Source organism: Channa argus, chromosome 1 (assembly GCF_033026475.1).
Source record: "Channa argus isolate prfri chromosome 1, Channa argus male v1.0, whole genome shotgun sequence".
Classification (NCBI taxonomy): Eukaryota; Metazoa; Chordata; class Actinopteri; order Anabantiformes; family Channidae; genus Channa; species Channa argus.
Genome location: NC_090197.1, coordinates 19,337,899 through 19,626,256, shown reverse-complemented (window position 1 = coordinate 19,626,256; position 288,358 = coordinate 19,337,899). Strand labels below are relative to the sequence as shown.

Genomic DNA, 288,358 nt, shown 5'->3' with positions numbered 1-288,358 from the left:
CCTTTGGTGTCTTCTTATGTACCGTTTATTATACAACTCACTGACGACCCAGCATTGGCCAGTTAGTGACCATCAGCTTGGTGTGTCCTAAGTATTAAGGTTACAGTGGATTTAGTTTAGGCGTAGGGAAAGGCTTTTGTCGACATGGTTAAAATAGGATGAAGAAGAGAAAGGCAATGGTTTCATTTGCAGTGAATGAAAAGAAATCTTGTCTTTTCAGAGAAATTTACATTTCTATGCAACTTAACTGCCAACAACATTATGTTTCTGCAGAGAAAGTAATCAGCGGATGATTAGGTTCTGTTGTAATGTAGTTTTTAAATGAAGTGCTACAGTTAAAAAATAAAGCACAGGAGTAATTGACTTGAGAGTGTGGTTAGGATTTAGCAGAAAGCACTTTCATTAAGGTTCGAAAGGTTTATTTGTAAAAGCAAATAATCACGATGACTCATGGGGTGTGATTAAGAGTGTTAATTCTATTTATTTTCTATAAAGCCTGGCCATGGTCTTTCCCTAACATTAACCAAGTGCTTGGAGTACCTAAACTTAACCACACCACTACTAGGATACTACTAGAGGATCCTATGAATGTTGGCGACTATCGGACTTTCCTAGTGCAGGTCAGAGTTTTCTGGTCTGCTAAATGGATTAATGACCTTAAATGCAGTACACACATTCATGATTACAATATAATATATCGGGGTAAATGTGTTGATTGCCGGATGTTCCCTTAAGCATAAGGTTCAGATTTTTGGCTTTAAGTGAAATGTATTGACAATGATTGGATGAACTGCCTTGAAATTAGGTTGAGATGTCCATGTCCCCCTCAGGATGACTTAAAGCTGCCTGTGCTTCTTCAGATGTGCTCTTAAGATGGTTAAATAGCTTTGGAAACTTGGAAAGTCGACTGTAACCTGTTTACTTGAGTCCATGTAAACACACCACGAGAGATTTACACTCACTTCACACTCTAACTGGCCAGGTGTGTGGAGGCAGGAAAGGGCTATTTCTGGCCCTTTTTATGTGAACAACCAGGTGCATAAAGGAGAGAATTTCTGAAAATGTCCACTTTTAGTTGCTGTCTCAATGACAACTGGCTTTTCACTCTGCCAAGTGTGGCAATTCAGAACTATAAACACTTCATTTCTAACATGGTTCAACAACATATCATAAGAACCGCTTAACTTTCCTAACGTGGCTCTTAACATTTCACCTATCATTACCGTCAAGTTAACATTTCAGGGCTAAAAATTCAATTTGACTATGCCTTTGTAGCGTAAAGGTTAAATTACTGGATGTAGGATCAAAGGATAAGATGCATTATCTCCTCTTGAATGCATTTTGTGAAGACGTGGTATGAGAAACTAAATAAATGCCATTAAAACATTCAGGTCAGAAGCACTGCACAAGAAAATGTCTTGACAAAAAGCACTTTTCTCAGGTACACTTTTTATTTGTGGATTTATTAACACTTTTATAATCGACTTTTACAGTAGCTATATATTCAGTTTGTCATCATCAATAAACGTCATTGATTTCTGAAGCAGAAATAAATCTGTTGTCTGCTTTAAACGATCTGTTCGAAACTTGCCAATGCAGGGGAAAATTGCATATAATTACTAGACCTTTCCTTCAAAGGTGCTCCAAGTGTTTTGTGTGTGAGTGAGAGAGAACGAGAGAAAGCACTGACAAGAAAGATGCAATTACTTTGAAGGTCTCTGTATTATACATGAAAGGATGGTGTTTCAGAGGCCTCCCGAGAGCTACATACGGGTAACAGATTTGTCTTCTCTTCCAATTCTTCACAGCTCTTGTATGCATACAAGGAAATCAGGCCACGCAGCAGCATGCAACTACAGTTTCAATGAGAATTGATGTAAATGCTCCGGTTCACATGCATATGAGCCATTCATATTGCCTGGTGGGACGAAATTGGGATGACAGCCCTGAGAAAGATGGTCATAAATGCTTTATCGTAAAATAAGGGACCCATAAAAAACAATAAAACAAAATAAAAGATTGCCATGAAAGATCAAAGACTGAGATATCAGCCTAAAATTCAAATCCTCAGGGGAGAAACGGGTTGCGACGAAATTGGCCGAATCTCAAATAACTGTGGTGCTTTTGTTAGACAAACAGAGAGGGAGAAAAAAACTTCTGAACACTGCCAGTTTAGACGGGTCCAAGTTTTACAGGCTTGGTGTGTGAGTGTTTCTATATTGTGCATGCTGTATGTTTGTGTTCGTGTTTGGTATCCATTACAATCAAACATACTCCGCGTGGTGGGTGGGTTTGGCTGAGTTCCAGGTCCTGGCATCTCTGAAAAGGAGGATCAATGAGCTAGTCAACCAGCATCATATGGTGGTCTGAAAATGTTCCATGATTTACGAGAGGTGAGCCCTTGCTCTAACCAGCGTCATTTTGTCAGCAGTCAAAGTTTCGCCTCACCTTCTGCTCAACTTTAAGTTTAACACATTTTTTAATGCACCTGTTTCATATTTGTTAAACAGGACACCACTTTTGAAAAATTAAGTAGGCCTTCTTAATTTACACACTCCTCGGTTTCTCTAATTAAAAATAAGCAGAAAGGCAATCCAGTCTGATTACAGCTGAGGACCCTTGAGCATTCGGCTGCTAGCAAACATAGGAGTTTCGAGATTTTGCTCTGAGACTAAGAAGTATTGCACCTGTTGCAAAGCAATCTAGGGAGTCCTCCAGGATTACCAAGACTCTCTATTGCTGGCACCCCTGAGTAGGAGCATCAAGGGAAGAGGTCCATATGTGTTCGCACATGCTCCATCCCAGATCTACTTCCCCACTTTCTATCTCCATCTTCATTCCATCCTGCCCTCCTTCACCATCATCCCTCATTCATCCTTATTCACCTCCTGAGTCCCATCCTCCACCACCACCTTCATCTGCGATCGCAGTCATATTAGAGGTGGACTTTTCTCTTTTTTTCCTTACCTTATTCCCCTCTCCAGCAACCCTCACTACTCTTACTCCCTCAGTAGCCGCGTGAGACGCAGGGAGTGGATAGATCCTGGCAGTGTCTTTATTGGCTCGGTTATTTCCACTGCATGCTCCTGTGCTCCCCTAAGAGGATGAGGGATGGGGGAGTATGGGAGCACTGAAAGAGGGGAGTAGACAGGAGGGGTGGTTGGGCGTTGGTTAGGAGAGTGAGAAAAGAGTTGCAGTCAGTAGATCTTTACACATGCATGGTTAAAGTCAGACACACAGACAGAGGTGAGACGGCGCAGACAGAGGAGTGAATTCTATTTCAAGCATGAGTGCCGATATAAATCAGTCAATCAATACAGCAAGAGATAGCCACAAATGCTTATATAGATGGGCAGTTGCACAAAATACAACCTAGGACACACCAGTTACTTTGTGTGAGGAAGTCTTGTTCTGATAGTCATTAAAGGCCTCAGTACACGTTTGTGTACCAATAAATTGGCTTAATACCCAACACCAGCTCCTGTTGACTGATAGTGTAACCGAGGTTTCAGCTTAACATGAATAAAACAGTGAATGTGAACGGGTGAGTGTAGAGCTCTTCAGTTTGTTGGTCTGCATTATTGCTGCAATAAGCCATGGAATAAAGTCGAACTGCCAGGCAATGAGCTGAAAGTCTCCCACTGCTGCAGCAAACCGGCAACTTAAGTTACAACATCGCCACACACTGAGTGCACTTCAAATTTAAGACTGGAGCAAGACGCTGTAATACGTTACTAAAGTCTAATTTGCCTGTCGTGACACTGGGGGAAGCACAAAATACAGCACAATAAAGACAAGGAATGGGATTCATAAAGAAAAGAGCCAAAGATAGGTAGTGAGGGAGATAGGGAAGGAGGTTTGAGAAAAAGAAGAAGGTGTAGATTAAGTAGGCCACATCCTGCACCATGATGACAAGCATGTGGAGGCTTTTTGGCCAACTGACACATAATCCAACAAAAGCGCTTCATCCCCCTCAGCCCCCTCCTTCATCTCAGTCTTTCCATCCAGAAGAAAGCTTCGAAAGGAAGAGAAGGGGGATGTGTCTGTGGAATATGCTGACACAGGCTAATGACAAAGTGGTAAAGCAGGGGGAGAGGTACAAAGAGACAAGCACAAAGAGACCAAAGAAGTTATGGAGGAAATACAGTAGCTGCTGCAGTAGTTTTCCATTAGGGTCTGGAAAGAGTTGGTGTACTCCTCTTGCTGGGAGAATGTGTGGTCACATGATCACAAGGCCACGTTAGTCAGAAGTTTATGGGAGAACTCAGTCTCTTTGGAAAGAGAAGGATTCTCTTCCTGCCAAGTTTACTAAACATGCTGCATAAACCTAAGTTTTACAGTCAACATGCCAAAATGTATTTTCCATGTAAAATGTAACAGAGACAACTCTTGTTCAGATTATTTCCACTCTTTTTCCTCCAATTGGATTCAGGTATAGTGGTGCTCTGAATTCCCTGTATTTATAGTATCTGACACGTGCACCACTTTCATGCTTACCTTCTGATCACTTGTTTGGACGTGTAAAGTATTTATGTGTGTTTACACTAGGCCTATGTAATTTGTTTCACTCCTGATATAATGGTATTCCATCCAAATTTGTATCTGATCACACCTGGGCAGCGACCAAGCCAACAAGCCTACACCTGAATCTTTCTGACACTGAATCCACATTGTGCTGTCCAAGTGCTGAAGGCTGCGTAGACAGAGCTTAGCTCTTTTATGTCTTTGAGAGGTCACATCAACCACTGCAAGTAAATGATTTTACGTAATATTAGACAGCTATTCACATGCCCCAATCTGAAATCCAATTCAGTTACAGGTAGCTTCATTAAATGTTCAAGACTTACAATATGCAAAGACAAAGTGTTGTATTTGTATGCTCTGACTGAACGGTTGTTGTCTGACACATCTGTCTCTGCCAGACGCCAGCAATTAGCAGTCTGTTTTTTACTGTTTTTTTTCTCCCCGTAACATACATTGTAATGTATTAAACACACTGTAAATTATCAGTAGATGGTGGCAATCAGCTTTTCCTCTGAATTGTTGAAAAAAACAAATTCCCTCACATGCGGTAAACTATATACTGTCTGCTTCAGGTCCTGCTGGAATAAAAATGCTTGTGCCTAGCCTTAGCTGAACTTCATCAGACAATATCTGCATAAAGCTGAGCCTTGCTCAGCATTCCTCGTCATGTTGCTGCGCTACTGTGCTCAGCAGATTGTACACACTGGCAAGGCTGGCTTTCCACTGACAATGAGTGCGTTTACATGGATGTAAGTAAGCAGGTTACAGTCGGCTTCTCAAGAAAGCTGATTTCTTAAATGTCATGTAAATCCAGGCAGGGAATTAGGGAGACCTGGTTTCCACAGGTAGGTTTCTGTCAGAGAACGCCAATTTCTCTGCCATGTATGCACATAACCAGGTTTCTAATTCTCCAACAACAAATGGTTGAGTAGAGATCAGTAACAGATCATTTAAGTAACACAAAGTCTCATAGAAATCTAAATAAGTAACTTTTAGTTTGGACTGTTAAAGTTCAGACTCTTCTGGGTCAGTTGCGTGTATCTTTCCTCTCTCTCTCCATGCGCTGTCATACAGTTAAAAACTGTGCACCAGACTAAAATAAGTCAAAGATGGAAGAGAAATCAAGTTACTCTTGTGCTGCATGTATATGTGGATTTTCTGTATATTCCCTGATTATCTGAGAAAGCTGAGTACCTTTTTCTGAGTACCTTGGTTACTTAAGATAAATTCAGTCACATTGTAGCTAAACATTTTATTCAAATGCATTACTCAAGAAGCCCTATTCTAGGGCTTTGCTGTACTCAGATAGCTCTGATTCAACTCCAGCATAATATATCAAGCAGCTGCTATGGTAATTTGTAATGCTACAGTATGTTTCCCCAGCCAGCAGTAGTTGTACAACATTTGAAGCCCAGTTCTGATTCAACAGAAACTGGCTACTGGGTTTCAGGACTATCAGGACTATTGTCAATAAAACTTCTGCTGGTACCTTGTAGCTGTGGCAAACAAACATCCCTCTGAGGTCTACTGCTCTTTATCAGTACTTGAGGTTAATCGATTCATTATTGTAGATATGTGAGGGAGCCAAGCAATGTGGACAAAAGTGCTTTTCACTTTGCTCTCTCTTAAAGGAGTCAGGAAGTGATGTAGTTATTTGAAAGGAGCATTAAGACTTGGCCAAGGTCGACTGTTGACACTTGCCTCCTAATTGCCGAGGGGCTGCATGGGCATGCAATCTGCTTTCAAATCCAAAACTGCACTTAGAAGATTACAGAGACACACCTGGAATGCATATTACCATTTAGCGTCACCAAGACTTTTCCCTCTGTTTATCAGCTCAGATAGTTGCTGGCAAAAGTATGTGCACACGTGTCCCAAAACACACACATACAGTACAGTGATAACAGAACACCTTGGCATGCAAAAGCACACACTGACTCACTCCAGCAGCAGCAAAACCACATTACCATGAAGATGAGTTTTACAAGACATACAAAGAGGAAATAGAGGCTAATTTCACAAAGTCATAAAGAACATACAATACACATACCACAGCAAGCGTCTGACAGAATTAATTCCAAGATGTATCACGCTGCGCATGCTCTCCCATAGTGTTTATAATCAAATCAATATGACCAGTATCAGGTTGGAGTATCTTAGCTGTGACCTCAGTACTGTGTCATAACCTCTCCTTTAACCCTAGAGAGCCACAAAAACACTTCTTATTTTGGTCACGGTACATCATCTACTGTAGATTTTGGGGTACTTTGATCCTGCTCCACGGTGCAAAAAAACAGACAGTGGAAATGTAAATCAGCCCTGAGTTGGAGGCTTTCAGGCTAATCGAACTGTCCGCCAGGTAAACGGGGCACACCAGGAGTTCAGGATACTTCTGACAGCCGATGGTTGCAGGTTTAATGAAAGTGCTGGCTCATTAACATAGGGATCAGACGGTGGCCCTGTGCTGTCCCTTCCAGGCTCGTTATCTCAACAACAATCTACTGCAGCAATTGGCTTCAGGACACAATAAAACACTTTGAGAGATCATTAGAACAGGTTTGTTTCTGGAGCTGGCTAGCATGCTGCCAGGAGACAAAGCATTAGACGGCTGCAGGTTCATCTCATTTCTCCGCCCTAATAATAGATCCCACACAAGGGTGAATGTTTGAGCTGGAAAGTGACAAAGACACAAACAGGAGGGGGTAGAGTAACCCTCTATTTTGAACAAAATGTGCATTTTGTTTATGCAGTGTATGAACTAAACACAATTTATTGTTACCGATGCCCTCTCTTTAGTTAGTGTTACATAGCCATTCACTTTTCTGTGGCTAGCAATACAACATAGAAATGATAAATACAGCTTAGATTAGCTAAATTGCATCAAAGTAAACTCCTCAACATTTATTCTTGTAAGAACAAAAAGCATTGTCACCTTGTCTTTTTAATATGCTGCTTTAGAGGTCATGGCCTAACTTGAAAGTGGGTTGGACAAACAAGCACATTATTGTTTCCTTACTTTCCTTTCATTTTACAATAAATTTTAAATTATATCTTCACATCTTGATGCGCACTTCCTCAGATACCACTTGCGTCACTTTTCAGATATTTACAGATTTGAATCGAGGCATGTCGGCAATATCATGAAATATTTTGACAGCAGAAATGTGATTTGGGATTAACCTAATGGCAGGAGTCATGTCAAAGAAATATTTTAGCACCAGATTTCAATAGTGCCAAAGTGGTCCCAAATGAGGAGATTTAATATTGTAAAGATAGAAGTTGCAACAAAGGAATATTCATAGTGAGTTTGATTCATATTTTGAAGTATCTGTCATGTGATTATTACTCATATCTTGAAGTATCTCTCCTTGGATACCACTTGTGTAACACTTTACAGATATAAACCAATACAAGTGAAGATATGACAGCAATAACACGAAATATTACAAAAAACACCAAAATGCCATGTGTGTGAGATAACAACATATGACAGAGGTCATGTCCAAGGAATATCACAACTTTAATATTAAGTGGTCCCAATCCAGAGATCTGATACTAAGTAATTTCTAAGGAATTTCCATAATAAGTTTGATAGGAGGCCTGGTGGTCAGTGGTAGGGTGTCGGGTTGGGATGCAGAAAGCAGAAAAACACCAAGGGCCACCTTGGTACCAGTCCCGAGCCTGGATAAAATTATGGGAGGGTTGTGGGAGGAAGAGCATCCAGCGTAAAAACTCATGCCAAATCATGTTGCAACCCCTGAAGGGACAAGCTGAAAGCAGTTGATCTTTCCACAGTAAGTTTGATAATATTTCAATCATATCTTGAAGTATCTGTTGTATGATTATTAGACATATCTTGAATTACTATTCTTCTGATAACAATTTAAATTACTTCAATTTCATTTACAAAGCACCAATTCAAAGTCTTTTAAAGCCCTTTACATAATAATATCAGGACTATATCGATTTGTAGAGAAAACCAATAAATCCCCCTTGGCCAACATTGGGGAAGGAAAACTCCCGAAAAGAAGCCTTCGACAGAAGGCTCAGGGTGGTGGCCATCTGCCTTGACCGGTTGGGGTGAGTAGAAAGTGAAGAGAGGAAAAGAAAAAAGAGCAATGAGAAGCAACAAGAAAACACTGGGCAGTTTGGCAGGGGCAGTGAGAGAACATTGGAAACACACAGCTCCAAAAGCCAGGCATATCTGCAGAAAGTCACTGAGAGAGGGGGATGCAGAGGGAGAAGCACTGAAAAAAAAAAGTTAATGTCAGGCAATGGTGATATATAAATTCAAATGGAGAAGGGAGGAGGAAGGGGAAGCTCAACAATATAAGTTGACAGCAGCACAGTCGATCCACTGGGATAACTAACTATAGGCCTTTTCAAAAAGAAAGGTTTTAAGCCTCAGGAGAGGGGCTTGGAGGGTTGGATATCAGTCTATAAGACACTTAAACACATGTCACGACAAGTTTTTTTTTTGTTTAGTTTTTCAGGTAGGACTTTAAACTTTACATTTATGACCAGCACAATATAAACAACAGAAAACATTCAAAACAACCAAAAATGTACATATATACTCCCTACACAAACTTATGAAATGTTGAAATAAACACGTAAATTTTGGCATTTACATTTTAATATATATATAAAAGTGCACCTTTTGTTGTGTATTACTATTTTTAGGTTTCAGTTTTATTACATGTAGATTCCTTTCCCTTTTTAAAACCACACGGCAACTGTTCAGGCAATCACCGCACACTTCCTGACATGTTCGGCCACTTATTACACATCTTCCGGCCTTCAGTCAATCATATTGTGTGACACCAGCTTTAAGTGCATCTTTTTTTTGGCTTATCCTGTAAGCTCATTGTTTTGCCACAGTGGATTATTGGTCCCCATTTCGATTTGGCCCATTCTTATGCTGGATGCCCTTCCTGATGAAACCCTTGCCAATTTTGACCTGGCTTGGGAACAGCACTCAGATATACGCTTTACGGCTGAGTTTTGGTGGCTTGGGGGTTCAGGGACATTTTGACATGTGGCCAGGAAGAGTCAGGACACATGTCCCTGGGCAGGGACACAATCTGCTGACCCTAAGGTCAGCGGGCAGCCACCAAGTGAGGCACTGCCTACTGCATAAAAAAACAACACAAAACAAAAATGAAAATCACTCTGCTGAAATGGTTGTTTTGTGTTTACTGCTCTCTTCCTCTCAGTGACTGTTCCTGTCGTTTGTCTTATATCTATGGATTGCAATAGGGGAGGCGTGAAATTAGGACACTATGTTTTATTTAGCACCAAAAACAAGTGAGTTAGGAAACTGAGCAATATGATACTGTATGTCTGTTTATCAATCTCCTCTGCTCTGTTTCAGTAATGCAGGCCACGTGGCACCTACACGTACACCCAGTACACTCAACAAACAGTGCTTTCCATGGTCCAAAAATTACTAGTCAGGCATTTCAATCAAAATGTCACATCACATTGCATGTGGCTACACACAAGAAAATTCTACTTCCAAAATATTAAAATGGTTACCAAGTCATTGGCAATTGGTCACATCATGATGAAATTAAAATTCCATGACCTTATACGAACACTTAGCCCAGTTGGAGAGCAATTGTTAGGCTTTTCTGCAAGACTCTGGTGTGCCTCTAGCCTTGTGAACCATCAGTTGTACTAGAACTATAGCTGGGGAATCACTGCAATAACCAAAGACCACAATAGCCCAAGCAGAATTAAGTTATGTCACCTGGTTGGAATGAAATAGACGCAAGGATGCTTTTAGTTGTAGTTATGCAAAGAAAGCATACATGAAACATCATTTTTAAACAGTTGTATTCAGGAATGTGTTTGTCTGAAAATGCTGGAAATTGCAGGCAAAGTTCTTAGGTTTCAGACAAGGTTACTGCAAAAAATATTTTCAGTCACAAAATATTATTTACCGGAACTTTTAGGCTATTGCCTATATACTTCATTCAATTATATAAAACCAAATCTGGTTGTCGTACGTTGAACACGTGGATGAAAGTTCTTTCATCAAACGTTCCAAAATCGCCACCATTCATTTAGTTTCTGTCTGTGTTTCCTCCTTCTCATCCACTCTACCTGTTTTATATGCATCAGTGCTCCTTGTAATTAGCTTACATTTGCTAGACCCCGCTGTGGGGAGGCCCCTCTCAGCCCAACCCTTTGCAGTAGTGAGGTTGGAAGGTGATAAGAGTCTTTGCAGCACTAACAGTGAACAGAAGCGTGTCTCAACAAAAAGGGTTTCTTTTTTGTCTTGAGGGTGTGTAGCTTGCTAAGGCAGATTCATTCAGATATGATGGTCTGATATAAAGACCTGCTGTACTCGTTCCCTAAATTGTCCTGGTCATTAAGAGTCTCAGAGGGTTTAGCACTGACCTCTTCACCCCTACAGAGAAGATATGTTCACTGTCGTCACCTGAGATCAATGATGGTGTGAGACAGAATAGGAGAGCAAATAAAGACAGAGATAGAGAGAGAGAGAGAGAGAGAAACAGAGTGGTCCACATCAAGTCCTAAGCTGATCGATTCCCTCCTAACAGGGCCTAGTAGCATTGATTGTAGTGTAAGTAGCTGCCTCGCTCTGGCTTACACTGAAGCCTATACACAGCACTGCAGCAGAGGTTTACTGAAAGACTAGAAGTTGGTTTTTAATACTTGATCTATTTCATTCAGGTGTTCTCAGCATTTGTAAATGTTGCAGTTTGAAAAGAATCATTTCATACTGTGATACCACATGCATGTTCTCATATGTGGGCTTTTACAAATTTACTCAGTAGATAAATTGCCACACCACCTGGGAGTCTGCACTACAAGGGGGGACTATTATCACTGCAAGTGTTCATCCACTCATGCTTGTTTGTTGCTTTGATGTGAAGTGAGAGAGTGAGAAAGAGAAAGAGTGTGTGTGTGTGTGTGTGTGGATGTGTGGATGTCCTTTGAGCTACACCCTTGCATTTATCGTGGTTTATGATCTTAGCATAAAATCCAAACAAGAGGAAAGACAGAGAGAGACACAGGGAGAGGAAAGTTGTGACAGTAGAGACAGCAATGAGTGAAGGATGAGAAGAGAAATAGAGAAACAGAATGCAGGTCAGGCCCCAAAGGATTAGTGAATGAAGGTGGTCTAGGCAGCACAGCTAATTATGCGTGACATTACTGAATAAGCTGTTCCGCTTGCTACATTTTATTAAAGGGAGTAAGATGCTGTGCACCTTAATTCATTATTCATTGATTTTAATGGATATTTCACAGTGAAAAGACAGGAAAAAGCCGAAAAAACTGTCCACTTGGTGAAAACTTCAGCAAACTTGAATTTCCAGTTAATCAACTTATTGATTTTGTGAAAAGGCAATACTGAAACTGAATTTTTTTGGACTGACAACAACACACGGATTTATTGTGTACAACACTAAACAGTGTATGGTTTAATTGCGACATCACAATTTGATAGGACACAAATGTTTGTGGGGTTAAGGGAGGTATGAAATTTGAGTTACAGTGTTTACAGGCAGAGATCTCAAGGCACCTTTGTTCCATTTACCCAATCACAAAGGCAATCCAGTTTACAAATAACTATAAATGTTGCACACAAGAGTCTCTTGTGCCAGAGCTAGACGTAATCAGGGAAGAGGGTTTTGTTCTGTACAAGGCATTGACTTAGACCTCCAGCTGAGTGAGCTGTGATTCTAATCTGTTCATTTGTTCTCCATCTCTCCCTTCAAGACACTTGCCAAATATGTAAATGTACACAAATAAACCAACTTAACCCAGAGTGTGTGACTTAGACCCAGATACATTTTGTATGATGAAAGACTTATATGCACTTATATGCACTCACATATTACTGACACAAATGCTCACACATCCATACTCAATCTTCAAACTCACATCCACATTGCCGGATATGTAAAGGGACATGCACTTACATTTTAACTCAATCCCCTCTGCAGGGGCGAGCTTTGGGAGCAGCTGTTTTTGCGCATCTCTAGGTTGCCAGTGCGAATTAGAGAGAAGGCTGCTCTGCCTCCTCTAAATGTTTTATTATGTTTACCAGCCTGTTTGTTCTGAGAGCAGATCAAGGGTGGACCCCTCCCACTGGCACCCACCAAAGGGAACAAAAGGGAGGGAGGGGCACATAGAGGGGCTTAAGGGAAGGAAACAGAAGTAGATGAATGAGTTTCTATAAGATCCGTTTGATGGACAGAAATTGTGATGGATGCTTAGATGGATGGATACAGACACATTTTACCCCAGAGTCAAATCTAATCTGCAATGTCTGTTGCTTCAGCATGAGCAGGTCTTATTTAGCTATTTCACCAAAATAACAATCGTTAGATGTGGTTATTGATCAGGCGTTTTCAAATGAAAATTCTTAAAACAAAATTCAGTACACGCATGGATTTTCACTGCATATGTTAAGAAGAATTATGGAACATGCAACAGTAAAGGTGAAAACATTGCAAACACTTAACTACAAATACTTTTACAGCAGTATCAGAAATGACAGGCACTGCTGAGAGAAAGTGCTTTGTTAGGGGATGAGAAATAGTAAACCTTGATGTGTTGAATGAATGTGAATTGATGGAAATGACTGAAAGAATGGGAAAATCATGCATTTAAGAAAGGATGAAGGGCACAATTATTTCATCTAAGGAGGCTTTCACACCGACCTTGTTTGTTCGACTTTCCCGTTTGCTCTGTATCCAATATGCTGGTATAAAACGGTGCTTCAGACCGCATCCAGAACAAAGATGTGGTCTTTGTCCAGATCAAATTAAAATATGGTTTGGTCAATTTGGTGTGTAAACATTTTTCGGGGGGTTCAGACCTTCAAAGTAAGTCAGGATATTGTCACCCCTTAAAAACAACTGACACACAATTTCAAATGAGCACAGGATGGCACTGTAGGTCTGTGAGGATGCATCACTTGACTGGAGTGTTTGAAAAAGATGATGGGCTGCACATGCTACATGCTCTGACCTCTTTCTCCGCACTGTATAGAAGACATGCTACTTCCTGCATTGCCACAGGTTGGTTTCTGCCTTAGCCTCAGCTCAGCCTCAGTGTACCATAATAGGTCCAAGACAATAAGGCATTTAGTGAAGTGGCAGAGGGAATACATGGTATAGCTTGCAGTCCTGCCTTCTATTTCATATTAAACAATGAAGAGGACCCCATTAGTATTCCAGCCTGTAGCCTTATCTTTCCCACCCTTCCTCCTCCTTTTCTTAATCTCAGACTTTGGGCAAATATTTCCTTCCTAACTTGCTATATTTCATCGTTCTCAACCCCCAACACCCACCATACCCACCCTTTCTCCTTCCCTTGCTCCTCAGATGGCGTTTAAGACGATAATTGACATTCTCAGACAAGATCAGTGCTGACCTGGAAGCGAGCAGGGGAGCGTTTAGGCGGTGGCGAAGCTCACAATGCCCCCGCTGTTCTGCCGGTAATTACACCCGGGGCACAGAGATCGGCCGCTGCTTATTGAATTCATATCAAATAAAATTCTGTAGAAAGTGCTGGCAGACGGTGTGATGTAGCAAAATCCTACCATCCAACCATTCTCCCTACATTCATCTGTCTTGCTCCTCACCCTTCAACCCCCTGCAGCTCATCTACAGCCTAGTTTCTCCTAATTCACTTACTTATTCTGCCATATATGCTCCCCTTCACTTATTTTTTCAGCTCTTTTCTTCCTCACTCCCTGCCTTTACTATCACTTTCTCCTCATTGGAAGTCTGGTCGTCCTCCCTCTCTCTGTTTTCCCCTTGATCCTTTTTTTTTCCACTTGGTCAAACCTCTGGAGTTCTGTTTCAATTTCTTTATCAGATTCTGCTTTTCTCTCCCAAAAGCTGGGACCTGTATTCTCTGGTGTATATATCTCTGCCTTTCCTTCTAACGGTGCTGGGCTGTGTTTCTACCACCAATCTGCATTCACCTCACCTGGCCTCTTAGTCTGCCACTTTCTTTCTTCCTATCTTGAATACCTCCACTTTAGTTCTTCTGTAATGGTCTCTTTACATCCAACAGCCTCATTACAGGTTTTCTTGATTGCTTACGCACTATTACTGAGCCTGTTAAATAAACATCCTAAACCCCATTGCCACCTAGAAAAAGATAGACACATTTCCCACAACTGTAAACACAATTCTCCTGTTTTCACACGATTCAGTGTTATTGAGCTTTTTGAGAAAAACTCTACACAAAAGTCGCTTCCCACTTCACTGGATGCACTATGTGCTCGTTGAGAGAGCAAAGCCATTCAATATTTTTAATTTAAGTCATCGCAGCTGAACCACAATTACCACAAAACACAGGGAAAAACATAAAGTCAAAATTGCTCAAACACCATTTATAACTTCAGGATGGATGCACACAATGATCGGTTCACTTGTTTTGAAAGAATGGATCAAACCATGAAACCAGAGGACTAGGAAGAAGACTTGGAAATGCCGTTTTAACTGCCTGGTTTGGGCTAATATTGCCTGTGATGTTGATGAGAATCTCTGGTCACAGACAATATTATCCCATTTTGCATTGGGACACAATAAATGTGATTTCTTTCATTTTGTTTGTGATGCCCATGACTTAGCATGTGCAGTGGTTTGTCTGCTAACTTGGTGGTTTGAGCAACTGCTCCACAAGAATTACGAAAGTATGTCCTCTCAAAAAAAAAAAAAAAACACAGGGAGTTGGTGACAACCATGTTGGCTCCATTGTAAGGAAAGGCAGCCATCCTTCATTTAAATGGGGTGAAATTTCAATAGATGCCTGCCTCCATTCATGGTGGTGCTGTTTCAACGAATGGTTCACTGATCTGTGTGAGATGGTGCGTACCAACAATGTATATGGGCATTAAAGTTAAGTGCTTGTTGACCAGTCAAAGCTTTCTTGAACAAGACAGTGAATCCCAAGATGCTTATGTTGTCTACATTACTGTAATAGCTTTTCATAGTAATGTCAATATATCTCAACAGTAGTGTAGCGTAGTATTTGTGTATTTTGTGGGCTTTTGCTTGATGTCTGAAAGCAAAGTTGGGTTTTGATGTAACATTACGTAGCTTGTGCAAAAAGATTGCCATGTAAGTTCAAAGTTTGTAAAGATGGTTGTGCAGTTATGCAGTCATGTTTAGACTTTAGGCAAAAGAAGCATAATTTAAATAAATGAGTCATGAATAATTTCAATTTTTGTAAAAATGTAAATGTTTATTATTCTTTTCAAAGATATCAGATGATGCCAAGCAGATTACAATACAGATTACTCCATACTTCTCTACCTACATTGGGAAGTTGTGTTAGGCATGTTTACAATTTTGCTTCACCACATTTCCAGAACTTAAAAAAAAAACTATATGCTGTTATTTTGTCTGTTGCACTGCAGCAGTTTGTCCCTGCTCCAAATGTTTTGCTGCCTGCCACTTGGGGGCGACATGACCATATGCTTACATTTATTAACGGATCTGCAACTGCAGGTGCACAGCCACTGCTGCACCTCATACACAGTCCGCACACTCTGAGTAGCTGCTCCATCCCATGGGCTCCCTCCTACCCCTCCTTATTCTCTCCCTCCCTCCATTACCCCCTCTTGTGCCCCTGCACTTCTTAAATCAGCTGCGATAAAAACAGATGCCGGATTGAAATGTCACAAGCGTATCTCAAACTGCCAGAACATTAACCTGTTCACCCTTAGGTGCCTTGCTTTGCTCAAAGGGGGAGGGAGGGTGGCTAAAATAGGGTGGGAGCTGAAGGGGCTGGAAAGGAGGTGTGGCAAAAAGTGAGAAACAGAGGGAGGTAGGGTGAACTGCCATTGATTAAGAGCCATCATGGGTTACAGGGAGCAGGCAGATATACAGGCGAGCTGTGAGGGTAAAACAGACGGCGTAAGCAAAGTAGACAGAAAATACTCCAGCAGCTAGGAGAAGGAGGGAGCGATGGGTGGAGGCGGGCAATGTTGAGAGCAATAAAGCAGAGGGAAAAGAATAAGTTAGAGAAACAGAGAGGCAGAGGGGTCGAACGAACAAGAGACAAAGTCAAAAAGATGAGTAGGAACAAGGGTGGAAAGGTGAGAGGTGAATAAATACAAAAGAAGAGGTAAAATAGTGAACACTAAAAGGGAAGGTTGGCAAAGTCAGGTTATGTACGGTGATGGCAGCAGAGGTGAGCATTGATCTGGAAAGAGAGTGAGTGAGGATACCGAACAGAGCGAGGGCAGAACAGAGTAGATATGTGCTACATCTCAGTGGGGGTGATTTGGTTGATAATAGGCTGATAAAACCGCCGCCTGCTCACAATGCCTGTCATAAATCTTTTATTGTTACTCTCGTCTCCTCCATCTCTCTTTTTTTTCCCATTTTCACTTGTGTAGCCATCTCATCTGCCTTCAGCTGTACAATACAACCACCGTGGCTGAAACAGGACAGGAATGCTTTTTAAAAATAGGCACAACGGGGGGGATTCTGCAAAAGCAATGAGTGAAGCTACAGTTTCCTGCCTGTGATAGCACAGCCTGTGTTCCACATGTAAGACTGATATTCATACAACTTAACCTGAGGATTTGCTGATCTACATTGTTACTTAGAAGTGTCATATTTCTCAGTTTGTGTCGTGCTTTCTCCTGACCTCTCAGAAAATCCTCTTCTTTTTTTTTCCACTTACTACTTTATCTGCATCTCTAAATTTGTCTTCCCTCTGCTTCTCATTCTTGCCTATTTCTTAGTTGTTTTCGTCTCTGCTCCATTGACATGACCATAAATCACGGGGACTGTGAGGGTCTTGTTTGCATCCGGGGGGGGGGGACTTATATGTACTGTATGTAAGCTCTCACACCATGATAAATTAGCTGCCCAAAATAGGCCACTGCTGACCGACAGATGGCACAAGGATCAGCCACCACTAGACCAGGCAATACTTTTTTTGAGCAGGTAACATGGGAAAATAGTAGGGGTGAGAATCTCGTTCTCTCAAGTGATTCAATACATATCTTGATACACAGACCACAAATCTAAAAAACAGAACAGGTATACTTGTAAAGTTATGATAAAGTACAACTTAGGGCTGAACTGATTTAATGTCCTTTGATTTAGCTGAGATCAAGTAAAGTTTTGCTTCAATTCAAACTCCACATCATATAAAGTGTTTACATTTTGTAATGTTGGACGTAAATACATTTGTTCAAGTAATACACCTAACTACAGTTTTTAAAATATCTGTAGTACTTCAGTACCATTCACAACAGTTTGGAAGGAAATGTGGTTGCATTTACTCCACTACATTTATTTGCCTTGCAGATGTAGCCATAAAAAAAAGAAGAATGTGATCTGACTTTTGCCAAAAGTCATAAATATCAACAAACACAACATTTCTAAGTTGAGTCAAGATGTGTCACACACAGCCATTAAACAGACAAAGTGATGTAATATTTAATGGCAACTCTAGTCTGCTAATGTTCCTAAAAGTCAACAGGAGGCAGGCGTTAGCAAACCTGGAGTCTAATCAATGAAATGAGGATGGAGGTGTGGTTTAGAGTTACCTTGATTATTAAAAGCACTCAAAGATCATTAGTGTGCTCTTCTCAAACAGCATTGGCTGATGTGAGCTATGGATCTCAAAAGAAGAGATCTCAGAAGACATATGATCGAAGTTGAAAGAGTTGATTTGCATGAATTAAAAACAAATTAGATTAATAAGACTTCTCTTCTTAGAAGTTAGTGCCCAGCCAAGATCACTCCAAAGGCCCAATGCAGAATCTTCAAAGAGGTAAAGGAAGAACCCTAGAGTAATCATTAAAGACTTGAAGGAATCATTGGAGTTGTTAGCATCTCTGTCGTATCCATGGTAGGACACCAAGAAGAAGTCACTGTTCTCCATTCCAGCATGCGTACAGTTTACAGTTTAAGACCACCTACTTTACAATACTGCTGGGAAAATATGAGAAAATAGAATTGTTTGGGAAGAACACATTGCACTATGGGGTAAAAAGAGAACTGCATAATAGGAAAACCTCAAGATCTGAGGCTGCTTTGCTGCATCTGGACCTTGAACCTTTGTCATAGTGGAGTGGAAAATTGTTGTGTTTCAAGATATCAAACAGGGTGGTGGAAGATGGGTGGCAGAAGGACAATTATCCTAAACAATAGAGTCAAGTAAAGAAAAGTAGGTCTATCTTACTACTGCCCAGTCAGAGCCCAGGCCCTTAACCCAATAGAAATACTGTGGAATGAGCTCACAAGAGATGTTCACACCAGATTTCCTAAGAATGTGCCAGAACTGATGCAGATAAAAAATATCCAAAACTCTTTATTTATTCCACCATCACTTTGTATATTTAACGGCTGTGTCCAACAAAGACATAAAAGCTGATGATCATGTTTGAGTTCTAGCTTAGAATTATTGTGCTTGTTTATAATTGTGACTATAATTGTGGTGATGATCACATCACATTTCATGACCTATTTATGCAGAAAAACCAGAAAATTGGTGTTGTTGCCAACAGCAACAGCCCTGCCAGTTACCGTTCTTAAATTTACCTAACTCCACCTGACAAGCTTTGCTGTGATTCTCTGAGCTTTTACCCCCATCACCTCCCTTAATAAGCAGTGATATTTATTACAAATGATAAACTTGTTGCTGCTGCTGTTTTTCACACTGCTGTTTTATCAAGAATCTCTTCTAGAGTATGGAGTTAGCGGATGTTAGCTAGATCAGTTAACACTGGGGACAAGTTGGTTAGTGTCTGGACATGGACAGGTGAATGTGGATCTTACAGACACACACACACACACACACTGCAGGGACACAGAGCGGAACAGAAAGGGGAGAAACAAGGGATTTGCAAAAGATTGTTTTTTGACAGTCATATTGATTTTAACAGGTTTTACTACAGAATTTCTGTTGTTTTTTTTTTGTTTGTTTTCTTTTTTACTGATGCAGTTGGATCATTCTCTTGTATTGTTTTTCCAATCTGTATCTGTTCATCTTTACACCCCTAGAAAATAGACCTTTTCTGTTGCTGTAGTTGTACATGTTACTGCACTCTAGACTTTAGAAAATTCAGGCTTATAAGATTAGTTACTATCCAGAACTACGTATATCTGAGACTTGCCAACCCTTAACTGCAACTAAATTACCTATTGAACATGTCATCTTGTGCTAATTCACATTAGGTAATTTATTATTTATTATTCTGTCTCCTTGTTTCGCCTCCAGCTAATTCGTTAATCATGACATAGGCAATGTACGAGATAACCCTATTAATACATCTTCTAAAAACCATTGTCAATGTGATACTTATCAAATGTTCATGTGTGCTCCACTCCATCTACCTAATATAGTCAGGTCCAGACTATAAAAGTGGGAGGTCTGAAAGGTTTTTATAGCACGGGGAAATTAGGCTGTACCATACTGGGCTGAAATAGAGTTTTAGGATTTTATGATGAAAGAGTGTTAATAATAATATTTTTGAAGGAGCAATTTTTAGGGAAGACATTGACATCACACAGTACAAAAACATAGATGTAAATAATACATTGATTATGGCTGAACTCTATTTAGTTTCTTTCATGCGTGTTTATGTTTTTTAGTATCCCCCGTATTTTACTATAAGCTCAATAAAGTTGCTTTAGATATTAAAAAAACAAGTCCAGTCAAGTGATAGCTGTTGTGCTATTAAGCAAAGGAACTGAAGTGAATTCAATTTACTCAGCAATCTTAAGTAGTGCATTGCATATTCATTTGGGCCAATTAGTAATGACTCAAGCAAACCTTTGTGTAAGAATTATGTCTTACAGCTACAATATGTAACTTACATACTTTGTTGTTCTATAACTTGCTGTGAAGATGTACTGTTGATGCCTCCTGTAAAGTCACACTCAAACAGAAAAGCACTGAGAAATATTTCTGCTTAATTAGTAAATTGTGCAGCATTGCTATTTATTGTAATTTCACATAGAGCATATAGATGTTTAGATAGCATAGCAGAGGAAGGAGAGGGAGAGCTCGTGAGCAGAGTGGATTAATTTTGAATCTCATGCCTGCCAAAGTTGGATATTGTAGATTTAATAAAGTTTACATGTATTAATCAACAAAACATTTAAATGCTTACATTTAGAAATAAGATAGATGCTATAAATCCTCTATTGAAAACAATTAGCCTATTAATTTACATTTTTACACACATCCATACACCAGAGATTAACGAGTATAACAGATATGTGCTACCTTAAAACAACAAGTTATATAATATTAATATAATAGTTTGTATTATTATATTATATAACATTTTGTTGGCCTACATTCACTGTAGGCTGTCAAACTGTGGCACTCATCGACTTTTTATTACCATGTTGGCTGGATTTGAATAAATCTCATAAAATTTCCAAAGAATCTAAAAAGTTAATATCAGGGAAGCATTCATGATCAGTCTTAGTTGTTAGCTTCTGGTTTAAAACTACATTTACAAAAAAACAGTCCGTCCAGGATTTTGCAGATGTCTTGTGATTGTGCCAACCTAAAAGGCCTGATTTAGTGTTTTTCAAAGAAATTGTGATGCAAGTTGAGATGTTACAAATTATGTTATATATTGCAAGGTCTTCCAGAAATAACAGAGGATTCGTTGAATTACTTGTTTTGATCGGAACATTGTGAATTCCTGGAGGGACTGAATACCTTGTGCTGGTTGCTTTGCTTGCTAGCAGAATTAATCAATATGGGTGGAATTTCTAAGAGACTTTTGGACATTTCTGTGCCAAATTATATTAAATGCGTCTCATAATTTTTGATAGCCAAGGCTTTACAGAATTAGCATTTCTGGCCGTTCTTGCAGAGAACATTTTGAACACAAAATGAGACACCCATTGACTTACAGCCAAGAAAAGAAGACTCCAGTCTGACTATGATGGGATTTAAACAAGGACAGAAGTAGGTTGAAGTAGGATGTCTCGCTTTGCCTGTGTACCCTTTGCTTCTTGCCAGCCATTGTTGTCCCTTTAGCTGACAAGTGATGTTCAATGGGTTCCAAACACCATGACAGAAAGCTCTATCGTTTGTGTCAGCCGGCCAGACAGGAAGAATGTGGCTGGACTGAGGAATACGCAATGAGGAAAGAGGTAGAGATGGAACAGGGGTAGGGCAGGGATTGAGGCAAGTAGAGAAAAAACATTTATCTTCTGGCGTATGAATAATCTTTTTGCCATATCCCCACCCTCCATCCCACCTCTCTGCAACTACTCATGCATAATGTTTTTCTTCATCAATGGAAAATGTGCATTTGAATATCTTTTTGAAAGTGAGATGCAAAGTAAGAAAGTAAAGAGAAGAAATGAGAAAAATACTTTGCAGGCATAGATTCCAGCCTCATGCTGTATGTGTAGGAGATTCAGTACATGTGCTCACACACACACAAACACACTAACAGCTGGACATTCACTAGCGCGACACATCTAAATTGTTTTTATGTTGCTTCTGATGACAGTACAACATATTCTTGAGATCTCTCTAGAAGCTGCCTACAGATAGTACCACAAGTTGTCATACATACAAGTTGCATACACCCAGTCTGATACTGAGGTCAGGATAATATACCGTATTTGTGAGTGCAATTACAGATTTGTTTTGTTTGTGTTCTCCTGCATCGTATGGCAGGGGGCTTGGTGTTGGTGATTTTGTTGCTGTCATGCGAGTGGGTTTATGTTTTATCTTACCTTGAGGATGGAGCTGTCTCATTGTCTCACACCCCCTCGTCTTTCCTGCTTTTCTCTCTTTCCCCTTGTCTCCCTGGCACAGACATCCTCTCTCAGTGGAGGTGTGTGCAGATCCAGCTGGTGTGTGTCATGCTCTGCTGCTTGGTGCTGCTCAGTAATGGCCACTGTGGCCAAGAGAGCAGCTGGACACGCACACATGGACAGACACACATACAGATAGGAAGAGGAAAGTCTTCCCAGAGACTCACCATTCATTCCCTTCATTACCATATCGCCTGTCTCTCAGAGAGAATGCAGCCAGGTGGGGTGGGGGCTTGGGTGTTGAGGGAGGTGGCGGCGAAATATGTCCTGTTGTTTCACCCTAGAGCACTATCCAAGTGGCTTGGAATAGCTTTCACTGTGATGACCAGTGGCACATTTCCATTTCCATCACAGCAGAAAATGCCACCGGAGTAAAGGTTTAAGCCTGAACTTACAATTGCTGGATTAAAGCCTAAAGTGGCATTTGTAACAATACAGTACCAATCACAAGAGCTCTGTAAACAGAACCATATTTGTTACAAGTCTTTTTTTCCCTACAAGCTGATAATCACACAGTATCGGCCATCTCATGTCGCGGGTCACGGGTTGCTCAAACCTCTCACTACAGAAGTAATAACCGAAATTCAGCCAAATTGCATCATGTGATCCACAAAAACGTACATTTTCAAGCAATGGCTCTTTAGAAGTTGACGTAGAGGGTTTTCTGCAATGGGACTGCAACGAAACGGTAATGGTACGATTTAGCTAATGCTGTGGAAGACACTTTCAGTACTATTTTATTGGAATTTTACACACTGACAGGCATCCGTACCTACAGAGACAGTGGTTTTGTGCTGCAACAGCGGGGTCCAGCTTGGTTTTTCTTAGTGTGAATAAAATTGATGGGGGAAAAAAAACCTAAGCCGATCTCAGAGTATCCAGAGAAAACCCATGCAAGCACAGGGGAAAGGTGCAAACTCCACACAGGTCGGGCCCAGCCAGCCAGCAAACTCAAACCTAGGATGTTCCTGGTGTGAAGCCCTTGGTTTACTCAGCCTCACAGTGTTAGTAATGTGCACTGCATCCCCTTAAGATACCGCCGATTTGTTGTGTTTTGATGGCATGATTTATTTCCTATGGTAAAGCTCTGGTCAAAGGTTCCCATGGCTGCCGTTGTCTTCAGTCAAAATTTGGCAGAGAGTAATATTTCTGGCAAAGTGTGTGTGGACCAGAACGCGTGCACCAGGTTCAGGTCGGGTAGAGTCCTTTGTTTTTCAAGCCCTCGGGTCTGCACAAACACAGACTTTGTTCCACATGAAAGCAAATGGATTTGTTAAGGATCATTTCATTTGTTAGCCTGGACAACCTGCTTCCATCCCTAGCTGTCTCTATTCATTTCAATGAGCAACTTAAATATTTCTTAAGCATAAAAATCTGATTTATCCTGCTTTTCCTTAAAGAGAGGAATCGCTAGATTTCACAGAGGGGGATTACAGTTTGGCATTATTTCATAGTTGAAACTTGTCAAAAGAGCGTCTACACAAAGTACAGAGATGGCTCTACTGAACACATCTTAATAAAAGGGATTTTCCCTTTAATCTCACTTGATATTACCCACTAAAACCTCACTCTATTATAATATAACGTACAGTATTTGTGAAAGTGATCTATCGTATCTTATTAAATACTTAGTTTAGTCATTAAAATCAGGCATCATTGACAAATGATAAGTCATTATTAACACAAAGTTATTAGGCCATGAAGCTCTCACATGATAGCCCACAGCATCCTGACGAATGCAAATGTTCATGGTTCCCAGGTTTTGTTAGGTAAGCTCTGATTTTTACTGATTTTATGCACAATTCGGTCGTCAGTTTGATGAAATACAAAGTGAAAAAGAAGGTGGAGTCTTTGTCTTGCAATATGTGACATAATAATTCTATAAATATTTCAGTCATAAAACTGTAATTTTGCTGAATGTTAAGCTTTCCTTTTAGTTTGCCAACTACTGGCATATCAATACTTCATTTGTTGTTTAAAATAAAACTAAAGTTACTTGTAGTTACTTGTAAATGCCTTTTTAATGATGAATCTCAGCCTTAAGAAATAAGAGGGGGCAGGGGGTGAAATAGATGTGAGGCAACCCAAATACACAAATGAATATTTCAGATGTGCAGAGCGGAAGTGATCTTGGAATTCCATCTTTGTTTTGACAAACTTCAAAAACATCTGACTTTGTAAATGATTGATGAACCACAGATCAAGATCATAAGAGGAAGTTCATAGGCACAGGCACATGCATAGAGATGGAAGTTTGTGAAGGCTGTTCTGCAGCCATAGCCACAAGGTTCAGAGGCATTTCAAATGACTAAACTAAAATGGTGGGAAAGAGGTGGAAAATGAGGGCGATTTGGATAGAAGAGTAAAAAAATAAATAAAATAGAGTGAGTGTGCCACACTTTGTGATGTGGTAAAAAAATACAAAAAAACTAGTAAAACGTAAGAAAAGCAATGTATGCATCGGGTTTCTGTGATTAAATCATGAGCAAAAGCAGAAAGACAGATGAAGGGAGAAAGATGGATGAAATGGGAACATGAGCAGAGCATATCCATGACTAAGCAACTGAGATGAGAGCAGAGAGTATTCAAGATGAGAGAGGTGCAACAATCCTGGAGCAGGAAGGCAAAAAGTAGCGCAGCGTGAGCTGTGAAGATGGAATGGACAAGATAGGGGAAGGAAAAGCGGAAAAACAAAATAATTCGTTTTTTAAATGTAATATTTCCGACACAAGTGCATGAACACAGATCCACACTGTAATCCCTCATTTGGAGATCACCTTCTGTCACTCAGACTGCTTCTGCTGGGGGATCAGTTTAGTTTAACGGCTTCATCACTGTAAAACTCACATTGCAGACAGTTCTTTTGTTATAATCCAATTTTCCAAATGTTAATGTAGTGTTCACACATTCACATGACAATTATTGATCTCTGTAATCAAAGTGGGGAAATAACATAGCGCAGTTTCTACTCTACTGTAGGCCTAATTAAGTACTGTACAGTACTGGTACAGAAACGTTATTTATGCGGCACATTTGGAAACAAATCGGGACTAGTCTTGTACATTAATATTATCCACAGCATCGAGTGTAATGACCCCATAACAGATCCCACATGACTCTATGGACTAATGAGTCAAAAGCTGAACTTTTTTGTAAAACAGGGGTCCTGCTACATGTGGGGTAAATCAAACTCAGGCCAGGACAACTTTTACTACATAATTTAGGGAAACATGAGTTCTGCTCTCTACTAATGAATCTTGAAGAAGTCCGACAGTTCATCCGTCTGTGAGTTGAAGCTTCATTGCTGCTTGCTGGGTTATGCGGTGAGACGATGATCCAAAGCATAAGAGTAAGTGTTTGAACCTGCTCGTTATAGATGATCGCAATCAAACTCCCCTGCACAGGTGTGTGCGCTGTTCCGAACAATCACTCTGCTCATATTTGCAGTGTGGCTTTGTCCAAACATTAGTTATCTTATAATCAGCGCCAATTAACGCCTAGCGCAACACAGCATTTAAAGAGATAACTGCCTGCCAGGCTTAGATGATGTATTTACAGGGCGTGTTGGGTTTTGTGACACGTTCCACAGCAAGCATGAATACACCTTATGCTGACGACACAATTGCTCTAAAGGGATGCAAGTTTAGAAGTGGCCGAGTCAAAGTCTGCACATGAACTAAGCTTAGATTTAGATGTTAGATTCTGTTCAAACATCTAAAAGAGTTGAGTATAAGAGATGAAATCAGGAGGGTGTTATTTTTTCCACATTACTGTATTTGGTTCTTCAACTTCAGTAAAGTGATGCCTCTAGTTGTAGATGAGTACTTTGCTAAAACAATACTGTACTTATACATGAGTATTGAGTTTCTGCCACTTCTAGTAATCATTCCTCCTCTCCATACTGGCCATGGAGCCATTCCTGCATAGTGCGATTTACTGCAGTGATGAATGTAATGCAAAGCTTGCCCCTGTTCATTTTTCAGCTGTAATTCCAGTTGATGGGGGACTGGCCAGCAATGACAAAGGTAGTAGTGAAAGTTGAACTTTATGCAAATTAGGATGAAATATATCTGGAGGCACAGCAGCAATTTGTTGAAAACTGGCCACAAAAATGATGGTGGGACAGAAAGTGTTTTAATGCAGTAATGGCAGAATCTGTGCTGGACCTCATCAATGCAAGCTTCTTATGTCATCCACAACTGCATTTAGGATATATGAGGTTCCTTCCTTTCAGCTGATTAAATCTCTGTAGCGATTATACAGCAGGAGCAATGTGTGTGTTCCATCTGCAGTCTCTAATTTTGAAAGATGCATTGCACATTACCGAAGTGTTGCACAATTATAAAAACTTTAAACAGTGCGGCTAACTTTAATACAGTAAATCATTTGAAATGGCATTCAGCTCTAGCAAAAGCTGTTCAAGGGCCTCTGTGCTCTGATGGGCTGTTCCACACAGATTCTAGTGTGAGAAATGTCTTCTGGACACAACCAGAGCTCAACGATTTCACCAAAATGAGGACATTTCCCTTGTCTTTATCATTCTTTTTTTGTTGCCTTTTAAAAGCAAACTTTTGGGAAAACTTCTAGCAGGCAAACAGGATATAAAACAGGGTGAATAGAGTAAAATCACCCCCCCACCAAGTTTGTAGGGAAAAGCAAAAAAACCCAGACTGAAAATAACCATGTCAATGCAAGGCCCTGTCGATGCATGTGTGTATGCTTGTTTCAGCTTCCATACCCTCAGGTTTTTAAGGGTGATGGCTTTTCTTGGAGGGTGCAAGATCCATTTAGTGAATGTGTATATAATAAACCCTACAGTCCCATCAAGAGTTTCTATAATCTACTACTAGACCTTTTTGTTACCTCTTCTGTACATAAAATGTGTAGGAAAAAATAAGACAAGATATTTATAAAGCAGTTAGCTTTTGTAGGTATTTACTGCACCACCTACTTTAACACTTTTAACTCTGGCTAGTGTGCACAGCTTTATGAAGTTTAATATAACTACATACTTTTTGCAACAAATTTTTGACTTTAAATTGCCTGTAGGTGTGAATGCAAGTTTGAATGATCGTCTGTCTGTATAAGTGGCACTGTGACAGGATAAGTGGTTCAGACAATAGAATGGATAACTAAGACTGTTAACTTTTTTCACAAATAGTGAGAATTTACACACACATTGCAGTCAACCCAAATTGACTATGGAAATAGAAAGTAAAAGAAGTAGTAAAGCTACATTTAGCTTCAAGAAAAAACAACAACAACAACAACAACAAAGAGGTAGTTTACCAATGGGGAATCGGTGATCAGTCATTCAGGCACATTTACAGCTCACTCACACGGTCGCGCTGGTGGCCGGTGAACTCATAGAGCAGCACAATGCTTAATAATACAGCTGATAAATCAAAAAAGTAAACATTCAAAACTTAAAATATACATTAATACAAAATTTGAAAGACTGTTAAAAGTCAGAAGAGTCAGTGGCATTGTGTCGCAGAGGATGATGACAAGATGGCAGCTATCTATCCTCCTGCAGAACTTCTGCTCCTAGCTACTGCCGCTGGCTCTTTCTGGCAGGCATCTTGATGTCCACGGGCCTCCGAGGTAACCTGGGTCTAACACATCTGCAGTAACTGCTCCTAAATAGCACATAGCCCAAGGCCCATCATCCATACACGTACACAGCAGAGCACTGAAGTCGATCGTATCAGCTTTGTGGGCAAAGCCTTACCCACTAATCGTGCTCGGCTGCTTTACTTCCGTTTTGATCCCAGCTCTTGTAATCCTGCCAACGGCTGGCCGTGGCCCCTCTGCTGCCTCTCTTATCTCCTGTCATTATAGACGTCTCCCCTCGGGCCTTATGACCGGTTCATACTGCCTGTGGTCCGCACACGCTGTTGAGCACACTTCAAGCCACCTTCTCCAGACACAGCTTTGCTTTGCTTCCCATTCTCAAATTCTCTCCTGCCCCTCCTTCTTTTCCTCAGCCCAAACTGCATTCTGACTCTTCCGTGTCCTTTCTCAGCCTTGATTCCCCATCCATCCGCTGAAAAAAAAAACCTTACACCTGTCAACCTGCATAAAAAAAGAAAATCATCCACTGTTTGAGGCATAGGCTCTAATTTCACACAGGTGCAAACAATTAGCTGAATAAGTCACAGGAAGTTAGTTTGGAACATGCAGACAGTTAGGAAAATAAAAGCATATTAAAAAGCAACGTTAAGAAATACACCTGAACCTAAAAACTCCATATAAAAATACAAGCAAATAAAATATTGAACTGTAAATAAACCATGACATAAAACAGAAGAAAAAATGTTGTCAAAACGAGACTAATTAAACTAAAAAACAAGAAATTAGTCTAAACGAGAACCTAAAAACTCAGTATAAAAATGGAAGCAAATAAACCACCTCTAAATAAACCATGACATAAAACCCCCCCAAAAATATCAAAGTTTCCCCTGTGTGAGAGAGACAGAGAGAGAGTGAACTATTTGTCAGAGAAGATATTGATTTTGATAGACATTGATAGACAATATCTATTGTAAAAAACAAAATGGCTCTATGGTGTACTCATGTAACATAAAGAATTCCAAAGAACGTTAAAGTTAGGAAAAACAGTCAATAGTTTAAGTTTTTGAACGTAAATTAAAATTGATGCAGTAAATAAGTTATGACATAATAATTACAGCAATTTTCATCCAATTATCAGTGTTTGGTCCTCTACTACATCCTATTGAATTCACTATTACCATAGCCACAGCAAAGCTCACCTCATGTATTAAACTCCCATTCTTGTTGCAAGACCTCATTTGGATGCTAATACCTCATCAAAGAGCACGATGATGAAAAACAATAGCTGAATAACCCTGTCATTTTCCAGCCAATAAGTGAAATACCTCTTACCATAGAGTTCACAGGACAAAGGAGATTTAAAATAAGAAAGTCAGTAAGATAGATTGAGGTTCTTAAGATATTGTTGGGAGATAAGAGGTCATTAGCCTCTGCTGAATAGATTGAACAGTCTGCAGTTTGTTCTGATCCCCCAATTGCTTTTCTATTCCCAACTATCCCAACTGGTTTTGTGCTTCTCAACAGATTTGTATTTACTAAAAAGCGACCATTGCTGTCTTTCTACTTCTTCTTCACCCCTGCAATTCTTCTCAAAAAAGTTCTCTCTTTTTCTTAGTAATCGCCAGCCATGCATAGAAAATAAATAGACTTGTCAGTGGACGATTGCTTGTCTGGTTTGCCATCCCATTTTTTCCCCCTACTTTCCACCAACTACCTCCTTTTTGTCTCTCTTTTCAATAGATATCCCTTCTCTAATCGCTTGCCTCTTTTTTTAACCTGCTCTTATTTCTTTTCTCCTCCTATCATTTTGGTTATCATTTTCTCTCCTCAACATGCTTGCTTCTCTATTACCTCCCGCCCCCTTCTTCTTTCTCTCTTTACTCTCTCTTTCTCTCCCTGGCGGTAGGGTGATGTATGGTCCCTGTCAGCACGGGAATCAATGGGATGCCGGTTGTTTTAATTTAGCCTGGGAGCCCAGCGGATCCAGATCCTCAGTGTCATGGAAGAGCGATGGCAGTGGCCTTTCTCTCCTCTGTTTTTACTCTCCTACTTCTGTCCTCCCTCACTGGCTGCATTGATCAACACTTAGCCACCGATGGACAACACTCTATGAAGTGTGAAGGCCCACAACATTTCAAGACCTTAGAGAAGTGAGCTCACCTTCTGTACCTTAACATACTTTGGATTCGCATTGATGACAATCGATGAGCTGCCACCCAGTCTGATACCTACAGCTAAAGCATGTTAGGATTCAAGTTTAGTGAAAGGCAAACGATGGATGGGTAAAAGCTGCCACCTGTATTGACACGCAGCAGGCCAACACATAAAAGAACTTTTATATTTCATGTTAACTTGTAGCAAATGTGTTAAATCAAGATGAGGGTTGAGTCTTGAGGATTGAGTTTAAGCATGCAAAAATCATCGTACAAACAATTTATAAGGGGCTGGAAGATAAAAGGTTGGACAAGCTTGATTTGAGCGATGATCTGGGGCATATCAACCACATTCTCCAGACAGCTCATGCTCTCCTTCTGTCTCATATCATTTTCCTCCCTTTTGTCATCTCCCCTTCATCACTACCCATCATTAATACAAATCATCTCTCCCCATATTCACCAGTGCCAGGCCTGAGCGAAAGCCGCCATGCAAAGCTCACCTCACAGGCTAAAGTAATTAAAGTGGCTGCCTAAAAACAAAAGCCTGAATTGTGGAGTGCTGTGGAGAAAATGAAAGAAATGGGCACAGCAGGAAAAGGAAGCAATCAGAGAGGTGGGTTCCACCACAACGGCTTTGATGATGAGAAATATGCTGTACACGCAGGTCATGTATATTGGGTTTTCAACAGATGTATGCATGAGGTGGCATAAAAGGCTGAAAGTCCTGTGTGAGTGTGTTTTGCCACAGGACAAGAAATACAGAAATAATAGAATAGTTGGTTATTAGAGGAGATTATTGTAAGGGCTATAAAACAATGCTCTTTTTTTTTTGTTCTCTTTTCTCTTTTTTTCTCATTTTACCACCAGGTATCATCTAAAATGGCAAACAATTGACTGATAGTTCAGAACATTTTCTTCAATTTGTATCATAGCTGCCTTCCAGTTTATTGACATTCAGTCTAGGTAAATTGTAAAAGCCTTAATTGTGCTTTTGGCATCACTGTGTAGATGTCATCCACATATTTTACATGAAGTATGCTCCAAAACTTATCTTAATGAGGAAGTGAGAAGTGAGAAGGGCTGTCAACACATTCTGTGAATTCAGATATATTTTGAGCAAGACTCACCCTTCTAACCAATTACAACTACAATTTCCATAATTAGTAAGTTTTACAGCCTTGGTCTTTAGTCTAAAAAAAAGAACCAAGAAAAACTTCAAAACAGCTAATCTCTAAAATCAAGGCATGTCCAGTCTTTATGTCACATCTTGAATGAAAGTGGGCTCTATGGAAGGCCCAGCTTTCAGAACATGTTAGGTTTTATTCAGCGTTTCAATTAAAAACATATGGTTTCGTTCTTCAGAGTCATATCTGATGTGGCAACTAGAAGATGTAAGTTCCAGGAGAGAGCATACTCCACCATCTGAGAGGTGTTGAAAGATACCAGTGACGTTGACCAGGACACATGAGGAAAAACATGACAAGCTGTGGTAGAGAGGTGGCACTAAAGAAGGTGGCAGGTGCCATCAAGTGGAAATTAACATGGTGAAACATGACAAACTGAGAATAGGAAAGTTTATGTAATGCTGGATTGACTGTTGTAGGATAGGTGAAGTTGGCGAGGTGTCAGAGAGCGCCCATGCCTCTCCCTGGTCTGCAGTACACTCCATTTAACATTACAGCACTGTGAATCTGTCAGAGGGAACCAGGCAGAAGAACTGTTAACTGTTATTTCAAGCTGTCAGCTTGGATCTATGTCACACAAATGCCTTGTTGGGCTCCCAAGTTTGTGACACAAGAAAAGAAAAGTGTAGGTGGCATATAAGGAGGGAGAGAAATACAGATTCAGCATTATTATGAATACGAACTCTGCCTTGCACCTGTCACTTGTGAGAAACAAAGTAAATGGCAATGTTCGTGTTCAAAACTAGGGGGGAAAAAATGCAGTCATCGCCTCAGTATGTAAACGCAAACACAGTACATAATGATTTTGTGGACTACAATACGGTCTGCTTTTTTTAAACTTTGTTCTGAAATTCTTTAAACGGTGCACAGAACATTTAAGCATACACTATAAGCTGGGTAAAAAAAATGTTCTGCGTAAAGAAAAAGGCACAAAACATTCTATTTTCCTATGTGCTTCCTTCAAGCTTTGCAAAGACATGAATAGACTCCCACCCGCAACCATTTGTGACAGCGCATAGCAACAGTTCAAATGTCTGTACTGTACCAGCAGGGCCAGACAATGGGTCTTATGCAAGGACATTTTTGTACTCTTGTTGTAAGTTTGTTTGTGTGGTTGCACCATCAGATCCACTAAGTTCTCTCATTAAAACTGCACAAACTAATATCACTCCTTTCAGACTTATGAATATCACCGATATTGTGACAACAGGTGCAGGTGCCACTGAGCAAATCAACATCCCTGAATTTGCCACATTACACTAACAGTTGCTTTGTTTGTGGTAAAATTTTAATGACAAAAGCATCATAGAAGATAAAAGGGGGTAGCCTCAGGTGGCCCCCTAAATGCGATTGGCCACCCATTGTGCCACCCCCTCCCACAGTGACAATGTGATACGTAGATACCTGCTGTAGGCCTTTCAGCACAAGGAGAACTGACCAAATCTGAAGCAGAATATCCCAGCAACAAATGGATTTTTACCCCTCCCCTAACTGTATAAGTTAAAAATGGTAATGTAGATAAGTGATTTATTTGACATTTCTGACACTGAACAAGCAGGTAAAAAATATGTATTTCCGGCTGAATCTTTAAAACGGTTTTAAATTCAAGATGAAAAACAAAAAACAGTAAAAGAAGAATAAAGCTTTTAAATAATTTTCAAACTATGCCACCTTATTTTGAGTCTGTGCCCCAGTCTGCCCACCCCAATCAAACATTTCTAGATCCACCGCAACTAAGTTGGTCATGGCAACACATCAGTGGGATAGAGTACAATATATCAAAGTGTTGTTACTCTGTCAGGTGTTAAAATAGAGTATGAGGATGCTGGGCAGAGACCTGAACACAGAACGAAGAGGAAGGAGAGTATTTTCTGAGTTTGCTGATGCATCCATCCATCACTTTTTTATGTAACCACTAAAATACATAAGCCTGTAAGAAATAACTTCTGTAAACTCTGATCATGGTGTCGTGGACATTTATCATTAGTTTGTTATAAATTGTAAATATTCATGTATTTTTAAGTCAAACAAGTGAAAGATGTATAAGGCATAATATAGAGAACCCCATTAGATACAGAGATGGGTAAACTTCAGATGCTGTTAGATGATACACATTTATTTGAAAAATACTGATGATACTAAATGGGATTTATATTTTATTGATCCGTTTGCTTTGAGGATGATGTGAAGCACCTTGAGTCACTATGGTGCATGAACGGTCTTACATAAATAAAATGGACTTGACTTAAAAGGGTGGTCAAGAGTCTATTTATTAAATCCTAAAAGATCCAGGCCACTTTGAATTCTAAGTGTGCTACAGCCAGTTGTAGCTCTCCTGTACTTGTCTGCATTAAATCATTTTGTTAGGAGTGGACACAATATTAGTAGCACTTCGTGATTTTAAAAGCTGTTACTCATTTATTTTAATTTCTAAGAGGAATGCAATAACTTGCATTTCAAAACAAATGACTGTTAATTGCGCATAGACAACATATCATAGGTTGAACATGGGACATCTCACTGTTTGGAAAAAGTACTACAACCCACACAAAAAATGCAAATAATTAAAAGTCAAGAAAATCTGTATCAGATTCAAAATTTAATATAGGCTGAAGCAAGCAAATGTTTGTCATAGTAATTATTCTGGAAGAGACCACTAGAGATGTGGATGACTTGTTTTGGTCAAACTCCAAAATTAACTGAATAATTTGCAGGAAATTAAGCAGCACAGTTAACAGTAAAAAGAACACTTCCCGAGTACTTTTTCTCATGAAACCTGCCTTGATAGACACTGACATTACATAAACTGATCTACACCACGCTGAAAAGACAAATCAAACACCAGTTTTGACAAGTTGTCACAAGAAAAAAAAACAGCAACTGGAGAACAGAGTACAGAGAAAATACTTGGTTTTTATGATGGGGGTAGTACCTGACTTTCTTCTCTGCTGTTACCTTGGAGACAGGACACAGGAAGGTACAGATGCACAGATGTGTGCACACATACTGTACATGCACGCTCAGTCACATAAGAGAGAGTGCACCAAAAATGAAAAGAGAGGGCAGAGGAGGAGGTCGTGTGCAGTCTGACATTTCAAGTTGAGTTCCTGTTACAGTGTGGAAATGTCATATTATTCAGCTAGACACATCTATCAAAGCCAGGAAGAGTTTCCTAACAATGGACAGTAAAGGAATTATCACTTCATTACATCAGCCCATGTATCTGGTTCTTTCTATATCTGCCATTTTTTGTCTTCTATTGCACAGACATATAGAAATGCCTGAGAAAGTGCAAATAAGGTGTGTTTTCACCATTTATAGGTCTGAATCTCAAGAGTATTAAAACTCAAACTTAACAAAGGTGGGAAATACTGGCAAGCACTTTGTTTTCTTTCCCATTTTGCCTGTATATTTGTTGGTTGGAGTACTTGTTAGACATATAAAATCCATTTGACAACCCGAAAAGAGTTTCTAGTACTTCCATAAAAACATTGCTGTCTAGGGAGAAGGAGAAGTGGAAAACGATGGAGAAATAGCAGGTAGGTGGTAGTCAGATGCACACAAACATGTTCATGTACACACATCTTTGCCCTCTGGGTAGTCTGAAATGTCAAGGAACACACACTACGCGGTCAGTAACGGACTCAAAATGGAAGTATGCAGTATGAAACAAGAGCCTTCTCCGTGCAAGATGTGCCACCACAGGCCACAGCATCCAAAGCACAGCAGTGCCCCTACGGCAAGCAAACAGCTGACACAAACTGGAGCTGCAGGACCAGAGAACTCCTCCAGCAGGCATCACCCCACCCTGAGCCATATCTACCCCTCCCAGCTATCATTATGTCGGAGTTAGCTGCTTAAAGGCCATGCGCTCCTCGGAAGAGACAAAGGCGTTTGCTCCGTCACAATGCAGAGTTATTGCAAAGAAAACGCTGCACCTGCTGCTTTGGCTAAAGGCATGGATATGTTTGTCTGCAGTGGATCAGACCACCTGGAGCAGAGCTGAAAGTATAGGAGAGGGGGTAGAGAGTGTGTTAGAGATGGGAGGTTAATGACAACAGATATAGAAAATACATACGGATAAGTGCATTAGAGGTTTCATAACACATGGTTTGAAAAAAGCCTGATTATTTCTAACATTTTCTTCCTTAAGTTTTCCTGTCTTTATACAATGAGTCAGTCAAATATGGAAGAAAGTCATTACAAAAATGTTTGAAATATCCATTCTTAACTCACATCCCTGCCAGTTGAAGGCCTATAGAAAACACTATGCATCATTTAAGAACTTTGATCAGAGTCAATCAGCCTGCTTACAGTTATATTGTTGGAGTGTATTTAGGTTGAAACAGTAAATTCCATGCTCACTTCTGTAAAAGATCGCAGCCACCACTTTTTCAAATGGGAACAATGTTCACATCATCTCCTAGAGGAAATGTTACTGAAAGTCCATGAGCCATTTGCACAAATGTCTACGTAAAGGCAGCAAACATTATAACTCACAAACCATTGCCCATTGTGTTCTTTTGAAAATATATTTTTCTTTTCTTATGCGTAGTTGGTAAAAATTGAAAAATAAACATGAGACTAGACTAATAGATTAGGGAGTTAGCTTTGCCGTTTGTCTGAATAAAAAACGTAAGGGAATGAAAATTTGCCCTCCCAGTCCAAAAATGCATATTTTGTCCTTCATCAGTTATTGACATGTTTTATTAATGTTGTAAGGCTGTGGTTGTGATGCAGCAGCAGTGCACTGCATTAACCAAATTTACCCATTTTATCCACTAAAAGAATTGTACTCATTATGCAAAACATGTGAATTGATTTTTAATTGAGTAGGATTTTAATCATTAAGAATGTAGAACAAAATTTTGGCACTTTTCAACTCAAAAATTGATTGATGGCTCAACTTTGTTTTCACAGTGTTAGTGCGACTCACTGGGCAATAGGGTGTTATAGTTTTGGGCATTCAATCTTATTTCTATGATTTTGTATTTTAAATTTTGAATGGGTCATTATAAGACAAAAGAGCTGATCCAAGTCCAAAATCTGATATGTAGTCAGTTTTTACAAGCTGAGACAAATCACCATTCAAGCGGTAAACATGTCTCCCATCTTGCAGATATTACTGTATGTGCTCCACATTGTCACGACCTTGAGTTTAGCTCAAAAGGGAGGTTGCAGCAGATTTCAGATTTCATCTGTTCAGCACTTGCTAAGCTTGGGTGGAGAGAGCCATTACATTTTGACAAACACCACATCTCTAAACTGTTCTTACAGCCTAAATTCTTGCTCTCCAGGCACACGCGCAGCCACACACCTCTTGTTTCTGTACAAGTTTAACAAGGTGTACTTTAATTGTCAGGTAACTTTGCGGGACTCCTGTGGAAAAGATGATTTTGACTATTTGTGAGAACAAACTTTTTTTTAACAACAACTTGGTCAAGTAGCGCCCTGTCTTCAAAAGCAGGTGTCCTAGGTAATGCTCAAAAATGTGACTGTCTTAGGATTTTGTTAATTATAACTTACAGCCCCCCATTTTTATCAAATCGTGACAGCTGTTAGTTTGGCAGATTGTTCAGAATATTCCCACTGTAAGACATTTGGCTGTGGAAGGTACTGTTTTTGAAAAAATACTGATTTTACAACAGTCCCAAAGGCCGAGCAGAGAGGGTGAATATATGGCAGAAATGCATCTTTGTATGAGCTGGAGCCAGATGTTTAGTTCTACTAGCAAAGTGGGTTTTTGTGCAGAAGTTTAAGCTTTGAGGTTCCACGCAGGCAAACTTTCACCTTGGAAATTTAAGTTGTATTACTTACAGTACTAGCATGACTTGCAATGGTTTGACTAATGTTACCTTTTGGAATTGTTATTTTTCCTTTATCGTAAATTATCTTCAGATAAAACATGGATCATTTTTGATTAATTGTGATTAACAATTAATACTAATAAATAACTTTAGCTGGTCTCTATTTCTATGTCCCCCGCTGTGTGTGTAGGTAGGAGCTGCCCTCTGACACAGCAGCAGAAATTTGACACAGCAGCAGAAAAATGATCATCATAACTCAACCTGCGTTAACAGTGTCAGAGAAATTAGTGGCATTAAAATTATTTTGTGTTAACATGCTATTGGTGCATTAATGTTGACAGCCCTACTACAAACCCTTACTGTTTTCCACTACTTGGTACTTTTTCCCTCCAAACTACAAAAAAATCCCTGCCAACAACGCATATGCCTATTTAAAAACCTTTTTAAATTGAGGTGAATGAACTCTTGCCACTTCTTACTTAAATTAAGTTATTAGATTGCAAAATAGTTCAAATTAGACCAAGTGATGTAAATAAATTTTACAACGATGCAGAAATTAATACTTCACGTTTTAAATGGACTTAACATGAAATTAATAAATTATCAAAACTAAAATGTTTACTTAAAATTAAGCAAAGACATTTGGTTCCACTAACGTTGTGTATGATGTTTTACATTATATGGCTCCTGCTACATGTGTGACAAATGCGGTTCTGAGACGCTTGAAAAAAACATGTGATGCGCAATGGTAAAAGCCTGTAGAACCATCAGCAGTAATCATAAAGCACATACTGTACTTTGCATAATGTTTTTTATGAAGGAAATACTAAATTTTCTGTGCTTTCCCATTTAAAGCTGGTCTCTTGAAAGACCAGCTTTAAATCGTAACAGGGTTTAAGAGTAGGTTACAGAAGATTACTGAAGGCACAGTTACATTTGACAAAAAGTTACATTCCTTAGCCTTGGTGTGCATTGAAACTATAGATGTTTTTTTTTCCTTCATAGTGAAGGACAGAGACACACAGCCTGTTGGGAATCCCACATAAATTCCTAACTTGTCTCCAGACGGTCTTGCCATAATAATCCCTATCACCAAGAGCTTGGCACTGTGGCTTAAACATGGTTGAGAGGACTCTCCCCAGCTAGCCATAAATCTGTGACTTCTGCTGCCTGGAGAGCCAACAGGAGCCTGTCTCTGCCTTGTTATCTTTATGTTCCCCATTGTGAGCGCGCTGATTAAAAGGTGCTTGATTTAAAGTGGCGTTCCCTTGCTCATATCTCCCTCTCGTCATTTAGCATTCTTCTCTTGCTCTTTTTCTCTCATTCTTGTTCACTGGCATAACAGTTCACTTTCTTAAGAGCATCCAATCGTGGCCTCACACAGAAGGACGTGCACACGTGGGAGACAGAACAGCTACCTGTTATTTATAGAGCTACAATTATAAAAGCAGTGTTTTCTGAAAATTCAGCTGCATGTTGCTGTGCGCAAAAATCATGGAGAATAGAATAGAATAGAAGAATGGCCTTCATGTAAGAAAGATTTATGATCAGAGTAAATAATTCCTTTTTATTCTTTTCTTTTTATATGTTAATAGATTATTAACATTGCCACCATTTCATATTGTTACCATCATCATTATTAATTGAATAGAGGAAGAGCTAAACCTACAGTAGAACTGTAAATAGCACAATGTGAACACAGCAATAGATGGAAACCACTGAACCTACCTCTAGTATTACAGTGAGACAGTCTTTAATTTCAGGGGAAATGCTTGAGAATCACATTAACTGCCCCTCATAATCCATTTCAGGCCCTGCAGACCCCAGGTCATGTTTCCAAATTAGTTCAGAATTTCCACCATGACAGCCTGCGCTCAGCAGCAGTCGCAGCAACACTGTCCGTATGCCGTTCCCTTCCCTTTCAGGATGACACAGTGGCGTCAAGGGAGAGTCAGGAGGAGGAGGACGGACGTATAGCAAGGGAGTCAGGGTACTTCATTAAAGCGCTACACTCTCCTGATTTCTCTCTCCAGTTTTACACCTCAGGTGCCCTTCCCTTCTCATCTTGATGTGTCTCCGCTCAGTTCATACCTTTTTAACCTCGTGTTTTTTTTTCTCTTCATTTACCAACACGTTCTCGTCCCAAAGCTTCAGATAATGCCGCTTCCCAGCGTGTTAAATCTCCACACTTTTTGACGTCATTCTGTGTATCATATTGAAACCACGGACACCCACCAATGGGTACGTAACCTTTGTTGTCACTTTTGAACACTCTAGGAATGTGAATGACTTTACATACACAAACAACTGTGTTAGAGTTATTGAAAACAACAGGGTAATGTTTAGTTAAAAGTTACCATGGGTTAGTGTTATTACTAAGCAGCATGTGCACTGGGCCTGTAGCTAAAATCCCTCTACTGGATTCACAGAATTACAATGGCACATGTACTGACTTAATTATGCTAACACACACAATATGTCTTAAGCTGCAAAGCTGCAGGTTCATAGTTATCAAAACCACATTAGCTCAGTCGGTGGAATTGCCACCTGTCGACTATAGGTACAGAGATTTGCAGCCTGAATCCCCTCTGCCATATGTTGAAGTAGGTAAGAACCTGAAGCTGCAAACTGACCAGATGTTGACGTGTCTGAGCAGCATCTGACTGGTTAAAAACTAGGGAGGTTTGCATCATGTACTGTATGCCAAATGTAAATTAATGACCATTGATGATTTGCTGAGGTTACCCTGAGCCTATGGATAAGCCAATAACCTGGTGTGTCTTTGGAACGACAACAACCCTGCCACCCAACTTTCTTTCTGCCCATTATTCGTCTTTTTGTCGCTGTGGCCATCTCCTCTATGCTTCTCCCAGGGAGCATTTTCCCTCGCCTGGCCAAAGATAGTTCCCCTCTTTCTCTCTGTGTGTGTCTGCCTGGCTGCTCTGTTCTAGGCCCCAGGACTAGAGTAGTTCAACTTGCTGGGCATTGGTCCACATGACATATCCATTTACAAGATGCCTTCCCATGCTTGCAAAAACAACAGCCCCTTAAACACAGAGTGCACTGGCAGATATGGGAAAGACACGAACAGAGACAAAAGAGACAAAAAAGACAAAATTTTAATTTGTTGAGAAGGTAAAGAAGAGTTAAGTACAGATGAAAAATTGTAGATTTGGATTATATGATGCATAACAAACAGTGACCCTCCACAGCCAGTGTGGTGTTTTGGTCTTATTTAAAACACCTCAAATCCATCGGCCTTCCTAAGGTTTATTGCTGAAGCACCTCATAACATTCATGAGTATTTACACTTCCCTGACCCGAGGGACAACTTAAGTATTAATATGCCACTAGGGAGGTCTTAGATGTATCTGCAACAAATCTGCTCCCCTGCTTGTAACAACACTACCCACTAAACCACCCAGTGCACTGAGCAGGAGCCGAAGGAGACTTTGATGGGGAAGGAGAAAAGAGAATGCGTTGTCAAGGTAACTAACATGAAGCCAGGACGATTAAAAAACAATAAAGCGGAAGCCACAAACAGATCAAAAAAATTGAATGTGATATGTGATTTTACAACATTGTGAAATAAGCAATTAAGATGTGTACAAACGCGTTGTCATAATGTTGTTTAGTAGTTTCAATAGGTCTCCTGGGACAAATCACTGTCACTGACCTGTCTTTGGACCTGCTATAAAGAGGCATCATTTGGTGGCCTCTAAAGCATTTGATTACTTCATATAGCTTACATCAGGCATCACGGAAGACCCATATATCAAACCACATAATGTGAGGTTTACAAGGACAACCAGGCTGTAGATCACTGTCCATATCATAAACACAGCATCAAAAGTTGTCTGTATATAGAATTACTGCATTGGAGTTGATTGTTCTATTGTGTTTAAAGGACATAGGTTCAAAGTGACCTTAACCTTTGATCTATTCTTTCAGAGTTGCAGTGCCTTCCCTAAACGAGAATGAATGAAAAGGTGTTCAAGACAGTGGTGAGACCAGCAATGTTGTTCGGCTTAGAGACAGTGGCACTGAGAAAAGACAGGAGGCAGAGCTGGAGGTAGCAGAGCTTAAGATGTTGAGGTTCTCTTTTGGAGTGACGAGGATGGACAGGATTAAGAATGAGGACATCAGAGGGACAGCTCATGTTAGTTGTTTTGGAGATAAAGTCAGAGAGACCAGATTGAGGTGGTTTGGACATGTTCAGATAAGAGACTGTGAATATATCGGTAGAAGGATGCTGAGGTTGGAGCTGCCAGGGAGGAGGTCTAGAGTAAGACCAAAGAGGAGATTTAAGGATGTAGTGAGGGAGGACATAAGGTTAGTTGGTGTGAGAAAAGAGGAAGCAGAGGGCAGGGTTAGATGGAGGCACATGATTCGCTGTGGTGAACCCTGAAAGTGCCTTCCCCAAAAGTTTCCATTTTCATTTTTGTATGTGTTTTGAAATTGTTTTTGCTGTAGTGCATTTCCTTACCTGTATATTTGCAGAGTGTTGCTTAATGTTTGTGCTTCTAGTTTTCTATGTGCTTTGTCCCAAGGGGTCACCCCACTGTTGTCTGACTGAAGGACACAATGCATAGAAAACTACAGCTTTCATTCTTTGCAATTTCGCAGGGATAGTGCAGGATTGTAGTGAACCCTTACGAGTCTGCAGTCATTCTGAAATGTTTTGATTTCATCATAATGTTCCACAATAAAAGATGTTTCTCATTAAACCAATCACATGAGTCAATTATGCCGGCTTGATTAGAAACTGATTAGAAAGTATTTGTACCTAGGGTAGCATTGCAAACTATGTTCCCCAAACTTGTATAACATCCGTAGGACTGTACTTAAGCACAGGGGTTAGCTCCAATTGCATGCATGTAACCCTGCTAACATGCTGATGTTTATGAATGTTTACCAGCTTGTGTTTACTAGATGAAATATTTTATCGTCAAACTACTTTGGATAAATCGCACTCTTTGCATAAATCACCTGATACATATCTTAACTACTGTTGGATGGATTGATTCTTACATGACATTGTGGAAAAACACTCTCACTTCTCATATAATTGCATAATTATGGTTCCTTCACATGTAGCAATCTACATGTAGTTTTAAATTATAGATTAGGGATGTCAAGGTAGCAGTTGTCTTTGCAAGCTGTTTAAAGTGCAATTTTCCAAACAATGGGCTCCTATGACATCTGGGAGATGGGGGAAATCACCAGCAGGTGCAATAGTTGGCAGCAGTAGCTTCAGACTGTGAATAACAAATTGGGGGGTTTCAGATTTCTCTTGGGTATTATAGACTATGTAAAATATAAAAATTGTAGGATTTAACTTCATCCAGTAAGTTGCATTCAGTTGCACAAAACGTGACACATTACCATTCCATCTTTTTTCTGAGTCTATTTTTCCCTGATAAGGGGCAGTACAGCGAGCAGTTAACATAAATATCCTTGTCTTAAAGACCACGATGCTTCAAAAGCATTATATCTAACTGTATTCTGCTTAAAATAAATGTGAGTGAATGAATTTCATTCATTTCATATTTAGTGTTTTCAGGCCATTAAATGGCAAGTAATCAGTCACTATTAGCCCATTGCTATAGTTTAGGAATTCAGCTACTACATACTGGTGTTGTTATTATGAGCAGGGTGTGTGGTAAATATCAAGCACCACATTTTTTTTTCCTAATCCTAACCTTTTAACTTTTGTGCTTAAAATTATAGACATGTATATTTTGTGCCAAAACCAAACAACATTGTGGTGCAATGTTGTTTCTCAAGGAGAATGTGTATTAAAAAAACCCATATTTTGGTTTAATACGAGTTCTTACAACACCCACGGTACAAGTACTTTTGAAGTCAAGCTAAGAAAATGAGATTGAAAACACTGAATGTTCTGTCCATTTGAGTAAACTTCGATGCACATAATAATGACTGCAATTAGAAATGCATTCAGTTCTCCTCCACAGAGGGTGGGTTTTTAAAACAAAAAAAGAACAATGCACTGTTTTGTTCATTTGCAGACTGAAAAATAAGTTTAGTCTAGTCTCAAGAAAATGTACAAAAGGGTGTTTAGCATTTTTTAAAGTGATGTGCTGTTCTTTCTTATATACAGTGATCTGGATCAGGTTGCTGTTGAATGTCTAGTCCATGTGGTAGCAATTATGCTAACTGAGCAGAGAGTTTCATACTATTCTAGTCAACTTAAACATTTCACAAAATAATAGTTTTATCAATGCAATGGTTCAAGGACAATAGTGGAATCAGTTATGGAGCATCACCCGTTTGCTTACATGAATCAATTCCTTTGCAGCATTTTATTTCCTGACATCAGGCTTTCGGCTAGTTAAAGCAAACTGTGGCGTTTTAAGAGGTCTGTTAAATGAGTCAATGTGATTCTGTAACATGCAAAAACTCTACAGACCTGCTGGGAGCCCAAATGTTACATCGACCCGCTGGGCTTGATCTCACAGAGGAGTGCCTAATTGGTTCCGCCAGTGCAACTTCTGTGCTAGAAGAGTGGGATGATGCTCTTTGGTTCTGTCTTTTCAAGGATCCCGATGATGGTGCGGCAGAGCAGATACAGGATGAGGTCCCTGCTAACACTGGCACTGACATCGGGCACAGCTGGCTGATGTGCAGTCTTCAGCAGAGTACTTGGTGTCTAAAGAATGAATACATGATTCTATTTGTACCAAACTAAAAAATGTTTTACAGGGATTTGTTAGCAAAGCATCTAAAGGTCAAATAGCTGCTGACCACAACATCTTAAATGTGCAAATTCTGCAAATATTAAATTCCCCTTGTCTTGTTTTGACCCACTTGTACAATCCTACATTAATAACATTATCTGAAGCCCCACAATAATACCGACACTAGATTGCTTCAAATCTCAATATAAGCACAGGTTAAGGCTAAAAGGCCGCAGGAGCATTAGGCTTGTAAAACCCATAATAATGAAAACATTCAAGGTTGATATCAACTCTCTGCTATAAGTGGGAGAAATGGCATCTGAGCTTATCCAGTTGTACAAGTAGAGATTTACAAAAGGTGGATGATTACACATTACTGCGTACTGTTGATTATTTCAACAGTACACAATAATCTGCACTTTTGTTCATCTACAGCGTATGAACTCTAACAATATTTTTAGCCTTAGCTCTAAAGAAACCAGCCAAAACCCATGTTGTTCCATAAATAATTTCACTTGTCAGATAATTTCAGACCATCTTCTGTTCTGAGAGTAGCAATTTGTTGTAAGTTGACAAGTCTGTTGTGCTTCCTTAATTGCGTAAGCGAGTTGCTGAGGAAGCAGGATCACTACCAGCTGCTGTAGGACAGTACAGAGCCAAGAGCAGAGGTGCGACTGAGATAAATCTTATACTGTATTAACTATTCAAAATTCCACAGAAATGCTGTTTTTCATCTATCATATGTATGTATGTTTGTTTGGTTGAGTGAAGTGTTGTAATGTTTAACATTTATCGATCAATGAGTGAAAAAATATATTACAACAAAAGTGCTTCATCCTTCTGGTTAAAAAGTGCACGAATCCCTAAAAGTTCAACATCTAAATTTAGGAATTCACCAGACTCCTATCTGCTGGTGAGTACTGTGGGATATAATCTATAAAGTCCATATAAATCGAGCTTGAGCTCCAAGATAGATTTTGTTCCCCTTCCTTCCATGGTGTGACATAAACGTGCATTAATGTAGTCTGATATTTGCTTCTTGTAGCTACCTTATTAAAAATAACCCTCTCTACATGAACAAACAAGAACAAACAGCAAGTAAGAGCTGCCTCCAGTTTCACCAGCAACTGCAGGTCAGAGAGGAAAAAAAGGGTGGTTGGTTATTCTAGGCAACTAATTAAAAGGCTGTTTAAATGCATATCAGCTAATTGCTTTACGACGTGCCAGACACATGAAATGCTGACATTTAGCAGAATACATAATTGATAAGTCTCTTTTTTTATTTTTTGGGTCCATGTATAATATAAGATACAGCTTCCAATTAAAAACTCTTTGCAACCCTGCTATTTATGATTTGCAGACATCATAACAACCTTAAAAGTCAAGAATATATCTAAGCATTGCATCTGTCAGCTTGTTGAGTTCTGCAAACATTACTTACAGTGCCTCTAAATAGTATTTATCCTCTTGGGGGGGTTCCATCTTTTTGTTTTTGGAACATTAAATTACAGCTTACTTAATGTGGCTTATTTATACAGATCAACATGTCAAAGTTACTTTCTCTAGAAAGTAATTGAAATAATTTATAAAATAAGAGAGCAAATAAGACTCTACAGGATTTCAATTTCTTTATACTTATTCACCTAAATCATCACTGGTGCAGCCACCAGACTGGACACCATGTTTGGCACAAACCATGAATACATCAAAATAAAGTTCCTGGAAGAAAACTTGAGGCACTTTTACAAGAGTACTTAGACTGAGACGATGTATTTTATTGCAAGACAATGACATCAAGCATGTAGCCATAGCTACATAGAAATGGTTTCCAAACTAAAATGTTAAAGTTCTGGAGTGGCTGAATTAGACCTCAGATCTCAATGCAACTGAGAGCTTGAGGCTGGAGCTGAGTCATTTACTCATGTAACCTGACAGAGCTTGAGTAGTTTTGCAAAGACGAATGAGGACACACTGCAGTGTCCGGACGTGAAAAGCTGATTGAGACAATTCTATACAGGATTAATGGAACTTACACTGTGGCTTTTTGTCTTCATTGTCTTCAGTTTAACTTGCAGCGATCTCTTTCAACTTTTTTCTGTCGATTTGCGTTACCAAATAAATACAGAAATGAAATTAGCCATGATTTAATATTGTAAAAAAAGGTGCAAACTCCTTTTGGCTCTACGTTCTTTTTATAGCCTCTGTGACACCTCCTTAAAAGACCATTCAGATTTATTTAAATGAGTTGCGTAGGTGGCGCAGTGGGTTCATGTTAACTTTACACTCAGCTGTAGAGAACTGAGGGAAATGAGGAATTGCTCCAAACTGTGTACAATATGGCTGTTGTATCATGTGAGTACAACAAAAGGGATCTCCTGAGGTGCAGTCAGTGGGGAGAGCACACATCCCTGAGGAGCACCAGTGCTGCCTGTCCAATTGCTGGATATGATTTTCTCCCACCTCTTATGTGGAAACGGGCACAGTGGGATATGAGTTTGAACTGACAGACCCCTGTGGAGGCAAGGTGTAGGATGCAGTGCATTAAACAGACTGGAAGAGTGCTTGTAACAGTGGCGCTGAATTTATAAAACAGATTTTGAAAACTCTGTACATTTAAAACTCTGTTTGTACAATTATTTGTAGTACAGATTATTTTGGCTGTGACAAAAAAGCTTCCTTTGTCTTTCTTTCAGCATTTGAACTTTAAAATACAGAACAGACTGTGCCTTTCCTAACTCTGTAGATTAATAATGTTCCTGGAACAAAAACAATTTTTTTTGGTGAGGGAGGAGAATCTAATAACAACAGATCCTGGTTATTTATCAAAGCAAAAACCCCTTCTGTACAAATGTATTTCAGTACAGGTGCTGTGGTTTAACACTTCGTCTTGACTTGCAGAAGTTAGATAATTGTAAAAAAAAATGTTAAGGGCTCACTTTTAAAAGTGGCACTGTTCAGATGGGTGACTGTCCTCATGTAAAATATAACTCTGTAGATTGTTTGTACAAGCAGAGAGAGATGACTAACGTATTACCGTGGGCGATCCGTAGGCTCTACTCAAGATAAGACTGTCATCTATAGAAAAACAGGCAAAAAAAGTTTGCCAGGAGGTGGTTGGTGTGGGTTTACAAAGTAGAATATTAACAGGGAGTTATTTTTTCATTTTAAATGAAGGGGCAACTGATCTATGTGGACTAACCAGGTAACCACACCTGTTTTGTTGTGTTATGTAGCCAACATTTATAGAAAAGTTGTAAGTTTTGCAAAATAAAGTATTTTTCAACTGTTATTGTCAATTGAACGTCTATTTAAACCTACAAAGATTCTCAATGTTTTGACTGAACAAATTAATTTTATTTGGAAATAAAAAAAGCTGGAACGGAGGCAAAATAAAATAAAAAAATGTTATACAATATTTAAGTAACACAACTATGAATAATTTCAAAATTTGCATGGTTAAATGGTAACATGGAGTTAGATTAAATATATTCTAATGTTTTATTGAATTTTAGAAAAATTACAACTTTGGAAATAATGTTTCTTTACCAAGCCAAACCAAATATAAAAACACGAGCAAAATGAGCTGAATTATTTCCATTAGTGTCAGTGTTAGATACCTTGTATGTCCCTCTCAGAGGCTGATGTGAACTCCTGCTTCCATGCAACATACAGTATTAGAATTGATACCCCACCCATTTACTGAGAAAATTCTTACACAATAAATCATATTTACATTTCCAGGTTGTCATGCTCTTATTTCTCTACTTCGTCCCTTGTATGTATCAGTATGGATGTATACTATTTGGTAACCCTTTAATTTACAGGCCTCAACTTTAAGTGTAAGCATCCCAAATACATAGCTTACTTAGTGTACTTTTTGTTACATACTAATACACACTGTAGTTGTAGATACAGAGGAACAATGTACAAGGTTTTGGGAATAAGGGGCACCAACTGAACAATTTGAATTATAGTACTACCCACTATATATTAGGAAAAACACAGGCTTGGTTTGTTTTACTTAGGTTGTAAGTTGTTACCAAGATGTGATGTGAACACCACTGTGACACTTGTGCAGTTGGAATGGTTCATGCAGAGGAATGGTGGATGGGAGGACAGGGAAGGAGATGGAGGAATTTATTCTGGTATTGCTGTGGGCTTGCTTGACTTGGCACTGAGAGACTCTTTAAGTGGGATCAAATAATATTTCCACTCCCTCTGGGGTGAGATGGGGTCCCTGAACGCATCCTGCTTTTATATCGGGCCACTCTGCAAAGCTTTTGGCTTAATCTAGGAGAAAACAAAGGATGGAAAGAAGGCAACATGAGATGGAGGCATCCAGTGTATTTGGCTGTATGTTTGTGATAGTATTTATGTGGTATATTTGCTTTCCAGTAGCTTTGTTTGAAGGTTAGGAAGTGGGCCATGTGTCGAGTTATATATGTACATTAATTCAAAGAGTGAGGAAAAGAGATAATGAAGAAAATGGTGGTAGATATCCTGAGCGTGAATGAATGTTGCATGAAATTACAAGCGCGCACGCACACACACACACGCACACACACACGCACACACACACACACGCACAAACACACACACACACATTTATAAAACGCAGCTATTCACATGTGCCTGGAAACTACATATTCAAAAATACCTTCTCTGAGTTATAGGAAATGTGCGCAACACGAGGGCAACGGCAATTATAGCCTATTCCAATATTTTGTATTTCTTGTTGTGTATTACCTGAGGTCATGAGCTACAACTGGAAAAACATGGGACAAATGGAAAATTAGAAAAGGGATCTGAAGCTCCAGTGATAGAAGAAATGCAGCCAGAACTCTATAAACTAGAGAAACACCAGGCAAACCTCAAAGAGAAAACATCCAAACTCAAGGGCGGCCACAAACTGACAGTTGAACACATTGCTAAAACTACAGCCACTGGCCTGTGTCTGAGTTAGAGGAAATAACTTGTCACATCAGCAGATGGTGGTAGTCTGTCATTCAAAAAGGGAGAGCAGAAGACTGCATCTATACAAACCAACAAAGAAGCTTTTGCTTATTAGTTTTTACACATCTCTCACCTAAGGTACAGTGTGCTGCCTAGCTGAGCTGGAAAACAACTCTGAAACAAAGGAGAACAACGCAACTTTTAGAGCAACCTCTGCTGCTGTGTTTGATAATGATCTGGAACTGATCTGTCAGTGTCTGAGTGGCAAAGTGCACTGTATTATCATAACCAGAGGGAAATACTATGTGAATGGAAACCAACTTTGGACACAATAGCAGAAGATTTTACGTTTTTTACTTCCCTTGTGGATCATTGGGCTGATTTAATTATTGTGGTTTACTGTGCTGAGACAAAGAAATTCACCAAAGGGATAATATGTGAATGAAAGCAACTGAAAAAGGTATTTTCATTGTTACCATTAGTGGTACCAATATTACAATAGTAAACCTGATTACAATATCTTATACAAGAGTAAAAAGTAAAAAGTATCATCCTCCTAACATTAGGATAGTGAATTGCAGGCAAAGTATAATATGTTTTGCCCCTGATACATTTTTGTGCAACAGAAAGACAAACATGCAATTGGGATGAGGCCTACACACAACAGCTTTGACATTCTACATTACTGTTTTACTTAGAAATGCAACACCACCACCCCCAACACACACACTCACAACTGAAAGGAATGAGTAAAGTGCAGGTGGGAGGCATGGAGGTGGCCACCTTTATTTGAAGTCCTCACTACTTACTGCTAGTGGATAGCTGGAGTTCAAGAGGCCGACTTGGCTGTCTCATTAGCCCTTGCAACTCGATGTGTATGGAGACACATCACGACTCCTCACCTCCCTGTCAGTGTGTCTCCTACATGCTGTCCTCTGACAAACAGCCTGGAGGTTTAAAGCTGCCTGCACAGCCTCGTGTGGAGGTTTTTTTTTTTATCCCTTGGTGTTCTCGCCTTCCGGTAAGACACAGAAGGGAGAAGTTGATATTTAACATCTAGCAAGTCTCAGGTATTGCGTTTTTTTGGGGGGGTGGGGGGGTCTTTCAGGATGTGAAAGAGGCTGCGGTGGATTGCATTAGCCTAAGCCTACCACTAAATTATGCCAGTGTTTCGAGAAGCCCTTGGCACTGTGGAGAGGCAATTCATACTGAGTAAATGTAGGCTGCCATGCTATGTGAAGAGTGCTTTGTAGAGAGAGCTTGGTGTAGCCAGAAGAAGCGTCAATGAGTCCTTTACCTCAGCTCTGAATAAATCATCCTCAAAGTGTCAAAGACCACTTGTGTTTTATCCCAGCCTGTATGCTGGGGACCGAGCCATTCAATGGATTAACAGGGCCAGAATTTGGATGAGGGACAGCAAGGGCATTTCATATGGACAGCCATCTAACGCCATTGTGGAAAGGCACTCTCAAAGGAGCAGTCTGTCTGTGCCGTCGGTGCCAAATAACTCGGCCAAAACTGAAATATTGGCATTGTGAAGCATTCAGGGATCTGATCCATACCAGCACAGATGAGAATAAGCAGTTTAGTCAAACATAAAAAATAAATGTCTGTGGCACTGTCCAAAAGACTTGTTAACAGCTTTAACTTGGTTTAGAAGTTTGAGATGCCTCAGTTTACATTGTGATCTTTACATTAGATATGTTCTCAAGAAAAAACCTTACAGAACCACTCAAAGTAGTGTCAAACTTTTATCAGCACTTCTGTCCACCATGGCCTTGTCCGCACCATGCCACCTTCTAATCTGTCAGTCTGATCCTTTTTCAGTGTCCTCTCTGAGCAGCATGCCTCCAGAGCCTGTGGGACAAAACCATCTGTCAGCTGCCGTGGTGGGACAGTGAGACATGCTACAACCATTAGAGCAATGGCTTTCTACTGTTCCCTGTCTAAAACTTCATCATTGCGTGCCTTGCAACTTTCGCCTTATTGCAGTGTCAAAGTGAGACATGTCATTCCACTCACAGGTTGCTGCATACAGTATGTACCTCACACTGTCACTTTGCTCCAAAATTCTGGATGTTCTAAGGGTTTTCTGAGTATTTCCTCCCTGTGGTATTTGTTTTGCTTGTTCTTTGACTTGGCTTGTCAATCTTAGTCCTTCTCACTCTACTTTTCTTCTTGTTGTCACTTGAACTATTGAACCCACTGCTGAGTTAAGGTAGCCTGAGGCCCTGTCCATCAGGCACAAAATACGTTCATAAAAGACAAAAGTCAAGTATTTTGCCAACAATCACCATGTGGCATCCAGGTTTTCCTTGTAAACAAAACTATTATTTTATTTTAACGTTTATTTTCAGTGTTTCTCACCAAAAGGCATTGGATGATTCTTTGAGGTTTAAGAAGTGTTTAAAGCACATTTGCAAAGCAGATTAAAAATAATAATAATAAAATCATGCATAGTTTTCCATAAATTCTCAAATAAAAGCATAAGCTGCGTGGCACCTAGCAGCTGGGGACAAAACGTACCTGTAGTCCACCACAACAGCTTATATGGCAGATTTTCTTTGAGGTATATTTCAGAAACCCAAAATCCATCAGTACAAGAGTCATTTTATACTCACCATGCTGCTGCTTTAAAACAGAAATGTCATACAATTCAAGTTCATCAATGTTACAGTACTGTCAACAAAACCTAACCTTCTCTTGAAATAAGTGCTGTGGAAATGGACAATATGCTGAATTTAACAAGACTGCAGGTAAACACGGGGAAAGGTTTCCGTTTAGATTAACTGTGGCACAGGGGAATTGACAAATAATGACTTGTCATTAACATAAGCCTCTTGCAAATAAAGGCCTGGTCCGTAGCAACTATTTCCATTTGTGGGAGATCCCTGTACGCTATCATCCAGTCTTCTACTTTCTACTTATTGAATTGTAAAACATTGAAAGACGTCCCTATTGCCACTTTTTGTATCAGTGTTAGAATCATGGCAATTAAGCAGTTCTGATTGCTTAAAAGACACAAACAAATAGACAAAAAAAAATCTACTCTATGTCCAATGTTCACAATATTGTATAATTCCATGTTGACACTTGTGGAATTCCAATTTCTATCTTAAATTTACTTGATTTTCTCTCTAACTGAGGGAGATACACTGTATGCTGAAATAAGAAATCCGATACATAATTATAAACATTTTCCTCAATGCTCAGGAGACTCATCATAATTAGTAATTCTACCTTCCACATTGAATCATCTGTTTTTTCAATATCTAAACATAAAACTATTATCCATTAGCATCATTACTCCTCTGTATAGCACATCCTGCTCTATGGAAACTACTCTCAAGCTTTATGCTCTCAAAAGTAAACTAGTCTTTTCAGAATTATCTTTTCCTTTGATGTCAGATGAAGCTATAGGCCTATTATTACCTGTGTGGGCTGGATCTTTACCTGGATGAATAAAAAGCAGTACCATAGTGTGCCTTCCTTCAGATGCTATTGATCTACAGGGGGCCGGTGGAAATTGGGCTACTGTTTGTTGAAGAAGGAGAGAAGGAAGGCGTGTTCGTAGGCAGAGAGAGAAGAGGAAAGCCAAGAGTGTAGGATTGACAGTAGGGACTTTGAATGTTGGGACTATGACAAGGAAGGCTAGAGAGTTGGTTGACATGATGCAGAGAGGTAAGGTGGATATACTGTGTGTTCAGGTGGAAAAGTAGCAAGGCTAGAAGCTTGGGAACAGAGTTCAGGTTGTTTTACCATGGGTCAGATAGGAAGAGAAATGGAGTAGGGGTTATCCTGAAAGAGGAGTTTGTGAGGAATGTTCTGGAGGTGCAAAGAGTAACAGACCGGTTGATGAGTCTGAAGGTGGAAATTAAAGATGTGATGATTGTTAGTGGTTGTGCCCCACAGGTAGGATGTGAGTTAGAAGAGAAGGAGAAGTTAGATGAAGTGATTCAGAGCCTCCCCAGAGATGAGAGAGTGGTGATTAGTGCAGATGTCAATGGACATGTAGGGAACAGAGGTGATGAGAATTTGATGGGCAGGTTTGGTCTTCAGGACAGGAACACAGAAGTATAGATGGTGGTAGACTTTGCAAAAAGAATGGAAATGGCTGTAGTGAACACTTTCTTCCAGAAGAAGCAGGAACATAGGGAGACAAAATAAGCACTCAGGTGGACTACATCTTATACCGATGTAGTAATCTGAAAGAGATCAGTGACTGCAAAGTATTGGTGGGGAGAGTGTAGCCACACAACACAGGATGGTGGTTTATAAAATGACTCTGGGGATGAGGAAGATGAAGAGGACTAAGGCAGAGCAGAGGATGAAGTGGTGGAAGTTGAAAAAGGAAGAATGTTGTGTAGTTTTCAGGGAGGAGCTGAGACAGACTCTGGGTGGTTTGGAGGTGCTTCCAGATGACTGGAAGCTGGAGCTAATGTGATCAGGGAGACAGGAAGGGGGGTACTTGGTGTGTCATCTGGAAAGAGTAAAGCGGACAAGGAGACTTGGTGGTGGAACAAGGAAGTTCAGGAGTGTATACAGAGAAAGAGGTTAGCTAAGAAGAAGTGGGAAACTGAGAGGACTGGAGATAGTAGACAGGATTACAGGGAGATGCAGTGTGAAGGTGATGGTAGAGGTGGCAAGGACTCGTATGCTAGGTTGGACACTAATGAGGGAGAGGTGGATTTGTACAGGTTGGCAAGACAAAGAAATAGAGGTGGGAAGGATGTGCAGCAGGTTAGCGTGATTAAAAATAATGATGGAAATGTATTGACAGGTGCCAGGAGTGTGATGGGAAGATGGAAGGAGAACTTTGAAGAGTTGATGAATGAGGAAAATGAAAAGGAACAAAGAGTAGTAGAGGTGACTGGTGTGGAGCAGGAAGTAGCAAAGATTAGTAAGAGTGAAGTGAGGAGGACGTTGAAAAGGATGAAGAGTGGAAAGGCAGTTGGTCCTGATGACATACCGTTGGAGGTATGGAAGTGTCTAGGAGAGGTGGAGTCAGTAGAGTTTTGACTAGTTTCTTTAACAAGATCTTGGAGAGTGAGAGGATGCACGAGGACTGAAGGAGAAGTGCACTGGTGCCAATTTTTAAAAACAAGCGAGATGTGCAGAGCTGAGGCAACTAAAGAGGAATAAATCTGATGAGCCAAACAATGAAGTTGCGGGAAATAGTAGTGGAAGCTAGGCTAAGGGCAGAGGTGAACATTTGTGAGCAGCAATATGGTTTCATGTCTAGAAAGAGTCCAACAGATGCAGTATTTGCATTTGAGGATGCTGATGGAGAAGTACAGAGAAAGTCATAGGGAGTTGCAGTGTGTCTTCGTAGATTTAGAGAAAGCGTATGACAGGGTACCGAGAGAGGAGCTGTGGTATTGTATGAGGAAGTCTGGAGTGGCAGAGAAGTGTGTTAGAGTGGTGCAGGACATGTATGAGAGCTGTAAGACCGTGGTGAGGTGGGCTGTAGGTGTGAGAGAGGAGTTCAAGGTGGAGGTGGGTCTGCATCAAGGATCAGCTCTGAGCCCCTTCTTGTTTGCTCTGGTGATGGACAGGCTGACAGATGAGGTTAGACAGAAATCTCCGTGGACTATTATGTTTGCGGGTGACATTGTGATTTGTAGTGAGAGCAAGGAGCAGGTGGAGGAAAATCTAGAGAGATGGAGGTCTCCTCTGGAAAACCTCTGTTGAGGTTCTCTTTGGGAGTGATGAGGATGGACAGGTGCAGGAATGAGGACATCAGAGGGACAGCTCATGTTAGATGTTTTGGAGATAAAGTCAGAGAGGTTTATACATGTTCAGAGGAGAAACTGTGAATATATCGGTAGAAGGATGCTGAGGTTGGAGCTGCCAGGCAGGAGGTCTAGAGGAAGACCAAAAAGGAGATTTATGGATGTACTGAGGGACGACATGAAGTTAGTTGGTGTGAGAGAAGAGGAAGCAGAGGACAGGGTTAGATGGAGGCACATGATTCCCTGTGGTGAACCCTGAAAGGGAACAGCCCAAAGGAAAAAAAGATTATGTGTATGCATAGTATGAAAACAATGGGGACTCATTAGTAAAAACATTGCTCCTAGCAGTGGTCAAAAACTCCAGGGTGCTTTGAACTGGAATTTGAGTTATTTGTCAGCACTAAGTAAACTGACTTTATGGTTGTGCAATTAATGCAACTACAATTAATTTGCAGCATGTAAATCCTCATATTGGCTAAGAGAGCTCCCTGTCTAAAGTTCCTGTCTTTGTACGGTTGTAAAACTAATGGCCTCACTGAACAGTGAACTCACTTTAATATGTCATTATATAATCATTCCTAGGAACAGGATAAGCAGTCACAGATAATGGATGGATGTACACCGCCACGAACGCCCTTTATGCATTGTAAATATACTACATTTCTTTCATATGTACTTCAAGCATACTGCACAGGCATTCTTCATTCTTGTTTGTTCAGGAGGTGACGTTGCAGCACTCGTAGTCCTCTTGTGCACTGATCCCTGGGAATAGCAGGACAAAACCCCACAGCAATAACTGATTGTTACAAAAGCTTTAGCCAAAAAAAAAAAAAGTGTGGTGTGGATTATCAGTGTGTGTATGCATGGAAAGTATAATCCTTCTTGTTTCTACTGTGTCTCTATTCAAAAGCCACAGTGGAACTCTTTGCATTGCTCCTTTGTTTGACTCAGCTATATTAAATTTTCAGGGCATTAAAAGACGCTAATCTCCCAGTGCTGTCTGGAACACGCAATAGCGTGTCCTGTCTATACTGTGAATATCACAAACAAAGGCAGCACTGACAGGAGTCTCCTGGTGGACACAGCCTCAGTCAAGTCGAAATGGGTTCCATCTTCTTCCAACTCATATCTGCTTACCCGTCTTTGTCTGTCTGAGTTACGTGTCAGCAGGGTTTTTCCTGAGGTCTCCAGTCGCACAACTAAATTACCCACAAACCTCTGGGAAAAATACCCAAGTGACACTTTTATCATGGTGACTCTTCTGCCATGAGTAACGTGAAAACCCCTTCCTTTTACTTGGTTATTGCGCATTTTGTCCCCAGGTCGGGCTCCATTTTCTTCCTCCTCCGACCTCTTGCTCATTTGACAAAGCTCCAGTTGGTGGCTTTTCTTCAGGGTGACTGATGGCAGCTCCATGGGCAGGTTCATCCACACTTAATTACCCACAAACCCCTCAGAGGGGAAATGGAGTGACTCTGGCATGCGCAGTGTCCTCTCCTCTTGTTCTTTCATCTCAGCATCGCTGACTGGACTGTTAAAACCAATCTATTGTGTCTGTTTCTACAATGTTACGTAACTGGGGGGAAATTCCACTTTTGAAGAGGATTGATATTAGCATAAATATTGCTCAAAGTTTATACATTTTAATGAAATAAGCACTTTGAGTTGACATTTCCCCCGTTGGTTATTCCAAGGCAACATAACTTCAAACCCAAAGAGCTGTTCCTTTTACATTTTCAGACAGACAAGCAGGACCTCTGATTGGTCACAGTTGAGCTTCAATGCCTCTGGGTAACAGAGTTTGTCATGCCCAACACCCAGAGTGATATTATGAAAACATAGAATTGTGAGTACACTGCAAATCAAGAAGGAGCCTAGTCGTTCTCATCCACAGATGCCCTCGAGGCAGCACGTGCGCACATACGAGACACCGAGATCAATTTGAAAATTTATTTTCATATAAAAAGACACTATGAAAACATTAGTGGGCTACTTTGTACAATCTTATGTATAAAAAGAACAGAAATGAGGGAGAAAAGGAACAGGGGGATTTTTTCTGTGTTAAATCAACTGGATTGTTGGATGGATGTAGCTGTTGGTTAACACCTACGCATCGAAAGCTGAAGGGTTGGAAGTGAAGGTGAGCATAGAAGGATTCGGAGCTGGCTTCCACGTAGAGTTACTCTGCAAATTTGTTTGTGTTTTGTATCTATTTATGGGCTGTTGAGTTTAGCAGGCTTCTAACACAAAAAGAAAACAAGATGACATAGTGCCACGGTAACAGCCGGTTGTCGTGTAAGCATCTGTATCACAGCAGAGTTTACAAGAAAAACCTTGTAATACAATGTTTGTGTTGGGGTTGCACGTTCAAATAATCAAACGCCTGTATCTCAGTCAATCAAACAGCATCTCACTAACCATTCTTGAAGAGAAAAAAAAAACTTAAAATTCAACCCTCATAGAACTCAAGAAGTGTTCATGAGCAAAATATGGAAAATCTCACTGATAGAAAAGTAGAAAAAAAACCCAATGTTATACTGCATTGAAACCACATAGTTAAATCTCTTTTTCTTTTTTCCCCTCCCTCCTTCCCGTATTCCTTCTTTCTGCAAATCCCATTTACAGTTACCATGGGAACAAGGCTTTGTGGAGAATTCATTTTTTAAAAATGTTCTGTTTTTTTTTAAGCAAAATGAACTAATTTGTGTGTGTAAAGGTCATATCTGTTTCACCTGAGACTGATGTTTTCCTCTGCTATGGACCAACATCCATTGACTGCAAGTGTGTGTATCCCCCAGTTTGCTGTTTGCTGCTATGGTCACACTGCACAGCAGCTCTGGATCTTAAGCTTTGCTGAAGGTCCACTGAATGTGACCTTAGCTTGGCAACTTGAGGCTGAACCTATCTGGCTCCTCTGAGGGGGGGGCTGTAGGCTTGCCCATCAGCTGATTAGCGTGAAAGGTTAGCAGGGTCGCACTCTTGTCTCGCCATCTGCGCTGCACTACTACCGCTGCACTACTAGCGATCTTTAAACAGATGGTTTGAGGGCTGCATTGGAAAATGTCAGGACAAATCGCCATCCCCGGATAATTACTGTTTTGAGCACTCCCTGTTCTTAATCTGCATCTCTGCCTGCCTCTAGCTTTCTCACTATATACTTTTGGATCGTTTTTTTTTTTTTCTCTTGCACATTTCTTCCCTAGTAAATTGTTTCTCATCTCTTTCTCCAGACTGTTAGATTAATGGAAGCTGCTTTGAACATAGACAGAAACGTTATCGAGCCATCTATTGAATTCATCCTGCACTCTGACTCTCTCTCTCTCTCTGTCGGTGTGTGGAGAACTGACGTGCTAATGTAGCAACAGCAGGAAATTGGTCATCCTCTTGTAGCGACTGAAGTACGGATGTAGAATATCAAGCAGGAAGCATCACCACTGGCATTTTTCTTACTCTTGCCACTTTAGTCTCTCGCCTTATAACTGACGTGACTCCCTCTTTGTCTTTCTCTTTCACTCACTGTTACTGCAGCTGCTTTGCTCACAAGTGAAGGATACAATCACACGGAGAGGGATCTGTGTGAATTAGGAATTATACATCTGGCCTCAGTGCTGACATTGGGATTTCATGGCTCCTGGTAGCTTGACGCTGGGTGGGCAGAACAGGCCACACAGATGCAAAAACAGGATAAGAGCAAAGTATGGTGTGTGTTGGTTTGAGTTCAGGTGACAAGAAGACATTTTGGCTCAGGTGATGTCTACTTTCACACATTATTTGATTGAAAAACCTCATTAACTAACCTGATCAATTCTTCTAAGCAGCTGCTTATGTTTCTGAAGAATGAGAGATGCTAAAAAGATTCCATTTGGGATGAAATCACTGAGATTTTCTCACTTTATGGCATTACTAAGAATGGATTTAGACGGTTTAAAGGCTTTTATCTTGAAGCAGTGGGGGGGGAAAAAACTCAGATGAAGATCACCATCCTTCTTTCCCCGTATGGGTGGATAACATGCGGCGCACATTACCTCAGAAAGCAAGCTCGCATTTATGTGCTGTGGTTGTATTAAATTATTTGTTGAAAGTTCCACATGGGTTAATTCTCACAGGAAATGAAAAAAATAAAATTAAATAAAGAAACAGCACATGCACAAACAAAAACAATCAATACTTCTTGGCCGTACACAACTCAGTTGGTAGTTTGTTTTAGTTGTTTTTTTTTTCTCATTAAAAGTTTAAACAATAGGGTGGAATTTTTTTTTAAACTAAAGAATAGAAAATACACATAAAAGGGGAATATTGATAAGGTTTACACAGAGTATGTGAGAAGAATGGATGGATAGGATTGTTCAACGGGAACCTGGGGGAAAAGAAAAAAAAACAAAACACGGAGAGGATGGCACTTATCAACGAGCAGCTCTTTCCCTGTCCCCCACCCCGATCCATCCAGATGATGAAAAAAAAAAAAAAGACCAAGAGATTGAATGGTTTCGTCATCCATTAGAAGGGAAAAGGAAATAAATGAAAGCAGGGTGCCTAGGGGGGGCTACCAGTGAGAAACCTCAGCGAGATTATTTTCCCTTTTCTATAAAAAGAACTCAATGGTGCAGAAATATTCTTCTTCTTTTTTTTATCCCCCCCCCCAAATCATCAAACAATTGAAAGACATTTTCTTTTTTTTCCAGAATAAAATCAAGACATTTTTCTCAGAAATAAGTTTTTCATAGTTTTTTCTTTTTTAAGTTCATTTAAAAACTTTCCTCAGTCACAGACGTGTCAAGCTCCTGTTCTTTCTTTTCAATAGTCTTTGCGAAAATATAGAGTAGAACAGTCTTCTTTCCATGTCTGTCCACTGTAGCAGTAAACAAATAGAGTATGGGATCTGATAGAGCACATTGCAGGAGACTGGGAGGAGTGTGTGAGCCCCCCCCCCACCCAAATAAAAGCATGTACTTATGTATAGCTTTTCAGAAGTTCGGTATCGTGGTGTGCATCTGTATGTCAGCATAAGCATGTGTGATTTTAGGTGAGTGCGTGTATCTCTGCGTTTCTTCACACTTCAGTCTGGAAGTCTCCCTCAGATGAGTCGGGTGTATTAGCAGAGGAGGAGTCCCAGTTCTTATTGTGCAGCTCCATGCGGTCCTTTTGCTCTCCGGGCACAATGGACAGCTCAGGGGTCATGGTTTTGAAGCTGTCCCAGGAGCTCTGGTCCTCCGGGGTTGACTTGTCCTGAAAGAAAAAGGAGGACAAGGAAAGAAAAAACAGTTATGATTAGGCTATGATAGTAGCAGCTGAAATACTGTGTGCTGTTAGCCACAAGCAGAGATGAGACCACCAGGCTACAGAGAGCTTGCTTACTTCCTTCATTTTCAAACTTCAGCCTCAGCCTACATGACTCATGTACCACCTGAGACAATTGTCACAGTCCAAGTAGTTGTCTATTCAAATAGTTTATCATATGGGTTGGTACTTCCTAAAACCTGTAAATGGACTTGAATGTGAAAAACTGCTAGAGTTCCCTTTTAGATATTTGCAGGTGGTTTTATGCTTACATACTGCACATTATTAACTTTTATATCAATCAAATTTTAACCAAAATAACAGGAACAAATTGATGGGGAACTGGGGCCATATGCCCCTTAGTGGTTTAATGCAGCCCTGACTTGCCGCTTCCATTTTGAACTGTAATACAACCACAGGTTTGCTTACAGTTTCCCTGCACAGTGACTGATGATTATAGACATCTCAGTGCACTTACTTCCACTTTTATCCCCAAATATAGTGGATTATAATAATCTTGTTAAAGTCTCATACGTTTGTTTGTAAAATGTCTGATCATCTGGTCGCTCGTTTTTCTTGCCATGTCGAGCTTTATGGCTTTCATTCCTAAATTTCAGCAATTTCCTTTTTTTAGTACCAGAACAGACAGAAATGCTGGCCAACACTATAGGAGTAAGATCCAAGCTGTGATAATGAGCATTTTCCCAATAAAAAGCAGTATCTGGAAACAATTTCACAAGGCCAAAAGGTAGTTTTGGCCTTTATGCAGACTTGGAGTTCGATACATTACCATTTGCACTCAGACAGGCTAAATATAATTTCATAAATGAATCAAACATCAAAAGTGGGGCAACCCCTATTTAGTGCCATTTGTTAGAAGTACAATACAAACCCTTAGTGAAAGGCATCTTCTCATCATGTCAGAAAATACTGTCCTATCTCATTTCCCACCTCTCCATACACAGTAACATTTCAAATTGACGGATTAAAGCATGAACCCCTCTAGGCCTGTGTCCACGAGTTCTGCATATGGTCCACAAACGTCCCCACCCTGCATTTAAAATACATGCTGAGGGATTAGCTAAAAAGTGGGATTAGACGTAGTATTATGCATCAGATAAGGGCTATTATTCAAATCAGACTTGTTATTTCACAGAGATAAGGATTTCACAGATATGAGGTGGGAAAAGACATGAGGGAGAGCTAGAACAGGTGATTCCTGGTTGAGCAAAATAAATACAAAAACAATTTTTTAAAAATTAGACAGACTGCTTGTGGTGAGTTTCACAGACACAGTGGACCCAGCTGCAGCAGAGCCTTTTAGACTTCATTTGGCTAATTATTCATTCATTCAGAAGGTGAATGCTGAATATTTTTCAAAATTTCCAGTGTATTTAGCAGCACAACATACCTGAAGTTGAGTTCTTTGAAAAGTGAGTTTGAGAGAAAATTCTGTGAAATTACTAGAAGTGCTTACCCCTACATCTGTGCCCGTTTGTACATGCTTGGTGAAAACCATTAAATTCGAGAGCACTCGCAAATCTGATCTTCACATCTATCTCAAAGCAACTCATATGCTGGTTCTCCTTCGCCTTCTTGGATTCTGGTTTCTCTAGAATTTTTCTTTCCCCACAACCTCGCCTTTCCTTCATTGCAGTAACTCTTCTAAAGTGCTCACATGGAATTCACTTTGAGCTATTCACACCCTCAATCCCTGTCTATCTTTTTATCTCAGATACACACACATACACACACACACACACACAACTCACTGATCTTTAATAGCGCAGAACTCCCTTCCCTTCTTGCTGTGTGATGATTGTCGCCAAAGCGCTAGGGGGCAATATCTGCCTGATTATCATTCTCCCTGCGTCACAGCCTGACAGTTGGTAAAATGAATACAAAAGGCATAATCTGGGAGCCAATTTGCATGCTAAATGCTGGCGAAGGAACATTTTGTAATGCAGCAGTGTGGGTAATGCTGCAGTTAAGCCCAACTTTATCCCTGGGAGACTGGGCTAACGCGATTGTGCTGCTACTGCGTGTGTACCCATTCCCTTTAGCCATCTCTTCCTGCATCCATTCCCTCCTTGCCCCAAAGCCCAGTCTCATCCCTAACTTTCTCTGCAAGAAGCCCCTCTACTTACACTCGACGAGTTCCTTTCACCTCCGGCAGACGAAATGCTCCATCGCTTTTCCCTCTGTGGTGATGAAATGGGAGGGAGAAGAGACAAGGGTGGGGAGTGGGGGTGACGAGAGAGAGAAAGAGAGGAAAGAAGACAGAGAGAGAAGAAGAGGAGGAATCACAGTCACTGACAACTCTGCCTGAAACAACATTGTTCCCACACCTTCAGCAGGTGAACAGGCAGTTGTTGCTTTGTGCTTACACCTCACCCTTTCTGCCTCTCTCTCCATCTCGCAATCCTCCTCACCAGCTCTCTCACGAGACAAAAGAACACGTGCACACATTTAAAACATGCACACACAAAGAGAAACAGTGCAGACAATGATCTAATGTGCATGGCTATACGCACATAATCGAACTGTATTTGAACACGCTGTATTTTTACCATCCTGACCTGTTAGAGGAGCTTTGAGGAAAACCGAGGAAGCGAGGACAGAGCGGGTGAAGAATTCTACATGCTCGTCACTAACAGCAACCTACTACAAAAGGGATAAAAGAAAGAACGGCATGTGGGCGTAAAGTAATCTGATTCTAAATGCCGTAACAGTGAATCTACTGTGCAGTGCTGGAGGCTTTGGAGCCCATGTTTTCTAAATAATGTTGACAGGGGATAACTAATCTGGTTGTTAGTGCATGGAAATGCTATCTACACTATCTGCATTATTGATTTTATACTGTATGTGTTAACACAACACATAAAGTAGTTAATGCAGGGCTATAAAGTGGACACTGCTGACTCTGTATGTTCTGCCTCTGGCTTGAACACATAAACTTTACTTCCATGGCTGTGTCTCTTTAGTGTTATCTACCATGTTTGGTTTTTATGCTTCTTCTCTTTTTATGCATACAGCATCTTGCTTTTCTATGGAAGGTGTAATGTCATTTTTTTCCTTCACAGCATGTACTGCCGCTCTTAAGTAACAGGTGTTTTCCTGGTGGCCATGTGTTGTGTACGATTGAAGTTCTGTTGGAAGTTTTGTTGAGTGACCAGCAGCTCAATGCAGTTTTGTGTGTGTGTGTGTGTGTGTGTGTGTGTGTGTTATATGGGGATATGTTGGGGACTGAATATACTAGACTCCCAGTCTGCTTCGTATCTGTGCCCAAACGTATTCCTTAGAGTGACTGAAACAACTAGGCAAATATTGACTGCGTTGACTGTAGCTTTCTACTTTGCTACAAGTTTTTCAGGTTAGTGTACAAAAGTTTTTGTAGCACACGGTTTTAAGCTTATGTCCTTCTTATCGCTAATAAGTACCACATTAAAATGCACATCATTTTTATAGGTAAGCTGTTTATGCTTTTCAATGTGTGACTGTGAGTTTTAAGAATAAGACTTTAAAATTTACCCCTTCAGTGGCCGGAAACCTCTCCAGGGTTTAGCACGTTTTGCTGTCACAATTTACAGTCATATGCTACTGTATGTTAAAGTTAAAGTTAAAGTTAAATTAGCCTAAATGTTGGAAATATTACTCAGCAGAAGAATCTTTTAGCTCTAACCCTCACGCTGACGCCTTTGTGCCTACAGTAAACCTAGCCAAACCCCTATCTTTACATACTTGTAATTCAGTGTTTCTTAACCGTTTAGGACAAAAAAACCAAAAAAAAACCCAACAACTTTTCAACAGCCAACCACTTGACAAATTCAACAGATGCCTGTCTCCCTATGTGGAGGTGGTATTTCAGCTAATGCTACTCTTGGTCAAGTGAGAGGGTACAAAGGGCTTAAATGGTGTCAAGGTTGGGAGACTTTAACTGGTCATAAAGTCATAAAGTGTATAGCTCATGGTATGTAAAACAATCACTTGTTCAAACGTTGAATTTAGCTACTTGACCAGTTGCACTGTGGTTAATAAGAAGCACTTTACACAAAGCAATGTTTCTCTCTGTCATCTGATGTCACTTTGTTTTGCAAAAAAATCAGGCTTATGAACCTGGCTGACATCTATGATAAAGTAGAATCACGTAACATTAAATGCTGTGCATGTAAAAGTAATGTAAATTTACTGTCAGTCATATATCTTCTGTGCTGCCACCAAAAGGTAAGTTGAAGTAAGTTGAATAATGTTGGCAGCCACTCATCTAAATCTTCCTCTGGATGTTCACTAAAAAGTTATCACTGTATTAAAGTTACTGTATCTGTCAAACCCAGTGCACAGTGTTTTACTCAAAGTGTGAGTGAAAACTGCTTTTGATTCACTTGCTGCTCTGCTCCCCTTGAAATAGATCACACCTCAAACCATTGTAACTATAGCTCAAGATGCTTGAAAGTAAAAATGCAGAAAAATTAAATCTTACTAATATTCAAATGACAAATATTGACTATAATGACTAAAACTCAACCCTCAGTATGTTTTTTTTTCTCCCACGAAAATCATTGTGTACATGGGCAGTGTCAACCATGTTAACAACTCACCCACTGTGCTCTACTGTGGCTTTTTAAATGGATTCATTGCAGTGGAGTATAAAGTACTTTCTCTTCTCTGTTATTTTGTTTTTACCTAACGGCCCAACACTACATGTTTTGTGCAATCTACACTACATTCAGAGAGAAGATGTATACAAGCTGCAAGCATGACAAAGCAAAGTGAAGAAAACAGTTTGTAGGGATTCAGTGGGAAAATACATACAGAACTAGAAAAAAGATGCTACTGCACAAACATCTAAAGCCATCTCAAGAAGCCTCTGCTACAGTGTTGGTGGATGAGGCCCACTCTCTGCCACTCAGAGTACCCCTCATTTGGACCATGGAATGGAAATCATGTCAGGGTGTGGGTGAGCAATGTGACAGGCTGTCTTTAGGAGATGATGGGGGAGGACAGGTGGTTGCGGGTAAGCTGGTTAACTTTACCTTTGTTGACTTGGGTGCCCATGGTTCTGCTGACTGTCTGGCTACATTCAAACTGGGACATGACAACAAGCATGAAACACCAGGCTCAGTCAGCCAACAAAGGAAATAAAACAGAAAAATCAATAAAATGTAGCAGTAAGGCAAAGAACAAACATTAAGTGAATGTAGGGTTCACACTGTAAAATAAAAAAAAGCTAAATAATATTAAACATGAATAAAATGGGAGCAACATCAAACAATGCAGGAGTAGATTGAGTGGATAGCAGGGCATGAGTGGATTGTTGGCTGTCAGTGGGCTTTGGGTGACTGAACCAAAACTGGACTATTTCACCATTTCTATGTGCGTTTGTTTCGTTATATCACCATGATAATGATTGGAATGAATCACAGATTTAAGGCAGGTATAATTTATTATTATATTATATTATATTTTATTAAACTTGTTATAGCAGTCTTTAGCAACCTTTACCTCTCAGCTGTGAAAGAATCAGTGTCACACTTAATAGGGGCCTTCAAAAGAGTCAAACATGTAGAATGTAGGGCAAATAAGTTCTATTAGTGCAACATGCTGCAAACAAATGAGCAATCAGACACACTTACTTCGCTGCTGCCTGGGCCCATGCAGTGCAGCACAATGCAATCCAAGACCAGGGTTCCTATATTAAAAACAGTTTCAGCTAGCGATTTGGCCCCTTTTCACCTCCCTTTAATTGGCCCAAGGACACTAAATGAGCTAAATTAGTATTGTGCCTCTTGGTGCACGAAGCCAGTGTTAGGCTTGTTCCGGCTGGGCTAACCGTCCCCTCATTAGGAGCCACTGATAGAGCCAGTGTACTAAAGCTACACTCCACCAGTCTTCAGTTTTCATGGGCAATTTGTGTGGAAGGATGAAAACAGTTGATGAGTTTATACTCGGCGCGGAGAAGGGGGCAAGGAAATAATTAAAAACAAGCTAATGAGAGGAATTAATTATTCAATTAATGCCTCAAACGTGCCACCGAGGGCTGAGTTTGGAGGGAGAAATGGGTAAATGAGGGAGACTGCAAGAGAGAAAATGTCAAGTCGTGAGGACGAATGGAGGGGAGAATGAGATATGAAGAGGAAGAAGAGGGGAGGACTTGCTTTATTGCTAGAATGTGAAATTGAAGCCCCTTAGCTTAATGCCAGCAAATTGACTATCAAGACCTACGGGGTTTGAAAGTGCAGGCAAATTGCCCTCACTGAATCAACAAAAATTGAGTCTTTGTCATTTAAAATTATACATCTTCATTGTATATAAGACATCCTTAAACCATACACATTACCTTGGCTAAATTTCCCTACAATGTCTTGGAAACATTGTTAGAATATCAATAACAGTCCCTAATGTTAACTGTGTATGAATAAAGAGGGCACCTCGGGCTGCCCCTCTCTTTTATGGTGCTGGCTAATGGAAGTGCCATATTACACTATACTACAATATGTATAGGTCCCCTAATAGATTAGGATTTCATTGTAGGAATTACCCACATGGCCACAGACTGAATAGCAAATACATCTTTTATAACGGGAAACTTGTTCACCATCCCTGATCTAGCATGAGTGAGATCACAACAGAGTATAGTACTTGTTTCCTTTGTCTTTTTCCGCATCCCACCACATTCAGCACAACTTCTCATGTCGATGTGGAGTAGGAAGCCAAGCACGCTTCATTTAATCAAAAACACAGCAGACAACAGGATAGAAATCTATCCCATTTGAGAGCTGAAACATGCATCAGGGAGGCCATTATGCAGAGCAAACCCTCTCTTTCTCACATACACCTTCAACCTCACACACAGAGAGGCACAACACTGCATCATTGGGCACTGCATGCAAATTTGTGTTATGACCTCCTGAACCCTGTAGAGAGGATAGAAAATGACAGGCTAACCCCACAATGACGGAGGCCAAGAAGCTGTTCTAAAACTAAACATTAGTGCAGACACTAATGCTAGAGCATAGTGTGTTGTATCCACAGTGCATCCGTGCTGTCTTTCAATAACCCCACTGACTCCATTTATATCATGTCTCCATTTTGGTCGACAAAAGAAATGGATGCCATGCCTTAGAAGCCATCTTGCCTTGCCAAAGCACCCAGTGTACTTAAAAACAGTAGGGTTGGAATTAGTGTCTGTCATTAGCTTTAATGTGAATCCCACTTTTTATCTAGTTTAACGGAGTATAATCCAAGTGTTACTTCGACAGATATTATTCTCTTAATGGCGCTAGCACCGTTAATATATCTACGAAAAAACCTGTTTAAAGTCAGCCACTGTTGTCGCAATTCAAACAAAGCTAAATAATGGTAAAAGACGCTAATATAAGCCCACAGTGACCACCGTAACTCTTGTAGCCGCTTTTCAGTATGCAAATGGGTTGCAATGCAAAATGTGCAATAGATGTCTGAAACCAGTGGCAGCAATATATGTTTGTGTCACAGCCTGCAAATGACCTTTGTCAGCCATAGTCTAACACTTAGGCATTTTGCCAAATAGAATTTAAAGGTCATGTAAATGTTTGTCAAAAAATAGCAACAGAGTATGTAGCAAAGGGCACGATGAACATTTATTCTCAAACTGCAGGAATAGCTCTGCTAGCCTCAGCAACCTAATGGACAAAAAAAGACAAGGTGATTTTCAACATTGATGTTAATGGGGATTCTTGTAATGTAGTGTCACCCTCCTCCTTCTTCCTGGTCACGTCTTTCCCCTTTGGTATCATCTATTAAAAGTAACACTGAGTCACAACGTAATTGTCTCTAGGTAAACATAGGCATTAACACTGACAGGGCAACATGGAGTTAACACAAGTGCGAGGGGGCAGTGTGAAGAGAGGAGGAAAGACAAGAAAAGCATGAAAGCAAGAGATTGAAGTATGTCTTCTATCTGTGATGGCACATGTTATACTCAAGACCACTTTAAGCCCACTGCACTTACACAGAAAATTGGATAAGATGTGAAAGTAGGGGGAAAAAGTACCCATGCTTGTGTGTGTGTGGGAAAAGTTTCTGATATCCACTCATCTCCTCAAAACTGGCAACACAGAGATCCTACCTTTCCAGAGAGGCAAAAATGGATCAAGTATCTTCTGATCCCAGGCCTTTGTGGTATTCCGTAAAGTCATCAGAACTCATGCAAAGTGCTTTATGTTTGGGCCTTTTCAGTGTCGAGGAGCTAGTTTACGCACAGAATATCTGTAGCCTATAAGGCGATTACAGATGGTCTGATCAGATCATTGTCTTTATAAACTTATTTATGTCCTGATTAGGGTGTTAAGATCACAAGCTTTAACTTTGCTTTAATAATGACTGTAGGGATCATCACGCAACACACTGTGTACTACAATAATGAAAACAAACAAAACAACATAATTCCATCAAATGTTTGTTGTAACCAGGAAAAGTCCAGTCTTGCATCAGACCACCTTACAAATCCATCGCTCTGAGATTCCAGTTGTATATTTTGCCAAGACTTTGTATGATAGTTTGATGCAGGAGGGCAGTTATCACCCACTATGTGAATACTGAAGGACAAAGGGTATAAACTGAACCTTTACACAACCACACCACTTCACTACGAGGCAGCACTGACAGATGATAGATAAGCAGCTACATAGCATAAACTTACAGTTTGACACTGTTGTACTGGAAAATTACTAAAATGGCACTTTTGTGTTTCATATGTGCACAAGAAAGTAAAGATTTGACTGAAATACCATATTCTGTATTGGCCGTTTGCTAGACCCCACCTTTCCCTTGATTTCTAACAGACAAAATCTAATTTCAAAATTTTCAGTCTGCAGATTTTACATAGTTCATTTAATGACTAATGTTAACTCCATGAGTTGGCTGGTTACACTTACTCTAGGTGCAAAAGTTTGCATCCCCTTATTTTTAAATTTCAGAAAGTGTAAAACATTTTTAATTACATTTTTAAAATTAGATGTTAATTAATAGAGTTAGGTCTGCATCCCATTATATTAAAATACCATGTAAGGGGATGTAAATTTAACAGTAAACATTCGATAATGACAATGCATTTTCAGCTGTTCATTTATCATCAAGGAAGAAAAATGGTAGTAAAATAATGAAAATTAGAGTGGTGTAAAGCTTGCATACCCCTTGATAAATTAATTAAAAACTGACTCTAACCATAACTAATTAATTTCTGATGAAATACAGATTGTGCTAGCTGAATGGACAATAAAATATTACGTTGAAGAAAAAGCTTTACTCCTGTTGACATTTCAAAATAAAATGAATGCAAGGTTTTGCACCATGTCATTTAGATACCTTTTTGATTCATTTTTCCAGCAGAATATTTCACATGCAATTTGCAAGAGCTGACTCAACAAAACCTCCCTAAAAGTGCAGAACTAAGCTGCTGACATTAGCCTGTCACTGCATCTAGTACCAGCTTCCAAAGTTAAGAAACACTCGTGAACTGAGTTAATTCACAATTACTACTCTTTATGACTAATGGAGGTAATTAATTATCTACTACGTGGTCTTGGAGGTATTGCTTGATTAGACATTAGAGCTATAGCAATTGCAACTTCCATTAGGGCAGGTACACACATCACTTAACCCTGTTCTCACACTTTCCCTACGGGTTTTTTTCCACTGATGCTACATGTAGTATTATGCTGTCTCTGCATAGGATTTACTGGACAGTCAACTGTCTGGGGGAGGGGTTTAACCAACGGTCAGTTGTATGTGAAATGTACAGATTTGGGACACAGAATGTACAGTGGCAAACTATGAGATACATACAGTGACATGTAATGCATCAACTCACTGGCCTAATTTAGAGTGAGTAAGTGGGGCTCTACCACACAAGGTTTATGTGGGGTTTAGCATGTCTTACGTTGACTTTCCTTGTAAACGAGGGATGCTCTGCGGACTAGCGATGGCTCAGTGTTGTGCCTTGGTGGTGGTGGAGGGGGAACCTGTGATGGATGAACACCGGCCACGGATAGGGAGTTATTGTTATTTAGGTTGAAAAAGTGTTTAGGCACTTTAAAGGAGAGAGAGGCCTGCAAAAGTTAGGGGGTTAATGAGTTTTCATGATATCATTGCATGACATAGCTGACTCATTATAAGGCACGTAAAAAGAGTGACGGGTCTTCTAGTAGTTTTATCTCAAATTTGCCTGCATCCTTCATCATTATAAAGTAAAAGGCTCAGTTTGGTAGTCAACTGGCCACATTTATGTTTGCAGTTACGCCACAGTACTCATGCGGTTTATGTAAAAATCACTGTCAGTTCTGTCATATGGCATAGAAAGGAGCTTATTAAAATTATTATGAAACGATGATATAATTATCCATGCAGTAATTGTCTCCTGAACACAGTTTATGTGCTTCGCAGCGAGTGTAACACACTGATCTCAACATAAAACAGATCTCCATACACACACACACACACAAAAAGGAACAAATGGACACATAGACACTCATATCTACAACCTCACACAAAGGCATGCAGCCATACACGTAGGCACTCTAATATGCAAGTGTACGAACACGCACACACACACTCACCCACACACCCTTCTCATCTCCATAATTACTGTATAGTCAGCATGTCTGTGTCTGGGGGTGACTCTCAAAGTGAGATGTTGACAACAGCAGAGCTGAACTCAAGCTGGGTCCTGTCAAAGGCCTGACATTGATAGCATTATCTGTGTAATTATTCACAGTTAAGTGAACTACCTACTTACAGTACTTTTAACATAATGGATTTGGATGAGTAAGCCACATCTATGCCTCCCTTTCATTCCATAACTTGCATGACGTCATAAACCCAGAGGAAATATGCATTCTAAGTTGTCTTAATTAGCTTAAATACAGCCTATATTTTGTTTGTTGCAAGTGTTTAATTTGTTTTTTTCATTTGTGAATAATCTCTGTGCACACCTGAGCTCACTCTGAGGCACATTAGCATTCATTCCCTGCAACTGTTAAGAACCATAGATTTCTAATGTATGGCTTATGCCTTTGCAAGCAACCCACCATTTTTCTTCCCTTCCATTAAATACTTGCTTGGCATTAATGAAAGGGGAGTCGGCCAATGCTTCTGAAAATCTTGATTGAGACGTTTAGCAAATGAGAAGTGAAGGAAAAGGCAGTGGATCTGGCATTGGGATATAGCAGCATGTTTGTATGTGTGTAAATGTGTGTGTGTGCAGTAAAGCGTGTGCCAACATGGCATGGGGAATATGAAAAATGTCAGGCTGGCCCCTGTTCCTGCACTGGTGGTGTAAATTAGATGTGAACCAGCGTGCCGCCAATGCCAGGGGAAAGTACACCTATCAAGGCTGACTAACGCATTGTGGCTCCATGCACTAGAGCAGATGAAGGGAGTGCAAGTGCGTGCACGTGTGTTGAAAACATAATGAAACTGGCCTTCTGAAGGTCAGTACAGAGCAAGCTGGGACTCTTTCGTCTGCTGCTAATGGTGTATTAATGATTCAAAGATGTTTCTGAGACTTGTGCACACAGGTAGCCAACCAAGCACCACTGACTGACACACACACACACACACACACACACACACACACACACACACACCTACCCACTCAAACAGACAAGAAAAAGTCACATATAGTAAATAAAAATAAATCAGCAGATATATGAACCAATGTGACATGCATAGACAAAGCACTTGCATGTGTTTTGTGTTTTTATGCTACAATGCAGTGTTGTTCTGTGGAAAAAAGTCTTTAAAAAGGTCTTAAACTGCAAATTTGGAATTTATTTAACAAGCTACGGTGGATTATCTGTCAGATAACATGTATGTGGTAAACTCTTCTGATAGGTAATTAATATGACACTTTAAGTGGGAATAATTAGGTTCTGGCAAATTACACTAGTTACAAAGGGGACTTAGATTAAAAAGCTGAAACAGGCTATGCCTCTAAAGTTATGTTTATGAAGTAATTATTGTGCAATTCTACACAGATGTGATAAGTGCAACAGTAAATTAATTAAATAGCAATACAAATATGTACAATATTGACTTTAAATTGAAATTCACTTGTTGTTTTCACACTTTTACACTGTAAATTGGCTGAAAAAGACACTATAATGATTAGAACTGCTTTCAAAGGTACCTCACGTTTGTAAATGACTGGGAGCTTCTCTCAAAATTGTTATGACTAGCAATATCGAGCTGCAGTGTTTGCGTTCACATTACAGATCTTTAGTGTTAAACAGGTGGGGTTTTACTGCAGAGATAAAGTGTGAAGGGGAGTGGAGGTGCATTGGTTGAGTGGGTTCCCATCCAGTTTTTGGACAATGGTCTTACCTTGAATGTGGACATGGCTGGGTCCCTGCTATACCTGTCTATGGTGTGGAACTTGGAGCAGTGGTTGAGCTCATGGTACAGCTCAGAATGTCTTTTGCGAGTGTGCATCACTTTCTGAAAGGGAAATAAGGAAGGGACAGCAAAAATGAACCAAATAGAAACAAAAAAAAAAGGAAGAAAAGAAAAGAAAAGGAAGGGTGGCTGTATAAGGGCAGGCAGGGGAGTGGGAATATGTACAAAGGCTGTCGGAATGCAGTGATGCCAAATATGAAAAGGGGTTAAGGTACGAGAGCAGATCGATCGATTGATTGCTGGCTCATGCATCATCCACATCCTCCTTCTTTAAGAATTTGGAAACTCCGAGTGCTGCAGAGGAGTCCTTTAAGTGGAAATTTGGAAAATGACTGACAGAAATGCCATTGTTACAGAATGGTGCCTGCTAGCTGGGGGTCCTGTTAACTCAGGATTTTGTCTAACTCATTAAATGTCTAACAGATGGGCTTGAATTCAACTTCTGCCCTAGTGAGAAGATATTTGACAAACATTGCCTTCTTTGTGTTCTGAATATGCCCGTCTAGGAGGCAGCTAAATCCAGGTCTTTAATTCTCTGACAGCAAACTGCATTTGTCAGTGCCACCGCTGTTGTCTCTCTGTGCTAATGGGCAGTGCTGGAGCTGCTCGGCAGTAGCTAATCGTCAGAGCAGCTTGTGAGGTTGAAAGTGACACAGGGGCAAGATGCCAGGACTCACACCCGCACACTTACCGGCCAGGACTGGCGCTTAGCACTGGCTCCAATTACTTCAGAGTGGGCACTCACATCTCTGCTCAGCAATAAAGGTGTGACTTGCTCCTTCCTATGTCTTTTTATTCTGCTAGTACGTATGTGTCTGTGTCACACTGTGTTCTGATTTTAAAAACGCAATTTGACATAACCTCAAACAGCTAAAGGGGCACTTCAACAATTTTGCACATGTATTTTCATTTAATCATCAGGCTAAAAAACAAGGATACTGTGGTCAGGGCTGTATCTCCCTTGGGCCAGAAACTTCCATACATGAAAGCGTGTGCGTATCAAATGTGCATTTAAGAGGAACTGGAAGACAATAAATGACACTATTGACTTGTATTAGAATAATTGCAGGAGTTAGTGTTTTTGGAAATTAATCCATACTAGAAATTGAAAGTCAGGATATCTCTGCTGCTGCAGAACAGATTTGGGCCATTTCTTGAAATGCATCTCTTACACTTTAAGTGCAATTATAAATCATTGAAGTACCCCTTAAGAGAATTGAGAGAAAAAGTATTACTCCCCCTAAAGGCTATATTCTAAATTAAGTTTGAATCTGCCTATAAAAGCTAATGCTAACGTCTGACTTTCTAAAAGTGTGGGCAAACTAAATAGAACACACAGCTGAAAATGGGTTTATGTTCCATTAAAACATGGAAGTGTACACTTCCCTATTTTAGTGGTTCTTCTGTCTCAACGTCTTTCTCAACAGTCAATATTTAATTGATGAGAAAAGAGTTGATTCCAAGGAGAGCCAATCTCCTTGTTCATGCAAGGGCCACTAACGACTCTCCAGTAATTTGGCAGTTAAGTAAAACGATCAGCCACAGCGACTTGTTAGTAGCTTGTCACCACACATTCTTTCCATAAAAATCACATCTGCACAAGGTGAATGTCCAGTCTTTACAGTTAGAGTAAAACAGAATTGTTACAAAAAGAGCTGCAATGCAACGGGAGTTGCTGTATTCCACTACAGAGAAATACTCGATGGAGACTGGAGATTCACAAGACACCCACGTCATTCTAACACAAACATACTCACACGTTGCCAACCCATGTGCTTTCAACAGATATAACCAGCCAATCAACTACAGCCACATATGTGTCAACCCAGAACTATATTACTAGTATTCATTCAGACACAAAAAAGCAGTCTACTTTGCTGTTTCTTCAACCAGGACCCCCACAATGACACATCAGCATCATTTGGTTAAACTGTACATGTCTGTGGGAAGTTTTCACAACACTATTCATTGACATACATTTATTCAATCAGACAGATTTAAGGCCTTTGTTGGAGAAACAGCATACTACTATATGTCAGGTAGTCCTGAATCAGTCTATTGTTGTAAATGCAAGGGAGACAGAGGTGCGAAGGGAGTGGTTTAGCAGTGCTTTTTGCTCCTCTATGCGTTAATCAAATCTTGGCAGAAGCACAAAAAAAAAGCAGAAACAGGCTGATGACAGGGGATTAGGTCTGAGATCTTACCTCAAAGTCCAGCTCAGAGTACCGTACTCTTTTCCTCTGGAAGAGGAGGGGGCAGGAGGAGAGAAGAAAGCATCAATGACCAGCCCTCGACCACTATTGAACTTCAGGCCTTTCAATCTTAATCTCTCTGTGGATCTCTCAGGGGCATTGTTCAGTAACAGGAGGAGAGCTAATATGCACTGACTGCCCAACACAATACAGATATTCTTACAAATGTCAAAGCAAAAAGCCAAATTATTCAGTCTATTTCAATGTAATGAGATTAGTGAAGTGGAATAACCCAGAATTAGAGTGAAATAATAATTTCCCGCCTCACATACTCCCAAATATAATCATTACAACCCTAGCATAAATCATCCTCTCTGCTGTTTTTGGAGTATTTGTTGGACACATTCCGATTATAAGAGCAGCAACAAACACATGAGAAATGCTTTTCAGTCTCCATTCTTGTTTGGACCCCCTGCTCTCCCCTTAAGTGCCTCCGTAGCTATAGAGAGTGGCACACACGCTGCCAATTTAACAGCTGCAGACATTTCCAACTCATCTGGCCCTGACATTGCATTGCATTACATTCCATCTTTGACTTCCTATCTGGCTCTTGCTGTCTGCCAGATTTGCATTTGGCAGGAAGAGGAGCTGCTCTCCACAGTTAGTTAAAGGCTGTATTCATTCTTTGGAAGGGCAGAGTTGCTGATCTGATGCTACCACAGCCAAGGTTTTAAAATGTAAAGACATGCAAACAGATAGAGAGGTAAGTTTCTTTCTGAGGTGTCCTATTCACTTTGTGAATTTATTTATTACTGCTTATAAAACACAAAATGTTTACCTTAAACATAGAAAGTACATGACTGAGTTTGCTTTATATGGTGGTCATGCAATACGCATATACATGTGCAGGATATTGCATGTTTTAAGGGGGCCACACATAACTCAAGTTATTAACTAACTCATACAAAATTCAGAAGGGATCCCTTGTTTCTGTAATTTGCTGTTATGATGGTACCAAAGTTAATGCAACGACATTTCAATGCTATTTCTTTCATTTGTTTGCATGCAATTCAGTGTAGTAATTTATACAAAACCATACCTTTGCACTCAATAGTTTTTTGAAAGGAAATAGTAATTAATATTTCAATGCTCCCTCAACTGGTTTCTATAGCACAATGAAAGGATAATATGCCCTGCGAACCCGTTTTTCATGCTTTGACAAGATCATTTTGAGTGAAAATTTGCGAGCCTGTAACTGAAAATCAACAGTGTAATGAGCACTGCGAGTACATTTGCGTGATCCCTCCATTATGCGTCACCAACTTTAAATTGGGGAGTATAACACTGCTGGGATTTAATCTTGAGAGGCACGTTCTGATATCCATCTCTAAATCAAGCGCATTCAAACAGGGTGAAATTATAGCAGCAAATTACATCCCGCAGGTTTCTGCAGATTTTTATTTTTATTTTTTGAGGGGGGGGGGTATTCATGAGTGTGCTCGTAGCTCCTCTGACAGTGATTTTTTATGACTCGTTCTTAAAGTCCTCAGCCCTAAATGAAGCATCTGCACTTTTTGGATGAAAGTGTCGTTTCCATCTTTTTAATCAACCTTATGTGAGTCAGCAAGTTGCCATTGGGGGAGATTTAAATTGTCTATGTGTGTATGTGGGTGTTTATATGTCCATGTTATAGTGCATCTTGTTTTTGTGTGCATGTACTAGTGTGCGTAAAATTAAAGTGAGCTGAGAGACATTCACCAGGGGTATTTCCTGTGATCAAGTCTGTCTCAGTCCATCTGCTGTACCACCTTGTACAGTTAGGAGGGGTATCGCACTTGCGTTTTATGCGCTCACACACACACACACACACGCACAATAAAATACGAAGAAGCTGTCTGTCATTATGAAAATAACATCTCAATGCTCGTTGTTCTCAGTCAACGACAATAAATACTACCCAGCTGCAAATCATAGCACAGAACTTTGCTATTATCACAGCGTTTTGGACACACTGTTACTCTATATGACAGAAAATACAAATTAAAGAACACTGTTATGGTCCTGAGAGTAATAAAAAAGGTTAATGAGATGAAAACAGTTTTACTTTTATCCACTTTCTTTAACTTAGTGATACCGCAAACAATGTTATTTTTAGTTTGGAAATTGTTTAACATTTTATACCTGGATCTTTTCTGCTGGGCACTTTCTGCTACTTGTTCTCTTTGTCACACCATCACATTCCTAATTTAAAAGCATGAGCTCAGGTGAAAAGTGGGCATAGTGAAAAAGCTTGACCACCATCTGGACTTCTTTCTTTCCCTATCACTTAAACCTTCTCACCCACCTCTAGAGATCCTGCCGAGATGCTGGTGTTGGCATTGGTGCTGCCCAGGTTGCGCGGCAGGGTCATGGTCCTCTCCACTGTAGGTCCGCCTGTCAGAATCTGTCTGACTGATCGCTGGCCAGGTTTAAGCTGGAGCGAATGCCCGTGGGAGTGCATGTGTCCTCCCTGGGGGTGTACAAGACCACCCTGAGCCATCATGTGCCCGTGCACATGGGGTATTGTTTTGATCGTCCCATAGGAGCGGTTGAGGTTCATGGTGATGTTCATGTCGCCCACACTGGACGGCACAAAATCCGCTGGGTAGGCCTCGCTTTCGGCTGGGTGGAGGCTCAAGGGAGAGGGAGGTGGAGGGAAGGGAGGATCCTCCACCGTGATGTTAAGAGGCTTGTCCTCTGCCCCAAGTCCCAGCCCTCCTCCTTGGGAGGAGGACGCTGGAGGTTTGAGACTAACCGTCCTACGAGGTAAGACCATGTAGTCTCCCTCTCCTCCTCCGCCACTTCCTCCTCCTCCACTTCCTCCGCTTCCAGCACTTCCATCCTGGGAATTGTTTGAGGAAGCAGGTGGTCGCGCCCATCCCAGACCACTCTCAGTGCACAAGTAGATTGGAGCGCCGCTACGCTGCTGCCCCTGTTGTCTCTGCTGGTCCACATTCACTTCCTTCTTTAGGGGTGTCTCACTCAGCTCATTGAGGCCTCCAAGAGGTGGAACCTTTTGGGGAAGTCAAAACAAAACAAAAAATAAGCTATTTAGCTACGTTAAACTACACTAGAGTAATAATGCATTTCGTCAGCAAGTGTAACCTTCAATCCTGTACCTGTACAATAAGATTGGGAGGCGGGATGTTCCCCGGAAGGGAGCTAAAGTTTACTCCAACTCCCCCCTCCTGATGGGCTGCCAGTTTGGGATCATCCTCATCATCTAGGGAGATGCGGGAAAGGGTGCCAGTGATGGTGGCCGGGTTACAGGTGTTCACCTCTTTGAAAATGACTGCAGAGAAATACGGGGAGATACAAGAAGCCAGGGAGACAACAAAAGAGTTTGGGGTAGGCATGGGATTGAGAAGCAGGAGTTAGGATAGTTGGTGAAAGGGGGAAAAAGAAGCAGGGGTGGTTTTGGGGTGGGGTGAAAGAAGGAGTGAAAGGGATATTGAATGGAAAGGAATTGATTTATTTTATGACAAAAAGAAGACAGCTGACAGAGAGGTAGGCAAAATAGAGACACGAGACATAAATTAGGCACTGATATTGAAGGATGTTGGCACCTTTTGATCTTGCTGAGACATACTGCATCTCCAAAGAAAAGTTTCACTTCTCATTTTGGGCCTTTACGGTTCACAATGAATAAGAAGTGTTTTGTCTTTGACACTGTCACCTTTAATGCTGCTTCATGTTTCCACATTTGCCGGCGAGCCAAGAACTTTATTAGCTTGGAGAACCAGCCTCAGTGCAAAACAAATGAAATGGAGCCAAATTCCTTTGCTACCGAGTCCTGTCCCATATGTCACACACCAGCTTATTACTCTCTGACTGTTTATGTGCTTAACATGTGTAGCAATTGATATTGCATGAGCCTGATTTATTTCATAATAACAAATATAAAACAGGACAATAAACTACTTACAGTGACTTTTTTTTTAGCTTTCATCCATGGAAAAAAATAGCTGGTACAAATTTCTCAAATAGCTACTCCAAAATTAACTATGACATGCTGATGAGGGATGACATTTAATCACAACTAACATCAATCTATCATCACAAATCAAACCATCTGGAAGCTCATGCTGGACATCATGCTCATTCTGTCACCATCAGATGAAAGAATATTTAGTCTGTGCGCCCAAAATCCAATTCTAGACCAAAGCATGTAGCACAGACCATTTTCACATGACCTGCATTGATGTGATAAAATGTCACACTACACATTTTGATCAAAAAATTGGAGCTGAATCCTCTTCCGTCTGAGCCTACCAGCAAGAACACTGGCTGATTATAGACCCTAGCATTCTTTGTTCCACTGTCTTGTTGTTGCAAATTGATATGAAAGGACTGGACATGTGGAAAATTTGAACATTCTGATCCCTTCACATCTGCATCCAACAGTGGAGGCCAAGACAATGACCTATAGACGAATCCGGTGGCTTCTTACTGGAGACCTGTCTGACCTACACAGGCTGTATGAGATGATGCTGTGTGGAGTAATACAGCAGATACAGCAGACATTACTTGGTAGCACATAATTTAAACCACAAAATCAGACGAAATGCATACTTTAATAAAAAAACTAAGTGGATTTCCTGCCAGTCTTTAGCACTCCCCTTTCAATATTTGGATCAAAATGTGATTGAAACTAAATAATTATATAGAGATCTATAAAATTTTCATCTTTAGGGAGCCATGGGCAGATTGGGTCAATAGTGATACAGAATTGATACAGTGCTGTACATATGGATTCAATATGTCGATAGAAACCCAGAAACTGTAAACCCAGTACTCTGAACCTGACACGGTAAGTTTTTAAACAACTGATCAAATTAATTGGTATACTCGCTTGCCTTGTACCTCACTTGTAAGTCGCTTTGGATAAAAGCATCTGCTAAATGTCTAAATGTAAATGTATACAATTTTGAAAACTTGTTAACTGTTAAAATCATTTGTAAGTTTTTCACAAAATTGCACCAACGTCACAAAGACGATAATTTGTTACTTTCCCATTTTCCTCTAAAAGTAAACTGAAGATTTTTGAGTTTTGACAGTGATTGAAAAGACATTTGAGTGTTTTTCAGAGAATAATGAGGTATATTTATATACATTTCTCTAATTGTATGCTCACATACACTGATTAGTCCATTAATTAAAAAAGAAAATAAATCTCAGGACTATTGATTATAGACCTAACAGTATTCATTTCACGGCATATTACCTTTTTGGGGATTTAAGGTTATTTAGTTGAGCAGTGCGTCAAGTAAGCAATGAGTAATGATGTACCCAATACTATGTAGACTGAAATCATATACTGTATATAGTAAACCAAATCTGGTGCTTTGGGGGCCCCTGGGGAGCTGCCCACTTTGGTAATCCAGTTTTGCACAAACCAGTGGCTTTGAGGTTCTGTTTTTTTTACAGATACAGTTTCTTATTGGAGCAGGTGATAACAGCCCAGAAACAACACCCAGCCATCTGTTACGATTCGACTTCAACACTCCCAAAGAAGGTAAAAATAACAGTTTCTAGGGTTGGCTGTGGGTTGGAATATATATACAATTTTTCAACTTCAATCATATATTAAAATATATTTCCACATTTATGGCCCGAAGAACCATTTCAGCTCCCTAATGGGAGCCGCCTCAAAGCACCACAGCTTGTAATGAGTGACAGGAGAGCACAGAACGAATGGAGACATTATCTGCTGTCAGTAACGGCCGTAAAACAATTGATCTGCACAAATGAAGGATATTTTTTATTTATCATGACTCATGGTCTGCTTCATGTGTTATTTTTGATCAGCAATTCTCAACCACCGGCGGGAGGACGCCTCCTGAGTTTAGCAGCCGCTCTCTCATCTAATCAACACCCTCCCATAGTGATTTTTCCACACAAAGACAAATTAATTATAAAACAATATCTCTATGCAATGGAAAACAGCTGAATTTCTTAGCAGGTAGTGCACTTTTTATTTTCCCTCGTAACATCGGCAGTGATATGTTAATAAAGTCTGTCTCTGTGCTACTGCAGTAATGGCAGCTTGTTCCCAACTTCATCCCGGATTCGTCTATAGGAATTATTGGGATAAAGTTCAGGCAGTGTTAAGTAAGTCAGTTGGGTGCAAAACTTACATGGGTGTCCTCTTTCTGCAAAGGGGAGGGGGAAAGTGATTCTGTGTTAATATTTCAAAGAACAACACCAACTAGAATGTGGTACATTTGCACACATTTTAACACGACACATACAAGGCCATTGTCACGAGCAAGTAAAACGCGTTGAGGGTGTTATTATCATGCACAATTAAACACAGCCTCATCCAAACATATGCTCACTGAAGGCTTATTGGGCAGAATCACTGTGATTGATTAGGCATAATAAATTTGCGCACAACTGTGCAGAGTTGTAGCTCATCATTTCCTGTCATTTCATCAACATGCACATCAGCAAGCTTAGCACAGAGGGAGAGAGGCAAAGAAAGAATAGGAGGAAGGGGGGAAGCTCACCTGTTTGACATGCCAAGTCCACATCCTTCTCAAAATCAGTCTGAGAAAAAGAGGTAGGGTAGGAAGAGAGGAAATGCAGTGAGTTTGAGCAAATACACTACATTAGTAGCAGAGTATGCCTGATGACTGATTGGATCTTAAAGTCTTATACTGTATCCCAAGACTGCGATGCTGTAATTTTAATATGTATAGGATCTCTTTGCATAGTGACACTAAAAAACTCCCATCTATGAGATATAAAAAAAATGTTGGCTTAAGTCATATGAGAACTGTTCAACTGTCCTGTCTGTATACCGATTCTTGTCTAAAGCCAACAGAGTAAAAGAACAAATAATATAAAGTTGGCACACACTGCTGCTACTTTGTTCATGATAAATATCTTTTCACAGCAGCAGATCCAAACACAGACTTTGAGAGAAACGAGCAGAACGCTACTGAGTTTTGCCAGGTACGAAATGCTACTGTATGCTTCATCAGTCACCTCACTACCATTTAAAATGAAACAGGGACAGAAATTTACACAGCAGCGAAACTATTATCTGCTGTGCCAGTTGAAGCAGAACTTTGCTGTCTTCTAGCACTTCTTTACTTCTTTTCTTACATTGGGAAAAACATACAATGAAATAATATAAATGCTTTTACAAGCGACCAAATCACAAACACAACCTGCACCCAATATTCACATTTTATGCAAATAATGTATTTGGTGAACAACCAGAAATGATGTTTCTATGCTTTGATCTAGGATTCACTTGAGGAATTCACGGTGGCACTACTCCTTTGGGTAAAGAAACACTCTCAAACCCATAAAGTGGTGGGTTGAATGAAAAAGTATTTTCTCCAAAATGGCTCCCTTTTCTCTAAACTTCAGGGAAAGGGAGGCTCATTGCTATGCAGCTGTGGTCCTCCATTCTTTCACCATAGAGCCACGTCCTGTTCGCGGTGGGATTTACTTACAAAAGCCTTTGTTTGGATAATAAACTACAGATCTTAGACAGTTTGGGTATGCCACAGAGGCAAAGAGAAGAGGAACGAGGAAAATGAGAAACTGAAACAGAGAAGAAGAGAATATGTAAAGGTCTCAGAGGAGTGGAAAAGCTCTTAGCACGCAAATCACCCGCAGCGCCATAAATGGGTCTATACTAAATGAATAGATGAGGATATGAACGAAACGCTCTTATTTTCGCAGCCTCTCTCACCCATCCAAATTGAGACAAACAAATCATCTTTATTTTGACCATTACACATTCTCTTCGCGACAGTCTCACAGGTTAGGTACAGCGAGTCATAAACATTAACTCTTAAAATGAGCCTTGTTATTGAGTAAGCATGCTGTAGCATAGAGCATTCTGGGTGAGGTTATTGCTGAAATATATAACATATTTGTACATCGGGGCTAAAGGTGTCTTTTGTAATTAAAATTGTGTTTGTTGCAATTAGTTTTTCTTAATTGCCTTTAGTAGAAGATAAAAAGATTGATACCACTCCCATATCTGTGCACATTTAGTGACAGCCAGCAGCTGGTTAGCATAGCTTAGCATGAAGACTAGAAACAGAGTTACAATGTAATCATCAAACAAAGTGGCTACCAGTACATCTAAATCTCAACACATAACTTTTTTTGTATAATTTGTGTGAAAACAACTTTTTTTTTTTTTAATGTTAAAGGCAATATTTGCTTGACTGTCTTGGAAATGATTATCTATGTCCTAAAGTATCTTTCTGTACAACATGTTTACAGAAAGCCATCAGCCAATATATACTGTACAGCACACCACACTACTTTACAAAACCAACAAATTGGCACTGTCACACTCTTCTTATAGGGGTACTAACTACTTGTTGCACACCTACATACAGTCTTTCTACTAAGTTAAACTAACTGACTGCTGCCGGTTGCTTCAGATCTACTTCACATTGTCTTCACAGATAATTGTTGGCAAGAAAGGCACATTTGCACGCATTACTGAAGAAAGCTGTTCTACACGTCACACTTTTCCCCCTCTACTCACTCGACTACAACAGTAACTAGATTCTCTACAGGTGACATACTGGTTGGCTGCCGATGTGGTTGTGGATGTGGCTGTGGTTATGGGTATTATTCAGGATGGGGTTGTGCTGATGTGCATGGTTGGGGGCGTGGGTGTGGTCTAGCCCGGGCTTCTGCTTGCTGCGGGACAGACTGTGACTGCAGCCTTTCTGGCATGCTGGTGAGAAAAGCTGTGGGTGACAAACCGGCAGGCACAGGGTCGTGCCGTAATGCAGAGAGCCACATTGGCCGCTGTGGCTCAAGTTCGGACACTTCTGATGGTATAAAAGAAATGAATGGAAAGATGAAATATTAGAGGACGACACACAAGCAGTGATGTGGAGGAGAGCATTGAGGTTTGATCATTAACTAATTATGGTAAGGAGGGCTGATTCAACATTATCAACTAGGTGTAGCTGCAGCTCTACACTTTCTAAATGCCAAGGGTTTAACAGTGTAATGAGATTTCCTCAGAATATAGCATGAACACCTGAGAGGATGGAGGATGGTGTTCGCTGTAATTATGGAGCTGATATAACTGGTGGCAGCCTCACCTAATGGTCCTTCACAATTAATACTCTCATGGGTATTCATACAATTTGTGAGTGCATATGTGCTGCTGTGAAAAGAGGAAAATAGTTCTTCAAAGTTGTGCGCATTTAGACAAAAAGAACCAGAGAAAAATTAATTAAAAGGTGTAGTATTTGTCTTTCTTAAGTGCAACAGTTACCACAGCAACCAGCCAACACTGCAAGCTGTGTGTATAATAACAATACATTTAAGCAAGAATTAAATAAGCACAGTTAGACTGCGAATGCTCTTCTCGGTTATGAAAACACAGACAGAGAATGTGTCATAATGGGTTCCCTGAGCAGAATGATGGCTCCAGAGTTTAATCCTGATAACCTCAGAGGGGCGTTCAGAAACCCATAATCGTTATGCCAAACAGGTCTGAGGGAGAAATAAAGTGAATGAAGATGTGAGAGTCGCTCATGCTCTAATAGTAGTAGTGTGACCGTACTGACATTGGCAAGGCAGTTCATTTCTATATGATTTATCACACTATTAGCCATATTTGGAGCACATACAGCAAAATAACCTTACAGAAGCTCTGTGCTCTTCAAAAAACGATGAAAAAGTTTAAAAGTAAATAAAAGTGCTGAAGTGAAGTATTTTGCTAATATGTGAGTAATTGAAGGCAATTAAGTATAAACCACAAGAATAATGTGAAATGCATCAATTTCCATTGTTTCCTAAGTTATATTTGTAATATCCTGTCATTTCACAATAGGATGTTCCAGTTGGGAGTAAAATTGCATTTCAGTGGGGAATGAAATCAAACATTTTTTTAAAAACAAAATGTGAAAATGCATAATTCATAAGCAATAAAGAATTCCTGTTAAGGACGAAATGGTTATGGAAAACAGAGACATAGAGAGAGGCAAGCATGAGTGCGAGCACTTCAAAAATGGCAGGCATGCTTCATTCTACTGAAGCCTGAAGCTTGTGGGAAACTTTCGGCTTGGTTAATGTTAGTGTGAGGATAATGCAACGTGGGATGAAATGGAATGTTATTCACCATGATCTGCACCTGTCCATTCTTGCAGGAGTCTGGTGAGTTTTCGCTGTCGTCTTTACATCCCCCCATCCGACAGCGCACCGCGTCCTGCACCTGAAGGGAGCGCAATACAGGGTGGAGAAAGAGGGGAAGAGGACACACGGAGAACAAGAAGGGACAAGGGGGAGAGAAGAATGATGAGGAATAGGAAGGGGAGATGCCAAGTGGATGAACTCTTCTTTAAGTTAATTTGAGAAGCTCCTCATATATTTTATATTCCTGACTTCTTCACTGAATACTAATTACTATGGAAATGAAAAAAACAAAATAAAACACCCCATTATTCACAAAGTTGCTTAGTGTGTGGCCTATGTCACAGTCAAAGCTCTATAGGTAACACAAACCAGTACTTCTAAATAGCCTATTTGAAACTTGTGAGATCAGTGGTGCATGATCCTGCCTAAAACCACCAGCACTGCATATAGATGTCTCATCCCCGAGGCCTTTCCAGTCATATTGTTTTTCTTTATCCTCCCACATACAAACACACACTAGCCCACTGTCAAAGGACTAGTTCTTGTAACACAGCTTGAATCCAAAAGATCCCTGTGCATTATGCTTCGCAGCCAACTTACAGATTTCTCTCTCCCCATCAGTTTCTGTAGTGTAGATATTCTGGTTACTTGATGAGGAGCAACATTTTTTCTCATTTGTGCCGCTCATGGTTGGAAACAAGAGTGCTTGTGTAAGAAGCAGCGCAAGAGCGAATGAGGGCATCTTAACTTTGGCTGGGTGGTTTCATCTGCTTGTGTGTGTGTGCGTGTGTTGCAAATGGAGTGGATTGGAGTAGCATCCATGTCTGATTAATTCTGCATGGTCTGTGTTATTGCCTACATTGTTTCCTTCCGTCAGTAGCATTTGTTACCAGTTCTCCGTGTGAGTGTGTGTTGGAACCCAATGCAGCTCATCCCAACTTCAAAGTAAAAAGCTCCTCCATGGGTCCATACTTCTCTCCCCCTGCCTTTCTATCCATCCATCTATCATAATCTCCTTTTCCTTTTTTTACCTTCCAATCCTCACATAAAGAAGCCTTCAGGTTCAGGTTTATTTTAAACAAATATATATATATATAAATTATATATGATATTATAATTCCAGCCCCAGAACATAAAGAGATTATGTTTATTAGTGTTGGAATACATATATTGTAATGTTTTATGTTTAGTAATCACTTTCGTTACCACAGGCAGTTCTGAGCGTTTGTCCAGCTGCCCTCAATCTTTTCTTCAGTCGAGTTTTGAGATAAAATCAATATCACTAAAACTCTCCATAACAAGAGTATTTATAAATGCTGCAAAATCCTTAAATTAAACTACTTTGAAATTATATCTTTTTAAAGTCTATAATCAACAGGTCCCACTCCATGAGATGGTCCTGTGTCTTTTTAGCCTTTGTGTTTCCTCTTCACTTTCACTTAACTACTGGTCTGTTTGTCCTAGTCTGAATAAATACAGTCAACAAGTATGACTCACAATGACTCATCTAGCTTCCATGGGATAATCCGCCAATGCATTTAGCTTTTTTGTGTGTTTAAGGACAGTATAAGCCTCACACATGTAAACAAACATACACGTGCATATTTGGCCAGGAAGTTGCAAACAGACTCAGAACAGAAGGCTGTTCCACATACTTTATATGTTTACTTTTAGTTAACACAAGGGTAGTTTAGTTCAAATAATATCACATTATACTGCCTCTCCTCCCTCTGGTGCAGCACTCTTCTGAGGCTGCTGTTTTGTAGCTATGGAGGATTTACAGTCTCTCTTGCAGGGGATTTTCATTCATTTACAGTAAATAATTCCTGGATTTACTGTACTCTGATCCCTGCTGCTTTTTCTGATATTGATTTAATGCAGTCAGGCATTCTGAACATTTAGAAATTCACTCATTCTAGGCAGTGCAGTCAATTTCCTAATGATCTCTTCAATATATGCAAGGCTGTATGGTGTGTACATACATCAGCAGCAAATGACGTATTAGTAATGGAAAATTAATGTCATTGTCAATCTACCAACTATGAGCTACTCTAAAGCAAAGTGTCTGTGTGTGTCCCCAAAGGCAGGAATACATGTATGTCAGTAATGAGTTTAAAATTCATCATCCCTGGGGACAGAGTAAAGCCTGTGGCAAATAGGCGCTAAGGGGTATTAGTTAGAGACTTATCGTCTTATTCCATACAGCATCTTAGTAAGCTCCTTAAAGCAGCCCTGGATCAGACGGACAATACAGCGCTATCATACTGCATTATGATGAAGAAGCGGTGTAAAATAGGACATAAATACCATGCTAATCCTTCTCATGACTGATCCGCTTGTGTTCTGCTGTGACTTTGAACTGACCCCGAATCTAACACGACATTTGTTAACAAGAATCCCACCTGTCAAAGGGAGCGAGGGTCACGGAGGTCACTGCTCGCTGCAGAATTAGAAATCTATGGACTCAACATGTGTGTGCGGTTCACACGTTGAATTAAGCAGCAGCAGTTCAGGGTGAAAGGGGCAGGCTGGACTCACCTCTCGGCGCATGGCACAGTGCACGGTGATGATGACAAAACCCTGGACAGAGTCAAATACGGCAAAGAGGACCTGGAGGAGTAATGTGACATATGGTTATAAGCTAGTGCACATCGTGAAATTAACTGAAGTTGATCCCCAACTTTTCAAAACAATGAAGGGGCCTGACTATCATTGTATAACATGCAGCATTTTTTGGATATATCATATGGACACCAGCTACATTTTATATTTCCAAATGTAATTGTATTCACTTTTGTCATTCCATCAACACTGTTTATTGTTCTTTATGGCCGTTAACCATATTCATAATATGATTTATCAAATAACCTGATTATTATTATTATTATTAAGATCTATGTATGATTTTAACATCAGGTAAATGTGCAGCTGTGTTTTTGATACCTCTACAGTACATCACAGACACTCTCAGTCTAAGCAGTCTAAGTCTAAGCAGGTGTTATTAATGTTTTTTCTCATATTGTAAAAACATCATATATTTTTTTTCAATGTGTGCATGGAATTTTTACAAATTCTATGCACACATTCTGCTTACACCCACTGAGACGATGTCAGTGTGAATGCATTGGGGTGAGTGTGGCAGCTGTCATTCCAGCAGCAAACATCTGGATTTATAGCTGCAAAATGATTTTTTCTTCTTTAATAATTTACATTACTTGAAATTCAGATCAGTCTACCCACTCATAAACCACATCACAGTTGATTATTAGCATCCTGATTTATACGGAGGAGGATTGTGTCCTGTGACTGTGACCACGTTGGAAAGCTGCAGTGCATTACTGTTGTTTGGGCTGAAAGTATTGATGTGTTTTCTTCAATGATCATTAAGCTGAAGTTCACATTTGGTTCTACTGCAGTTCTTAGTTCCACACTTCATCTTGGCTTTTTTTTTCTGTCAGAGAAATACCACTTTGCTTTACAGAAGCTGTTTTAGGAGCTGAGGTGTAACTACATTTCCATGAGCTCAGTTTAGAGGGAAACTTTTTTTATCACTTATTTGATCATCACTATTTATAACCTCTGTGAAAGGATGTTGTGATACCGTGACAACCAGTGTGAGCTTTTGCCACAGTTTTCAGCTGTGATGTAATTTAAACTTTTAGCTTTTACACACGGTACATTTGATGTTCCTTTTTGATGTAAAGTGATCTTTGCTAAAGGGAAACACTGGCAATATTTTAATGCCCTGTTTTACAGTAATACTCCACTGAAATCACTCAGTAATCATTCGAGAAACACTGTCATGGGAATGAAATGAGTCAGATGAGTCATGTTAAATCATAAAAAATCATTACAGTCACTCATTCATAGATTATTATCAATGGGAATTATACAATGTGCTGCTCTTCAATCCTACTTTTACTTCTATTCTATATTTCCTTTAGGCATATTCTTTATTTAAACATGAATTATTCAGGTTTGATCTTTCGGTCTTCATGAGCAAAAAAATGTCAATGCTGCCTGAACATTAAAGTTGATTTAGAACCTTTTAAAGCTGCTTTCTCATTATGATGGGTCACAGGTGTATTTGTGTTAATGTGAGCCTCTGGTGGTAGGGTATGATGCATTACCTGGAATAGTGTGGAGCGCCGGTCGGTTATGGCCAGCACGGCTGACATCCAGGTTAATGCTAACAGAGGAAGAACCACACAGGAGCTCCACAGAGAGGCCCTGTCAGAAGAGAAGAAGGAGATGGTGGGGAAAGCAACAGGGGGTTCAGTCTCAAACCAGACAGGCCAGCTCAAATTATTCACATAACTCTCTCTCCCTTCACACAGTCATACAGTCACACACACACACACACACACACACACACACACACACACACACATGAATCAGTCAAACATTCGGTGGTGGGTAATTTGCAATTTTAAGCTGATTGGCACACAGAGGTTTGTAGTAGACTTAATATTCTAACTGAGAAGTGGAAGATGATGTGTAATCATGTAGATAGTTGTGAGACAGACAATTGCTCACAATTACATGGTTGATGCACACTAAGTGTCATGCTGGCGGACTGTGAGATGATAGGCAGAGACCCAGGGGGGAGGGGAAAAACAGACCATTGACAAGTGCTGACACGGGGCTTCTGAGAAGTATGTGTGTTTGTGTGTGGGTGTCTTTAACTCACACCAATTTCAAATGTTCATGCGGTTTGAGCACATATTCATGGTTTTATAACCATCAGTCTGACAGATGGACAGGTACTATGAGAACTGTGCACATCCTTGTTGAGGTGCATGGCCAAAGGCAGTGCTGTCCTCATGTTAAAATGTGGAGCTTGCAATAGCTGTGGTCCAGTAGAGAACCCCAGCAAGCTAAATTCTATTTATAAAATAACATCTTAACACTGCAAGTGCACCTAATAAGTGTTTTTTTTAATGAGCAGTGATATTTCAAAGTGCTATAAAGTCATTTGGGGAATGTGTGAAAAGCTCAGAACTGCTTTGTCATAATTTTCAAATGGTGCTTATTTCATTCTAAAAAAGAAATTCCCATGTTACAGTCTTTAAAGCTGTATGAGGACAAATCGTCCAGGTTTTTTTTTTAATAAAACTGCTACAGAGGGTGAAGGAGTATGTATAAATTACCAGATTTAAGCTACATTCAGCACAGACTCTTTGATTATGGGTTTACACAGAGGATTTCTGTAAGCAGATTATTTGAAGGACCTTACTGCAGTTATAACACCTTATAATAGTTCAGTGCAACAGCAAGAGAAAGAAGTAGAGAAGTAAAGAAATGTGAATATAAATGACAACCGTATGTCTAATAACAGACCCTATGTGTGTTCAGCAGAGACACAGGTGGATCTGCGATCAGCAGATCCATAAAAAGAGTCAGTAATGGTTTGTGAGATCCCAGTATGTTTCCAATGACACCAAAATAACTGATTCAAACTCGTGCAAATAGGCAATTTCATCCCATTACCCTCCAATCATGGCATCCAGTCATGCAACAACACAATTAAGACCACCGGAGTCCCTGCTTTACACAGAGCGCTTATCCAAAACAAACACTGTGGCTTGATGAAGGATTTGCACGGTGACTTGGTTAAATATGGACACAATTGTTCGTGACAGTAAAATAGGAGGACAGCGTTTTATTTAGAGACTGGCTGCAATGAACATGAACTATGATGACAAACCTCTTCCTAAGAGAGCAAACTCCAATTTTATACTGAGAATTAAATTGCTATAAATCTTTTTCTTGTTACAAAAATTTAGTACTTTGTACTAAAATGCCATCATAAGAAAAATTAAGAAGCTTTTAAGAAAAAAACAAAACACAACTTATGTAGTAAGCAAAAATAGTTCATAATTTGATGTCAACACCCAGCAAAGATTCCTAAAAATCAACTGTTCCTCTAAGCCTTATTATTGATTAGAGAAGATGTGCTAAAATTCCCAGAGCATCTGAAAAACACAGGTAGCATGTAACAGCAACTAACACATAAAAAAAAGTCAGGGAATTTAAGTAATTGAATATTTATTAATAACGATGCAGGTCTATAATAATCCAAAAGTCATGAAGAATTTAAATTAAGAAACTATGATGGCTATTATCATGACTCATCACTTATTCATTAGACTATACTTTGCTTAAAAGTACAAATATAATGAGCAGAAACTAATGTAAATAACCGTAATGCACAATTACAGCTACTGTGTATAGGTAGTATATTTGGGACATTTTATAATTTAAAGTACTTTAAATGATTTGTAGTCCGTCCTCCTTTTATGATTTATCTGGATTTGATGTGTAATTATTGCTTGAAGAGGGTCAGAATGTTAATGTGTCCAATGCAGTTACCATAATTAATAAGCTTCTTGGCATTGTATTTCCCCGATGTATTAAACCTCTACAATGCTGTGCTATAAAGAAGTAAAAAAAAAAGCTTTATGAATAGTCTTTGACATAGGTCATGTTTGTTCTGTGTAACCTGTGAGAAATCTGCTTTGGATTAAAACATGCTCTCATTAAATCTTAGCAGCTTGCAGTGCAGGTGTTTTTCCTTTAATTATTTTTATTTATTTGATTTATATATACAAGTCTGAATTTTATCCTGCATCATATCTGACAGCCGCATATTAACAGCACAGAGGAGAGAGAAAGAGACATGTAAGAGTAGTAGAGACATAGAATAATGAAGAGAGAGAGAGAGAGAGAGAGAACAAGAATGAAAGATAGATGAAGATGGACTAACATCGCACTGCTGGCAGTCGCGCTGGACAGAGCGGTGCTCGAGATCACACCACACTTGGAGCATTTCAGGAGCAGTCGACTACGCGCCTCCGCTGGGCCACTTTAGGATGTGCACACACACACACACACACACACACAGGAGAGAGGGGAGTTGGTGAAGGGATGTGTGGAAACACAAGTTCCAGTTATGACAACATGTGAATTTGCAGGTGTCACAGTTTGCAAAAGAATCAAAAGGAGAAAAAGAAGAGAGAAAAAACATGGACACCAAAGACAGGAAGGGGAAAAGAAAAAAGGGAGGGGGAGAGGGGGTGGGAGAAAAGAAAGAAAGGCAAATTAAAACCAGATCTTAAAAAGTAGCAGCAATGAAAAACAGTCAGAATACAAAGATTGATTCAGAACAAGTAGAGAGAATGTGAGAGACGAACATTTTAATGTTACAGCAAAGTCATGTGGATCAACAGATTACAGTGAAACAGACAGGAAATACACCAAACAGTGTATGCAGATATGTGTCTGTGGTATTGATCTAGAGATGTGACTCTGCACAATGAAGCTTTACCTGTGTGAGGGACGAAACAGACTTCGTTGGTTGTTTACTTACAGTTGACTACTCAGATGGAAAGAAACTGTGTGTTTGTGTGTGTTTGCGTATGTGTGTGTCAAAGAATGATGGGGCAATGCACGAGCTATGCTACATTAGCGTCCCATCACAGCTCATTGCCTTAGCGCCAGCCGCATCTCCACGGATTCATAAGGAAATACATTACGCTAATGACAGCCTGTCCTGTTAGCAACACAACTGCTGTGTGTGTGTGTGTGTGTGTGTGTGTTTCCATTTATGCAAACTCTTCTGAGAATCAGAGAGTACATGTGCTTAACACTCAGACTTTTCCCTGTAACAAAGAAGGGTACACCTGTTTGTGTGTGTGTGTGTGTGTGTGGGTGTGTTTGTACACATCAGCTGGTTTAATCTTGGTTGCATCACCAGGTAACAAAAGCTAATCAACCCCCCAGGGAGCTAATACGGTTAACCCTTGCAGAAAGAGAGAGACCTCGGAAGGGACGTGATGATAGAGAGAAAAGACACGAACGAAAAAGAGAGAGAGAGAGAGAAAGAAGGAAAACAATGGAATCAATCAGCTATGGAAATGAAAACCTGGTTTGGCTGCGTGAGCTGAAGAAATCTCCGCTCGTAGGATTAGTAAACAGGGTGAACAAGTGCCAACTGATTTAACAGAAGTAATGTAATGGAGGAAAAGTGTTCAGAAGCATTTCAATAATGCAAAAGGTTTCATCCACATAATCGAGGTGTTTATAGGATGTAATTAGGTTTCCATCTGCCATCGATTTTCATATCCACCCTTTTCAGCAGCGTCACATTAAACTGAGAAAACTAGATGGCAACTGTATCGACAGTGAAAATCTTGATAGATTTCACAGAGCAACAGAACATAACAGATGTCTTGTCATTTTCTTGCTAAATTGGATCATATTTTTTGGGATTATTTTTACTGGAGGCACAGGTGTGCAAGTAGGTGTGTGTTCAGAGACCTTTGAAAACAGTTAGTTGCCGAGAAAATGTTGTCTCCCTGAGTTTGAGTCTGACAGAGGGTAAAGAAAATATTGAATGTAGCAAATCTGAAGCCAGTTCCCACCAAGACGGATGAGTGAACAGTGTGTGTATTGCAGCAATGTGTGTTAATATACTGTGTGTGTGTGTGTGTGTGTGTATATAAGGTGCAGAGGTTTGGGAACTTAACTTACCCCGCTCGCTGCTTTTTAGATTTGTCTGAGATGCCGTCTCGAGACATGAGCTTGTTAAACACCACAATTCCAATAAGCATATTCACCTGAGAGAGACAGAGAAGAGAATTGGAAAAGAATTGCTGTAATAGATGGGCTGCCACCAGGGATTCAATCTGTGCACCGTACGACTGTTTTTCTGAATTTGTCTCAACATTTCAGTTGATTAAAGGTGAAGGTTTTTAATTGTCCCCTCGACTCAACACTGTAAGTGACTTTTTGCTGTCAGGGCTCCCAGGGACTTTTTTCAAGGTAGTTGTACACAGAGCATACATATCACATGTCATAGTGCACAGCTATTACTTACAGTTTTGGCACAATTGCCAACACCTTATACATGCTACAAGGATGGCAATGTTTTGAATAGAGCAACATTATGAGAACTAATGCAAATGTCAAAAAATGTATGTACAGTGTTACCTTACATCTAATCAGAACGTTGTTGTTAATTTTAAATATTAGTGGGCACATGTTATGGCAATAAAAGCATAAATGTGCTGTATAATGGTTCAGTCAAAGCCAAGTCAAACACAAAAGCCAGAGTCACAAAAGCAATAAACATAACACATATGGTCAGTTGCTCATAAATCACTTTTTTTTTTTTTCAATTCAGAACTGACTCAATACTGATGTAAAAGCAAACTCAACACCATACAGTCTATTGCTGTGTTGCTTCTGGCCACTAATGACAAGTCTGGGTTGCAGTGCTGATGCTATGCAACCAACTATTCATTGCATCAGGAAGATATGTGCACACTTTAAAGGTGCTTTGTGGAGTTTTCTTGTAAGAAAAAGAAAAGTACAATGGGCATGTTTGCATTCAGTGTTTCTCACCAAGGCAATATGCATGTCTCACTGAGGCCTTACAAACATATAGTTTATGTTTAGACTGAAACATTTGTCGGAATGTTTCCTGCCATTTGTGTTCTCACATGTGTTTGTGTGTCGCAAAATTGGAGACTTACGGGGTACCCTGTACCATAGTAACAGGGTATTTGTGCTGTACTAGTTGGTGTAAACTGTGGTTTCATATAAATGCTGTGCTTAAAACCAAACAGTCAGTGTGCAGTAATTATTTAAACAGTGATATGTCCATGATATGTGATTGCATAAAATAAATGGGGGGGAACTGCTTTTCTTCCCGGATTCTCTTACTAATGCAGAGCCCAAAGCTAAGCTTGCCAAACATCTGGACACAGTGACCCAGTGATACAAATTCTATTAGACACATGCACAAGCAGATCTGAGCCAAGGCCTGCCACATGTAGACCTCTGTAGTTCTCTGAAATCCTGCCCATATGGGAGATTTTCTACTCTGGTAGCATGTTCTTTATAATCCTGATTTGCCACATTGTCCCGTACTTCTCTTCTTCCAAACATTAAGGGTTTTGCGCAGCACTGTGTGTGTGTGTTTTTGTGTTTTTTTTCAAAGGTAAATTTAACAATGCAGTGAATTAGGTCTTGCATTCCTACAGTGTACTGTGTGTGCAGTGCCTCCTCTGTCACCAAGTGTAGCTTCTGGCTAGGTAGAAACCTTTTTGATATTCTATACACTGAGGATAGAAATCCTAAGGAAAAGTAGTTGAGCAGTCTAACTTTGATGTGAGCAGGTGAATGTCTAGTTTTGCAGCTTTGGCAGAAGCTAGATTTTTACTTCAAGCTTATTTTGTTGCTACATCTACATTATGGTTTATCTAGCAGCTTTTACAATTCACTAAAAACTCTCTCTCTAATCTCCTTTGGTGCTGCTGCTGCAGACAACTACCTACAATGTACCAGATTGTGAGAGCCCTATTGTTATGCAAGTCATGTCTGACCCTAGTTCTGTGAGTCGGCATCATCCTGCTCTGCTATTTGCCCAAGGCCAGGTTCATTAATTAGAGAAGAGTCCTGTGGGAAGGTCTGTGCTTCTCTGTCCAACGTCCCACTCTCATTACAGCTGTTTGTTAGAGTGGGGCCCCAGCAACAACACCAGGGGACAAGGGACCAACATGTAGCAGCTGGGTTGTGAAGTGTACATCGACAATGTGAAGGTAGAAATGGCAGAAACATGGACACCGACCAAGACAACACCAGAAACTGAAAAATAAAACTCTTACAAAAAAGGAACCATCTATTGATTTCCCCTAATGGCTGTAAAATTTTCAACAGAGACCACAAATACCTAAACTTGACTGTTAGAAGAAGGCAATATTAACATGTGATAGGGTCACCTACAAACCCAATTTCTAAAGAAGTCGGGACTGTGTTTACAAAGATATGCTGTGGTAGCATGTGCAGAATGAAGCCTGGCATTTTCCTGCTGAAATATCCACTGACTTCCCAGAAAAGAAGTTTTCTTGTTGGCAGCACATGTCTCCTCATCCATATGCAAGTTAGCTAGCCCATGGGCAGTGATCCACCCCGACACATCAGAATGCCTTTTCACTTACAGTACAACAGTCTAGATGGCCTTTTTATTGTCTTTTGCCTGCTGTGGAACACTTTTTCACTGTCTTTCAGTTCATCTTGAGCTCAGGCTCAAACAACTCCGCAGTGTTTCTGCACAGAACTGATGTGTGAGTTTCAAGATGCATTTCTGGATGCAGCAGTGGACTGTGTTAAGAGACAACATTTTTCCAAAGTGCCTCTTTTCTAGTCAATCATGAACCCCTCACCTCTTAGCAATTAATTTTAAAATCATCCAGGAGGATGTAGCTACATTATTTTATACACTTGTGTTTCTTGTTTTGCTTCTGTGTGTTGCAGGCATCAAACTGTGAATTTGTTTATATTTGCATAAAACAATTGAGTTGGTCATGTGAACACTTTTTTTGTACTTTTTTCAGGGTGACAAATCATAAATGTTTGTTTTTAGTGCATTTTAGAAAAAAGAAAATTCAGCTCTTCTGAAAATAGGGTTTGTAATTCAATGACCGATTCATTATCAGTGTCAGTTCTGTGCTTTCTATGTGCACCCTTTAAATAAGTGTAGTATTGGAAATCTATAAAAAATCCTGTGTCTACATGAAGCCCAAACTGCAGCTTGAAGAAAATGCCAAACTGCTGTTCTCTTGTCAGCAATGTACTTCTACAACCTGCACATCACACTGCACACCTGTGATGCCATCTCAGACTGACATGTAAGTGTGAAACAAGAAAAGAAAATCTCTACACATGAGCAAACACGCACACGCACACACACACAGAGACACACACACACACACAGATACACACGAAACAGCAGCAATTATCAAACTCATGTTTAGAACCCCATTCAGATTTTTGTGGTGGAAATATGCAGCCATGATTTCATTTAGGAGAAATAAGCTAATACGAGAAACAGCCCACAACAACAATTAATAAAACACCACGGAGATGCAATCAATGGACTGAATTTTGCGGGGGAATAAAAGGTATTGTCTGTTTTATAGCAAGTGGGAAAACAAACAAAAGATGTGACTGTGGCACACGCTATTAGTGAGCTCTGTATGTCTGAAAATAGATCTTTATCATGTAAAAACAAGGATTTAGTCTTAGGCATATGGGGTACGGTGAGTCATACATAAAAAAGTACACATTAAAGTGAGAGGTTTGGCTGCTGGGTTACAACTCCGGCCAGGCATGTGTTGCATTGCTGGGAAGCTCTTGTCTGCTGGAATATACTTCAGTTTTTCTGGGTTGACATTTTAAAGTCAAGGATCAAAGTGCTTCTCTCATCATTTTGTCGTGTACAGCCCGGCTGTGTTTGCTCACATGCGAATGTTGGAGTGCAGGGAATATCCTCAGAGGTCAATAGGCAACTACTTTAAAGCTCTAAGCTCTGAGGGTAGCTTAGCAATATATTTGTCGGGTTACGCAATCTGACCAGTGAAAGTGAGAGAGAGTCTGGCTTGGCAGAAACGGACGGTACCTCGTGACGAGGGTGGAGAGTATGCTGGATAGACTCACCAGCACAATGACAGCAGCAGGCCCAACAAAAGCATAAAGCAGCCCACCCTCCAATGATAACCAGCAGCTGGAGGAAAAGCAGAGGAACAGAGAAATGTTTTAAGTAGAAACACACAGCAAAATCACAGCTGTGTCAAGTAATTAAAGACAAGTACACACTCAATTAAGTATCACATTTATTTAAATGTCCTTAGTGAGGGATAAGGCAGTCATTTCTACATTTCTGTAAATATTGCCCTCAGTGCAGAGCAAATTTATTACGTAGATTACCTAAAACGTATCCTCAAACTGTAAATGGTCTTGTGAAATTTCATTTGGTGTGAAAGCTACTTAAGATTTAATGACTTTAAATGTGTCCTCCAGTGATGTCATCACAGCACACTGAAGCCCCTATGTCGTCTTAATTGTAACTCAGTGGTGAGAATGCTGAAGATGAAAACCACACAGCCTAGAAGCTAATATGCAATCTTCAAATTAATGGGATGTTAAGTAAGAGGAAGCAAATTTGTAAACAGTGTTTTCACTGAATCTGTTATACCACTGATTAGATAAGAGATTTTTTTGTGAGCATTTCTTGTCCAACAAAACTTTACATGACTCTTTTTGACTCTGAAAGTTTGTTATTTAAATATCACCTGGGGATTTTTCACCCTCACATGAAATGACTGCATGGGAGAAATGACTTTAAAAATAGTTTTCAGGGCTTTAATTTCTCTTATCTTGTAGAATATCCAAAGCCCTCTAACATTTGATATCAGGAACACTGTATTATGTCAAATTAATGAGCACAAAGATTTGATCTGCATTTTGCCAAATGTAGAGAGAGACAGGCTGAAGTGCCCCTGAGACACAGGATAAGAAAAAGCTCGTATAGCAGCTGTATGGATAGACTGGTTGTTCATGTGATAAAAACGAAAAATACATTATGGGTTTATACATTCAGCTGTTTACAGCATAGCATTCACTAAATGGCCACCCCTGCTATGGTATAAAGTAAAACTGTATAAAAAATACAACAATTATAAAGTAGACCCTAGATTTAGGGAAAAGACTGAGACATCATTTTACATAGAAAAGGGAAACTTTTTGCTTTGTGTGGTCAGCAATAAAGGCAAGTAATGGATCTCGCTGTGGCTCCAGCTCATCCAAAGACTAATCAGAGGCTAGTATTTGGTTAAGATGCTGGACTTACTAGTTGGCCGTGCCGTAACCTCTTGCTCTGGTAAAACCCACCGACACTGCTACAACAAGGGCTGGAAGACCTGCAGCAGTCAGAGAGAGAAAGATCAAAAGGGAGAAACTGAGGATAACATGAGGATGATTTCAGCAAAATAAAGATTCTCCAGAGTGAACAACACCATGTGTCTTCTGGTTCATATGCAGAGCTGCAATGCAACGTGTAACGTGCATATGCAATTAAAACTGCGTAGGAAAGCCCATGTGCTCTGCACAACATGTGGGTCTAGCTACAGGTGTGACAACAAGGCTCGGATCACAGTTTATTGCAGGGATGGAAGCAGTGTTTTGAGCAATTCAGGACATTTCCATTGCATTCAGTGTGTGTCCGTATATCTGCAGTGTGCATTAACACTGCCATTGGTGACCTTCCAGCCCAGCATGCGTGCATGTGTGTGTGTGTGTGTTTGTGAGCATGTGAGTGGAGAAGGAGAGAAGGAGTCTATGAAAATGTGAGGTATAACTTCGAGTGGTCAATAAGTCATGCATTAATTAGCTAAATCAAGCAATTTGTGTATGTCTGTGTGTGGGTATGTGTGTGTATAAATGAAAGAGAGAGAGAGAGAGAGAGAGAGAGAGAGAGACTGAGTATCACAGAGAGCGTGCCAGAAAAAGAAGGAAATATGCTGGGCCCGTAATGAGCTTGGCTCTGAAATATTCATGTAATTAACAAAGCTGTGATTATGGCTGCAAATGAAAAGCAATTAGAAAAAGTCACATTAACATTAACAAATAAGATGGTGGGGAGCCAGGCTGGTCCACTAACCAACATGCGCAAAGTTTCAATTAGACAACAACATCAATCTACCATTTACCGGTATATAATACGGTGAGCACACACCTATGCATTTGGCCGTACATGCTTCTCCTGCTAATCTAACACAGATCCAGTCACACCCCATATCTCCTGTTTCCATGGCAACTGATTTCAATCACATAATTTGGGGAGAAAATTGCAAAATGGACGTGAGGAGGATAAGCTGTTTGATCCTCTCCACTCTGCCTGACTGTTTCAGGAATTACACGGGCATTTGTGAGTGTACTGGCTAATTCTATAGCTGCGTACTCAACACACACACATACACACACAAACTGTGCCAGTATCTCCTTCTCTATCTGAGACTGTACAACAATCTATACATTCTGCTTCCTCAGTATCAGGTACGGGCATCAGTGACTTGGCAGATTAGACTAGTGGGATCAATATCAAATGAAATGAGCAGATGGTGTGTAAGGTGACAGTGGTGGGGGCCGTGTTGTGATTTCAAGTGCCATTTCGAAGCATCTTGTCGGTTTTTGGCAAAGATGCTTCAAGATAGCTTCGCTTTGTTTCCTTTAGGCTCTAACATCCCTTATGTCTGTTGCATCATTGTGTAGTACATTAGGAGGACATTATATTATTGATGTGTGAAAGGCATAGGGAAGTGGCATTACCTGCACTATAATTGTATAGTTTGACACCCTGTGTGAGTTTGTATGCAACTCACAATGGCTACAGCAGATGAAATCACATTATAAACTGTAATAAAAGCCTTTCGTTAAACAAAGGACTGTAAGTAGAAAAAAATATTTTGAATGAGGAGACAGCAAATGAAGTTTATTAAGCATAATGCAGACAACACAACCACACGATAATCTATTACATTTTCTTGTGCAAAAAAGCCTGTCTGCTGCTCTCCATCACCAATTTATGTCACACAACAGTGGTTCAATCAGCACCCAATTCAGAAAAGCATCTTCATTTGTTATGCAGAAAATCCTCTGGCACACAGTTCATATTTCAGCAACAGCAGTTATTGTAAGTGTTATGCTGAAAGCCACTATAATACTGATGAGTCCTTCCAAATGTAGTAATTACAGGAATTCAAGCTATTAACACATCTTGTACTGGTCAAAATGACTGACACGATCTCTGGGAAACCATGTAAACAGTATACCTTACAGTGCCAAGTACAGATAATGCTGATGCTTATGAAGGATGTTGCCAGTCAAGATGAATGATGTCTCTCTGTCAGGGCAGTGTTTTCATATGCTTTTATGGATGCACACGCATGTGAAAGTTATGCGATGTTTATTTGGTCTAAAAAAAACAAACAAACAAAAAAAAAAAACTACTTATAGAGTTAAAAGAGTAAAACAATATTTAGTATCTTAATCTAAATAGGAAAGTATGAGTTCAAGCAGTTGTGAACAAAGAATAAATACAATTCTGAGAGAAAATAACAATGGTTTTAATGAAAGAACCCTGCAGGCGCCTATAGAATCGGATAGAATGATTCCAATTAACTGTATTCTTCATGACCCATAACTATCTTTGCTTCGGAAATCGATTTAGCTGCCGATAAACAGCAGCTTGAATTATGGTAACACAATGTCTTTGTCTCAGTAATGATCACTAATGTAACTAATAATAAGGAAAAGTAATTTCTTTAACAACAGAACATAATCCAAGACACAAAAAAATGGCAGACACAATTTGTTTTTGTTTTTTAATTAAGTTATTGTGTCATTGTGTTGTTGTCCTGTTAGACTGTTAGCTACCTACAGAAGTAATCAATCATCACAACTCTGATTCTAAAAAAGTTGGGAAGATGTGAAATCGTAAATAAAAACTGAATGCAATTTGTTAATCTAATTAATCCATATTTTATTTACAATAGAATATAAACAACATATCAGATGTTAAAATAGACAATTTACCATTAAATGGAAAATATTTGAATTTGATGGCAGCAACACTTCACAAAATGTTGGAAGAGGGTGAAGTTTACCATTGTGTAGCATCCCCTCTTCTTTTAACAACTGTCTATAAATGTCTGGGATTTTAGAGTTTTAGGAGAGGAATGTTGTCTGATGCAGGATTCTAGTTTCTCAACAGTTCCGGGCTTTGTTTCTGAATTTTTTGCTTTATGATGCGCCAAATGTTTTCTATTGGTGAAAGGTCTGGACTACAGACAGGCCAGATCAGAGTCTGATTTGATCAGAGTCTTCTCCTGCGAATCCACGCCATTGTGATAGAAGTGTGTGGTGTGGTATTGTCTTGCTAAAATATGCAAAACCTTCCCTAAAAGAGACATTGTCTGGTTCGGAGCATATGTTGCCCTAAAAGCTCTATGTACTTTCCAGCATTGATGGATGCCCACGCTATAGGCACTAATGCAACCCCATACCATCAGAGATGCAGAAGTTTGAACTGTCTGCTGATAACAAGCTGGATAGTCCCTCTCCTCTTTAGTCCGCAGGACATGGCATCCATGGTTTCCAAAAAGAATTTCAAATTTTGATTTTATCTGACTACAGAACATTTTTCAATTTTACCTCAGACCATTTTAAATGAGCTTTGGCCCAGAGAACACGGCAGAGTTTCTGGATCCTGTTCACATATGGCTTCTTCTTTGCATGATGCAGCTTTAACTTGTGGATTGCACAGTGAACTGTGTTCACAGACAGTGATTTCTGGAAGTGTTCCCGAGCCCATGCAGTGATGTCCAGTAGAGAATCATTCCATTTAATGCAGGGCCTGAAGATCATGCACATCCAGTTTTGACCTTTGGCCCTGTCCCTTGCTCACAGAGATTCATCCTGATTCTCTGAATCTTTTAAAGATATTATATACTATAGATAGTTGGATCTTCAAAGTCTTTGCAATTGTACTATGAGGAACATATTTCTGAAATTGTTCCACAATTTTTAGAAGCAGTTTGTCACAGATTGGTAAACCTTTGCCAATCTTTACATTCGAGAGGCTCTGCCTCTCTGAAATGCTCCTTTTAACAGAGTCATGTTACTGATCTGTTGCCAATTAACCTAATTATTTTTCAAATGCTCCTCCATTTGTTTTTGATTTGCAGCGATTACTTTGCCAGCATTTTTTGCCCCTGTTCCAACTTTTTTGAGATATGTTGCCTTCATCAAATTCACAATGAAAATGGTAAAATGTTTCACTTTCGACATCTGATATGTATTCATTTCATTGCATCTCATTGCATTCTGTTTTTATTTATGTTTTCACATCTTCCCAACTTTTTTGGAATCAGGGTTGTATATCACAAATATGTCAATATGAAAATCAGGTGTGACAAGGCCATATAACTAAAACTTGAGCGCAAACCTCAACTCTACACACACACACACACACACACACCGGTGTGAAAAAGTTCTACTGGATGCTCACCCCAACCAAGGCAGAGAAAACGCTTGCGAATGAGTCGTGATCTCATTTTGCCAATGACAGCCAGGTAGGACTGCCACGCCTCTGTCAGCACCCAGCAGAAGGATGCTAAGAAGAAGAAGTGCAGGAAGGCAGCAGTCACAGTACAGAGGCCCTAAAGAGAAAGCAAGAGATAAAATAGTAACATGCAAAATATAGAAAAAAGTAAGAAAAGGTAGTTTTGTGAGGGGTATCATAATGAATCAACTCATAGAATTAGTCAGCAAAGGAAAATGAAACATCTGCATAATATAAAAGGACAGTGAAAAACTGAGTCTGATAGGTGTGGAACATGGGTTTGCTGCTCTCCGCATTTTGTTCAATGCAGCCTGCCTTAGTCAGAGAACTTGAAGTGTTCCATGTGCCAAAACTGTCAGCTGCCACTTTAAAGTCTTTACTCAATGTATCATGTATACTGCTAAAACCTGTGATTGTTTTTTGACAGTTTGGTTTCTAGCCATTAGAAAAAGGTTTAGTTATGTGTTATGCTAATCAGAAGAGCTGCAAGCACTGTGGAAATCCATTTGCTATGTGTTAGAGTTTGCCGTTTGCCTTACCTTGCTAAGCGTTTGAGATTGTCCCACCAAAATCAATAAATTGGAGGCCAAGATGGACAGACAAAAATTTACCAAGATGATTGATCTCTCTGAGCGGATATATCTACAGAGCAGAGCAGGAGATACAGAAAAGAGGAAGACAGGACAGACATGAAGTTAAATGGTTTTGGACACTGCATGGCTATTATCTTGTTTTGCCACCTGTCATGTGTGTTACCAATCATACTAATCACTAACCCCGAGTGCATTTCAACCATGTATTCCCTGTTAGGCCTCATTGGAGATTTGGCATAGCACAGGACACACAGACACACACACACAGACACACACACTACACTTTATGTGTTTGTAGAATCCTGAACAGTGAGAACAATAACCTCTGTTCACCCACCTGGGACTCTACCAAGTACATGCATATATGAGTGTGTTCTCACCTCCAGAAGGCAGCATAGATTAGCAGCAGGATGAGCAGAGCTGTGCAGGAGACCCCGCAGCCCACCATGAGGGGCACAGAGGGCAGGCTGGTAGGACCCATGTCCTGGAGAAGGAGAGGAGCAAGTGAAGAGGAGAGACAGAGAGAGCAGAAGGCCTAGTTACTAGTTATTATATAAAGAGTTCACGTAGATTCATAGACAACAGTAGAGTTATTTTTGGCTTACACTATCTTATCTACACTGGTCCTACACTCACTAATTGCATTTGACCTCTTCTCCTTTGTAAATTTGCATAAATATGATAAATGTAAGACGGGTTGACGTTTTTTTATTATGTGAACTAAATGTGAAGCTAAATCCAAAGTCCAGTCCAAACCATCGCAATCTTAAACTACGTGAGGATAAAATAAGATAAAACAACAATAAAACACGTCTGTATTTAAAGCTATAGTTTTAAATTTGCAGTATTTATAATGCCAGTGCTAACTAAGCTGTGTCAATCGGCTTTACAGCCCCGCTTCTAAAGAGAGGGTTAACATTAGGGTAAAATTCAGTGTCATATTCAGGGTTTTCATATGAATAGGATATATAAGCTTTAGCTTAATTCATAGCTGGATAGATTACCGGCATATGTGTAAGGTAAAGTAAAAGCTGATTAGAACAAATCCTGTTAATTTGCTGGCCTGTATAGATTAAATGCTGGCAAAGTTCCTGCTTTGCACTTACAGCATCTATTAACTCTTACACTACCCTTAGTTGAATTCCCTTTGGTAGCCCATCTTAATCATAGCCTGCTGATTATATGCAATTACCTGTAATTAGAATTACAAGAGTCAGTTAGATGCAGTTGGATAATAACACATAATTATTATCTAAGTTATTTGTTAAAAGTAGTGCACCTATCCTGACCATGGGATATCACCTATGTAACAATTCCTGGCATCACCTACATCACATATAATTATAGTTTCAACTAAGTGTTATTTATTATGACTGACTGAGTTAGTCAACCAAGTGTTAAAGTAGAGAATACACACTTATGAAGGCCTAAGAAAAGTGCACACTCTCCATGCATCCATTTACAACCATTGTTTAATTTTGTACATGTACAAGGGTAAGAGCACTAGACCATAGAGCATAATTAAGCAATTTAGGTCATGATGTACAGTGAACCTCTGCTTCGCCTCTCTCTCTTGAGGTGCGCCTTTGAAACGATGAGCAACAGACAAATGAAGCTGCGCGAAGAGCATACATCCCGCTGCGTCCCAAATGGGCTTGATGTTTGGCCTGCTTTTAAGATCTCAATCACACAATTTACCTCAGTTTACCCCCTACGGTGGCTAGCCTTTCCTTTTCGCCCCAAAGATTTATCACTGTGCGCACACGTGCACCACGCAACGTGGCTTTTTTTCTCGAAATAAAGTTCATACTTGCACACAAAAGCACGTCCAGACAGATGTGCCAAGTAATTGAGAGTCAGTGTTTAAGCTGCATAAATGTCTGTGTCTGTCTATTCAAGATGAGCTGAAGGCAGAGGAGGAAAGCACGAGAGTGGATAAAAGAAAGCAAACTAAAAAGGAGAAGGAATGAAAAACAGAAAGACATAGAGTGGGAAGAGTTAAGAACCAGTAAGAGAAAGCAAAGAGTGGGAGGAGGAAAAAATAGATAAGGAAAAAAAACGAGTGTGAGTCAAAGCTTCCATTTTAGTTGTTTCCCTTGGCCCATCATAGGAAGCCAATTTCTCCAGAGGAAAGTGGAATCGACTGGAATACCAATACAGTACACATACACAAACACTAGGAGAAAGGAATGGAGGTGAAACATAATCAAAACCGCCACATTAAAAAAGAAAGACACACAAGAAAAGAGAAAGATGGGGGTATCACAAGCAGCTGCTTTGGGAAGGGAACGGCCTAGGAGGAGAGTCAGAGACAACAGAGACTCCCTGTGTTTTGGTTTTATGTAGAGAGGAAGGTCAAAGAATATGAAGGCATTTGTGTTTTTTTTTTTGAGGCCTCACAGATCAAACATGGAAGATGCTTGGGGAATGACTACAGTAGGGCGCACACACACACACACACACACACACACACACACACACACACTTTCAGCAGCTTAGTGAATTTCATTTTCTTTCTCTCTTTTAATTTGTAAAACATGACCTTCTACCACTTAGGCAATGCAATTACTTTTACTCAATATTAACTTTATGCAACATATGATTGGTCTGACATTGTCTCCTTAGTTGGTGTGTGTAGATTTGATAAGATTAAGCTCATAACATGGAAGGATGCTACTAAATGGTAAATGGAAAAAATAAATAAATAAAACTACGCCCATACAAACACAACACATCCCACCTGAGGCTACAGTGTCAGAAAAGTGCCCTGTCCTAAATAGATGTTGCATTTGAAGGAGATGTTGCCTATGTTTTGTGTGTGTTAGAAGAGAGAAAAGCACTGGGAGAGACTACAGATTAGTAAGAGTGTGCTGAGGCTCTGTTGTATATGGCCAGGCTCCCCTGGGCAGCTTGGCTACCATGTGATGGAGAAGATAGCTATTTTCAGCTCAGGAAGTTTAACCTACTTATCTCCTCTCACTGACAGTCCTCCCTCCCCTCCTGTACCTATCCGCTCCCCTCCCCTCTTTTCTCTCTCAATGGGATCTATTCTTCCCTCTTTACCTTTACCTATTTCTCACTCCACAGCAGTCTCTCTCATCCCCCTCTTTCACCCCATGCTCCTCTGTACCTCACTACTTCTTTTCCATTTCCTCTGCTATCCCTTTTACTAATGTAGGGGATGCAGGAAGACATTCAGTAGTAACATCACACAATACTGAACTCAAGTAATGAACTGTAATTCCACAAATGCATCATCCAAAGGATATGTGTGTGTATGTGTGTGTGTGTGTGTGTGTGTGTATACACACACACACTCTGCTTTAATTTCACCAACAGAAGACAGATAAGTTAGCAAGAAGCTAGTGAATCATTTACTGTATAAAGGGCCATTTATTTCCCCAAGGAGTTGGCACAGAACAAAGCTGAGCCAAAAGTCAAGTGACAATTACTCTTCCACTCAATAGATGGCAGAAAATGTGAACTCAATGAATACTTCAGTTATTTTATATATATATATGCCTGGATGTGCCAATAAGTTCACCAGATACTTGTAGCCACTACAAAGCCATAGAATCTGTTAATGTTGGGTAAGATGTTATTAGGATGATATAAAAAAAAAAAAATCAGTTCCTCCAGGTCTTTGCAATGTAAAAATCACAACAACTAATTCAGTCAATCCTCATTATTTGTGATCCTGCAATTTCAAAGGTCATCAAATTGCAACATCCATCACCATTTTTTTTTTTTTTTTAATTAAAGCTGTAACAAAATCAAACATTGTAGGCCACAAGATTTCAGAAATGTCTCTAAAATCCTGGAAATACTGAAACACTTTACCTATTGGTACTCAAAGCGCTTTACACTGCTTCTTATTCACCCATTCGCACTCACAATCACACACACACACTCGCACACCGATGAGGGAGCTGCTAATGTACCTGGCCAACACTCAATGGGAGCAACTAAGTGTCTTGCTCAAGGACACTTTGACATGTGACTGGAGGAGCCGGGGATTGACCCAACAAGTACGAGATTGGTGGACAACCTCTCTACTTCCTGCACCACAGTCGCTTTATCATGTTGCTAACATTGAGTTTCTGCTATTCTGTCATCTGTTTTCCTCTCATGGCACTGGGTAAATATTACTTACTATATTATTTAGGTGAAATGAGCATACCCTACATAATTCAGGTGGATAGGCTTTGGCTGTGTCCAAAATCTCCTATTTAATAATTCATTACTCTTTGTATAACATACAGTAAATAGTCCACTCAATAGGGAGCAGTCAATAGAGATTACAGACACTTATTATTAATTGTTTATATTGCGTCATCCCTAATAACTGGTTGAGCTCTCAGAAAAAAAGTTAATGAACCCGGAATATAATTAGCCTTTTTGTACGTTTGGTTCCTTTGTTCAAAGTTCATGGTTTTCACATTTTATTATCTGAACTAAAATCCATTAATAAATACCCAACCCATGCTATTTTTTAAGCTCTTACGGGTCTAAAACAAGGCTCTTGCTAACAGGTGGCTAAATGAAACTTTACAGCAATCTTTCAGTCTTGTTGGGTTTATAAAATGTGAGTCACTAACTTTATCAGGTCACTGTGCGACTACAAATTGGAAATTTAAAGGTGGTGATGTTTTAATCAAGCGACCTTATTTCACTGTACAGAACATGTACATTTTCTGAATCACAGAGCTTATTTTTTGCAAAATTCAAATTTTTTTATTTTTTCCAATGGACATATTTTTTTTCTTTTTCTTGAGGGAACCAGGAAGATGCTGGCTTCTGGGTTGGACGACCAAAAAACAAAACAAAAAAAAAAACAGCACTCTATTTTCTTATCTCTAAAAGGGAGCATTGCATTGTGGGATTGTTAGCAGAAAGTAGTGTACATGCTGTACCAATTTTCATTCCATTGTGGAAGTTCTGAGTGCACTATATAGTGAACAGATTTTCACACTCAAAATTTGGACACTTCTATAAAATACCAAACATAATACAGCATATCATGCACTATAAAGTAAGTAGAAACTAATATCAACTTCTGAGCTCAAGTCTCTTGTCACTATTTAGCAACCTAAACGTCAGACACATCACAGCTTTAAATTTAACGTCATCCATTAAGTCCATGTCCTTATCCTACTTTTTTTTTTCTTTGATTTTAGTGCTGCTTGTTGAACCAAAATGTTGAGTATCCAGCACAGCATGAGACAAACCATAAAACTCTAGATTAAAGTCAAGAGGACTAAGATTTATCTTTTCTTCAGGGTACCTGAAGGGTCCTGTGACAACAGTTATGATCACAGCATAAAGTACACCTACCCTTGCAAATCACACCTTCAGTTCTTATGCATCTTCAGTCAGAAAAACACAGCTACATCATTTGACCTGTTTATTTTGTCACTGTTTCCATAAGTCTTTGATTAACATTTAATTTGTTACAATGGATTAAAAATTTAGATTATCTCACATATTTTAGCAACCCCTTTTAGTTTAACTACAGTTGACAAGTGCAAGATTTGTGCATACTGTAACTTTGTACTCTTTCTTCATGTGGGACCAGCCTTGTTTCTTTTTCTAAGCTGTCTCTAGTTAAGTTATATTAAAGTAAAATATGACCTGCAATCTTTTAGTGCCTCAATCATCGCTATCATTCCCCCACAGTCAAATCAAGTGCTTTGGCCATTAGTAGCCTAAATAATAGAGCCAGCTGTGAGATTTTTCCACTCTGATTAGGTGCCGGTGAGCACTAATGACAGCAGAGAAAACGGCTTCAATTCATCTCAAGTAGACACAATCATTTTCTGAGAATGATTGGACCAAAGGCATTTAGCATGGTAGGCAAAAAAGCTGTGAGAAAGCCCTTACAGGAGAAGCAGACATCTCTTCATATATTGTTCTTTTTGAGAAAATTGCTTTGATACAGTAATTGGCCTATAAATTAGTTACGGAAACACAGGAAAGCATCCCCTCTTCTCCATAGCCACTGTGTTGTTTTTTATCCACTTGAAAGTGAGTGTGGCTGTGGGGGTGTGTGTGTTTTGCACTGACTGGATCAAGGTCTCAGGTGCAGTTCGAACCACTGACCTTTTAACTCCTATTTCTGGTTACTTGCATAGGAAAGCACAGCCAGCAATTCCCACTGTAGCTTTCAAAACAAGTTTGAGAGAGCCACTCAGAAAGTGTAATTTATTATTAATTGCCATGTCGACACAGCCTGTGTCGACTGTGGCCTTATGTGCTGACAGAAAGAAAGCAGAGACGTACGGTAAAAGCGACTTGATTCACCAGAGTCACAACGTGTTAAAATTACTTTTATAAGGCCAATACCTCCTCCAACTCCAAATCCCAAGAGCACTGCGGAGGCAAGGAGTCCAAACATATCCTTACAGTTTGTATTCTCACTGCGTTTATTTGGGTAGGGAAGTGGATTGGTTTATTGTATGGCCTCATGACCTCGCCCAGTCAACTCGCCCCCCCCCACCCCACCAAAACAACCTCTGTCTTGTGTCTGATAGTGAAGGTCTCTCTGTAGACACACACACATAAACACACACGGAAATCTCAGAGGCTATAGAAAGTAAACAGGATTAACTGGCTATCCCTCACTCCACTGTAAACGGCCTGTAATGGCAGCACTGCTTCTAAATCCCCCCCACCCTTCTCCCCCTCCCTTTTCTATTAAACATGGAGGTTAATCCTCAACCCCCCCCTTGTCCCTAGCGCCGTGGCCCAGGATAAGCTGTCAGAGCTGGGCTGCTGATACTCAGCTCTGCTCCAACAGCCACACATCCTGGTTACAGTAAACGTGTGTGTGTGTGTGTGTGTGTGTGTGTGTGTGTGTGTGTGTGTGTATCCTTGTGTGTTCAGACTTGTATACATGCATGTTCATGTGTGTGAAGGTGTATACATCCATACCTACAGTATACAGTTGTTGCTGTGTTTGCATGTATTGTCTTATCTTATGTTGGCAAATTTAGTCTGTGCAATATCAGCTAGAAAAAAGATAACTCTAGAGCACCCTAAAGCAACAAAGTGCACTCAGCACTGGCCACAACAGCTCCTAACTGAGCATTATTGACACAAAACACTGACCCATACCTTCCTGTCTACAACACTGGGACTAATGGTGGTACCGGGGGCTGATTCATGAATCTCTAATGACTCACATACAGCTCACAAATGTCACAGAAGTCAATGTGTTTTCCCTCCTAGTCCTGTTTCACTCAACACGGACGACCTGCTGGCTGTGTGGCAAGGGAAAAGTCAATATTGTTCAGCTGGGAGAAGAGTCACAGGAACCAGAAATAGTGGCTGGAATGACACATTCAGTTTATAGGTCACAGATATGTACTTACATTTAAATGTTGCATAGTTTTCAAGTAGTATGAGCTTTGTAGGAAAAAATAATGACCTTATTTTGACTCTCTTTGCATTTAATCAAAAAAGAGAAAATGCCTATAGAGAGGAGGGGAACATAAATACAAGTATAATTCCTACTTTATAGCCTAAAGATGTTTAGCCTTACAGACCTCCTAAATATCTTAGATTTAAACTTGTTGACAACTGACAGACAGATGCTCACTGAATGCAAGATGCTTAGCATAAATGCAACGAGAGGCTAAATCAACAGATATTTTGGGCCATAGAAGATGTTCTTACACAGGAGATACAGATTTTGCATTAAGTGCATTTCACCTATTTTTCATATTACTGTGTAGTTTTTCCAGTTGAGAAGCTCATTTTATTATAATTCTCACTTTCCAATGTTACTATTGGTTTTGTTATAGTCTTTGTTGATGAATTTAACAGCAGTTACTATACAAGTAGAGCAATCTGCCATGCGGTACTTAGAGAATGGATTTCATTCAAAGCATAAATCAGGCTTAAGACGAAGTTGAGGTGCAGATTGAAATAATAACTCTATGTAGGTTCAAGACTTGCGTAACATTTCCACACATATTTTAATTTTTTTTGTCCTTTTGGCTTATTCCGTGAGTTCAGGGTCGCCCCAGTGGATTGCCCAGATACCTTTCCTGACGCAACCCTCCCCAATTTCTAATGGGCTTAGACCGGCACTGCACAGCTGGGGAGGGGATTGGGCTGTTAGGGGTCGAGTGTCTTGCTCTGAGACACTTCGACATATAGCTGGGACCTGGGGATTGAACCACTGACCCTGTGGTCTGTGGATGACTCACCAACTGAGCTACAACCGCCTCTTTCACACATCTTTTTATAAAAACGTCAATTATAACCACTTTGAAATAAAAATAAAAAAAATGCTTAAAAAAACATAAAGTAATGGCACTAACTAAGTTAAGATGTTTTTTAAAATATCTATTTGATGCAGAGTGTACGTGAAGACAGGTACATTTATACCACTCACGTGTCTCAAAACAGCACAGGGTAAATGAACCGCACTAGTGAGTGCTATGTGGAAGCAATGCTTTACAATGAAAAGGTTACATGAGGAAAGATGTCCACCTAAGTGCACAGCTCTTTATCTGGGCAACACTCTGGTTGTTAATGCATTATTACTTAGTGCAGACAACATCTCCGTTCCATCTCTTGATCTCCCTCACTCTTTCGTTCTCTTGTTTTCTTGCTTTATTGCTCTTAGTCTCCCTGCCAGCTGAGACCACACTGCCTTTTCTGTTTGGTTGAACATTTCCTCACCAAAAGCCTCCATTCCTCACAATCACTTTTCATTTCCGTGGCACCTGGAGTAACCCTGCAGTGCTTACTGGGGATCTGCTGTTGTTAGCTCAATTTTCTAAACTAACCCTTAAAAAAAAAGAAAAAAAAAAGGGAAAACTTTAAAAATAACTCCCTTATACTCATTGTGTTACAATAAATGTGGTCAAACTGTATTTCCACTGTTCTCCTTTATCATATATATGAAATTCCTTCTTGTGGGCATCAGGTGTGAGTAAGCAAAGGAACAAAATAACAGTCAACACTTAAGAGAACACTTTGTGACCAGATGAGTCAAGGAGCTGTGGCATACAGAAAGTGTAACAAGTTGAAAACAGGAGTGAAGAAAGTGATAAAACGAAGAGACACGAGAAACCGATAAGAAGAAACACAACTGGAAAATGGGGCTAAACAGAGAAGAGGGAGCAAGGAAGTGGGTATTAATAATAAATTGGGTTAGGTGTGTACTAAAAGAAAGTATGAAATTAACGGGGTGATAATGTAAGATGTGGTGCAATTAATGCATTCCAGGAGAATAGGTCAATGTATCAGAAGAGGCATTATCCCCAACTGCTAAAAGCCTCTTTAATCACGTCAAACACAGACTGCAAGCCACGTGAACTATTTATAGAAGCTTCGGTTATGTGCTGCAGGCTCACACACACATACATACACACATAATAAAATCTCTTTCTTTACCTTGATGTCTCTTCTCCATCAGTGGAACTACGATGTTGCTCGCTCGCTTAACAACTTGACCTTTATCAAGTTTTACTTCCAAAAAAGTTGTGTCATTTGGAAAGTGACAGCCAGTCAACATATAATTAGACTGAGTGAAAGACGTGCTGATCAATCCGGCATCTTACACCGTGACAAAGTTGAACACTGCACCCTTTTTTCATCTTCAAATGAAGATGCTTGTTATAAAGTAAGACACCCAGCATTCAAACTTAACCAGTCACACCAGTATCCATCTGTATCTCTTAATATAAACTATAAATGACAAGCCTTTGCAGCTTGTTTAATTTTACAGTAAATTCTGACTGACAGGGACGCCTGCAAAATGAATACTACAGTCACTCATCAGCTCACTGACCTTGCATGTGGTTAATATTGCCCTTTTAGCCCCCAAGTCCCATAAAGTACATGAGGCTATGAATTTGTGACTCACCGGGTCTTTAGCTTGCTGCGCTAACACGGCGTAGGTGGAGATCCTGCTGCACAGGCATTTGGTGTGGACAGTGGTTGACGCGAGCGTTTGGCAGCCTTCTGTGCCCCAGTTTTCAGCGCCAGCTTCCCTGGAGGTGGAGGGAAGAGGGGGGTGGGGTGGGAAGGGGGGGGGTGTCACAGGGGACATAAACAGTGGCTGTAAGACAAATGCAAACACAAAACAGTCACATGACAGCACTGGTTTGTAAGAAGCTACTCAACTCAAAGCAACTAAAAGTTTCTGAGGGCAGGCAGTCTTCACTATCAGGTTCAGCAGGTCCACCCATTCACTCTACAGGTTTAATAAGCAGCAGCCGGCACTCACACACGCTGACAGGGTCTTTTACTCTGCTGGCAATAGAAGTCGATGTCACGCCACTTGTTCTCAAGTCATTTTCGTGTTTAGAACCGAAAAGACTCTTTTCTTGTTCTTTTCTGATCTTCCTTTTCAAGGAAAAAGGAGGCCTTGAGTCTTGAGGGAAAATGAAAAGGTTTGTATCTCATTTAACAAAAAGCAGTATCGCTTAAATGCTTGATTGTGGTTATTGAGCTCTGAATGGTCAAGTGCTCTGACATCAAACAAGAGTAAGACAGAGCACTGAATCTCATACAGTAGATCCTTATGCACTTTATTGCTCTCATCTTCCCCCTTTTCCCTTCATTTGCCCCCTACTCCCTCCCTTTCACTTCACTCTAAATGCTCTCAATTGAAGGTTGAGTGCAGCGGTCAATCAATAGCATTCTAACTGAACTAATTACCCTGGCAGCTCACACTACACATTGACCCTATGTTTAACCCTGGATACACTTCTGTTGTAGCCACCAGAAATAGGTGGAAAAATTACAGACATATAATCAGTTGCAGAAATGTTCTGACAGGCGGTCAAGAAGGCCAATTTCCTGACTGATAGGTTAGGCAGCAGCAAGACTTTAAAGCTCTGAACCCATGCCCATTCCAACTTATATTTGCCTCTGGACAGGTCACCAGTCGATCTCAGAGCCAACACAGAGGGACACACTGATAGACAGACAACTATTCAGTCACGTTCACACCTACGGACAAATGACGTAACATGCATGTCTTTGGCCTGTGGGGAGAAACTGCATACCAGGAAGAAACATAAAAAAAGAACGCAGCTAGTCTGGGATTTGAACCGGGGAGTTTCTACAGGTTAGGCGTCCTGCACAACTTCTTTACAATATAGTCTCAGATCATAGGACAAATATTTGTTGTTGGTTGCAAATGCACAGACAGAGATAAGAGAGAAAGCTTTCATGTTTTCTGCTCCAACCATCTGGAATACCTTGCAGAAGGAAATTAAACAGTGAAGTGTCACATTTTGTATCTAAGGTCACTGTAAACTCCATAGTGAAAGACTCCTTTTCTGCCTGTCTTTGTTATATGTAAGAAATTAAAATATGTTCTCATCATACTTTAGCTTCGCTTACATTTATTGGTGAGTGTGTAACTCGTGTCATCTAAGGCTTTATGGATTTGTATTCCATTTTTGTCTTTTCTTGTGAGACATAATGCTGCTGGCTAGATGAGGTCAGCCTTGGCTAAGACCCCTCAATTAAGAGGCTGAGAACCAGTGATCTCAACCTGGTTCAATAAAGGATAAATAAAAAACATTTTAAAATGTGGTTGAAGCCCACTCAGAAAACCTACTGATGTGTACCAATCGGGATTCAACATCAGAATCCATTTATTAACCTATAACTGAATAAGCCAGTGCTTTAAAAAAAAAAAAAAAAAGTAGAAAACCCCCCATCCCCTTGAAACTAGGGAAAATAAAAATGGAATGATTTAAATCTACATCCAAACTTTTTGAGTAGAGGTATTAAGGGTTGTCATTTTAATAAACATAGTATTTACAGTACTAGTATTTCTAAACTATGAAAAGTATGACATAGCAGCTCTAATTTACAAATTATCTCCATAACAATTTTTTTTTTTAATTTAAGGGCAAGATCCCATTGTGGGCATGTGCAAATAGCACAGCAGCACAAGCACTTGCAAATTGATCACTAGAGGTTTGGGTTCAAAGCATACAGAGATAACTGGATGTGGTCACAGAAGCCACAAAGCAATCAAGTCAAATTTGCTGCATAAATACAATAGCTGCAATAGCAATAATAATCCAGGTTCGGCCTGTATAGGAGTTGCACACTATAGGCAAAATCTTTGTTTAAGGTAAACAGTGTTCTATGACTCGTAGTACATAGTAGTCCACACCCTCCTAAGGCCACAAAATGTATGCCATTGATAATAAATGGTTTTGTTAGTGTTTTTAAAAACAAACATTCAATTGTACGGTTTGTTCTCGTTGGTTTTTCATATATAGAAATTTGCAGAGCAGAAAAAAGAAACGCAATCACACTACAGATAGCGTGGTGCACACTGTTCTCTCACTGCTAATGCTTTAGTGAAGAACTTAATTACCTCCTCTTGAGCTAATAGCTATAAGTACCCTTCAAAAGTGAATGGAGAGAAAATTTAATAAAGTGTTCCCTCTATAAGGACTTTGTGGTATCAGGATTAGCATACATTTTGCAAAATTCAAAATCACTAAATACACTGATAATATATAGGTTTGACTGGCAACAGTGGATATTCAAGCACTGTTTACATCTCAAGGGAAGGCTTTCGTGACAATTTCACTTTATGAAAAACAATAAGCTGGGTTGTAACTAGTGGTACATTGGTTCTATTTTTCTCTCCAATATACCATGTTGGGGAGAAAAATAGGATTCTATCCTGCCTTTAGAGAAATGAGGTGTTACAGACAGATACTTGCATTCTATGTATTACATCCAAAATGATAAAGATAAAGCCTCTCAAGTTGCCCCCTCAAGTATTTTGAGAATTCGGCAACTGAGCTACCAAATGTGATGCAAACTAAATATTGAACACATTAAAGTATTTGACAGTGGAACTTTTCTTCAAAATGTTTGAAATATATTTGGTTTATTTCCAATGACTGTTGTATATGTTTCTTGCAATTGGGTGGAAACATTTGCAACAACTTACATTGAAAGTTTTTTTTTTTTTTTATATCACAAATAACTATAATATCACAAATAAATTTGCACACAACTGTATGCCGTAGCTTTAGGTCTGTACAATGCTGTACATTAACCAGGAAATGCACCTTGCACCACTTGTGATGTTTACAATATTGAAATGTTTCATTCATTTATTATATATATATATATATATATATATGCATGCTTGGACTGCAAGCTAATCAAATTTAATCAAACTCTTCTACTACTGAGCCATGCAGTTGTAATATGTGCAGAATGTGTTTTGGCATTGTCTTACGTTCTTTATTCAAGATCTTTCTTGAAAAAAGACATGATCTGGATGTTGATCCAAAACCTATATACAGTACATAATTCTGAATTAATCAGCCTTTCACGGATGTGCAACTTAACCATGCTGTGTACACCAATGCACAGCTACAGCATCACATTTGCAGGTTGTGAACTGTGTCACAGTCAGATAGTCCCTTATATCTTTAGGAATGGAAGATGTGGCGTCCATGATTTCCAAAAGGCATGTCAATGTCTGACTTGTAAGACCGCGAGACATTTTCACCTTCCCCTCAGTCCATTTCAAATGATATTGGGAACAGAGTAAGTGGTGGCTTTTCTGGATCGTGTTTATATATGGTTGTTTTGCTGTGTAGTAGAGTTTTAATTGTAGTGGGACTTGCCAATGGAGCTCATATCTGTTATTCAAAAATCAAGCAATATGTTGGGTATTTGCTGATGTCAATCAAATAAAGCAAACAAACACGAAAAACATACATGGACCACCTGCTAATGACAACATGTTGATCATTGCACAGTATAATACATCACTAAACTCAATACACTTGACAGGCCACTTAAGTACAATCAGCATGACACTAAACAACACAAATGTATCAACATTAATTTCCAAAAGTTGATCTGAACACAAAAGTCACACTCACAAATCTAGATAAACACACAAACAGACATTCAAACACACAGAATCATACTAAATTCATAATGTGAGTAATAAGATGTGAGTACAATTCCCTGATGATCATCATCTGCAGGGTGACACTTCAAAGACTGATGATCGGAAAATGACTCACAGCAGTGGATCTTAGAGACAGCTTGACAGATAGCAACATGATGCACAGATTTATGTGTTTCTGCATGGGTGTGTGACACAGAGAGAAAGAGGAGAATAGAGTGAATAGGAAACTATGTGCACTTGATACCTTTTTTGTGAGGGAATCCTCCAAAGTGGGTAAATCTTGGGAGTTATTTCTGGTACTTTTCTAGGCTACATTTACATTTCTGATGTGAATTCCACTGTGCCTACACTACAATCACTCATCAGATGTCACATCTATACATCAATATAAATACATTTAAAGTTTTACATGTGAACTACCAAGAGATTTCAACTAAGAGACATATAGATTGTGACTGCATATATACACTATCCATTATGTGTTTCATGGACAGATACATGGAAAGATTTATGCATGTTGATTACCTTCAACACAATAGTAATTGTATATGTTTAGGCCTATATGCATTTCATTTACTAACTCTGACTACATGAAGTATTCTATGCCAGTCTGTCAGCAAAGAGGAAGTTGCAGTAATGAGAAACTGTCTGACAGCTCACAACAGGGGGTCGCTAGAGAGAACACCAACACCCATGCACAAATACACATTATCTGTGACCTCTTTGTCTTGGCTGCTGAATTTCCAGCTTAATTGACTGCTGACCCTCATCTGGTGTAGCTGGGTTTTGATTGCTGGTTTCGATGCCTTTCAACAAAAAAAGACTGCTTTGACATTTGTTTATTTATTTCAAAGTTGGAACAAATCCTGATCTTTGTCATTGCAGATCCACTACAGCTATGGACACACACAGCTGCTGTGGGCCCTACGGGGGCTCATAAAAGTATTAGATTATCAATTGGGTTTAGCTGGTAAGGACAGATTAAAAGGAAATTGCCTTTGTTTTACTTTTGTTACAGTATTTAAATGAGCCTGGAGCCACTGTCGAATCCTCTTATCGTGGAAAACAGGTACCAGATGTACAAACAGGTGTTCATATCAGTATAGTTAGTTTACAGTGTATGGATCCCAAATGTATACTGCAAAGATATGAACCTGGCATTACCTAAAAAAAAAATATGTCATGATGTTTAAATATACATAACTTCTGTTTGCTAGCATTGTGATAATCAACACATCTGTTGTTTGGTCTTGACTTCAACAAAGAATAAAGTTTTATTTAGTGGATGGTGGAGTAGTCTTCATTTTCACAGATAGTTATCCCTCAGTACACATGGGGATTACATCATTTTCTCTTATCAGCCTTAGCAAGAAAGCTATTGAACATACTCCTTTGGGGACACCTGACTGACAAAAAAATGAGCAGTTCACACACAAAAGTTTCTACCAACTATCACAGATTTCTAGTCTGTGACAGTCTGGGAGCAACAAACACACCTGACAACTAAGTAAACTGTGGGTAACGCACTTAAAAACTGGTCAGTAATAACTAGAAGTTGTGACAAACCTGCGAATCATGCAAGCAAATGGAATCTTTGCATGTTGTTGTGCCAAAACAAACATAGCTGCAATCTGTGCAAAGAAAAAAAAGGCAAGGACAATGTGGCCTGTAGAGCTTACATAAGGAAATTAAGATAAAATAATGTTGTAAATCAAAGCTGAGTTTGGGTAAAGCTGGAGTTAATGTTGGTCTACCCTACACAGCAAACACGTAACAATTTTCAATGCCACCTGTCTTGACCAACTGAGCGAGACTGTTGCCGACCAAGTCCAAGTAGTTGCCATAGTCACCATAACCAAATACAGTCATTAAGTGTGCATACATCTTAAGAATCTACAGCAATGCTAGCTGCTCTGTGAGGCTGTTCTTAGCCAGAGCAGTGATTTGAGCTAAGCTTTCTCATCAGCAAAGTAATTGCAAGCTGATTGTTAGCAAGTTTAATGTTAATTATGTTCATCATCTTTAGAGTGTCGGCACACTTTTTAATTTGCACAAAACAAATTAAAGCTAAAGTTGCTATGGTTGTGTGGCAAAGACAGTATTTTGAAACTAAAGTAGGGGAGAGTGTTTGGTCGAGAGTGATCGGGGCTGGTTAATTATAACACTGTCAATTTGAACAGTTAGAAAAGAGTCCATCGCTCTGCTTCTCATTTCTACCAATATCTGGCATTAAATGTGTGCTGCAATTATGTTATCACCATCATACACACATTTGCTTTCAGTTCACAAAACAAGGTAAGAAAGTAAACAGTATTATTTTTTTTGCTTTTATAGTACTGCAGATACAGTGGCCTGACTTACATAACCGAAAGTAGCAATGTCTTTTAACTAATTTGATGCCTTCAATTCATGCAAACTTCAAACTAACATAATAAAACAGATTTATAATGACTGGCAATAGTCACAAACAAATAAATAAACAAACAAACATAAATAAATAAGAATGTATGAATGAATGAATGAATAAATAAATATGTATGTCTCCAACTAGTGTTACAACTAACCCAAGTAGTGGGGTAAATTTTTAACAACCAAACTCTTTGTATTTGACAATAATTCAAATAATGTGTGTACTGTGTATCAAAGTTTGACAGATCTAACATGAAAAAACCAAGTTGCTGATGCTCAAACATAAACTGTTTCTACCATTCCTTATCTCACCTACTAGACAAATTTGATCTGTTGGTGTTAGATGCAACATCACTATCACAATTTATTCATTTAGCTAATTTCATGGCACATAATTTCAGTGCAGTAGCAGTTGAGACATTTCATTCAAAACTGCAAATGCACTCTAGATTCAAAGTCAATGAATCAACAAACCCAGTGGAATGCATCCTCTCGGCAAACCACTCAATACCATAGTTATTCAGATATTTCAGTCTGCAATTACTGACCATTCAACGGACTGACATTGATGTTTTTGTAATGACAACAGCCAGAAAGCTCAATTTCTCAACAGTGTGCTAAAATATGTACAGTGCCCAGTGCAGAGACATACTTTATAACAACACTGTACTGTTTGCTCCCTAATTACCTATAGCATGGTGTTACAGCTGTTAAGAAAAATTGGTAAAATACTTCCTGAACAACAGCATAAATTGACCTTTTTATGTCTTGCTGAGAATAAATTGGCACTAACTCTTGACTGAAAGGGCAGTGCTATGAAAGCCAGTTGCCCCGTTAAGAAACAACAAAAAGAAGTTAAACATGCTTTGAATTCTTAACACCGAACAGTTTCAATCTGGCATTTTTAAATTATATGGCAGTAAACTCACTGAAATACAGCGCCTTCATCTGCTAAGAAAAACATAAATAGTGACGTGCTGTTAATGACTTGCATCTGAAGCTCCATTTTACCTTTAACAGGCAAAAAAAAAACATTGAGTTGTTAAATACAGGCAGAAATACACATTAAGCCTTTAATACACAGAACACACAGAAGGATGAATTAATATCTTGTCAAGTCTAATTAACATTATGAGCTAATTTTAGCTGCTGGCAAACACTGTCAAAACTGATTTAGGAGATGATTGTAGCCTAAAATGTATAGTTTAATTCATATATATTATTAAAATCACATGCCCCAAGTCCATTGCTCTGTTTCTCATTTCTACTAATATGTGCCATTTAATGTGTGCAAAATATTTGCCTCTATGTCAACAGTGTTCTGAAGCACAGGGAAGCAAGCAATTACCCAGGGATAAGAAAAAAGTAGAAAAGGAAACGCAAACACTAATAAATAATGAAGAAGAATGCATTGAGGGATGACAAAGGAATTTCACACTTAGATGGAAATCAACAGAATGTAAATCACAGAAAGTTATGTCCTCATTGCAGTAAATCAAGTCAAATAGCTATCAAGGCTTTAAAAGATGGAAAGAACAGGTTTAGTATTCAGGGCATGGTATTGTCGAGTGACTGAGCAAATTGCCACAGATCCTCTAGAACTTGATGTTTTAATGTGCTTTTTGGACAAGAGAACTTTGAATATTGTCTACCTCTGAAGCACTATAAGAGGTGGACATTCAAATTGCAAATCCAGAGTTAATGATTCATAAACAAAAGGACAAGTAAGTAAAAGAGGGCTTGTTCGTATTTAAAGGGATTTTAAGGATTATGAATTTAAGTGGCTTCAAGAGGACACAGATGCAGAGATACTGATGTGTTGAAATTCACCACTCAATGTCAGCACCAATCACACTAGGGCAACAAACAAGCTGCGTGTTCTATTAAATATGTGCACATTTACTCTATGTTTTGTATGCGGTTTTACTTTTTCCTTCTTAACACACTGCACTGTGTACCATCTGTGCTACCACATACTTGTCATAACAGATGCTTAATGCATCTGATGTACTATTTACACAAATAAAGCGGAAACAGAAATTTGAAAATAGATTTAAAAATTTTTTTAAACATTACTCTGTGACATGGTTGCACATTGTCAACTAATATGCCTGAATGTGTCTGTATATTGTACTTGCTTGACATCTCCATGTTAAAATAACTCATGACCAACTAGTTATTAACATAACATATATGGTCATATGCCAATTTGTTAAATAATAAATTATTATTTTTGTGAAAATGTATGTACTCCCAGGCCTTACATTTAGAGCTGTTACTTCCTGAGAGGCTAAGGATGATGCTATAAACTGTGTCTGACTTTTGAGATATACATATCATTTAAACAGTGGAATGGTACACTGGATACATATACATTTACTGGATACTGGATACTAGATATACATGTTTGTTAATCCATCATTTATGTCTATAACCTCAACTTGCCTCTCAAGTAACAGACATTACACATTTGAGTAACAGTACTATTTCTCTGGATGCTCCCAAAACCCATACTGTAAATGGCTACTGCATTTGATCCTTCGATTCATTTAACATTACTCACTCAAATATCTGATAGATATTTTCCAAATCCTCAGACTCATATCAGCCTCCAGATGTAGTAACAATCCAATTCGGTCTGTTTTTAGTTATGACAGCTCAGGGCTCGATTATGAGAATTTGATATCTCGAAACATGGCACCCATTCATTGCTTTCAAAGTTGCTCAGTGGTGCTTTCACAAAAATTACCCTCATATTTCAGGATTCCAGTCTTTACATTTCCCAGAAAAATCTCAAACTTCCACAGTTTTGGGCTCATAAAAGAATGCACACTAGTGAACTCCTTCCTCCAGTTGAGCCTCTCAGCTCCATGCACATATGAATGGGGATAAAATAAAATGCAGTAATACTATGGCTATTACACTAAACTATACTATTCACAATTTAACATAAAGTATCTGTTTCCATTGCCTCATTTACCAATATGGTAAGATTTATAAATATGCTTAAATCGTTAAATTTGTCATCATGCTGTACTGTACAGACTCTAAAAGTCAAACGTACCATACTGAAAAAAAAAAAATACTTTACTGAAATATGAATTGTGTGAACTTTGTGAATTGTAAATGTAAATGTTATTGTGGGCAATTTCCTCACTGTGGGCAATGTAAAATGCAACATGTACTGTAGTATGCAGTTCCACTGGCCAAAATGCTTAAGGGAAATCTTAGGGCCAACTAGAGTAAGTTTCGATCCAGTATTCTATGTGCATGTGCAAATGCTTTTTTTTTTCTCCTTTGTTGAGTCTCCCTCCGGCCAACATGTTTCAACTCAATACTTGTCACAAAAGTAATACTTTTCCTGCAATGCATATTTGAGGGGCAAAATTTAAATCTTCTGGTTTAAAGGGCTGAATTAATTGTGAACTCTATTTTGTGTCTTTTTGTTCACCTGCTCTGTAGCTCATCTCTTATGTCAGCTCTGTTCCTGTGTGAACATACTTTATGTAATAACCTCTTTATGATTCCACCAGTTTAGTTTCCTTGATTGAAGCCCCTGAAAGACATTTATTCTTGCTGATGGAATCTATTTCAGCAGACATTACATCCTGGACCACCAGCGAGCTAGATTGCACATTCACTAGAGCCAGTGCATATTGGCCTTTTAGTCTCAATACAGCAAGAAAGCACTGAAGCAAATCCTTCCATCACACAAATCATCTGTACTTATTCAACCCACTGCATCGCCCACGGTATTATCGAGAACTGACCAACACACATTATTCGCCAACATGTAGGCCTGTGTTTGAATTTCAGCATGGATGTGTGTCTGCATGCATAAATGTATTTGACCCAGATATTAACTCTGTAAGAACTAAGCTTTCCACTCCTCCTCTGACTGATGTAAAGACTGTTCTTATAAAGAACATGCTGCTGAGATTATTGGAGGCTTACTTGTTTATGTGGAAGGCTGTCCAGCTTATGCTTCCAAATATTTAGTTTTCTGTTGCAATGACTCAAACATTAACTATGTGTTGACTTGATTCCAGTATGTTACAGAATAATGCAGAAGAGAACAAGTCATCTGAATCACTACTGTGACAGGATCAACTGGAAACAAAAAATTAAGAAAGAACTTATCACAAGGCTAAATTTGTGACAGCTAATTCCTCTGCTACTTATTTAATGTTCTCTGGTTGACTTACCTTTGAATAGATGTTTCATAGAATAGGCCTTTACCAGGAATAAATGTTCTCTCCTTGCTTAATCCATCATGTCTTTTTCATAGCTTATGTCATGTGAGTTTGTCACACAAAACTCTCCTACCCGCTTCTTCTCTAAACCTTGTGTGATGAGGATGCATTGTCATTGACCTCCACCGCTCCAATCTGCTCTCTGGCATGGCCACGGGCTAATTTATAATCTTCTTTCTTGGGATTATCTTTCTTCTTACTGGTGAGCAAGTTCATGAGTGAAGGGGAAAAGCAAAAATACAGGTTTGGGCTGCAGCCTGTTTCGACTACTAGCATTCAGGTTTTTGACATTGTTTTGAAGAAGAAAGTGGCTCTTAAAGGGAAAAAAAAGGATATAGTTGAATTTATTTTCCTTTTTTGCATTTTTGCAATCAGATTTCAGCTTTTCCATTTTAAGAGAAAATGTAGCAGATTTCTCAGCAAACTGGACATTTTCTAAGCATCTTACCAGGGGCTCAGTGAAGAAGCTTTAGGCCAAAAGGAAAAACCTGAGTCTTAGGAAGCACTAACACACTGCCCTCTCAGCCTACTTCCAGCAGCACGAGAGTAAAGAGGATAATGTGCAGGGAACAAGATCAGCGTAAAGCAAATGCTGCACCTAGGTTTAGGTTACATGTCAAAGCTTGTAATCACAATGCAAAACTCAGGTGATCTTAACACAGGAGCCACAAAAAGCAAAAAGTGGCTTAGACATGTCACTTACCTTGTGAATCATAAACAATGTGGCAATGTATTCCAAATGACAGAGCAGATCCAGTCTTCTCAAATGCATCAAATGCCAATCACTACAAATTCATGACCATCTAAAACTATGCCCATGAGAAAGGACTATCCATGGCCATACGGTGCGAAGCAAAGCTCCATTCCACCCCCCACTGGTCACATGATGAAGCAATAAGAGTAATAGATAAAGGATTTACAAGACTACCCTTAAAAAAAAATCTCAACTGCTTTACATAACTTCTTCTGCCTCACCTAAATGTAGAACTTTTGTAAAATGCAAGATGTCCACACTTATCCGTGAAGTCCAGCAGCACAAGGAAATCACAACTGAAGGTCAAACTCCCATGTAGTCGACACATAACAGGTACTTTAAGCCGTCAGAAATACCCGTAAAGCTGGCTGTTCTTAAGGTGAACAAGACAACAGAAGCTACCATGTTAGCGTACTCTCTAATGACTGGGACAATGGCTGTGATAATGAGCTGAGATCCTATCCACGTCTGCAACGCCCAATGGAAGCAGAGCCCACTTAAGCCCTACTGGCCAACTCCCTCTTGCTGCACTGGCTCACTGTTTGACACAGTCTTGATCCCTTCGGCTCTGTCAGATGGAAAAGTAGAGCAAGCCATATCGGCCCTCCACCCCCTCCTCCTATACTGTTAAGTGTGTTCGTGTTTGTTGTCCAGAATAAGTGTTTTGTCTTAGGTGATGTGGGAAGATAAGAAAATGTGCAAAAGCGATACAACTTATTTTTCACAATTTCACACCAAAAATGTATACACCATCAGACTTAACATTATAGCAGGTACGTTGCTCTTACTCATTATAAGGAAAAAAACTGCTTTAAACCAAGCATCAAAAGAAAGCAAATCAAGGCCAATTTCTTGTACTGTATAATGTACTAATAATCTGCGTCTGTACATGGATGACGTTGTATAATATGTATGTTCACATATGGAAGACTGTTTTAAGCCTCACCTTAGAGAAAAACACTGTTTAGCAGCAATTTAATTCTATCATTGCTACCTATTAATTTTATGGACACTATAGACACCAAATAGTTGCCACTCAGGGTCAATGTAAAGCATGAACTGAACAAGTTGGGTGACACAACGGCCATAGGTTAGTCACAGTGCAAGAAACATGCAAATACCATCATAAATCAGCAGTACTCATGATATAAAGATACGGAACAGATGAAAATGGGCCAAAAACAGGTGGCTAAAAAAATTGACATATTTTTTCATGTAATGATTCATTCATTTAATTCGAATATGAATAGCCCTAACTATACTACTATTAGAATTAAACAAACCAACAGAAAACAAACAGCCATAAACCCTTGGCTAAGATCAACTAAAAAAGTAGTAAAATAGTAGTAGTTTAAAAAAAAAAAAAAGTTAAAATTTGCAGAATTTTAGACAGATTTGGCCTTTTTTTTTGGCAGTGTGCAGTATTACTCTGAAGTTTTGCTTCATTTAAGATTGAGACTTGCCTGCACTAAAGCTGACAGCAGTGCCAGATCAGTCTGAGCTGAAAGCAAGCCTCAATCTACCGTGTCAGATTGAGGATGTCAGAGCTGCTCGCACTGTACACCGGGCTATTATTACACTATGGAAGAGATGGGAGGCGGGGTGGTAGGGTGGGGTGTTTGGGGCTTTGGCCACTGATTCCTGATCAAGTTGAAGACCACTGGGAATTAGAAATAGGATTAGTGACCCTCAACCTTTTACACGCTTACTGTCATTTATCCATATAAAGGGTATATTGATCCATAACTACTGAGTTATAGTTTTAAATAATATAGTTCAAAAATAAGGGTGCCCATTTTTGAGGCATATTATTTTTAAGCTTTTCAATTCTGTGACAATATGTTGCTTCTTATAAAATCTATTATGTAAATACTCCAAGGACAACCTATCAAATGTTAGAAGATTTTTTTTCATTTTGAATATGATGTCTCAAAAACGTTAAGAGAGAAAACGCAATAGCATCTTACAACTAATGAGGTTAATTGGAAACAACATAATATCATGATTGTTTATGGCAAGAAAATGCCAGAAAAAAATGTTTTTTTTAGAAGGAACAGTGGTTGTGCACTTCATCAACTCAAACAACTCAAAAATATGTTTTCAGCACTTTGAGAAAAATTGTTTTTTAATGTAAAATTGGAAAGAATTCAGGACTTTTATCACCTATGGTACATAATATTAATAAAACATTCAGAGAATCTGGAGAAATCTTGGTACGCATGTAAGGACAAGGCCAAAATGTAATACTCCATAGTCACGATCTTTGGCCACTTATGCAACTCTGCATTAAAAACAGGCAGGATTCTGTAGTGGAAATCACTGCGTCCACAAATGGTAAAACTAAAAAAAGTCAAGGTGCTAAAGTCGCCTCCCAGCAGTCCAGACAAATTAAAATAAAGAGGCCCAAATCTGTTGAATAGCTAAAATCCTATATCAAGCAAGAATGGGAAAAAAGTCCAGCAACTAACCCCCTCACATTTTAAAGGCTTAATGAATGATACTTAAAGATGCAATGCAACACACCTGTCTCTATTGACCAAACTAATTTTCAACTTTTAATGTGTTGTCTTCATATGATTTACAATTAAAAATAGGTTTCAAATTATTAAATTATCTTTTTAATTATGTTTTAATGATATATGCTCCATGAAAGATACATAATCACATGGTTCAGCAGTGCCATTTAGATACAGAATCAGTATAATACATCTGATAGTGGCCCAAATGCAATCTAATGGAGGCACTGAATGTAAGATAAATGCTCTACAGTACAGTGGGTGTGTATGTGTGTATACCATGATCCCACAGAGTGAGGGATAGTGAGGGTCATGGAGATGCCAGAGGCAAGGTCAGCAACCGCATATCAAAGAGGAGCTGAACACCCATCATCATTTCCCATTCAAGGGAGAGAGTTAATGGATAATAGCAGAACAATGAATGATACCGAGAGCCTGGAGAAAGAATCCAGCAATCAGGCTGGACTGGCAAAAATAGCAACACAAAAATCGTCCATTGTGTTACGTTATTTCAATGTCCTGTATACCTTCAAACAGTTATAGAAAATGCGTAAATTTTTACTCGTAATAGCCTCCATTGCTCCCACTAGCCCCAACTCCCAGTTTCCAAATTCTGTTAAACTTTTATGGGAACTTAACATAACAGTATCTATTCAAGCAGGCAAGACAAATGAAAACAGGTTGAGAGTAGGCTGAGGAGACAGGCACATGGGGGAAGACAGGGAGAGATGGCGAGCGCAACGATTTGGGTGGGCAGATGGTGCCGACATATGGGCCTGTTAGGGGCAAAATAAATAAATAAACACTCACACATAAATACTGAGATGAACTGTGAGTGCCACAAACTGTTGGCCAACTTAGCCAGCTGAGAGAGTGCAAATGGGAGAGAGCTACCACTGAAATTGCTTGCTTGATTTCTAAATAGACCACTACTGCTAAGAAACACGCAGACAGACAATTGTGACGGGCCTGACAATAGGCTGAGCCTCTCTGTGATCTCTAATCTCTAAGTAAGTGTGTGTGTGTGTGTGTGTGTTAAAGCAATAAAGGAGAAAAAGACACACATACACCATGTCTTCTGTTATTTGAATGTCACTACATCTGTGGACACTAAATATATTCTCAATAGAGCGGTTAAGTCATTCTTTTGTCTTTAAAGTGAACTTCTTTTTCTGTTGCTGCCTGGTTCAGCTGATGCCATGTTTGCCCTCCCTCCACATACATTCTCCACCTCTCATTGCTCAACCTCAAAGCCTGTGGCTCCGCTCGAGAGACAGCCAGGTTGAGAGGGGCGCTATCTCCCGGCAAACAAGTAGCTGTTTTGAAAATCATGTTCTCTGTCCATATCAACTGCACTGTGCTGTCCAGCTCCAGTCAAGATGTAATGCCCTGCACTGACAGGCTATAATATGATATAGCCTGTCAGATAATGCCCCACTGTATTGTGTGAACAGTGAAATCAGCTGTAGCTTCTAACATTTTAACTTTTGCATGTTTTAGGATTTTAGTCCCATTATAGCCTTGTATCTTTCTTACAGTAATAAACCCTTTTAAAAAAAGTGTGCAAAGTGTCTTGCTTGATTTAAAAAGAACCTGCATAGTCTTTGCAATAGATATATAACGACCATGTTTACACTATAGGTGACACTGTCAGCATTTTACTTATAGCATTTTATCAAATAACTGCGTATTCTGTATTCATTATTTGTTATTTGGATGGCCTGGCCACATTTGTATCTAGTGGTTTTGTGTGTGGCTGTCTGCAAATGTGTCTGTGAACATATCGCCAAATCTAAAAAAAAATTGTATGATTTCCGCATCTCTCCCAGTTTGAGTATGTTTAGTTGATAGATATCCCCAGCACCTTGCCACTTTATATTCAGTTTGGCTCTCTGCCTTTGTAAAGTCTGCAATTTAATTTGATTGCAGCTGTAATCTTCCGGCTAGTTAATTGACTTTGCTGAGCTTTGTCTCCCTCCTACCGTGATGAAGAGGGGTAGTTTGATAAGTTACAATGTCTTATCCTCTTCCCCTGAACCTGTGCTTCCACACTGTGTATTCGGTCACTGGAGAGTACTCCTCTAGACTAACGCGATGTGCTGCCCAGAACATTTGCTGTCATCTGTCTTGTTGTCATAGTAGACAGGGAGGCCTACTGTGACGGCCCCATGACAAATTCAGTTCTTATTAAAGCAATTTGCTGTGTCGAAGCATTATCTGTCAAATCTGTCTCCTGAAAAATGATGTCCATATACAATCCATCTGCATGAGCAAAGATGTTTTAAAAGGAAAAACAATGCTGGTTGTCATTTCACGTCATGTCACTTTTTTAATCAATATTACAATGATTACTATTATTAAATTAACTGACAAGAGATTCTACAAGAATCAACATCCACCTATTCACCTATTCTAAAGCTTTTAACTGTAACACAAAGTTATCAGCAGATGAAGTTTGCTCTGTATCATGCAACTGGAGAATGATAAGTCATGAAAGTGTTCACAGGCATGGGAAGCTCGAACGATACCTGGTTACAAAGACAAGGCAATATGGATTGAGGGAAGAAGATTGTGAGTCTTTTATAAACTACTATTTCCAACGTCAAGAATTAACTTGTAGGCTCAAAATAATATTTATACTGATCTTATCTGCAAAATGGGGCAGTATGACCTTCACAGCTAGAAGTGGAACCCACTTCTACTTGTCATATGGTTGTGGCTTTTCCGCATGGAGATTGCAAGTCCTCTCCATGCCTGCATGGGCTTCCTGTGGATACTCCAGTTTTCCTTCCACAATCTACACCCACGCAGTCGTGTTTATTGGTGACTCTAAATTGCTTGTAGTTGTAAACATAAGCATTAATGGTCGTCTTTACCGCTTGTGCTGGTGACCTGTCCAGATTGTGCCTTGCCTCTCGTTCAATGATAGTAAGGCTTATCACTAAGAGGACTAGAGAAAATATATAGGCAGCTTAAAATCACAAAACAAAAAACAATATTTTCCTAAACTTTACCAAGTGTTTTAGTGACCCAAAACCACAAGTACTGTTAGAAACTATACTGTATAAAAAATAAATATATGCAAAATGTATGCAAAAGAGGGTATATTATACTATAGCCTAATGCAATAGACACTATATTTGTACAGGTTTGTATTGTTAAATTGGGACTATAGTTTTCAATGTAATAACATGTAATTACGCCCAAATTTTGAATGTAAACAGGTCAGATAGTTTCTGTTTGTGTTGGACAGCACAGGGACATAATGATAATCATCTCCTGAGAACAGCACCTTCCTTTCTCATCTCCATCTGCTTCTTTCTCTCAGTCTCCTCATCTTGACCCTTATATCTTCCCTTTCCAAGTCTCATCTTTGATAATGCAGCATTTTCATTTTTATCCGCAGGACGTGTGAACGCAGGGCCAGATATGTGTAAACCTGTTACCAGTCTCTGCTAGAATAATCTTGCAATGGAAATCAAACAGGGGCGCCTCACATTTGAACGTCTGTTGAAGGTTTAACACTCTGACCTTGGATGGATGGATTAAATGTTAAAGTGAAACTAACAGCTAGTGTAACATCCATAGGTATAAATGGGACTGAACTAATTCAGCTGCCTGTCTGGTTTCTTTACATAACGTGAACCACCATGTAAAAGGTTTTGTAGTAAGCAGCAAAAGTGATAATGTGAAGAGACAGTTGGTTATCCTGATGTTATACAGTATATTTGTATCTTGAAATATTTTTTTTTTATTGAGTTTGTTATATGTACCTCAGAAAAATATCTAGTTCTAGACTTCGGGGACCTTAATGGTCGGTGTGGCCATGAATGAGAGCATGACATTGAAACAGTCCTGCTTTTAACTGTTCTGAAGTTTGCTTTGTTATTGACAAAAAAGTAACCATTATGTGGGTTAACAGTTAAAAGAGAATGATCAATTGTGCTGGTTTACATTATGTAGTTCACTAGCTGGCCAACCACACACAGCGCACAACACTGTCAGTCAGTGGCTTACATAGAGAAAGAACGCATTACATAGAAACTAAGGCTTTGGGTCATCAACCATTCAAGTGGCGCTACAGTGGAATACAGAGTTACAAATTAAACAAGCATGGTGCAAAAATAAAATCACAGAAAGAGGACTGCAATAAAGTAAACCTGCTCCATTGAGGCATTGTGAGTGATGCTACTTTTGAACCCTTAGCGACACAGAGGGAATGGTGTTTGTTCTCGTTGACTAATTTAATTAACACCAACACAGAGAACTTCATTAGACTGTTTTCACTTCATTAATAAAATTAATCTGACTGGGCACAACCACACACAAGATACATATCCACACACTCATGCACGCACACACACACACACACACACGTGTGTATGAGAAACATTCAGAGTAACTTACGGGTTGCCATAGTCCCAGACAACGCACTGAGGATCTGATGTACCCTGCAAGATACAGGGAGTTAAAGGGGAGGGGGGAGAAGAAAAAGATAAGCTGTTATTGCCAGTCGAGAGGATGAGTGAGAGGGGGAGGCAGGGAGAAGACAGAATAGCTCATTGCCAGAGGAGAAAGAGTGATGCTGCATGGGCGATGGAGAGAGGTAAACAGACAATGAAAGAGAAGGATTGAGACAGACGGTGGGAGGGAGAGATGGAAAAAGAGTCATTGTCAGAGGACAGAGCAGCAAATAGCTACTGCTGCTGCTGCTGCAGCTGCAGAAAGAGAGAAGGTGTGTGTGCAATGAATTGAGAGAGGTAGAGACAAGACAAAAAAAAGCCATTTCATGGACAATAATACACAGCAAGCTGCAGTCATAAACATCCTGTAGTGAAAAAGCATTTGAATTCTACTCAAAGCAGTACAAAGAAATGAAGTAAAACTAAATACCTCTGTACTGGTGAGTATTAACGAGTACCTAATGCAATGAGTAGGCTCCTTCAAAGTGTGAAAAGCTTACCAAGGTCGTGTTTGTGCTTAAAAATATCCCTTATCAGAAAAAAGTACTCAAATTCAGTATATTCCAGGAATAAATGGAAAACTTGTGAATTTGCTACCATCAGAGTTTCTCCACTGACTTCCACAAGGGACGAGATTAAAAAGTCTAAAAATTGCATGGGACTCATCTGACAAGGAAAACTTTTAGTCATGTGACTGCAAAGGATGACTCTTTACGTCTCAATCAGTGAATCAATCACAAGATTCATATCTTTAACTGAGTCACTGCACCTTGCTTCACTGGTCAGCACTTTTAAAAATATTGCCCATGCCCTTTTAACACCGTGTTTCATTTGATGAGACTGGCACTGGTTTAATGGGGAACTTTGAAATTTTGCTCTTTCATTAATTCCTAAATCAAGAAAATTAAAAGTGTCATGCTGTCTTTAAGAGAACCAACTCACCAATGAACTTTCTGATTGCTGTAGACTAACAGCAAGTGATCGGGCGTCCTTTTAACGGCCTACCACTGAGATGCCACTCCTCCACAGGACTCATGCAGAAGAAAATGGATTCCTGTCTCTAGCAGTCTGTTTGTCCTTCCCGAGTCCTGCATTAAGCACTTTGCCTTTGAGCTCCCCCTTATGGCAAAGCAGATTATAGCAGTAATTCTGCAGCCAGACTGTTGTGCCCAGTCTAAAAACAGGATTATGTCGATTGTAAGAAGACTCACTGCAGCCTGAGAAAAATTTCAAGAAATGACCTCTTCTTCAGTGAAGACCAAACGGAATATTTTCTGAATGTCAACAGTGTTTTAAACGAGGGAGCAAAAGAAGTGATGCACATTCAAGTCTGCACTTTGTGGATTTATTTCTCTAAAAGCAAGGTCACTCCTCCTTGTGAGAACAGTTCATCACTGATCTCCCATGAATCTGTGACTTTAGGGCTGTCTGCATGGCTGGATTTGACACGATGGAATGATGCAGCCTTTATGTACACAGGATCAGAGGCCTTGTGACATTAACTGATGGGCAACATTGCTTTGCCTCGCATGCAGACCGCCGTCACAAACATTAGGTGTCCCCGGGCGTGCATTAGCTTGGTAAGCTCAGTTAGCATTCAGCTATCAATCAGTGGGCGTTGCGACTGGCTGGATGCTACAGCAGTGACATCCGTGTACTCCCACAATGTCTGCCTCTTCCTTAGTGACAATGCGTTGCATAATGACAGCATCTGCTCGATTGATGCCTCTCAAAGGGAGCAACGTGTGTCTGATTCTAAAAGCTGAATTTATGGATGGTAATAACAGTGTCTACCTCCACAGCTCTGTCTTGTTTCTCTCTCAATAAGGAGCAGTCATTTTCTTGAAGGTATTCACAATGATGTGGTAGCCATTTGGTGGTAAATGCTCAGTGTCTGTGAATATGGTCAGCTAATCAGATAAAATGAGCTACTGTAATAGCACAAGACCACACTTGTTCAGGGAGTCTTAAAAGCCTTCCACTTCATACTTACTATTATGGATTTAGAAAATGAAATAAAGCAACCTGAATGATACTTTTTCACTGATGAAAGTAAACTAGATTAATGTGAAATGACCAGAAAATCATATAGCTGATTCTAACCAGTGCTGTCTTATGTATAGATGAAGGATGGCTGGAGGAAAGGGTGAGAGTAACATTTGGCATTTGGTTTACTGTAGAGAGCACAGTGCTTTCAAGCCTCCTGATTCTAACTCACCATTAAAAACGCATGCACACTGTGACACCAGAGAAACACACAGGGGGTCTGACTGGAGCAGATGTCCACTCAGTAAAGACATGTCTGTGCAGACAGACCCCTAGACCCCCGTTTGAGAGTGAAGCCTGAGGCAGCTGCTGCTGCAACAGCTGGGTGTTTCTTGACTGGCCAAGGTCAACATCTACCACAGGTGACTCCTGAAAGGTGGAAATGATCTTAAACTTTCCTTTTAAATCCGTATGAGACTTGGACGTATTTCTCACACTCATCCTGTTTTAGCATCCTAAAATGCTCCAGTTATTTTTATCACAGCTTTAGTCTGAAAGTGATCAGATCAGACAGCCAGGTTTTATTTTTGCATTCTGACTGAGGCTCAGAGGTTCCTGACATATCTTCCATTAGAATTAAAAAGCAACATCAATTTTCACCATTTTGTCATTTAATATGTTGCCTTTAAACTATTTTCTGATAAAAATTGGGTTTGAAATGATTTGCAAATTGTTTATGTATGTTCATGTTTATTTACACAGTTTCCCAATCTTTCTGGAAATGCAGGTTTTTTTAATCTGTTTAGGATTTTTTTTTTTATTGCACTTGAGTACAACTAAAGTCTCTCTGAAATTACTTTTCTGATGTTTTTCTATAACAGCGGCAACAGTTAAATGAAAGATTGTCTCCACGGATTGATAGTTCCCAGCAAATTTAAAAGGGCAATATTTAGCTCTAACAGATATCTTAGTAAGGCATTGGCAAGTAGGGACACCAAAGCAGAACAGGTAATATAAAGACACAAACAAACTCATCACTTAGGTGGCTATGATCCGCATGATTTAAAGTCAATCTACTTGGAGCCAGGATAAGACTGCCTCAGTCTACCATATGGAGACAAAGCATGCCTCTATGGACAGCGCACTGAGAAAGAAATGTTAAGAATTTCAGACAAAAATATATTAAAACTAATATGTGAGGGGAAAAACATCTGACATTCAGACAGAATTATATTCATCATTTTACATAATATCAAAATGCATTTTCTTTTCATGTCTCTACATATTATTTTAAAAGCTTACATATTTAGCAATAAAAAATACAGGTGGCTGTGGCTCAGAGAGTATAATGAGTAGTCCACTCATAATGCGCAGCTTCTCCAGGAGATACAGTACAGGGGATAAAGGAGAGACCATTGTGAGCGGCACAATATATCTTTGTGAATGTAGAATGTCTTACGTTGTTGTTGTTGTTGGGCAAGTATGTGTAGGTAATGTTACTGTCATCCTGAAAGGTGTAGCTTTATTTACGCAATGAAAAAATGTAAAAAAAAATGATTAAAACTCTTTAAAAGGAAGAAATCAATCTTTTTTTAAATATGCACATTTACTTTCCTGCACACACAAGATTGATATATGTCACATATTTCTCTAAGTAAATTAAGTACAGCCAGCAGCAGCTGAGCGGTCCACTGTAGTTTGCATACATTTTAAAAACAGGGTGAAACAGCTTGGTGCTCGCAAGCAGGCTCTGTTCAAAGGTCATCTTTACAAATGCCGATAAGGACATTTTCTTACCTTCGGAAGGACGTTTCCCCCATGTGTTTTATTTTTATGCTAAGCTAAGCTAACCAGCTGTCAGTACCTTCATTCCTGAAACAAACATACAAGTTGTACTGAGCTCTTGGCTTTACTCTCAGAAAGAAAACATGTGAGTGGAAATCTTAAAATATCTCTTTAATCTCCACAATAATACAAAAGAAAACCAGTTTATCGATATTGTATGCGAGGCAGCATATTATCTCTAATCTCTTATTACGTTTTAAACATGTAATTATGTGACAAAAAATAATTTTATAAATTTGTTATATATTTAGTTACAATTCACTTTTTACATAAAAAAAAAAACATTATTTTTTTCGTATTAAACGTATTAACAACACAGGTTTTTAATGAAAGACTAAATTCAGGCCTCGACAGTGTCCATATAAAAGCTACCTAATTAACCCTGGTCAGCTCTGTGGAGGCATATGTGCATCTGTCCTCCACACATTGTCCTATTCCTGTCTATTACCTCTGAAGAAGCCTCTGGTTAGTGGCACAGAGCTGCACGCTAGGATTAGCATTAAGACGTCATCCTCTAGACAGAGGGGGAGCAACCTGCAATACCTCTGCTTTGCTGAAAGTGTTCAAAAGCAGAATAATAAGAATATAAGAGATAGAGGCAATCAGGAAGTATCTTGATTATGTAATGACTCAGCGGTTTAAAGCCGGAGGACGGAATAACAGAGGATGGAGAATGAATACAAATTATTCTTAATGAAACTTTGTGCAACAATTTTGACCCTAAGCTCTGAGTTGACCTGATCTCACTCACTGATTCATACATTTTACCATGTGTATGTTTATATACCGTATATGTGTGCGTGCTTGTGTTGTCTAGAGGTAGCCATTAAAAATTCAACAGTATTTTCAAAACTGTGCCCACCTTTATACCGAAGAATGGCTAATGAAACCCACATCTTATTGAGGTCGTGAAGAGTGCCTCTCATTAAACTTGCACTTAGTCCTTTCCACTGAAGACACCCCACAAGTCGTTTATAATAACACACTCCACTGTAATATAAACTGAATGGGCACCAAGGGACAGTGCGATGTAAGGAAGTCAAAAAGGTCTGCATTTATTCAGGCAATTCACTGAGCGCTATGGCGCTTTATAGCAACCAGCACTTTCTCTTTTATCTGAACTCGGAAAACATGGGTCAGCTGGGAGAAGAGGAATCCTTTAAAGCCTTAAACAACTTTATTTTCTTGGCCAAAGGTATACAAGTATATAATAAAAATGCAAACCCTGGCACTGGAAAGAAATTCCTATACATAACTGTTGTTGCATCTTACACACTTTAATATTACAGTGCTCAGAAAATAAGGTGCCTTTCTGGTGCTACCTCAGATGAGTCTCTACAGTTGTTGGTAAAGTGTGGATTGTAAAAATGGAAGATAAGTTGTTCCCCATTCTCCAATAGACTACTCATGCTCTAGAGAATTTAAAACTCATGACCAGACTTTGTTGTTTATTGCATGACAACACAGAAAAACAGTGAGATCCTAGAAGAGATTTTCTACTTACATTAAAAAGTGGTGAGAGCTCCACCACCACCATGGGCTCGGTCGGTTGGGGTTCAGGTCGTACTGTCACTGTCAGGATCTTGGAGTTAATCACCGCAGGGGGACTACAACAATACAAACATACACACATTAACTCTCATTATTTGACAGTTGTACTGCGCATAAGTCTGGCTTAGTCCCTCTGGTTTAAAAACGATGACAGAAAAATTGAAAAAAAGCTGTGTGTTGCTTTTGATCTGCTGTTTGTCATTCACACAGAGTTATGCATACATCGCCCCTCACTCCAAAACAGAAATACATAACCAGTCCATTTCCATGCTTTTGAGGGAGAAAGCCGGAGAGAGACTAAAAACAGAACACTGAACCTATTCGCATTCAGCAGAGTTACCGGGAGAAAAGGATTTTAACAGATCCAGCACATCCACAACCAAGTGCACTGACCTGGATAAAAGGGCCCAGAGCCAGCACAAACACTGTATCACTGTGGCCTTTTGACAACCTCCTGATTTCTCCTAACTTCTATTTTTGCAACTTCTTTGCAAGTTTCAGGACCTATTAGGCCCGCGCCCATTCGAAGCCAGCTGTACGTTTCCAAAAATACAGTGACAATGCAAAAGAAAGAGAGAACATCTAGGGAAATGTAAATTTTTGGAGATCCAAGATATTTGTTTGATGACTAGGCAGACACAAGGAGAGGAGAGAAGACAGGTAGAAAATTAGAGGTTGGAATTAGGTAGAGGGAAGAAGCAACAGAAAAAAGGGCACAGAAATAGAAAGATGGTGAGAATGGAAACAAATAAATAAAAGCGACTAAGAAGTTGTCAGGAAAAAATATTGAAAGAGAGTTGCATAAAGGTAAAAGAAAAAACATTGGAAGCAGTATAGGCAAATATATAGTTTGAAATACCTAACATTTTCTAAGAAGTACTCACTTTGGCGGAGGTAAGATGGTGCCCAAAGTCCTGTACAGTATGGCTCCGATAACATAGTATATTGTAGCCTCTGAGTCTGTCTCTGTCTCTGAAAAACACAAATACAGCAGATGCCATGGTTCACAGTTATTTGGACAAAAACTACAGCTTTATCAAGTTACACTGGCCAATATGACCACGCCTGCATGGGGTAAATCTGTCCAGTACACACACTGAATGCTGTAGGGCTAAACAACATTTGAAACCTCAACAAGAAAATAGCAATTTTAAGTTTTATGTCAGTGGGAAAGATGTAGGTGCCAGGCAGATAAATAAAACAGAAAAAAATTCTCTGCACAATATTAATACTGTAATGTGCCATTTACTGATTTGATTTGAAAACCTTCACTGATAACTATTATTATTATTTCATTGGAAATAAATGAACTACACGAAAACACATCTATTAGTTGCTGAGGCAAACAAGTACAGCTTCTAACTGTCTCATCAACCTGCAATTTCAGCTTCATTTACATTTACTCTTAAGCCGCAACTGACAAACGCTCTGTTTACTACATCAAAATAAGAAAAGTTAGTAAACTGCTGCGCCCTGAAGCATATGACAGCTACATATTCTTCCTCAGTCTAATTATGGTTCTGAGCTGAAAACATACCAGAAATTCAGGTGATCCCGGTGCCACAATGTGTGGGTGGAGACACAATTTGTGTCAATTTGTTTGCTTTTTGGAGCAGCTAGGAGCTCACCTGCTTCTTAGATATATCTATTACAAAAGCCTCTATCGCTAGCATTAACATGAGGACAATTAAGTCAAACTGTCCCAGTTCTCTTTATTCAATATTCTTCCCCCCTATGTCTTGTCCCCTATTATCACCCTCTATTGATGCCATTCTCCAACCCACTTTTCTACCCTTTTCAACAGTTCTTCTTTACAGCCCCTTGTTTTCCACTTCTTCCATTGTTCTTTTGCCAAAAAGAGCAGGGGGTCCCAAGGAGATGTAGTGTCCCTCTATAAATGTCACTTTGTCTCAAGTGAGGGAGGCAGAAGGAAGCAGAGAGGAAAAGTAAGAGAGAAAGAGTTCATGTTGAGAGATGCCACTCCCTTCTTTGCCCTTTTAGGCTGAGAGAAGCGATGGGGAAGCATCGGCAAGGGGAGGGAGAGGGGGAGAGGAACAGTCAGAGGGGGCTGATGGTATCAGACGTACCGGGTGACTCATCCAAAATCTGTCTGCACTGCTGCCTAAGAGGTAATACTCAGGAAGAGAGATAGCTATGCAAGACAGATGAGGAGCGAAAGCGTAAGAGACAAAAAGATCCCGACAGTGGAGGAAAAAAAGCAATTGTGAGACTGTGAGAAAAAAACAGATCAAAGTCAGCATGGGAAAGTTTGTGATTGTGATGGATCCTAATTGGACAGTGTCTGCAAAAGCATGCAAATGAGAAAGTCAGTGTATTGTGGGTAAATGGTAAAATCTGTGTATGAGGGGGTGGCACTCCTACTCTCGAGGATAATTAATACCCCAAAAGAACTCAATCACAAAACTCTAATTTCCCATGAACAGACTTTTTGTCACTCTCCCCTTGCTGAACATCTAAGTGAATGGTTATCGGCTGTAATCCAGCAAAACGGCAAACCAGCAGTCACCCGTGGTGAACTAGCATGACATCTGTCATTTGCCAGGAAAAGATATGCTTGGTGTGGATCATAAACCATGATTTATAATTTTGCCCAAAGATCGAAAACACCTCCTAAACGGTTGCATGTGTGTAACTATTCTGTGCCCTTTCAAAATCCTTTTTTTCCAACATGTTTCTACACAGAAATAAAAATAATGTTAAATAGGATCAATGATAGTTGGCAGACTCACAGGATACTCAAGTTCAGAAATTAAGCTGTTCATGTGTAGATTATGCAAATGAGATGTGCATTACAGAGATTAGTTGGTCTGGTATCCTCCAAGCTAGATGGTAGATAGCACCTGTTGCCTCTAATTTCATTGGGAATATTTTAAAACTCACACAGTTAAGTATAAGAATAAGAATAAGAAAGTTTGTTTTAAAGAAATTAATAGAGAGTACTAGAGAGTTTATGTGCTTTGTGTTCTTGCTTATGTTATACTTCAAAGTTGCAATGATGGATTTGCAATATAAAGTAATTGCTGGCTTGTATGTTTGGATGTATGAAGGTGCACGGCTGCACGACAGACCAAGCAGTCTGTCTTGTGTGTTTGTTAAATAGAGAGAGACAGAGGCGGGAGAGAGGGAGTTTGTCACCTCGAAAATCAGTGAAGAACAGTCTCTGCCTATGCCCAGCGAAGCATTTCATGAACCTATCAATTGGCTGTGCACATGTGCTGCCTGTGCACACACACGCGCTTGCGCATACACACACAAACACACAAAAAGGTGCCAATGGGTCTTTATGAGCATGTTTAAGCTGTCCATCTGCAATAAGCTTTCATTATGGGGTAAATGAGCCAAACAAACTGATAGCAATCAACTGAAGATCTTAACTCATGGACTGGCAATGGGAAGACTCAGAGTTCCCACAGGAGCAAAGAGTAGTAATAATGTCCTAACTCATAAAGCTATATGCAGTTTGAATGAAACAATTTACTAAACAGCATACGCTAAAATGGCAATTGCATGTGCTGAATATCATATGAGCGGTGCAAGAGGGGAAAAACGCAATAACTAGGAGGATAATGGATATAAACATAGAGATGTGGAGAAAACAAGACATGAAAAATAGTAAAGTAACACAGACAGAAATTATGGATATAGAATAAAGTAAAATGTAAAAACCAAAAACACCCAGTTGCAGCCTAAAATGGATCTTTTGAGAATTTGCCGTTCCATAACGTGGGAAAAAAATTACTTGAACTTACAGGCAACTCATAAACAGGCTCTGTTACATAAAAGCAGGGTGGGCGGTTAGATGTTTGATTATATTAAGGTTATATTAAGCCTATAACACTGTGCATAATAAAAAGGCAGAGACAGTAGTAGACGAGGTGCTCTGAGGTTTGGATACAGAGTGTCATGAACGCCAGTCAAAGTGATACAGTGTTAGCGGTGAAAGTGAGAGGTCACAGGCAGAGCTGCTCTTTCAGCCTGCAGCCTCAATGAACTTTAATTTGGGCAGGGGGACGGGTTGGCAGAGAGGAAGTCTGCCACTGTAATTTCATGTCAGATGTGACCTTTGCCTTCATTGCCAGTGGACTGCATCTGCCACGGTAATTCTCTTGAACTAATTTCTTCAAACTCTTTTAAGTCCTGTTGTTTAGTTCATCTGCTTACTGTTACCTTCTTTGTCATTAGTGTCATCCATCTCTATTACTTATTATTAGTGTGACTATGGACAATCACTTTACTCGTTTCTTGGCTTCATTTGAAGCTTTGGGAAAACAAATTCACAGCAGTTAAGACTTAGAGCAGTTAACTTCCTTCTGTTGGCAAAAGCAAGGGGACATCTTTCAAATTTGTGAGGATTTGGTGCTCTCAAGAGGATGTAGCACACTTCTTCACAGATGAAAAAAACCTACATCTTCTTGAGAGCACTCCAGGGCCTCTTCAGTGTCCAAATCCTTCTCAGCATTAGCCTGTAACGTCCTTGAGAAGCCTTCTATCTGCTTCTATAAGACACATCTCTAAGTGTGTTACGCCACACTGGTATAATTCTTCTTAGCCAGTGGGTCTGACCTTGGCTGAAGAGAGTGCTGCATGAGGTGATAAAAGGTCCTCGCATGTATAAGATTCCAGTTGAGAAGACAAGAATGGATCAACATCATAATTTTGAGCTTAGCGCTTAGGCTTGACTCAAGGCAGAGCCTTTTGTTTGGTATTAAACCACCTGTTTAAACTCTATTCAATTGATTCCAAGTCTACTGTAGTTACTTGAAGAAAAACCCTTGGAACAAACAGAGCTAAGCTTCTGATTTATGTACAGCACAAAGAATGAGTAGGAGAGTTTGGTCCAAAATACCCAATGTTTGTTCAAGACCTTGAGAAGGGATACCTGTCTTTGTTCCCCTACCTTCTGTAGGGATTGTGAAGACCTCTTTAGGGATGTAGAGCTTGTCCTCTGCTGTTCTGGCCCAATCCTTCATACCTCTACGGCCCTTCATAGGAAAGTTGATATCACTAGAAACTGCTGACACTGGCTCTCGTTGGATGGTTATCACTGGACAAACAACACATATAAAAAAAACACTTGAAACTCACTACAGCACAAAATTGAGGACGAAACAAAGAACACAGCTGTAAGATAAGGTGCACCAAAAACGATAAAGGCAACAGTGTAACCTTGTTTATTGTCACAATTCACTACCAAGGTAAAGTCTCGAGAAACAAGTTCTTCTTTGACTCAGCACTTTAATCTGTTTTGATAGGAAAAAAGACCTAAACTTTATAAATGTCCACATGTCGGATGTTACACTCACTGAGGTTGTTTGTAACCACTAGAAAACTTTGAAAAGGCTTCTGGGCTTCTCCAATGAGATGAATGAAATCTTCTAATATCCTCATCAGTAAAGCAGCACCGGGAGCGACCTGGGGATGAAGGGTTAAAAAACAAAAACAAAAGAGTGATGGGCATCGACTATGAAGTCATTAAAATTGGAATTTATGACCAACTTTCTCTGGGATCTGTCTCAGACATTGAAACATCTTACCATGTGGGACATAATATCATATTTGGTGGCTTGTTTATTGTGTCCAGATGCCAAGTAAACACATCTCAACTGAAGGACATGAAGCTAGGTCAGTCACACACACACACACACACACACACACACACACCCTTGTCCAATTAATAGGTGTTCACTATGTTTAATAAACAGGTGTTTTTATGACTAATAAATACAAGTTAATGGGGGATGTGTTCACACCCAGCCCTACTGACAAATACCTGTATGCACACACAATTAATTACTTATCCCCCGCCACACACACGCACAAACACACACACACACGCGACTTTACCTGATGTGCGTCCTCCCATTTCTCAACATTTTCCATGTCCAACATGTGGCTGACTATCTGGAAGAATTTCTAGACACAAAATGAAGATGTATTTATCTGTTAATGCAACAGAACCATCACATTAGTGTTATTAATAGTCACCTATCATGTCTCTAATGTGTCTACTGTAGTGACTTCTATTGCAGCAGCACTGCAGTTTCTTATACTCCAAATCTACTACAGTAATCGTCTGTGCATAGGTTTATGATAAAAAAGAAAAAATATCTGCCAAATGACTAAAACAGAAGTGTTTTGCTCTCTTACAGGCAGTGCTAAGAGAAAAAATTCCCCTTTGAGGTCAAAGCAATTGCACAGCTGTATTTCATTGTTAAACACACCCTCTGCCGAGGAAGACGGAGCTTCTGCTCTGAATACAATTGGAGGTGTTCTAAGTCTATCGGTGTGTCAGACTGTGTTTATAACTGAAAGATTTGTATGGTTTGTGACAAGAGAGGGCTCCAAGAGTAGGTTGCCCCTACCTGCACATCGTCGGGAGCTGGGATGTAGGTTGCTCTTTTGAAGGTGTCCGTCACATTTCGCAGGATCTCCGTGGAAAAGAGAAGGTCGCCACTGTAGTAGCTCCTCCTCTGCAAGAGCTCCAGGAGACTCCGTACGATCTGAGACATGCCCTCCCCAGCCAGGGTCCTCTGACCCTTCGCGAGATGCTCTCGTAACTAGAATGTGTAGAGAAAGAAAGATACTACTTTGGCTTTTACTGTAGCAACAGTGTTCCTATTCAAAATGTGTACTGTATCTGGTGAAAATGTGAGAAACAGCAAGACCAAACAGACCATAGTTCATGTTTTCTCCAAATAAAATCATAGGAATGTTTTGGATGTGAGCCCAGAGGGATGTTTCAAGACAAGAGTATATACTCTGTGTACATGGTGGATTTTTTGCGCTTGTGCTTAAAATAGGCAAGCAGAAGGAGACCTAGGAGCACCCAGTGGAAGAAATTGGATCTCATCACTTCAGAGAAAACCATACAGAAAGCAACTCTGGGTGTGTGTGTGTGTGTGTGTGTGTGTGTGTGTGTGTGTGTGTGTGTGTGTGTGTGAAATGCAGAGAGTGAGAGAGCGAAAGATAGAGAGCCTGAAAGAACATAAGATAACAGCAATCACAGAAAATTAATTATTGACTCCTGGTGTTAATGAAAGGTTGGAACAGAAATGAACAGTGCAATCAGCTCTATGACGCACAATCCCTGACCCGCATCTCCTTCCACCATCATTGAGGAGATGGAAAAGGTTGAAGTTCACAGAGCAGAAAAACATTCTAGCTGATGAACACATTCATTAGCTATGTTCATTAATTGATAAGTGTGAGTGCAAACCTCTGGAGAAGCTAATTAGAGATACTAGCAAGCCCTCAGAAAAGAAACTCCTCTATTTTGAGTAAAGTTTAAAAAACAAAAAAGGTCGAATAGAGGAACATGATGGCTGAAAAAGGGAAAATTGAGGCAGAGAATAACTTTTCAAAACAGACAGAGGCTTCACTTTCTCGTACATTCACTAATGAGACAGACAAGTTTGAGGAAGGTGTGTTATGGTGAGCGAGTAATGCTGCAACTAACTAGCTGATGTAATCTGAGAGAATCTACAGCCATTTATTTTTATCATCTTGAACAAGGAAAAGAAAAGACCTTTTGTAGAAGGAGTTTTTGAGTTTGGGAGGATGTATTGTTTTGATGGAGAACTTACAGATAAATGCAAATATCTATATTCAAGTGAGACGCATCTGGCGAAGCTCGGAGGACCCCAGAAAGCAACTCCATTATTGTCCAGCATGCAACGACGACTAGCAGATCCTAGAAAACATGAGAGAAACACAAACACTTGACATTTCATTCTGAAAAATGTTACCCACAGAGTCATCATTTTCTACAGTATTACAGAGAATGTGGTGTCTTTTAGGCAGCTATGCTGTTCATGAGTGTCATTCAATGTACATTATATAGAAATATGGCTCAAGTTCACCTAAAAATACTGCTGCCACAAATCACAAAACCTAAATATATTATTTGAAAAAGCTATTTCCATTTACCATAAGTTCAGCGGTGTCGCTTAATGAGTTTTCCAAGTAAAAAAAATTAAGCGAAGATCACATCTGTTCAGGTGTCTTTTGATTGAGTCAAATATAATGCAAGATTGTTACAACTACCTAATATTTCATTTGTATTAGTTAAGTCAGAGAATAAACTAGAGGAGACTACCAAAATACTTACAGTACATAGACCAAACCTTTATCCTGACCAAATAAATATGCACTCATATGTGCTAAATATTTGTAGACAATAGCTTTACAACATTTCTTAGGTAATTAAATGCAATACACTCATTTAGTTAAATTAACGTTCTTTAATGTATAATATTTTAATGGCAGATTCATAAAGGTGTGTTCTGATGTTGGAGCCAATGCCAGAGTTTGAAGGATGTAAAAATATCCAGTTATCCAACAGTCATTCAGAACAACATCTCTTCATGGCTTAAAATATGAAAAAGAGTGTATTCATAACTGCCTTTAAGAGTTAAAACATGATGTCTGGCACATTAACAGTGTTTAGACTACAGTACTACATAATACACAAATATGGGTTGATTGCGTCCAAAATGAAGATATCTGATGTACTAATTAGGGGTTAGGATAAGGAAGATGCTGGATAATACATGGGTTTGGAATTTAATAATGACTATGTCTATCAAATCACATAATATTTAGTGATAGCCCTTTTGAGGAGCCCTAGACATGAATTTCAGCACTTAAATCAGTCTGAGTGTTTGTTGCAGACATAGGAGCACACTGAATTCATTTTGAAACACAGAAAGCAGAATAATTTATGATTTCCTGATTATAATTTTATCTATTTTACAATGTTTTCTTTGGCACTAATGAGATAATTGCTGTGCTGTTGTTTCACTGTACTTCTCAGAGTTCTTGTGGCAAATGTTAGAAGCAGTGCATTGAAGGTTTTTCTCTTTTCTTTATTCTCTTTTTTTTTTAAATTTAGTAAGAGTGTCTTCATTTTTTTCCCCATGTTGCTCCTGTTTTCATAATTTTCTTTTTTGGGATTTACTGTTTGAGTTTGTGTGCCGAAGCTCTGCCCATGCTTATGAATAGGGCTAACACAAATTTGTTTCTTTGGTTGTAACTTTTTGCCTATTAAATATTATCACATTTTTCATCTAATAGACCTTCTGTTCATTATGTAGGAATTCCTGTAGGTGTTTTGTTTGTCTCACTGCAGCCAGCTCTGCTCACACTAACTAGTGGGTGCTAAGTTGTACATGCGGATAACAAATGTCTGTTAGTGCTGCTGCAAGATTCTTTTGTCCTTCATGTGGAAATACGGGCTAATATACTGGGCTAAACCATTGCTTTGAGACTGTCCTTTGTTGCATCCTTGTGTCCATGTGATATTAGTTATGTGATGTATCTTATGTAATGAATCAGTGAATTGAAGCAAAACCACAATATTTTAACATCACCTAATTATGTTTTTTTGGTACCTACCCTAACCAAACTGCCATTGTTGCACAGCTGTATTCTGGTGTTTGGACTTCTTAGAGCCAAAAAGTAGTGTGAAATTAGCAGCCTTTTTGGCACCGACTGCATCTGTCATTCTGATGCCTTATCTGTAAAGGGGTAACTCTAAGGAGGGGTTTCAATAGACACCTGTCTCTTTATAAGAGTTTCTATTTCAACAAACAGTCCCTTCCCCCTTGTATGAGAGGGTAGGGACAAACAACCTATGCTGGCATTTAGATTGGAGGGCTTGTTGGTTGCTTCAATGGGTATTTTGCTCCAGTGGAATTTCAGTTGATTAAGTGTGCTTTCCTTCTTTCACTATAAATAAACTTGCTTATACTTTTTGGGCATTTTCTAATATTTCCACTAATAAAGTCTGGTTTCTTTCATCTTCTTTTTACCTATACCTAGCTCTGCAAAAAATAATTTCCAGATGCTATAATCAACATATAATGGACTAATAAACTTCAGTCATTTCTGTTGAACATGTTTTATGCCCATTTGGTATTTTCAACTACAAGGTTATGACTGGTACAGTAAGTTACGTTCATCAATGTTTAATACTCTGCGAAAGGGTTGATTCATATAAACATCTCATGACCAAGTACAATCATAAATGAACACAATATGTGAACAAAATATGCACAGCTAACAGGTAAGAGATAGCAATCTCAACTCAATGCACTTAATGTGACTAACCAGTGGCATTAGTTGGACACTTGTTGTAAACAGTTTCTCCAGCTGAAGCTCTTTTCCATGACATAGAGAGGAGGTGCTCATCTTTGCATATCTCATAAGGAGCTGTAGTGAGAAATAGAAAAGTGAAATGAAGCACAGTCTAGCAGGCACACTGAAAAAGAAAAATCACTACGCACACACTCCCACAGACACACATAGCCAGAGAAAAAAATAGGGATACAGAGAAGCACAAAAAACAAGATTCAAATCAATGTTCTCCAGCAGCAGCTCCCAATCTTATTCCCTTGTACATTGCTCAGTGCTCTCTGTCAGTGTCACTCCCTTAGTACAGTATCTCATTCCCTCTTCATCTTACCCCTTTTCTTTATTCATCTGTTTTCCCCCCTCCCGCTCTTTCATAACCCCGATGAAAAAAAACGAGGGAGAGTGCTCTGAAGATATTCCGAGGGGGCAGACGAGTGCTGGCGTAGGCGATGCAGAGAGATGAAGAGGGACGGAGAGAGAGACACACACAGAGAAAGAGAAAATATGATATGATGTTCCCCTGCAATACCAACAGACAAGATACTTGTCTTTTGTAAAAGAGGCTTGAGAGCCACTCCCAACAAAGGGGTCATGGTGGAGGTTGCACTCAAAAGTTTATCATTTGTAGCCTGTCAGAGCTCAGTGCAAGCACGTCCACATGTGGCTTATACAAAAATACTCTTGCATATACACACGCACACGTAACTCCAGTCAAGAGGCATGCTTATTAAATCACACTGTTTCCTGCAGTGGCTGACACTCTGACAAATAGCACCAAGCGGACCGTTGAACATCTCACCCTCTACCAGGCTGAGAAAAACAAAAAACCCGGCAAGAGAAGGCAAGTGAGATTAGTACGATAAAACCAATGTTAGAGAGCAGAGATATAAAGAGAAGTGGAGTAACTCAAAAGGTAAACAGAGAGGATAAAAAGAAAGCACCACAAGGCAAGGACATGCAAAATCAATGAAGAGGTAAAGATGGATGGGTATGTGAATTGACAGGGAGACAGACAAGAGACAGATAAAGATGAGAAGAGTGCAGTTCTTAAATTGTGATGGAAGCTTTTGCCTGTGGTGCGGACCACTGAAAATCCTTTCCATTCTGCCTGACAACTACTATGCATAGATTGGGCACATGCACACACGCAGATACACACAAGCTTTTTCTTTTTTGGTTGTAAGAGGTATGAATAATTACGCAGCCATACAAGATAGACACTTTTTATTGTATCACACACAGACACGGACAATAGAGTTACTGACCAGGGCACTTCTTCTCGTTACAGGACCGGACCTCCTCTCCTGAGCCATCGCAAGGGTAGCCCTGTACTCCGGTGCCCTCACACATCCTGAAGCGACGCTGCCAACCAGAGTCACATGTCTTGCTGCAGAGACTCCAGTGGTTCCAGCTGCCCCAGTTACCTCCACCTAAAATAATAAAATACAACCGCTGGACGATCAAAAGAGATAGTGACTTGTGAGGTAAAAAATTAAAATGAGTTATTGGTAATAGCAGATTCAACTTGACAACATTACAACACTTTTTTCTAGTACGACTGGGACCCTAATCAAATCAGTATGACCTCATTCTGTGGCCCAGGCTCATTAAAACATACTAATATTTTTGTTCCCCAGGGCCATGGACAAAACAGACTTGCAAGCCAAATTGGGCTCCCAACCCACAAACTGCCAGTTTGTGAAAAGACCATGCAGATGTCTTCAGCTAATGCAATTTTATATCATCGCGTATTTGTGTTTGACTAGGAATACTGAGAATTAATTTGTATGCCTTACCATTGCACGAAGGGTTGGTGCATTCTCTGCTCTCCTGATGAGGGCCTTTACATTCAGCCCAGCCATGCACCGATGCACTGCAACGTCTCTGCCTCTGCTGGGTTCCTGTGTTACATGTCACGCTGCATCTAGACCATGGCCCCCACTCCAACCACTGGCCTTCCACTGGACACAGGGAGAGAGACAGAAATAGATAGAGTGACTGGTGGATGGATGAAGTTAGAATAAGGACAATGTTAAAAGACATGGGGAAATCCCAATAAACGGATCCCCACTTTTAAATGAAAGAGAATAAGAGGAAAAAAATTCAAAGAGAGATGAGACAGGAACAGTGAGGAGCCAAAAAGAATGGAGTATGAGATAAGATGGAGAAGTTAAATTACAGAGGCCTTTGGCTTCGTTTGCAAAAAATAATAAACATAACACACGAAGAAGTCATGCTTCTTTGGGCATTTTAAATATTTCAATCTATTAGAAAATTGCTGTTTTAAAGAGTTCACAAAAAGTTCAGTCAGTTGAATTTTCATTTGCGGTGTTATTAGAAAGGCACCATTTCATCTCTCAGCTGGCGTTTGCACAAAATTACAGTAGTGAAAGTGCAATTATAATTTACAGTGCAGCACTGCCTGTCATACTATGTATGAACACCAAGCAACTTAACAGAAGCCTGATAATAAGCACTGTTGTATTTAAAGGTGTATTTAAATAAGGCAGTGTTTGTGAGGTCATTTTGTTATATCCAAAACACTAATAATATTATTAATAAAAATAACAATAATAAATTAAATGAATAAATAAATACCATGTTGTAGTGTGTGGAAATAACTTGAATAATTATTCTGAAATTGAATAAAATGACTCAACATCATTTTGCTAAAAGGCAGAGCCACAGAACTGAGAGGATGCTAAATGATGTTGTTATGCATGCAGACAATGGAGAAATGACCATTTTAATAGTCTTAGATCTTACTTCAGTCTATGATTCAGTCACTTGTGAGATGCTTATTGATCATTTAAGGTAATGGACTGGCTTATCTGGGACTGCTCTTTCTTGTTTTAGATCTAATGGAAACAGGAAATGCTTTGATGCAGTTTAGACTGTCTGACAGATTGCTTCAAATTATGGGGTGCCTCAAACATTTTTTTGGATTTATTCTATTCTCTATTCATATGTTACATTTCTTTTTTTTAATTATAATATATCTTGTCATTTTTATGCAGATGACACTCTACTCTCTATGTGAGAATCTCAGCCATCTGTCCAACCTGTGCCTTAAAGCCAAGACTTGACGGATGTCTAAAACTTTTCTAAAACTGATTGAAAGGGATACTGATTTATTGTATTTTTTTTTTTTGAACCTTCAACTAAAAATATTAAACTAGGTGGTAGAAATTTCAGTATAATTTCAGATTTTGGTCAATTTTGGCATTTTATGATGCATTTTATAAGTCAAATTTTTGCAATGCGAGGTCATTCACCACATTTCCAGAAAATCCGTGTGATTTAAACAACTCCTTAGAGTTACAAAAGAATTATATTTGCCAACCATTATATTTGCTATACACTTACGCTATACGCAAAAGCAGTAGATTTGCACTGAACTCAAACTCCTGTTTCCGGTCCAATGTTCTGTGACCACCCCATCGGACCACCTCAACCTCCTCCTGATAAACTTTTTAGGCTCTAAATACTATACGTAATATATATTTGTGGCTTGTTTTTAGCTGCTGGTTCAAACAAACTTGTGTTCTCTGAACTGTTATGTCCAAGACTATAATACCTCAGGCTTGCAAGCCACTGCAGGTACATTTCTTTTGAACAGTGCAAAATATTGTTTGTGTAGTGTCTTTTTTTTTTTTTTTAATTTTAACTGAAAAAAAACTTGTGGACTTTTTGACCTTTCAAATGAATGGTAATAAACAAGGTGGAACAGTGAAATTATCAGCAAAGTTAGAGCAACATTAGCACTATTTTGAGTTGTGATTCTAACCATCACATTTAATTGTCTAATAATCTTTTTTTTTTTTTTTGTAACTGCTTTTTGCATAGCAAGTGCAAGTCAGTATTTTTACACAATATTCTTTGGCTTTCACTGTTCACTTAATGCTGGACAAGTAGTGTACAGCGATTTCTTTATTTAATTAAAAGCTGATAAAACACTCCATAAAGCCAAAGGGAACACAGCACTAAATGTGTTTTAGACATACAACAAAAATTGATACTGCAAAAATAGGTATTATGAATGTACTGCATGATTGTACAGCATCCTGTCTACTAATAAGAATAGGAATTCAAAGAAAGAACGGTGATTGTTTTGGCTCATGATACACATTCCCTGCAGAGGGACAGTAAGTAGCAAAGAAAGAGCTGTAAATGTACAATATTTGTCTGGTTTTCCCATGTGGGTACGAATTGCAAGCTCTCCTTCCTCATATGGAGGTGCATTACACAATAAGTTTAAATGTGGATGTGGCATTTCCCAGATCTGATTCTGGGTAACTAGAGTGATAAATCTAAAAAGCTATTTGAAATACACACAAAGCATTTTTGTACTGTACTTTCCTATAGTCGTCTGTCACTGTAAAACATGATCATAAAATATAATAAATACATAGAGGTAGTTGATGGTGGCAAAATTTGCACTGATTTATTTTTTCACTTATTATTATGACATGTCTTACTTCTACACAATGCATACATTACATATGTGAATACCTACTTTCTGCAAATGACATACAAATAAAATATTGACAAAACACTGATTGTAATAAAGTAGGAGCAGCTGTCTGGTAGGAAGCACTTCTCTTGCCACAGCTTCAAACTATCAATTTGCCTGTAATTAAGACATCACCCTCAATCTCTGCATATGCTCGACTATGAGCTGACTGCTCATATTGTGTGAAAACAAAAGTAGGTGTCATGCGATTAAATGCAATTTCCAGCCAGATCTCTGCCTCTTCACAAAGCTCTTTTTATTTCTTGAGATTCCCTATAAAAGTTCTGAAAAGGTCTACTGTCATATTTTACATTTATGTTAATTTGCTCGTAGCCTGTTAATGGTCTATAAGATATGATACAGTTATCATTTGCAACTCTGCCCACATACTGCATGCATTTGCTTGGAGTGTTTGCAAGTTGTTACCAAGTTGCTACACAAGAGATAAGCCAGTGTGAAGAGGTTTGTAGATGGAGACAATTAATGTGAAATGTACTGTAAATCTGCAATAATGTACGAGTAGTATTGTATTGTAGTGTAGGTAGCATAAGGTACTCTGTATGGAACAGACTGAGTATATTGTCTGCACTGTAATCAAATGTCCGAGTCACAGTCACAAGTTTTACTCTACTCCAAGCAGACACACTTAGACACACATAGACAAGATCCATCAAAGCTCTATTCTCTATGCATGGACGTTTCTGCCAAAAGGCCTACGCTGGTATTCATCATTTCAAAGGACGATTGCCTCTGAACTCCCAAAAGCACACTGAATCTGTTGTGATAGAATTGTGTGTATGCACACACACACACATACAAACACATAAACCACCCATTCGCAGATTTCCCTTAAGGCCCTTGAAGGAAGAGCCTATGCTTTCTCCCAAACCCTCTCTTTCCATCGCTGTTCCCAAAACAGCATGGCAAAACATCCCGGAGGCCATACTTTAGATTACGACGTCTTCATATTCCTCCCTGTTTGAGACATAACTTTTCAGCCTCTTTGTCTGGCAGTGGGGACAGTTTTGTTTTATTTTAATATTAACCTTATAAAACCTTTGCTTTGAAAAAAAACATATATATATACACACACACAGACATATATACATATGTATATACCCACTCGCATATCTATCTATCTATCTATCTATCTATCTATCTATCTATCTACACACACACACACACATATATTAGTAGGGAGGATTAAGAAACAAAATGGCTCTGACTCTGTATCCAGAAGCATAAATGCAAAGGCTTTGTATGCCTTCACAGTGCTAGGGGAAAAAAATTACAGGATTTGTTGCCTTAGAAATAATAAATAAAAAGCACTTACCCTGTGATAATTGCTCAGGCTGTGAGTGATTACATACTATACAGACACACACTCTCACTTGAAGTGAAATCAATTCAGGAATAAAAAAAAAAGTTATTATTCAGAAAGCAGCAACAAATTCTGTTATAAACTGTCTTATTTTTTAGTGTCTGTGGATCCATTAATGTCATTATTGCAATGTTATGAAGAAATCCTTTATATTCTGCCACCACAGAAAGCATCAAACAAATTAAATCACTGAAATGAATATTCTTTTCTAATGTCAATGCTTTCAAAGTAAGTGGTTTTCTAAAGGGACACATCAAATCCAAAATTAAAATTACACACAGCCAGTGCATATGCCTAAAGTATAATTTTAATCTTAAAATGCCAAAGGCTTTTCCTAAGTGTAAGATTTCATCTGTGTCTTATTAAATGTGTAGATCTTAGTATTTCCATTACAGGAGACAATAGGAAATCTTTAGAAAGCTTTGCTCTGATGAGCTACAGTAATTGTTGGTCAAACTTGCTTTGTCAGGTCTCCTCCATTGAGACTTTATATCAATCACTGGTCGTCTTATTCCACTTTAGTGCCGGCCTGATAAAGATGTTTCAGTCGGACAGTCTGAACCAGATTGAAATAATGTCCTGCAGTACCTTCAACACAAAAATTGAACGGGGCTGCACCAGCGACTTACTGCTGCTCTCGACAAGATATAGGCCTAATAGGTAATCTCACAGAATAGTTGAAGAGCTGCACTGCAAGACTTCTTAGCAATCTGAACCAAGCCAACCATGGAAGAAGTCCAACCCAAAGGCTTTACTGAGCAACAATCTGAAGAGTAAGTCATTTAAAAAAAAAAGTTCAAATGAATCCTGAACACAGATAAAGATACAGCTGAAAGCTCTAGCAAGGATACATGAATAAAAACAGTGATCATGGGCAGGCAGGAAAAATTACGCTTATGCTACTTTCATGCCAGCAGAATAGGAAGAAAGTAAAAATGTTCCACATATTCTGAATTTGAAGCATTTATGGATTATTCCAAGTTACTCCTACTACTCTTTGTTTTCACACTGGATAAATGAAAACTAGGCCTCACTTAGGTGTGGGCATTGTTACATGCACTACATTTGTAGCACTTAAGTTGTGAAAGTAGGTGCTAACATGCAGTGGAGATCTTTGAACAACATCAGGCAGTGAGGACAAATGCTAATGGCTGGGCGAGGCTTTATTTAGGGACAGTTACAGCTAACATGCTCACAGGGACAATAATACCTTCTACCTTCAAACTAATACCTTTAGCAGGGCCATTTTATTAACATATTAGCATGGTTGCTAGCTGTGTCTTAAATCATCCCCTAATCACTAATTCCCTACTCCCCATATAACTAAGCGGTTGACTCTACAGCAAGCAGTCAATTGACGATTCAGCCACTTACTAATAGTTGTCACGTTGCGTTATCGCTAACAGTTGTTTGAGTCGCGTGACTGTAATTTTTTAATCTCTAAAACAGGGAGCATTGCATTGTGGGATTGTTAGGAGAAAGTAAGGTATATGCTATGTACTCTACTTTTACTGTTGCACTGTGGGATACTTTGAATACGCTACAAAGTGAATAGATTTACACACTCAACAGGCGAACACACTCTATAGGGCACTGAATAGTAAATAGAGGGTAAATGTGGACATAGCCAATATACGCCAAAAGCTGAAGGAAATGCCATTAGTCACCAACTAAAATATTGAACATATTAAAGAAAGTCAGCTGATGATGTTGCTAAAGGAAAACCTAAAGATTGCCAAAAATATATGGCTAATCCATTAATTGGGACATATATTAGCTTTACTACATTTTATGCCAATCAGGGGTTGTCAGGATTTATTAATTTGCTGGACATCTGACATAACCAAGCAAAAATCCATGCTGCTTATGTAGCTAAATATAATAAATAATAGCAGGGGAGCAACAAATAAAATACATAAGCAAATTACTAATGATAAAGTAATTTATTTAGCTGGATTGATTGTATGATTTAGATGCAGTTGCTAGTTATGTTGTTGGCTTTGCAGACATGTTTGCAGCTACTGTATGTTGATAGTTTTGTGGTTCTTTTTGGCAAGTGGAAGAAATCATAGCTGTTAGAAATCATCAATTCTCTACACTTAGAATTATAGGAGGCTGACATGTTCAACTCAGGTTCTCATAATTACATCCTGCTAGGTATGCAGTGAGAGCCTTTTGTGCTGCATATCAAGAGTGAGGACATCCTTGGTCAGTACAACAGCTAAAACAGAAGAACACAAAACATCAGTGCATATTACATGCAAATTCAAATGCTGGGAGAGTAACCCAGTTGTTTGAAAGACAAGAAGAGGGCAGGGTTCTGTTTTGACAGGCAGAGAGGTTACAAGAAAGAGAGGTTGGATGTATCATGTAAATGGGGATGGTACTAACCAGGGCAAACTGCTATGTTGCAGAGTTTGGTCTGAGTCTCGGGTTGCTCGCATGCCCCGTCTCCATTTACACACTTCCTGGTTCGCGTCCTGGAGCCTCGCCCGCAGGTCACGGAGCACAGACTCCATGACGACCACTCCTCCCACAGCCCATGCACTGCAAACACCCACAAACATAATGCACAAACAAACACAACATGGGAATGAGGAATGAGGGAGGAAGGGGATGCCGCAACCAATCGCAGGCAAGAGGGTCAGAGAATGAGAGAAACATTAAAGATTAAATGAGTAGGAGCACATTCCTTAAAAAAACAAATGAGGTGACATTTGGACCTCCAGAAAACATTCCAGTTACAATGGACAAGAAACTGAGAATCAAGCTGAAATACAGACTTCTACATGAAAGAAATGGAGGTTAGGTTGAAGTCATGCAACTTAAGTCATGAAAAGGAAATAAATGTGGTAAGTTTTCTTGTGGGTTAGAACCAAAGGATCTCCACCGACTTCAAATATTCCACACACAAATTAAAGCAGTAAAATTTCCTCTTTTCCTTCCTCGTTTTTCCCTTTGTTCTTTGCACCACTGATCCAGCTTTAGCAACAGATAAAGTTAAGAAAAATCATAATAGAATAATGATGCGCAGAGCAGTTGTGAAAAAGATATTGGCTGAAGACTAGTGATAGTTGTTTCAACATGTCTACCTAATCTATGTTTTAGTGATGTAGCACTGGCAAATAGTGCTATGCAAAGTAAACACCCCTTACCTATGCACATATAGTAAGCAAAAGACTCCAAAAAAGTACAAATAATATTAATATTAATAATGACAAGATAAGATGATGTTTGCAAAGAAAGGAAAGAGTAAAAAAATCTAATCATGAAAACAAGAGAAGAAGCTGACTAACTTTAGAAGAACACAGAGATTTCAGAAAGTTGATACTGGAATGAAAAACAGGTCAAATATTTGAAGAGTTTATTTTGAAATATTCAGGTAAAGACTATAGGAGATTAGGCTTTGGAGAAAGTGATGGAAGGCAGAGAGTGAAGGAGATTTGAAGGCATGCTGGTCAAAAGAAAGCAAGATAAAGGAAGAGGGTGGTACCGATGGAAGTGGAGAGGGTAGAGATGGTTAGAGACAGCAGGATGAAGATTGCTGGTCCTGTGATGAGCAAAGCTAAATAAATCATGGTGATAAATAATTAAATCCACCCTATGAAGGAAGGCTCAGAGGAGCAGGAGTTAGAAGGCTGAAAAAGAGGGAGGGTATTCAAAAGTACTGAGCTATGGTGAGCTTAGTGAGATAGCCTTAAAAATCTGCAAAACATGGTATCAATATATTTTTGCGTTGGTATACAAAGTGGAAGTGTGTTAAAAAGTGTGGCCGGAAAAAAAAGCATCAGGACTGTTTCTGCTGATGAGTATTTTTATCATATTTGTATGTGCTCTTAAATTTAATGAAATTCTTTTTCAAGTAAGTTCATTTGTGGGTCTCGTGGACTGAACTGGAATCAGTTCTACCCACTTTTTTCAGTTAAAAGTTAACCTAGTTATAACAAATGTAGACTTGGTCGCGTTGGGTTAGTTGGCTAGCATAATTATATATTTCATTAAGCCCACCAGGCTAAATGACCATCTGGTTTGTTTATGTCCAGCCTTATGTCCACAGTGTGACCAGAACTGAAACAGAACATTGGCTGAATTAGGAACTTACAAGTGTAGAAAATGTACTTTTAAAATTACTGTTGAGTTATAAATAAGTAAATATTTTAGTTTGTGACAATGTTACGATAAAGGTTTTGGTTTAGGCAGAAAAACAACTTGGTTAGGTTTTGGGAAATGGCTCAGATTAAAGGTCTTCATTGAGGTCAGAGGACAGTGACATATTTTTTGTAGCCTACATGGGTAATCTTATATATCATTAAAGTTTACACAAACTAAAAGTAACCTATACAGTCAGATGACTTTTTAATAAACTTACGAAATGGCTGGTGCAAATTTTAAGCTTGCTATGTAAAGTATCAGACTAATTATTTGTTATGTTATACACACACAATAAACTGCTAATGTACCATGCCACCATGTTTATGCTCCAACAGTACCATCATGTTGCAGTATGTTGGTACCAAACATATCTGGGCATTGAATGCTAAAAAATCTGTGGCCCCAAAATGACTGTTACTAAGGTGAGAGGCGGTATACTGATGAAGCTGGTATTTTAATGCTAATTTCCACCAAAGTATGTCAATCTAAATATTTTAGTAAAGCATTTGAAATGACATGTATTTCCAAAACAATCAATAAAGTGCAAGTTGATTTCTTGGGGCCATCTCATTCGAAATGCAAAACCTTCTCAGGAGGCAGAAGCAAACAAACTCTGCAACTCAACACAATAACAGAAAAACTACAAATATCCAATTCACTCAGACTTCTGTTATTTAGCATCTTTTTTTATTGCTACAACACTACGGGAGTGCTTGTAAGACATTACTTATTCATCCAAATCGAATTTCCATCCCTCAAACTCGGTACAAGTGAACTGAAGTCTGCCTGAGCAAAGCCAATCAATTAGCCTATAAAAATCAAGCTTGAAGCAGCTTTGAGACTGAAACACATTAAAAGGGGAAAATATCAGTTGGGGATCGGGACAAGTATAGGAAAAAGAGGAGCAGACAAGAAAATTAAAGTGAAAAAGAGAAAAAGGTCTTCAGATGTGCATTGAACTACCTCTCAGAGACAAGGTAAATATTGGCCATCATGTGGAATTCCTAGTCACAATGCAAAACAGGAAAAATCAATCAAATTTGTTGTCTACCAACAACTACATTAACATAATACCACACTCAGCTGTATGATGTTTTAGTTCCACTGGGCACAGAGGGAGTTTACTGCTATCAGGGCTGCAGTCACAGAGGGAGGTGAGGAAACATTTTTTTGCATGTTTAAAGCAGCGAGCAGGAAGAAAAGAACAATGAAATAGCAAACTGATCAGTGCTGATCAAACAACACAGTGACAGATCTGTGTCTTCTAACACTCGATCACAAAAGCTAGTTCATGAACTGAAGAGTTTCATGTTTGTGAGAGGGAAAAAAAAGGGCAGAAAGGAAAGGATGTGCATCAAGTTACACTGGCCTGGGTGTCTGATGCAAATGCAAGCAAGCTCAGATAAGAAAAACAAAAGTCATGCTCACACTTATTTAACATATGCATAAACATACACACTTACTGCAGCAGAAACAACACATTCACAACTCCAACAAAGCTTATATTATGTAGTATTGAATTATTCTGTTTGAACACATCTAGTTGTGAAATGTGCAGCTCATAACAGAACACATGCACCACCTTCAGTCTAGGGATTACCATCATCATAAGGAGTTTAATCTGAGGTTATCTGAAACTACATGTAAACAAGTTTACCTGAGTTTGTTTGTTCACTCTCTATATCCTTCATGACTGCATTTTGCATGCACTCTTCATTTTTTGCTTGAACAATTACTCATAATGTGGCGTTAGAGCATTTGGCCATGCACTGACCCACACATACTGTATTCATAATGCACCATTGTTCCACTCTATGTTTTAAATGTCAAAGAATCTATAGCAAATGAGCAATAGCTAACTAGAACAGAAGTATAGGGTATTACTTCACTTTTAGTGGAATGAATGCTTTATACTTCAGTGCATATTACCAAAGAAAAAAAAAGTTAATTTGCCAAACCAATTACTGCCTAGTTTGCTTTGTCAAGAGCCCGCTTATTACTTAAAATTGATTATCTGTATCACCTTAATTTAGGAGTTTTTCCAAAGCAAAAACAAGGCGAATTTTCATTTCATTGGTTTACTGTCCAAGTTACTTTCCTTTGATGCTCCCTAACTCAAGCAGATGCAAACTGCAATGCACAGACCAGCGCCCAGAGACATATCCACCCACACTCATAACACACCCATACATCTGAGTCTTTACTTATGCACAAACACAAATAAATGTTATGAATTCAAAAAAAAAAAAAAAAAAAAAAAAAAAAAAAAAAAAAAAGATTCTGGCAAACCCATCTACTGAATTAAGTATGCCGACTGCACTCGTCCCACCTCAGGACACTTTTAGAGAAACTCTGAGCATATCTGTGGTAGCATGTAAAAGCATATGAAACAGAATATAGTCTTATAGTTAAAAACATTTCACTTGCACGTTACAGTACAGTATAAGATAAGTTGGTGTGACTGGCTGTCATAATCTAAACAGCAGGTCTGAAATACAGTGTGCAGCATACTGTGTATGCAGCTGTCTCTAAAAAATAAATAAATAAAAAAATGAAGCCAGAGTTATGTATTTTGGGTATTTGTAATAGCTCACATATGGCATTGCGATTTTCAAGAGTTTGCTTTGTTCATTTCTACTATAAGTTTGAACCAAGGCAATAGAGCACTAAAGAGATTAACAAATCACTCAAGTGTGTATTCTACCCCAAATTAAGTTTAAGTGAAAGAATAAAGAAAAAATAAATACAATTATTTGAATACTTTACATCTAGTTCATTAAACACTTTTCTGTCTCTTTACTTTAGCCCCCACATTCCCAATCTACTTAAATTTGGTGTGATCCCATTTAAGCAGTCCCTGAAGTGCCCCTCCAGCCCTCCAGAACCACGTCAGAAAACATCAGAGGAGTGGGGGGAAAATGAAATAATAAACGGAACATAACACAGCAACCAATATTCCATCAAAGGAGCAGCTGAAGATATTAATATCGACACTGAATGGAAAATGAGGCACTTAGACATACAAATCGTGTCTGCATATTTGCATAAAAACAAGATTAGCATATGCACCAACAGGGAAGAAAATTTTTCGTCCTGTTTTCCTCCTTTTTTTAAATTTTGCTTATTTAGTGGGGGATACGGGGTGCATCAGTAAACAGTGACTGACTTCTAATTCTCATGTGAAAGCACACACGTGTAAAAAACATACAAAGGATGGATACTTTATGCACAGCTCAAGAAAACCTTTACAGCTCCACACAGGCGTACAAAAAACGCAAAGGAACACTGTAAGTGTGCCACAACTGTGGTTGAAAAACACTTAAACATCACTTAGACAATAAAGACAAATAAAGCCAGGAAAACATCCACACAACCAAAACAACACACTAAAGCTACAATATGAAACTGTTTTTAGATTTTTCCTTTTTTACTAAAAAAAAATACTGCCAAGGCTTGAGAGGTGCTGTCGATGACTTACGTAACCTAAACTAACTGAACAGCGACAGTGCAGAGATGTCTAATAAGTTGTGAATCTTGCCCTTCTAACTAACCAGCAGATGTTGGAGCACACTTATTTATTGTAATTTGATAAGGACGACTAACTGAAGAGCTAAGTTATGTGCAGTGCAGTGTAGCAGACTGCAAACACATAGACAAATGCAGTGCTTGGTGTGTCTGCCTATCATTTTAAGGGATGCTCAGAATAACTCACTGCTGCTTGGCACCCTGTCTTTCAAAGGTCACTGTAGTCATACTGTTTCAGTTGCTTGGCAAAAGTCTAATATTATTTCTGTACCCACAAAACATTTATTTGTCCTGTAGGTTTATTAGCATCTCTGGTAATGAAATGTTTTGAGACAATCATAGTGGGCTTCCTTAAATCAAAATCATGGACTGTTGGGTTTGTCTACAGGCACAGGTGGAGCACGGAGGATGCTGTGTCCTGTGTGATGCACCAAATAAGCAAAACATCCTAAAGCCTACGCAAAGGACTTTAGCTCAGATTTTAATACTAGTCGATCACATCCGAAGCAGATTTATTGGCCAAGTATGCAAACACATACAAGAAATTTGCTTCAGTCATTAGTTCAAGTTCAAGAAGTAACAATACACACAATATGACAAATAATATACAAAGAAAAGAAAAGCAACAAAACTACAGACAACATAAGAATGGCCTAAAGAAGGCAGACGTGGGTGTGGTGTGTGCCAGATCTGCTCATATTTAAGTTAAATGACATGCATGTGAAACCGAGTGGCTATACTCCTTTCTAATGAATAAGTCTGGTTTAACATCTCCCCTTCTGAAGAGAAAGACTGTACCGTAGTATAGGCCTAAGTTTATGTTCACCTGTACTGTTTACATTGTATACCCATAAATGTAAAAGCACTCAACAAAATAATTTTATAAATAAATTCTCTGTTGACGCAGGTGTAATTAGCCTGCTTTATAGTTACAATAGTCCAGCAGGATACTACTAGATATTGTCATAGTGCCCACTTCGACAGCATTTGTGCCAGACTGGCTCAGAAATTGTGTTTTCTCTGTAGGCTTCAACTGTTTGGAGTGAGCAACGATATTTACATTTTAGTTTTAGTCACCGATGTTTACAATTCCCACAAATGTCCTTGAAAGTGTCATCAGATTTATAATGGCAGTGTGGTATAGTACACTTGCTGTCTAGCTAAAATCTAGGCTAGATCTTCTTCTTCTTCTTTTCCTTTCAGCTGTTCCCTTTCATGTGCCTCCATCTAACCCTATCCTCTCCATCCTCTTCTCTCACACCAACTAACTTGGTTAAAACAGCTTTGAGCCAATCAATACATGTGATCTACAAGAGGTCTGGCACAGAAGATATTACTGGACTCATTTCAGACATAAAATCATTAAATTTAGGATCATTTAGTCTAATTTCTCTTTTGTCCTTAGCTTTATTTAACTGCTAAAGAAACAGCAGGTGTAATTTTATGAATGTTTTAGTAGATTTTTTTTTGTTAATTCAGCAATTATAGTTATGTTTTCTTGCTCACTGTTTTATTTATTTTTCTATTGTTATTTTTAACTGGGCTCAAGTGCAATACTATGCCTGTCTATTCGGTTCTATTTATGAGGACGTGTTTATGTTCTTGTGTGTTTTTCAAACGCAACTGTGATCACTAGTTGTGCCCAAGACAAATTTAGACAAAAAACAGGACATTTTATCTCATCTTATTTGAAGTACTGATTAAAAAAAGTTTCATCAGTTCATAGCTGTCACCAAACAGCATCTTTGGGTTAACCACAGCCTGGATGATTCCACATGTAGCTACAGTACACACTAGAGGACGCGCACCATCCAAATGGCACACGGGTACTGTATGAGAGGATGAAGAATTCTTTTGGATGAAATTGAAACAAATTCAAAAACTCTATAGAGCCACCTTTTGCTTGATCTACAACCACCAGTCTGTTTGAACCTGTCTCTACCAGCACTGCTTACTTGCTCGTCCCTCCTTGCAAAATTGTTCAAGTTCAGTCAAATTTGGTTAACAGTGGTGATGGACAGCTCTTTTGAAAAGACATTCATTCATGTCCTTAAGCTGCTTTGTTTTTTGTGTGTTTAGACTTGTTGTGCTGGAAGGAAGAACGCTGGCCCCATTTCTAACAGAGCCAAACAACCAAAGAATGTAAGTATGGTGGCAATATACGTTTGCTCTTCAGTCTTGCTGAACCTGCTCCCACCATGATTAATGATTGGTTGAGTCAAAAAGTTTCCATCTTGGTTTTATCTGACATCAAAAGCTCTTGATAATGGCATCAAAAAACAATCTCAGCTGGAAAACATGAATATTTCAAAATTGCCATTGGCTATTTGGTAGCTTCCCTCCTGGATCAATTACATGGTTTGGATGGACAGTCCAGTCTAGGGCGTTTGGTGGTATGCTTCGCAAATCTTCAAAATGCTCTGGCTAGTACTCACAGGGATAATTAAAATCTTTTGAAATCTTTCTCCACCCTTCTTCTGACTTGTACCCTTTCACAACCTCATACTAAAGCCCCTGAAGCCCCTTTACGGCACTTTTCCAACCATAGCAAATTCAACTCTACATTGCAATACACTAAAGGCAGTATAATCCTCAAAGAACAAGCTTTTAGTATCAAGTAGCCAAACTAGCCACTATTATTGATGTCAGAAGTGTTATCAGGCAAATGATGAGTTCACACACAAAAAACGTTAACACCAACTGTTACAGATTATTAGTCTCTGACAGTTTTAAGGGGCACACATCTGGTCCTTCATGTCAAGATCTATAAAGTAGGGCAGACAATGCATATAATATATAATAATTGTAATAGAAAAACCTTTTTAAGAGGCTCCCACAAAGATCTCTAACTGCAGAGGTTTAAGATTCAACTGAATTGTTGTCATCTGGTTTGGTGCTAAATGCTTCCATTGTAATCAGGGTAATGAAACCTGAACAGGACAGGCGGGACTTCATAATTGCATCTATAAGACCTAGACTGGCAATCTGAAGAGAAAATCACATTTTTGGAAGGAGAAGCCCAAATGTTTTCTCAGTTATCAGATCAGGCTTAATTGTGTTGTAGTAAACACAGGTTGAATCATCTTTGTATAGGCGGTTATTTTAGATTTCATTGCAAATTTAAATATCTTGAAAAAGTATAATGAGTTATACCTAATATGTGAAAAAAAGATTATGGTAATATTTAAATAACTGTGTGGGAGATTTTGCCATTTTAACCTAATGCCCAAAGTTTCAGGGTGTGAAAAGTAATTGGACAATTGACTGATAACTGTTTCTTCTGTAGTTGTTTTAACATTAGTGTATTCACAAAAATGCCCACATGTGGTTCCAAGTTAACTTAGATTAGATTAGTCATTTGTTCTTGCCATTTCTATGCAGTTTTATATGTGGAGTAAAGTTGTGACTCTGCAAGTGAAGAGTCTAATACTAAGGCCTTAAAAAAATGCCAATGGCAAATGACCTAGTGAACTGAAGGAGCAAGTCTTTTGGATGAGCAGAAAATTATTTGCACAGTGATGAAAAGAAGTAAAGACTGCTCTCCAAGATGTAGGCGTATATGTGTCCTTATAAATGATATGAGAGAAGGCAAGATTTCATTATTATAAACTCAGAGGATGCACCACAAGTTATAAAACCCTGGTGAAAAGTCAGTTTGCAGTTCACAAAAAGTAACAAAAAGAGCCTAGTTAGAATGGTGGAACACAGCTCTATGGATTACATAAACAAAGATCAACCTCAAAATTCTGAAAAGAGAAAAGTGCAAAGAAAAACGGTTCGTGAGTATACTACCTGATTTGTCAATCATGCTGATGGATCAGTTATGGCTTGAGCATGTACGGCGGCAGAGGTATACAGTACAAAAGCATTGTGTGTGCTCATATGCATCCAAATACATTGAAACTCAGTGGATGATATTTTGTCATTCACCAGGACAGCAAAACTAAATATACGGCAAAAACAACCAAAGAACTTTTCGGGGTAAAACAGAACATCCTTCACTGGCTGAGTCAGTCAACCGATCTCAGTCTGAACTCAAAAAGATTTATGGTCTGGACTGTACATTGACTCTGATACACAGAGCATATAAACAAAAGAAGGAAACGGAGCAAAGCTGAACAAAGGTAAAAGAGTAGAGACAGAAAAGCCAGGAAACATGAATTTCTGAGCCGTGGCAGGTCTGATAGAGTTGCTGACATGGGGATCACATGTTGTGTGTCTTGCTGTCTCTCCCACTCAGCTGGCCAGCAGAGTATAGTGAAATGACAAAATGATATTCAGTCTGTATGACTGTGATTTTTTTTTCTTTCTGCTGCACCATAGCTAGATCATGGTTTAGTTAAGTTCATTTCATGTGACATTGTGAGTGTGTGTGTGTGTGTGTGTGTGTGTGTTTGTGTGTACCGCCTACCTTTTTCAAAAGTGACAGTGTTTCACAGAGTCATTATTTCCTTCAATTTTACAACTTTTGTAACACATTGTAATAGGACCAATAAATGCTGCAAGGGTAAGTAAAGTGCTAAGCAGGAGTTATATGGATTGAAGCTGCATTGTATTACTAGCAAATACTGTAACCCACTCAGTTCTTAGTTGATTAAAGTACCTGAGCCCATGATCCCAGGTTCACCGGGACAAGAAGCGCTGTTGTTGCACATGCGCGTTTCCCGCAGGGCACCACTGCACAGTGTCCCGTAGGGAGACGACACACATGATCGTGTTCTCACTTGCCAGCCTTGCCCACATGTGAGCGAACACACACTCCACTGTGACCACTCTTCAGCTGCAGGATCACCTGAAAAACAAGAAAAGTGAAGAAAGAAAGGGCAATTATTTATCTTTTCAATAATTCCCATTATTTATTGTGTTCATATTGGAATCTTAATACAGATATATTATTAATATAATAGGAGTCCAACAAGGTCACAGCAAACTAAAAAAAACTGTTATTTTTACAACTGTGAAAAGAAATGCATGGTACTGTTAAACAGATGATGAAAGGCCTCTGTGGTTAAAATAACCAAACAGACTTTCTTTAGTTACAGGGACATTTTTTGTTTGTTTCAATTAGACAAAAATAGCCCACATTTATCACTTGTTGTATACAAGAATGCTGTACTTGTGCAGCATGTTATAACATTATTTAAATGGTGCAAAGGTGTAAGAAAAATGTCATTTTAACTCAACGAAAGGTAAAAAAAGTGTCCTTTGGCAACTACCCCCCAAAATTCATGCACAGTTTGTGATGACAAAAATACTTACTGATCACAGTGGAATATATAATCAACACCAGTTAGATTTGACACAATGAGAGTTAGCAGATCAAAAAAAAAAAAAAAAGAAAATGCCAGTGCAATGCACTACCATCTACCTGCTACCATCACAAGAACAATAGTTTGGATTTTTGAAAAGCAAGTTAGCTAAATGTCAGTGGATAAATCCATTGTTGTGTCCTTCACAAATCTATTGTATTTTTTAACTGAACTATTCTTCAATTTTTGATAAATTGAATTTTGAACTTTTGACCTTTTCCTCTTTGGTAGTTTGGCTGTGTAGGCTGTTTTTGGTAGAGGCAGAAACAGTAATTAATTTGGCCATCTCTCTCTCTTTTTTCTCTCTCTTGACTGTGCGGAAAATTTCAGAACTCTATTGTGCCAGATAGGCTAGTGTTAGATGTCAAAATTTGGAAGTACTGTAGACTCTAGAGGAAGTAAAGTCTGTTTCCTGGAAGAGATGTATTTAACTTGTGTTTGATTTGTCTTTTTTTCTCTCTTTTTGGGGAATATGATAAGAGTAATAATAAATAGATAATAAATGACAGATGAAAATAAGTAAACCTTGACTGAATATTCGTGAGGATAATGATCATGTTAGAAGAATGGGTTTTAAGGTAAAACTTAAACATATAAATAATCTGGGATGTATGGTTACACACCATCTCACTGGTAAAGAGGTAAAAGCCCAAGGGCCTACATGTGTCTCTTTTACCAGTCTGTGTTTATGTGTATTTAGGCACCAATGCAGGATGGGGGTGTTCACCTATGATTATGGGTTATTTTGAATACTACAGGCAGCTGTGGAGACTGCCCCATTGTTTCATCTGAGATACGCTGTTGAAAGCAAGTTAAGTCATCCCTCTTCTCTCTTTCTAAATTGTTGATGAGCGCCGTGTCCTTTGATGGAGGCGTCATCACATGGCAATGAAGGAAATCTAATTAATTGCATGTCTGTTAATCGCATTACATCTTCATTAACATGCCGTGAGTCAGGGCTTAAGCTCATCGCACATGCCTGGAGAAAAAGGAGAACTGGGAGAAGCAAGGAAGGGGGAGAACAGAGGAGAAGTACAAGCCAGAGCCAGGGGTTTCCCTTCACAGTAGGGACTCCCTCCTCCACACAGTAGAAGCTGTGAATATGCAAAAGTGTGCATGTGTATATGCACAGGCTCAAATTAGTATAAGGACTATTTCAATGTGCATGTATCCACACACACACACACACACACACACACACACACACTATGACTTACCTGTTTGCGCTTGAAACACACCTGGCTGGTCAGCTGATCGAGGTCTCTGTGTCTTTACTTTCAGATCATCATCATCATATGGGTCTGAAATAGACAAAGGACACGTAATGGGTTAAATATAAACTGAAGTGTACATTTCAATATACGTAATCTAGTGAGAAAATAAGTGTAGGTAGATGAAGTAAATACTGGCATAAGATGTATAATCTGTTTACTACATATATTTGAGTCAGAGCATACAGAAACTTGCTTTTAATGCTATAGTAAATACATATTTGTGAGCATGCATATCTACTTTGTACATTCCGAGGAGTCAAAAAAGGCAAGTTCTTGAGTACATCCAAACCACGACTCTGGCAGAATGAAATACGCCTACATTTCTTTGGCTCACTCCTTGTAGCAGAATATTTAAAGAACACACCAAGAAATTTCAGCCCACATTGTGCAGTAACTAGAATGTCAAGTCTGCACTAAAATCTCCCACAAAATTTAAAAAGTCAATTTTGACAGGCTCATTAGCCTAAAGGGAAAACATAAAATGTCAGTTATATTAAAAAAAAGCAAAACAAAAGAGAGTGCACAGCAAAGTAAGCAATAAGAGTTGTGGTCTGATTATAAAACAACATAAATATGACAAACGTGGTGCCACACAAGGGAATAAGCTGGATCTGATGCATCAATGTGCAAGTTTGATCTGAAACATCTTATGTAAATGGTGAACATTTGTGGAAAAAGAATTATTGCCTAGAGAGAAAGTATGGAAAAGTAAAGTCACGCAACATATCTAAGTCGGTTTTATCTCAATGTGGAGTGCAGACTGTTCAGTTCTGCTTAAATGGATTTGGGCTTAGTTTCAGCAACACTAGACTTAATCAACTCCGTCGGCAGGGGAAACAATGTTTGATTTCATTGGGTACTTCTTGAGCATGATTTTGTGCACTTGATGTATTTACACCAGGAATCTGAGTTATACAGCATATAAGGTAAATGTGTGTGTGTGTGGGTGGGTGTGTTGCAGAGTGCAAAAGTATCTGACACAAAAATTTGTTGGTATTAGCCTTTACCAAGGAGTTGGCCACATGTCAACAACAAATATGTGTGCACACACAGCACACTGCAATCCTGCTGTCAAACACACACACAAGCAAGAATGCCTGGGAAGTGCATGGAGGCTTTTTCATGATTGCTTTCATGAACACCCACTGCAAACAGACCTCTAATTTGGCATTTTTTTTTAGAAACAACAGGTTGTCGGGAAAAAAATAAATAAATAAATAAAATACATTGAAAGGGAAAATAAATTTTAAAAATACACACACACACACACACACACACACAAACGCATACACACACGCATACACACGCATACACACACACAACATTTTATACTCTGCTCCCTCCCATTCTCTTCCTGGGTGCGTTGTTCTTAGCAGGAACACTTATACTTAACAGCCAGAGTATAATACTTTAACACAGGAACAATGTAATAATGTTGTTTGTGTGCTGTCTAGATGATATGGGCAGCTGGCTACAGCTTTGTGTATAAGAAATAGCTATTATCTGCATTTGTGTGGGTTGCTGGTCTCACTTTGTTTCACAACAAACTGAAATTAGCAAATGACGCAACAGCACAGCGAAAGTGTGTTGGAAGACAATACAGAGGTTTCATGTTTTGCCTCGTTTCATTTATTACAGTAGGCATGGTGGTGATTTGTGTGGGTTGCTAGTTTTACTTTGTTTCAGTAAAACTAGCAAGTTGTAACAAGCCATATCCACACAGTTTCATTTATACTGATGCCCATATATATATATATATATATATATATATATATATATATATATATATATATATATATATATATATATATATATATATATATATATATATATATATATATATATATATATATATATATATATACACACACATATATATATACACGTGTGTGTGTGTGTGTGTGTGTATATATATATATATACACACACACACACACACACACACATACATATACACACGCATAAATATATATATATATATTTATGCGTGTGTACATGTATGTGTGTGTGTGTGTATATGTATGTATGTATTTATTTATTTATTTATTTAAATGGCTTAAGGATTCTTCTACTAATTTATTTACTTCCTGTATTTTTCAGAAACAAGGCAAAATAGGTGGGACAAACATTCATACAGTTCATCATACAGGTAACATACAGTTACTAAGATGACCAGATTTAAATTTGTAAGGCTTTAGCCTTTTAAGGTCATTAAAATTAACACCGATTTCCATGGATCTACAAAAGATATGAGAGTTTATAAACTACAAATTTCATCATGACCAGCTGAATAAGTTTACAGTAGCAAAACAGTGGTGTTTTAGTTGTATTGTTATTATTATTATTATTATTATTACTATTATTACTATTATTATTATTATTATTATTGGGAATATGAAAAGGAATTACAGTTATTGCTCAAAAGAAAAAAAAAAGTAAAAACTCTGGTATGTAGTCTTAGGGCCGTGCACTTTGTCCAGTCAGTATCGGCCACAAACTGCCTCCTTATGCCTTAGTTTCTGTAGTAAATGTAAATCTTCATTCATCAGTTAGATTCCTAACAAAACATGTTTGCAACTGCAGTTTAGTTGCATATGACTGTTTTAATTATGGCAGAGATCTAAAAGAATTTGTGATTGTTAATTGGTGAAAGAAAAACACAATGCTCTCTTAACACAACACTTCAGCTACTGTATCCACAGAAATAAACTTTAGATAAGTATGAAATATAAACAGAAGTACTAACAAAACCACAAAATCAAAATTTTTGAGTTGCGGCTACTCAACACAACAGCTACAGCCAGCTACTGTCTCCCCTTACAACACAAATCACAGTGAAAAAATGCAATATTCTACAAAAAGTCCTAATAGTAAACTCCAGTCCCTCACTACCTCTCTGGAAACTCAGCTAACTTGGTGCCTAACTTACCAGGATTTGCATTGAAACTCAAAACTTACAAGAATCAAAAGAGAGACAGGTAACTATACAACCAAACCATAGTTGATAAAAAAAAACCTAGTGTTTTATAAGCCTGGTTCAAGGTTAAAAAAATACTGCATTATTGCTTCAATGCCACCATCAGGGCACCACAAACATACTGCAGTAGTATCATAGTAGTGAAACCAATAAAGTTAGCTAAACAGTAGCAGTCATAAACCACAAAACCTCATGAATATATTAATACTAAAGCATAAATCTCTCACAGTTATCATTTCAGCCACCGAAAGACATAATTGTGGCCTGAAATGAAAAGCTGTCCTTACTTAATTTCTGTGTGAAATTTAAGAGCTTTTTTAAAAAAAAAAAACATTGTTTCCGGGTAAGTTTGATGAAATTTGCTGTTGGTACATTTTTAAACCATGTTAGCACTGCACTAGAGCAAAAAGCTCAGGTGTAACAATGGGGACTGAGGGGGGCAAGCTCAAAAAGTTACTTTCAACCTTTTCTATCAAGGTCGATATTTTCACATATTTCAGACACTGTAATTATTTATTTTGATAGTGGTACAGGAGTCAGGAGCGTGACTCCTCAACTTACAAGTTTCTGAATCATTTTCTGGCAGAATTTTAACCACTTCTTTATCTGTTTGTGTTTCTGTGTTTCTGTGTTTCTGTGTGTGTGTGTGTGTGTGTGTGTGTGTGTGTGTGTGTGTGTGTGTGTGTGTGTGTGTGTGTGTGTGTGTGTGTGTGTGTTTGGTCATGAGACATAGATGTTGGTGAAGAAAGACAGAGGAGTAATGTCTCACACTAATGGCCAATGGGGACAATTTCACTGTCTTTCTGCCTCTGCTTGTCCCTCTCTCTATCTCCCTGTTAGTTCTATGGCACAGCTGCGGGTTTCAATGGAAATAGTGTCCACTTCGGCACAATCGAAAGTAAAGATCGATATAGATAAACCCTTGAGAGAACTGACCTTTACAAACCTCTCTATATTGTTTGATGTTCTGGAGTGCACTTTAATGGACACATCGTCACACACTTCATCAAATAGTCTTGCCCTCTTTCTCCCTATACTTATTTTTACATTCTCTTTTGCTGTTTCCTAACCTCCCAGGGAATCTATTTTCCCTCTATAGTTGGAAGCAGCACTTCCAATCATGAGAAGGGTCGATAATCCTATGATTGGTCGGAAGCAGAGGTAGAGGTGTGATAATTTACTTGTAGCTGTTCCTGATGCTTTTGTGTAATCTGAATGAAAAATGTCACTGTAGTGAAAATGTATTTGGGAATCGTCCCCTAGTGAAGAGGAAAAAAAAAAAACTAAATCACATGCTATTATCAGTCTATTATCAGAATGTGAGGGCATTTGAGGCTACACAAGTCAGGGTCCACAAAAAGCAGCTAGTCTGAAACTTCCTTTATACAGCTGGTTTCCACAAGACTTCACATTGAAAGAACAGCATTAAATCGAGGTAAAAATGTCTCTCATTCCTTTTCATTCAACCCAGTACAGAATACATTTTGTATAAATAAATACATTTTGCAATTAAGCTCAATAATTGTATTTATATAACTTCAACTGTGCAGCTACTGCACATGTCCAGGGTGCCATTAAATATGCCGTTGGCATGGACACTGTTTGGTAACATTTATGTATTATGAAAGCTGGATACCGGACTCAAATATGTTGCCTGGGGTTTCCATTGTCTTTCACTCGAAAGCCTGTGTCTTACCAGATACCAAACAGGTATCTTCAGTGTCAGCATGTAGCACAAAAGGACAACACATACTGAGGCTTTTTGATGCTTTGGGAATGAGAATAGGCTGGGCCCTTAGACTTCACTTTATGATGACGTCACAGAGATAAAAATTACTTTCCTGGGAACATCTCCATCAAAAAAAAAACATTTAAAAAAACAGTAAAAGCCCAACTTGTTTGTAGTTTGAGGCAACAGTCTGTGATATTTTAATTTCAGTAATGTCATCAAATGGACAATGCAGGCAACATGACCTGCTGCTGCTGCTTAAAGTTAATCTATTCTGCAGGTATAACTGCTACGATTGAGAAAATCAGCCTGCTTCTCAGCCAGTCTCATCCCACTCTTTCCCACTCCTCTCTTTATCTCCTTCTACTCCATAAACAAACAGTTGATAAAGTAGCATGTAGAAGGACAAATTCTTATTCACAGCGTGCTGAGCACATCACTCAGCAGGCAGAGGTTTTACATGTTTCCTCAGCTCAGCACAAAAAGTGGTGGGATGTCGTCAATGAGCGTACAGTAGCATGGAGACTATTCACGAAGCACAATGAACATTTAAATACACACACAAGCGATGACACCAAAGCTCAAATATACCTTGATGTGGCACACGCACACCTACACAGTAGGTAGTAAATATGACTGATAAATAAACGTCACACAGTAAAGCGGTTTTGAGCCTCTAAGCAGCAGGCTGGGGAAGGGGATTGGGACAGAGCCAGTCAGAGCCACAGGCTCCTTTGTCAGAGTCGGGATTTAAGCCTGCTGGGAAGACTGTATGTACTGTAAGTGTGTATGTGTGTGTGTGTGTGTGTGGCAGGAGAGCATATAGGATGGTATTATAGTAAAACAGCTGTGTTAAGTAAATGGCATGCACAAACGCACAGTGGCATGGAAATGTTCGCTGTTGACTATTGTCAGCTCTTTCAGCAGAGTGTATATGATGGAATGCACACTCTCATGAACACATACAATCACACACACGCACGCACACACACACAGCTATTTCTCAGCCGTATATCAAATCTGAGCTTATAGCTCTCTGGTGCTGTCCATTTACTCCAGGGTCCATCTGGGAGAGCCCAAACTGATAGAAGTGCACCATAATGGACTTTTTATAAGCTACTGGGCAGACAGACCCACTCCATCTCTCTCTCCCTCACTCCTCCCTCTCCTCTTTGTCTCTCAGCAGCAGAAATGAAGAGAGAAGTTGAATCTGGATGGGGCAGAGCAGCGTCTGACTGGCTATGGGGGCCTCAAGGTCATTTGTGTGCCTTCAAAATGGATTTAGAATCTAGTTTTCTCAGCCCCACAGGCTGTCTAGTGTTTTTGTTTCACACCTACACACCCACATACGATATAGACACAAAGAGATCAACATAAGCCCTGGTATACTTCCAAACTGCCAAATTGGCTTTGTTTCATTTCAGTTTCATTCTCAATCTAAACTTGCCCTTTTTTCCCCCGTTTTTTTGTATTTCTTATTAGATATTTTCAAATCTTTCAACTCCCACACCGCATAGTCATTCTGCCCTCCGCCCCCTCACCCTCTGTCTCCCATCTCAGTCTTTCTTTCAGTTTCATAACATGATGAGAAACTAGGATGGCTTTACAGACCAGCAGACACTAAGCAAAGCTCCAGAGCTACAATAAATGAGCAATCAATGCAGGGACGGAAGCAACAATTCGTTCAAAGCAGGGTAATCATGATTATTGCACTGTGTTGCCCCGATCGATTACAGACAATTATGCCTATAGCTTAATATATTTGAGAACAATCCTCTGTATAGGGCATTTATAAAAGGTCACTGTAGCTGTGTTTCCAGCTAGAAGCATGTCAGATAAGCCCCCGGTGAGCTTTTTGTAAAGCCAATGTTGGTGCATTTTGTACCTCGGCTCACTCTGACAAACAAACATGCATTAAAAGCCTGTATCCAGATTTAGATGTCTTATTGTTTGCTAGTCTGTTAAAGAAATATCTTCAACTAGGACTAATTGAACATTCAAACTCATTCAACATTCAAGCAGATAAGAAAGCAACAGCAATAACAGAAACTATACAGTTAAACGCAGATAAGTCAGTCCCTCTAGGATTTTCTGACGTTTTTGTAATTGTAGCAGACTACGACGTCTGATTTTGTGACAGCTTTTCAATAAAATTGTAATGCATTGCTGCATTTAAAAATGTGAACGTGCATCAATTCTGCATCTGATCAAATCCAGTAAACATAATTTGCTTTGAACATGTTTGAGTAATAAATCATAATAAATCTTTTAACATAAGTAAACATGTTATATTCATATTGCCTAAACATGTCTCTCTTTTAAAATCATTTTAAAATCAATTTTAAAATCACTTGCTTCAGTTAACTTTTTGTTAACTGCAAAAATGCACAAAATTCATTTGTTGCCTTGCAACAATGCAAATTCCTGAAAGGACTGAAAAATCTACTATGAGTAGTAGTACTATGAGGCTAAAGTAATCGTTAACCTTAGATCTCAGGTGGAATTACAGTCTCGCTGTTGTGCTTTAAATGGTTTTTAAACAACAGAGGTCTACAACAGTAGTTTAGAGGCAAACCTTTGTCAGCTTTAGTGTCTATGGGGACAGATGAAAATTCTACTAGAAAAATGCCCAAAGTTATACTTTAATGAAACACCAAGTGAAGGGGATTTACTTGTCCAAAATTTCATTTGAGTCTTTCCAATAGTAAATTTCAGTTTGGACCAAACTGTCCTAATCTCCCAACCAAACAGCCAACATTGCCAGTTCTTAAAAAAATGGTGCTGGTATGCGTAACAAGGTAATTGTGCTAAGACTTGTTTTTATGTCCAAAATGTCTTTAACATGGTCTGAATGGCTCATTATTGAAATTATTTGCCATGCAGAGAGAAGCTTGTAAGATTACAGTAAGCATGAAGTTTAGACAAAAGAGCAAAAGCATGAACTCAGCTGACAGTGCAGCCCACAACCGGTGTCACACACCACTTCCCCCTCTCTATCTTCTTATTTTCCGCTTCACTTGATACTGATGTGCCAAAAATACCATCTAAAAACATCTACTGCACTGAACTTTACTGTGAGGCTTACACATGACAGCTGTGAAAGGTACGTACATGATGCAGCCACATAGAAAGATCGATTACTGCTCACATTTGCCTTTGCAGTGGGATGCTATTGCCATAGCAACACCATCATGCTGATGCTGTGAAGGACAGGACCCAGGATGGAAGGGATGCGAGTGGAAGGTAACTGGGGGAAAAGGGAGATAAATTGTACAGCTGCTGTACAGCAGCTCTCACACTATTGTTACCTTCACTCTTTGCTGTTGGTAGAGATGAGCAACAGCTGTCACACCTATGTATCTTCGCTCCTTATTTGTATTATCCCACTGTTTTTTCAATTGCCTTCTACTTGTACAATCTTTATTTAACTTTTTAAATTAGTTTCTTCTTCTGATTTCGTGTGCTATTACTTTTCTTCTTATTTACCTTTAACGGCATTCAACGAGAAAAAAAAACAACTTTCCTCTTTTGAACAGCTTCCTCTATACGAGCATTGGGCTCGTCTCGAGTTTGTGACCTCTCACCTTTATTTAATGTTTCCTTCTTTTTTCCAGCCCACTTTCATCTTTCATAAACAAATTGTATTGTATATCAAAATGTACAACCCTGATTCCAAAAAAGTTGTGAGGATGTGTAAAACATAAATAATTCTCATTTTGAATTTCAAAAAAGTCTGTAAACATCTGAGAAGTGAGGAGACCAATTGCTGGGTTGCAGTTTTAAGAGAGGAATATTGTCCCATTCTTGTCTGATGCAGGATTCTAGGTGCTCAACAGTCCTTTGTTACCAGATTTTTTGTTTTATGATGCAGCAATCTCCTCTTCAGTCCACAGGACATGGCGTCCATGGTTTCTAAAAAGAATTCAAGTTTTTTAATAACCAGACCACAGAACAGTTTTCCATTTTGCCTCAGACCATTTTAAACCATTTTTTCCCCGCAGAACACGACGGTGTTTCTGGATCGTGTTCACATATGGCTTCTTCTTTGCATGATACAGCGTTAACTTACATTTGTGGATTGCACAGTGAACTGTGTTCACAGATTTCTGGAAGTTTTCCTCAGCCCATGCAGTGATGTTCAGTAGAGAATCGTTCCTGTTTTTCAGAGAATCATTTCCTGCCTCTCTGAAATGCTCCTTTTATACCCAGTCATGTTACTGACCTTTTGTCCATTTGTTTCTGATTTGTGTCAATCGCTTTTCCAGCCGTGTTTTTGAGATGTGTTGCTGGCATCAAATTCAAAAAGAGCAAAAACTGACACCTGCAGTTTCTTGAGCTGACCTGTTTCTCTTTATTAACACACACCGTTTCTGTTACTGAGCTTCTGCTCAACTGGTTATTGTAAAACACTTAATATTTCTATAAATCTGTCCCTCTGCTCTCTTTAAAAATCACCCTAATGACAAAGTTTCATTTATTTTTCTTCTTTCTTTGCATCCTTTGTGTCTCCTTTCTTTCTTCCTTACTGCATCCTCATTTACCTTTTTTCTTTGTTTGTTGTGCTCCTTCACTGCCATCCTTCTTGGCACATATTTTTACAAATTTCCTTCCTTTCCTCTACCCTTCTTTGCAGTTCAAATTTAACCACCTTATGTGTAAATGATTGTCTTCTATTTCATCTAATTTCACATCAGCTGGTACATCTGGAATATTACAGTTTTTATTTATAATATTTATTTATAAATATTTACTATTTGGCTACTTGTACAGTCACTGGCAGTATCTGATGTTATGGCTACAGTAAAGGACTCAAGGTGACTTTATTGAAATCTCGATGTGGTGACTGTTTAATTTTTTTTCATTCTGCTCTTCATTTCAGCTGAAAACTTCAAATACACACAAACACCTGCCAGCACCTAATGAGTTTGCCTTCAGAATAAAAGTCCAGTTTTCAAATTAAGAGTCCCCTCACCAGTAAGGAAAACTATGTTACCCAGATACTGGGAAATATGCAAAACTTTCAAAATAAAAGCAACAGTAAGCAAAAGAATGTTACAGGGATATTGGGAAATTGACAGATTTTCAAAGTACCAGTGAACTCCAGACTCTTTCTAATGCTCCTTTTCTAGTCTTATTCCTCAACTGTCAACTTCATTATTTTTTTTAAGTTTCTTTTCTTCTTTTTTTTTTCTTTCTGGCCTTTCTTCATGCTGCCCAGCCTCCAATTAGGTTGTTCTGTTTTGCTCCACTTTTACAGCTTTAAATGCAAAAACTTGTCAATGCTCTGTAACTTCTAAGCGATCAGTGTCTGCTCAGCAGCGTGTCAGCTCTCCCACGTATTTCTTCAGAAGTTGCCTTTTCTAGTTCATTTTATTATTAATTTGTTTTCCCATTTTTCTGTCTGATATAGCAACGCAAATAAAAGCAGTTCTTTTTGCACGTTCATTGGCTCTGAGTGAGTGTCTACACATATTGTGTATAGGCACAACTGTTAATGTTGGTGAATTACTGTATGTTTATTCAGGCGTAGCATTGATTTTTTTTCCTCTCTAGTAATTAACATTGAAAGCAGTCTGTGAATCCTACTAAAAAGCACAAAAAAATCTGTGTAATCAACAACTGCCATTAAAAATAGGCATCTTTCTTTACACTGTAATTGATTTGTGAAAGTGTTGCTTCACAAATACATGCACAGCCTGCATCATCATGGACACTTAACTCACAGGTCAATACAACCCAGACCTGACACTGGCAGGTGTTTTCATGAATCATTGCAGAGTAGCATGAGAAGAGTTTCAAATAGCCAGACTTTGGTTCTCCACTTGGTGAAAGGGGCAGAAAAAAAAATGATACTCCCACACTGACTCTTGGCCCCAACCTCTTTCCTGAGTATACAAATACTCACACACCACTTGCCTCTACTCTGTCTACCTTTTATCAAAGAGAAGGGTGAGCGCATTTGGTCAGGGGAGCAATCTGTGGGACCTCGCACACTCAGTGCACATGCACACTTACAATTCCCCACACAGGTATGGTTCCAGTCCAAAAAGAACCTGAATAAGTCCTTTTTTCTGTTAGTTTGTGTGTGTGTGTGTGTGTGTGTGTGTGTGTGTGTGTGTGTGTGTGTGTAATTAAAGGGATGAACACATGTAAGGAATAATAAAGCATAAAACTGGCAAAAACATTTTTTTTAAATAAATCAAACAGAAATGCTTAACACACTGGTGACAGAGCCAGGTACTCATAAGCAGTGTTGGGCAGTAATACAACAACATGTATCTGATACAACTGTTATGCTCATTTAAAAGAGACATGCTCGCTGATATTTACAGTCCTTCCTGTTTGGACTTGCCTCAGTGGTTTGTGCATGGAGAAGCGATGGTGGAAAAAATTATGTAAACACTAGGCTTCTGATGTCATTAAATGTCAACTAAAGTCTGGTGTTAGAATACCTAGACTCCAATCAGTGAAAGGAGATAGGAAGCCAATGCTCTGCAAAAACAACATCGCAGCATCCCTGACATTTGCCAAAGACCACCTTGATACTCTGCACTCTAGGAAAAAGTCTTGAAGGCCGATGACACAAAGGTAGAAATGTCTGGGAAGAACACAAAGTACTATACTGTGGAATGACCTGAAGAGAGTCATTCACACAAGATGCCTTAAGAATATGGGTGAGCTAATGCAGTGCTGTAAAGGAGAATGGTTGATTCTAGACATTTATAGATGTGGGGGGCCAATGCTATTTTGTGGGCCAATGCTATTTTTTACCATTACACCATTAGGCATCTGTCTTATACACTTTTCTTAAAAACAGAACAATAACTGATCAAGGAAAGCTGCACGTTTTAGACGAATCCTAGCATGGGAATTCTACAGCCTTCTCTAGCCTAATAAAACACTGACAATGTTTATATCAGTAAATCACACAAACTGGGCTGTCTTACCTGAATCCAGGTGATGTTTACTCATTTTCCTCTGTGCAAAAACATGTTATTATCCCCTCGGACAGAACTGGACCCTGTCCTGGCTCTCAAACTCAGTTTCTTCTCCATGTATTTTACAAGTCACTCGGTGGGTCAGGGAAAATAAATGAGTGTATGGGGGGCCCGGTGACTCGGTGGTAGAACATTGAGTTGGGATTCAGAAGGCCACGAACTCGAATATCTCCCCCAGCAGGAAGTGCTGTGGCGACCCCTGAAGGAACAAGGCCAAAGCCGTTGATCTATGGCGACAAAGTTAGCTTGAAGCTAACGGGTTAGCTCCTGTGCAGAGAGACATTCCGCGGGTCACAGAAAAGGCAACACAGGGCTTTAACTGACCATAACCGACTGCTGACAGACTTACAGAGGACACGGACTCTGGCCCAGTTGTTGACTCTGATCCAAAAGTTTCTAATCTGCAGTAATTAACACTCTGTTTAAGATTGCGGACATTTGTGTAGTAAAGCTGCTATGATGACGAAACATTTCCTGTTATTGCTCCTTCACATTAAAAGCATTCATGAGAACTGATTACATGGCTGCTTCACAATAGGAATTTATTGTGAAGCAGCCATGGGGAAATGTAATCTGTTCTCACTGATATTTGAAGATGCTCTTGATTTGAGAAAAACTCCAGGACAGACCCGACATTCAAGTAAGACTTTGACGACGTATTGGTTTTAATAATCACAAGCAGCGATGTTAGCAAACACGTTTAGGGCTGTGGCAGAACTACTCATGGTCTGTGTTGCAGGAGATCAGATTTGTGCTCATTACATTTAAACCAGCCTTATACAAACCCCATAGCTCTAATCCAAACCCTTTGTCACTAAAATAGATCCAATTATTAAACACTTGTTGTAAATAAAATGTCTTTGGCTGTTTATTCTTCCGGAAGTGACTTTGGGTTTATGATCTCTCCTCAGACGGCAGCAGAGTGGAAGGGGCAGTTTAAAAGAGTCCCTAGTGAAACTTTGGAGGTGATAAATATCTTTCTTTCTGCAATGGTCCCTCTATTGTCCCTCTAGGTGCGCCCCTGGTTACCATGACCTTTTTGTGTCCAGTTCCGAGCTATGTTGACCAATCCATTCACCTGAAAAACTACACCTGCTAGATGTTGGTCACTTATGGCTGCTGGTACAACCTATTGTACATCGTCATATTTAACACATATAAGTAAGGGTGATTAGTGCCTTTAGATGTATTCGTCAGAGCTACAACATTAATACAACAAAATGGTTTAATATTTATCAAGACAAAATTACACTTCATAAAAATCTGTAAATATGTCTGCTTGTTACAGTTGATGTTTCTCAGTGATTCTAAGCATTAATCACAAGTCATCATTCACAGTAACTATTTTGTTTGCATACAGGATTATCTGACCCTAACAAATGTAAGTTTTTCCCTTGTGTGGAGGAATGAACAATTTCATGACAGGGCTGTACCTGACACAGAAATACCATTCAGTAAAACTGCAATCGTAACTTTGAGCCCATATAATCTTTATGGGTGGTAAAAAAAAAGGGGGGGGGGGATGGCTCACAAGACAGAGATGACCAAAGCCAGCAGAAATGCAACAATTTAGAAAGATAGATAGATAGATAGATAGATAGATCGAAAATACGCCTTCACTCCACATACTTAGAGTGTGCAGTAGTCCATGCAGCAAACACATACGTGTATATTCCATACTTAGTTTACAGTGAGACCAATCTTTCTCTCTACTGGACTCAAGGACTGCCAGGGCCTCATCAGTTCTTGATATGAGGTATCACAGCTCGTTCTTTCCTTCCTACAAAATGTTCCAGGCAATTTAGTCCAAGGAGAGAAAATTTGTTGTGTGGAATGAGTGTCTGGATAAATAGCTGAGAGCAGCCAGGCCACAAGGCTAATCGAGAGAGCAGTGCAGTCATGCAGCATGAGGAGAGCACTATGCTAAAGAGTTAATTTTCAGCCATGGAGGTCAGCAGGGGTAAGCAGGGTCCTTTTCTCAGGGAGAAATTTGTAATACGTGGTGGCTACTAGGTACTGTGGGAATTTGAACACCCCTCATTCTGAGAACACTATGCTTATCTGAACAATCCTTTAATCCTCTAAATACAGCCCTTCATAGATTTTCGTATCATTGCGGATTTTCTACAGGAAGAGCTTTTTTTTGTCTTTAAGCATTTTTTAAAATATATTATATAATAATATTCATTATATTATATTATATAAAAGGTTTCTATACTGCCAATACCACTGGGAATCAATTTCCTAGTCTGCAGCAGTAGTTGTTGCTTTGGCAATTTTAAGGTGTTGTTTACGTTAAGTGGATCATATGAGGTTGACTTCCAAGCGCTCTCATCTATATGCTGAACATAAAACCGTGGGCAGCTTCTTACACAAGCTCAAAGGGCTCTGTGTTCTCTGAGCTGATTGTGTACTGTCTGCCCAGTCAAAGAAGCAGATAGAGTCATGAAGTGTGAGCTGATAGAACAAAGCATAAAAGGAATTGTTAAACTTACTAAAGTAATGTTTAAACCATTAGTGTTTTTTGAAATGATAATAGTTTTTGCATCAAAGTTATTGTACAGTATTCCTCCTCACTGAGTGTTAAAAAAAATCGCTCTACATTTGCACTGTGTCATTTGTTCTACACCATCAACAGACAGTAAAAAATACACACATGTCTATAATAAATCTACATTAAAATAGTTATTTGGCACCTATAATTCTGTCTCGTGTTAATACCGACCTTAAAAAGATATTCCTTTCTGAGACTGGGGGAGAAGGGGGTGTTTATAATGTTTTGTTCTCTTTTACAGTACCTTGCGGTATAAGATATTTTGGTTATGTCCCAGTAGGAGGCAAACCTCTAACACCTGTAACATCAATGCCATCCACCATCCGTGAGCTGCAGTGGCTGTATGGAATACACCCAATTAGCTTTTCGATTTGTGTAATTTCTAAAATAGATTCTTCCTCTCCTGTTTTTTTCTTTTTAGAATGTCCTTAATCAGCTCTCAGTAGTGAAAACAACGAGGCTTAAATGAAAGGAAAGGACCTTTAGTTGTGTTTAATCATATATACAGTGCAGTACCTAAAGGTTGCAATCCACCGTTTCAAGGAAAAAAGGCTCTCTTTTGTCATTCCCATTCTCTTTTGTGGATTCTCTTAAAAAAACAGAAGAAGAATAAACTGTCAACCATCATAGTCCTGTCCCTTCAAGGCATAAATGTGCCACCACAACTAAAGTATCTTCATGTCACGATCACTCACTCTTGCACCTTCTTGCGACACATCCACTGCTTTCTGTTGCCATCATGCTTTTCTCACTTTCATGACTCTCTCTGGCTCCCGGCCCCTGTCAGCCCCATTGACCTCATCCTTGTCGCCTTTACCCCAGCACATCTCAATCACTCTTCTCTTCTCCTAACCATCCCCTCAGCAGTCATACCCTGGAATGAAAGTGGAAATGTTAGAGGCCAGTGTGTGAAATTCTCACTTGCCCTTTCCTCAGATCTTTCATCTCTGTCTCCAATTGCCCTGCTGTGTCCAGTCTTGAACAATAAATTTTGCAAAAGCTTGTCATGAGACTCTATATTAGAGACATTTGGCACAAATAAAGGCAGAGCCTTACATGTCTTTTTATTTGAGTAGATCAAAGTGGAGAAAGCACTGGGTAATATCACAGCAATTTTAAAACCATCTAATTTAGCAAGAACTTTTAGAAAAATGAAAGAGTATCACTGTCCATGTGATACTATTTCAAGTTTCAGTAGAACTACCCTAACATTTTAGGGAAATTTGTGTAAAGAATGAACAACACAAAAAGTAAAATAGTAGCATAGTAAGTACTGTTATCACCAATAAATGAGACAGACAACCATATGGCAGACATCTCTGACGCAATACTCAATGATCAGCGTCAAAGTTGGTTAAAATAAAAGAGCTTTGCCTTTCTGCACTTATTTTACAGATTACACAGACATTGCGTCATTTTACAATAATGCCAAAACTTACGTAAAAAAAATGAGTATTACCTAATTTTTAATAACTAATGCATGTGCATCATGTTTTCAAGTAGTTTTCACTGTTGTGTACTCAGAAGGTATTTTACTTTATTATCCCACGTAAAAAGTAATTTGCTGCTGCAATATTTTGCAACATTGGCCTAGAAGCTTGGTCATGTTTGTTTCAAGATCTTTATTGTGCTCTTTATTAAAATGACCTAAACAAAATATAAACCTGTTTAAATGAGTTGGCCTTCCTAATAACAACTAGTACAAATATTAAGTGCCTCAGGTTTAGATGAGATATTAGATGATGATTGACCAAAAGGAAAATAAGTATTTAAATGACAAATTATCTGCACTTACAGGCATCTCTGTCTACATCGCTTACTCCAACTTCAAATATTTATTGATTTCAAATATTGCATTTAAAGTAATCTGTATCGTCGTCATCTAAAGCCGAGGGGTCATTCTCTCTGCCGCCGGAGGCGGGGTGTTGCTCACTGTAGCAGAGTAAAAGTGCAATCCTCTGTAGTTAGCAGTGTCCTCAGAGCTTCTCTCCTTTCAGCCATCGAATCACACCGTGTATAACTTATGTTACTTTGTTAATAACTGCAATGTGATTACAGAATTTAGGACTGTAATATGCTTCATTACTGCATTACAGAAAAATGCAATATGATTACAGCAACACTGATCATTACTTTATATTAGTTTATACAATATTTTTTGAAGTTCAAAGCGGCTGTCAACCAGCTATATTTCGTCCCATGTTTTATTTCTTATAATGATGTTTTAGAGCAGCAGGAGTTGCCAACAACACATTGCATCATGTGATCTAAATCCACATGACTAGCTAAAGAAAATGAGACTACCTGCCTTATCATATTGTGTTTCGTAGCCTCAACCTGCTCTTATTTCAGCGTCTGCTGGGGCTCAATTGATTTGTGTGTGTGTGTGTGTGTGTGTGTGTGTGTGTGTGTGTGTGTGTGTGCGTGAGTGTATCTGCTTAGTAAACTGGGAATGAACACAGTTGTTTTTATGCTCCCTTATATTAACCACGGACCAAGAAGCAGATTGGTACTACAAAATGCAACCACAACTGCGTCTCTGCTCTTGTGGGGGGTTGGAATGTCATATTGATTAGGACTTGACTTTTCTTTTTCTTCTGTTGTTGTGGAGTGTAGTCATGTAGGTAGTGTTTTCTTCTTTGAGAACAAGCTTCTAATCCACCCACATTCCCAGTTATTTTCTGCCTCAAACTCGCAACTCTCTCTATTCCACCTCTCTATTAGTGCTCTCTCAGTATCCATCAGCCTTTTTCCAGAGTTCCCTGCATCAGCCGAATGTCTTGTTGATTAATCACTTGATTACTACTAGCCAGTAGTCACATTGATTAGCTTTGCCACATGATTGCTGGTTGAATCGTCATTGAGTATGGACTCTCTTTTGGCAGCATGTCATAACTAGGGGACATCTGGGCAAAGCTTTGCTATGAAAGCTGACATCGTGGAGAAATCACAGGAAAAAGTCCTGTGATTTCTCCACGATGACAGTGACATGGCTGAAGCTTCTGTTCAGACAAAATCCCTTAGGTAATGTTGATGTTATAGAGAAATAACTGGCTACGAGTTTTTACTCGCTCTTTTGAACCTGAGCGGTGTCAAGTTATTTGTACTGGAAAAACAAAGTGATGCAACTTCAACCATGTACTATCAGGCTTGCTTTTCAGTGCATGAAGAAAAGCATTTCAATCATTTTTTTCTTAAGAAACTCTCTGGAGTTGCACTGTGCTGCTGAATCCAGAAGCATTCAAGGGCCACTGTTGTCTCATTAAACCCAAGCATTTCATCTTCACTTTGAATTCTTTAAACAGCATCGCAATATCAGACACACACACACTGAAAAGCACACACACACACACACACACACACACATATTATGTCAAGTCTATCTCCAGCTCCATAGGTGGCACCTGCTGGAGCAGGAGTTTATAAACGAAAACACAGACACAATTGGAAATAAAATGAGTTTCAAGATGGAACAAGTCACGCTCTCAGTGTGTTGGAATTCAGCAAAGACAGGGAAACACAGGACAGCAAAGATTACACTTAAAAACATTTAAACCGTGTATAGTGGAATAAAAGTGTAACAAAACAGATGCATATTATTACATATAGACATATACAGTAAAAATTGTATTAACACCAAGACTTGACATCAAGTCCATACATTTTTCATGCTTTGTCCACTTTTGTCATGGAACCCTGTGTTCCATTTGTGTATGTGCATGCGGCTAGACCATGTTTGGGGTGTTCAGGTCTTTGTCACTGAAATGTAACATAAGCTTGTCTGCGCTCTCCTTGTTTTACTCCCATTCTGAGGATCTGAGTTCATAGTAAAATTAAAATATTAAATGAAACTTTCCTCTAGGTGAGTTACTGTAAGAGAGTGAGCAGGGGGAGCTTGCTGACACATTTACCAGTGCTCACCATTCAGATGTGGACTGGTTGTTTCGGGCTGGTTTAGAAACACATATTACACGGCGGAAAGCATTGCGATGGAAAGCATTGCAAACTGAGTAACAAAGAGGGGGGACGTTCCAATTCCCTTAAAGATAGTAACAGATTTTCATGCTTGTGAAAGCAAGTGCTTGAAACTAGACAGTAAACAAGCACCATCTGATGTCATGCTGTGCAGACAGTGGTAAATGTATGTGATTAGTCCTTAGAACATGTGTGATGATAAAAACACCAAACTAACAACAGTCACCACGTAACTCTAGAGTGTGAATGAAGACTGATCCAGTTGAGCCCCCTTCCCTAACAACACATTTGCTCATTTCGTTTTTCCTTACACCTTTGCAGTGTTTTCCTCCTGGAGTCTTGAGACTTGAGGAGGGACCAAGTTGCAAGAAAAAGATGCAAGTGAGGGAAACATGGATGCAATTAAGAGAAATGACATGTACCCAGGGATAGAGACTGAATGGAGACGAGTGCACGCTTAACTGAGCTTACCTAAAGCAGTGATTAAATGCTCCAGAGGTGGAGGGTGTAGAGAGCTCAAATAGCTGCACTTAAGTGCTTGAAATAGTGAAGACTGTAATGATGCTTGGGTAAAAAAATAAACAAGCATCATCTGAAATCATAGGAAATGGCTGACTGAGTGCACTTCAGAGTTTTTCATTTGAGCATTACCAATGGAAATATTATATTCTGGAAGTAACATTGCTTTAAAAAGCTGCATTTTCTGGAGTGTTGGTGTGTCAGCCCTTGGGCAGTCCAAGCATCATTAGACCCATCACTGTGGTAACAATCCCTTAAGCCATGAGGTTGATATGACACAGTGTGAGAAATATAACTCATAGTGTCCAGCTGTGATACACTTCATCAAAGCCAGCAGCTGTGTGTGTGTGTGTGTGTGTGTGTGTGTGTGCGCACTGCTTCTGATTTTCTATCTATGAGTGCTACTGTACATTCATGAACATGTGCGCCTGCATCTGTGTGCGTGATTTTTGCCCAGGGAAAGAGTAATGAGGACCGCTGGGGCTCATTTAAACAACCAGGGTTCACTAGCGGCAAAGCGAGCTAGAGTTCCCATGAGCGGGGGGAGAAAAGCAGAGCAGCTCCAATGCTTCCTGGTCTTGTAAGCTTCAGCCACACATAACACCAGGATTCAAACATGTCTCACAACCAATGCCCTGACCCCTCACTCCTGCAGACCAGGGATATCACAAGCATAATTTTGTAACTTTTAAATAATAAATTGAGAAAATATTGAAGGTATAAATTGAGGAGGGTTGCGTCAGGAAGGGCATCCGGTGTAAAAACGGTGCCAAATCAACATGCGGACAATGATCAGCTGTGGCGACCCTGAACTCACGGGATTAGCTAAAAAAAAAATAAAAATAAAAAAACATTTAAGGTATAAAATTTAACATTTTTATAAAAAGATTAACACATGAATCTGATCTATGTAAATAAAGTCTCATACAGCCTTGTTTCTTAACTTGATCTGAGTTTGCATCATACCATCTTTGTTAAATAAAACTTTTATTGTAGACTGTGAGCCTTGATAGAAAATCAGTTATGTTTTTAACATTAACTGATCTTAGAGATTAAATAAATATTAGTCTGCTCTGTGTGAAAAGCCACGCTATGCAACATTCTTCTAATTGTTTAATAGAAATGGGCTCCATATCCCATCTTAATGAGGAGAGGTGCCGTCAACGCCTCCTGTGACACAGACACCCAGAACTGCACTGGCAGCAGTGTGGAGACATGTTTTTGTGTCTGCCTCACCTTTCTGAGCCATAACACAAAAGCAAAGCTATCTGTTTAGTATGTGTTTTAGCATTCTAGTTTATTGAAATGTCCTAATGACAGACTGGACAGAGTGTGGTAAAGAGTAAGGAATGAAAGAAAACTGTATCGGAGCAGGGAGAGGGTTGAGCTGAACAGGCTGAAGGACTGGTTCCAAGTGTCAAGCTTGCACTAGCTGAAATGCTCACTGTAGCTTTAAATGTAACACCACAGAAAGACATTTTAATCAAAGTATTGTCCTACCAACTTCTACTGAGATACCTCAGAAATCTAAATGTACCTCCAATTCAAAATCTTTTGAGTTGTAGACTTCTATTGAAAGTAGTTTAAATGGGCCAACAATGAGGATCAATGATTGGTTGATTAGGCACATTTACAGCTCATTTATATTTTTTCCAGGGTGATCATTGGTCAGCTGATAATCCTACATCCCCCACACACACATACATAGACACAGACACAGACACACACACACACACACACACATACACTAAACACAGTCAATGCAGGAGGCTCACTAAGATATATTAGCACCTCACCTCAAGCAAAGTAATTAAAGTCTGGCCTAAAAATCCTTAGATTTGTTGGTAGTCACTAAAGGGGTCTTAAAAGTCACTAAATCTACGGAGAAAGTCACTAAGTTGTGATGAGAGGACAGCGCTGTGTGTGAGCGAGAGGAGGTGGGGCTATGTGGGCACTGCAGCAGTGTGTGTTTCAGATCGCTGTCAGAGAGAAGAGAGCAAGCTAGTGTAGCTGGTACTGCAGAAAATTAGTTTTGAAACTCTTTCAAATAATCAGAATTGATCATTTAAAGTCTGCTGGAACCACAGCACCCTGAGATGTTCAAGGCACAGATCTTTGGTAGAAATGTCATGATATCTGGATGCAAGTTGACTTTACTCACCAGTAGCTGTGTTATGATACAATCTGCTCTTGCACATTGTCTGAATCAAGAAGAAGCTCTAATCGTGGAATGATTTATGATTGTTGAAAAAGCACCAGGGTTTTCTCATTGAGGTATTTTTATCATTGTAAATGAAGGTTATGCACAGAGATGCACCAGGGCAGAGGTACTCCTAAAATCACTCTGACAAACAGAAAACCACAAACAGTACACATGCAGACACACACTTGCACACACACACACACACGCACAGAGCCGCCTCATCACCTTACATTGATTTCCCGCTGGCCAACCAACTGCTTAGCCATCTTTGTGGTGACAGGTTGACCCATGAGGCTTGTTAAGATGCTCACACACACACACACACACACACACACACACACACACACACACACACACACACACACACACGCACACACCCACACACACACACACACACATACACGCACACAGCGATCCTGCAGCCTTTAGGGAACTCCCTGAAGCATTTATTGACCACAGAGAGAAAGTGGCTATTAATCTGACAAAGGTTTAAAAGCCTGTCGCCGTCTGTTTGTGTGTGTGCTCATATGACATATGACTGCATGTGTGTAGGAGTTTGTTGTCTAGAATTTTATCCTTTGATTGAACATGGAAAAATGTGTGTTTTTGGGTGTGATCGTCCTGTTTAAACACAAAAGACTTACAAAGTTGGAAAAGAACAGAAAGTGGTTTCAATATGTTACATAATTAATTGTGGTGTCAAAGGTCTGCCACTTGACACCTTTTAAAACGCAAGGTGAGCCTGTCCAACCGTCCATTCCAGCAAATTACCATCATACTGTTACTTCTGCCAGTTCAACACCCCAGAGGCAAAGCTACAGGCCTGGCAGAGCAACAAAATAATGAGAGGATGGAGAGATAGGGAGCGAGAAAGAGAAAGAGAGAGAGAGAGAGAGAAAGGCAGTGAGAGAGAGACAGTGGGGCTCAGGAAGAGACAGGGAGAATGAAGGACATACGGTGACTCCAAAATGCCCGTCTGTGCGTGCACTTATGTCTCCATCCGTCAATTAAAGCCTTAGCTCTAAGATCCCTCACTTTTCATCTTGGCAGCAAAGAAACATCTTATTTGTTGAGCATTAAAAATCCATGCTAGGGGAACACTGGGGCGCTGTGTGGTCAGAGGCATGGAGAGAGAAAGATCTGTCTTATGTCGCTGTGTTTTTCTGCCAAGAACATCAACTTAGAGGAATTTGTCTCTGGAGCCTTGTTATTGTTGACTCAATGTTAGAGGCCATTGTGTTGTAAAGTGTCACACCAATAGGAAGGAGAACACACACAAATGTGTACATGGATTTAACCAGCTCAAAAAAACATCAACATTATTTTCATCTTTTTCAAAAAGTGGTTAGATGTTGTTGATCAAGGTTTGATGTTAGTGCACCCTGTGTCTGTGTGTGCTTGTTCCTAGCATGCGCATGCCTTTGGTGTGTCCTTTGTGAATGATAGTTTTGCTAAAGTGCTGCGAAGAGAAACATTGGTTTGCTACGCCTTTGATTCATCGCTCCTTTGTGAGAAATTTGCATAGCAGGCAGACTCAGGGCAGATCTGGGCTCTCGTTATCCGGGTGGCTAGATGCTTCATCATTATCATCAGGCAGGCGCTTGGCTCCAGCCACTTTGCTCTTGCTCATAATCTTCATGCAGGCTGATGCAAAAGAAAAAAACAAAACAAAAAAAACTGGAAAGTCTTGGAGAAATTAGACAATGGGGTCTGGATAGAGATGCTGGTGCCTTGTCTGCATGATGTTGTCAATGTGCAAACAGTGTTGGTTGATCAGTGGTCACTCACGTAGTCGATTTCACCTGTCAGCTTGTTATTCTGTAAACACAAGTACACCACAATTCCTCTCTGTCACCGCTATGTTTCTATGTCTTTCTCCATCTCCCAATTGCTGCAGTGCTTCGGGGGACAGTGCTTGTTACAGAGGATATGCTGACGAGTGGCGATCGATACTGACTCCCAAACTGCAGCATCTGCCTGGAAGCTGCGTGTGTGTGCGGGTGTGCGCACACGCGCGTTTGTGCATTGTGTGTATGGGCATCTGTGCGTACATAAACGTTAGTGTATGAGCAAAATGTTTGGCACTCGGGATAGACACATGCGGGTGCTGCTGTCATTCATTTCATTATGCCCTTCAGGGTGTCAGCTATCACTGCATGGGGATACGGGTGCATTTTTGTGTGCATGTGTGTGTGTGGTGGATTTAGATATCCGTTTACGGGGGATTATATGACAGCTTCCACAGCTATTTTTCTCTTTGAATATTTTACCATCATATAAACAAAAGGCAATTTCAAGGCAGCTGTGCAGATGGGAGAGACAGAGGGGCAGAGAGGAGCTGTGGCTCTGTGCCAAGAATGTTGCCATCAACAAAAATTATAGATCAGGATTAGCTGGATTGGCACAGATTCAGATTCTCCTATTGAAAAACTTTAACAAAATTTACGTTCCAAAATCCCCATCCAGTTCCACTTGACTACATTTGAGTGAGAATTGGCCGCAGTGCCATAAAAGTACTTGCAGCAAGGCGCGAAATAAAAGGAAAACGAGACCGAGATGGAGACTAAGAGTGTTTCTTCTTCCCTGGGTCTTAAATCCACCATGGGTAACTGCTGGAGTGTGACAGTAGGCTTATAACAGCCAGTGGTTGAAAAATCCCAAGTGCATTTCTTTCCTGCAAGCCCAAGTAGCACACCTCCCTTTATGCCCCATGCAGAAGAAGACGACATGGTGATCTTTTTTTTCTATCCACTTATTTGTCCTATTACTTATATATTAATGGGTTCACACGAATCATAAACTTTTAAAGCATTCCCAGACAGTGCCTGGACAGTTAGTGCATTATATTTGAATTGTTTGTAGCTTTCTCATCCTCTCTCTGAATCTAATTCTTCTTTTTGTGTATTTTTTAGGTTAAAGTCCCCTTCATTTGCATGATAGCACACACGTTGGCTCACTAAAACATTAGGCAGAGTTGTTGGTGATTAAGTTTGCTCACATTAGATATGCAGATTACTGTATCATCCAAAAAAGCAATAAAACACTAATGGTCTACTCACCATTTATTTTAAAAAAAGCCTAATGGGATCATTATTCAAAGTTGTTCAGATAATTAAACATAACATGTTTATTTGAAGTGCAAAAAGAGTCAGAGAAACCTCTGAATCAACACAACCTCTCTAATGGAAAAGTCTGTAATTGGAGGCAAACCAGTGACTGGGGAGACCTTTTTATTCCTTTATTTTGATCTTGTGTTTATTTTTTCTTCTTTATTAAACTAAAGCAACACACTGAAAATTCAGCCAAATAAAGAAATGCTTTGTATATTCTGTAGTGCCCTTTATGTAAAATGCTAATATAGACCAATTCACAGGGATTTCTTAAAATGCCCAATAACAATAGCAGAAACATGATGCTGCTAACGCTAAATCCTGAAGACACACACACGCAAAACAATCTGACATACACACACACAAAGACACGATCAATACATGCAGCTTTTCCACACTCCCATGCAGATGATATCATAGTTGGCATGTAGGGGAGGAGGCAGGTATGCGAGGTTTCACAGCAATGCTGAAGACTATCTGAGGGGGAGAATTATTGTGGAGGCAAAGAGCCATGGATGAATGGTACAGAATGAAGAATGGCGAAGGTAAGGAACACACACACAAGCCCCAACCAATGCACACACACACACACATACACACACACACACACAGTTTCCCCTGTGTTTTTGCTTAACTCATGGGGCAAGATTTCCTTGTCTTGTAATGATTTCTAAATAGGGCCTCATTGCCCAGGGATATATTTAATTGCCACACACCGGCTGGTGATGCTAATGCGCACTGACAAAAAGAGAGCAGGAGGCACAGGGAAAGAGAGAAGCTAGTCACACTTGTTTTTAAGTTACTTTGACTCAGCAAGGGCATGAGCGACTGTCACTCATTGTAGAAGCTTTACACATTTGTTTGTCCATCACATTATGGGGGAAGAGATTGCTGTAGTTAGTGGAAGCAGCTGCTGACACATGTTCGCACTGTGGCCCACACCACATCTAAAACATGGAGACAATTGTGTATCGGCTGCACTGTGTTTCCGCACTCCCCAGTGAATATTCCATCTCCCAAAATCTCCCAGACCATAATCAAACATGCAAGCATTCGTGTGTGTGTGTGTGTGTGTATGATAATTCAGTGTTTTAAAGGGTGTCATCACTACACAGCATGACCCAGCCTCAGTAGGTGGACCACAGTCCTTTTACTCCCTCTTACTCTCACGTTACACAATGGAGGTATTGTTCACAAACGCATATGCATGCGCCTGTCTTTCTTTATGGCGAGGACTCTGCCTGGTATTGCCCTTCAAATAATCCCTTCCACTGACAGTACTCTGATGCTGTAATTGATGCAGTCCCATCATCCTGCTCTGTAGCTCCATCTTCTGACCTGGAAACAGAACAGCTGTTTCACAAATGCCATTCGTGCACAACTTCTTGACTCACTACTTGTTCCCTATAAGATAAGGCCAAACCTGAGCTCTGGTTTAATCACGTCGCCCATTTATCTAAGCACTGTACTAAACCCTATTGTGCAGAGCTACCCTGAGATTACATCTGAATCATGTGGAAAGTTTTGTTCATTTCTTTATTAACAAAATCAGCAATATAGTATATTATGTCTTATTCATGACACTTCTGCTTTAACAGTGTCCCCTGGGGTCATTTTAAACCCAATTTACTTCCTTTTATTACTTGATATTATTTTGCATTGGAAGCTTCCTGGCAACTCACAAGCTTCAATTTCTCCATGATTACTCAAATGAATGTTTGACAGAGTTGAATAGAGTATTTTATGCACAACAATCTTTAGAAAGGGTTTACATCCCATCCACCTTTACCCAAAAAATAAATCAAAAGAAATCAGTGTACTGCAGTACAGAGCTGTTGAAAAGATTCTAAGGAATAAAAACTGCCTCTATTATCTAGAAGCCTTGCCCTTTTAATTTTGATGGATCTTCCCTGAGGGCAGTGGCCTTGATTAATTTCCATCATATTTGAAACATAGATGTCATTGCGGTGTACAACAAGGCTCTGTCTTGGGGCTAATACTTTCTCACTGTATATGTTACTGCTGGGGTCCCTACCATCCCCATGCTGATTATACACTATATATATATCTATATTTTCAAAAATGTGGGAGTCATCTTTGGCCTTGACAAGCAATTTAGGTCTGTTCTCAGCAGCAGTTTCTTCCGCACAGGGCCACGGCAAAACACATAAAACTGTTTATTTCTTCCAGTGTCTGCTAGGTGATCATTTTGCTTTGTTTTTGTCTTTACTATTAACTTAACTACTTAACTACTAGTAGTCAATTGTCTCTGGCTCTTCACTGCTAACTGGTATAGAGACAACATATCACATGTACTAGCTCCTCTTTACAGGCCAATGTCGACTTTCCTGTAAGATTCTGTTTTTCATTATAAATCACTGCATGGCTTGGCACTAGCTTATATCCCTGATCTCCTCATCCCATATTCTACAGCCAGACCCCTGAGATCCTCTGATCAGTTTCCCCTCTCTGCTTCATGCTCACAGTCTAAATCTTGAGGTGATAGAGACTTTTCTTTTGCTGCTCCCAGAGAGTGCAACAGTTTACCCTTTAGTGTCAGATCTTCCCGTTTCGTTGCCACTTTTAAATCCCAGCTAAACACTCACCTGATTTTCATTTGGAGCCCTTAGAAATTAATTTAATTTGCAGACAGTCATTTGAAGTTGTGAGGATTAGCTACAAATTCCAAACAAACAAAAAACGATACAGAATAAAGACTTGTACATTGCTCCACATTGTAAGTACACATGCTGAAACACACACTGATCAAAGCCATGAAGAAAAAGATATGTGTACAGCAACTGCAATGCTGCAGTGTGGTGTGTGTGTTTGCATTGTGTACACCTGCTTGTACACCTGCTGCTAAAATGTATGTGTGAGTTGCTCAGCAAAACATCCTCATACTTCATGGTTGGTGGTGATTTTGCAATAGACCTGCTTTAACAGTATGTGAAACATAAAAATACTTTATTATAAGGACAAATCTCCGAATGTGTGTGTGTGTGTGTGTTTGAGACACTTCTCTTTCTGTATTAGGATAAATAGCCTTGTCTATCATATGAGGCTGTGCCTAGCAAACAGATTCCCCTCACGTCAAGCCAGATGAACACAAATAAGCTCCCCAGAGGAGACACTTCAGAGGGAAGAGTGTCCCTGTGACACCTATTGTGAAGGACACCTTGTGACTAAGGAGGCGGTGTAGGTGACAGCCAGAAAGTAAGCATGGCTCCACCATGCACCAAGCTCCTGTTCAAACATGGAGACCTGTTTAAATATACTGTATAGGGCTATGCATTGAACTTAAATGCACAAAAATCACTCTTTCCTTGATGCAGAGATGTAAAGAAATGCATTTACAGTGCATAATGTCAGGCAATCTGTTATACCTTATGCTGCAACCTCCTTCTGTCTATCTCATAGAATCTCTGTTAGTGGTTATGTCATTATCTCATCTCTGGAAATAAATGCAAGCAGCACCTATGGCCCCTTGCATTAAGTAACAACTGGTTGTCAACTGCCATCAGAATCATTCCACCTCAGAGATGACAGGTCCCATGCACACTAAATCACTGTACAGAACCAAGAGGTAATTATATTGCTGCTTTAAATCTTCTTGATAGCCTGGAACGTTAAATGATCTTACGCGCATACGGTCAGAGATGCACACGTGCTTTATGATGCGCATGCTCACACAGCACTGCTGTGGGCTCAGGTGGCCAGTTGTTTACCACACGGGTCACAGTGTTTTACTTTTCATGCGCTACTGCAACATAAGTGGACCACAGGCACTCAAAACCTGCTGTACTGCCGTGTGCTCTACATGAATAAATATTCTCTTCAAACTGCACAAGTGGTCTTTTTGGCAAAAGGTCGTTTTGACATCATGTAGAAGGCAGCTGTGGCTCAGGAGTCAGAGGCAGTTATCCACTAATTGCAGTGTTAGTGGTTAATTTCCCAGCTCCTCCCGTCCACACAGCAGCACATCCAAGACACTGAACCTGGTGGATCAGTGTCTTGCAATTGAGTAGGCATGACCCATATAGAGCTTTTTAAAAAATATTGTATGATGAGGATGATTATGATTATTATTATAATATTTTTCTATCCATACTAAATGTGAATTAAGAATATATCTTCCACATTACAATACCAACTGTATACATACATACATATTATCTGTTACATCTGTTTTTGTACAGACTCTACATACAGAGAACTGTTTAAGCACAGAAACTCAAAAGTTAAACATTCAACAGAAACAGCAGAAAACACCAGTTGTTGGAGACATTTGTCATTTTAGCCAGTTAGTACTGGCTAAAAATAAGAAGATGAATATGAATGTACACTTTCATCTGTTGATAATAAGGTTTTCAGTGTTTTCAAAGTTTTCCAAACACCACAATGAATTCAGTCACTATTTCTACTGACTCCAATACTGTTCATCCAGATGGGATCATTACACCTCTACAGATGGCTTTGGATAGTAAATTCAAAGATGTATAAAAAAAAACAAAAAAACAAAAAGTCCCTTTGGTGTTTGATGGCACTACAGAAGAGTGTTTAGTGTTTTCATTTGCAGGCCCCTGTTTAATGGTATCTCATACGAACCTAGCCTGCACACTGCAACAAACTCTACATGCACCGGCACAAAGCTAGTAAGACTTACTAAAGTCTTTGTATCTGCAAAACAACTGTACAACAAAACACCAACATCCAAAGCTTTCTCTTTAAAAATTACATTGCAGGCATTTTTATGTCTTAAATGCTAATTAAGCAGAAATATAAAGTTGCCTATTGTGGTGAGTTAAATTCTCACAAAAGTCCATTGTTCATGGACTGAGCATGTTATTGACTTCTTGTTCATGGCCTGTTTTCCAGTCACAAACTACACTGCAGTACACAGCTGACTGCCTGCGCAAAGCAGTGAAATAAAAGGGTCTTTTCATTTAGGTGAACATTGCTCCATTCCCACAAATAGTTGCCCAAATCAATTGCTTTGCTCCAAACTGCACATCGATGCTTTGTTTACACAAAGTGTCAATGTTGCCAAACCTCAATATATGTGTGTATATATATATATATATATATATATATATATATATATATATATACACACACACACACACACACACACACATACAATAGCACAGATGAAATGTCGAACCTGTCAGAGTTTTGCATGGTTGGAGTTTGACATCGGAACATTTTTGAACCATCACATCACTGGAGCTTGAGTGAACAAATGTGTGTGCGCACACATACACAGAGAGAGAGAAAACACAGGCTTCTGAGAATTGGACCACATGACTCTGGGCACAGGTGCACTATGGGATGCCCAACTATTTTCTGCAGTTAATCGATCACATGAAGCCACTGGAGCTTGACTAGGAGTCAGTGGGCCAGATAGTGATATGGACTGTGTGTGTGGATGTGTGTGTTACTGTCCTATACTCCATTATCATTGAATTGCTGTATGACCATTCTAGAGCTACATGAGGCTTCTGAGACACATTGAGCTCTGAGGCTTTCTGTCATCCACTAATTCACTCACGTTCTATGCTCTCTCTCTCACACCCTATGATCTCCCATGGTGTGTAAGCACAGGGGAGAGTTCTCCAGAGGTTAGCTAATTTGGCCCACTGGTGCCTTAACCACATTTCCTTGCTTCACTTCATCTCTTCCCGCTTGCATGTCTCTCCAAACTTCCGTTCTCCTTCTGAAATATCCTGCTCACAAAATTCCTCTGCCTTCACGGCCGCTTGCTTCTTTGCATCATACAACTTTCATTAGGTGTAGACTGAGCGATGGACCTAATTCAGAGACGACCTTAGGCTCTCATGTTACCCCCTCTACCAGTTATATCCCCTGGTATCTGAAAGGGGTTTGAAGCAGGGGAACAATCCCTCAATCAGTCTTGTGACTTTATTTCATGGGAGAATAACTGTAATTTTTAATCAAGGTGGGATTTTTTGAGGCATGTATCATAAGGGTGATAGATAGAAAAGAATGTTGCACATCTTTTTCCATTGATCTATAAAATGGCACATTGATGGCCTGTAGGGTATGTGAAGAGAACAGAAACAGGCACTCAGTGGAACACAAAATGATCGCATTGTTGGTGGATGCCTCTTTGAACCAGTCAAGTTACAGTTTTACATGTATGTATATCCAGACTCGTATTTTAATCAGTACATCCATGAGATCAAATGAATGTGTATGTTCGGCGTAATGAAATTCACTCCAAGGATTTCTTAGATATAGCTAAGGAAAAGCATTAGAGTTCATGGTGATGTTAACCTTCAACCTTTAACCTTTAAAAATCTACTCAGTTTATCCTTGAGTCCTGGATGCTTGTGCCATAATTAAAAAATTCCATTAACAAGTTTTTGTGATCACATCCACAAGATGGATTGTGGATGTGGATGTGGCATGGATGATAGGTCATAGTGACCTTGACATTTGACCACCAAAGCCTTAAAGGTTCATTCAGAAGGCCAAAAGGAAGCTTATTTCAAATTCAAAAAGGTTCCCACTAAGCATTCCGGACATATTACTTTCACAAGAATGGGAAGGATAGACCGACAGACGACCCAAAAACATAATGCCTGGGGCTGACGCAGAGGCATAAGACCAACAAATATCAGTCTGACAGAGAAAAAGATGCTTGAAAACACTGAGTAGTGAAGAGCTGTGGGATCCTGCTGCATATGAATTCACAAAATAAAAAATGAAAGAACAAAGTGCTGCACAGCACTAACACATTTACTACCACATCTTGCTTTAGAATATAAAGTCAGTATACAACAACAAATCCTAAATTCCTAAATTATTTGTTTACACGTTTGCCTTACAATCTGAAGGGATACAGCATGTTAAATACTCTATGTGCAGATGGTTTCTGTGGGTGGTAAAATAAGACATTAAGCCCTGATGTTTTGGGCATAGTAGAACATGTAGGTGTCAAGCAAATATGCCTGAACTGCAAAAGCATTCTCCATCTGCAGAAAAAAAATCTTCCTAAGGAGATGTTACCAATACAGAATGCCATAGAACAAAGTGTCTATTTATTGGAAGATCTACACTATATTTTTCTTCTATTTTGATTTATGAGATTTTTAACACTATCAACAAGAAGTTGGCCTATGCTGCATTGCTTTGAAATATGGCCAAGTCAGAATAGAGTACTGTATACCAATCCATACTGATCCGCAGAGATCCGTTGAGAAAACAGGAATGGATATAAATGACAAGGTGTGTATCTGTCCGTGTGTGTGTGTGTGTGTGTGTGTGTGTGTGTGTGTGTGTGTGTGTGTGTGTGTGTGTGTGTGTGGCCCTTTGCTGGAGCATAAAGGGGCTCAGTGCTAAGCCCGTTCAGAGAGAGAGCCATAGCTGATGAGCACAGAATACTAATTTTGGTGCCACAGACACACACAAATACACACACGTATAAAGTTTGGATGTATTTATTTCAGAATAACAGTAATTGTAGTGAATGCCAATATATTTGTCATCTACAGGGCATGTGTGCAATTTTTCTTTGAGTGCGAATGTGTGTGTGGGTAGAGTTAAGGGTTAATAAAACACCTGTATGTACTATACATCTACACAGTGTGAAAACAAACACCTTAAAAAAAACACACACTCTCTGCTCTAATTACCAGGATGCAGATAGTATTCCTTGAGGAAGGAATGAGCTGTCAGTTTGTCTGTGTGTGTGTGTTTGTGTGTGTGTGTGTTGTGCATGTTTGTTTGAAAGTGATGGAATACTGGCTCCTGCTCAATGCTAGGGTGAGCTGGTCCCAAGGGTCCCGGCCAAATCTCAGTCCTCTCTCTAGGTTTTTCTTCCTCTCTAGTTCCTACTTTTTTCTTGATGTCTCTCTTTATATAACTCCCTCACTTCACACTCAGAAAAAGAAAAAAAATCACAACCTTTATATTAGCTTGTATGTCTGTGTGTGTGTGTGTGTGTGTGTGTGTGTGTGTGTGTGTGTGTGTGTAAGGATGAGAAGTGTGAATGTCAAGAGACTGAAGCAGGTGTCCAACAACAAGCCCTACTTGTGGACAATTTGACACCTGTATCAGGAACAGGGTCATGTTCAATGGAACTTCAACTACTTGTAAGTCATTGATTTGACTTTACGGGAGCTGAATTTTTCTATCTTTTGGTATCACTCACAAGGTTTTGTTACACTGACATTTCTGATTTCAAAAATGTCAGAATTAAAATACATTTTCATAATGGCTCCAATCCCCTTCTGTAAAAAAAAGGATCTCTCAAATACTTAAAAATAATAATAATAAATGCTGGTTGTAAAATGATTGTCTACTAACATCGAAATGCCTTTTTCAATGTTCATAATTTGTTTCCACTGCCACCAAGTGGCCAAACACATCATTTATTGCAGTTTTAAGGGTCAAAATACACCAATCAGCCACAACATTAATACCATCTAATGACTTTCATATAAAGATATTATATTGTTTTTACAAAAATATTATAAATATAATATACTAATAAAGGGTGATTATTAGGGTTTAACTACCCATAATAATCCGCTCTACCTCACCTGCAACCGCTGCACACAGTGTATCACATTTTGCTGTGTAAGGGGCTGTGTAGCTGCAGACTGCTCAGGGTGGCCATGCTGACCTTTGACCTCTAGGAAATTATTAAGACCACCAGTGTTAATATTGTGGCTGATGGATCTATACCAACTTGTAGCTGCTCTGACAAACAGTGGAGGGAACCATCCACCACCAGCCACAAATGAATGTGTGCAAGACAACTAATTAAAAGACAGCGATCATGGCTACTGCAGCATGATAGATGAACCAACACATAAGGGTTGGTGTAATTTTTCCATGAGTGACTGATGAATGATTGAGGACAATAGTGTTAACTCCTTACTGATACTCCTAGCACAAATTAGACAGTATGTATTTACAACCCGTAACAGCTGATGATATTTAAATCCATACCCTAACACAGGAAGATAAATCTGATGTACAGAGTTTCAGATTAGATATAGCAAAGAGTGACTGCAGGGTGGGGAGGAAATGACAAGGTGACAAAATGAGGCACTCCATATCTTGGTCCAGATCACAGCTTTAACCCTTTATGACCTGCAGTTCTCAGTCACCAAGAGAAAGGGGGATGGTAGACAGCAATCATCCATCATGGTGACATATTCACTGCTATGCTAGTAGTGGTGTGGATTGCACACAAACAGGCAACAGAGGCACATTTATGTACAAATACACTTGATCGTCCTTGATCCATCCTTATAGTACATTGCATTATATTACTGGCTAGCATAGAAATTACACATTGATGAGAGAAAAATAAAATAGTTGGAAACATAATTAGTCTTGGGTTTCATCAGCAGCTTTGTGTAACCAGTAGTACTGACAGGTACTAACCATTGAAAATACTTAAAGCAAGGGCATTTTATTTACTGCTCTGAAATACTGTACTCTATCACTGATGTGTAGTTACAGTATAGTAATGCACTCAGTGCTTTGGCTCTAGTATTTGCAGAATAAATGTAGAAAATGTAGCAAATGTAGAATAAATTACTTTCTATTATTTGCATAAATAGATAAAAGATGAAGAACATTCTTCATCCTAGACTGAAATGTTAAAGATGCTGTGTAATTGATGAAACAATATCCCCATCTCCACAGTCCACATGTAGTGTTGGATGAACGACTTACATAAAAGTACAAATATCCAAGAAGTACAAATACCCAGTGACCAAATTATTACGAGCTTTGCACTCACTTCACAAGACTGATACCTCCTTTGGGATTGATGAAGTCAATCCTGCCTCTTTGTTGATTTATTTTCATTTTTAAAAGTTCTGTATTGTCAAATAAGTAAAGCTGCCTTTGATTAGAAATGTAGTGGAAATGGATATTATGGTAAAGTATGGATATTTCCTCTTAGATGTAGAAATAGGGCAAAATTCAAAGTAGCCATAATTAAATCTACTGAAGTAAAGTACAGATACATGAAACAAGCACCTAAGTACATTAACACAGTGCAACTTTACCTGCAGACATTAAATAACAACCTGAGCTTTTATTGTTACTATGATTCTGTGATTACTATATTTTTTTTACATGTGCTTATTATGGAGTATATGGTTAATATGGAAACTGCTTGTTTTTCTGTTGCTAGTCTTTATTTAGTACAATAATGACTATATCATTACAATAACTATTTAATAAGCTTTCCTCGTACATACACCCCGACTTGTATATGCACATAGAGGTTTTTTATGCACCGTTGTATTTGTGAGTGCATGCTTGTAAAGTATAAAGTCATTGAGACAACAAATACACATTGTTTATAACTTAATACACATTGTTGTCTATTTTCTTGTGTAATTTTTGAATAGTAGGAGCCTGGTGCTTTGGAGCTCTGTCAAGTTTTATGCCTTTATATGCATCTGGTCGATGTGGACTGCAGGCCACACTAGCCGACAGTTAAAAAAAACTGAGAGGATTTTTTAAATTCCGGCCTTGGGATACATGTTTTCGGGCTTCTTGAATTGAGTAAGCTTGGTAAGAAAGCCCTGAAACAAATTACTTAACACCTGCAAAAGGTAGCGCCACGTGTTAAAACAGTAGGGCAATTTTACCGGCAAAACACATAGAATCACAGGAATCCGGCAGGTGAATCAACCACAAGCTGAATTAGCTGTTAGTAGTTTATCTGGGTTGAAAGACAGCGTAGAGATTTGTAGATGGGTGGAGGGGAAGTGGTAGAGATCAAGTAGAGCAGAGATCAATGCAAATAGTCAAAAACAGTTTCCATGGTGATACTAAGAAAATTATTGAATATGAGAAGGTGAGGCACAGCGGTGTTTTGTTTTGCTTCAAACACAGTCAGTGTTAGTGATTATGTGTGTCTGTTTAAAGGCATTAAGGGATGGGGTGGGAAATTTTATTTATTTATTTCTTGCAAGCAGACCTGACATTTAATTGCAAAAAAATGGCAGGCTCAAAAACTCTACTATCACTGTGTGATTATATGTGATTTCTAAGACTTGCATCATCAGCAGGGAAGTTACAAAAAGGTGAAGAATTTGGTCATGTTGCTATAAAAGATTGTTTTGATTTTCTGGTGCTTGAGGTGAGTTATTTTGTAATAATGTATGTAATGTGTAATGCATTCATATGGTGTGAGATTGGCAGCTCGTGTAATAAAACAAGTTTTGCTTTTAAACTTCTCATTGCTTCAGACTGAACTTTTTTAATAGCCTACTAAAGTCATGCACATGCACAAACACACACATACACACTCACATACAAAAATACATGCATTTGTGATGCATTTCTATGCTATTGTAAGTGAAATCAGGGACGGATACCTGCACTATGTAAATAAGCAGAAAAGAAATGAAGTTGTTATATGTAGCGTTCAACTTTCATCACCTCTTAACACCCAATTTATATGGAAATGAGACAATATTTGTTTAACAGTGTTTTACATAGACATGCCGTTCAAATCTGTTCAATGTCATAAAGAAATAATTTGCAGATTTGACAGACAAAGCCCCAGGACCTCTCTTGCTAAAATATGACAAAAAAAAAAAAACAAAACAAAAAAACAATACACATTGATTGCAAATATAATGTCAAAGTACATGTTCCACAACACAAATCTCCATTAAGATGTGAGCTTATTAAACGATTTATTTCTCCTCTAACTGGCAGGATGAAGGACAAACAGGCTGCTGCACTAAATACTGCTGTAAGCACTGGCAGAGAAGCGACGTTCCTACAGTTCACCTAATGTCATGCAAAGATTAATTTGGCCACTGTACCTGTCATACCCAATATTAAGATACAATATTGTTATGAAAACCCTTCCTCAGCTTCAGGCAGAGGTACAGTACCTGCTGAGGATTTTGCAAGCACAGAAATTAGAGTATGGGCTTAGTGAAGGTCAGTCGCTATAATAGACTATTGTCTGTGACAGTAAGGAGTTTAAAACTATCCTCAGCACTGTCCGAAGGGTAAGAAAGAAAAAAGTTTCACCGTTTTTTTGCAAAACACTTTCCTGGAATAATCAAATTCAATTATTTGGTCATTTCTTTGGAAATTATGGCTAATTAAAGCCGAAAACACCAAATTGGCGCTTGGCACTATGATCTATGATATTACAAAGAAAAAAACTTTGCTGAAAGTATGCCATGCCATGCAGTGTCAGGCTTTTAATATAAGTTTTATATTTATATGTTCAAAACAACTCTACAGTTGCTAAGGTAAGGACAAATTATTGTAGATAATGATTACACTTTATGTCTATGTTATTGCAATGTTTCCTTTCCTGCTTGCTAAAATGTAAAAAATGTAAATATTAAATGTAAAAAACATTTAATCTTTTTTATTAAAAAAAAAAAAAAAACCTCCTGTGAATCAATGACACAAAAGCCTTATGAGCCACTCAGAACAGTAAATGTACTCACAGTAACTACAGTAAATGACAACCCAATTCTAAAGATACAATTCGGTTACAAACTATGTAAAAAAAAAAAAAGGTATGTCCTGCACCATGTAATAATATTAAGGTAACTAATAAGGTAGCATGTTATTTTGCTGCATTATTAGGAAAAGTAAGATTATCATTAATGTTACTTTGGTTGTCCACTAGGTCCACCCTCTAGAAAAGTATCTAATTCCCAAACTATACAGTATATTTAAAAACACATTTGTTTTAAACTATATAGGTCAGCATGTTTCACTACTTATTGCCAACAAGTGACAAAATCTGTATGTGATACTAAAACCAGAACAAAAATATTTACCGTTTTGTTTTATGAGGGTTAGAGCGAATTGCTGTCTTATGCGTACCGTAGACGATGATGTGCAGAGTGAAGACATGAGAGGAGGATTTTAAAGGGGAGATTTGGAGCAGCAGAGAGATGTGGAGGGACAAAGCAAGCAGTTAAGCTTTGTTTGTGAGTGCGTCTGATTCAGCAAGGGTGATAGTGTTTGTCTTTTGGTGGATAGAAAGAACGAGTAGAAGCAGAAAAGGTCTAATGGAAACATTCTGGGCCTCCATCTGACAGTGCGATATTTGGTTTGTATAAATTAGTTTTTGGGGGTAATTAAGTCATATGGGAATTGTTTGGCAGAAAACAGTTGTACGCCAACAAAGGTTTGCCCATACTTCTTCAGGCTATCTTCTCAGCAAGGGGTCTGTGAGTTGTGAGTGATCTATCAGAGAATGATCAACCTCAAACCAATAAATATGCATCTTCAGTGTCTGTGAGGTGAGATGCAGAAAAAAACAACAATGCTTCCAGGCAATTGGCATAAGTTTAATATCACCCTGACACTTGGCATCAATTTGCAGAGCTGCACTATCTGTTGTCTCAAACGATAGCGCATCAGTCCAAGTCAGACTGGTAAAATACTTACTCTTCTTCTACCCTCCTACGCCATGTCTCTTTTTCTGTACCTTCCATTCTCCCTCTCTGAGCATATTCAATGATAACCCCATGCTGATTGAATCCAGAGAAGGTTAACCTTCCTATCAGCAAGGTAAGACTCTCCCTAGAGTTCTCAGTATGTGTGTTAGTGTGCTGTTGACGGCAGGCCAACTCTTGCAAAAGGAATAACTGTGTTCTAATTACCTCCTTCTACAATCCTCTACAGGAAAATTATTATGTAATTTTGTGCAATATCTGTGTGTATGATGATGTTCACTTGTATATTACTCTCAGTTCTTTACATCAAACAATTCTATTGTTTAAGTATGTTAAAGTTATATTTATATGATTATCATCATTATTATTATTATTATTATTATTATTATTATTATTATTATTATTATTATTATTATTATTATTATTATAGACTATTGTTTAAGTTTTAGTATGGGTAAAAGTTATCTGTGTAGCTCACAGGGACAACCACACATTATCCAGGCACACACAGATCTATGCAGATGCAACAATGGATGCATATTCCTATGTGTGCAAAGGGATTCTCTGCTTAGTGTTCAATTCACTGATGTATGAGTGACTGTGCATATGTGAGCATGTGTGCCAAATCTAATCTTGTCAGCAATTTCAACACACACACACACACACACAATATGTAAAATGATATCCTAGGAGACACACCTCTTGGCCACATGGAGGGAATCTCTAAAATATAGATCAAAAGCCTGAATTTCTGATGGGGATTTACAAATCTTTTGATGGAGGGTTTAAAGGGCCCCGTTTGAACTGCTGCATTTTTTAATTAAAGGCCAACATGTCACAGACAAAAATCAAATAATAAATTCTCTGTCAAGCAGAAGCATGCGACCCCCCCTGAGGTGGTATCAACAGCAAGAAAAACGTGTCTTGCCTATTTGCTCACTACAAGCTGTGCACATAAGTAAACAACAGTTTATAGTATGTGATACAATTTCTTTTCAACTAATTTTCAACAGAAAATGATGTGAGCCTTGGAAATGTGTGTTACAGGGCATAAATAATACTCTCTATGCAGATACGCCTGCTCATGTGTAATGCATTAAAATGGCAAAACCGGCATTGAAACATCCCATTATCTGACAAGAGCATAATCCTACCTTGTCGGACATCTCTGGGAGCTATGGCGATCGCATCATTGGAATGCAGCTCAGTGACGCAGCAGTCTTCAGGAACCAGCGACCCATTGCTGAAACTGTGAGGTGTCTCCGGGAGCAATGGAATAGGCGGTGCTAAGATATTATGGTTTGGACAGATACATCCTGTTTGGGTCATCCCACAACCATCCCCATCAGAAACCTCCTGATCGCCATTGTGTCCTGTGCGCAAACACTCCTCAAACCATCGGCAAAGCACGCCGCAGGTAAACTGACTGGAGTTCTCGTTGTTAATGAGTAACACCTCTACCAGTCTGAGCTCCAGCAGTTCCTTGGTTACCTGAGGCTCGTCAGCTGCTGAATGTCTGGTTAGACACAGTTGGACAAAGTTCTTATCAAACTGAAGGAAGGAGTAAGGTCCATCTGAGTTGGATTTGCTGCCACAGAGATCAATGACTTCTGAATCCCTAGCAGCAGCTGTGTGTAAATGAAGGGGACAGCTTTGATTGGCCAGGTGGTGGTCAAGGGAGAGAAGCATAGGGGAGTGTGTCCGACAGATGATGGGGTGGCGAGTGAAGCGGAGGTAGAGGGAATATTTAGTGGGATCGGGGTTTTCCAGAGACCATGAACAGCCTGGTGCCCTGGAGGGGAATAGCTCCCTTAGGGAGAAAGAGCCATAGAGCACCCCAGCTACAAGGCTGGAGCATTGTGAGGTGATGGGTGATGGAGCCCCCCCTGCCCCAGAGCTGGGGGCACCATCGACAGCCCCATAAGCAACCTCAGCCAGGGCAGAGAGAGGAGCTAAAGTGAAAGCAGACACAGCAGCCAGGACCCCAGCCACAGCCAGGAAAGAGGACAGCACAGACAGACACACCCCACCAGCAGTGTTCATCCTATGACATTCGTCCTGCAGGGAGAGAGAAGACACAAAGGTGATTAGACACATTGCACCATATCTTCAAACACAACCTGATGAAATCAACATGACATGGGCAGAAGAAGAAGTTATCAATATTTCTGTTTGCCTCCACCAAACCGTCAAGTCTGGTTGGAAATCTTTCCAGACAGATTTCTGCCTCGCCTCACTGTGCAGCATAACAACTTCATGACAGAAGTTCTTTTTCAACCACACACACTTACATGCACTGTGAAAAACACAGCCACATCCCTGCTGGGCTGGATTAAAAGGGTTGATGACTTGGCTGTTGAGACATGCACTGTGGGCCTGCTCTACCCTTTTCAGCTGATGTGCGCACACAAACACACACATAAATAAACACACACACACACACACACACCACTGCCTGCTGAGCAGGTCCCCCAAGGCTCTGGCAAACTATTACCATCACCGGCACAGTGAGGGTCTGCCAGCAGCCTGATTGTGACTCACACAATACACACACTGGTGACAGAAAATATACAAAAATAACTCCATATACAATATATACAGTGTTTTAGTATTTTGCTCGAAACTACTTCAATACCCACCACATTTCCGTACACCCCATGTGTCTGCAGCATCACCTGACTTTCAAGTAGTTCTGCATAAATGTGGTTTGAGGAGGATGTGTGGGAGATGGGAAATGTTTGCAGCACTCTTCCAATAACCATAGCATGACACCCAGATGACTTTCTCGAAAATATCGCAACGCTCTAAAATTCAACAAATGCCTCCCTGCAACATATCACTTTAACATTTATTCATATTGTAATATGGAAAAAAATATGCAAACATCCACAAAACAAAGGGATGGATGCACAAAGGCAAAACTTCAGAAAATCAAACCACAACATCTGCACACTTATCTCCATGACAAATACACCATTTGTTTCCCACGCTCTCATTCACAAGGACCTTTGTCATATCATAATATGAGAAATATACAGCAGCTGGGTGATTGTATAGAGGGCTATGATTTAATGTGATGTGATATGATGGTAGAGCAAGACAATGGCACACTGGCAGAATGTGTGAGCAGTTCATGAACACTGCTCATGTTTATCCCTTTATTTATTATTATTATTTTTCGCTCTTATTACAAGGTGCAAAAGAGTGTGTTCAACACTGCACTCACAGTATTATAGGAACCGGATACCACGTTGAAACATGGCACTCATTCACTCTTCTACACGTTTATAACAAAATTAACCCATGTTATTTCCGATTTCAGACTTTAAAATAATAATATTTATATATGATCACCACGTTTCCACGTTTTTGGGCAAACAAACTATACACACTAGCGAGCACCTCTGCTCATGGCTCTCTGCAGCTCCCCACAGAAAATAATCCTACAGCTTTTCAAATGATATTAGACGGTATAAACTAAATTGTATTGCAGGATTTAAAGCTGCAATGAGAAATGATGGAGCACTTAAAAACAATGTATGGCCTATTGAAGTACACAGAAAACATCATCTGATTAGACAAGATAGCTTCTTGTTCTAAAACAGTAAAGTACACTAAGTAAAAATAATTTACTTAGTGTTTAGGCTCGCAGTTAGCTTTACTCTCCTTTTGTTACTCTTCCTTTTCTGCTAGTATGATGTAAATGGTACGAATGTGGCTATGGCACAAGTGTGAGGTGACATGCTACTAACTGAGCTCTGTGAAGCTGATATAAGCAGGGAGCATTTCTGTGCTATAAGTTGTTTTGTTACAGCTGTGTATCAGCCACAATCAAATACTTCTTTTGAGTAAATACAAAGTCAACAAGGAGCAAATACGCGTTTCCCTTCTCCTCATGGTACCAAAGAAGTTTTTTTTCTGGATTTGCGTGTTTAAATGTCTTTTGCTCCAATTACAGACATTTATTCAGCAGTGTGCAAATATTAAAAATCAAGGAACCATTTCCATGGATTTATTTTCCACTCTCCTGCTTCTTCTGTACATTTTAATGGACATTGTGGTGAAAGGCGCCCTCACCTTAAGACTTCTTCTTAAGCATGCAGTGAATGGGCCGGTGCACTTGTGCATCTGAGACGGAGGATTATGCACACACACTGCTAACCTGGCATATTACTCTCTAATGTGCATTCATTGTGTAAGTAAATCAATGAACTACAACTATTGATGAGGAAAACTGGGGTCTTCTCTTAATCCTCCATTTTGTGCTTCATGGAAACCTGGACTCTGTGCTGCTGATGGCAGATTTCCAGTTTTTCAAAGTGGATTGCACCAAACAAATCCCAGGGAAAAAGAAAGGAGGTATCTGTTTTTACAATAATAATGACTGGTGTCAAGATGTAACAGTGGTGCTCCAGTAACAATGTTTTCATCACCTTTAAAACTTTCGATTTCCCCCATGAGTTTGCATCTTTTATTCTGGTTTCTGTTTACATCACCACAGAACAACATCATCTGTTGTTAGTTTAAGGGTCTTTTTGCAAACACATCTGTAGCCAACACTGCAAACCTAACCCTCCACATGTAAATGTAAATTAGTACTCAATGCTTTAAAAACTGTGGAGATGCTGATGGATTACAGAAAGAACTGAATACCACCAAACCCAATAACTTTGTATTATTTCCCAGTGAACACTGTAGAGTCCTTCTGCTTCCTGGGCCTCACAGTCACCCAGCAGCTCCAGTAGGAGAAAAAAAGGCACAACAGAGGATGAACGTTTTTAGTCCAATCTGCCAAACTCAGTAATGGTAAATTCCTACACTGCCATCATAAACTCCATCCTGACCTGCTCGATCTTCATCTGTTACACTGCCTCCACTGTGAGGACAGGAGCAGACTGTAGCACACCATTTACTCAGCAGAAAGGGTGATCAACTACAATCTGCCTTTGCTGCAGAACCTGCTTCACTCCAGAACCCCGAAGCCTGCAAGACGATTATGGCCGTCCCTCCCACCCTGGACAGTCAACTGTTTAAAAAACTCATCTCCAGCAAAAGGCTGGGGAACATTATGTGTTGGCCTTATTCAGAAATCCCAGGTCCTCCCTCTGACCCAGACTCTGACCTCATAACTCCAATATAACTATGACACACTAACACTACTCTTGCTGTCCTGCTCCTTTGATACATTCCTATATTAATTTCAGGACATACTTTTGTTCCTCTATACTGCCTACACTATCAGAAATGTCCAATGTTTATTTATTTAGTGTCATTGAAGCATATTGTCCTTTGTTTTTCCATAACTGTATATTATTCTGCTGCACCAATTTACCCAAACAAATTCGTTGTATGTGAAAACGTACTTGGAAAAAATCGTATTTCTGATGATTTTAGTTCGGATTCATAATTTTACTGAACCCACCTTGCTACACCACAATGACCTTTCCTTTTCTGCACTGCTTCTCTTTATCTGCTCTTCTTGGTAGCCTTAACAATGGTTTGTAAATGTGGGATACAGCATTGAAAAAAACAAAACAAAAAAATAACTCTAGCTTTTAAGGCTAATTTTCCCAAGGCCTACGTTAAGGCTTTGCAGTTTTGGACATACTGTATATTCTGTCCTTACTTTTCCATGTCAAGAGGTGACTCCACAGGACAGGACAGCAAGAGGCTCTTGGGCTAATGGGAGGTAACTGTTGTTGAGAGGCAGAAACACATGACAAGCAGAGAGATGATGAGCGGCTTACAGAAGAGGAGAGATGGAGGAGGAGAAGTAAGAGGGAACACAATAACAGAATTGTTGCAGTAGAATTACGAAAATGTGTGTTGCTTGGCATCATTCCCGATGAAAAAATAAAAAACCTTTTTAGGTGTTCTGATGCTATAAGTCATGCTCTAAGACAATTTACCTTCATGTTTTATTCTTATTTATTTATTTATTTACTTGAAGGACAGAGCGGGGATTGTCAGACAATAAATCTGATCCCCCGAGGTCACAGAAAGGTCTCTAACCACTATTTCACCCTGTGAAGAATAAACAGAATTGTTTAAGAAGAGTTGAGTAATATTTTACACAAGAACATGCTGCTTATTTGGTTGGATGTGTGAAATTCATCAAGAACAGTGTAAAAGTGAGTTTTTCTTTTTTTTAAAGAAATTGCACATTTGCTTTAAAGACACACTAAAGCATTTTAATTCAATTTAACTAATAAAGCAGTTTTTAATTTAGGAGGAGCTGGTACTAATGTGAGACAAGTAACCATAGCAACACCTTATCTCTTGGATTGAAAATGTGTTTCCTGATAATTTGCGTTTATTTTCCTTTTGTCACTGTTTGGGTGGAATTCTCATCCAGAATGTTTCACACTAAGCATATAACGTAAAGAGGTTTCTAAAGGTTCTGGCGCCAGCTGCTGTGACAACGTGACGAAATGCATAGCACAGTTGGGCCAAGGAAAAGCTAATGTAGCATGGACATCATGCCATCTGACCTATGATGGAGATACAGACTTTGCCACTTAAACACGCTCCCATACTTTCAAATATGCCACGAGAGAGAATCCATACAAATTGCGTTGCAGACTGTGACACATGTCCTGCAAACAATGTGTCACTAAACTGTTAAATCCAGTATGAATTTAATTCAATTTTCTATATTGCAAATAGCAATTCTGGTTTCCCACTGGGAATGAGCAGAGTTGAGACATGCATATGATGCATGCACTGATTCGAAAGATGTGCTTGCTTCTATTTTTTCCGGGTCTTTGAGGTTGTGTGGCTCAGTTCTGTTTGGCTCGATTTTCCCCACACAAAGTTCCTTTTTTTTTAGTTTACAATTTCTAATATTCTTTAATTCTTGTCTATTATTGTCCAAATCTTGCTCTACTCAATAAACACTTCAATTGACTGTCTCACCATCCTGGAAGGTTAAAGGGTCTAAAAACAGAGGGAATACCAATTGCCTGCAGGCAAATAAATAGTATTGTACTCAACATATGTCATGACATAAAGCACGTGCTTTAAAGAAATATAATATTTTATATTTTAATTCATTTATTGTAAGAAGCTTGAAGTTTATATTCTAACAGGCATTTCAAGAGCAATGATAGATGGTTTTGCAGGCCAAACCATGCATAGGTAAAATCGTATGCACATTTTACGGATGAAAAAAACCAAAAACGTTAAGCAAATTGTTTTTGGGACAATGAACAATGAATATTCATAGACCCACAGCCTGTGCAAGAGTAGGCCCTAAAGTGCTGTCTTCATGAGGCCATTCTGTCCCACTTCACTCTAAAACAGCACTTTACTGTGGGCACCCATAAATATTCATTAGCTTTGATGTCTTCCTTCCCTCTTCCACCTTGACATTAATGTTATCATCAAGGATGGCAAAATATGTATATCCCTCACTCCATGTCTCTCTTTCCTCTTCCTCTCCTTGAGGGGCTCTTTTAATGCAGTGAAGTGACAAAATGACTCATCTGATTTTTGTCTTCACAATGGAACTCATGCAAAACAGAGTAGTCCTGGGACAATCCAATAATATCATAGCACTGGAAGTATGACCATCCACAAATAAGAGATTACTTTACCAAATATTCATGGTACATTATAATGTCATCAAGTTTTAACGCCTGCTCAACATGTACTAAATAAACTTTGCCAAACTATCTTGCAAGACAAGACACCTTGATTTTAAATTGCAATGCTATTGTAACGAACATAGAAAAATATAACCTTACTCTGCTCTACATTTATTCAGCATTTAAATAGACTCTGAGATAAAAGATGACTATTTCTTCTACAACATATGTGATCCTGCACTTTCTCCCCCGTGTGGCAAATAAATGGGAGCTAACGCCAATTATAATATTCTCCAGGTGTCTCTGAAAGCCCCACATTCTTGGTGCAGAAGCTTAAATAACTTCAGTTCTCGGTGCAATAAAATGGCACTGGGACATGCTGTGAAAACACAAAGAGACACACTTGCAGTGACTGAATTATAAAATACCCAGAAACTATGATAAAGGATTTCATTCTTGAAAGGAAGTAAGAGCAATGCTCAACTCATACTGTGGATATTCAGTGTTTGCAGTCACAATTGAAACGCCACATGTTTTCAAAATAAAATGGACTATACAGTGTAAGTTTATAGAAGTAGAATTTGGAATTTCTAATAGATTTTAGAGTTGTTCCACTAATATCTTTTTCCCACCAAACAAGTGTGCAGTAAATGCAGTAGATATAATGGCCTAAGGTTTCGCTGGCAAGAAAGAGGAATGTAAAAGCTGCTTAGGACATTTGCCAATTTACAGCAGACATTTCTGCTTAATCATGCACAATAACAAAGAAAGCCCAATAAACAGAGTAATCACTGCGTCTTGCAATAGGTTAATCTTGTCTTAGGCCTGTGATGCACCAAGATGAGGGTTGGCAGCCCATGTCAGCGTGTTGGTGACTGTCTATCTGACTACTCTGTGCGGTGGGTCCACCTATCCAGACCAATGTCGGTGGGTTTTCAACAGTCCCCTCAGTGAGCTTATTTCACCAAGGGCCATATGCGGTAAAATACACAAACAGCCGGGCCACTCACTAGAGGTGAAGTACGTATTGCCTCACTTGGTTTATTTAAGTAAACTAAATCGATCAGCTTACAACACTGCTTTTCATGAATGGGATATCTGTTTATAGAACAAAAAAGGTTGGCAGTTTATTCTCAAAACAGCTGCCTCTGATTGCTTCTGGATGGTGGTCCTTCTTGACAGACCTGGAGGGGGTGGGGACATAAAAAAAGTGATATAATGTATTGCGAACTTGCTATGCAAATAAGTTTGGATTGTTAACAGATCAACAAACAGTGTGAGCTTCACACAGAATGCTTTCATGTGTGCGTAAAGTTGCGTTACGAGTTGGTCTTTGCCTCAGCGGTTTTTGTTGAGTGGGTTGAGGTGTTCAGTGAGATCAACTAAAAACGCTAGGTCTCCGCAAGGGTCACTCAGCTCGTGAAGAGGTCGGTCCTTTTCTTTCAAAAACTGGTCCATCTCTGGTGATACTTCTCAGAGAATAAAACCGCAATTCCTATATTGTGTATTGAAGAGGAACTGCCTTTATCAAATCAGCAGCTTCACCTAGGGTTAAAACCAAGAAATGCAATACCACCAGGTTTCATGTGCGGACCATATTCTGGTATTTTTGGGGAATTTGCTGTGGGCCAATTAAGAACTGATCATAGTTTGGACACCCCTGTACTAGAGATTAGTCTTGGTCTCAGAGAGCGTTTTAGATTAGCCAGCTGTATTGACAGGATTTGTGAAACAATGACAAGACAGGCCACATAAAGCTATGTAGAGAAAGTATAAATTTACATTACATTCGCATGCACTAATGTCAGCTCCAATATGAACAATACATGCTGCATGCAGTAGTGTCATATGATATGATGTCATATGATGAACTGAATGACTGAAACCTGCAGTTAGACTATTTAATGTTTGACCTGTTTAGAATCTATTAGTGTTCGGGACTGAGCATGCAGGCAAAAGGAAACAGGTGATATTTAACAAAAAAAGGTTTTTATTCACCTCAAAAATATGAAAACAAATCACAAAATATTGGTCGTATAAAAGGGCTCAACAAATCCAAACTGGACTCAAATGAATATAACAAAATTATGTCTTAAACAAATTTACTAACAGACACAAAGTAACCCAACTAAAACTGACGAAACTATTCTGAGTGAGAGTGGTGCAAAAATGGAAGGCAAATGCTGCTGTGTATATCTGCAGTCCTTATTATTATCAATAATAATAATAGGCTTTAATTATGATACTTTTACTTTTACTTTCTAATAATTCTTCAGGTTCTCTGAATTTTTTTACTTTTTTTATTGGTAATTTTTTTTGAAATGCAAGTTTTCTATCATGCTGAGCCCTCACTGAAAATAAGTTTCTCCCATGAGACCCTTCTGACCTTCTGAGACAATCTCCTGCTGTGTGTTAAATGTGTGAAATACTGTACAGCCCCGGCCAATGTCTGGAGCTGGGTTCTCTGGACATTGTCTGGAGTTATATGTGAAAAATGTGAAAGAGGCTTTAGTGTGTCTCTGCCCCCAGGATGTATCCAGACTAATGTTAGGAGGGCCCGTCATTCGTTCCAGCTCAGAGGAGTACACTGGTAGGCCTGGATGTTTAAGACAACATTAATCTCTTTCCTCATCTTCTGCTAGTACTCTATATACACTCATTTGTTTAGTTTAGTGGCTTTGGCTCAGCAGGTACTGTAGCTTTTCCATTAGTTACAGGATTGTTAGTTTGATTCTAAAAGTGCCTTTAAATAAGATACTAAGCCCCACTGGTCCCTTTGGATTAAGGTGCCATATTATTGGTTTCTTTCTGGCTGGTTTACATTACTATTGTAATGCTTTATTATTTGCCGACTTTATAATGCAACTGATGTGATTCGTGGGGAGCATCACCATGGAGGATAACATTTTCTTGCAATGAAAACGTCCTACTTTTGTAGAATCCTGCATCACAGCTCAGTGTTTTGGCATCTGTTCAGCCCCTAAAACTCATGGATCGATTCCTTAAGCCATCCCCTACCAACACATCACATAGCATTTTTTACCGACAGTATTTTTGGTCCTCACACTCTGCTAGGGTTTAGGTTATTTTAGTTTTAATTTATATACTGTACATGCTGTAAAAGGAAAGTTGTTCAATACTCCATTGCCAAGAGGGGTCAGTATTAGTAAGTTAGTAAGTTTTACCAACGGCTATATATTTATGCACATATAGTCCAGTAAACTTTCTTGTTCTGATGGAATAACAGAGTGAAATAGTATGTGGGAAGCAGACTTAACTATGTCTCTTGGTAGGGCGCCTTTGTTTTGGGAAATGCATTTCAAGAGGGTCTTGATAGTGAATCATGACACTCCTTATCTTCCTCCTCCTCTGTTTCTCTCCATCCTCATCTTTCATTCTTGCTGCAGACATCTAAGTGCACTGTGGTAGAGAATGCTATTGTCTGATTTATTGATGTGAAATATTTCATTTGTGGCCTTCAGCAGAGACCAGCATGTTGCCCTCGTACGAGCGCACAAACTTATGAGCCAACACTCACTAACTAATCCATGCATTATTCGCACACAGGCGCACATGCCACACTCATTTGAATGCAAACTCGATATTATCAAAAATTCAAAACTGTATCCTGATGCCAAGTGTTTTGAGTTTCTCTCTCGTGCTTTTTAACAAGTCATGAAACATTCCTCTAACTAAGTCTAAACTCTCTGCCTTGCGGCAAAGAAATTCTCCACTCTGCCCCTTCTCATCTTTAGATTCAGCCTGTTAAATCTCAGCCTTCCTCAAAGTCATACTTATTTTATTTATACACATCCGCATCTGCTCTTTTATGTGGATAAGATCTTTTGGATGTAAACCAATGAGAAGCACCAATGTTTGACTGATTTTGCCCGGCTGACATTTTGGAAGTCAGTATTTTGTTTGTCCTTTTTATCAAGCTCATTCAAGCACACCATCAAGTTAGCGCTTTTTACGTTGCCCTATCAGTTGTTCACAAATGGCAGTCAAGCTGAGAGGATCTCACGCTGTGAAAAGAGAAAGCAAAACTAAACCCCCTAATCACAGCAAAGGGCAATTTGTCTTCCGGCCATGGCACACAAACAAAGACACATACATACATTATCATTAGTTGAAGAAAATAATATGAATAATGTGACTGTGGTGAAAGTGAAAAGCGAATGGTTTTAGTTATAATAATGCTTATTTATTCAGGATCAACAGATGACGTACGTGGGTGGAAAATATTAGTAGCCCCAATCGACCAAAATGAATTGTTTTTATCTTTACGATTATTTTTCTTAGGAGTTATATGCCTTCTTTGATAATATTCATCATAAATCGCATTTTGACACACACTCTCTTTCTCCGTAAAATAATAAAAACCTTCTTAGATTTCGGTGTATCATTCAAAACTTTAAAATCACAAAAAAATGCAGCTTTGGTGAATTAAGCTAGCTGTAGCATGAAACTTGAAATCCATTCATCTAGGGTGCCAAATACAGATGCTGCTGTGTCAAAGTCCATGGTGTTTCACAGCTCTGTGCCAAGTCATCATGTGTTGCGGAAGGTTTGACCTTATCTGGTTAGTTTGAAGGGCCAAGCTTTGCTCAATGGAGACAATTTCCAACTGCAAGTGCAGTTCTCTGAGTCTGTGTCACACTGACCTTACCTCCACACAATAAGATAAGTTATGGAGTATACCTCTATCCATCCATTATCTGTGTTGTGGGGGGCTGAAGCCGATCTCAGCTGTGACTGAGCGAGAGCTAGGGTACAGCCTGGACAGGTCTTCAGTCTATCTCAGGGCCAACACAGAGAGACGTACACAGACAAACAACCATTCACACACACATACAGGCAATTCAGAGTCACCAACCTAACATGCACGTCTTTGGACTGTGGGAAGAAACTGGAGTCCCCGCAGTAAACTCATGGAAAGGTCGCAGCTGGCAGGTAGACTTTAACCAGGGACTTTCTGAGTGTAAGGTGGTATTCCTAACCACTCCACCACCACGCTGACTGGATTATACCTCTACCAAGAAAATATTTGACAAGTTGCATGCTGTGCAGTAATGTTAAGTTGTTGAAATGCAAAAGACTAGAACCAGCTACCCAAGGACCTGGTACAGCGCCCAGGTTGTGCTACCCAGAGTCATTTTGTAGTTTATTTTCAATGAGCACAAAATGTAAAAATGTAGAGACTAATGTTAATGTGGACAATCAAACTGTAGGACAGGCAAGTGGTAACCAATCTGGCTAACAAACCCATTACAAAAACTTTAGTTCCTCAGATCCATGATTTCATTTCAAATAATTTGTGCCTCTGCAGCAATTTGGATACTAAAAGTTTTCAGTAGTACTGTAGTGGGGTACGGTAAATATATGGAATCAGAATACTTCATCAAATTTTTAATACATTCTCAATCTAATCACAAGACTGTCAAATATGACCAATCCATTTAATACTGTCTCAGCAAACTGGTCTTCTGTAGACTGAACGGATTTCTTTTAAAAGCTGGTAAAATGTTAATAGAGTTATAGGCATTACAGGAAGTCTAACATAAGAAAAGTACACATCAATTGATCTCTGAATACAAGAAAATTAATGTGTTAATGTGTTTCTATATACAGTACCAACCCAAGGTTCATGCACTCTTTAACTACTTGGGTTTCTGAATTCAATAAAATGAAAGATATTAAAAGCCGATGAATTAAGTAAAGAGGAAAAAATGCCAAAAGATGCCATATGGAAGATTAAAAGTAAGGACGAAGAGCACATTAATGCTTTGAAATAGTCCTAAAGAAAGTAGCTCTCAACACAGACGAATGTAGAAAAAATATGTTTTTTATTCCCTGTCAACACAAATGATGATTTATAATGTCATAACTGGAAGTTCCACCGACAAGAAATCCATGACATCTGTAATGAGCAGCAAGACAGAAGCAGACAATCTGAGCTATGAATATGAAAACTGATTAAATGACCACCGCTGCTGCCAACATTACCAGGAAGCTATTTTCTAGGAGATTATAAGACCCAGTAGCAACTGTTAGCTTCAGCGTTGGCCCTGTATTTTACTGTGCAGTTTGTGCAATTATCGACAGTAAATAAACAAACAGAAGAAATGCCAGTACTAATGTGATATTGTGGTAAAAATTCATTGACAGGTTGTCTCACAGCACTCTAAGAAAATTACACCTCATTTATCAGGCTCCACATTAATATATTTACACTTAAAGCAAAAGCATTTTTTCAATAATCAATGGGAAACCATTGAAGCTAATTATTACGTTGTCCCATGGGTTTTAAACATTATTTTCTGTCACATGCAACATTTATTCGATATGTTCCAAACCTGAATTCCAATATTGATCAGTGTTGGTTTCACAGGGAGATATTGATAACAAGGTCCATTATTCCACATGAGTGAATAAACGATCACTAATTGGCCTGTGGGGCGGCATTATTGCTTTGTTAATATATAATGTATGATTTTTACAACAATTGTTAGAATTGGAACATTAACCTGATGGAACAAAAAACTATATAACAATGCAGCACTAAGGTGTTGGTCAGGAGCTCACGCACTGAGTGCCAAGTAGGCGGGCACTCGGCAGGGCCAGTTGAGCTCTGAGCTTGAGCTCTGGTCTGAGGAAAAATGTCCCATATACGTCATACTAACCTATAAAATGTAATTATTATTATACTTTCAGATGAAAGCCTCATTGCAGATTTATTCCAAATACATTGTTTGTCACAGAAGTTTAGCAAAGCAAACTGCATAATGTTGTCCATCTAGTCATCCTTTATGCACCTTATCTTGCTGGAGATAATCCCGGTTTTCATTAGGGGATAGACAGGATACACCCTGGTCAGCTCATCAGTCTATCAAGGGGCCTTAAATACAGACAGACAATCATTCACGGTCTCAGAGTCACCAAGAACCAATAACCAATACCAGAACAGATGATAGAGATCTTGGTCATCACAGATTTAGGATTCAGTATTTAAGGACCCATGTAAGAAGATGGCAAGAGGAGGGTTAAATGTTAGGGGGGTTTATTATAGGGACTGGGGGGGCGTAACAACTGAACATCACTCCAATAGGAGGACAGGAAAACACACACACTGACAAGTCAATAAACACAGTAAAACAGAACATTAACTTAGCAGGAGAAAATAATCAGGGTCTGATGACATCAAAGGCAGGAATTAGGCTGAGGGGCTACAAAATAAAAACTGGAGACAGGAAGTGAAGCTGAGGAAAACAGGGTCAAACTAAACAAAGGGCACAGGATCATGACATTAGGTCTTGAGCACAGATCACACTAATCTTTTTTTGGCTACGTTGAGTTTGTTTGTGGTAATTTTACATTTGTCTTTGGATGTTTTGTGTCTGTGTTTGGTCACTTTGTGCCTGTCTTTGTTAATTTTAGGCAATGATCATCATCATTATGTGATTGTTGTGCATCTCTCTGGGGTCACGTTGCTTTAAGGTGACAGTGGTACCCACTAAATTTCTAGTAAACAAAAAATGAAGTGTGTGCTATTAGTGTAAGAAAACATGACAGTAACACACAAATTTGTTTACTCGGGTTGTTCCAAGTATTGAGTATTAGTTTAGATTTATTAAAACATGACTGACACTCATCTCTCAGCTACATTAAGGCAGCTTTTTTCCTGTAGCAGATCAGAATTTGCAGTGATAATCAATTCAGAGACAAAGTTTTGTTTGACTTCAGTTTTGCTAATTAACTAATAATGTGTTTCTGCACAATGTTGATTTGCAGATGTAGAAGCATGTGTTAGTCCTGACCCAGCAAACCCCAACACACCCACTCAGATATCTTCACATCCCTAACCTTGTTGTCATGTTTGGCAGGGAAAAAAAAAAACTAAATGTCACCATCTGTTGAGTGTTGGGACAGAAAGTGATGTGACACACATGCACACTCAGTAATATTCCAATGAACTGAAAACGAAAAAAGACTATTCCTCTGTGTACAAAACATACTGATATGTGTATTCATGTAGGCAACTGTACAAGTGTGTGTGTGTCTGATGAACAGTTGGAAAAAGGCCTTGTAGTATTGTCGTGTGACTGGAGGGAATTGGGTTTCAATGTGAAATACAGAATCACAGACTGAGGAAAAGTGTGATCGGCTTTCCTCTGCATCATATCCCTGCCAATAGCTCAGCTTACCACAGCTTTTCTTTTTTCCTCTTTCTCCTGAAGACGACACTGATGTTTGGTGCAGAAAAGAGACAGAAACAGAGAAAGAATCCCTGAGCCAGTCAGACACACAGACAGAATTCTTGGTTTGGAACTTGGTTCAAACATAATAACTAATTACAAAATCTGCTACATTTTGGAAAAGGTTAACGCAAGTGGAAAAGATTGACAGTAAAACGTTAAAAAATATATTGTTCAGACATGCAATAAAAGCCACTCAAATGGGAATTTTATTTCCTCTGCAACAGCATTATTGGGTGATCTTGCAAGAAAATGATTAGTTTTCAGCCAATGTAAATGGCGACAGTTGTGCATCACTGCTCCAATTTTCCAGACGCAAACTTTAGCCTGAATTTGATTTGGGACTAATATAGTGAAGAGTACCACAAGCCACTTTACAGGAAAAGCCAAGTCATCTGAATCTGTTGTAGAGGGCATTAAAGAAGCTTTTAAGTTCCAAAACACATTGATTGACCAGCAAGTGGGCTGCATGTGGAGGCATTCATTAAAAAAAAAAAAAATAAGACAATATGTCACACACAATATGTCACGCAAAGTAATAGTGTACTTAAAGTAATTGTGGCCTCAGGACGAGGCATAAAAATCAGCCAAAGCCGAATTTATTGTCTGTGTCAAAAGATTTGTGACAGCTTAAGGGGAAGAGAAGAGTACTGTCTGATGCTATGCATGTATGAGGGGTAAAGTCAGGACAGGTCAGCACGCATTGCTGCGCACAGTGCACGCATACACATACGCAGTCTTGTGGACATGGGAGACCCTTTTAAAACGTCCATATCCTCTGTCAGACTGCATGTAAGGAACACATGGATGTATGAATAATAAATGCACTGACATGAGAGCACAAAGCGAGAGAAAGCCCATGTTACAGCAGAAGAAAAAAACGTGAATCACAGTTTTCTCGGCTTAAGCAGATATTTTATTTATGATACAAGGCTGGCGTGATCGAAAAAACTGGTTTGGGTTTCGACAAACTACACATGTATGCAGTCTAACATAGCTAACTTATCTAATGCTTGTAAGTTATTCTAAACCCTTTTAAACACAGCAAAGGATTAATACGTTTCCAGCTAAGAAGCAGTCAAACTTTGTTAATGTGTCTCCCTGTGTGGATTCGTGTGAGTCTGTGATCGTGGAGGTGGTGGTTGCCGTTATCTTGCAATCGTTTCTTTTTATGTAACATCTCTTGCTGCAGTGGAGCAGATCAGGCTCTCCCTCTCTCTTTGAAGTGTTGCCAGGCAGAGTATTTATTTCATTATCTCCTCTCCCTCTCTATTTCCTCTCCTTGTTTTTCGGCCTCGGTATCAAGGGGAAGACAGGAGTCAAAGGGAAAGCTGATGCTGCAGGTACAAGCCTACAACTCGGGACTGTGTGTGTCAGTGTTAGTGTGTCCCCAAGAGGATGGAAAGGCCTAGCAATGGGATGACATATTGTCCAGTCTTTCCTGTAATATACTGTATGTGCTTTTATCATGGGATTTTGCGGCTAATTATAGAACGGATTTATTCTTTATTGCACTCAGTTTCACAACTCTCATACAGACCTGGCGTCTCAGAAAAAGTCTAAAGACATAGCTTGAAAGGGGAATTATTTAATACCAATATACTCTTCAAGTTCAACCATGCACCATTCTCATCCCATCCTGTCAGCAAGAAATATAATGAGACCTTGAAGAGGACGTGACATCCCCCTAGACTTGCATGTGCTGTAGGTCTGGATGTGCATGTGACTATTCTCCCTGTGGTAGCTTGGCACCGAGTTATCTGACACCTATTGTCATGCAAGTTTGCAGGTTTGTTTTTTGCTGTCAATTTGTTGCATGGTCCTAGTGTTTAAAGAAATTCTATACATTTTGTACAGAAGTACATCTAAAAATACAATGACTATCTGAAAGCTACAGTATACTGTATGTGCAGCCATGTTAACTCATGCCTTCAATTACCGTATCCTAGTTTAGACTTTAGAGATCTAAGTATGGAGGCACTGAGTTGGTGGTCAGCATAGATATGAGTTGATCTTATATCTCCAATATGCAACTCAAGCTAGTGCTAAGCATTATACCTAATCCACTCTGCTCCACTCAACTCCCTGCTCTGCTGTGCTCTGCTACACCTTGCCACACTCTGCACAGGGTTTAGTTGGTTCTCAATATTAAAATAAATGAGAATGACCAACATCAATGTAATTTGTGGCACAATGTGGCTGTAGCCGGCATAAAAATGTCAGCGAGACAAAAGTTTGAATCGAGTGTGAAACAACTTTCTGTTGCCTATTGTAGCAAGTCATTTGATGTATAGCCATGTGAAAACATATGTTTGCATTGTTGTACTCTAGGGTTTGGGACTGTTTAGGTTGAAAAATTGTGTTACACCAGCTGCTATTTTGGCACCACTTTAACTGATGGCATCTGCTATCAAAAAGGGTGCCATTTCAACAGCCTCCTGCCTCTTTATCTAGGGGCATGAGTTTACAGTTCTGTAGGTTGCATGAACGGGAAAACGATCTACGTTATCTAAGGACTGGATTATTGCAGATGTTCCACTGATAAAACTTTCAAAGTGAGGATTGTTCTTCTATTCCCGTGCAGATGTATAAAACAGAAAACAGAGACCACCAAAGTAAACACAGGGGTTTGTGAGCAGCACTAAAAAGTATATGATTGCTATTATAATTAAAATGCCAAGGTAATTCTTCAGTAGCAAGCAGCTATGTTTAACAGGTGCTTAAATGTAATTGTCCTGGAAAAAGTATTTATTTTAAAAGTAAAGCCTGTGAAGAAGTCGTGCTTGAATAAATGCTGTGCAGTCTTTCAGTGCATTTATAAGTGCCATTTCACACAATAAATACACGTTTAATTGGACATTACGCACAAAAGAGTCACTCCTCCACACTAATTTAACTACACACTAAAATTAAAACCACAGTTATTACAGAAAACACATTACAGCAGGTTCTCAACATGACCAGCCACATCATAGATTTATCACTCCCACAAATGCTACTATAGTATCCATCTTCCAAATGTAGCATTCTACATCCCAAATGACTTGGATTATATCCACATATTTTAAAAATTATTTTCACATTAATGATTAGAACACATCCATGGGCTTTCAGCCAAAAGAACTGATGAAGGAACAACAACAAGAAAAACATTGTAATTAACATTAGCAAATCTGCTGCGTCGATGGAAAGCCGATGTGTTGCAGTGTTGTAATCTTCAATACTCTGTCAAAATCCTGGAACAAACCAGGGAAACTGTTTAAGAGACTGTATTGCACTGTATTTGTTCAAAAAAGTAATCTCTTACTAGAGGAAGATTTGCAAAGCTGAAATCTAAACCATGGATTTTGCCAAGTATATTCTCAGTCAAAAGATAATTATGACCAAATAGGGACGACAGCCAGTGCACTTGTTAAAAATACAAATGGCTGACTTGGAAGTTAAGCTTTGCTTTTTTTATTTTTTATTCCGCCAACTATTCCAGCATTGTCATGATCCCATTCAAAGGAAACAAGAAGATAACACTATAAATGAGGTTATGTTTGAGGAATGTGTGATGGTTGTAATGCAGCAACTGTTTGTAAGCATTATTATGACTTTATTCTGGGCGCTGCTTTATAACATTAGCGCAAAAAGCAGCTCAGTTAAAATCTACAAAATAAAGAAATAGAAAGTGAAGGGATTAAAAATTTCGAAAGAGACTAAGCCTGGGGTCCTATAAAGATGGTCTTGGCCCTTTCCCAGTCTGTGCCCAAGGGCCTATTTTAACGTAATCCATGCGTTGTAAACATTTGTCTAGTTGGGGCCTCAAGAAATGGGATTTGAACTTTCCAACTGATGTTATAATGGCTGGAATGCTGGAGTGTTATAGAGAAAGATAAGTTTAGTCACCTCATTACATTCTTATGCTGTAAATAAAATGCTGGTGTTGGATGAGGCAGAACATAAGAGATATAAGTGGAGAAGCTGTCATGCTCATACAAAGGAGTTACTCCAATTAGGTCAGATCAAGACAAATACTTTTAGGTGCACCTGTACGCCCAAATTTGTTTCACAGCTTCAAGGTTTCAAATTTAGGCACAGCTGGGACTGAAATAGAACCATTTAAGAGTCCAGGCAGTTTGATGTAAGTGAGGACCCTCTATAATATACAAGAATTTGACACATCGTGGCTGTCAGGTGAAAAGCTTGTTATTGCAATTTTAATTTTCATGTTTTCACTTTTACCTAAGGATCGTGTGCTCCTGTGCGGGCGGAGGAAATAGCCGTCGGGTGTGAGACACCTTTTCCAAAGTAATTACTAAAATAAAAGCTTTATTTCTAAGCTTATGAAAGGCTGACATTTTGGGGTTATTACTAACAGGAATGGTATGCAGTAAGCAAGGAAAAATAGTGACAAATAACATCTACTTTTAATTATTGGTCAACTGACAGAGCAGCTCTTCCCCTGTAAAACTGATATCATCTCAAAGTGTTGTTACTTCCCATCCAGTTCCCCCTTATTTAACTTTTACTGGTTTTTACCGTCTTTTACCATTGTTCATCATCCTCTCAAAATCTGACAGCTACCTTTAGAATAAGTTAAAAAAAAAAGTTCCCTTTCTTTTTTCTATTTTCCCTTTTGGGTAGCACTGAGTATCACTCTTTTTTATTTATCCAGAGCTGTCTTTCACTGGGATGTATTTTCTTGTTTGCTTCACTTCTTTTTACTTCATGCACTGACAGATATATATAGAGAGAGAAGAAGCAGTGGGGAAGACATGGGAAATGAAAGGAAAGGAAATTAGAAAGACAATGTAAAACCTAGGAGCAAGATACACAAAAAAATCTGTGTTAAATACTTTAACACAATGCTAACGTATTTATAGAGACAGTTGTGCTAAATGCTAACATCAGAATGCTAACAGAAGCACAGTAGCAAAGCAAACAACCTGACACCATGCAAGGTAAAAGTTTACTACATTCAACATCATCCACAAGTTAGAAAGTCAGGTCAGGATGTTGTAAGATTTGCTAATTTTGCTCAAAATTGCACAATTAAAGTATGGCTACAACTGATGGGAATGTAATTTTGCAACCAAAACTGTTTTGTCTGTCCCAAAGCTTATGACAAAGTATTCAATCCATTCAATATATTATTCAGTCAAATTTACTCTAGTACCAAAGATAATCTAAATGTACCGAGGAAAAAGCGAAATCACGTGTTGTATGTTTTAAGCTGAGAGACAGTTCACAGCTTTTCAAAGTTGATCAGAGATGTTCAACACACTTAACTCAGGTTATATGCTGTTTGAATATTTGAAATTTTTTTCCTCAGCATTTGTTTCATCAAAATTGAAATGAAATGATGCAATCTTGCAGCTTTGTTCTATGAAGGCACCAATGCTGCATGTTTTGCCCTTAAAGGAGATCTTTATTTTATTTGGGAAATAGATTTACAGATGTTATAAAGGTTAAAATTGGCAAATACTACTTTATTGTTGGTGCAGGGATCAGGAATATGTCTTTCAATTCTTCATAGTAATTTATCTTCGACACTTCGACAATAAAAAAAAAAAAAAACCTGGCCGACCTTGGCATTTCTGTGTGGAGTTTCCATGCTCTCCCTGTGCTTGCGTGGGTTTCCTCCAGGTTCTCTACTTTCCTCCCACATCCAAACACATACATGTTAAGTTGATTGGTGACTCTAAATTGCCAGGAGGTGTGAATGTGAGTGTGAATGTTCGTCTGTCAGTGTATGTCTCTCTTTGTTGGCCCGGAGATAGACTGGCAACCTGTCCAGGTTGTACCCTGTCTCTCGCCCTTTCCTAGCTGGGATAGACTCCAGCTCCCCCACAAGCCAAACAGGATGAGCAGTTACAAATAATGGATGGATGGAAAGATAATCATAATAATAATAATAATAATAGTTAACAATGGCTATAAGAGTTATCATTACGCTTCTTTTTAAAATTGTGGCTACATGTCTCCTGATTACTTTAATTTACAGTGTATCATTCTGATGCCAGTTCGGGTGTTCTTGCTTTTAGGTTCCCTTCAGGCTGATGACCTTTTGGATCTATTATACTCAGGGTTATTGAAGTCCTGTCTTTATACTCTCGTCCCCCTTTGAATAGGTCTGCTTAATTTAGTTTTAATTTTGGTTGCCCAATTTTGGACATTTTACAAAAATCTTATAATGTGGACCTCATTGAGCACCATAGAAAAAGTTTGTGGATAACTAAAGTCATGAAAATGTATGTTCCAGGAAGCATGTATAACTGCACCAAATTGTGTGCCAATCCAACCAGTAGCTGATGAATAGCTAAACAAATTTGGCCAGAGGAATCACCAAAATTACTACAAATATTCCTCTGGGGACCATGATGTATGTGTACATAGTCTCTTGGCTCTCCATCGCATAGATGTTTAGTTATATTCTAGACCAAAGTGGTGAACACACATTGCCATCCGTGGAGTTAAAAAGGTATGCGGCCATTTCAGATGGATAGATTCCGCATCAAAGACACAAACTCAATCAAAGAGCAAGCATAAAGGAAAGACAAGATATAGAAATCAAAATACAATATTTTCCAGCGAAAAAATCAAAGCAACAGAGACTATCGGAGTCTGGATTCTGATGAAGAGAAACATCAATAAGTATGGAGGCTTGTTTTGAAGCAAAAAGGAAATTGCCCTTGCCAATCCACTTATTCTGCTGCTGGTGTTCAATCAAGCAAAGACTATTGAAATGCAAATGTTAATGACAGTGGCAGAGGACAATCATTCTCACACAGACAGAATCTGTGTTTGGATATTGGGACACATAGACAATAAATTTGGCTCATGAATCAAACTTCACAGTCTCAAGAGAACTGATGATGCATACTATTCTAGAGCCATTTATTTCTAACACATTCTGGACTGACTTAAAAAAAAGTCAGAGGGAAAACTCCTTAAAGACCAAATCTTACATATTATCATCAATGCCTGAGGTGTGGTATCATCTCAGATTGAGTTCATCTCTAGATTCTGATAGTAGCCAGAGAACTGAGTTCACTGAGAAGTCAAGCACAAATGTTAATGTCAGTAAGGATGATGATAAAAAAAAATACACGCCTGAAGTAACTTTCTTTCTATAACCCTTGAAGTGAAACTGCTTGCTTCATAGTCTACTCACCAGTGCATGTTTTTATAGCTCTTAACTGCAAATTCCACTAATTTAACATTGCCGCTAAGCATTTCAAAGGCATAATGTAGTATTTATTTACCATATGTTTTACTCTTTATATTTTTTAAAATAAGATAGGACGTTGCATCATAGAAACATTACATTTCTTGGTTGTCTGAGAACGCTGAGGATTACATTATATTTTTTTATTTATGGTGCAATTAAAGCAGCTCTGATACCTGATACCTGAATGATAGCTGCCAAGAACCATTATATTCAAATGAAACTTTATCAAAAAGTTGCAACTTTTTGACAAAAGCTTCCACAGGCAGTGAATAGCACATTAACTCCTTGGTTTCTGAAAGAGAAAGCTGGGAGTTAAAAAACAAACAAACAAACAAACAAAAAAAAGAAGAAGTAAATTACATGTAATGGATTATCTCAATTTTTGTGAGACTATTTGATAATGTTAAAAAAAAGCACTAATGATAGTCTGAAAGGTAGAAAACCAATCTAAACACTAATTGCATGTTGTGGAAAATGGCGTATTTCTCTTAACAGGCAACGGCAGTGCCCATTTTTTTGATTATCAGTGTGATGAATACATTTCTAAATGTCTGTGATAGCTGAAATGATCCCATGTAATTTTCAAAGCTTTCCTGCGCTTTTAGCTTGGGAAAATAGAAGAATCTGGTGTAAAACAGGCTCTTAAAAAGTAGTGCACGAACGTGTGAATGTAATTTTCTTTTTTTCCTCCTCAAGTGCTCATACTGAATGGTCATTATAGCACCTTTTTGGGTTGCCTACTCTAAAGACCAATAGCCTTCTATGTGAAATACTGTATTATCCCTTATACCAATTACGGTGCAATGCAACATGCATTTTTTGCTCAAGGGATACTGACCCTACTGGCCTGCACACAATGTTCTCAGTGAGCTCTTGTTTCATATTGATTAAACACTTCAAGAAAACTAAAGTCTTCGCTTTTCAGAGCCTGAAATTCAAAAATATATCATTTGAGGAAACATACTGTATGCGGTTCTTTGATATTAAGTGTCAAATCAAATAAATATGCAGACTAGAAAACATGGGTTTAGCATCTAAAATTCACACTAATGCAGTGATGATCCACCATCTGAGGTGTTTAAAACTACATTAAACTACAACCAGTGAGAGAATAAAGTCAACGAGACATAGAGACAGATAGGGAGAGGGAGGCATGGTGTCTGGCAGAGCAGATGAGCGAAAACTAAAAATAAAATGTAGAGAGGCAAGGCAGAAGGAATGAGCAGCAGGAGTAAGGAGAAAGAAGAAGGTTAAAAAAAAAATAAAGTGGCAAGGGGATGCACACAGGTCTTAGAGGTGGGAGGCAAGGGACAGATAGTAAGATGGAGTGAGGGAACAAGGAAGGGGATAAGAGGGAGAGAGGGTGGATTAAGTAGTGAGAAGGTGGATGTGTTCTGCCTTGTGGCCAGAACTTTATCTCCAGCCAGAGAGGTCTGACGACCCAGCGTGGGCAGTGCCCATAACATACACACCGATGATTGCAATGAGCTGATAGCATTAATGCAAACATCCAGACTAATACACACCTGACACATGAAAGAAAAAACAAGTACTATAAAAAGGTAAAAGAAAGTCCACAATATATATTGTACAATGCACATATAGGAAAATTGCCACAGAACTGGAAAATACACATTTAGTAAAATGCCACGCTGCATATGCACATACACACTGTGTGATAGCACCAGGGCTTGCCCCACATTAGTCCCAGTTCTGGAAAGTTGCAGACCTCGTGTAACCATTAGTGTGTGGGGGTGGTAGTGGTGGACACTAAAAATATTTATACTGTACTTCATCGTAGAAAACTCTGTTACAAGTAAAAGTTCTCCATTCAAAGTAAAGTGCAAAGGTAATAGCTCTATTGAAAATACTTGAAACACCAAAAGTATTATGTCCATTAGTTTAAAGTTACAGCTGATAACAATGAAACTTATTTTAATAACTTAATATTTTTTACCCTTTATACTGCTGGGTAGCTAGTAAATTTCACAATAGTGGTTCATATAGTCTGATTATACTTTTTACTGTACTGTAAAAATTACTGTAGTTCTCAAATGATTGTAGATGATTACAAGTATTAAACATGGCTCTGAAATGTAATGCTTAGGTAAAATGTAAATAACTCAAAATTATACTCAAAAATACTTATGTACAGTTGGGGCCATATAGATTTATACACCATTGTTTTTAGTTTTGCCCAGTGTGTCTTTGCCCTATGATGTCATTATCATAGCAGTTAATGTCTTCAACGTTTACAATTTCATTAATTTCAGATTTTCATTAAGTGTTTTATTTGCTGTCATTGCATTGCAAGAAATAGCAGAATGCAATTTGCTGATTTATAATCATAAGTTAGCGAATTCCGATGAGTAATAGAGGCTACAGGTTAATGTAATTGAGGCCCTAAACTTAATTAATTTTCTGTCCCAAAGCTTATGTCATAACTGATATTACACAAGTGTTCTGAGGCTGAATAACAATCATTTTCACATGCACTACCTATCCATCATCTGCCAACTGTGTTCCATCCAAGCATCTGTGCTTACAGTGAGTCAAGCTGCATTCAGTTCCACTATGATTTACTTTGCACTTCAAGCACAACACATAAATCAGCTGGAAGATTGGACATTAAAGTTGTTTGGATTCCCTGATCATTTACACACAGGTGAAACAATTGAATTATCCCCCTTTCTGAAGGTCACACAGGATCCAATTGCCTACTTTGAGGGTGTAACACAGAGGCAATAAACAGAGTAGTGTGATAAATGCACTCCTCACATGAAGTAATACCTTAAACAATATTCATTTTGAAAAGAGTAATGAGGCATGTGTCTCAGTTTTAAAGTCAGAAGCAACTTGCACACGCTCAGAGTACCAGATAACAGCGATGACAATGACACCCTGAGGTAACAGCCAAAAGACAGGTTGCCAGGTTGGCATCAATACCCCCCGCCCTGAGTCCATTGAGTTCTATTCATCAGCCTGGAGGGCTCTCTTGACTGTGATAGGCAGCCTGTCGATACCATACGCTGGTCAAAGCAGGCGGCTAAATCCAGCAGCCAATCAGTGATAAGATAAGAAGCCCCTGACTGTTGGGGGTCATTCACACAAAGCAAATAGCTTTTTCTTCCATTTTATTTTTATCTCGCTTGAACAATAACGGGATGAAATGTTACATGCGATCGACAAAAAAAAAGGATAGGTGAATGTGCCTTTTGTTGCCGTGTTTAATTACAGAAAGACCTAATGTTAAATGAAAGCACTTTACTTCACGGAGTGTTCATGAGTACTACTCCTGCTGAGGTGTAAATTTTGTCAACCGATGCAACCTTTTTGCTGCAAGCTACACGGCCTCATGCTGTCAGCTCTTTGTCTGTTCTTTTGGTCACAATTTATCCTAAGTCAGCATTGGCCAGAGGAACAGAATAGAGAGAATGAGTATGCGTGTGTGAGTGTGTGTGAAATGTGGGAGCATATATGTACAAAACAGTGTGTAAGCCTGTGTGTAGGGATGGGAGGAGAATGAATGCATATTGCAGTAGTGCTGAGCAGAGCAGTCTTTGACAGGACTGGCTGCAGACGAGTTGGGGGCCAAGTCTAGACACACACACACACACACACATACACACAGCCTCAACATAAATTCACACATAATTTTATCTGTTTATCTTTTAAAGTCTTTCAGGTGTTGAAAATGTAGGGAGATACGGAAATTCTCATGAGGTAACACGTTCTGCATGGTTTTCCATGTATGCTAGTGTGTGTGTGTGTGTTGATTTGTCAGTGGCCCACGTAGTATCACTTACTCAAAAAACATCTTGAATAAGTCTCTTATTTTTCAATCTACAAAAAACAAATAAAGCTCGGAGAATAACTTTCATTACACTCTCTTGTCATTTAGTCCTCTTAACCTGCAGGCAAAACTTTTTAAATGATGTGAGGGTTGCATGGGTTGAAACATTTTAATGTCGAGAAGAAACGAGAAGCTGTTTCTTTTTCTGAAGAACTTTAGGAACGGAGTCATGTTTCAGGCACAAACAATTTCTGCATGAGTTACTTTTTTCTGAACCAATCCTCTGCGCTAAGATGACGTGTAAATGCACTGTTTTCTCTGTCACTTTAATTGTACAATCTTCACTCCATTTCTTTAACAGCCCTTTACTTGACTCCATGGCAAATTTAGCCCATGTGGTACCAAGACAAGCACTCACTTTTATTCATTATTTCATTCCTTGTTCAGACAATGTAACCTTTCAGAATGAATGCTATGAAAATCACTGTGTTTATGCTTGAATCTCAAATTGCACCGTGGGGACAAACATCAATCTCACTTCTGTCACTGACAATTGTTCACAGAGTCAAGGGCTCAGGGTGGATTCATGTCTTGTGCCTGCAGCCCACATGAAACAGTAACGACAGATATAGGAGAGCCAAGGACATGACATGTGTTGAAGTAGCCAGAAACTTGATAAGCCCCCCCCCTTCTGTTGCTCTTTAGTCCAACAATCATTTTTTTGCATGCAATCATCTGCATACATAGAGAAAGCTGCAGACTGCATCTTTACACACTACTGAGCCTAAATAGCATCCATCTCCCGGCTGCTTATACAAATACAGTGACATTCTGCTGTCTGAGGCTTCCATTGCTACAAACACACACACACACAAAAGCTGTGAATCAGAAATGTCCATTTGTCCATCAACTTTAGTTAGATTTTTTTTCCTACCACAATATACAATAAAGCCTCTTCACTCACCAACAAGTGTACAGCTGAATGCTCTGCTGTATCCCGGTGCTGACGGCTACTTAGCTTACATAATTATCTTGTTCTGATGGTCGTTCAGTGGCAAACTTAGATGATGTTGTAATGCTGTGGGTGAACCACTGCCACTCAAGCTCTGTGGGCAGCAGTAGAGGGTTAGTAGAGAGGGGAAAGTGGAAAGGCAGTCTTCAAAGCTGCTTCATCTTTTGTCCAATAAAAAAAAAAACCTAAAAGAAAAAAAAGAGGATTGGTGCTGCTAACTCAAGCTCGGCTCGGAGCTACATGCGTGGGCATGGACAACCGTTTGGGGAAATTTAAATAAGATGGAATCAGTACCGAATTTGATCAATGACAGTGAAGGCAGTGAGTGAATGTTGCCTTTGCTTGAGGCTAAAGCTGCACAGTCAGGAAGGAAGCCGCTTAGCAATATTTTTGGAAGCCAAGTAGCTCGATTGATTGTGGGGGCTTGAATTGCCGCAAGTGCTGATCTACACAATTGTCCCATAAATTACTATTTGCTACTCTTTATTGTCAGTTGATGCATTGTAAGTTAACCTCTCGTCAGTTAATTAAGCTTTAACGTATGATGTTCTAAACTCTCCGTGTCAGGTACTCTCAGAAAAAACAAAAACTCCCGTACACAAAATGTAAGACATTTTGAGGAACACTGACAAAGGATTTCATGAAGATAACTTTGGCCATTTCTTAATTTATAGTATTTTTAAATATCATCATACAGAAACGTAAACCAACAATGAATGAGCTCTCACTCATTTATTGTCTGTCAGACTACAACCCGGATTATCTTATTTATCTCTGTTGTCTAAAAATAGTTAAAAACAGTGATTTCTTTTTCTAAAATTCCACTTACCTACAATACCTACGAAGTTATTTTGATTGTGTAAATAGTTTAACAGTTTCAGCAAAACTGTAGCACTTTTTTTTAGTTGCATTGAAAAAACATTTATCTTTATTTCCTCACATATAACCTCGCTTTGAGGGTGAAAAGATAATTAGAGATGCAAATGTAGTATTTGCAAGAACCGTTTTTTACAGGTACAATCAGCCTGGCATGATAATGAACAAATCAATGAAATGTTACATATTTTTGTAACATAAAATTCAGATATTCAAGCAAAGCGTCCGGTTTGGTTTTCTGCCGTGATACATAATCCTGCAGTACAATGTCCAGTTTGTTTGGCTACAGCATTATTAAAGCATTTTATGGTTGTGATTAGGCAGGTACAGGAGTCGGTTAGGGTCTGAGGAAGATCGAGGGCTGGTCTAATAGAGGAAACTCCAACAGTCATTTTACACAAAACATGTTTTATTGCTTTTAAACACATCCACAATCTTGCTCTAACCAAATTCAGCAGTTTTCTTGCCAAAGCTTGACCAGACACAGGACTTCTGGGCTGGACATGGAAACCAAACCGAGGTGGTTGGCTTGACAGTGCTGTTCATTATACACCTGCTGCCCTCCCCAACCCCCTACTGGCAGTTCCCTTTCCCTCAGTGAATGTACCGTTTGAAGACATTCTATCGGAAAACGGAACGGAAAAATTACATTCCCTACAAAGACGCGTATGCAGTTTAGTTGCACAGGAACGTAATTTTCAGGGTTTTCACCAGACAAATTAAAATGAGTGAATGATAATAGCCTTCATGCTTATATGCCACCTGCAGAAACCTGTTACTGCTCTGTTACTGTAACAGTTTGTTCTGCACCTAATCTATGCATCTGCTTCTCTTACAGATTTTCTGCAGTGACTTCCTTGAAAGTCGCTGTCTCTAGGAATCTGCCATGTTGCAACCGCAACAAAGAATGCAACTTTGGTCCGCACTAATCCGTCCTTGAAATATCTTTATGTCCTTGCAATTTGCACTTTTATTAATGTTGAATATGGGATAAAATCAGGAATTTTATTCAGCTACAATTCCAAAAAAAGTCATTGAAATCCTGAAGGACTAAATACTGCTTTTCCTAATGGAAGGCATAATAATATAGACAGACATAATTAATTAACCTTTAAACAAAAGTTTAATTTTGCTGCCTAACCCTAACCACACAGACCTAACCATCCAGGTCAAATTCCGGTCTAAAGGATAGTGACAGTCCTGTACTTTAAATGCCCACCAATCCCCACTATGTTTCTATTACTGAACATAGCAGAACTTCATTCATGCAAAGTATACATTGCATTAGAAGATAATCATGCGCTCAATATGTTGCCTACAAAAATGTAATTTGCAACTTACAAGAACATATATTTTTTAAAATACACAGTAATTCCAATTCATTTCAATTTCCTAGTTACTTACACAGTAGAGAAGAAAGCTGAAAAAACACCAATCTGAACCCACTTTTACTCTCTCTCTCGCTCTCTCTCTCACACACACAGACCCACACACACACACCCTCATTCAACTAAAATATTGGGGCATTCAAAGAGCTTGACCTTCAATGTTCCCTCGGCTGTGGGGATGTTATTAGCCCAATCTCCCAACACTTTTCTCTCCCTTTCTCTCAGCCTCGACCACCAGCAAAGGGGTTGGTCCCAGCACGCCCTGCACCAGCCACTGTAGCTGCCAGTCATCGGCCCACGAAGGCATCGCGTCAATAGACTTCCCTCAGACTTTTCTTGTCAAACAAATGGTCTTGACCATGGTTTCCCCTGAGAGGAAGGCCATGTCATAATCAATGCAGCTACTTTCGTAGACCTCTCCCTCCCTGTCCCTCTAATATTCTTGCTGGAGAACTGATGCTCACAAATGCACTTGAGGCTAAAACACTGGTCTTAAATACAATCATTGAGACCTTGCTGCATTCCTACATCCACTAAAACTGACAAATACCCAAATATGCCCTTAAACTTTACCCACTTTTCCCAAAATCACTAATCAAGGTGCAACGACCTTTTGGGCTTCCTGTTAGTCCTTCCCTTTTTCAGTCTATCACACTCTCCTTGGCGCTTTCCTATCGTCTTTTGTGACACAGCCACCTAATTAAACATAGGGAAAAAGAGAAGCGCGCAAAATCAAATCCAATTACAGGCGTGATGAAGCACATGTGTCCCCCTGGCGACGAGCCTGGCCAGGTTCCCCAAAAGACAACAACAGCTGAACAACAACCCTGATTGAAATGGCAGGTCTTCAAACAACATCCAGTCCCATTGGAGTAGAGCTAAACAAACCTTGCTCCCATTGGGCACACAGTAATGTGCAGAGCAGAGCACAGTTTAGAAAGTTGAAGAGAGGGGTGTTTCACATACTAATGCAGATTCCCTCATTTATTGTTTAAGCTGTGAGGAGGAGGACATGAGATATCAATGTTGAGTATCTGTACACTAATTGAACTTCCACTCTTTAATTAGAAACAGTGGTGCAAAGTAATTAGGGACATTTAGTAAAGACACTTATGTTTTCATTTTGTGTGTATACTTGTAGCTCGCTCCATTTAAGGTGGAAATACAGTCATACTCATATGTTCAGGGAAACGCATGATTTTGGCTCAGTTTACTATCACAATGTATTTGAAATGAAGCAACCAAAATGTGTTTATGGCGTAGATTCTATTATATTTTTATTATGTATGGAAGCAAGCAGTCAGGGAGATGGCCCAAATCTACTACTTTGCACATTCTTAAAATTAGAAAGAAGGTGAGCTGAGGACTTTCAAAAAAACTAAAAACAAAGAAGACAACTGTAGTGGATAGAGGAAGAAATCTTTCCCTGGTCACAACATATGGCCAGTGAAGAATACACACTAGTAGGCATATTTGTGACAAAGTCAACAATAAGGGACTTCACTAAATCAAATACAGAGGGTTTACATCAAGATGCAAACTGTTTATGGCCAGATTAGAGTTTGCCAAAAAACCAAAAATACAACTGTTTAAAAAAAGTTTTTACTTTAGCGATTTACTTCTTTATAACTGGAAACAGTAATAAAACCACTTTGATGAACAAAATAAAATGAAGTAAATGTTTTTTATCATCAAGGAAATAAATAAATAGACTTTGGCACGTGATCAAGTGTAGATTGTGAAAAGCCTGTTTTCTAACAGTGAAGGCCTGAACATGACACAGAACAATCTGCTCATTCCACATTTAGCTTATCTTGTAACAACTGTGGAACCTTATTATTTAAAGGAGGCTGTTCACAGAGTATTGAGTGCATGTGTGCAGAGCACTTCAGGAGACATTGTGCAAACTCACCGGGGGGTGTGTGGAAAGCTTGCTTCCTTAATTTAATTGCCAATTATATTAGTGCCTCAGCTCTTCTGAGTACAACACAGCTACCAAGTCAAAATAATCACGGGCTCAAACTTAATGTGTAAATACTCCCAGAGGGACAAGACGCACTGGCATAGACACTGAAATGCAATGCAAACACAATGACGTGCATACACACACACACAAACACACACACACACGCACACACACCTACACACACCTACACACACGCACAACATGCAGAAGTGGGGGTTCGGAGAATAAGCACCCGCCGAAAAAAGGGACAAATTCTGAATACAGATGACAGCAGGTCATGCATACTGTATGGAAAAGTTGGGTTCGCCAGTCCAAAGTGTTCAACCTCTATGTCACTCTTCAGTGTGATGCCAAAGAGAGGGACAAAAACAGAGACTTGCATGACAAGAGAGAGGGAAGCAACAGAAGAGGGAGAGAACAAAGCAAATGCAAATAAGCCACAGATCAAATGTACACTATATGAATAACCCAGAAGAGATGCAGAGGAATGTGTGCACACAGTGCTCAGCTGCATGCCCAGGGAAGGACACAGGGAGAGAAACACTGTATTCATAATTCACAGCCAAAGTTTCGAAAAGGGAGGACAAGCGAATGACAGGTGCGCTCAACTCTCGCCTCCCCTTTGGGAATTCATAAGCAGCCCTCTCTAACTTTAGGGGCTGAAGAAGTTTCTTTCTTTTTACAAAGCATAGGAAGCAACAGGAATCCGGGGTGGGGAAAAAAGTGCCCTGCAAGGTCAGAGAAGACACAGTGATGAAAAAAGGAGCGCCATTGTTAAATCTAAACTCCGTGAGAGTCTTGCCAACCTCCAGGTCGCTGTGCACCAACTCCTTCAAAAGGGGACAGTCAGAGAGGCAGGCAGGTATGGCTGGCAGGCAGACTTATTAAATACACACCAAGTGAGTCAGACATTCGAGAAAAATGTTCAAACCCACTTTTCCCCAGGGAATGTCAAAAAAAAAGACAGGATAAAAGGAAGAAAGAAAATACAGAGGTCTTTTGTGAGAGAGGGCAGGCATGCAAGAATGGCACCTGAAGCAAACAGATTAGACGTAAGGCTGCATTAAAGAGAGCTAAGAAAAGGGAAAAAAATAAAAGGAAGTTGATGTCTGGGAGATATATTTTCAGATGGAAAATGACATCAGCCTTTTTGTCACTGTCGTTTCTCTTCCCCCCGACATGGCTCTTTAAGCAGAGAAAAGAGAGAAGGCGAGGGGAGAGGTCACTAGCTTTCATGCCAATTTGGCTTTATTAGCGGGGGAAAGCAGAGAGAGGAAGGGGGGAAGATAGAGAGAAAAGAGGAAGAAGGGAGAGCGGGAGTTCTCCGAATTAAAAGGAAGCTATTGATGTCTCTTGCTCCAAGGCCCCCTCTCTCTTTTTCTCTCTCTCTCTTTTTTTCTTTTACCCAACATCTAATTTAGCATTTCACACACAGCACACAGAGAAAATAAATTAGAGGGGCAGGGAGAAGAGAGAAAGCTGGAAAGTAAGAGAGCATGTAGTGCACACAACAGAGGAGAAGGTAAAAAGTGAAGGTAAAGGAACAGAAATAAATAAATCAACAAAATGAGATGTAGATAAAAAATGACGAACAACACGGAAGAGATGTGCGAAGGGAAGATGAAGCAAAAACAAAAAGAGAGGAATTATCTTTTATCAAGGCGTTCTTATCAGTGAAAGGATTGGGGAGCAACCCAATTAAATCAGCTTTTTCACTAAAGAGAATTCATCAACCCGAGGGCTCTTTTAACTAGTGTCTCAGCACAGGCTAATTCACACTTACATCAGCGCAAACACACACACATACACACACACACACACGCACATACCAATGCTCCTGCAAAGATGCAGGAACGCACCCACACTTAATTGCTCCTAATGCTGTTTTACTATGAGTAAGCTGAGGAAAGCAAGGCCGCGCATCGGTTTTAGCCGACTGCCGTATCAGTCGTTCGCACACAAACACGCCCACACATGATTTATGAGCGCTCATTCCTCATGCTGCAGATTCATTTCCGTAAATTTTATTCTGTCCACAAGGTCCTTTCATCTTCACAACAGGGAATCTAAACACAAACGTCCACCTGCGCCTAACCACCCGTGCTCTCACATACAGTGGCTCGCTCACACGCACTTGCATGTATACACAAAGACATGCACACACAGATTTATGACCATTGTAAATCCCCAGCTGGGGCAGATAGCAGTGACCGCAGACATAGCGAGACAGAGAAGGGTAATTTCATCCACTGTAGGATGAGCCAATGCAGATAAGGCCTGGCTCTCCACTCCACTGCCCCTCCCCCTTACTCCTTTCACTTTCTAAGTTTTTTTCTCTTCTGCCTAAACATAATTTAATACTCTCTTCTTCCTTCCCTGTCTCCCTTGCATGGACAATGGGCACCTAAACCACACTTTTGTACCATTCGCAGGGACTCGGCATCACATAATTTTTAATGTGCATGTGTAACAGGTGAGATGACCAGCAAAAGGAGAGTGTCTCCTCAAACAAAAAAATCGTTATAATGTGTGAAATCCCAGGATGTGGGATCTGAGGAAGGACAGTCATGGCGAGAAAGAGCTTATAAGAGCAAAAATGTCAACTGATCCACTAGGATTGAAAAAAAAAATATTATTGTGCAAGCGGATTACATTTCAGCACTGCAACACCCACCTCCTCCATCACCAAATGGAAAATGTAGTGTGACAGGGTCGTGTGATATCAGTTTGCACAAAATGAAAAACCAGCGGCTTAGAGTGATAAGATCAAGCTGACTTATTATTATTTCTTTCTTTCATTTTTGGGGGGCACAGGTTCTTAAGCAAAATGCAGACTTTATTTGACAAAAGAGATAAAGGCGTAACACGCAGCCTCCCCCAGCAGCTCTTAAGACCTCTCCCCAGTCCCAGTCCCCCCCCCCCCCCCCCCCTTCATCATGCTCCCGTCCCTAACACCCGCTCCATTTTTCTCTCCTACCTTTCATCTCAATTCGTGCCTTTGAGCCAGGCTAGGTGGGACCTGTCGGCAGGAAAACGCTCTCCGAACGGCAACTGTCAAGTTCACTTTTCTCTCGTCTCTCTTCTTGCGTGCTCTCTTTCAGTCTTTCTCCTGCTCAGTTCACCTCTGAGAGGCAGCAGAAGGTTTCTGTACTTCACCTTCATGTCGGCTTTGCTTTTAATAAGCAGAACAGTTGTCTGACTGGCCGCTGGGAGACGGCCTCTGCAAGTGTAATATGGGGTGATGCTCCCACTTTTCCTCTTCCAGCGTGCCTTTTTGTTATTCAACATCCTGCCCCCATCTTTTGACAGTCTGATACATACTGTTGTGGACCTGACTACGAAAGACTCCACCGTGCACCATCTGCTCTACCAAACTTTGCTTTTTCATTATGTTACAACGTACTGCTGTGATAAATTACCTCAAAGCAGATGCAGGATGTGATCATCAGTCAATAATTACCACCTGAGCAGAATCAGATACTCACACAACAATGTAGTTACATACAATATTTGGCCATTGGTGTGTGTGTGATGTAGCACCTCTGCTCCTTTCCTCTACAGGATAATGCCCTCAGGTCTCTTCCTGTCTACACTAATAAGGTCACAACTTTTTTTGGAAGCAATCCTCCATAGCGGAACAAACAGCAGTGCTACATCCATTTTTGAGCCATGTGTGCTGCAGCAGCACATAGTTAATACACCAGAACCAAAAGGATTTACACCAGAATAACAATGGACAACATGATGTGGCCCATGGTAGTCAACAACTAGTTCTTCAGTATTATTCATGTTATATCAGTATAAAAAGTTACCCACAGTAATAGACCATATAGATGAGCATTGTTCCAGTTTAATAATGTTTCTCAAATTCATTCTCATCTTCATAAAAGTTTGGATGCTTTGTAAAATGTAAATAAAATCATTATGCAATGATTTGCAAATTATTTGACACATGTTTGATTGTCAGTGGTACAAAGACAACATATCAAATGTTGACATGCGATATTGTTTTGAAAGGAATTTTGACAAGATGATTAATTCGATTTTAGAGGTGTTCTTAAGCCCATGCAGTGATTTCCACAACAGAATGATGCCCTTTAATGCAGTGCCTACTGAGAGTCCAAATACCACAGCCATTCAGTATTGGTTTCTGGCCTTGTTCCTTCCTGGAGATTTCTCCATAATGCTTTGACTCTTTTAATGATAGCCAAGATAATCACAGATGATGAACTTGGCATTTGTTGCATTTTTATATTGAAACACATTAATTTTGAGGCCTTGAACACACTTTTTCTTTTATTGTGTAACGAACCTTTCCCCTTTCTTACATCTAAACTTCTCTGCTTCCTCCCAATTATAAAACTCACCTGTTGTCAATTAACTTAATTATTTTTTGAGATTATCCACCAGGTGTTTTATATATTACACTACTTTCAAGGCTTTTGTTTTTGTTGCCCCAGTTCCATATTTGTTTTAGATGTGTAGCCTGTATGAAACTTAAAATATATATTTCAAAAAACAATCCAATTTCCCAGATTCAGCATCTGATATACTGTCAACATCTAAACTTTTCTGGAAAGAGAGTTTGTAATTTTTTGATAAGATACTGTCTGGGTTGCCCTGACTTTTAAAAAAAACCTGTTTGATTAGCTTTAGAGACATCAAAGACAATGTTATCATCTTTTCCCTTCCACTGATAGTAGAATGAAATGAATCTTGCCGAACTGAACCATTTATAATAGATCTGAGCTCACATAGTATGTTCATAAGCTAATGCATGAACACAACCCACATCTCAAACTCACAGAACAATGAGCGACCATATTAAAAGAAAGGGGTCAATTTATTTTGGTCAGATGAGAGGTTAAAGAAGGTGTGTCTACTGAGGAAACCTAACAGCTGGACTGTGTGTTTGTGTGCAGATGTGTTTTTTCCAATTTCTCTCATGCATTGCCTCATGCATGTTCACTTAGCAAAAGCCTTCACAGACTGACTTATTTTCTATTTATTTCACTTTCCTCTGACTTGTTGCTCTGTCACTGTGACACCAAATAAATCTCATCACTGTTCTGTTTTTTGTCAGTCATGAGATGACAGCGGGGCTTTAGATGCTCTTATTTATTGCATATTTCAGGTTTGTTTTAGATAACCTGGGTGTGGTGTGGTCAATAATCATGTGTCAGTAATATGTCCTTGATGTTCCAAGGTGGAGAAAAAGGCTGGCTGCTTGCCATGAAGTGCTACCACATCAGCCTTCACCCCCTCACCCCCTGATTAATACCCAGGAGATATTTTGGGGCATTCAGTGGAAAAGGATGCTTGTGACATTTCACACTGCCACAACAAACACACCAACAAACACATGCACACACATATGCTCCAACACACGTGCAAACATGTACTTGGAAGTATATAAATTCCATTCACCACACTAATGCTTCCCCCTAGCTGTGACATTAATAGCCATGTTAACGCCCCATAAATGTGCCTGTTCACAGACACACAAATATACACATATACTAATCTCTCCTCCAAGCCCCCTGAAGTCAATTAAAATCTCTCACAGCTGTGGTCTACCCCCAGGATTAGTTGTGCCATGGACACGCTATGACACACATACACAAACATGTGGATGCTAAAACATTTTCAGCATTGGCAGACACACTGCTAATTGCGAGATGCAGATATACCTGCAAAAGCCAGTGAGCCAGGTATTTAGGGACATAAAGCTGAAGCACTCAGGGAAGCTCTGGAAAGAGGAAAGGCAGTGGAGGAGTTCCCAGATTAAATGCAAGGATTTAGTGAGGCTAATTTTATTCAATTAGCCTCACTAAATGTTTAGTGTCTGGGGTACTCAGAACAAATCTAAAATGAATCCCTTGTAACTGCAAATCAAGTATTTGCAATACTTTCTTTCCACTTGGAAACATACGCACTACGTTTAAAATGAGTCATCACTTAAGTCATTAATTAGTAAGTTGTGGTGAACCACACTATACACAGCTAATAACTGCAAGCTTGAGGAACTGCTGGTTAGGCTTTCTGTCATTTAAAATAATAGTAGACAACTTTTACGAGAAGAAAAAAAGAACATAATCTTCCCGTTTCGAGAAAGAGATCCTTAGCAGTAAAATTGACTTTTACTCATTTCAATATGCACAAACACATATAGAAGTTTTATTTTATTATACTTACTCACTCTGACTTTGACTGATTTCAGGTGGGTTCAGTTGGTGCTAAATGTCTACGGAGAAAATCATCAAGTGTGTCCTGGTTACACACTATAGTCTTACGTAGTATCTACAAGTCAAATCCGAAAGTTGTTTTAAAGATGTTTAAACGTGGGTTTCTGTTTTTTTTTCTTATTTAGCAGTTGAAATTGCACAGTTTAGTGCAAAGTTTAAGCAAAAACAGTCTTTAAGTGGAAACTCTCCAGATTCTGAGAATGTTCGCTAGTTGTCAGGTGTGTCCCAAGTTATTTGACAATATGAGTGCAGGTAACAGCGTGAAACTGCAGTTGAAATAAACTCCAACAAACAACAATAGTTACTGTAAGAGCAATAGTAAAGGAGTGGATATCTTCTGCTGCAGTAGTAAATGCTTTATGTACAGCCTTTTCTTTAAAGGCAAACATAAAAAGTAATAACACTTTTAAAGATGAAAATGATCAACTTTGTTCATTGCCGAGAAGATGCTGGGTAATGAAAAGCAGATATAGACTAGCCAAATGTTGCTATCCGCTGCAGTTAAATATGAGTAAACAAACCGCAAAGGAGTCAATTCAAATGATGCCCGGGGCACTGAAAGCTGAGCCATATACATTGTGCTGTTGCAGGGTTTTCTATGGCAGACTGCCGCTGTACCACTCAGACTCTCCATTCATAGACAGCAACAGTCTTCCAGCACATAGAGGCAATGAAGCTCTGCAACAAAAACACACTCAAAACACCACAGCAGTTTTATTATGTGTGATTCAATGTGTGTGTGTGTGTGTGTGTGTTTTGCATGGACACACACACACACACACAGACACATTCGGTGTTAAGGACCAATAAACCATTGAACCAGCTGAAAGGCAGTTTGGCGAGGCTTCCATGCTATATCTGAAAAGACTAGTAAAGGAAATGCCCCGCCAGCCACTTCCAGCATTCATCAATCAACTGAACCTTGTCTTAACCCAGACTAATGGAGGATGGATGGGACAGAAAAGATAGACATGCAATGATTCATAGTGTACAGTTCCAATGAATTCTCATCACATTGTGAGCTCTCTAAAATGATGCGGAGGATCAACAATGTACAGTACAGCCCAAATGACAAAAAAAGGGATCAAGCTTGGTTCATACTAGCTACTTGCCCTTCAATGGATGTGTACCCTCCCCACAGAGAGGCACACACAATCTGGACAGGTTTCGCTCTATGTGTGTTGTTTTTGAACAACTTAATATATATATATATATATATATATATATATATATATATATATATATATATATATATATATATATATATATATATATATATATATATACAACAGCATGTGTAACTGCTAAACTGCTGTCAAATCAGGTTGAAATAAAAGCTACATACCTTATTTGTATGAAACAAGCATCTAGCTAATTTGTTTTGGCACAAGCGTAGCTTTACTAGGGCTGCGGACAATTCGTTCAGACACAAATGTTTGGCCTGCATGCGCATGTCCATAGAGAGTTAGAGAGTCCGTCCAGACACTTGCGCACTGCAAAGATAACATAATTATGGACACGGTGATGTGGAAAGTGTAACTTGGCCCTAAGACTATTCAGGAATTCCGGTAGAAACAAGAGTTAAATCTGTGCCACAGCATAATGAGTGCCTTTAGTCTTCTCATCTATTAAAACATATTTCTGAATGTCAAAGTGGGCTGTGATTGGCTGCTCTATTAAGTCCACTGTCAGAACATATTATGCTGATGAAGGTTATTCATTGAACAGATGGGGGGAATTATAAATATTTATTTATGATTTTACATAGAAAGGACCTGGTGTGTGTTGTCACGCATTTCTGAACTAACACAAATGTTCCTAAGGCTTCTCACTTCTGTGGACTTACTGTAAGTAAATAGTCTGTAAATGTAAATATGTGGAGAAATATATGTATATATATATATATATATATATATATATATATATATATATATATATATATATATATATATATATATATATATATATATATATATATATATATATGTGTGTGTGTGTGTGTGTGTGTGTGTGTGTGTGTGTCTGTGTATATATATATATATATATATATATATATATATATATGGAGAAAGTCAGGTTTGAAGGAGGCACATAGAGGCCAAAAGAACCATTAAAATGGTCCAGGAAGCTGCAATTAGACAAACACCATCCACATGTACTGTACTTTGAGGAAAGTATTTTCTTTTAACAGTGCAAATGGCCCAAATGGTTCAAGAAGAATCTGAAACAGAGGGAATGTGATAAAAGAGAAGGGGATGTTGAATAAATGAAGGGCCAGGAACTGATGAATAGGATGTGACAAGACCGATATGCAAACGCAGAGTCAGGGATAAATGGAGGTAAAAGAAAATTTAGCTGAACTATTCACAGGATCTGACTCAGAGCAAAATACTGCAGTCATAGCATGCAACAAAAAAGAGTGAATACTTTTTTTATATACACTCTCACACGCACAGAGCCTTTCTACATTACATCTTCAGAAGGCCTCCTGATTTCCAACAACAGGCAAAACTTGCTGCTTTGACGACAGTGGAAAGAAAGTGAACAATAATAAAAACTATATTTTAACTTGTATTTTAACTTGTAAAATGTATTAAAGAGACTGGGGAAAATGTTTAGGTTGCCTGTTAACAACACTAACAGGTATGGCTACAACACAATGAGGTAAATTCAATAAGTGACACTTTTATGGTAATCAACACTCACAGACATCCCCCAGAAATGTGAACTGATTGCCGAGAGGTCGAACATAAAGCCCACCCACAAAGCAAAGCGATGGATCCACTTAGCCCACTTAAACATTTCACAGATGTTGCAGATGATTTGTGGGCATTGGGGAGCTGCTATCACACGGTGGGATGTCTACTAAAATAATGATTATGAGTCAGTTACATTGATTTTTTTGGTCAGTGATGTGAATAATCCACATCCGTGATCAAAAATCGGTGTAATGTGAATCAGTATAGAGATATATCGTAGCACAGTCGATACTCAAAAGTGAAAATGGAAAGTGAATGAATCACATTTAGACAGAGACTGAAACATATAAGATCCCACACCCTCTCCTGCAACCAATAAATCAATCAGTGGCAGTACAGCGAAACTTTGGCAAGCTAGAGAGCATGAGTCTCTGCTTCATCTTTAAACTCTAGGAGTCCTGTAGAGGAATTATAGTCTGCTCAGATGAAAGCCAGAGGAGGGCCAGATCAATACTTATATTCCTCCATTTCTCTTTGAAAAACATAGACTGTCAGTGTCTCCTACAGCTCATTATTACCCATGGGCAAATGTGCAAATAGAAGCTAAGGCAATCAATAAACATTTGGATTTTATTATATTAATGCATGTGGTTCATGTGTAGGTTGGCGTTTATTCCCACGTGTGCAAGTAGACATTTATGCATGCCTAAAAATAAAAAAGAACACCAATTGCCTGTCAAAAAAAGGAACATGGAGTAAACAGTAAAAACATCAGACCGTGTGGCGTGGGAGGGAACAAAAATGCATCTCCAGCAGCCAAATTTAGATTTTGTACGGGGGGAAACAAAATAACCTTTGTCTGCATTAAAGACACAAAAATACAGACATAACAATAGTGACAACATATATATATTTGAGTCATTAATGCGAACGTAGGTTATCCTGTTTTCCACTGTAGCTCACAGTAGTATGCCAGGGTGAAGGCCCGACAAAGCAGGATTAAACCTATAGGCCATGTACGGCAAACAAATCCTGCTGAGATTTGTAAGCTTGCACATTTGCAATTAAACATATGGTGAGATCACAGACATCCCGTTCACTTTCATCTCAACCCTTAAAAAAAAAAAATTAAGTACAAAAAAAAAGTCTCCATTTGTGATAAACAGTCTAATGATTGATCCGCCAGATGCTGAAAACACTGAGAGTGGGAGGAATGGATATGAAGCAATGATGGTTTGGAAATGTATGTGCAGAATGGAGAAATGTGTGTGTGTGTTTATGTTAATTCCCTTTCAGGTGAATAGAAAGCCATACAGACCACCAAATCTCATTATGCTGGGCTGTCATAGACTCTCCCCGTCTCCTCTCTTCCAGATGGGTTGGTTTCATCCACCCCTTTCCTCTCTCCATTTCTGTTTTTGTATCTCTCCTCGCACTCTCTCATTCCCCCTTCTACATCCAATTTCTGTCTTTAAATAACTTGTTTCTGCATGGATGGGCAGAAATCATATCCAGGATGACACATCGCAGATTTGTCATCCGGAATTAATTTTCTTGACAGAACATAGAATGCTTTAATGAGTTTTTATTGCATATTGATCACACATTGATACCACCGGGGAAGCATTTGGTATACATTATGCAGCTACTGGTCCTTTATGACAGCTGCTGTCTGTGTGCTGGTTTGCTACAGCTACTAGAGCATGCTATCTGGAGCCCAGATATTCATTTGGCTAAATTGAATTGCACAGCACCTGATATGCTCTGGCATGTTAGCTTATAATGGGTACAGGCAGCTGAACCTCAGTATTCAGGATAAAGCTACAAGCTGAGGTTTCAAGTTCCAATAGCACTTAGGGAATTACAATTAGCTATAGCTGCCTTTCTCTCTTTCCCTCTCACTCTCTCATTTGATACGTGGTACAGGATGAATTCATCATCCACAATTTTTATGACTATAATTGTAGCTTCTGATAAGAAAACAAGTGCAAAAAAATTAGATTTATATTGGAGAGCATGTCTAAAGTGACCTAAAACTTCTATATATAATACATTTTAACGTTTTAATTTCTGTAAGTATCATCACAAGTATTTTAAACAGGAGTCTGCAGCTACAGGGCTCTGCAGGGCTGATGGAAATGTCATTAGTTTTGCAGGTATTTGGACACAAACATAAGTATTGGACAAATGTTAAAGGATCACCAAAGTTCATCCTGAGGGCAACACACTGCAAACACTTGGCTCAAATTAAAGTGAATTTCAAAACCACTAATGTTGACTCAAAACTCAAGGACTCTCCAAAATCATAGGATACATTATTTGGGAAGCGTGAATCTCCACACCAAGTTTTCATGGTTGTAGATCATAGGATGAGATAAAAGCGTGGCAAATACGTTAATCATTTTATTGAAATTTGGGTTCTGGCCTTATTAGGTTAACTATATTATAGCTTTAGTTTACCAACATTCTTGGCAAATGTATTCACTTTGTACTTAACGTTATGGTTCAGTGGCAAAAGCACTAAGCACAAAAGGATGGGCAGATCTAAAAAAGCCCTACAGTATGACCAGTGGCTCCACACTTATGGCTTGCAACACTTTTTACCCCCAGGCAGTGAGGACCCTCCAAGAGAAGAGGGATTAGTTAGAGGAGGGATTAAAGGCACATCCCTCACTTCAGAGGCTAATCAAACACGTACCCTCTCGTATCCCTCATCCATCCATCCTCTTACTCTGTTTATTCAGTCAGGACGAGCTGTTAACTGACATCGACTGACCTTGGTTGAAAGCTCCTCAATCCGTTTTTTGTCCACTTGCATACTAACTGCCTGGGCACCACCTAATTTCTCATTAGCATAGAGCTAACTGTCCATTAAATTAAAGATAAGCACATATGGGTGCTGTAGTGCTGTAGCAAAGAAGCTACATGCAAGGACATTGGAGCATCAGAGCAATGCAGCCCATTAACAGCATAGGAATCAGCTTATGTGTGAAGCTGTTTATTTTGTGCTTCATAATAAAACAAATAATTAAAAAATGTTTGCAAAGATAATTTTCTCTGCAGGCCTACTGTAAACTTTGAACTCAGGGTGTTGACAGAAACACAGAGATTCAGAAGTGTTACAAAGGATGTGAACATAATACATTACAGAAAGCTTCCGCAGCACAAAGCTCATTTCAAATCGCTGTTGTCTCATTGTACATTACTTATGTATGTTTAAAGAGAAACCGGGAACAATTCATTAACAATTAGCATTAAGCTGGAGCAGAAATGAGATGGAACACATCCCAACGGAGTTCTGAGTGTACAAGTTGATTCTGTGTGAGGCTATAAGACTTTCTTTTTCTTAAATAGGGAAAGAAAGGACTGCTTACTGTAAGCTGTTCTTTTCAGGGCACAGTGCCTAACCACAAAGTAACATCTCTCTTTTGTAAAGCGAAAATAAAAAATAGTATTTGCTCTGGTCTGTCACTAGCACTGCCTAGGTGTTAACATGTTCAAACCCTTTATTACATGAAAAAGCTAAGGATTATTACTTTTATAGTTCCACACATTAAAGCTGTTTTAATCAACACCTGGAGACACACAGACATTTTGACTAACCTATTAAAAAATAACTGCATTCTTATAGAATTAGCAAACCTGGATCAACATTATATGGAGTCATATTCTGGCCACCAGAGAGCAATACTCGAAGTCTAATAATGTCTGTCCATTTTTTCTTTGTTTTGGTCTCGACTAACCAAAGTGACTACATCTTGACCTTCATGCCATATGCTGTAGCACATGGTATGCACTGTCATTGTATCACAGCCATTGATGGACAGACCCAGGGGGGCTGTAGAAGTCAGGGGCCATAAAAAAAAAACATAAACGATTCAAACATAAAAGTTTCACAAAACAAAAAATTATCAAAATTCAGTGACAAATGGAAAGTAAAGGGGTCTCTTTCCCTGTTTGTACCTAGTGACTTATTTTCACCACCTATGATCAAACTCAATTTGCCAGAAATTGCCAATTTGACTTTTGATGTTGCTCAGATTCAATTATGCAGTAATATGAGAGCTGTGAAATCAGAAAAGTTAGACTAAAAAGGTATACGTACTATGATGAACGGCCGGATGTTGAATGTGCTCTGTGAATAACTATAGGCAGTACTGACACCGCCTTTCCCATTACACAGAGTCATTTGGGTCCGTAATATCAAATATACCCATTAATGCAAGTTTAAGGCTTAGAGTTCCTCTACCAATGTGTCATCCTTTTCACAGATTTTGTCTAGCACAGCACTGTACTGTAAAGCCTTCAATAGCTGCTTTAATCATTGAACCTACAGAGTATTCATTAATGTAATGGCAGCCTAGATGATTCATACATCCTTGTGATAAGCCCACCCTTATCAATGAGCTATTACACACTCATCTCGCACACAACACAGGAGACCGCACACTAGTACTGGGGTTCAAGCATGTGTGACATGAAGCTGAGAGCACACGAATTACATGAGATCCCCTGACATTTAACTCCTGTTTGATGAACAAATGTAATTGGATCATATGAAAATTCTCCAGATAGTCTGGCCTTGAAAAGCGCTAAAATATTGTTTGAGTGTGCAAACTAATGGCTCTGAATGTGCAGGCAGTGATATGTTCTGCATGGTAAATATCCATCTCTCCATAACCACTTTCTAATCCTATTCACATGTGACTGGTCAATGCAATTCCATAAGGCAATGAAGATGGAAAGCGTAGCTGCAGCTCCACGCTGAAGACAGGACAATCTATCAGTGGGAGCTGCTGGAGAGTCCTCATGTGTAACGACTGAGGAATATTCTATAGTGTAGCAGCCCATTGTAGACAGGTGTGCAAAAATATAGAGCTTGAAGACAATTGACAGTCTTAAAAAATGGAAGCTTCTATCTTTTAACCTAAAAATGGCCTAAGTGGTTATTAAGCCTAAAGAAACAAAAAATGCTAAACAACTGAATAAATGATCCATTTATAGTCAAAACACAGTAATCAAGACATGATTGTGCTAATCAACATAAATAGAGGTGCTTTTATGAAAAGCACCTGAGTGAATGTGCTCGTGTAAAAGAACCCTGTTTTTTCTCTGTATTTCTGTCTCTAAACCTGTGGCTGTGCTCCGCAGTGATGAGTTGGTATTATTAGTGCCGCGGTATTAAGTCGTCTCAGTTTTGCAAGGTGGGTGGAAATGACAGCTCTGGAATGAGCATCAACACCACTAATGCCAATTCCTCCAGTGCTCATCACTCCCTTAATTCTAATCATGACAATAAGGCCTACTGTCAAAAGCAGCGGTTATTTCCTTTGCTGCCAAACTGAAGGCAGATTCAATATTCAATTAAGTCAGCACAGAGAAAAAAAAAGCTGCCAATTTTAAAGTAAATAGAGTAAGGGAGAGCAAGCAGGCGAAGTGACAAAAGACTGTATCGGAGTTGTCGTGTGTGTTTGTCCATTTGCATTGTGAATATCTATTGAGGGTGTCCCTCTCCATCTCATCCTGAAAAGCTTTAGAATCAGAAACAAAAACACATTTAACACAAGCTGGAAGAAAACAAACAAACAAAAACTACTAGTAATGGAGGTCACCAGCGGATAGCATCCACACACTTATAATTAAACACACACAAAAAAAAATCACAGAATGGATTTGCAGTGTGTCCCTGCTTGTGCCCGCATGCGAACATTTGGCTAAAGATATTTCTCATAGTACAATTTACTGGTCTAGCGAGACATTTCCATTTCAACTGAAGGGTTTTGTTATTCAGAGTCTCTGGCATATATGTGGGTGTGTGTGTGTGTGTGTGTGTGTGTGTGTGTGCAAATGAACGACAGTAAGCGAACAAGAGATTTAAATAGAGAGCTTCAAACTGCAGAGAAATGAGTCAGAAGGGGGGATTAGTGAGGGGTTATAAGCCTGTTGTAGGAGTTAGGGCCTTTTTAGCTGAAGATCAGACAGCAGGCAGCACTACAGCCAAATCAGACACTGTGTTCTTCCCACACTGCTTCTCCTTATCATTGTTGCAGTACAATGATTGCTGCGCATGCCCTTGGTTATAACCAGACTCTGAAAGCAGAGAGGGAAATAAATCGCTGCTTTAATTGTTGAGCCGTAACACACATGCAAATGCAAATGAAAATAAAATTGAAAAAAAAAGGAAAAGAGAAAAATGAGACTTGCTCTAACAGTGATTATTGTGCGCATGGGATAAAACTTATGTCGTGACAAAATCAGAGTGAAAGGCATAATTTGACTCAACAAAACACAAATCTCGAAAACAAAGCCCATGTACCGTGCATGTGTGTTGTGTCTACACAAGAGTGACACCCAGTGACAATCATTAACCCTGTAGAGACATGTGTCTGGCACATAATTGACAAGATAAATGACAGTGTTTATTCATGGTTAAAACCCTGAGCACAATATCCATGAGGAAAACATAATGAACGTGTCCTGTTCTCTCATTTGCTCATACAAGTAAAATTCGATCGCTTTCGCTTCCTACACAAACATGCATACAAGCACACACGTGCCCGCTTTTATGCATGCATTCACACACAAAATCTTGCATCAACGCATACTGCACTTCACACCTTCTGTCTGAGTCAGTAAATGGAATGATGTTGAGTGTCACACTCGTCACGAATGAAAGCAGGGTGCATTACAGCACTCTCTGGCCAAACACTCTGCATGTCTTCAGGTCTAAAGCCGAATGACTTAAGTACCCACTGTGGGATTGGCCTTTTCCTTCCAATTAGGTTTAGTTATTTTAGACATCTGCCAAAAAGAGCAGCAGCCCAGCACATATTTCACGCTGCATAAGAGCTCGTCGGGTTGCCAAGATGATTTGCTTGCGGAGTATGTGGGTTTATGATGGTTATAAAGAATTAAAGTCAGCTAAAAGAGTCACAAAGTGGACACTTAGATTGGTGGAGACACTGACGGTTATGAATTTGGTCTTAGATTCTAATCTAAGGCAATTTTATTCTCGGTGATCGTAAGATGAACGTAGCCAGGTGTGAGAGCCATATAGCAAACTGTTATCTGTCACTTTAACACAAATGTGGAGATGGGGTTTAAAGACATTTATTTTTACCTTTTATTGAGGTAACGGTTTGGGAAGGTTTACAGTCATGACTTTTCTATTGTATTGAAATGAGGAGTCATATGATTGAATATCCTGCAGTGAAGGAGAGGATAGTGATGATAGATCTTTCCACTTAAAGAAATCCCAACACATGAGCATCCCATTTCAGACAAACACACACACCTTTTAAAAGTGTATAGAGATGAAATTTGGCTGTCAGCCAAGGGGAGAATATTACAGCCATAATTCATTACTCAGTGGCTTGGGCTGTACTCAGATTTTTAATATAGAAATAAGTAGTAAAATAAAACAAACTGACTAAGACTTGAATTGCAAAGGTGCTACGATGCACACTGTACACTGCAATAAAATTATTGGAAATCTACTGGAAAAAATTAAGATGTGTGATAATATGACGGAAAAAGCTGTGTGAATAAAGATAAACTGACTGGAAACAAAAACAAAAAAAGAGTTGGCATGGGCAACATAGTGGCCTGACGTGTTGATTTAGAGCATCCATTGTTCATGTCGTCAGAAATTTCTAACATTCACTCTGCTTTTTTTTGTTTGACCAGAGAGGCAGTTTAAAACAATCTCGGCAGCAGTTTTGAAATTTATGAATCAAGACAAGGGAAAGTGTTGGAGAAAAACGTATTAAAAGATACTTAATGATAGGATAGTTTGAGGAAAGAAAGGTATTGAAGTTAGGGTTGGAAGAAGTGAAAGTGAAAAGACATGTTTTGTGTGAATGTTTCCTCTATTACACCAGTCCTCAATCTTCCTCTGAACCGAATGAGTTGCTGTAACTAACACAAAACCATAAACTGCTGTAATCTCTCAGAAGGGACATTGTGCCGCTAGATCGCATATTATGGCAGAAAATAAAAATGGATATTTTGGCGGACAAAAATTCGTTGTCTGGTAACATTTCACTCAAACAGTGTTTATCAAGTATTTGTATCAAGACTGAGACAAGGCCAAGACTTTAAAGAGTTGAGACTAGGTTGATACCAAGACCAAGGCAAGACCCCAAGACCAGACCAATCGAATGATTAATATCGCTATCGGTCAATCATAACATTATGACCACCTGTGCAGTTTAATACAATCCATACAGTGGCTCTGCCGTGAATTCTACTTTAACAATGTTATAATTTCTCAGTTTTTAAGTTCAAACTGTCAGACAGGTGATAAATCTACTCTCTGTTTATTATCGAAGTCAAAGTGGGTAGTGGAGTTGGACTGGAGTGCAGTTGAAGAAGAGATGGCTCTAATGTTTTGGCCACAATATTCATATCAGCTAGCGTGGCCAAACCATTAGAACCACCTGTTCTTATAATGCACTCCAGTACGTCTCCACAGTGGATGGGTAAGTGCGGGCAGAGCTGAAATTGTTCCCTTTTTTGCACGTTTATGATTGTTTAACAAGTGTTTTTACGCTGGTGCCTAAACGAGCACTGATGTTGGTCTGGTCGAGTTGAGGAGTAACTATGACTTTACCTGAGCTGTTTGCTCGGGACACTTGGCTGAGCTCCGTCCTCTTTCAGACTCAGATAGAAGAAACTGCTCCACAAGGGGTCTGGAACAATTCATATACTAATTATTTATATTTGCGTCCTCTAGTTAACTTTTTTACAACAAAATGTTCGCACTTTCGGCTAAATTTCTTTGTCCCAAATATGTCCCAGATTTCGAATCTTTGTGTCCCAGGTGGAATATTTACTGGACAATGGGAAACCATAAATTTCGAGCCCTGGCCACTTTCTATCTGCTTTGTTTCCAAGTGCCAATAAAAGTGTGATGTGGTCCCAGCTGTCGCAGTAACTGTAGCATTGCAGAATTCTGTGGTTTAGCTTCATTTTATTACAGCTGATTGACGGGTCTTGAAAAAAAATCCAGAGCCTGCCCTTTCTGAGATCAACACAAGACTGAGGGAAAATGCGTCCAAGACCGAGATGAGACATAAAGAGTAGTCTTAAGACCAGTCTTGAGACCAAAACCAATCTTGAGTACTAACACTGCTGTGTTTACAGGGCTTTGTTAATGCTTCTTAAATGAGACTGGAAAGAAACTTTGTTTTTTTTCTCTGTTCCTTTCGTTACATACACATACAAACACACAGACACACACCCAAACAAAACACAGACAACTACAGATTACAGAAACACAAAGTACATAAAGAGACTTGAATAGTAACCACATATACACACACAGTTACTGTACAATGTAGTTAGGCAGTAACAGTAAACTGCTGTGCATCTTCATTAGCTTGAGTCTGTGCCATTTACCATTCAGCCTTTAATAAAGAAAATTATGCTCTCATTAAACACAATTTATGTCTAAATGTTTGCAGTTTGGTTTTCAATTATTTGGATGTTGGAACAAATTTTAACCGATACAATAACCTCTATTGATGCAAAGAGCAAATATCTTTAATATGTAATTTTACATATTCATACACAGGGCTCAAAAACATCACATTGGCACCCCCAACAACTAATTATACACATTGTTCACACATGGTTGTCTTTTATTGCTAAAGCCTTATTGCTATATGGTTCTTAACAGACACAGGCCTTTTGAGAGATAGTAGCCATATGTATATCGGCTATGATTCTCATTAAACTGACATTTTCTGTTTTCAGGGGCCCCATTCCTCTGATGTACTGGAACTCCAGCACCCAAGCATGCCAAGAGGAACCAAAAAGGGTGTCATTTACTGACAACAGGCAAAAACGGATGCTTCACAACAATTTTGATCATAACCATAACTGACGTTTATGACTCATTATGTACTGGAAAAGAGAGCAACAATCTGTCCCTGCAAATGAAAGCAGCAAATCCGGTTAACGTGGCCTCCTTTTAAGCTTAGCATGAGACGAGAGGGTGTCAGTCAAAGTTCTGATCGGGCAAGGGCGATGTGTTAGTCAGCCTATCAGACCTCAGCTTCAGTTATGTCATTATTTCGCTTAGAGGACCCTTAGATGAATATAAGTCAGAGGTGGGTAAGACAGGGAAGATGACTGCCAACAAAGCCAAAAACCACAGAAAGAATAAGTGGGATAAAAAAATCTATTTCAGCACCATGCCACCAAAAGTGGAGAACATTTAGGGGACTCTCAAAAATACAAGATGATTGAATCCACAAAGTCAGCAGTGAGTCACTAGTGGAAAAAAGTAATGTTAAAGAAACAGTGGGAAGGAGAGAAATGTTTTGTGTCAGAGCTGGAAGAGGACAGGTGGAAAAAATGTGACACACATCTAAACAGAAATAATTTAATCAGCACTGAATGATTATCTAAGTGGTTTCCAAGCCAACCCCAGATGGGCTCAAGAACCTCTAGGCTTCCCCTTCCATCTTGTTCCAAATGAATATTATTCACTATAAACTGTAAAATGGGAAGCGAAGCTGCCAATTTAACATTTAAAATCATCCTAAACATTTAATTTCTAGTTTATGAAAGTGTAACCAACAAGTATATGAAATGCAAAAATATTTCAATGGCTTATCCAATTATGTCAACTGTTAATTAGCTGTTACAGTACTTTTAGGTAAGTCTTTACCCACTTTAGCCTTTTTAAATGTATCTGCTTTCTTATTAACTTGTATGCACATGCATTTGCAGCAATTGCTGCTCATGCTGATTCTAATGTTGATTCAGCAGCATGCCGGTTATTTTAATTATAGTAAAGTTTGGTGTCACACATAACAAACACAGCATGTGGATGAGCTCATTTCTATTTTTTAAATCGAGTTACGGAGCTGAACTTTTGATGCACTCACTGCAGAAGTAGCCTACTCCCTTGGATGCAGGTAGTTCCACTTTGGTATCAGCGATTGGAATAATAGGTGTGTAGCGGGGAGGCGCTTCACATGATGTGTGTGTCTAAAATAAGACAGCTACTTTGTTCTTCTGCAATAGCAACATTGTTTTCACTGCCTGCACATAGAAGAGCAGAAGTTTGAAGACAGTGACTGACAGAAAAACAGACAGCATGTATGTCCTCAGGCTCACAACAGTTTCAAAATCACTCAGAATAAACATGATTTTCAAAGCAGACAGCTTGTAAACATAGCAGCATGTCTGTAAAATGAAAATTCAAAACTAAAATAATAAAAATAATATATCATCGACCCATCCATCCATTGTCTGTAACCGTTTATCCCGTTCAGGGTCATCGGGGGCTGCAGCCTATCCCAGCTGTCATTTTGTGAGAGCTGGGGCCCACCCTAGACAGGTCTGCAGTCTATCTCAGGGCCAACAGAGACAGACAACCATTCTCACTCACATTCACACCTACCGTCAATTTAGAGTCACCAGTTAACTTTGCATGCATGTCAGGAAGAAAGAAGAAAAGAAAGAGGGAAATAAACTGACAATGCAGTCCTCTATAAAAGTATAGAAAGTGAAATTGATATTGACAGAAATGTTAAAAGGTCGTTCATTTGTGTTTGCTGCACACTGGGGACATGTGGGTTTGATATCAAAAGATAAATATAAGACAGACGTTCAAAATTTCAGATTTTATTTCCTAGTATTTACATCTAGATGTTAAATAACACAGCATAATATCTTTTGTATGGGATCTTCCAAATCTATTTAAGCAACTAATTTTAAGGATTAGGGAAATTATAACTATATAGATTTGGTTACATATCCCTTGCAACATTTGCATCACCAAATTCTTGTTTCCTTTTTTTCCTTTTTTCCAGGAATTAAACTGCAGCCTCGTTCAGTTGTTGTTAGTTTGAGGGATTTCACCAATCTTCTCTTCAGCAGGATGTTCAACTGAGTTATTTTGGCCTGTTGGCTGAGTCATAAATGAGCGTTTAAGTTGTGTGTGTGTGTACTGTGTGGCTATCACCAGTCTGAATATTAGACTATGGAAGTAAGGACATTTTGGCCTATTCTCACTGTGACACACCTTAAAAGCTGTTTGGTGGGTTAAAGCATGGTGTTTAGGATCAGTTAGGTTAGGGTTAGATTAGGGCTGGGTTAGTATTAGGTTAGGGTTAGGCACTTAGCTGTGTATAACTGTGGCTGTTAGGGTAAAAGGGAATGGAATACGTTCTTAATGTATGTCCTGTGTGTGTATAAATGTTTGCATACTATGTATAGTCATCGGTGATGGGCTTCGCTGTACTAATGAACACTTAAATTCCTGTAAAACTAACAGGAGCTGAGGCGGCATAAAGAGACATCAAAACACATCCAAACAAATCCTGCAACAAGATAGTGGAAAAGAATGACCGAACAAGAAAATTGGAAAAAAAAAAGATAAAACAGGCTGACCCCCCCCTCCCCAGCTCTGGTCCTAAAAAACTAACAGAATCATTTGGTATCCTTTGTATCCTGACTCGCACCCGGATGCTAATAAACATTCCTCCACATCGAGGGGAGAAGAAACAATCATCTATGGAAGTGAAGGCTCAGTGAACAGAAGAAAACGGAAACAGTATTACTATCTTACGGAAGATGCAAATAAATTGGCATGCTGCAGCTTCAAGTGTGGCGGAGGAAAGAATGAAAGCCACAGAGACAACAACAAAGATAGGAAAGAACAGAGAGGCGAGGACAGACACTTGTGAGAAATATGGGCATCTGACAGACAGCTTTGGTTGGCTTCCACTAAGCGTGCTACACTGATGGATCTGCTAACACCTTATTGCAGTGCAGCATGGCAAAACCCTCTCACTGTTTGTACCCCCCACCCTCACTAATCTATCTATCTCAGACAAACAAGACAGACCTAGTGGATGCATCACCTTCCAATCATTCTATCATGGATAACCACAGTCAGAACAAAGGAGGAAGAAAAGCTATCGATTTGATCAGACATAATGTTGTGAGCAGGTTTGGTTCAGCAGCTTAACACCCTGAAATAGAACACGAAGAGGACAGAGTTGGTGTGGGTGGTGTGCTTAAAAGACAATGAGAGGAAAAGCTGTGTTTGTGGCTGCTGCAAACAGACAAGAGAGATTTTATTTAAGAAGAAAATTGTTTAGAAACAAGTCCAAGGAGTTGGATTTAATTTGGGAAATTTACTCAAGCAACTACATTTCTAAGAATCAAAAGACTTTTTACTTCTTTTATTGGTACAGCTGTCCAGCTGTAGTCAGGACAGCGTGGGAAGAACATGGCCGCGGACCTCAGGAAGATGCAAACCGGGGACCTTTTAACTGTGAGGTGGCAGCGCTAACCACTCCACCACTGTGCTCCCCTGTGTGAGCCTCTTTAAGGCTAATTTCTGACTTTGACTTTTAAATAAAAGTGGTTGGATAAATAGTCATTACTGTTTATTTGGTAAAGTATTTGCCATTGTCTCTATCGATTATAATAACACTTTCTCTCTCCAGCATTGGAACAAGCAGAGTCAAACAATTCAGCAACAAGCCAACACTTTAGCCATGAAACACTTAATTTGGAGGTAAAACTGAAAGTGAGTGTACATGTTATTGTTTGCCTTTGTTTGCTCTTCTCAACAGGTTCTGCTTCTTCGCGTGTTTGACTTTTCTAGTGTTGTAGCTGAGAAATCTCCAATTAACTTGGTGACTAAATTCTACTAGTTTGATTTCATAACACTGTTAAAAAAGATCCAACTTTTAAGAAACTGGCATTAACTCCCAAATAATTAAAATGATTTTATCTGTGTGTGTGTGTGTGTTTAGGAGTGTGTTATAGCAGTTTCCCTCTGGCAATATGACAGCCATGTGACTGGCCATAATTGCCTGTTCCACTCAACCCAGTGAGGGGTTAATAATGCCAGTAGCCCCTTATTCCTGATGTCACCTTCTGCTGTCCAGCTCTGACAGTGGCTCTCACTTCACATGGGCTTCAGCACACACACACACACACACACACACACACACACACACACACACACACACACACACACACACACACACACACACAGTTATAGATATTCCTGTAACTGTGTGAACCAATGTAAATACAGGATTTAGGCAAGAAAGAGTCAGACACAGGCCTATCACTGCCCTGCCAGATGCTTATATACAGGATCACGTAGGCAAATCCACAGGGAGAAACACAAGCCAAAAACACACACGCACACGAACTATGCACTCTTACACAATGATTCATGCGGTCAGACCTGCAGTCGCATTTGCTCAATGGGTATTTACAGCCATTTAACCTTGCTGTAAGGAAGAACAAGGACCATGTATTGAGTACAAAGCCTGTGCAGTGTGGTCAGTCCTTAGCAGACCCTATAGTACTGAAAGCATTCTCGGCACCTATATAGTATATTGGTAAGGAGTGTGAATATTAATGGGATGGAAATTTGTTCTTTTTCTATAATGACAAGATGACTAAAGCAAAATAAAAAGTAAATATAAAGTGCAAACTATAATGACATATATTGTATTTTTCATAAATCCATTATAAATAAACAAGACAAGACAAATGGACAAATGGAGAGGAAGTAATTTTCATCTTAATGGGAAGTATTATTCAGTGACCTGCATGAATCTCTGGATTTGAAAACTGTAGTTCCTGATGAATAAAACACTCTAATTAAACTTGACCTACTGCACAGCTCATAATAAGAAGCATCTTACATTCTTTCAGTCATCTGATGTTCCCAGTTTTAGTAAAAACAGGTTGATGAACTAAATAATCTACAGAGGACACAAAACCAACTGCTGAGACAAACCCCCAAAATGCAGACATCACACCACCATTTATGGAAAGGTATGATCATTTATCATTAAGTGCTATGAATATGGATGTAATGTTATCGTTCGCTTCAGTCAGATATCTTTAATGTTGCTATCAAGGGAGACACCTAAGTTCCAGGATAAATGTTGGCAGTCAACCATCAAAATGTTCCCCTGGATGTTCACCGAAACCAAAGTCGCAGAGTTAATCTCATTTACCTATTGTTATTTCTCAAAAGACTATAATCTTTATCTGCTGCTAAAACACTGACTTCACTATTCCACCACAGGTGACAGATCCTTTACCAGCAAACTCTATATCCTAAATACCCAGCAAAGCCTTAATGGCAGTCCTAAGCATTACAATGACTTCTAAAATAGATTTTGTAGAGCTAAAAAGCCCATAAGCTACTTTTTATCACAGCTTAAACTCCATAGGATTGTAATCACATTTACATCAGGTTTAAGACACCATCAGCGACCATAACTTACTGATAACCATACTGGCTTTCAGTTCTGTCTCTACAGTATGATCTTAGAGCTAAAATTCTAATGATGTTATCACTTCAGAAAAATCCAAACCTTGGTAAACTGACTTAGAAATCTGTTTTAGGTATCCAGATATTTAATGACCCTCCACCTTCAAAATACCCAATGAAGACTTCTGTTAAAAAACAAATAAATAACCCTGTTTTCAAATCATTGAAATCCAGGATTGTGAATATTTTATCAATTAGCTTTACAAGGTGTGCAAGTTTAACAAAACATCATTTAGTAAATGAGATCAGAGGCAACAGGGGGGACATAACAATGACAAGCTTTTCCAGAACTCTCACTGAAAGTTCTGCCTTACTTCTGAAAGATACCAGCGCACAAAAACCATCCCCATTAAGGACCAACTAGCCCTGTGTTCCCGGGCTATTGCGAGAGATTGGCAGCATCTAATTACATGCCAGGGGGGGTCTATTCCTTTAGGGTAAATGGGTGCTATTCCACGAAGAGCACCATTCCGAATCTCCAGGGTTTCTAGCAGGCTAGATTTAGGATCACCGGTTAAATTGGGTCCAGGAAAAAGGTGCTGATAGTGTGGTGAGAAAAGATTGGGCTGCTATGATACTGGAACCGCAAGGGGAATTAAAACACTGTCAGGCCGCAAGCAATAAAACCTATCTAAGCATCACCAGGGATTTTCTTCTTTACTGGAGCACATACTGTATGGAGAAAGTCGTAAGATTTTAATGTTCATGTGTAGTGACCACCTGCAAGTGTGATAAAATGCACCAACGTATCTAACAGATTATGTTAAAGATTTAGCTGGTATATTAGCTGTAAGTGTATCATTGTACAGAAAAAATATAATACATTTAATATGAAAATACCAAGCATTAAACATAAAACAATTAAGACAGATTCACAATGTTTACTTGTGCATTTATATATATATTTTTTACAGACATTACTATTTTAATGTGGGCAAACAGTGCATAAGTATAGGGCATAAGGCATAGGTAAGCCTTCAATTATCAGCATGAAAAATATCAATTTTATTAAAATCAAAATTTACACTACATACTACTATGAGTCCCAACCAGCTAGATGAAAGACAGTGAAAGAGAGCACTTCTGAAGAAAAGTATACCTTAGTTTTCTTGGAAAAAAGGCAGCCGCTGAGCTGTAATTATAATGACAAGATTTTATATGTCACAGTATGCTGCAACGTGCGTGGGTGTCACAACATGGTTGTGTGTGTGTGCGTGTGTGTGTGTGTGCCTGTGGGGGCATGGGGGGTGTATTTGTGTGTCTATGCAAACAGCATAAGAGATAAAATCCAACACAGAAAGAACAGATGCAGAAACATGCTTGCAGCTATGTTCCTGCAATGTAAAATTTCTAGAAAATACACACTGCACTAGAGAAAGTTAAAAAATAGATAACCACAACCATTAAAATTCAATATTTGCCCAGTGGATACCAACTGAGGATTGAATATATGCATCAAAGAAAACCCTTAAAGTACAACTTTATAAAAAAAAAAAAAAAAAGACAGATTAGGCACAGATTAGTATATACAATGAAGAAAAAGTAACGCTAATGACATGAAATAAGAGGCCCATTACCATGAGGGATGTTTCAGGATTTGGTTCTTAAATGGATAAAACCGAATTCCAATCCTCTGCACACAGAAACCTTTTAATTCTAATTGTGCCATATGCTTTTTAAGAAGATATTTCATAATCCTGCATTGAAGCTGCACTAAAGACATTGGGCTGGCAATGTCGCCGTGTACTTTTCTCTATTTCTACTAGTGCAGGACTACAACACAACTAAACATTCCAGTGAACAAACAGATTAGCAACTTAAAATCCACTGTTGGGCTGTGTTAGTTTCCAGTGAGCAATATCTGGCCAAGCGGTGTGTCACAAAGTTTTAGCTTTACACTTGGCCAACAAACAATTCAATTTGCTCTTTTACAGCCTCTATTTACTGCAAACCAAACCACCTCCATGTCGGCAGAGCACACTCGAGGGAGTGGTTTCAGCCCAGAGCAGATATGATGAAACAAATCAGAAGTATCATTTTTGGGGCTCTTACTGTCTGTAAACTACATGACATTGGACAGGAATGTTATTATGGCCTACTTTATCTGCTTGTGCAAACGCAATATGCTTTTATTATGGTCACAGAAACCCTGCCTGCAGCACAGTATTGTATGAGATATGACAACAGTTTCACTTTGATTAATTTAACACCTACGGCCAAGTGCAAAAATTAGAACCCCCCTAAATCTCTAATGGCAAAAAGAGTAAAACTAGATTTTTATATCATCAACATAATATTTAATGTATATTGACCTAGTACAAATGTTATTATTATATTATAATATTATTATTATTAAAAATTTATAATTTTTTTTACGCTCTTTGACCATTTCGACTTGTGGTAATATAAGAACCATATGAGAGTATCAGCTGAATATGCATAGTTATTATGTAAGGCTTTACATTAAGAGATTGTTTTACATTAAGAATAGGTTGTTATGTTTTTGCCCCCATACGACTCCACCACCCACTATGACCTCAATAACAAACAAAGTACAATTATCACCTTTCTGTCAGGTCTATTATGATTATGAAAAAAGCAAAGCTCTTCAACTTGATGCCAATGAACCAAAGCTGTTTAAATCTCACTGCAAGTATGAATAAACAGTAAGAAATTGACATGACATTTGTAGGGGGCCTGGTAGCTCAATGGGTAGAGCATCGGGTTGAGATGCTGAAGGCCAGCCATCAAGGGCTACCTTGGTTGTGGTTAGGAGCGTTGTGGCAGGAAGGGGCATCCAGCGTAAAAAAACTCACTCCAAATCAATGTGCGGAAAACATTCAGCTGTGGCGACGGCTGAAAGGACAAGCCGAAAGCAGTGTACATGGAGTTTGTGTTTGTTTAGGTGTCTCACTCTCTTTTTGTAGTGTCTTTTTGGGTCAGCTGCAGTATTTACTACATCAGTTCCCTTTACTTTCTTGTACAACCCACAGAAGCATTTGTTGAAAGCCTATTATCCTAAAGCACTGGATTAGACTTGAACAAACATACAGTTTGGTTGGGTTCAAGCACAAAAACACACAGGTTAGGTTTAGACACTCAATAAAAATGGTTAACTTTAGGAAAAAATGTGGTGGTCAAGCAATCACATATACACAATAATCATGTACATTACCCAAATCTAATACTTTCCTATTGGCCTATTTCTGCTGCTGGCACTAGTGAAATATTGAGCTGTACAGTCTGATGATGATTAGTTTCAGGTATTAAATGCAAAATATTGTCTTCAATACAATAATGTTAAAAGTATTATGTTGTCCTATGTGTGTTGGGAGCAGCTGTTCCTTGATCAACCTCCATTACTTTGTATGAATGTGCTTAGAGATCAACCATAGAGCGCACACTTGGGCCATTGTGGCAATTTCTGTACACAGTGTGTGGGCGAGTGTGGTATTACTTCATAGGTGCCCAGTGACCTCTCACTCCAAGTTTAATTACATCGCTGGCCTCTGCAACAAACTCATTTCATCTACCTGTCTAATTGCTGTGAAGGTAGCGGGAGGGCCACATGATGACACAGCCTCTGGTCATGTTTAGTGGAGAGAGAGTAAATTACACAACACATCTGTGAAGGGACCACTGTTTAATTCCAAAAGACCCATATCGCTCTGTGGTACTCCATGAAAATCAGAGTCATGTTATTAACCTCAGTAACTCATTTTTAGACATTTAAAGCTGTAAGAGTTTTGCAAGGGTTGTTGTTTTCACCCTTACTGTTTCAAGTGTTTATAGATTAGTGCAGTTTCCCGTGAGATGACAGACTGAACACACTCCAACTGTAGGCAAATTGGTGTCACTTCCACTTGCCACATGGGGATGTCATGATTAAAGTTTAAAGTTTTTATAAATTAAGTTTTACATAAGTTTAAAATATCACACGTCCACAAACTAATAACTGTGCAACCTCTGACCCAGTGGGTTTGGACACTGCATCTGTTATTAAGCCCTGCATTGTTATTAAAGGGTCATCCAAATTTGATCAAAAATATACCGTAACAGCCCAAACAAATAATTATCTATAACTCCATTTCAGCACCTATACTATCTTGTTTGTATGTTGAGAGTAACATCAGTACTCACTTTGCAATGCCAACTGAAACAAAAAAAAAGATGTGCCAACTTGGTGCGAAAACACTTCACAGGTTGAGCAGAATTTTACCCCCAAAGAAAAGACATAAAGGTATAGAGGTATAGACATATGACTCCAGCTGATAAATGTACAGAGAGAGTAGCAAAAGATGATGGTCTGAAGGGAAATAAAAAGAAACAATTGGAGCACTTTTTAAAAGTTTGAAATCAGTCAGTCTGATGTCAAACACAAAAACATAGCCGTGTTGTGCTGTTGAAGCAAACATCTGTACTCCTATTTAGGAACACATAAACTTGATTCCAGTGGCCAAGAGATGCAGATTGCAGCAACACAAGAGCAATCAAATGTCCTTAGAAAGATGCATGCGGAAAAATAACACCATGACTTAAAAAAAAAAAAAAGATTTAAAACGCTTCTCTGCTCAAAATTACACCACTCCACTCTCTGACACTCTGCACCACTTACATACCTTGCAAGGTCCAGGCTCTTATAGGAGTTGAAAATTGAACTTCTGGTGAAGCAGATGGAAGTTGCTGTGTGCAACTACATATATTTTCTGCATTTTTTGCCCCAAACTTCACCTTTGAAAGCTGTGTTGAGCTGTAATGATTTAGGTTTGGGTTGAGGAAAAATGTCAGGGGTTGGTGCCTGCAAATCCCTGCTATGGAGGTGTGTTCATATGTAGCCAAAGAGAAATGTTCGAATAGAACATGGATTCCTATGTGAAACGCAGTGTGCAATGTGTTAATCCCTCTGAAAAACAACGTAAAATGTGTGATTATTCCCTCCTTTAAAAACTATTTGAATGCAGTAAGTAATCCAACAGAAATGTCCTGAGTGTCCTCAGCTTGTATTTGTCTCCTTCACTCTGTAAATGAGCCTGTTTAACAGTATCAAGAATTACTTCATTAACACAAGCAGACTTTTAACTGCTGCGGAAAGCCACATTTGCATGGAGCTTTGCCTGTACAGTGTAATGCTATTATAGTAGAACTCATGAACATTTTTCACTTCCTAGTTTTCTGTCTCTTCCTTAATTGTCCCACGTTTTCCTATCTCTCCTCTTGAAACAAATTCATGATTTATTGCCGATCCTGAAGAATGCCTGTTGTCTACGCAGTGGAAGCACATGGATTCACACAATAAATCGCCATTAATCTCCATTCCAATATTTTAGCATGCCCAGAATACACAATGAAACAGTATGCTCCACTGAGATTTAGCTAATCATTTCCATGGCAACCCTGGACTGTCAAATGTACACACTTGCCGTGCTCTGAGTCTACCTAGTATGCCTCTGGGTTAGAATTCCACCTGTCCACTCAGTTTCCTCCAAAAACAAACAAGCTACAGCTTTGACAAGCTTTTGGACCTGGGGAGGTTCTCTACACACACACACACACACACACACACACACACACACACACACACACACACACACACACACACACACACACACACGCTAACACATCTCAGGCATAGGTAATCGCACATGCATCAACGTACACACAAATACATCATACAAACTTGCACAGAACTAATGAAACATGAAAACTGGCAGCACATAAAATCACAGCATGTTACCCCTGAATGCCTGGCGGATTTTTTTTTTTTTGTCTCAACCTTTATTCAAACAGGCAGGTCGAGTACATTCCAAGAACACATTTTATTTAAAGCAACAGCCTAGGGATTTGTAGGGCCCTTATTCCAGATAATTTCTCTTACTTTGTCACAGATTTTCTCTCCCTTCCACCAAGCCTAAGTCTAGAACGATACCATGAGTTGTCGGGAGTCAGATGCCTTCGTGTGCTTTAAATAATGTTTGACCTTATAAATGAACCGAGTCATAATTGTAATAACTTATTCAGATGAATGTCCTGTGAATCACATTTATATAAATTTGCCAAAATAAAACCTTGCAGCAGTGAGTCTACTTTTGTGATATTTCGTAGTATTTATAATATTGCACTTATAACCCTGGACACACATGCACACATCAGATTGCATCAGATCACATCATAAAGGAGTTCAGACTCCTTCCATCTGCTCCGGCAGAGCACAGCATTTCACTTGTTGGCCTGCAAACACTGAGCTTCCTGCTCTGTAAGGAGCTGTAATAGAGGCGGATGGGTGTCACGCCAGGGCACCCCGCTGATGACGGGGCCAATGTGCTAAAGCAGATGAGTCTGTGCCCTCTGAATGCTGAGTTAAGAACTAGAACTAGCTGCCTGCTTGTGCGTGAGCTGCACAGGAGAGCAACTTTATGTGTGTGTGTGTGTGTGTGTGTGTGTGTTTCTGTGGATGTGCAGAGTTTAGACATGTTGGATTACATAAGAAAAGAATGGGTTTTTTTATGGAATCGTGTGGATGGCAAAGCTAGGGCCAAGACAAGAATAGAGATACAAGCGACAGTCTAAAAAGAAGAGAAAGACATCTAGATGGGGTGGGAATGAAAAGGTAAGACTTGCCCAGTAAGTTACTGAGAGGCAACTCAAGAAAAAGCAATCATGAAAACACGTCAGCTTAGGCTATCCTCACGGGGCCTCCTGTACTGCGCTGTAAAATAGCAGCTTTAGATGCTCTGAATCAATACAATCTGCCAGCTCTTGCTCTTTCTTCATCCCCAAGGGCTACACATTATGAAAAACATTACATAGAAGGCAAATATTACTGCTGGGATGCAGTAAGAGCGTGTACACACACACGCACAGAAATACACAGATTAACGCGCAGCAAGTACCAACCTCAAACTGCACAGTCATTGCCCAGCGAAGGCTCCTTATTCATCTTTGCACAAAGAGAGTTATTACCACAAAAACTCATCGAATTAGCTATTCTCTATGGCTGTATTGTGGCAGTTACTTATCCCTCATGCAATCAATATTAATCAGAGATGTGAATTATCCCTGCAATTCAAAGCAATTAATTTGTTTTGTTTTCTCCCCCCCCCCATATCCTCCTGCAACCCCAGCCGATCTATTCCCACGGAGGTCCATCCTTTCTCTCCTCTCGCCAAAAGGCTTAATTAATTGTGGAGCACAAGTCTATAGGGCCGGGCTTTTTGTTTCCTGTTGATTTTTCTTTAGCCTTAGCCTCGCCCAAGCCCAGTCATGCTTATAGAGAACCCCAATCCAAAATGGCACTCACTGCAAATATTGACACAGTCACCCGGGGCTGTGCCAAATGAATGCCGCCCCAGTGACAGAGGCATCTGTGACTCCAAATGGAGCATGGCAGGGCATACGAAGTAGAAGAGGGAAGATGCTGAGGAGAGGAGGAAAGTAGATACTTTCACCTCCTGTCCTTTTTATCTCCTCATTTTATTTATATCTCTACTAAGCAACTTTAGCATGCTGGTGTATTCAGGTCTCTGACTCACACTCAGACCCAAACATGCTGATATTTTATGGTTATTTAAATATTTTATATTTTTTCCTCCTTGGCCCTTTTTCCCTGCTAAGTGGTGGCCTGGCCTGATGCACGGAGAGCTGACAGCAGACTTTCTAGATTTGCTGATGAAAAGTCTGAAGCCTTATTGGTGCGTGTCACTTTAATAGGCTCAGCAAACCACACTGATGTCTTGCCCAACTTTAAATCATATATCAACCTGTGCCTTACTAGTGCCGAACGGTAATCACAGTAGTTATCGAAACTGGAGAACATGGAAATTACAATGGATTAAAATGGATGATGGATGGATGGATGGAAGAAAATGAAGTGAGATGGGAGGAGAAGTAGAGAGGAGGAAGCTTCTTTGTGCAATGGGGAGGGTGTCAGAGGAACAATGGCTCAGCCACGGCACAGTGACCCTGGAAACACCAACGCGTCACCTGGCTCCTTGTCCATAGGCACTATTTAAGCAGCCTGCATATTGCATGTGTGCACATGCACGCGCACAAACACACACAGCTTGCAATTCCACCATCACTTTGAACACTGTTTTTTCTCCCTCCTGTTGCTATGTTTGTGAGTGTGTTGATGGTGACTCCTGCACATTTGCCCATCACAGTTGCTTGAATGAAAAGTGAGATGTAAAACAGAGCGAGATAGGTGAGCGAAAGGTTTGTGTGTGTGGCAGAGAGAGAGGGAGAAGGATTTAACATAGCCAGCATTAGCGCTTGACATGTGGGCGGATATTGAAGACATTATTAGCATCACATTTGCGGGGCCTTATAAAACTGCCACAGAGCTGGGTGGTTTTCATACATCTTCAGCTGATATGTGTCATGCTGTCATTCGTGTTGCATTTCCGGCAGCTGCTCTGATGATCATTCAGTGATAGTGGAGTCATTACTCGCTGTCTCATTTCTCTGTCCCATTTAACCTTCCCGTTGTGCGTCAGTCAAAATGGACCAATTTCATAAACTTCATTCTGTAATATATATTGTTCCTGTCTGAATGGCATGAGGCATCCAGACATCTTTCAAATTATAAATAAATCGTTGGCATTGTCCTAAAAATAATCCTTAGGTTTTTCTATTATATTTGTATCGCATTGCATGTACTACCATGCAGCAGTTCCTATTCCCTCAAATGTCTCCAGAGGTCCATGTAATTGTAACCAATTACACCCAACTAAACAAAACATTGCTTTTGTTACCACCTACATGTGAAACATCAGCTCTTATACTGCAGCTTTGGGCTTCTCCAACATCACTCTGTGGCCCCGATGAGAATCCCCACTCTGGTAGACGTTTCACTTAGAGGAACTGAAACAAGGATCTCTGGAGGTCTCTACAGATTCTGGTCTTGCCTACTGTAGTTTGGCGATAAACACACAGATCCAATGGTTTTGCTTCTTTTTCTTTCTTTTGCAAAAAGAAAAAATATATCTGTACTATCAATAACTGTTTAGTTTATATGTTCTTTTTTAATATCATGGTCATTACACGGTCAGTTCACCCCCAAAAACATATTTTCACAGATTGGATTGGTTTAATATGACCAGTTTTATCTGAGATTTCGCTCCCACCCAATATATTAGAAAACTGAAGAAATGCTCCTTGTTTTGGTCACATTATTTACCACTAGGAGAACGATACATATGTCTTGTCAGTGTGACTAAAAACTGTGTTTTCTCACCTGACTTTTTAGTTTTAGGTTAAATTGTTTAGGAAGTGGGTCTAAACACAGCAATTGCACTAGCGTGTGGATCAAAGCAACAATCAAAAATCTGCCCAAGATGAGCAGATATTTATTAAAAAATGAGTGTGAAGTGTTGTACTGTGTCACTTGTACATTAGTTCGTTTGGATTTCGTTATGTGTGAAATTAAAACTGAACCAAAGGGAAAATGGATCACGTTTAAAAGCGGGCCTAGTGATTTGGACCAGAATGGTCAAGCCAAGATGTTGATTCTGAAAAATCACTTGTATCCACTGTCTGGCTCACTATAGCGTATTGTTGTTATGGATCCTAGTTGCTGAGGCTTGAAAACACTAAGGCCAAGCTCCCTACACTCCAGTTGGTGTTGCTTTGCAAAGACAGTTTAAGGGAGTTTTTGCTCTGTCACATAGTGCTCAAGAAGGATTTGTTCGATTCTCTGTAGAAATCTTTATGTTGTTATGTAGCACTATATAAATACACCACAAAATAGATTAGTTAGTTTAGTGGTTTTGTCTGTAGAAACTTAAATCTCTTGTTGCCCCCCAATTCTTTCATTATGAAACATATAACGTAAAAGTATAGCACCTGCCTTAGTTTGTTTTCCAAACAGCTATAATAGGCCTTTTCAGTGAACATGAATATTAAGCAAATATCTCAGTGAGGTTCCCAGAGACATGAACTGCCGAACACAGTGTAAATACATCAAAGTGAGTCCAAATGTGTGGTTTTTCTCATTACAATGAGCGCGTGCAAGAGTCTTAAAAAGTTTATCTGGAAGCCATTCTAAAGAAATGTAACCAGAAGACAACCCCTGTTCCCTAAGCTCATTACTCACTATTTCACATGTTCTGAGAGAGAATATAAAACACACATATGCAAACTGGAAATTGTGGGAGCAAATTAAAAGACTTTGTCACAGCTTTACTAAAATGACGTCCATGACCACCCTTTGTCCTCTACCCAGCAGGGTTAAAAAAGAGCCTTCTCTCACATCCAGCTCATCGGCAATCATCTGCGGGTTGCTCATCTCTGCTAAAAGGGGACACGGCCTTGCCGGCTCCATTAGTTTCGACAGCAGCCCCAAGAAATAAAACAAACGAGGTTATTCACTGCGTGTAAAAAAAAAAACGAGAGGGGAGGTTATGGTTATTCACTGCTCAGGCTGGAGGGAGGGATGCAGTACAGAGAGCTCTTGGAATGACAGGTCAGTGCAATATTAATTAAATATTGTTCTCTCGTCATGTTGTAAAGTTTTCATATGATTCTACTCAATAACTTTCTTTTGACAATATAAATTATACTAGAGACTGTCACGTTACTCCAAAAGACACAGTAACTGCTCTTAAATCAGTGTCGATGTTAAACAGTCTACACCAGAGAACCCAACGGCTGCTGTAGTGGAGTTTGTGGTGGAATAAGTTGAATTTTGTAGTAAATTGCTCAACATGCCCCTCATCAGCCATCTGTGGCTTGTTCTAACGTGAAGAATTTTACAATGGAGGTAGTACGAATGAGAGTTTGTTTAGAGGTGCGTGATGAGAGAGCCCACACACTCAACAGATAGGCACACACACACACACAGGATGCTCCGAGGCTCCTTTCCACTCACGTTGTCGTATCCCGGTTGTCATTCTCGTTCAGCGTCAACGGAGCCACCTGCTCGCTACTGGGAACAGACAAGGCGAGTTTTATCACACTCGATAAAACCGCGCACACTTCTCATTTTAGTGCGAATAACAGGGGAAGAAGCGGGGAGCGGTTTGCTAACAAGAAGCGGCACTGCGGCAGACGCACACCGCACAAGTAAAAACTGGACCTCGGTGTGTGAGCAGGTAGCTTTCAAAGGTCTTTCCGTAGCGTGGTGAGATGCCAGCGCGGATGGAAGTCAGGCTGCTCCCTTTCAATCCCCCAGTGCGCGCTCACTGGGATCTTTGGTACATCCTGGCTCTTTAGCATTCAGCGGGAGAAGGCACCCACTCACCCAGGCGCACAGTGCGCACAGGGAGGGGGGGAAATAACCTAACGTTATACGTGAAGCGGGACACAGGGGAGACATGCTCCTGCCAAGAATCATTCACAGCCATTAAGTGCAATGTTAACGAAGCTTCCGCGCGGGCGGAAGAGCTCTGGTTTATTAATGCTCTTCTAAACTCAAACTGGCATCGCGGAAAACCCCCATAAGAGGGGCGAGAACAGCGTCGCGCGCGAGCGAGCGCGTGCTTGAGCATGTGAATTCTTTGAGAAAGGCGAGCCTGTGTGGAGGGCTGAAATAAAAGTGTCTGTGCAGCCAATGCGCGCCCGATGTGCGGTTTGTGCGTGAGTGTGTGGGTGCGTGTGGTTCTTTTGGCCACTGCGCAAAGTTACAGGTCTGCCAGCGGTTTTAGCAGCAATCATCCAGCTCTCTGTCTCCCACTGAGGAAGTCAGCATTCTGGAGGCTATTGGTGTCCACCTGTGCCCAACTAATTGGCTGTAATTCAGCTGCTGGAATGTATTTGGGGATTTGTCTGTAATCGGTACTTCCGTTCAGGTTCAGAGATAACACATCTCAGCGGGTAACTGCCGATATGGTCTCGTGAAAGAGCCCAGAATGGCGAAGAACTGCCCAGTATCCCCAACAATCTTGAGAATCTGTTCATCAGTAAAACAGGACTAGACTGTGATCTTCACACAAGGATATCCAGAATAAAAGAAATCATTAACCACGTACACTGCAAAGCAATCTGGAAAACACGGCGCAAAGAAACAGTCCAAAGATTGTTTTTTTCCTGTGTATAATAGATAAGAACCGTTACCTGATCGCTGTCAGCAGCAGTTATTTGATGCGACGGCTATTCCCCGATCGGTTCCGTGGATACAAATTAAGTTTCCCATCCATGGCACGTCTCAGATGGAAAGGGAGACTATCTTCCAATCACCCGCGCTGCTGCGCGGAATCTTCTACCCACAAATGTTCTCTGCGAGACATCGCACTTCTGCGCCTCCAAAACGGAGCAAAAAATAATAAGTGTAATAAATAAATAAATAAATAAATAAAAACAAGGAGGAATCGCTAAGGACATGAAGTCATAAAGTAGCCATATATCAAAGGAATAAAAACACAACAGAACAAAAGGAAAAAGGCAATGAAAAATGAAAAACACAAGGGATGTCGTTATTGCAGATGTCCAGTTTTGTTCAAAAATAAATCCACGTCACATAATCTCCATGGTTTGGCGCATATGGGCTTTATATTCCAAAGCAGTGACAGAACGCGCTCAGAGGCAGCAGCGCCGCAGCAGCAGGGGCAGAGTGGGTTAACGAGGTTTTTTTTCTACTGATGCCCGGTACTCCAAGTCCAAGGAAGCTCTTCATTTGAAGCAGAGGTTGAAAGAGAGAGACCGAGAGAAAAGATGAACAAGCACATATATATTTGAAAAAGCATTACTTTCACCGTTTACTAGCCGTATGCTCTCCTCTTCCCTATCAGAAGGGGGAATGTGTCTGTGGCTCTCGCCTGCTCTGGCATTTGGGATATGTATCCAAAAGAAGGAGCTCACAGTCGGGCATCTGGCTCCCCTGCAGTCGCTTCACAAGCGGAGGACAGAGATGCGCGCCCTCGCTGCCCTCCGCCGGGGATCCGTCAGGCGCGTTCACAACATAACCCCCCTCCCTCCCGCTCTTTCTACCCCCACTACCTTCGTCCGTAGTGACGTAAGCACGCGCAGTTCCCAAATACAGCAAGTGTACACGCACAGATTTATTCAAATAGTATTTAGTCTTTAAAGGGAAATTCAGCATATTTGCGACATGGGTCAACATTTCCCGTTTGTTTGACATCAGTTCACATCAACTTGGCTTCTTTACTCATGTTTCTGCAGTTGACAAGGAAAAGCAGTTACACCCAAAAGCAATACAGGTACACATGTTTAAGTAGTTTTTAGTGAAATAAATCTCACATGTCATATAGACATCCTCGTTAAATGGCCCTCAACGAGAAATATTCTAAAACGTAGAAGAGATTAGAGATTTTCGTGCCTTCATCCTGCAAACCCAGCAAAACTAAAATGCTCCAATTCATGCCATGATCATACTTCAGTGTTTTCAGCGTTTTGACATCACAGGCATCCCCTATACAGCAGAGGATGCGATTAGGTTTTGGAGCACCTTGCTGCATATTTTTGCATATGGATGATTAAAAGTGGTGGGACATTAGTCAGCTCAAGTGCTTCTTTTGAAGGCTTAGAGGTGAAGGAGGGGCTATAACGCCACAGCTCTTCTAGTGTAGACACATTATCAGCCATCCATATACCCATCCATCATCCATTTGTCAGCCTTCTTACACTTCTATAAGTAGCTATCCATTTTCAGGCACAATTAAACATATTCAATTTGTTTTATTCTTGCTATACACTTTGACCTTATTACTACTTAGCTAAGTCAGAGAGGAAGATGCAGTCCAGTTTCTGGGCCACATTTGCTGTCAAATGCAGCGAAAGACCGAAGAACATTGTGAAAACGAAGTCTGTATTTCTGAAGAGAAAAGTGGACAGTATTACTCCCACAACCAAGATTTGAAAATTGCTCACCATTGGGCTCATTGAACACAGCAGCAGATAATACAGAGAAAATAGAAGCTATCACGAGACTGCATCTGCCAGATTACAGAGTGTCACAGGCCGGATATTAACCACAAACCTGCAGGTACTGTAAGTCCATAAATTTGCCGTAAAAGTGAGTGAACATTTTTTCTCTCTCTTTCTACACTTAATGTGACTCAGTGGGTTACTACATTTCCTTTGCAACTACAGATATTTACTGTATGTAAATGGATTTAGGCTTTTTGTGACTATTATATATTTTGAAATATGCCGCTTTCTTGCTGCAAGCCTTGGAGAGATGCATCCATTCATTTAGTTGAGACACATGCACTGCATTACGGACAGATCCACTTTTAACTGACAAATGATGATTAATGGTAACACTAACACTGTTGTGTGACAATTCAATGCCCAATCTTTCTGCAGAAGGCAGAAAACAATGGCAAAGTACAGGTGAAATAATTCAATAGAATTCACAGAAATGTAGCACTTTCTTAGTTTGGCAGAAAATGTGCAAATGATAATTTTTTTCATCCCCTCTAAGCTCTTTTAATCAACTTTCTATGAACATTTAAGTATTTGCCTGAGAGGATTCTGCTGAGAATCAAATCTGTGGCCTCCCAAATTGGACCAAATGAAAGCACAAAGTGGATCAAAGGAGAGACTCTCCACAACTGTGATAATCACGCTCATTTATTAGCATTACAACATGCCATCGCAACTAATTCTGCAGCTATGTATATTGATGAAAAATTCTGCACTCACCACCTTTAATTCACTTACTGACTGATACCAATCTCTCTTTACCATTTATCATTTCCCATGGATAATTGGAAAAGGGATTGTGATAAGGTTAAGTATTCTAATAGAAGGCGTGCAACAGATAATGCTCAGGCGCTCGACTCCTCCACATACCAAATGTCCCGGATGGTATGCAAGCATCACTCAAATATGACATCCCCACATCTTCATGCATCAACTGGCAAGACAGCACCTCAGAATAACAGCATCGCTAGAAAGAAACGTTTTTCATCGGCTACAACAGCCTATTTTGCAGCATTCTTGGCAGAGACAGAATAATCATTGTCAGGACTATAAATGTTTCCCTGTGCTTTACAATGAGGACGGCTGGCAGGTGTTTCAAGCACCTCGAAGCACGTATCTGCTGTGGATGTGGTCTGCACGTCTACACTATAATTACTATTATTTTTTTAAATTTGACACAATTCTTGTGAAAACATAGGGCTTGTCACAAAAATGATTGATTGATTGATTGATTGATTTTTAAATGTATTGGTTTAGTACTGGGATTTTTCACCCGATTACTGAATCTGAATTCCATCTTTTTAGGAAGTTTGAACTAGGAACCACCGCTTAGAGCAATAGTGCCACCACAGGTGCCCTATCTCAACTGGTATGCAAAGAATTTTATTTCCTAAGCGGTACAGTGGTACAGAAGTGGTGGAACAGGCTGCACCCAATCAAATCAGAGTGTGATCACAGAACACATCTATAAATATATAATTATTTAATCTGATTGTGTATGTATATATGTAATCTACTTGGCTGATTGAGTAGAATAACAGCTTAGTTGTGATGAGCTGTTGTCATAAGTCACTTTCATGGTGTCGGTCTTTCCAAACTTAAGGAAAGAACAATACAGAATACAGAATAAAAGGAACTTTACAAGAATAAACATCAGAGATTGACTGGCAACACTGACAGGAAGTTGCTAGAGAGCACATGAACAGATTTTCTGGTGCTGTGGTTAGTTCATGGCTCGTCCAGAGTTAGTGGTCCAACTACTGTGAAAAATATTGAAGGGAAGGTAAAAACTGTAATATAAAGCATGGGACATGAAGGGAGAAGACGGGTTGGATTAATGGATGACAGTGACAAAAGGAAAACGGGGATGAGGAATAGCTTTTTCTGAGCCACTGGGGCACTTAGCTGGGATATTATCACCCCAATCTAATCATATCTAATCATATCTTGCTATTTAAGATAAAAGAAAACAGATAAGCTAAATTATCAATGCTATGAAAGTTTGAAAACGTTCATGAGGAAGATTATGCTTTTCTGAGTCATTTTTCAGATTTCAGTGATTGATCTATAAATGACTCTATTATATCTTCTATTTTTTTCATATGTTCATTCATTTTCATTGCAAATACAAGTGCATAGTTTCACAGCATCAGAGTTGACATTATGGACACGCTGCAGACATCAGCTACTGTTTGTGCTACATGTTGTCCTCTAGAAAAACAATATTTTCATATATATTTTAATGTTGCTTTCCATATGTGTTGCTATAGTATGCAGTTACCCGGTTTCAACATAGCATTTACCTGGTGGTTGTCCTTTAGAAAAGTGCATGTTGGCTTAGTGACAGGTTTTAAGACTTAATCTGTTCCTTTGTTTCTGTCTGTGGTTTACAAAGGCTCACATTGTAATTAAAAGTCAAAAGCTGCATTCAAATTACAGATGAGCCAGGGGCTCAGCCCCCTCCCCCCCACAAGAGACCTAATCTGTCCCAAAAGCAACAAAATCTCAAGTTTGGCGGCATCTCAAAAGGTGATTTTTAAAGATTTTATTTCTAAAGATACAATAAATAAACACATTAATACCACTACTACTACTACTACTACTACTAATAATAATAATAATAATAATAATAATAATTCATGAAAAAACTATTAACCCATCTTTGGTTATTTTAAAAATATGTACCTCTGCTAAAGTCAGTACATCTGACTACATCTGCTGTCCAAGAATGACTGTGTCTTGAATCATTAATGTGCTGAATTATTATTTTATTTTACTTATTTTTTAATGGCTGCTTTTCAGTTTTGTTTTGTGCAACTATACAATGTGCATCTCTCTCTCCTGTTTCTAACATTGAATATCTGTCCTGAACATGTGACCCCTGCCCTGGTCAAAAGGCACAATGACAACTACAATTCCACTGCTGGGCCCATAATCAAAACACCTATATGTTTTTATTCCCCATTGTATTTGTAAAATGTCCCTTATGGGAAAATTGCATTACCCTTGTTTGAATATTTGGGTTCTGAACAATGACTAGTTTGATCTACTTCTGTCAGTAAGGGGAAGTGAGGACAGGCTGATGCTTTGGGGTTAAATGTACATGGTCACAACCATTTTCTCTCTTTCCTATCTTTACTTAGCTAGTACCAAGCAAGACTGTGAGTCCAGTTCAATCGCACTCAGTTTGACAACTTGCTAAACATACACAGACAGAAGTATTTTCAAACTGGTATCTCACTTGAGTTGCACGCTGTCCCTGCAGGATTGCCTTGGAGTCTATGAACCATCGACGTTTTAAATGTCCATACTTATTACTTGCCTTTAGGATTTATTCTCTCCTTTTCTGATCCCTGTTGCAGTAATCATTTTGAAGTTTGCCAGTTCACCAACTTCAATCAAAAATAACACAGACACCATAATGTTTTTACTCTACTTCTTTTCCATTCATATGCTTCAGTAATCCTCTCTTCTATGTGTTAATGCATCCACACTGCTTATATTTCAAATCAAGACAGAGAAGAGTGTTGTTCTTTAGGGATGTTCTGTTCAGGTAAACCCAAGCACCAAACCTTTAAAAAATTAATTCCCAAACTGCTACAGAACTATTGGGTCATTTCTTCTTTTTTATTTTCTGTAAATGTACATATGTACATGCTTGCTTGAGTGTAATTAACTGTACATGTTGTGTCATGCGCAGCCATAAATTACAACTTAAAATTTGGGTGTGTGTTTGCTTGTGCATGTGCCTAATGCCCAGCCTACTGAATCCACTGTGTGGTGGGAGCTCCGAAAAGTCAGTGGTCCATGAAGCTAACTAGAGTTCCTCCCTGATCAAATGTGACAATTATGATAGTGCTCCTTGGTACAAAACTCCCTTCTGGCTTCCCCATTTCTCCTCTCTCCTAATGCCACTTTCTCTTTTCATCCTCCAATTTGCTGCCCTTTTCTCTCACATGCAACGAGTACCCTGTTTTTTTTTTTCATCCAAATAGCTGTTTTTAACTTACTCAAAACATGTTTTTTTCAGTTTAACCTCAGTTTAACCATTAAATTTTCAGACTCTCTTCACTCCCTGTAATGATCTTCAATTGAACATTATTTATCACGTAAGGGGATATTTGAGACAAGTATGTGTGCAAACAGTAGCACTTGATAATATAACAAGAATTCAAATATACAAGGGCTAAAGTTCAAACTGTAGCGGGGAGAATTATACATAATCTACACAATATATCGAAAACTACAAGTGCATTAGTGAATATATACACGAGGCAAAGTATCATCAAAGCAAACAATTTCTTATGTATGTGTGTGTCTATGTTTTACATAGAGGTAATCTGAAACCGCTCAGTAAATCAATTTTGTCATGGTGGCTAAATCACAGCATTGCAACTATTTCAACTACATTAATTACAGGATGCACACTGGCGCAAAAGTCATGTTCCCATAGAGAATCATTGCAGCATCAGAGGCTATAAAATGGTGAATCATTTTTATAAGTGTCACAAACCCATCAAATTTACTATTTTTATTATCTGAATTTGATATATTCAGTCTACCAACATTTGGAAAATCTGAGCTGTAGAATCCTTTTATTTTTTCCCCAGTCATGTGTGCAGGAAGCCAAAAACTGCAACCTACAGCATGTTGCTTTGCTATTTGACCCCAAAAATGCAGAATTGTGAGCATCATTTAGAAATAAATTTTGTGGTCAGAATCCAGCATATGCAACACTGAGCAACTTTCATAGGAGCGAACAGGCACCATGATTTGTTTCGGTATTCAGGTCTCATAATACATAATAATAACGCCTTTTTGTGGATCCAGAGGGAGTTGCATATAATCTGATAAACTACCTCAAGCAACATCACTTGAGTCAGAGTCTGCTGGGTCTGAAGAATTAAAAAAACAAAACAAAACAAAAAAACAAAACAACTATGCACTACCTTAAGGTGTGGAGGTCACCTTAAAAAGAAGTGAGCTTACAAAATGTATGTATTCTGCTCATCTCTGCTTAAGGCTACTGGCTTGGGGCTACTAGCATTACAATCTCTGACCGAATTGTTGGCGGCCAAGTTGCAATGTAACTACAGTAGGTTTTTGGAATTAAAATAACTAAAAGGTGATATATATCTGTTTGCCTTAAGCTTTTATAAAAAGGTTTAGAACATAACTTGTAGCAGACGGCCAACAAAACAATAAAAAAATCAATTGTGAAGGAGATGGAAACCACAGAAGTTATAAGGAATCATCCTCTGGAAATTCTTGAATGTCAGAACTCAGATCCTTCATCAATATCCTATTTTTATCTACAATTTTATTCTCCAAACAGAATCTCTACCTTTTTACCTAACTATGGCCATTAATCTCTGTCCCCTCTCTTTGTCCTTATCTTTTTCATAGCACCCAGCTCATGATGGTGAGTCAACAAAGTCAGGCTCATCGTAAGCACCCAGGTTCCATTCGCTGCATACTATAAATCACTCACATGCAGGGGAACATGTAGTGAGTGCTGCATTTCCTAATACTCAGACACAGCCATCATTACCTTCAGCTCAGCTGTAAAATTTCAAGATTATCTGAGGGAGAAAATCTTTCCCTTCATCTGACAGAGACAGATCACAGGCTGACCATGGCCTCTCTCAGCCCACATATAGTATAACTTTTCTGTGGTCATCTCGGTCCGTCTATCCCTTTCCTCTCTCCCCTCTTCATAGACATCTATCACCTTTCTGTGGCCTTCTTCTCATATATCTCCCCTGGTCCTTCCATCTCATCTCTCTGTGTGCTCCATTCACCCCATTTCTCCAGCCCCCTGCCCATACATTTAAGAGCAGCTGAAGCCCACAGCAGACCATGCTTTGTTGCCCCATTCATCATTGCTGACTGTAGGGCAAACAGGTCCAAGACAAAAAACAAAAAAACAAAAAAAGAAGCTCTGATTTAAGGCTACTTTGCTCTTGGCTGGGTGGGCTGCTCTGTGGTGTCCCAGCTGGCTTCTTCTATCTAAAAACCTGTGAAACACAAACTTTTAGTAATCCTGGACTTCAGCTCTAGTCATCCAGTTATAACACCAACAAATTACAACTTTCAATTTTAATATATTCCACATAATTACAGAACATAAAAAGTCACTAAAATATGAACACAGAACTAATCTATTTATTTAATTGTATGTATGTATTACATGTTTTGCTTTGTAAAGTAGATACAGAGTAGCATTGATTGTTACACTTCGGATAATAGATAGTAACTGATTGTGCTGTGTTGGATTACAGGTCATTTTAGTGTTAAATCATTGAAAAAAATGCTTTTCAAGCCTGGCACATTCTCTGCCAACTACTTTCGCAAGTTGTTGTCAAATAAATAATGCAACCCTGAACCGAATGCAAATGTCCTAATCAGTTGGACTGGACGTTATACAAACTTCCAGCGCTCTAGTACAAAGTCAGCGTAAAGTCAAATTATATCCATGTGGGAATAAAGCAGGGCCTCCTCTGGAGAAGCCAGACGGGGCTTGTGAGGGGGCTTGTGGCCTATGTTTCCATCATGTAAGTGACGACAAACTGGAAGACTACAAACATGTGAAAGTGGCGTCCAAGAGTGATTTACACAAAGACACTAATGAAATTGTCAAACTGGAAAAGAGGAGATGGAACTTCTGTTGGTAAGGGCTCATGTCGGACAAATTCAAGGAATGGCAAGTGACTCGACTGTTTACGCTTGATTCTCCAGTCACCTTCTAGATTTCATATGAAAAAAACCCTACACTGCTCAACATCAACGGCTACATGAAACAAACTGTCCTTGTCCCCATTCATTTTTATTGAACACAAGCAATTGGATTCACAAGACTGTGTGATTTGTTCACTTCCAGTGAGTCTTCACTTTGGTTTCATGTTTATAGTACTCAGTTATAAGTCACTCACATAGCCTGAACTATATTTACTGTCATTGCACATATGAACACTGTTTTATTAGTTGTGATATTTGTGGTCAGTTTATTGTTGGAATGCATATTATCTCCAGCTATGTTATAGTTCTGTCTAATAAACACTGCAGTCGATAGTGTAAAACAGTGGCTACAAATGACTAATTAAAAACTTGGATTTAATGTTAGGTCAACATTAATGATCCCTCTCATATAAGAGACAGAAACCTCACAAAAACTCATTAAACCGCTTATGCGTGACAGTGACATACACCTGTGACCGCTCTCCTTGCCGGGCGTGACCCTAATTGAGTGTTTACCGCACATGAAATACGAGGCTTTGTTGCACTCCATCACCATGAGGTGGGCAGAGCGAGGCAATGAATTAAACCTAGCGCGACAGTAGTGATGACGCTTGATCTTGCGCTCTAGGAGATGAGTTAGCGATTTCATGCCAGCAGAAAACACCCATCACCATTTAGAGAGCTACACTTGCTGAAGAATTGCTGCTATTTCCATCATTTTGACAATACCAAAAGAGAATCAAGATGAGAGTGCGATTGCTCGGTGTCCTGGGCAAAAGAGAGTTGGACTTTCAAGGTGGGTAAATGTTGAAAACTGGATTCATGAAAGCTAATTTACTGACCAGGGATGGGAATTAACTCATTCTGATGGTGAGTTTCTCACTCACCATCAGAATGAGTTAATTTGAATTGGTCTCAGGGCCAACACAGAGATGACTGGACAACAAAGGTTGGTCTGGGTTTTCACCAACTAAATCAATGAGCATCCCCTACATTACAATTTCCCACTTACCACTTATTACCAGCTCTTCTGATCACTGTCCCTGCCTCTATTTTGCTTTTCCTTTCCTCTTTGCTACTTTGTGTTTAGCCTCAAGACAGGTCTTCTATGGGCTCTTAACTAAATGGGATCTTTGCTAAGGCCATTGTTGAGAGCTGGGGCATGGCATTGACATCACGCTCCAATAAGCACAGCAAACACTAAAAGGTAAAGGCCATGGCCCTTAGTCCCAAGTCTATTTTCAATTGTGTGTGTGAATGGAGGGAAGTCTGAGTGTGGAGTTAGCAAAAGCCATTATCAATGATGTTACATACTGTAGTTTACATTGTACAGTTTTGCTTCTACTGCACAAACATGAATATAACCTTGCATGTTGTTTTCCCTGTGTTTGAGTTACATAATTATCATAACATGGGGGTAATGAGTACATACTGTGCCAATGGTACATGGGCAGTTTTTCTGCATTAAGAACACAACATAAACTCTCCAGCTGCAGGCCTGTTCTGAAGAGAAACTTTCATTTTGGCTCAATTTTAGCCTCTAACAGTCCATCCATAATTCATACATGTGGTATCTTTTAATAGCTGGGCTCAAAAAGAATCACAGCAAGTGCTCAGTGACACAGAAAAAAACATAATGCGCGGTGCACACACAGACTGCAATTCATACTCAATGTTCAGTGGCTCATGAAATATTTAAATTAAATTTTTGTTGGGCAGACAGATGAATTTGATGAGGATAACATACAGTACTGTGGTGACAGAAGTGGGACTTTCATATCCTCGCAAGCACAAGGAGGACAATTAACAGCACTGTCACATGATGGTCGGCTGCAGCAAGAATGAAATATTTACAATCCACCTTTTACCTTCAGAAAGCAGCTTTAACCTGAGAGGTTTTCAAAGACACTTGATGCTTGTTTGTTTTTTAGCTATATATCCTATTTTAATTTAGTTATTTTAAGACACTGCAATGTAATTGAAATTTTAACCACAGACCAAAATAAAATGTTAATCAAATTGTTTTAGTCCACTGCCATCAGGCAAATATGATTAATTGAACACATCGAGATACACAGCTGGTTATTCAGCCAGGTGCCATTAAATCAACCCAGAAGACCCTGAAAATACAACGGTGCCTGCCATATCACTTCTTACACACATCTATCCATTAATATTTCCTTTACACTTTGCACTGTTCATCCATCTTTTTGTGATATTTTTTTGACAGTGGTGTCCACGTCAGCGATGTCAGGGTGGATGGATAGATCAACAAGATACCGGGCACTGCTACAGGAGAGCAAGAGTAAAACACTGTGTCTTTTAACATTAATAACGTTTATTTTTTTAAGGAACTGGCACGTTCACAATATGCCATACGCATAGGCTATACAATGCGGGGGTAGTCAAAGTGTTAACAATATCAATGTACAGTATACATGAGGCAATATGTGGGGATTTCACAGATCTATATAGTAATATTGCATCAAGCTGGTAACTTCAATCATGTATTTTGAAATTAGATACAGCAGAGTTATGACAGCTTAGCTATATTTTAATTAATACCAATGCAAATCTCTCCTATACATACTTCTCATTTTGGAAAATGAGAAATGAGCACTGACTTCATCACAGCAAAGATCTTAACTGCATCCACTATTTTAATTGTCACTTCAAGTCTCTCTCAACTTCAAATACTGCCACTTGTGTCAGTGTAGCAAACTGATTATTTTTCCAACATTTTATTTTATTATCCCAGAAATATTTAAAATCTTAAAGAAGGAAACATTTAAACAAAGAGATAAACGCAATGTTAACAATCAAGAATGGAATTCACAATTTGCAACACATCTCTAAACCAAAAGTTGTAGATTCCAACATGACAAACACGGGTTTTAACTGTTTCTGAACATCTCATGTATCACTACTGCATTTATAAAAAGACGAGATTCGTTTATTTTACACGGTCATATTATATCATTCACCTACAGCATGGTTTCCAAAGAGTCAGCTGTGGTCAGCTTGTGTCTAACTTTAAAAGTTGCTGTGTCTTGAACTTGATGAACTTATTATCATGTTTTAGATTCATTAATTTTTAATGTGCTCCCTTTTCCATAACAGCAACAGATGCTGTGGAGTTGACTTTCAATGAGCACAGCTCCACCTGGTTCTGTTAGTCGCACACATTTTATTTCCTTGTTGATGTGATAAAAGCATCTGTTTTTTGACATTAAGTGGAGTTTTATGTCTTTACATAATGTATTTATTAGCCTTCTGGAAGGTCGCTGATGCAGCAGTGGAAACTTTTTTACTTGCTGAAAAATGGGTGATTCATGTATTTTTAATACTTACAAATGTCAGAAAACATAAAAGGAAACATGATTCCTGAAGCATGTGTTGCTGTCTTAGGTGCTGAATGCAGTATTTTGGCTTATATGCGCACAACAAGAAAATAAAATAAACAGCTGAGTTAATAAAATAAAAAAAAATGGGAAAGCAGTTAGGTTTTCCTGATGTAGTCTCCTGAAGGTCCATTCCACCACTTCAAGCTTACCTTTAATGTGAGAAAATACACACTGTTCTGAACTTTATCTCTGTGAAGGATATTCCTCCCAGCAGAGCTGCGGCAACAGGAAAAGTCTGTGCCGGGCCCCACTGCTCAAACAGTCTTTGGTTTCCCATTGCCCTAATTAGAGTTTTTATTATTTTATCTTAAACATATAGTCATTGATTCTAATGCATTAAACATTTTGTTTGTTCAGCGAAAATCGCCTCACGTTCCACTCAGCAATGTGCATGCTGTATGAGCACAAATGCAGAATGATCAACAGGTCATTTTTAAGGCTAGAAGGCTTTTTCTCTTTTTTTTAATTTAAATTATTTTTTTCAGACGGTGCACCACACTGCTACTTTGCCCATGTTTGGATCCAGTATCCACTTCTAATAATACATACATCATCAATAAAGCACATGCACAACCGCCAAGCCAGCTGACTTCCTGTTGGCTCTCTAAACACATGAATGGGGCAAGTGCATGGGCTCAGGAACACCTCGGAAATGTGAAAGTTTTTCTCTGCATCCTCAAAAGTTGAAACTCTACTGTGTAAAAAATGGTTTCTCAGTTTTTATATTTAAGCTGCAGTTTCAATGACTTTGGTATAAAGTACAGAAGTTAGGACTGTAAGACATATGACTACATATATTAAGCTCCAGACACCTCTTAATAAAATGCAAACCACAAACACAATTTTGCTGCTTTTAGTATTTTCATTTATAAAAATGCAAACGATGAATATCAAGCATGATCATAATTCATATTTAGTTTTTAATAGTGATTTACAGGTGCATGGTCTCATTTAATGGCAGCATTAATGTATTATTGTGAAGTCCAAAGATGTATTGACATAACAGTTGAATAGTAGTTCATCCAAATCAGTGGAAATCCGGCTTGTGTGCAGACAGGATTTTCTAGCAGTGTATATTTACAAAACAGAGCATGTGCAAGCGTGTGCATATTTTTTCCGTTGTCTGCACACAGATTATTAGTCTTATAAACTTTTATGCATCTGGCCCCTGATGCTACGCTGTGATTTCCTCCTCTCCGTCTCCCTGTCTGGTTGGCAGCTTGCTCAGTTGAATATGCTATCTGGCTAATGTATGATTGATTATTGGCATGAGAGACACTCCACTGCCCCTGACTTTCCTCCCTCTCCGCGTGGTAAATGGGCCAGCAAAATGCAGGTGCAGCTCTGCGCCTACATGTGTGTGTGTGTGTTTGTCGGTGGAGAAACAAAAGGACTCGGCAACACTGGTTGACTAATGGAAGAATCGTCTTTAATATACCAAAGTTATACAACATTTCGGCACAGGGTCTTCATCAGGATCTTGTATGTGAGAAACAAAATCTGTGCAAGCATTTCAGTTATTGCATGATTTTGATGGATGTTTATACAATGGGTGTCTATTGATGCAATTAGGTGAACACATGTAACTTGGCGCACAGTGTGATTAGGCATAAGGCGGAGTCGTGGAGTCTGGTCTCAGTTAAGCTAAATGAAGCAGACTGAAACACGTGTTTAACGTAGAGCGTGATTGAATCAAACAGCCCACTTATCGCATTACACTTTCACCATCACCAACACAACCCCATACCCGGCAACTCCTACTCATACCCCATCCTTCCCCCAACACACACACACACACACACTCATCATCCGCCTCTCTCCACTCCAACCTGTCCTTGAAATGTCGGACATACAGTCCATCAAAGATCTTTCCCACAATGAGTCTGCCTTCACAAATTACCCAAGTATCCACCTTCCGCTATCCATCTAGACTCCACACCCTCTTTCCCCTTTATCTGCACCCCTGTTATATATTTTCTATATTCCTCCCTCCCATCCTTACAATAAACAGTGAGGTCAGTGTAATGCTAAGTGCTTCCTGGCAATCATCATCGCTTTAGTAGTGGAATGTGTGTGTGATTTTGTGTGTGGGGTGAGGACGGGGACAGGAAGGGTTCTGTTCAAATGGCCTCCTAATCATTTTATCCCTGTTTTACAAAGGCGCATAATAAGTGACTTAAAAAGGATTATCTGTGTAATATATACACGAGATGTTTTTTTTTTTCTTGGCCGTCTTCTTTCTTTGTGTTTGTGCCCTTCATTTCTCTCCCCTCTCTCTCTTTAGGCACTTATGTAATGCTGTTAACAAAAGCAGGCCGCTTCACCCTGGCCATGCAAGGGGAGAGGGCTTGGAGGATAGAGGGAAAGTGAGCGAGAAAGGGAGGAGATGAGCAGAATTTCAACGAGCCGTCCTTGATGACTGACCGCAGTAGTGTCATGATAACACTGCTGTCTTGTTGCCGAGTAGTCTAGCAATCCAGCATATGAGTATATGTTTAATGTGTGACAGGAAGAACGTTGGCCTATGTGATTAAAACAAATTGCATCTAGTTCAACTTTGAATTACCAAAAGGAGGCTTGGTAAGTCATGTGCTCACATGATAAAGACCTACTGACCACACACCTCACTAATTTGCCTCTTTTCCGTCTCTTCTATGCATTTTTCGCTTACATGTGCTAATCATACCATCCTACAACATCAGCACTTGGAAGTAAGTGATAGCATCAACCTGGCTGCAGATAATTTAACATTACATTCATTATGCTTAATAATCTGATTGCACACGCTAAAGGCCTCTTTTCATTTAATCAAAGTCATCCAATGCTTCCGATCTGAGCCTGACAGGTAAGCTTAACTCTATTTGATCAAGGCAAAGATTTTTTGAGATGGCACACAATTTGTTTTGTAGCGACATCAATTGTAGCAAAGATTAATCATCAGCACTGTAATATCATGCTTTTTTATGTCACAGACCCCCCTCCTTAAAAGAAAAAAGCAGGGCGCGTGTACTGCATTGGCATTGCCCTTCCTGTTCACCCAGTCCAACAAACCCAGTGGCAACACCCCTCAGGGAGCGGATGGGAGTACCAGGGAGTAGATTTATGAGGCCCCATTACCCTTTTATTACTGTAAGTAACAATGAATAATTGTTTGTAATCAGGACATTGGGTTGGTGAGAACAGTATTAGGTTCACCTCATATATCACTGGACAAATACTAGTGGTGGGGGCAATGAGGGATGAGGATGATATTGGGGAGAATCCTCTCTTGTTTGTAATTGTTTAACCCCCAAGTGAATATGATCATGTACAAAGGCATGGAGGCATTACGTTTTGGCACAGAAACGTTTGTGCATGCGGATACACCTCCAGTGCCAAAACACAGTTACCATG

At 39.3% G+C, this 288,358-nt stretch overlaps 1 protein-coding gene across 31 annotated transcripts; it reads right to left on the bottom strand.

Moving 5' to 3' along the window:
- Positions 1-56,374: 56,374 nt before the first annotated feature.
- On the bottom strand, positions 56,375-273,810 carry adgrb2 (adhesion G protein-coupled receptor B2). 31 transcript variants are annotated; one of them, XR_010914473.1, is made up of 38 exons: positions 272,994-273,809; positions 205,736-206,639; positions 167,021-167,104; positions 165,098-165,286; positions 155,209-155,364; positions 148,720-148,884; positions 148,189-148,353; positions 146,900-147,001; positions 144,376-144,482; positions 143,155-143,349; positions 142,637-142,705; positions 142,096-142,204; positions 141,672-141,836; positions 137,656-137,743; positions 136,725-136,827; positions 131,334-131,377; positions 112,945-113,071; positions 103,448-103,551; positions 103,014-103,116; positions 102,421-102,571; positions 98,203-98,272; positions 97,011-97,077; positions 93,042-93,127; positions 91,276-91,374; positions 88,640-88,739; positions 87,048-87,119; positions 84,496-84,588; positions 80,888-80,927; positions 80,516-80,530; positions 77,498-77,670; positions 76,684-77,391; positions 74,352-74,387; positions 72,076-72,189; positions 64,749-64,800; positions 62,295-62,379; positions 62,110-62,154; positions 61,863-61,916; positions 59,579-59,664 (listed from the first exon to the last, which is right to left on the bottom strand). XR_010914473.1 is itself a non-coding variant. In XM_067505246.1 (36 exons), exons 2-35 carry the CDS (start codon positions 206,622-206,624, stop codon positions 61,879-61,881), a joined length of 4,878 nt encoding a protein of 1,625 aa, XP_067361347.1. In that variant the 5' UTR covers positions 206,625-206,639; positions 272,994-273,809; the 3' UTR covers positions 59,523-59,664; positions 61,863-61,878. The 31 variants fall into 31 exon arrangements, 24 of the variants coding, with proteins under 24 accessions (XP_067361236.1, XP_067361218.1, XP_067361253.1 ...); XR_010914472.1 differs by having other exon boundaries at positions 59,571-59,664; positions 61,863-62,154; XR_010914463.1 differs by having other exon boundaries at positions 62,295-64,800.
- Between the last annotated feature and the right edge of the window lie 14,548 nt (positions 273,811-288,358).

Coding starts and splice junctions, on each gene's coding strand:
- adgrb2 (XM_067505117.1), bottom strand. CDS start 206,624: ATGAACACTGCTGGTGGGGTGTGTCTGTCTGTGCTGTCCTCTTTCCTG. Junction 142,205..142,636: donor AATGGGAGGACGCACATCAG/GTAAAGTCGCGT, acceptor CTTCATCCCCAG/GTCGCTCCCGGTGCTGCTTT. Junction 88,740..91,275: donor GCGACTGCCAGCAGTGCGAT/GTTAGTCCATCT, acceptor CTCTTCTGACAG/GGCCTCTCTGTGGAGCTCCT.